At 45.9% G+C, this 216077-nt stretch overlaps 3 protein-coding genes and 1 pseudogene across 6 annotated transcripts; 3 read left to right on the top strand and 1 right to left on the bottom strand.

The window, feature by feature from the left end:
• Positions 1 to 14282: 14282 nt before the first annotated feature.
• On the top strand, positions 14283 to 178380 carry LOC144178049 (lysosomal Pro-X carboxypeptidase-like). Its single transcript, XM_077705584.1, has 10 exons — positions 14283 to 14495; positions 128110 to 128234; positions 145521 to 145661; positions 147359 to 147460; positions 151814 to 151995; positions 152494 to 152651; positions 160200 to 160369; positions 169963 to 170115; positions 173108 to 173295; positions 178051 to 178380. The coding sequence occupies exons 1-10, from the start codon at positions 14450 to 14452 to the stop codon at positions 178235 to 178237; spliced, it is 1452 nt and encodes a 483-aa protein (XP_077561710.1). The 5' UTR covers positions 14283 to 14449; the 3' UTR covers positions 178238 to 178380.
• LOC144178037 (lysosomal Pro-X carboxypeptidase-like) lies at positions 16830 to 58576 on the top strand. 2 transcript variants are annotated; one of them, XM_077705572.1, is made up of 9 exons: positions 16836 to 17070; positions 29423 to 29563; positions 39587 to 39688; positions 43124 to 43305; positions 43798 to 43955; positions 53025 to 53194; positions 55019 to 55171; positions 57314 to 57498; positions 58297 to 58576. In XM_077705572.1, exons 1-9 carry the CDS (start codon positions 16963 to 16965, stop codon positions 58481 to 58483), a joined length of 1386 nt encoding a protein of 461 aa, XP_077561698.1. In that variant the 5' UTR covers positions 16836 to 16962; the 3' UTR covers positions 58484 to 58576. The 2 variants fall into 2 exon arrangements, with proteins under 2 accessions (XP_077561699.1, XP_077561698.1); XM_077705573.1 differs by lacking the exon at positions 57314 to 57498 and having other exon boundaries at positions 16830 to 17070; positions 58297 to 58434.
• On the top strand, positions 74638 to 112792 carry LOC144178036 (lysosomal Pro-X carboxypeptidase-like; annotated as a pseudogene). Its single transcript, XR_013323926.1, has 10 exons — positions 74638 to 74722; positions 75406 to 75530; positions 88103 to 88243; positions 98367 to 98468; positions 102677 to 102858; positions 103352 to 103509; positions 106964 to 107133; positions 108955 to 109107; positions 111187 to 111374; positions 112170 to 112792. The product of XR_013323926.1 is annotated as a lysosomal Pro-X carboxypeptidase-like (transcript).
• An 18390-nt stretch (positions 178381 to 196770) lies between the features above and the next one.
• Positions 196771 to 208706, bottom strand: LOC144178048 (uncharacterized). 2 transcript variants are annotated; one of them, XM_077705582.1, is made up of 6 exons: positions 208474 to 208706; positions 204208 to 204327; positions 202934 to 203053; positions 199280 to 199399; positions 198514 to 198633; positions 196771 to 197069 (listed from the first exon to the last, which is right to left on the bottom strand). In XM_077705582.1, exons 1-5 carry the CDS (start codon positions 208592 to 208594, stop codon positions 198548 to 198550), a joined length of 567 nt encoding a protein of 188 aa, XP_077561708.1. In that variant the 5' UTR covers positions 208595 to 208706; the 3' UTR covers positions 196771 to 197069; positions 198514 to 198547. The 2 variants fall into 2 exon arrangements, with proteins under 2 accessions (XP_077561708.1, XP_077561707.1); XM_077705581.1 differs by having other exon boundaries at positions 198504 to 198633; positions 208474 to 208701.
• Positions 208707 to 216077: the final 7371 nt, after the last annotated feature.

The following is a 216077-nucleotide window of genomic DNA, read 5'->3' as shown; positions in this document are numbered from 1 at the left end:
GCATCATACAACTGTAGACTTCAGCACTATGTTTCGCTCAAACAGCTTTTTCACTCAGGTTACTATGTTTTACCACGCAATACTACGCTTCCAAACCCACCAGACTAATTCAAATATAACTGTAGCATGGTCTGTTGTGACTCGATTGGTATAAACACCGAACACGCTTTTAAGGCCCACAACGTCACTGAAATACGGTGGCCGTTTTCCTGTGGACACAACAATTCGAAGCTCGCCGGCTCCCTCGAACGTTCAGAGGCTACTGTGACCAGCCGCCGGTACTCGCACGCCCCCTTCTATTCCTTCCTCTACGCCACGACCGGTGACCGGTAATGGGCCCCTTTTCTTGGTTAGGGTCCCGAAAACGCAAGTTTTCACCTGCCTTTGAGTAGTCCATGCTCCAGCTTCGAAAAGGATTGTGCATATTCTGCAGCTCTTTTCATGTGCGATATTACGAGATTATATTGTAGACGTTCCTGCCACATTTTCTTTGACGTCGTAAATCACGAATTCGTCAAGATTTGTGGAGCCTATTCACTAAAATAAAACACAGGTGTGAGTCAGTCACAAAATAACAAAAAAGTTGAAATAGCGCCAGAGCAGATTGTGTTCAACGGTGATCCAGAAGCGTTTTTTTTATTGTTGACTCGGTCGCTGACCTGTCTATCACCTGCCGCAAGATATCGAAGAGGCGCCTTGATTAGCTCACGCCTTAATTAAAATCTCGCTTTTTTTGGTAAAGGACGCTCGCTCAGGTGGCGGCCAGTCACAAAGTGCTTAGTATTTCTTACTTGCGAGTAGCTTTGTCCACCTCATCTCGGAAACTTTCACCATAGCCGCGCATTCAGAATCAAATTGTAAAGCAACATTGAAACCCTTTGACATCTTAAAAGGCCAGAGGGTGCACTAAAAATAAAAAAAACGAAACAATTACCTATGTACCGCTTTTTACTGCCTGTTTGCTGTTAATACCTGAAATATTTTCACGGTATGCAAGGTTTTGAGGTAATATTTTACTTTCGTGGAAATTGAATCTATCTCCTCGCGCATTTAAATGGTGCATGTGTGCGACTGGATAGTTAGGGAAATGCGCAAAATCTCAACTAACGTTGAACTTAAAGCTAAAAAAATATCCGGAAAACATGAATGTGCTGGCGAAATAGGTCTATATAAGTATGCACATAACTATTTCGGCCAGCAGGAGTAAATACCGTTTACCTCTACATGTACCGTTGCTCTACTGCATCCCCGTTTCACAGCTGCGGTGTTCTCCGGGCTCCTTGCAAGTCGCGCCTAGTCTGCCACAGGCGTCTATTTTTTCTTTCGTGCAGCCTGGTAAGTCATCAATAAACGAGAGAAAGCGGTGTTGATCAGAGCCAGGCATTTAAAAGTTCTCAGAAAATTCTAGTCTACGTATCCGTGGGTTAGGAGAGTATTTTTGGGGTGGTGGAAGCTGCCCTCACCAAGCAGGTCATAGCCGCTACATTGGATTACACTCCTTTTTCGTCTTGCCAATCCATCCAATTAGACTCTTAAATTAAGGATGGTTACAGAGTCCCAGCGTATTAAAAGAGATCCCCTTCGTTGTAAGATGCGGGCATAAGAACTCAGCCATTACGTTAGTTTTTAGCAGCGTAGCTGTTGTGACTAGCCACAAGATCACCGTTAATAAAAAAATACCACGAAAATACCGAGCGCTCATGAGCGCGTGCCTCGCCGCGACCGCCAAGCCCCTTCGGCGTGCGAAGTGGCTTTATCGCAAAAAAAGAGAAAAAATACACTGGCCAAAGCCCCGAGGAGGGACAAAGTGGTGAGTGGTCGGGAGCGAGTGCCTCGCGGCGACTACCGAGTTCCCCGCTCACGCAGTGGCTTTGGAAAAAAAATTACTCCACCGCTGTCCTCGAGCGCTACCGCGCATGTAAAATGTTTCAGTGCTAATGCTAAAGATGAAAAGACACTATGCTTGGGAAAGTTTACCGCGGCCGCTGTATTCTCTAGAAGCCAATATGAATAACTCATTTATTTACGGGACTACGAGCATGCCAATCCTTCCCGAGACGACTTGCAGATCCCGCCACCACTGCCTCGAATCTATGGCGAAGAGCTGGTGAAAGTCTACAATGCTGATGATGACTTTACGTCCACCACTCTCTCGATGAAGACGACGACCTCTTCGATGCACGTGACAACGATTACTACCACCGAAAATATGCAAATACACAATGATATATGGGTCCAGCAATGCTCTCCTACAATCTCAATGCCATACAAGTCTTGAGCATGGGTACAAGCTTCCTTAAATGTTTCCAGCGGACAGACAACTTTTGACTTATAAAAAGCGGAACTCCAATTTTGACTTATAAAGACAATGTACGTTCTCTGTGTTTCAATAATGAACGCAATATTCAATTTTATTGCATAGAAACTATGACCTATACATCAAGGAAGATAAATATCTGGCTGACTGCGTAGTTTTACCGCATATTAGTTACGATTATAGCCACTCAATAACTATGATGCCCCTGAGAGGCCACGATGAGGAGAAAACATGCTTCCAATAAAAAGCGCTTTTTCAATGTGAAAGCAAATTCATGTACACAATAAGGTTATGTAGGACTGACAAGAATCCCCGGCGAGGCTGGAATTACATTAATTTCCGCGGCAAATTTCCCCATTCAACGTTATTTGTACGCTTTGCGATTGTGGAATGTACAACCGGGCCCTAGGAAAGCAGCCAAAATTTGTGATCACTTCTGGCCACAAAACAAAATAGGTAGGGAACGCAACCATGGTGTCATGTATACTTCAATGTTCATCAAGGGTCCCCATCACAAAGGTTTCCGTAACCTCGGTCATTATTGTACACGCCTGGCACGTTGCCGCATGTAACATATTAAAGCTCACAAAATTGCTGTCTAGGAAGGCCGGTGAACTTTGCGGTCTCTTTCCGCCCCATAAATGAAAGAAGAGATAATACAGTGAAGTTTGATATGTTCTAAGTGATATTGCTTGGGCAGGGGCTTCTATTTCGTCTCGTTCACACAGCAAGTAATCATTTGAGCAATACAGCAATCCGAACTTCCGATCTCGTAAATACAGTTTCCAGTCGTTTCTTCCCAGCTACATCAAGATAGACTTATTTTTCACAGGTCTTAACATTCTGACGATCATTACGAGGGGTAGCTTGAACGTTTAATTGCTGCGACAACCAATCTGAATCTTGGCCCAGTTATACGGACCAATTCGGTGTTAATCATGGTAAAATGTTCCTGATGGAAGTTTATTAATAAAATGGAGTTTTCAAATAACATTGCAAAAAGTTTTATCTTCGCCCGGTGAAGCAGCGCCAGTTACACAATTTCCACAAAACTATTAAATTCTCAAACAATATTTAAATGACATTGCGACCTATAGTAAAACAGTCAATTAATCAGAGTGGAAGCTTGCTCATACAAATGGGTTTTACGAAGTTCAGGTTTTGAAATACCTAATGAAAGATCCGTATAGATGTTAATGCTTTTATTGATGATATTTTTTTGCATTGAACCAATGCACGCTCTCCGCCATATATAATTCAATAAACACTCGGATTTATGGATGTCTAGAAATTATGCATCCGAGAGAAAACAAGCTGTTGATTGTATGGATGAATTTTAAAGCGAGCACAGGGGACGGCTGTTTACCTATGCATGTGCCGTTGATCATCTGCAGCCCAGGATTACACACGCAGTCTCCTTCGGGCTCCTGGCAAGTGGCCCATTTTCTCCGGCACTCTTCTTGTTTTTCATCCCTGCAGGCTTTTTCTTCACTCGACAAAAGGAGACAGGAAGTGACAAAACAAAAGACCTTTAAGATTTTGCCCTCATTTTCGTCTCTTTACAGATCTATGGGGAGCGTACAAGCCGTCAAAGATACGTTGCGGTGACTTGCCTATTCCGAAGGTAGCTGCACAATATTTCTCTCTTCAGATTATTTGTGATCACAAACGTCAAAATCAGAATAGTCACGCAGTCATGGGCGCTCTGAAACCAGCTGTAATTCGCCTATTAAACGCGTATAAGAAGCCATCTATCAGAGTATATGTTGCAGGAAAGACTTAAATTGAAACTTACCTAGTTAATGTGCAAACGAAGACGGATTATAAAATACTGAGGACTAATTAAAATAAATTAGGTTAAATTAAAATTAAGTAACATTAAAGAGAACGAGTAATCCCGATACAAACCACACTGTCCAAATGGGAAAAACACGGCCAGGAAACAAACGTGACAAGAAAGAGACACAACACAAGCGCTGTTTTTCATAGTGTGCTTTCCGTTCGCGCGCTTTCTTTTTTCCGAGATGATATACCAACTTTCCCAACTTTTAGTATTGACAAAATGACTTTTTTCTTCGTGCTTTACACGGGATAATGACGGGATAATGACATCTCGTATGTCTGAATACCTCTGTCACTATGTTAAAACATGTTACCAGGTCGGTATACCGTGGTTAGCCGGTTAAAAGCTCTGTTTTTTTCTCTATAGACTTCCTCCTCTGATAAAATGCCTTCTTTCGGGCATCAATGTGAGCACCTGGCTATTTATAATAAATTTTGACTACCTGTCCAAATATATTTGTTACTCCAATCCTGACACTTCCTAATTCCTACGTTTCGCCTGAAGTCGTTTTGTTCCCAGGAATCTTTCCCAAAAATTTCGTTTCGAGGTTTTCACACTCCCATAGCTAGAGCTACCTAGTTATAATACTTTGCTTCTCAGTAAATATGTCCACGATATTTTCATGCCATCCTGTAAGGATAGCAAACTGGAACTGAAATGCTATTCTAAGCTACAACCGCGTGTGCCTTACTGACTGCTAGCTTAGTCTCCTTTTCACTAATGTAGGTTTTCAAAGCTTAGATGAAGTTCCAGTACACTTCTTGCTATCATCCGATCCTTGTCCTTGACCGATCCTTGAGCACAAACGCCCGCAGCAACACACGTCGATGCACCTATAACGAAGTTGGTTTATTTTTTCCTCCATCTGAAATGCTTTCTCGCGCTCATTTTGTATGTTTGTTTACAACAAGGCTGGGCTCTGGCTAAAATTCAGCAGATCGTCTCCAGCGACCGACTGAGCGTATACCAACAAGTTTCAGCATAAGAAATAATTCATAAAAATAAAGGTACTTTTGCCTGCATATTTTGATACCAGACATTTTGATATCAGATGGTTTATACTGCTCTGGAAACATGTCTTCACAGCAATGCATTTCGGTCTAGACATTATGCTGTCTTTAAGAAGATAGGTGTAAGCTTGGCCCTTGTAACCTGGTTTTTTCACTTCGTGTATTGCACAGTGAAGCAGAGCCACCTCGGAGGGAGTATGGTTACAGCCCCGCTTCATTCTTCTCTCAAACACGGCCGAGTTTTTTTTTTGTAGCGGTGGCTACACCTCGTGACGCGCTGAGCCTCTGCACCCCTCCAAATTGCGCAATGCTACGCGTTCTTCGGCGGCAATCTGTGAGACGCTCTTGAGCCTGCACGGTAGCTCACCTGGCCGCGCTTTAATGAAATATCATTTCTGCTACACACCAATAGTGAGCGTCCTTAGTCTATGTCATCAAAACCGCGCTGCCTTGAATATAATTCAACATACCAAATGTTAAATATAGTTTTAAAAAAAACCTGTCAAATTCCACCAAAGCACCAGCTACGCTTGACTTCCGTCTTCAGAGTTTGCAACGACTTTGGTTTCTCTTTTAGGGACGAATGTGCTCGTTCTCTTCTAGTTAGGTCTTTCGGACAAACCAATTAGGCTTTTCCCTCATCTATTCCTACTATATATTCCAAAAGTTTTCTACTGCCCGTTCCCCGAACTTCATCTCTACTGCATTTGCACTGAAGCCTCCATCTAGATCATAACTACAATGACCGTGTCGCCAATGCTGTAGAACTCTAGGGAATTTGTTGCTGTTTGTGTAGGATTATGTACCTAAGGCGCAGTTAATTACTTTGTGGCTGGCCTGAATAGCGCAGGATAGGTCCGCTGCCAAACCCCTTATAGACTTTACAAGTTACACTTCACCGAATTATATGCGTCACTCAGTAATGCACCATAGCTTACCTAACGGCACGTAAATGCTGCGCTCACTAACATAAAAACTCAGATGGGCTAGTCGGTCTGATGTCAGCTTGAACACAACACTTAAAAACTCTGGATATCCAGAGCAGTGCAGAGGAAACGAATGAACGTTCCGTGTTCTTGTTATTTTTCGTGTGTTCAGGCGGCCTGTCACGAAGAAGAAATCATCATCACCCGCTGCTCCATTTGGGACCTGATCACTACAGTACTTCTTTTTAGAAATTCTAAGGGCGTGTTTTAGACGCCAAGAACAAGGAGGCAAAGCAACGTTTAATGCTTCTCAGGTCGGAAATATAGTCACCATAAATGTTTACATACATGCAAATAATTTCGAACGAAGCTATGCGCGAGCTCTATCTTGGACAGGAAACCCAAAATAGTGATTGTTTATGTGCCCACGTTTAAGAAAACCCGTCCAATTGTACCACAAAACAGCTAAACTAATCGCGATCCATCGGCTTGCGTCAGCACGCACACTGCTCACATTATGTTCGATGGCCACTCGCGCTTGCACGAGCGTCGCATGTAGTAATACAGGCAAGAAAAAAATAATTTAGAGCTGCGAATACTGATGTAAAAAACCGCTATACGAAGGTACAAGTCAAGAACAGCAATAGCTCGTGCAGTGTATCAATCCGGCGAAGCGAGTACCCCGGATGTCGGCGAGAGATTCAGCGTGAATGTCAGCACGGGTTTGAGAAACTGATTGTGCTTAATGCGTGACATCTGCCGCTTTTTCCCACGCAGTTTATTGGTCGTTGATGCAGTTTTTTATAAGAATATTAAGTCTGAAAAACCACTGAAACGACTCGCATCATGCTCAAAACACCCGTAGTAAGGAGTTCTTTGCGCCGCGCGGAGGTACAGCTGGCTGCGGTGATGAGGCGCAGTGGCAACTAGAGTTGTCGTTCTTAAGTTGTACCTGAGTATAGTTGATGCCTGCCTGGCGAAATTTAATTACGACGAAACGGAAACGGACACAAATAATAAGCGCCCGTGTGTACGAGAATTAGGCGCACGTTAAACATCACCAGGTGGTCAAAATTAATCCGGATCCCTTTACTACGGCACCGCCTCATCACCTGCGTTGCGACGTCTTGTTAAGAACTACAATGAATCAACAAATAATAAGCGGAAGAAAACTACGATTTATCAAGAAATTATTACGCTTTTATATGAGGACTGATAGGTAAACTAGCAATCTTCTTATACACAATGATATCCGAATTGAAATACGCGAAGTCTCAACACCACCGAATACACTTCAACACAGTTTAAGAGTGCTTTCAAAAATACTTTAGGAGCCGAACAAATTTCGTATGGAAAAGCATGTTTTAGAGCCCATCGGCAGGGTTAGTTTTAAAGCAAAGCAAATTGTGCTCCGCCGCGATGTTTCGCCGTTGTATATGGAGTGATCTGGTAACAAAGGCGTGTTCGATTCTCAGCTGTTCCGTTGAAAATGGAGTTTTATAAAGGTATGCTTCCAGAAACAAGGACTTCACTGATTATGTTTGAAGAAATCTCTGGAGAGGACACGGAACGTAGTGTAAGAATCACCATGGAAATTGTGGAAACAATAGCAGACTACCACCATTTCGGAACGTTTTTATTAAAAATTGTACCTGTTGCCACTGAGAATGAACACCTCATTTTAGAGGTGCTAGCGGTTGTTTTCTGGGATTTCGGTGAATGGAAGACTAAGTGGAACCCCATAGAGCCCTGAACAGTCAATACTGTCCCATAACGTGAATACCAATCTCGACCTGTACCCGAAAGCAAAACGTAAAGACGTATAGTTTTCATGTAGGCGCCGGTATTGACAATAAGCATAAAAAATAGGCATTTATAGTCATTCAAAAGATATTGATGCGCCAATTCCAAAAGAGGCATTTATTGCCACTATAACACCAGTAAAGTCCTTCTTAACCTGTAATTTATGCTCTTTTATCAGATTGGCATGACAGGAGCGCGAAGAACGGTATAGCCATCTGCTTAAAATCCAGTCTCTACTGATCACCGCCCTTGCTGAGGTGCTCTACATCAGCTAGGGAGTGAATGCAGTAAGAATGGGGTTTGTTTATAGAAAGTCTGTTACCGAACACAATAGCAGAAGTTACAGATCCTTGAGCATGTAAATATACTCATAAAGCAAAGCAGTTAACTTTAGGTACACCTCCCGCAATTAAAATAACAAGAACGCCAATAGAACTATGAATAAAAAGTGAACACAGCGTGACAAATAGAAAAACAAACTGTATGGGTAATGATATAATCCTCCACACTTCTCATAATGCGCCGGTAACCGCCGGGGCCTCTCCTAAGCTATTTTTTTCTATATAATGGAGGTCAATGTGGCGAGCACAGCCAACAAGAACTTGTTGCACAGTTGCAGGGCATGCAGGATCCAAAAGGTACCTCTTCTCAGTATTCTTGCTCCATTTATTACGCACATTTACAGTGTGGGCAGGCGTCTGAGGCTGTTATCTCGAGTCTGATCCACCAGCTGTGCTGTTGCTCTAGACTAGAACCACTAGATCAAGCTGCACATATTTTTTCCTCCCCGTTGGTCTGCACAAAGGTCGCAACACTTGGGTACAACATCCGCAGTTAATATATGTTTCAAGCACATAAATAATAATCTCTTTATGATTTTTACAAACACCATTATAGTATACAGATAGAACGTAAACTGAACAGATCTGTAATGCTGTAACGGCTTTAGCCTAATCACAGCGTCCTCAAACAATCGATAATGTCATAGTTGTTCATAAATCAAAATGACTGCCTCCGACACTCTGATACTCTGCCTAATAAATATCAATGTTATCAGGGAAATAGTAAAAAATATACTAATATTTTCTAAAGAAATTTTTAACCATCACTGAGAAGTTTTATAGAGCTGGAAAGCAGAAAGAGCAAAGTAGAGGAAAGCTGACTTCACTAATGCGCATAAACAAGAGTGCAAAGTGTGATCGTATTCTCCTTTTTTAATCCACTTTTGCACAACCACTTCTAATGTTAAGTTATGTTTTGGATTTGTGCTTTTATCTAGTATTCAACCAATTATGATGTGTGAGTCGTTGTAGTTTAATATTTGTACGTATTACCACTGCCTTCTTTGCCTAAACTATTATAGATACCTAGTAGATACAGATATAGCTTGTAGATAAATATAGCTCGTATACCTTGTAGATAGACGTAGCTTTCATGGTCCTAAATTCATAAGCAAGGAGGCCTAAGTTCTGTCCCCACAACTACTGAACTCGCAAAAGAATTTTATGGAGCCGTGCTCAGCGGCTCACGCACTGGGGTGTAGACGACTCCCACTTGGAACTACAGAACAATCAATTCACTGCGACGCACACACACGTACAAACATATGTCATTGAAAATCGCCCCCCGCCCCCTAAAATATTACCAGTGGAGCTGTTTAGCTAATCGTAATTTTTGGTGTCCGCAGCTTAATATACCGACAACTTTCCGAGAGAGCGCAAGGGAGTGGAGACTCCGCGGCGACCACCCGGAAGTTAGCAAAACCAAAAAATGCCGAGCGCTCGTCTGTGCGTGCCTCGCGGTGACCGCCCAGCGTCCCCGGCGCATGTTTGTCAAGCCAAGACAACCCAGGTAGGGAGATTGGCCAAGATTGGCGAAAAAATTCCAGCGTTCATCGTAATCGTGGCAACACTTGGTCGGAACGGGAAAGACTTCAGCTTTCGCCGCAGTCGTGAGAACACTTGCTCGGAACGAGCATGACACGTCATGACGTACGCCCCACTAAGGTGATGTCCAATGATTATCATTCCCCCCCCCCCCAAAATAGGAAGAAGCTCACACTTGAAGCAACAATGAGGAAATTAAAGTCGTTGCGGAAGCGAAGAAGAAGCCAATCTGATGCAACCGCGGACTGAAGCCTACGGGATTGTCCGGAAGGTTTTGTGCTGCTTCGTTTCGCGTTATTGTGAGCTTCCTTCTTTTTTGAGATAGGTTTCGTCACAAACAATTATGGCGAATAGTTTATAGACGTGCTATATCTGCTTACCCGGCGGTGTGGTCGTCATTGGAAGTCGCGAAAGGTCGAGTGCAATCACGCTCGGTACAAGCCATCCGTACAGCGACAATACTAAAGCGCGCGGAAATAAAATGCCAAACAGATGTATAATGTTCTCGCATCAATTAGCAAACGCACACTATAGTCAAATCATTGCTACAACCTCGCTCTTCCACAGACTTGTGCGCGAATGACAAAAAACCCCTGGAAACTCCATAACGCTGCCTCCCAGAAATATAAGCGGTAGATAAACCCCTTTGTTCTGCATTTATCTTGGCCGTTGAATACGAGAGTGACCGCACGTAATGTTACGCTCTCTGCTGCAAACAAACGGAGGAAATGCGTGTACAAGTGATATCAGGGTTTTCCAAGCTATGAAGTGTTAGGCAGCCAATGCGAACTGCTGAGCGGGCGGCGAAGTGAAGCACTACTGTAAGCTTCTTTGAATGCGAGATGCCATAATTTTTATGAACATAGCGTGGTTCTTACACTAACAAGAAAACAATAAAGTTTACAGCTTATAAAACTAACACTTATACTCCAACCGAATAGTTAATGAAGTTTCTGTCGTGAACCACTGGTACACGCGCCCTTTAGAGGGTTTATTTCACGGGGGGTTCTCGGTATTCCATGGCTGTCACGTGCTACCAGGTGGTATCCATTAGGCACCTGCGCTATATGATTGATGAATTTCAAAAGAGATTTTAATGCAGGGTTAGTTCCTCGTTTATTTCATTTCCATCGTTGGCAACTGGTTACCATGCCTACTGCTGGTTGTTTTCTGTTGCGCTTTTTGTTTCTAGTTTTTGTACACCGTTTTGAGTTTCGCAATTCAAAGAAATAATCTGTTTCTTACTTCAGGTTAAACCCTGTATGATCCTAGAATTAGGTTCTTGGGCTAAACAGGCTAATTTAGTTCGACGGTTCTTGTTGTTTAAAAAGAATAATAATATATTTCTATTGCAACAACCCAACGCAGCTAAAGCACATCTTGGTAACCAAACGGTGTTTTTTTTACTGTGGCTCCCATTCGTGTTACTACGTGTTGCATTTTGCAGTCAGTTACCCTGGAAACCATCGCCATTGCAAACACAAATGAAACAATCAACTCCCGCACAAAACACCCACACCAAAAACAAAAAATTCGCGCCAATCCACTCTGTGACGGCGGTTGGAAAGAGAAGTTGTAAACGACCCCCAAAGAGATTACCCATGTGACGTCACTAGAATCCACACTCGTTGCTCTACAAATACTGAGACCAGAGACAAGTAAAATGCACTTAGCCACACCATTTATTTCTTCAAATTAATATTTTTGCTAATGTTAAATCAATAAATGATTCATGGACGGTGATTGGTTGAATTGTGCTGGAGAAGCACATAAGCGTAAACGTTTTTGTTAAATTAAAGCAAGCTCAAACCCAGTGTTAGGCGATCTGACGTGTACTCCGTGTCTGCCACCCCAGACGGAGGGGACGAGATCAGCGCCCGAGACGGAGGAGAAATGAGATGCCACGCATTAAAGTGAACTTCCTTGAATTTTTATAACCCCGAGCGCATGCGCAAGGGGCGCAAACCAAAGCTACACGTGCCGTGGGTGGATCGCACAGCGTCGCAATAGGTCACGTGACGCTATCAAGTGGCATTCACCGAGAACGCAGGCCGTAAACCTGAAGATGTCTTCGGTGAGTGCATCGCCTGTCTCTCCCGTCTCTGTGTGGGCTCGTAGCTTAATCGGCAGGCTCGTAGCTCTAGTTAATCCAGCTGCAATTTCTGGTGGTGCCAGCAACTTCTTTCATTTGTTCTCGGGCGTTTTCTGTCGACACCAATGGTCACGACGGAACGCTGGGGGATAGAGGTTTAAAGCTTCGCTTTAAAAACAACATGCAAGAGTTCACGTGCCCAGGCACTTTTGTACATAATTAGGGCTGGTAGAGAGAGAGAGAGAGTACGTATCTCAAAACTGGCCAGGAAGGGCTTAATGAGATTGCTTACTTGCGCACTAGTGCCAGAAGAGTAATGATTGATTGATTATGAGGTTTAACTCGCTAAAGCTGCACAGGCAATGAAGGTGCACCGTAGTTGTGGGCTCCGGAATAATTTTGACCACCTGGGGTCTTTAACATGCAGCGAAATGTCGAACAAGTTCCCGAAAAGTAAGATAAGATTAATCTCAGGAGTCGCATTGCAATGCGCTGTTTTCCAACGGCCACACCCCGGATTGTGGGCGGGCTAGTTGATACATATCGAAGCGATATGTACCAACGCGGAAAGTCTGGACGACCGGATAGCAAGCAGGCACAGCAATCACTGACAACTGACGTTTATTATCACTTAACGAGCAATGAACCGAAAAAATGGCAGCATCTCCACTCCGTGTATGATGGCGAGGTTGCGGAGTACGGGGACTCGAAATGACATCCAAGTTGTGCCCCGAATGACACGAGTGACATCCCATTTGCGCCCCGACCATCATTCGATTTGAGCTGTGAGTTGCACCTTGATTATTCCCTAAATTAAACTGCCATTCACAGCTTAAATGGAATTTCGCTTGATTTTCGCTTGATGGTGGTGTGCGCCCGGATAGACGCGGATGGCCATTGGGATGGCCTAAGGTACTCCGCACCGTTACAGGTGAGGGAGTAAGCCATTTGACTCTCGGGTACTAACTCACGGTCGTAGCTGAATGGGTAGGACGACTGACACCAACTCTGTCTGGTCTACCAGACACAGGCGCGAATCCGGCCGGTGCTTCTATGATTCTTTGCGATTGTAAATGCTACGCGCACGGACGCGGACAGACATTGTGCGGTCCTAAGGCACTCCGCACCTAAAGTAAAGAATATGTCATGTCAGATTCTAGGAGGGAATTAAAAACATACATTAAAATAAAGATATTGAGGAAATCTTTACCACAGCAATCTGCACTGCAGAGATTTGCGTGCTTCCTGTGAGAAACGCCGCGGGTAGCACACTTGCTGCCGATGTTGCGAAATGCCAGCGGTGCCAATCCATAGCCGGTATGCTAAATGCTAATCGGTAGCCGGTAACGTGATTGCGTCAGCACATCCTTCATTACCCCCACAGGGAACTAAAGTGATTTTATGGATGGTAAGGTGATATTTTGCATGTGATCTGATATCACGTGTGCTGGCGGATGCAGATAGCTTATGCAGTGCAGATTAATGTGTTACAGATTTCTACGATATTTTATTGTATTTTATTAATACATGTGTGTAATTTCTTTCTAGTCTACCTATTTCTTCTTATTGATTGTTTTCAGGCGATAATAAACTCCAATTGTGAGCCAGCGCTGTGTCTGTGGGCTATTCTGATGCCCTGTACGTCTCCATGCTCTTGACCGCTCCGGCCGCAACCCCTCGGAAACCTGACACCATGCAGGATTATTTTGTTTCCCAGCCCTTGTGTCCACAGTCCACTATTTTAGCGTAGACCGGAAAGGAAAGGTTTCAAAACAAGCTTCATAATATTATTAATACATGAATAATTGTGTTTTCTTGCACGATGTTACAGCCCTAAGGGTTTTATTTTGTTATTCTAAGATAATACATCAAGATAGAAACTAGAGCCCCGGGACAGCTTTATTTGTACTAAATGCCTGAACAAGAAACTAGGCGACGAACGCCAATCAAAGCAGTGCTCAAACAACCTTTGTGTGGGATTTTTGTAACTAAGTTACTTGTGAGCGTTGCTGCACCCTACCTAGTTGGACAGCAAGCCCCACTAATAGCAACCGTAACAAAAATTGTAAAGTTGTCCATCGAGCCGCGCCGGCGCTCGCCGATGCGCACGGGCTCTAGCAAAGGGCATAGTGAGACACGCCTTCTAAATGGCCAGCCATGCCGAATGGTCGCCAACATGGTCGCCAGTATGGTCGCGCCCAGGCCGCCGCGCTGTAAACGGTCTATAGGCTTTTCGGTGGCTGCGGCACCCCTTCGTGACTACTTGCGGTATCAGCTCCAGGTTATTACTGCAACTAGTCAAGAGAAGGCGTCATATCCTTTTTTTGGTAATTACTGCTCCGCACTTGACAGCTTTCACGTTTATGAAACTGCTTTGATTACTCTTTTCGCCCCGTGCGGTTGGTTGTGGTACTAAGCAACTTTTCCATTGTGGTGGCCTTGATACGTGTGTGTCGTCTTTCGCTTGTTCGTGTATATAACTGTCTCTGCGTGTTGTTTTGCCCTTGATGAAAACCAAACATGCACCCCTCCGTCTAACGACGACGATGGTTGAACGCAGAGGTTTCTCGTGATGATTCTTTGGTTGGAAAAATCCCACACTGCGAGCTACTCTGGAGGTAAGCGCCACTTTTCTTGAATACCCACCACACCTCTCTGGTGTTTACTCCGTTTGCCTAACTTTGGGTTTGGGGCGTGCGGTGAAAATCGGTACCTGCTGCTTGGAGTTCGCCTTGAACATGTCTTTGTAAGACTGACGTCCTTACCCTTTTCTGTGTGTTAGTGTTTAAATTGTGCGTTTACTGTCTTGTCTGAGTTTTTCTAAAATTTGCATGCATTAAACAGAAAACTGTGGAAATGAAGCTGCCGGATAGGCGATGGCTTCATAACTCGAGGGACATAGGTTCGAGCCCCGCCGCCGGAATGGTCTTTTTTTCTTTCACTTCATCCTCGCGGGTTTATAAAAATCGCAAAAAAAAATTCTGGCTTTTCTGCAGGGCGCATTGGCGTACAACCGCATCAGTAACGACACTAAAGCGCCGCTTTAAAACAGTACAGCGCCGCTGCAACAACGCCAGATGTAGAACTACGAGCACACCACTTTCCTTTGTGAGCTTCCTATCTATAGCTCCCTCGAAGGGCTTGCTGAATTGTTTATGCATGCGCAGCGTTAAACCGACTCCAAAATTATGTTTCGTGGTTCCCCCTCTTACACCTGTGTTGTCGTTCTTTTATATAAACTTTTCGATTTAGGGTTGTTCTGTCCTCGTTGCAGGCGCCCTGAAGTTTCTTTTTTGTATATATTTTAACCTTGGAGTGGTTCTAGGGCAGGGATTAACGAAAGTCTGGCCTGGTATTGTGTCTCGCTTCTCCGGAGCAGGTTTCTCCACCACGAGAAAAAAACCTGTTCCCTGTGAATAAAAAGAAAGCAAGAAAATAAAAGGTCATAGGGCTTCATATTTTGAAACATGACGTGCTATATTGCGCCTGGAAAGATGTCATAACATTGCAATTTCATTACGAGAGGAAGCCGAGTTTAAAGGGATCGGTGTAAGCGTGGTCTTTGTAGGCCGGCTTTTTTAGATTTTGTGTTGCACAGTGAATCACGTAGATCGTCGGAGGGAGAACGCTCACAGAAAAGGGCTCTAACCATTGCGCTATCGAACGTATACCGAAAAAAATGCAATAAAAATTAGCAACACAATGATTCTGCCATTCTGCCGAGCTTTATTCACTTGTCACGATTGCGTAGTTCACAATGAAGTTACAAACATTTCAGACTTCCCGGCTGCTGTCATTGCAAGGCAATCTGCGGAGGGACTGTGGTTGCAGAGAAGAGTTATAACTGCTATTTTATCGGAGCTATCCTGAAAAAAAAAATCTATGACAATCACCTGCTACGAAGGCTCTAACATTACTCACAATGTGAAAGCCGAAGCTAAACGGAATCATCGTGAAGGCAAACCACAGCTGCGCTGTTTCGGTAGATCTCACACTGGGAGGAAAGGGGTTCATTTTTTTTGTGCTCGCCACAAGGTTGCACATACCCTTCCCCATGCAATTACATGGTGATCTTTAGCTGTGGGCCTTGTAATAAAGCGAAAGCATATGAAAGGAAAACCTCGACGTCAGGTTTCTTGGTGAGCTCTCTTTATATAAAGACAACTAATTGCTGCCAAAATAAAACTGGCCTGCGCACACCCAGTGCACGCGCACTCACACACATACGCCCGATTAACACCTGTCCATCACTTCGAGTTGATCAATTCGCTCTCGCGCTGCAAACGGCTAGCCTCCTGCTTAGCTCAGTTGGTAGAGCGACTGCTCCGGTTAAGCGGTGGTCCCGGCTTCTAATCCTGGACCAGGACAATTTTTCTTCAACTGCGAAGGTTCTGAAAAAGCTGTATCTCTTTCCTTTGTATCCGTATGCCTGCATTGAGGTGGATGCCAAACTTTCCTTTGCAGAAATTTACTCCACCTGGGGGTTTGCCCTAAATCTGCCGATTAACAGGCACACACCCTGACCTGCTTATGCTGTGGAACGTCACCTGTAGACGTGCATAATGATCTTCCCTTTATTTTTCTCTAGTGTTTCCACCCCCGGCATTTTGTTAAAGTACTAAGCAATATTTCAAAGCGGGTGCCCTTGACAGGTGTGTATAACGGGTTAATATTTTTCGTTACAGCTTTGCTGGAGCAGGTTTCTTTGTTTACTTTTTTATTTTAAGAGGGTACACGAGATAAATAAATGACTAAAAGCTAGCAAAATGGTTCTGCATTTGCGCTCGCGGCTGGCAGGCGACAGCTGGAAGGGGAACGAAGTCGTATTCCCAATCGCCTGTGGCTTTGTTTTGTTTTTTGTTCTGACGTATTTGCATGTCATGCAGAAGTGCAAAGCAGGAGGTAAAAAAAAAAGGCAGGCAAGTGCAATACGTGTGCGTTTGTTTTTTGCGTTACATGTAATAACGGCCGCTGGGAAAGTGCCGCATTCCATTTTGCCGCGAATCTGAGCAGGCGGAGCATCCGTTCGGAAACGAACTCTTGAAAGTAAATGCCTGCACGCTTCCTTCGGACGCAGAAAAGAACATGTGGCCGAGCCCAGGTGTACCATTTCTGCTGTTTGCCCTGGCTCACGTGGGATTCTCCGCCCAACGACCGCCCCTCTCATTGAAGTTCTACAACTTCAGGACAAAGGTCAGTTCTACTTGAACTTCTAGGAGAAATATTTGGTAGCGTTGCTCTGTGCGACGGGAACGCGTTAGAGCACACTTCCCGCACTAAGCAGATTTGTGTGCACTGAGTAACGTTGATGAATAAAATTCGCCATTTATGCGCCGAATCTGCAGCTGTGAAATGGGGGCGCCGAACTGGAGGGATACAAACTGATTTAGATTAGGTGGTGAACTTAGATGACCAGCAACTACTGGTCTCCAGTGCTGAAAGAGTACGCTCGTCACATTATTGCCGGGAATGAGGGAACACTCCCTCTTCACCATGCTGAATTAGTTAAAGCTCGTTAATTCGAACCCCAACAGGTCTCCTTCTCAGTTTTTGTTAATTACAGTTCGAAATATTTACAGTGAGTAACAACATTATACTGCAATTGGGAAGCATTAAGGGATGTGATTACATTTATGCCTGAAAGACCCCAATAAAGAGCCGCTTGTTCCTAAAGGCGGCAGGCAGGACCATGGAGCAGGACATCTTGCTGGAGCAAACGAATGTAGCAGAAAGCCTTATCTTCGCCTTCTTCAAAACTGAAAAAGAGACGGCCAGCGTTTCACCCGGCCGCAACTTCTCAGCGGACAGCCGGTCTATGCTTCGTCCTCGTCCTCCTTATCATCATTGGCAGCGACAGCTTCTGCTCTTGTGATGCCCTCGTCTGTCAGCGCGCCGCACACACCGCTGTACTCGCATCCTCACCGATGAAGTTCCAAAAGCATTGGTCTTCCAAAACTTCAGTTCTGCAGGATGTTGATTGGTTTTACCCTATTTCGCCTTCTCCGATCTACCAGAGTCCTTCAATGACTTTCTGGTCATGAAACTTCGCCATCAGGCTATGGTAGAGCTTCGTACGCTGCCGCGCCTCGGCGCTGGTGTTGATCGGAGGGCAGCCGGGGGCGTGGTCCGAGCGCGTTTGGCAGGGAATGAACCACGGAGTAAGATAACGCAGACACTCGCCGCCTTATCAGCAGTGCGCTTTCGCTTTACGTGTCGTGGGCGACTCAAATGGACTTATCATTTTGTGAGTGACGAAAAAATTTGGTGCGAACGGGCATGCTGCTACTGCGTTCCTACCTGCCGGTCTGGCCACAGAGCAGCCGCGGCCGCCCGATGCCCTCCGATCTGCGGTGGCGCCACTCGCGGTAGCCTTTGTCCCCGTACGAAACTTGGCCGGGAGTTTCATGACCAGAGGAGCATTGAAGGACCCTGGTTCTACGCAGACCAGAGTGTAGGCACAAAGCATATTTCTCTGGCCGTGGGCCTGGCGCATAGTTCGAATTCTCCGGCTGGGAACCTACTCGGGTTCGAGGTTCTTATACATAGATATCTATGGAGACTTGGCCAGACCAAACCGCAATGTCCCAATCACCCATAAATTCGAATTATTGAAGTTCAAAGGAACAGATTAACTACAACAGCGGGCGCCGAATTCTATACTCCCTCTTAGTCATATTCGACGTGAATTCGGTCTCGTTAGCGGTGGCTGCTCAGCTTTTTAGGTGGAGATAAAAATCGAAAACGTCCTTGTGTCAAGATTTCAGCGCCCATTAATGAGCCCTGGGTAGTCGAAATTAACACGGAGGGCTCCACCACGGCGCACCTCATATAGTCGAGGTGCAACTTGATTGATTGATTGATTGTGGGGTTTTACGCGACGACGCAACGCAGGCGATGAGGTGCGCCGTAGTGGAGGGCTTTATCGTGAGGGCTTTACCTGGGGATGTTTATCGTGAGCTGAAATCTCGTACACACGGGCGTTTTTGCTTTTCGCCTCCATCAGAAAAGCGGCCGCCGCGGCCGGGAATCGAACCCGCGACCTCGTGCTCAGTAGCGCAACGCCTTAGCCACTGAGCCACCGCGGCGGGTGGGGTGCAACTTCGTCCTTACAAAAATTGTTGATGAGAATATATTGAGAGTGAATTGACACTATATTCTGCGGACTTTCTAAAAATTTTTGTATTGAGTTCCAATTGCAAAATCACCGCCGTGTTTCAATTGAAACCCAATCCTGGGCTTTAATTGAAAGTCTTTTGAATAGGGCCAACAAGTCTCCTGAGTTCCAGATGATTTTTGGTTGCCTCTCAATTCCGTTTTCCTGTTGAGGTTTTGCTGAGAAATATCACATGAGTGAATGAGTGAGAATTCTGTTGAGTTTCAGTCGACTCTTTGTCGACTCTCTATCGGTTCTCCTGTTGAGGTCTAATTGACAAATGTCAAATGAAAAGCTATTGAGCGGAGTCAACACAGCCTGTTTGATTTGATGTCAGTTTTGTTATCAAGTTCTCACAACAATTATCTAATGAAGTTCCGCTGACGGTAAGAAATTGTTATGAAAGAAATGAAAGCCACCCAAACTACGCTGTCCCAGAATGGGACAACTATTGACATATTAATCAACGGCTTGTTGAAAAGAAAAAGATTGTGCCGCCGTAGGCACACTTAAGGCAGACGTTTAAGGTCGTTTGTTCAGTCCCTGTTAAAAATTCGGAACAAATATCCGAACTAACCTGCAGTCTTGCGATTCAAACGATCCCGCACAATGAAACCTTACATTTTATGGACACACTGATTCGGAACGTGATAACTTTGCCCAGTACGAGGAACTAATCATAAATCACTGCAAAGATACGCTCATAGTAACACTCAGTCCACGTGATATTTACCACGCACATCGACTAGGAACTTTCCAGCCTAGCAAAAATAGGCCGATCATTAGAAAGTTCACACATTTCGAAGACAGAGACCGTGTTCTTTCGAACGCAAATAAACTGAAAAATACTACGTACAGCTTATCGCAGCATTAGTCACCCAACACCCGTTTGATAGACAAGCGGCTGATTGAATGCATTTGGCAAACCCCAGCCCTGAACTTATAATGCCGAAAATTAACCATCGATAAGGTGTCTTACACTTTTGATCCGACTACGGAAACGCTAGTCCCACGTTCCCCGCAGCTATCTACTAAATTCCCGTCTCAGGCCAATGTAAACAATATTTCGCTCATTCATACCAACGTAAGGGCCTGCTACCCAAGCACGATGCCTTGTACAGCCCTAACACAGCCTAAAGTTAACCAAAACGTGGCTTAATGCATCTATCTTGGACTCTGAATTGCTTCCTCTGTTCAAGGACTTCAATAGTTTCCGTTGCGATCGCAAAACCAAGCGGGGGTTCGGGGGGACTGGAGCGTTAATCGCCGCTCATCACAGTTTACAATGCTGCGCTGTCGACATTCTTTCTAGTCTTGAAGGAATCTTTCTTTACTACAAAGCTGTCGTCCACCCGTTACTATTGGCGTCTGCTACCCCCGCTCTGATTTCGATCCCTCTTTTGTTGCCGAACTTCATGATGCTCTACAAGTGTTAACGTCACCCTCGGATAACGCCCCTATCGTCCTTATTGGTGATTTAACTTTCCCGCGATAACTTGGACTGACCTAGCATTAACGCTGTAGAAACAGAACACTGAAAGTGACTTCATAGATACTTGCCTCAATTTCAACTTATCTCAAATGATTAGCTTTCGTACACGAACGACTCTTAATTCATCAAGCTTACTAGATTTGTTTCTAACGGCCCAACCAGATAAATTTCGTCCGTTTCTAGTTTGAGCTGCCTGAGTAATTATGCCATCAGTGATGCCACTAGCGAATACAACTTTCCCAACCAAAAAAAGTAAAAAGCCCAAACGATAACCTTATACGACAAAGCTTATGATCAAGGTATCAATGATGAACTGATTGATTGATTGATCGCGCCGACGCAGCGCAGAAGACAAGGCGCGCCATAGTGGAAAGCTCCGGATTAATTTTGACCCCGTGCGGATCTTTAACGTGTGCCGAAATTTCGTACACATGGGCGTTTTTGCTTTTCGCGTCCATCATAAAATCGGCCACCGCGGCCAGGAACCGAACCCTGAGCTCTTGCTGAGCAGCGCAACGCCTTAGCCACTGAGCCACCACGGCGGGTCATGAATGTTAAGTATCATCTTTTTACGATTGGTTCCTTGTGGATTTTTCCAAACGTTCTCTTGACAAAAAATGGGAGCTCTTCAAAAACAAAATGCAGCAATTAATAAACGTGTGCATCCCTACAATTACCATTACAGAGCGGCCTACTTCGCCATGGTACAATATTACTTTAAAACTGCTTAGCAACAAAAAGAAAAAACAATTCTCGTTGCGTAAATCCTACTGAAACCACAGGCGCTCACAAACCATCCGTTCGAACGAAACCAAACGGGTTGTCAGAGAATCGTTTGGTGAACACGCGGTCTGCCGCAGCGAAAGGAGCAGCCGACCGGGCCACTAGGGCGACATGCGCAAGTCGGCTTCTCCGCAGCTTACGCTTCGCGTCCGCCGTACACGTAGGCGTTGGCATCAAGGCGCCAGCTGCTGGCGCTCATTAGCGTAGCCATCTTAAGGGAATGATATAAGGCGCGTTCGTCGTCCTATTCTCGCGTCTGTTCATAGAGCAGTCGCAGACGCGTTTCGTCCCTCCCGTTGCGGCGTAGAAGTTCGTGGCTCGAATCCCGGTGCAGCCGCGTCAATCGGAGTTTTTCTGGCGGTGTCATTTCGGTGATGGTTATGACGTCAGTTAGGTCTTGGTGGACCCTGGCATAAAACACTTTCGTGTTAAAACACCAGACATCGCTCTGCGGTTATATTGTCGCACATCTTCCAGCAATCAGTGTCATCTGGAGTGGTGCCACCGCACTGGAAGGTTGGCAAGGTCGTCCCGATACCCAAGAAAGGTCCCTCATCCTCCTCTTCAAACTACCGCCCAATATCACCTATATACGTCTGCTGTAAAATAATGGAACACACAAATCAATCTCAAACAGACAAATTCCTTATATCTCTAAACTTTTTTCCATCCCAGTCAGCACGAATTTCAGCAAGGCCTCTCCTGTGACACCATACTAGCACTCTTTATTAACAAAATCAGCTCAAGTATCGATCATAACATTCATGTAGATGCCCTTCTTCTAGATTTTGAAAAAAAAACTTTCAATAAAGCACTCCATTAGCGCCTTTTTTTCGCGCTTCAATATTAACCCACCACTTCTAGGAATGGGTGAAATGTTTTTGTCAAACCGGGAACAGTTCGTTTAATCCAAAAAGATATCATCTACCAGGCGTACCGTTGTTTCAGGTGTACCTCAGGCTACGGTGTTAGGTCCCCTTCTATTTTTAAGTAACCTACCTCCCAATATACGCCCCAAATCCGTCTATTGGCTGACGACTGCGTGATTTATCGTCCTATTAACTACCCTAATGAATCCCAGATCCTTCCAAATGATGTGAAACTATAAAAAACTGTTACGAAATTGGCTCAGAACTCTGAACATTACGGAAACATCCGTAGTTCCTTTTCATCATAGGAAATCCCACTCGGCTCCTTCCTACTTTTTGTCTGCTTCCGAAATATCCCCCGTGAATTTCTACAAAGATTTAGTTGTACACACTACGCCAGATCTTACTTGGTTGTCCCACATAAAAATTTCTGACGAAGCAAACAAACTTGTCTGATACCTTAGAAGAAATGTACGACTCGCTCCCCCTTCTAATAAACTTTGAGCATATCTAACACTAGCCGTCCAAAACAGGAATACGCTTGCGCCGTCTGGGACCCACACCAATCTACTATATCCAAAACATTAGAATCTGCCCAAAATAGGCCATCTAGGTTTATATATTCAGATTACTCGTGCCATTCAAGCGTTAATAACTCAAAGATCAAAGCACATCTTCCAGATCTTGTACTGCGAGAGGAGAGCCGCTGGATTAGTTCTCTTTCATAAATTGTGGATTAGTTCTCTTTCATAAATTGTTTTCACTCACTATCCGACACATCTGTTATCATGCCCGCGGATAGCATATCTTCTCTCTCTAACCACCACAACCCAGTTTACCCTGTGCATGCCCGTACAACTGCTCACCTTCGGTCATTCTTCGTTCAGACAGAGAAGGATTGGAATGACCTTCCGCCCCACGTCGTGCACCACTCCAGCCCCATTCTTTTCAAAACGCACATCGAAGAAATTCTTCCCTGTATAAAATGCCCCTCCCATCATGTAACACCACGACCTGGGGTTTTTGAGGTATAATAAATAAAAATGATACAAAATAAAATCTGTTTAAAATGCAAAAAAATATTTCTTAAGCTTCTCCCATCAAAAATGTTGTTAGGTGCGCATTGAACGATTGAAATAGTGAGAGAGGTTCCGTGGCAAAGCTTTTCTTTATTGCTCACTAAAGCGACACGGGAAGGCTGGAACCTTACAGGTTCAACCTGGCTGCTTGAATCTATAGCCTGCAAAATACGACAAGAAACAGACTTGTTCGTTTACACGATACAGTATGAAATGATGACCGCATCCCTTCTTCATGAGCATGCTGGTCTTAGTAGCTGGCTATTTCAGACGCTAGATGGTTTGTACTCAAAAGAACGGCAAAAGCACCATATCAACAAATGTATAGACTTTTCTCAGGTTTTATTGCCCTAACACAAGCTAGCCACATCAATCCTGTAGCATCGGCGCGTTGAACCCCACAATCGATCGATCAATCGATCGATCGATCGATCGATCGATCGATCGATCAATCAATCAATCAATCAATCAATCAATCAATCAATCAAGCAATCAATCAATCAATCAATCAATCAAGCAATCATTCAATCAATCAACCAATAATTAATTAACTAATTAATTAATTAATTAATTAATTAATTAATTAATTAATTAATTAATTAATCAATCAATCAATCAATCAATCAATCAATTATAAATCAATTAATCAATAAATCAGTTAATTTTATTACACAATCTCATTAATATTTCAAACAATCAATTATACAATTAATCAATTATTCAATCAATCAATCAATCATTTCTACAATGCGTAGGAAGTGGAATGCCTCCACTATGGCTTCCCCGTTTAAAGCGCCTGAAATCTACGAAAACGAATATGCTTAAAGGCAGGCAGGAAACAGCCAGATCACACCCATGGTTTCGTTAGAGCGTCTTCCACATCTTTCAGGCCCCAAAGCAATCTATGTAGACCAATAAAGAGTACATGAGCAACTACATGACAGGAGAAACCCCAAACTTATCCAGAAGGATACCTGTCAAGCAGTGACTTTTCAAATATCTGAAATTTCAATGGTTGAAATTTCAAAAAACAAAACTGAAAAACCGTAACTCACATGAACTGGTGCCAAAACTGTAACAATGACAAAAAAACTAGAGCGAGATGGTAATATAAACTAAAGTTATTTCAACCGGAAATTATTTCAATTGCCGTTATGATTGCATGCTTACAGACTAGCGATAAAAATACATGAACTGTCCAAAATGGACGTTACGGGAAAAAATAAGTTGTAACTTGAATTTCGGAAAGTCTTTTACACTTTTGTAACACTGAGGTACATTGTAGCAATTATCACTAAGGAAGGATCACTAAGCAGCCGCTATTAGAGACCATATGAGACATGGGTATATCTAGGGTTTCGCCTTATTCGTCAGAATGTCAGAGGACGGTCCCAGTATAACAAGGTACCATGTTTTACTTACGCCAAACATATAGTACCATGTTTGGCGTGTGTTCTTTTTCTGCCACGTGGCCGCTGTTAAGTCTTGTAATGGTTTGTATAACGAGGGAGTGGAACCCGACCACTTGTACTCTGGATGGTATATGTATATGTGTATGTTTTTCAATTAACGATTAGTTGCGAGTAAGCGCCGTGCTGTCTACGTCTTCCTTCGTCCCTGTTTTCTGAGCACTTTTGTTTCCACCAAGATGAACACCTACCAACTAGCCCAACTTTCCTTTCTTCTGAAGAAAACAAATCCAGAAAGAAATCTGCTCCGGCGAGATAATTTCCGAATGCCGTTCTCTGCTGGCGCTACCAACAGCTGTCACACGGCTCCGTTGCAGTGAAAGGAGAGGAAAAAACGCCATATCAGCCGCACAGCCGTCACTTTCACATTTCCATGCGGCGGGAACTGTTCCCCATGATGAAAAGGCTCCAGCGCAGCTGTAGTACAAGCGTCCAAAAGACATCCCATGTGATTGTGCCGTTTACAGTCCCCATGCGCTGCTGACACAAAAATGAAGTTCGGGAAGGTAGGCCCGTAACAAAATTTACATGTAGCAGAGATCTATTTCTTATACGGCAAATTTTATATATAAACGATAGATTATAAAGGCACTTATTGCTCTAGATGGCTGCAAATAATGCCGGATATAAGGTGGACTGGCCATGTCATGCCCGATACATACGGACATTTATGGGCGTATACTAGTCTTTGATGCCCTTATATGCCTCTGGCTTTACTGTATTCGAAGTTTGATACTGCCACATATATTTATAAATGACACTTTTATTCGCCATTCATGATTATGTATGACCATATATGGCTCGTGTTCTTGCAGCAAAAGGCAAATGATGACGCCGGATATTGCCTGATACGTGCATGTATCATTCACGATGTCGCCATGTGTCGCCATATATCAAGACCATAGGTGCTGCGTTTTAAAAATACACGTCACTTGGTCTCGCCTTATTTTATCCAGTTTTGCAGTGCCCTAAAAAGCAAATATTTTTCAACAATTGTTTTCTACAGCAACTTGGTCTCTTATCACTTCGCTGGCATATCCTTCCTTATGTATGGACACATTTCGAGGTTTTCGTATTTACGCAACTGAGTCCGCTGTGATTCCATAGGGGGAACTCTAGAAACACAGTTATCCGTGCGTGAACTGCACGTTAGCATTGAAGTGATTGGTTCAAGCAAGACTAGAGGCCCCACTTAAATCAGAGTCATGCTTTTTGTTGGTGGCTTACGTCGGCGGCAACCTGTGGCTTAGAGTTTCAAACAATAATATCTAGAGGGGAAACTGGCGCTACTGTCAAATGATGCGTAGTTCTGGAACCGGATTGCGTATCGAAACGGGCCGTGTATTCCCAAACCATATCCGGGAGGGGCCCAGGCCGACCACACCGCCCAAGCAGCGACGCAGCACCGTGACGTCACTTTCGCTATGTACGCGACTTCATGCGACGTGGATCCCCCCCCCCCCCCCTTTGTCTCGGCTGCTTTGAGGCGGCCTATGGTTTCGCTCCGTGCGCGGGGCTGGCCTGCGGCTCTGGGGAAACTGACGCACATGTGGTAGAAGTTAAGCTTTTGTAGAAGTTAAGCTTTAATTCCCAACAATTTAATGTTAATCCAGGACATTATATTCAGCCCCGTTTATCTCGTTCAACTCGAAGCACCCATGAGCACAATCTAACTCCAATTTTTGCACGCACTAATCTTTTTAAGCACTCCTTCTTTCCCCGCACAATCGAGCAGTGGAATAGATTGCCTGTTGATGTGTTTTCGGCGCGTGATGTGTCGGACTTTGAAAAGCGTGTACTTTCTGCAATATTTTAAACATTCACTGTGCCGCTACTTTTCTTTGTGTACTGCTATCATTCCTGTTTTTTGTCAGTTTCTTATTTTTTCTTTCTGTTTTCTCACACTTGTTTGACTGTTTTCAGAAATATGTACCAATTTACCATGCGGATTGATGCTTTTTTATGAAATTAATCCCTGCCCACCTGCTTGGTCTTCGGACTGCAGTATGTCTTAAATAAAAAAAAAAAATTAAATAAGTACCTGAGACCCTGAGCTCTCCGCGCTCTTCTTGCGTGCCGGCAAGTTGGCGCTGACCTTCGCATTGGGTTCCTAGATAAGCGCTCGGCTCGGTGCTCCAAGTGCGCGCCCTCGGGTGGACGCTTTCACGTACATGTGGCTATTATACACGTTCCGGAAAGCACTCTCATTAAATTGAAGACAAAAATTTGTTTTGGCATTTTGTGGCCGCGCTGCTTCGCCGCGGCCGATGGTTTCACCCTGAGCGCGAGCCTGGCGTACGCGCTGGGAAGCTGAAGCTCGCTCTCCGCGCTCTCGTGCGCGCCTGCAGTCGCTCGTCTCCCATGCTGTTGCTAGTTGAGCCATACTCGTCTGTCCCTCGCACTCGCGCAGAACTCACCATCACAAGGTCCGCTCTCATAATGGACCTTTTCCACTGCCTCTAATTCCGCATGCGCTTGCAGGTGCCGCCATTACTTTTGGTGGCTCGCTCTTATCTTAGATACCGTTTCTGACAGATGCCGTAGGGACGCCGGGCTCAATGGCAACTTGATGCTGGTTGGCACTCGGGATCGCTAAAGAAGAAGAAGCACCAAGTCATCGGACGGTTACTCACCGACATAAAAGAACTTGCTAAACTTCGTCAACAGCAAATTCAAAGACCATTCTCTGCGCATGAATTTAACAAAGCGGAGCTTGGTGTGTGGTGCAAGGCAACCCTCGTAGCTATCATTGTGAGCGTGCCCCGTGATAAGCAATATTAGACAACGGCCACCATGGCTCAACGAGCCACCAACTGTGCTTTTCCTATTCGCCGCTATGAGCGGTTTTCTTGGCGTGGAAAAGGTCCATTGTGTTCGCCACGCGCGTCCCCCGCGCAGTCATGCGATTGTCGCGCCGCTTACAACTTCTGCTTCATGGATGAGCACGAGCAGCCGCTCGAGTCAACAGATCATGAGTCTGTGTTCCGCGCGAACCCGCCTGACGAAGTAGCGGTCAACGCCTTCATGGACACGCAGAGCGGGTGCACCAACACTACCTGAATTGTCCAAAAGGTTCATAAACGGGGCGAGAGGTGTTTTTCGATACGAAGCGTTGTAGTACGTGAAGCTGCGTTTGGCAACTTGTGTTGTACTGTTGATATTTTTATTCTTGCGATTTTATGTTTACACATTTGTATACTTTTTTGTGTGTGTGTCGCTTGCAGTTGAGGCGTGAACTGTGACGCAATGACCGCGTATTGAAAGGCCGGGCACCACAGAAATCTAGATGTGGTAGCTACAAAATGCGTCGCAGGAAACGGACACAAACTGCTCATCTATCCCCATAAGTGGATCTCGAAAAGTCACATTTTTTGCCGCTATTTGGACTCCCATATCACTATCCCGAAAATAGTGCGCCCGGGATATAACTGTTTTTTTCCACGTCGCATGAAGTCGCGTACGTAGAGGAAGTGACGTCACGCTGATGCGTCGCTGCTTGGGGGGGTGTGGTCGGCCTAGGCCCCTACGGGATATGGTTTGGGAATACGCGGTCTGAGGGCTGCGGAAATTGTGTTTTTTTTTTTTCAACAAAACTCTTACTGCGCGGTTCGCTGTTTACAAATTACATGGCAAATAAAAAAGTTAGTAACCAAAAACAGGTTTTATGAGAATGAAAACAGCGCGTTCAAATGGAAAGCAAACGTGGAGTCGTGGAGGTTTGCGGGCTACGTTTGCCATTTGCCGGCAATTACAGCGGTACACGGACTTCTCCAACAACTGTTCGTAAACGTTTAGACGCTTTCAGTTTTTAAGATTAAGAAAAGGTTTGCGCTCCTAGAAAAAGAAACTGATTACTCTTTGGAGTCTTTTTGGAGCCTGAACTAGAGACATTCAACGAGCAGAGGTCCTAACAGCCACCGGTACTGCTGGTCTGCGTTGTAGGAGCCGGCAATCGCACGAGAGGTGTGGCTCGTTCAATCAATTCGCAACCGTCATGAGCTTGGAAATACATTTCGCTGCGGAATGAGCAGCGCCGCAACTCGTAATTCGCAAAACAACTTCGCCGCACGCAGTGCCGTCATTTGTGTTTTCGTGCTCGCTGCGCCGGCACGAATTGAGAAAACCCACCTAATTCGCAACTCTGGTAAAAAACATTCCACTCAGGGCGGTGTCAGTGCGCGCGCAGCATGCTTTTCAAGGAGAAACGTATTTTTGAACGCTTCTTCCATTACCCCGCGTAGGCCAGCAAATGCGTCCATGCAAGTCAAAATGAAAACAAAACATCCTGTACGATTAAATTCATAGCAACTTCGACGAGCCATCGAGCGCCAATCCGAATCCAGAACTACCCATCACGCCCATTGCGGCGGACGATCGAAGCGCCAGATTTCTCTCTAGTTGTTATTGTATCAAACTCTATGGCCTGTGGCACAAGCAAGATTCAGTGACGTCATGAAGGTCCGGCGGTAATATGTCACGAGATTAGCCACTGATTCGTCTTTGTTACTTGTTATCTCTATTATTTGTTTGAAGTTTTCGATAAAATTATTATCCTTGTTATCGGCAAAAAGCAGCGTTTTTATAAATCAAGCTTGTAATTTGTCATTGAGGATTTTTTGATCAGCGCAAGAACTTTGCTCTTGGCCAAAAACGTGTCGCAGAGCACCAGAACTGGATTCACGGGTATCGTTGTATTTCAGGTCGATCACTTCACCTACAGCAACAATGACACTTTCCAACTGCGGTACGCGATGAGCGACGAGCATTGGAACAAAAGTGGTGGACCAATTTTCTTCTACGCAGGCAACGAAAGCCCCGTGGAAACCTTCATAAACAATACGGTGAGCACTTTGGGCCGGGGAGCGACAAGTTAATTTTGCGCGTTGCGCTGCGGGGGAATAATAACCCTAGTCAGCAGTGCGGCATCATTGTGTTACTCATCGTCTGTTGGGAACTTACTGGAGCGCGAAAGCTTTTCTCACTAACGAGGAGAACATTCTGGCAGCGAAGTGGGACCGAAAAAGTGGTTTTCCCTGCGCTGGGCATAATGTCAATAAAAGTACGTCACGGACAGTCTTCTGCGCCTACAACATACAATACGAAAAGTAGTGTGTTGCTTACAATTTTGTCAGAATGTGAAGACGAAAGGTTACATAGTGACTAAAAGCGAAGAAAAACGCATTACAAAGAGTCACTATGTGAGTCAGTTTTATTCACTTTGTCTTCATACCAACTTGCCAGTTATCGGTGCACGAAAAGTTAGTTTGATCTCGTGTTGACCTTATTTTGAACTGCCTTTTGATCTTTCTGCCGATCTGGGCTGTTGTGTCGTGGTGTGCTTTCTAAAAGGGTCATGGTTTGGGCCTGTTGGTGATGCATAATGGTGATGCATAGCGCTCGTCCTGTTGTCCCCTTTCTTTGTCCGTGTCTAATTTGAGCTTTCAGTTCCCATTATGCAACTAGCGCTCGTCCTGTTGTCCCCTTTCTTTTTGCGTGTCTAATTTGCGCTTTCAATTTCCATTAGGCTTTTGAAATAGCGGCCGCCCGCCACTGGGGCCAGGTGCTTTCTCCCCATTCTGGTGGAGAATGAAGCTCTAAGACCACGCGGTGACGTATAGTAGACACGTTCAGAAAGGTCTATGGTCCGACGCTCTTCCTCAGAACCCTCTAAGTCCCTTCTCCTGTGCACTCCGAATTTCTCCGCGATTCTGTCTACCTCACATTTTTTGTGAAAGCTCGGCAAATCTGAAAGCTTTCCCGGCGAGCTCGATGGTGCACTAGCAATCAAAAGACGTAAGTCGGTTTAATGAGTTGCCGTAAAACACAAACAAAACCCTCACGAAACTAGGCACTAAACAATTTTAAACCCTGAACACCTACGAAAGGTTTAATATAGGTGTATTGGTGTTTTCAAGTCTTTACATCAGTTTTCTTAGGATTCAAACCCTATTTTATAGCTTTGCACTGTTTTTGTTGCAAAAAGTGTTTGAGCAGACTACCACACCCTCGGTTTTCTATATGGTGTTGAAAACGGGTAAATGGGTGTTTGTTTGATTACAGGGACGAATATTACGTCCGTAAACCTACTTTTAAACACTTCCACCTCACCGATTCTGGAAGATGCTCAAGTCCACCACCATAGCTTCTCCTTTGGAAGCAGTACGCCCCTTTCATATTTCGATAAAATATTATTAATCCATTGCCAGTTGTTAGGCAATACCGGCACAGCACACCAATCAGTGTTAGTCTCTGAAAAGTTTATTCTCGTTGTGAGCTTGCAGCAGTTAGTGAGAGTTTGGGTGCGACAGCAGCCAGAAGAAGCATTGACTTCCTCTCTTTTTATGCTTCAGGCCTACAACTTCTTCCGCGAGGGAGAACTAAGACTTAAACTCGGTTGCTCTGGCCTCCACCACTGCGCAATGTAACAGACAGTCGCAGATATAGCTAGCGACCCTGGTAATCGGGCAGCAGACCTTTACTTGAGATGGGGATCAAAGATGAATGTGCGAAAGAATTTAGGAGGAAAGCGTCAGGCCTTCTGGGCAGGAATGAGGCCGGCCCAGCGAAACCACCCATGCCTGGTACTCGGAATAGAAAACAGGCATTTTATGGCCTAGTAATCGGTCTGCTGGTATAAGCAATTCCATTTGGCGTATGAAGGGGCCGTTACAAGTTCTCAGCATTAGTGCAAGCAATGAGGGCAGTCCCATTTTTATTTTTTATTTTATTTGCCCTCATGGCCCGAAGGCATTGCAGAGGGGAGTTGTTGCAGTGCTTACAAATAAACGCAATAAAGAAGTTAGTGTGTTATACAAAGAGAAAAAATTACTTTAGTATACAGTGTTAGCTAGGGCGTCATCAAAAAGATATTTGAGCCCTGCTCGGATAATAGATGCACAGAATGATCATCTAGAGGGAATGTGAGAAGAGATCCACTACATTCTGATGGGCGTAGTATATGCAATGGCTATTAACTTTTCATGAACATTTCAACAGTGTGGTTGAAGAGCGAATGTTTTTGAGTATTGCTCTTGGTGGGGCATCTGGGTACGTCTTCCTCTGCGACCTTTTATATTGGAAGAGTTGAGTGAAAGCCGGTCATGAAGGTGGAGGCATCGTGAGGACAAACACTGGTGTGGACGTACGCTCCTTAGCCGCTGTAGCTCCACTGACAAATCGAGAAAAGCCAGTGTTACACTAGCTTCCATCTTTCAGCCCATGTCATCAAATCCAAAGACCCCTAGTGTGGGCGCCTTCAAGCTTAAATAGAACGTTCCAAATGCTCTTTAGACGAGTAAATAGCGTAGTCGAGTAGAGAAGCTTCAATATTTCTCGTTTTAGGTTGTGAGCGGGAGCTTTGCGAATGCATCCACGACATCGTCTGCACGCGAGAACTGCTATAATACCACGCACGGTTAAAAACGCTGACTTGGGTTTCGGATAAACACTCAAGACATTATATTTTTCCGTTCCCTCCTAGGCACCAAAAGCAAGGCCATCTAATTTCACTCCCTGGATGCATTCGTCGCTAGATGTCATATGGGACATTCCGGAATCGATTCCGACAAGAGCATGCCTCGATGGGGACTACTACAGTTAACACTTCACCACATTAGCCGGCTGTACTGTGGCGCAAACCACATGTTTACAAACGACTCATGTACAACTCAGCTCAGTTTTTGCGGAATCTCTCTTCCCTCGGCAAGGAGACGTTCTTCTATCCCCTTGATCGGGCATCATCATATACGACCGCCGAGCTTCACGCCGAATAGGAAGGTAGCCGATACGTGGTACGCCAGCCGCCTACGCAATGGACCATCTAGATGGCATCAAAAGCAGCGTTTCAAAGCCTGCAACGTAGGCTGCTTCACCATTCACGAACATTCATAGATAAATGAAATACGAACACGGAAATAAGAACAAGAACACAAAAATCGAAAAGTACTGTTCTTACAAATTTAATAACGGCGCACTATTGGTATTACTTGGACAGCCACTGTTCCCAACGTTGTTACTCTAATTAAGCCAAGCTTCAATTTCACATTCACGAAAATAAATGGTGCTATTTGTTTATTCTGGTACATACTGCCACATAGGGAGAGACAATAGAGGTTCCTTCAAGGAGCAGAGATTACTGGAGCGAACTTTTGGTCCGCTGAAGCTCATAGAAACTACACGAACGTAGAAGCAATCAACGGAGTGATGTGGGCGGACTGGCACCGGCGAATCGAGTGCCGCGGGTGTTTGCGTTGTGAGCATTTACAATTCGACTTTAATCCTACGAGAACCATTGAATCAGATGTAGAACGTTGACAATGAAAGACGAACATTCGATTTAAGCGACGACAGGCGACACACTCTTCCTATCAAAGAAGATAGCCAGCGCGTCATACGAAACAGAGATACGGAAACTTGCCCTTCACTTCTAACTTACATCAGACTGCTGTTCCCCACAGATTTTGTCAAAAAACACAATAAGCCAACCAAATGGTATAGTTCACGACATCGCCCCCTCTAAGAGTGCATTGACTCCTTGCTAAAATAAAAGGGTGATTGAACTTCTTCATACAAGTTGAAAAATACAAGTTCTTCACTAGTAATCAATCTTTCAGGGAGGATGCAGCCGAGTTGCGTCTAAATGTTCTTGGCACGGGAACGTTGATTCCTCCGAGGTAGTCGATCATGACGCCCATCTCGGGGTCGGCACGCAGTTGGAAGGTTAGGTCGCTTTCCGTTGCGTTGCTGAAAAAGAAAACTTATTCGTCGGAGTCCCATGGCGTGGGTCGAGAGGATCCTGGGACAGACAGTCGGCGTCCGAATGTTTCTAGTCAGATTTGTAAACGATGGCCACGTAAAATTTCTGCGTCCGCAGGCTCCATCGTTCAATGCGGCCTGAGGTGTTCTTCAGGCTTGCAAGCCAATACACTGCCTTGTGGTCTGTTACCACATCAAATGAACTGCTGGAGACATAGGGGCGAAACTCAGAAATTTATTTATTATTTATTTTATTTACAACACCCCTAAAGGCCCTGGGTGTAGCCCGAAAGAACCCATTCCCGTTTGACCCCTTCTCGTTTGAACCCATTCCCGAAACGCCCTTCCCGCTAGACGCGTCCCGTGTGCGCCCGTTCCCGAAACGACCTTCCCACTTGGGCGCTTCCTGTTTCAGCCCAAAACGCCCTTCCTGTTACAACCCGCTCCCAAAGCGCCCTTCTCATTTGAACCCGCATCGTTCCCACGCATTTGCATTTCTGAAAATATGCGTTACCGCATTCGAAACTGTTCTCCAAAATGTGCATATGCTTACAAGCAACGGGTCATGCACTGAAAACTTGTATGCAGCAAATTTTCCGGAATCGACCGATATTTCCGGCCGATAAAAGTTTCTGAATGCCTTAGGCCGATACTGCCCTTTTGACACAAAATTTGTAGCGTCGAAAGTGTACTAGAAGGATACCCAATATCTTGAGTAATGCACGCATTGGATTTTTCTGCAGTTGGTGTTCGTACGTGCAGCAGCAATTTATTTATCAGCCGCTCGTATGCTCATTCTTTGGAGCGTAGCTTTGTCTTCGGTTTCGAGGGATCTATAGATCAAAGATGTCCGTAGAAGAGACTTTAAAAAAGGCAAAAACATGTGCAGAAATCGGAGAATTGACTACTATTGCTTTCCTATGTGAGTAATGGGCAGATTTCTTATTTATTTACAGATATTTTACGACCTGGTCGGGCTCATGCAGTAGTGAACATAAAAAATTCCCCCGCATTTCCCCGAGGGGGAGAATGTGAAAGTGCGAATGCACGGTTGTCGGCCCGCTTGCGGCGCTTGCGCTCGGCCCCCGCAGCCCACCGCCTTGCCGCCTTATCTTCCATCTCTTCCATCGGGTTTGTAGTATCACGTGTACACCACGCAGTTATCAAGCCGCTATAACGCCGCTGAGTCGCCAACGCACGCCGCTGACGACGTAGTTTGAATGCGTTAAAGATATAAGGCGCGTCTAACACTGATATCACCGTCGCGTCTGTGGCTTGGGCGGTAGCGCGTCGCGCTGCGACCCGCAAAGTCCTCGGATCGAAACCTGGCGCCGGATGCTGTTTTTTCTTTAAAGAGCACTGCGGACGCCGCCGCCGACGCCGGCGGTGGATGGTTTGGGGTCGCTTATAAAGAGCATTCGCTCTTAAAACACATCAGTATTGGTTGGCATAGTTTAAAAACGCCCAACACAAATAAGTAAAAGACATAAATATGTTATAGACGCAAAGAGGTCCGAACGCAAAGGGGTACGCACAACGATATGCATTCGTAATGTATTTCAATTTTACAACACCACGATTCAATCAGAACACACATTTTCAATACGTGGGGAAAATTCTTCTAACCATACCGAGTTCACTGTTCGTTCAGTTAACTTATTCCAGTAAGAAATTGCACGAGGAAACAAAGAGAACTTTCGAATAGTAATTCAGCTGATTGGCTGTCAAATATTTTTACTACGATGTCTTCTCGCTAAACGCCTGAAAGGCCCTTGGAGGTAGTATTCCCACGACAATTTACGTTTCTGTAGTAAAAAAATAGGCTAGATACGACCCGGCGCTGCTTAAGTTTCTGAAGATTTGCTCTATTATTCAAATTGAGTACACTAGAGTGACGGGAATAAATAGAATCAATAAAACGCAGAGCTAAGTTTATAAATTTCGCCGCTTCTTATGACTGCGATTTTTTATAGCCAGATGTGACATATGTATCCAGATACATATTACTTTATTGTTATACATATTTTTATCTTTTATAGTTTTCATCTGTTTCTTTTGGACATTGATGTACACTTGCGCTATTATAATGATTAAATGTGTTAGTCCGCCAAATACGATTTCTTTAAAAGTGAGGGTGTTTTTGCGATTTTTTATTTGTGCTTCCGTGGCGCTTTTCTGCGCTTTTTGATTTTATCATTTTCGGTTACAGAGTATCAGATAGTTTTGATTTATTTAGTTCACTTTTAACATTTGTTGTCTTTTCTGGGGGGTGGGATTTCAATAATTGGTTTTTATTAGTTATTTACTCGTCCTTTGAGGAATATCTTTAAGCTTGAGTTAAAGTTAGCTCTAGAGTGTCGATAAAATATATGTTTGTGTATAAACCTTTGGTTGATCGTGTGTGTTAGTAGTTCCTCCTCACACTCTTTCGGGACACGGTCATGATGGCGTTGTTTTAATGTAATAAAGCTTAAGGGCCTGGTGTTCTGGGGGTGGATCTAAAGAGGCTAGAGACGAGAGTCAGTCGACCGAACAAGTGCAAACGAGGGCAGACGCAGGGCGACCCTCGCGACCTAAATACATTTAGTTAAGTGCATTTAGGTATTTTGCTGTTTTCGTTTTCATAAGCGACGTGTTTGTAAATTTGTTATTTGGTTTGTTAATTTAAAAGATTTGTTTGTTAGACTTTGTGAATTTAAAAGATTAAAATATTTGTTAATTGGTATGACTTTAATTGTAACCAAATGTAAAACAATATGAAAATATTTTTATAATGTTTCATAAACTGGGTACGTTATTCCGGGAACGGACTAAACAGGAAAATACGAATCGGGAAGGTTTTTTCGCTCCGGGTTGAAATGGGAAGGAACAAACGGGAAGGTTGAAATGGGAATGGGTTCAAACATGAACGGGCCAAGTGGGAAAGGGCGAAACGGGAAGGTCGTTTTGCGCGGGGTTGAAACGGGACGGAACAAGCGGGAAGGATGAAATGGGAATGGGTTCAAACGGGAACCTCCCAAGGCCCTCGAAGAAGGGTTTTACATAGGGAAGGGCTTCGAGAAACAACCAGAGTACATGTGCATTCAGGTATAGCAAACAACCAAAAGTTTTTTTTTTATCACGCAACAAAGCAAAGCAGTTCATCACTGCATGTGAAAGTTGAAGGAGCGATTTAAGCAAAGCATAAGAATAGACAACGTACATAAAAACTTGGAGAGCAAGCAACAACGTACAACACATCAAAAATGTCAAGAATACACAGCGAAAAAAAAACACAACACATTAACGAGCGCGGCGCTGTTGTGCAAATTATTTCCTTGAACTTGGCTACATCAGTTTCTATTGCTATGTGCGAGAGTAAATTGTTCCAATCAACGATAGTGCGTGGTATGTGGATTGGGCGTATGTGGATTGCCGATACAAAATGTGTTTCACTTTGTTAGGGTGACTGCGGCGAGTAACGATAAGCGGAGAGGACATAAAAGAATCATCTGGTGTGCGCAGACGAGGAAAATTTCATGAAATGCAGAGAAGCGGGAGTGTTTCGACGAATGCTCAAGGATTGTACATCGGCCCGTTTTTTAAAGGTTGTAACGATGGTGAATGAGGAATGATCCGAAAAAAATACAACGGGCAGCACGGTTCTGCAGGGCTTCCTAGTTAGCAGCTAAGTATACCTGATCGGGATCCCAAACAGCAGCCGCATATTCAATTTTCAGGCGAGAAATTGTGGTGTATGCCTGCTCTCCTACGAGTGGTGGAGCTTGCTTGACGGTTCGTGTAAGTAATCCAAGAGTGCCGTTAGCAGCAGCCAGGGTAAAATGGTCCATATGATGGCAAGGCATTCTTTCTCAGATAATAAATAGTCTTGTTTTTCTTTTGACAGACCGGGGCTGGCGTAAGCGGTTACTTTTTCGCAGCCCCTCTGCTTTTTGACGAGGACAGCTCCCAAGCCTACATCACCGGCGTCTGTGTGCATTTCTTTCTCGGTATACTCTTCGAAATTCGCAAGCACAGGCGGTCCCTATAGGCGGTTTTAAAGCTCGCTGAAAGAATTCGACTGCTCTTCCTCTTAGCAGACCTGAACCCTGTCTTTAGGAAGGCTTATGAGAGGTTCAGCAATTTTTCCGAAGTTTTGAAGGAAGCGCTGATAGTATGCGGAAACTCCGCGGAACCTTCGCACGCCTTTCTTGTTTTTCGGCCCCGGAAAGTTGGTGATCGCTGAAGTTTTGGCCGGATCAGCCGGAACTCCCTCGGCGTTGTCGGCATGGCCCAAAAGCCTCAGTTCCTCGTAGGCGACGCTGCACTTTTTGGCTCCAGCATTAATCTAGATGTTGTTAGTGCCTCAATTCCCGACTCCAACGTTTTCAGACCCTCGTCGAAGCCCCGGGCTTATACGACCACGTCTTTGAGGTATGCGAAGCAGGTGTGCATTGTGGGACATATGCATTGTATTGTAGGCCGGCATTGTAGGCCGGCATGAAGGTCGGGCTCCATCATCGGTGATATTAAAATGCTGCAAAATGTATTTCAAGTTATTTCAATCAAACTTGAGCAAAATAAGAGAGGCTGATAAACAAAAACGCAATTCGAACAATTTATTTCTTTGCAAATTGGTGCCCTGCCTATATGTATCAACCGCTTCTGGAATTGAAAATGTACACAAAACAAATTTCAGCGCTGCATTGCTACTGAGTCGTACGTCACTTGTAGATCAAAAGGCAAGGTGCTATGCCAATCTTTGTTTGCCCTGTAAAAAAAGCGGATGGAACCTTCACCGCAAAAGAACAAAAAACAGCGAAGTTGTCCAAAGATTCCAACCACGGACTTTCTAAACAGAAGCCCAACACCCAAGCTCGACCACGCAACCCGACATGGCGGAGGCCAAGAATTTGGTCGGGTGTGTTTAGTTTAGGCCGTATTTGAGAAATGTTGGAAGTCGGAAGAGGCAAACTATGCTTATTTTAATAAAGAAAAGCTGTCGCGCCTCCGCATTCTCCCCTGCGCAATCTAAGGTAGTCGCGAATGGAATGGAATACGCCGCTAGAATTATGGCGTTGACAAAGCTTGCTCCTCATGCACCGAACTTGCAGACAATCCCCTTCATGCTAACACTACAAACGATGCAGCCATATATAGCTCCCTTATTTGCCTATCAAAAAGCTGTCGCAAATCCCTGATATCTGCGATGAAAGCCAAACAAAGAATGAATGAATAAGCGCTTTCCAACACAAATAGCTCTCAATTTATCTCAAGGCATCCGATTACCGCAGAATAAAAATAAATATATTTTTTTGGCTGAAAGTAATGACTACAAACCACGAGACGCTGTCGCCCGCTTTCCCAAGCTTTCTCGAGCTGCGTCGTCGTCGATAAGGCCTGGATCAGACTGTTGCCGCAACTGTCGTAATATCTCTGCAGAATGACGTCATTCACGCCTCAGCCAACCTAACGGCGTGACACGCCGGTTTTTACGTCCGTAGCTCACGATAAGGCGGTTACGTCGATAGTCTGAAAACAGCCTAACTGGCCAGCATAGACATCAGCGTTGCTCGCTCGTCGGCTGGCGCCCGATGCATTTTGGCGACGCGTGCCGACGCGCCTAAACGCCGTAAATACGCTGCATGTGGTTGCGGCTTTACATTACGCCCAACTAGAACACCTCCGGTGTTAAAAGAGCTGTCAGTGCTCGCAATCGAATCTCGGTCCCTCGCGTTACGGATCCGGCGTCTGTGCGATTAGGCTATCATCGCACTCGCGGCGTACACCATTTCCTTTCCTTTCGTATCTTGGACATTAGCTTAGGAATTTGGCTGAGTCGAAGCGGACTTTCGATTGGGACTTTTGTAGTTTGGTTTTTCAAATTTAGAGGGTAGATCAAAGACTCTAACTACGTTTTTATACAGAAAGCTTCACTTTTTAATCCTTCTCCTAAGAAAGGGGACGACCGAAGAAAACCAAAGTTAAAGCTAATGAAAGCCACCAGCTCCACTGTTGCCTGAGTCTTCGCATCTCAATTGGAAAGATGGCGGAATCTTTCCTAACCGATTGGGTATCGCTTTCGAAGACAGCCGAACAACGAATTTTGTTTTTTCTCACCCCACCCTCAGGGAATAATGTGGGAATGGGCTCCAGAGTTCCAGGCACTGGTTGTGTTCGGCGAGCACCGCTACCAAGGAAGCTCCCTGCCATTCGGAAATGACTCCTTCAAGGCAAGTAAAATGGGGCAGTATACGGGCCTGAACGCAATCCTCTGTACACAGCCCGAGAGATCCTTAACTGTAATGTCGGCTCACAAATTTGGAACCAAATAAAATTACGTGCGAATGCTAAATTAAAACTAATCACGAAGTGAATAAATATTATCTTTCACGCAAGTTATCAGCTTCCTCCGAATTCTATAAAAAGTTGATTGTCTGTTCTCGATTACAACCAATTATTCTCTCTACGATTTGCCCATCGCGAAAGAAAAAATTGCGACATATGAATTTGGTAGGGGTATGTTTTCTCTCGGCTCGTCGTGATTTGGATGATAAATATTTTCCTAACACCTGAGGGCGTGCTAATAAATAAAACAATGGTAAATATACCAGAACCTCTGCGAGGCTTTTAGTTTGAGTTACCAATGAGGTACGCCTACCAGAAAATAAATTGTCTGTTACAGTTCATAAATGGGATTCCTTGTTTCCAGCATCGCTTCTTTATTTCTCCTATCACGTTTTTGGCCACAATTCCACTTAATTAGCGAGAGCTTTACCCGTATCCAGTTCGGAGCGCAATATTATCATTATCCCGCTTAGCTGGGGCCTCGATGATATGCGCGAAAAAACTAAAACCTGGAGCAACTTCCGGAAATCCGAAAGGAAGCAATTAATGAGGCTCTGCAATCAACAAACCTCTAGAAATTCGTGCGATCAGCTTGAAGTGCAATCGATGGGTACATTGACAACGTGCTTACATATTTAGCGGCGGAGCGTTTTGGGCCGCGTAATATCCGTACATCGCACCTAAACGCCTGAAATATGAGGGGAAGTGGCGACGAGGCATGGAACACACGGACAGGTGTTGGGATTGCGCGCCTCAAAAACAAAATGTGGTTACTGAGGTCCCCCGAATGGAATTCGGGATCTCTGCGCCGTGAAACCGGCAGCCTAACCATTGGACTACCACAAAGGCCGGACGCGGGCGGGGTTAGCAGCGGCGGGTAAGAATAACAGGTTCAGCAGATTCCAAAGAAAAAAATTCAGATAAGCTTGCACTTACGCAAAAGACTTGAATGCCAAAGCTGTTGTATGTGAGCACTGCCGGATATATAGTGAAGATTCAGTATCCTCGTTTATTTGCATAGTTTCCGTGCTAGTTATCGTCGTCATGTGTGTCGAAGAGGTCGTCGCCTTCTTCGCGGCGAGTGGCGGATGCAATCTGCCTCAGCATTGCAGATTTACACAAGCTCAACTGGCGAAGTTTGCACTAAGCCGCGCATGGCTTGAACCATAGCGAAGCTGCAGAATTTCTATATACGTCAGCACTGAGGGACACATCAGCTGGCATTTGTAGAAGATGGAAATTGGTTATTTACATGTTCCGTCGTTTCTTTGCACTGGTATATATAGTCTGGTAGAAGTTAATAACAACCATAGCTCATGTAGTGTGCTACTGGGCGAAAGCAGCGGACAAAAATGTCAACGCGCGCGCGCGTTTTGAATGGAGAATGCGCTTAACGCGGGACGTCGTCTTCATTTTCACACCTAGTCTTTTTAAGGTCCGCGCAGGAATTTAAAAGCAGATGAAGTGTGATAAATCATGGCAACAGCTCGCGTCACGTTCAAAATACTCGAAGTAAGGCACTTTTTGCGCTGTACAGATTAACAACCTGCTGCGGCTGCGGTTGTCGTTCTTAGGTTGTCCTCGAGTATAGTAGAATTCATCGTCGTATGCATCGACATCGTGATATCGTCGTGTCACTCATGTGAAGCATTATATGCGCGGTAGCACTTCACGACAGTGCTGGAATTTTTTTTGCTATAAAGCCACTGCGCGAGCCGGGGACTCTGTGGCCACCGCGACGCACGCGCTCACCAGCGCCCCGCATTTTCGTGGTATTTTGGCTGAAACGGTGAACTTACGGCTTTTACAAAAGCTCTGCTGTTTAAATTCGCTTCCCGAGGTCGGAATCGAAGCTGGGTCTCTCGGTTTATAGAACCGCGTCTATCCGATTGAGCTACTATTGAGCTTCCGTGCGGGAAACGTGCGGGTGAGTGACATCCCCGAGTGAATACATTTCGATAAGATGTGAGGGGTTAGAGCAGCATTGTCTCGATAATGAAAATCTCACCTGGGCGTAGTTGAGAGGAGGCGCCGTTGAGATGGCCAAGCGGGGTGGATGACGATAGGCGCATCAGCGCGAGTCGCGAGCCTGGTCTTATTGCAGAGGTGACTAGGTTTTTGAGACAGCAGCAGGGCTGTTGGCCATCCAGCAGAGGTGTTACGAAGGAGATTTCCCTAGCCTAGGAGTGCGCGGCCTGCTTGCCATGTTACTGCATATGAGTAAGTATCCATTCCAAGCGAGTTTTAGTGCCGCCCTGAGCGAGTATGTTAACCACAAATTGAATCTGGTGGACAGTAGTATGGTCAAAGAAGGCCCTGTTGAACCCCTAAAGAGCAGCTTTGGAGTCGGAGAGGGTACGAATCCGGGAAGGTATAGTAGAAGAGCCGCTGCAAGCAAGGTGGTCTAGTGAATGGAGTATGCGACCAAGCTTAACGTCAGCGCGAGACGGTGAGGGTATGTTTTGCAACTGAGCCAGGCTGGCACCGGTAAAGATGCCTATGTCGTCTGAGAGTTTCGACTTCAGGATGCGACGAAGGGCCTTTTAGCGGGAATGTATCATTGCTCTGAAAATTCTGGGTCGCTGATGAGAAGATGTTAAAAGTGGCCTTTCCCAGAGGGGAGGCGGTCCCTTGCCTCGGAGGTGGTGGCAACATAACTCGAGAATCCCACGGCACCAGCGCCGCTTTCTGGCTCGAAATAGATAGGCGTTGGCGTTGTTTGAGTTCGAGAGCCGGTTCAGAGAGCATTATTTCTATAAGAGGCAGAGGAGCCGCCTTCTTGAGGGCGTCAATACGGGTGTGTCGCGCCAATCAAGTTATTGTTCGTAGCATAGCCCTATGCATGTTGTAGCTGCTGGACAACGTTTAAACAGGGGTGCCGTAGAGAAGGCGGCCTTGGATCATTGCACGTGCTACGACAATGCAAGATACTTGTTGGACCCTACGTACTTATTCGACATTCTAAACATGATCAGTAACAGCGGCTTCTAGGGGGCTCAAGCTGCTTTAACCAGCACTGTGCACTGTTAAGACAAGCCAAAGGGCTACCAGCAGCCTAATTGTGCCGCGCACAGAACTTATCGGTGTGTCATATAGATGGTCTGCTGCATACCAGGGCGCAGGTTATGCCGTCAATTCACCGCAAGAACACTGCTTTTAGTAGACGGTTCTAGCCAACGCTTGAAGGTTCGACTGGAGGCTGTGGGCTGCCGCATACGAATAAGTTATGTCCTCAGTTGACGTGTAGTCAATTCTTTTTACATCAATTCTTTTTACGCGATTAGGTGCTCTCGTGTGGCGTCAACCATTTCTTAATGCAGGGCCCCGAATACACGGGCTACCTAACCAGCGACCAAGCATTGGCTGATTACGCCGACCTGCTAGCGTGGCTCAAGAACAACTTGCCAGGCGCCAAGACAAGCAAGGTTGTGGCATTTGGCGGATCCTATGGAGCCTTGCTTAGCACATGGTTCCGAATTAAGTATCCACACATCATTGACGCGTAAGTTCTCTTCTCTGAACTCAGTCTCCCTGATTTTCCTGAGAAAAAACATCTGTATGTTCGTTTGTTGTTTTTTATGTGACAAATTGTCTGCCATTGCCTGTATGCTTTCGGTACTGCCGCATCATCAAGCACTCGTGCGACAAGCTTTTTCTCCCCGTTTTCCTGCGTATTAGGATAATGCTGAAATAAACAAACCCTAACGCTATACCAGGATTCGAAGTGCGTGGTAGTGGAGGGATCAGAATTAGTTTACACCACAGTAGGTCCCCAGCATAGACGGGATCCTTGAACATGAAAGGGTAGTTTTTTTCTTATTCGCCTCCATCCGAAATGCTTCCTCAGATGCAGGGATTCTAACAGCGACCTCGTTCTCAGAAGGGTAATGCTCACCCACCGAACCACAGAGGTAGCTAGGTAATTGAGTATTACCTTCGTCACATAGCTCAGCATGTTCATTCAAATCAGCCTGGTGCCGCGTCGTCTGTTCAGAGTCCTGGCCAGTAGCACTCCCGTGAGAATGTTCCCCGGACTGCACCAATGCGGAGTGTACTTCGAGGCAACCACGACCGCCTACGAGAAGTCTTCTCCTGGATGCAGCAAACTCATATTCAAGACCTGGCCTGTTCTGGACCAGTTTGGTTCTACAGGTGAGTCCGCCCCAATTAAGGCGTGTTCTGAGCCACAAGCTCTGCAAAGGCATGACTGTACACCAAGCACAATTTGGGTAGAATATGTGACACGTTCAGGTACTATAAGACAAAGAGAGCGAAGGAACTGTCATTCTAAAGGCAAAAGAAATGAAAGGAAATCAAATCTTCTTCATTAATACAAAGAAGGTTACGAAGCAAAGCTTTCTCCCACGCATCCTGCGTAAACGACCGAAATACTGTTTCGACCGTGATAAAAAGGCGCAAGAGGGTAAATATTGGCTTTTTAATGCGCGGTACCCAGGTTTCCGTCCGAGAGCGGGAAGTGTTTTTCTTGAGGCGCTCATGTGCATTCACTTATAATCATAGTCGTATTCGGAAATCTATTGTAAAAAGTTGTCTTTGTTGCAGTGTGTTTTTGTGACGGGATAATCGTCATCAGTGAGGCCCAGAAAGCTTTAAAAGGTAACTTAATTGGCATAACCACATAAGCGTGAATAATGCACAAAAATGTGACACTAAACATCAGCGCCTTATTTGAGGAGTGATAGAGAGAGAGATAATTTAATTGGGTTTTATGTGGCTCGCGGGGGGGGGGGGGTGGCCGCTGGCTTGCTCCCTGCTGCTACATGGGCAGCCCTGGTTACAAAGGAGTTTTTTACCTCTAGGTCGTAGCCACAGAGAAAGCCTCATCCGATAGATCATTACAAGAAATTAGGGTAAAGGGATCTTTGGGACATACCCAGAAGATGTGGGGAAGGGGTGAGGGCGCCACAACAGGTAATTCTGGGGAAGGGTATAATGAAGGGTGGATTCGTGGGACTATAGCAGTATAAGGGAATGTGTACGTCTGAAGGAGGCGCCACGTGTGTGGGGTCGGTGGGTACCACTAGAGAATTTTGGATGCGTCTGGCGAACATGGCAATTGGAAAAATTGTTAAGGCCGCGGAAATTCATCGCGTGGGTGATGGTGTCAGTAAGATGTCCATACCTTTGAGCTCCAAAAAGCTAGCCTTCTTAGACACGCAGTTATCACGAATGTGTGCATATCAGGTGCCTGTGGGACTGTGCAGTGACGTGGTAAACTTCGTAGTTATTTAAGTGTGTTTTTTTTCTATTTATATGTCCCGTGGTCGTTATTAAGATTAATTTGTAAATAGTGCGGATTCTTTTTCTCCCTCTTCCTGTGTTTTCTTTACTGCGCTTAACGAAGTTTTGGTTGAGCACCAACTAGCTCGTACCCATACGTTGTTGAAAGGAAAGAGCAACTCTAGACGCGTGTCGGCAGACATCTTTTTTTACTACGTCGCCCTCTTACTCTCAAAGGCAGCTCTTTCCAAGAGCTGTCTCTACTTTAGCCTCATGTCACCACTCGAAAGAAATGTTTAGTACACTGGACTAATCACTGCTTTAATGGAACTGTTAAAAAAGCATATTGTGGAGAAGTGAATCGGAGTGGAAAGAATATCGTTCTCCTTGTTCTCCGTCACCTCCGTTTCTAAGCCGTTTTCTTACAATCCTGCACTTCAAATAGACCATCAATACTGCTCAAATAACCCAACACAGCTGTTATAGACTTTGTAAGGGTAACATTACAACAACAATTGCTTCAACATAGCTTGTTTTCTAATGCCGGAGGCGTCTTAGAGATGAGGCACAAACCTGGCTCACGGTTCTGGAAGAGCTTACTATACCGAGAATTCTAAATCAGGCTTTTGCGCACCGATTGAAACTTCATCAGTGCTGTCGGGTGATGCGGGATAGTATATTAAACAGTCCAGACTTTATAGAAATATACAGCCAAGCATTCATCATAAAGTCAAGTATATGTTCCAGTATTCAAGTACAAAGTATTCATCTCAAGCAGAAGATTTATTGTAACGACCACGGGCTCTTGTTCAGGAACAGCCCCCGCACGGGGCACCTTGAGTATTCATGGTGACGGTGTTGGCGACACCGCGGACCCCGAGCCCCCAACATAAACTGTAACCTACCGTGGTGATGTGTTTAAAGGTGAAGGGTAGAAGCCTCAAACGGTGGCCGTCGGAGCCCAGGTCAAGCTCCGGCGGATGGGCTCCCTGTCTGTTTACCAGGCAGGGAGCTCCGGGACCTCTCAGGCTATCAGGGTAAGGTTTGAGAAGAAAGTACCCCCGTCCCCTGCTTTTTTCTATGCTGTATGGAAAATTCAAAACCCCCCTCCAAACGTGATCGGTCCCTGAAAAGGGGCCGCACCGAAGTATCTTTCCCTCCACTTTCAAGTATGAGCTTCCCAAAGCCAGACAAATACTCTCGTTTCCTTGTTGTCGAATCTCTTGATTCAGCTCGCCCTCTTGCTTCACAATCAGTATTTTTAATTACAAAATACCTTGATGGAATAATTGGGAAAACCTACAATGCCAAAAAACAACGCACAGGTGAAGTCCTTGTTGAAGTAAAAAACCAACAGCAGGCAACCACACTTCTTGGTCAGACGAAAATGGTCGATCTGGACATCAGGGTCACACCCCACCGCAGCCTGAATAGCTCGCAGGGGGTGATCTCTGAGGCAGATCTTCTTAATGAGACAGATGCCGACATTCTTGAAGGTCTAAAGGATCAGGGTGTCACAGCCGTGCGCCGCATCACGATGCGTAGAGATGATAAGGTAATCCCCACGAAACACATTATCCTGACCTTCAACTGCTCCTCACTTCCTGACCATATCAACGCAGGGTTCATCCGATGCTCCATTCGTCCTTACATTCCAAACCCGCGCCGCTGCTTTAAGTGCCAGCGGTTCGGGCACGGAACCAACTCCTGCCGTGGTCGTCTGACCTGCGCAAAGTGCGCTCAGCATGATCATCCTTCCGATAATTGTCCATCGTCAACCCTCACCTGCGCCAACTGCCAGGGACCCCATGCCGCCTACTCTCGAACATGCGAGAAGTTTAAGCAGGAGAAGGCGATCATTAATGTGAAGGTAACTGAGAACATCACCTTCCCAGAGGCGCGAAAGAGGTTCGCCTCTTTCCCCCTGGGGAGGTACGCCGACGCGGCTCGCCGGGGGGCGGAGCGGCGTCTGGTGTCCACAGGGACCCAGTTCAGCGAGTCTGACCTGGTCCCTCCTCCGCCCCCCCCTGGGGTGCCTCAGGCAGCCCAATCCGTTGCCACGCCGCTTGCTGAGGCAGCAGCGGTTGTGGTGACAACCTCTTCTGTGGGAACCGGTGCGGCTCCCGCCTCTGCCTCCCCGTCCTCCAGTGCGTTGGAGGTTGCCGACCGGATGGACACCGGGGGCCCCGCATCGGCTCCCGCCGCCACCGCCCCTCCCGTGCCACCTCTGGTGCCCCGGACGCCCTCGGCGGTGGCAGCTCAAACAAAGGGCTCCCGAAAGGGGGCCAAGTCCGGGGGGCCTGGTCCGCCGGGCACCCTTCTGGCATCCGACGAGGAGATGGATGTCACGCCGTTCCTGCCTGCTACGCAGCGCAAGGAGCGGCCTCCGATGTCCAAGCAGACAGAAAAGCCTAAAAATCCTAGAATAACAGCCCCGAAAGACGACACATGAACAAACACACACACACACTCCAGTTATTCTTAAACTTAAATAATGGGAACAGAAAACATCATCCAATGGAACTGCAGAGGCCTCCTTAAAAATCTTGACGATGTGTATGAAATTCTGCATGCCAGTCAGCCAAGTGTCATGCGTCTCCAGGAAACCCACCTCAATTCTAAACAAACAAATTTCTTAAATATGTACATGGTTTTCAGAAAGGACAGGGTTGGCTGCACACCCTCTTCAGGAGGTGTGGCAATTGTCGCCCGGAAATCCTTAGCCTGCCATCCTGTCACTCTGAACACTGTCCTTGAGGCTGTAGCAATCCGTACGATAATATTTAATAGGTTAATAACGGTATGCTCCATTTACATTCGTCCTGATTTTGCACTTCTGAGCTCTGATTTCGAGGCGCTGGTTGACCAGCTGCCCGAACCATACATACTAACAGGCGACCTTAATGCGCACAACTCTCTTTGGGGCTCCTCCAGAACGGATGCCCGAGGTCGCCTGATAGAGAAGTTTCTTACATCCTCCGGAGCATGCCTTTTCAACAAAAAACAGCCTACATACCATAACTTAGGACACAATACATACTCGCATCTTGACTTGGCGATTGGTTCTGCAGTTCTCTTTCCATGTCTTGAGTGGGATGTGGGTACGGACCCATATGGTAGTGACCATTTCCCCACTTCCCTAACGTACATAGGTAAAGGCCCGAGCAGTCCATCTTCCCATAATAGGTTTAATGAATCGAAAGCAAACTGGAGTACATTCACACAAACATCTCAACTACACCACGCATCCATAAAACACCTACACGTGGAGGAAGCAGCCCAACTCGTCACGGCGCACATACTCGACGCCGCCGAAAAGTCCATGCCCCAGGCCTCCAGTGCGTCCCGCAACCCAAGGAGGCCCTGGTGGAACGAGGACTGTAGGCGGGCGCGAGAGGCCCAGAACAAGGCGTGGGGTGTCCTTCGCCGGTACCCCACGTCAGATAACCTCATTTCTTTTAAACGGGCAAAGGCGTTAGGAAAACGTGTGCGTCGTGAGGCGAAAAGGGAGAGTTGGCGCACCTTCCTCACATCCATCAACTCATACACTGACACACACAAAGTCTGGACACGAATACGAAAACTAAAAGGACAACAGACACACAGCCTGCCCCTGGTTAGTACAACAGGGGACACACTGGAAGACCAGGCCAAAACGCTTGCACAACACTTCGAACACGTGTCCAGTTCAGCACACTACACGAACACTTTCATGAAACACAAAACATCTGCGGAGAAGAAGTCACTGCGTGATAGCAATAAGTCGCACACTTCTTACAACTCTCCTTTTTCAATTTATGAGCTGAAGGCTGCTTTGACCACACGTAAACCTTCAGCTCCAGGTGCAGATAAGATTACTTACACAATGATACAATTCTTACACTCAGACACCCTTGAAACACTCCTACATCTATACAAAAAAATATGGCTTTCGGGGCACATTCCTCGCTCTTGGAAGGAGGCCATAGTAGTGGCTGTCCTAAAGGAAGGGAAGGACCCTTCCTCTCCTGCCAGTTATCGCCCCATTGCCCTGACAAGCTGCCTGTGTCAGCTCTTCGAGAAGATGATAAACAGGAGACTTGTGTACTTCTTAGAGTACAATGGTCTTCTCGAGAGCTGCCAGGCGGGCTTCAGGGCGGGGCGATCTACCAACGATCAACTCGTTGCGTTAGAGTCTTATATCAAAGATGCTTTCCTCCACAAGCAGTACTGCATGACGGTCTTCTTTGATCTTGAAAAGGCGTACGATACTGCTTGGCGGTACGGCATCCTTAGCGACTTGAAGTCCTTTGGCATGTCGGGTAACATGATGAACACGCTTGCCAGTTACCTGTCTGAAAGAACGTTTCGCGTGCGAGTTGGAACTGCACTTTCTAGGGTTCATGTGCAGGAAAACGGCGTGCCGCAAGGTGGAGTTTTAAGTTGCACCCTTTTTATTGTAAAAATGAATTCTCTTCGTAAGGCGCTACCACCATCGATTTCCTCCTCCATTTATGTAGACGACGTTCAATTATCCTTTAAGTCTTGTAACCTGTCTGTCTGCGAGCGCCAAGTCCAGCTTGGTGTGAACAAGCTAATCGGCTGGGCAGATAGCAACGGTTTTAAATTTAATCCAGGAAAGTGCACTTGTGTTCTGTTTTCCAAGAGGCGTGGCATTCGGCCGGATCCAGACATTCGACTCCACGGTGTCTCTATTCCTGTCAAAAAGGAACACAAGTTTTTAGGTAAAATCTTTGACGAAAAGCTCACATTCATCCCACACATAAAACAACTAAAACATAAATGCTTAAAAACAATGAATATCCTGAAGGTTCTGTCGCACATCTCTTTTGGTGCTGACAAACAACTTCTTTTATGTGTTTTTACCAGCTTGATAGGTTCACGACTGGACTATGGTAGCGTTGTCTATGGGTCAGCCACTAAAACATCCCTCAGAATGCTGGACCCTGTGCTTCATCTAGGGCTCCGCTTGTCCTGCGGTGCCTTTCGGACTAGTCCAGTCGAAAGTCTGTATGTAGAGTGCAACAAATGGAACCTACAACGTCAGCAAGCATACACAGACCTCCTTTATGCTTTTAAAATTTGATCCATGCCTCACCATCCTTTTAAATCAGTTTTTCATGATACCTCCATGACTGCACTACTCCTAAACCGACCATCGTTCTCTGCGCCCTTCTCTTACAGAGTTAGAGAGGAAGCGTCAGAGCTTGCTGTCTCCTTTTTAGACACCATCCAAAGTTCCGTAGCAGATTTCATAGCACCATGGCATCTCCGCCCTGTGTCATGCGACACATCTTTCACACATGTAGATAAAAACCGAGCTCCCACATGTGCAATTCAGCAGCACTTCGTGTATTTGCAGGAGAAGTATCATTATTCTGAATTTTATACGGATGCCTCTAAGACTTCCACCTCTGTGTCCTGCGCTGCGCATGGGCCCGGCCTTAGTGTCACTAGAATTCTTAACAGTAATACCAGTATCTTTACGGCAGAGGCTTATGGTGTACTTCTTGTTGTTAATCGTGTCCTTCAAAGTCACATCCCACGATCCATTATCTATACAGACTCCCTCAGTGTTGTGCGGGCATTGTCTTCTACAAAGTCTTCAAAAAATCACGTTGTAAATCTTATCATCAAAGGTATTATGTCGGTGTATGTCCACAAATTTGAACTCGTCCTTTGCTGGGTCCCTGGCCACTGTGGTATAGCCGGGAACGAAGCCGCGGATCGAATGGCCGCTGCTGCTACACTCTCGAATGCAGTAGACATCACCACATTACCCTACACCGACGTGAAACCACACATCAAACAACAACTTCGCAAAACATGGTAAACACATTGGAGCGAACAGACAGACAACAAGTTACACGTAATAAAACCACACTTGGGACCGTACACCTCCGATACACGCAATAGATACACAGAAGTCGCCTTGGCTAGATTACGGATAGGGCACACTCATGCAACGCACTCGCACCTGCTCACTGGATCTCCAAGACCTCTTTGCAGCAGGTGCGGAGAGACCCTATCCGTGATGCACATTCTCATACAATGTAAGGCACTCGACACTACACGACGCAAGCACTTCCCTCAACTACACACACGACATCTTCCACCACACCCGTCATACTTCTTAGGAGACGATGCCATGTTTGCTGTTCAACGCACCTTTCAGTTCCTATCAGAAGTTCACTTTTTACAACTCATCTCATACCACCCATAGCTTTTACCCCTGGTCCTATACACCAGCCACCTTATTTATTTTTAACCACTCTTGTTCTTCACCCTGGCCCTTTACACCAGCCATGCTCATAGCTTCTAACTGATTTTATTTCTTGTTCTCTCCTCATCAAATCACTTTGTGTTTGGCGCTCTTTGCCCATGTCGGCCTTGCGCCAATAAAATCAAACCATCATCATCATCATGTTCAGGAACAGCATCTCCATGACAGGCAAATTTCCTGTCACTAAAAGCTGCGCGCGGCCTCGTTAAAGCTGTCGAATACACCTGTCATGCAGGCAGTTTTGACAGTAATTGTGTCGGTGTAGCCACTGATTATTTTGATGGCCCTGCGCCCCAACAAAAGGCTTATAGTAAAAAACAGCACGTCCTATCCATGGTGTGTATCAAAGATCCAATGGCGGTTTACATGACCCACCACGCTCATCTGCTTGTGAAATCTTACTTCATCAAAAGTTTTTCGTTTACCCCAGCGCTAACGGGCTGCCGTGAAATGCAGCGATAGCTGGCTGCGGCCCACAACTGTCGCCGCAGGACTTGAGATAGTGCATGCGTGCGCACGTTGTTTTGTCATTCTTATTGGTACCCTCCAGGAAAGCATGCTCGGAAAGTGTTTGCCATTGTCGTCACGTTGCGTAAGCAGCGGCACGGATAAACACTGAACACTCCTATTGCACTACAGAAGAGCCTACGGTGCGGCAGATAAGCCAAAGTTCCCCTGAGTTACTGTGTCATGCAGAAGCTGGATCTGCGGTTTTCGCTTCGCAAGTTGTCATCTGCTAATTGAAGGTGTCAGTTTTGATAGATGCGTTAGGTGTTCGAAGCAATGCCCTAGATGGCGGGTCGCGTCTCAAGCTACAACAATATTGTCATTTCGGTGGATTGTATGGATGAGCTTGAAACATGCTTACAAACAATTTCCGATCACAGTATGTTTTTTCTGGGCGGTTGGAGCTAAACTACAACTACGTTTCTGGGGTTCTTGGTAGGACACATTTACATCTACGCATCGTCTGGAAGCACGTGAACATGTAACCCACCCCGGTGACTCAGTGGTTAAAGCGTTGTGCTGCTGAGCCCAAGGACGCGCGTTCGACCCCGGCCGTGGGGGCTGCTTGTCTGATGGAAGCGAAAAGCGAAACGGCCTGTGTGCCGAGATTTCAGCACACCTTAAAAATCGCCAGGTGGTAAAAATACGACGCCCTCCACTACTGCACGCCTGTTAGCCCAAGCGTAGCTTTTCAGCGTGAAGCCCTTAGATCCATCAATCGATCAATGAATGAATAAATAAATAAATAAATAAATAAAGCAATCAATCAAAAACAATTGAATCAAGCAATCAATAAATCAACCAATCAATCAACGAGGTCTAACGTTCGCCCCGACTCAAATTTTTCTTGAAAGATTAACATTGTGAGAGGGTTACTGATATTGAACGCTCATATATGAAAATTTCAGATTCGTCTAACTACTCGTGTCTGAAATGTTAACGTCTGCAAATTTGGATATTGCATGGCTATGATCCAGAGCCGAACAGGCTGCACTGCCCTTATCCGACAGCACAATTACACTGCGGCTTTTACGCGGGTTTAAAATGCCATATACTGACGTTACCTCGAAGAATATTTTGGATCGTTACAGGCATTGAAATTTTATTGCATACAGTGAGGCATTGTCTCTAACATCCTCAACATGTGTCCGTAACATGTTCTTCCAAAATAGCTGTTTTTTTTAACGCAGAGGACGGCCGCAGGACACTTCAAGAAAAGTTCCAGCTTTGCGAGGCTCTGAACAAAAGCTCGTACCTAGATTTTCGGGACTGGGTTCGTGATACGTACACGTTCCTGGCTCTGGTCAACTACCCGTTCAGCGCAAACCTCAATGGTGAACTACCAGCGTTTCCTATAAAGGTATATTATGGTAATAGCTGTGTTGCTTTCCTTTCGGGAAATATCACTTGTCGATTACATTGCATAAATGAAGTCGAGTTGTTCGTCAGTGGATCAGACGAAAACAGGTAGAAAAGTAAAAACTTCATTGATGACAGTCTTCTAGGGCCAATACCGCCATTCGTAGAAACGGGAAGAGGGTTATTTTTGATGCTTACATGAGCTAAGATCCAGCTGCTTGTCTGTGGAACAGATAAAAAGGTATAATTGGAGTCGGCTAGGTTTGCAGGAACCAGAGCAATCGGTTTTTAAAGGGACATACCGGATAAAAACAAGTTCGCGTTTATCGATAGATTACGGCAACAAAAATCTAAATACACCATTCTCGGTTTTAGCTGTTGTTTTATAAGGCAAAAACATCATAAACATAAAAGTGGGTGTCGATGCCCCGAGCGCTTTTGGGTACTACTGTTTCCAAAAAACAAAACTTGTCAATGGCGGAAACGCTTTGCAGCAGCATGCATTAATGTTTTCCTGAGATAAACAGTTCTTTTGTGGTACAGCATGTGAAAAAATGTAATTCACACTTTACGTGAGACCATCTGAATAAAAAAAACAGACTACAGCTTTTATAGACTGCTTGACCGGCTACTTCCCTCACGTTTCACAATCGGGCATCACGCTTTTAGTTTCGTTTTGGAAAACATGTGCTTTAAATTTGGCGCGCAATTTGCGCCAGATCTCCTACGGTGAACGCCTGAGCTCCTAAAAGCCATAACCACACAAGAAGCGGCAAACGGACCTAGATGTTGAAGCTACCCGCGTAATATTCCCTTCTAATGTTCCGTTCTGTCCGCGCGGAAGAACTATTTATTTCTAATGCTCGTCGGCCGTAGTATGTTGCTCGCGGCCTATTTAAGGAGCGTATAAAAAAACACATCTTCGCTGAAGGCTTGAGGTCGACTTCTCGAAGCGGAGAGCGCGGTTTCAACTGGTTCCCTTTTACTAACGCTCGGTGTACCGCTCCCGGCAGGCGCCAAAGAAGCGGGCATCGGAGAAAGCTCGTTGGGCGTACACGTTTCGCGTTGTGTGGGCTTTCGAAGCAGTTGGTGCAATGTTGCTGCCATTGGTACCAATGATATGACAAAAAGCATTTCTCGTTCCGTCGGCGACAATTAATAAAATTCCAAGCCAGCCTCCGGCCAGAGAAGCGTTGCCGAAGGCGGACATGGCTTAGAAACGTAAAAGCTATCGTTGCTTGCGTGATAGCGCCTTGCGCCATTTATTACGCTCGGGACCACACCGATGCCTCACTTTCTTTTCGTGACGGGATGGCTACGTCACAGAAAAGTGAAGGGGAAACGGGACGGAAAAATGGCCGCTTTATATACTTATTTTGTGGTTAATACGGCACCGTTGTTCGTCGAAAAAAGTCGAGAGAAGTACCAAGCGTATGATCTTTCACTGAAAACAAAATTTTTTTAAGCCTTTGGTGTCCCTTTATTCCTCATAAAACGAAGTATTTCAGCGCGCCAGCGCCGCCATCATACAGCTGTTTAAAAACCATAAAGTGGCATAATTTACGCTCACGCCAAGTAAATACATTTTATTTTCGACACAAACGCTTGGGGTCCTCGAGGCGGAAAGGGCCACACACTACTGGATTGTGCTTGCGGGCTTGGATAGAAGTGGTGCCTAGAGGTTTTCTTCTGCCACAAAACATATAGTCGCACCATTTTCTTTTGCTTACCTACAATTTGTATGCGCTCACAGTAAAGGCACCCAATTACGTGTCAATAAAAGTAGGCTGTGGGTATTGGCGCGTATCATTCTTTGCCGCTTTAGGAGGCGTGTAACTTGCTGCAAAAGCACCCTGCGGAAGGCGAAACTGCTGTAGATGGAGTGGCGAAGGTGATGAACTTGTTCTACAACTTCTCGGGGAACAGACCATGTATGGACATATACATCGTCTCGAAGGGGACGGCTTGGAACTTCCAGGTGAGAGTGAAGCGGCTCTGACTTTTCGAAACTTTCCGGTGACTATGCTTTGTACGGCTCTTCGGAGTGGAACATCATTTTAGGGGACAATTTGTTGCGAAGCATGAAATATGCCGTGAAAGCGATCCGGATGTGGTAACGAAATTTTCGGATGTTGCGTTTTTTACGCAATCGAACTTTCGGAATTATACATTAGAGGGGCTGTGAATCAAGCAATCAATATGTCAATTAATCAATCAATCAATCAATCAATCAATCAATCAATCAATCAATCAATCAGTCAGTCAGTCAGTCAGTCAGTCAGTCAGTCAGTCAGTCAGTCAGTCGGTCAATCAATCAAACAAACAAACAAACAAACAAACAAACAAACAAACAAACAAACAAACAAACAAACAAACAAACAAACAATCAGTCAATCAAACAATCAGTCAAACAAACACCCAGTCAATCACAATCAGTCAATCAAACAATCAGTCAAACAATCAATCAAACATTCAATAAATCAATCAAAGAATTAATTAGTCAATAAGTTTATATTCGACGAATAGATCTGAATAGATCTGGAGGGGTTATGGGCAAAAAGCACACTCGATAGCTTCGGTAGGCCAATGAACACATTCATTCCGTTGATTCTATGGCGATAGTGGCACAATATTGCACAACGAACTATAACACTTCGACAAACATAAAAATTGCAAAGTATTCATTACACAAAGTATTACATGGTGAGGTAACATTTGCGGTTCACAAGTTTGGTTATTCAACATTCTTCCTCATTGTATTAGCACTGCTACAACATTAAACGCGAAATTCACTCAAATTAGCTGTAGAATAACGAAACACACAATAGGCAGGCGTCCCCCCGCAACTTTCTCGCGCTATAAATATGATGCACAATAGAAATCTTGTTAGCTCCATTGAGCCCAACAAAGTCATACGTGAATTGAACCGACACTATAAGATTGTCTTTACAGTGCCTCACACAGAGGCAAGTTTAGTTTGGTGTAAGTTGAAAAGAAGATAGACATAAGAATTCAGGGTAAGTCTTCTCAAGAACTAGAAGCGATTTAGGATTCGTGGTACACGAAATCGCGGGGCCTATCAAGGATTTATATTTTAACGATATTTTACAAGCGTATGGGGCAAGGAAATGTTCAGTGTCGTTTTTTTTTTTTTTTGGGGGGGGGGGGGGCGGGGGGGGCTTTATGTGTAATAAAAGCGATCGTTCCGAAAGTTTTTATGGCTCAATACCTGACCCTGCCGCTAAACCACGCAAACAAGCACGCGAAGCCAAAAGCCCGCCGTAGTGTAGCAGAACAATATGCAGTCGTGTCTGGTTAGTGCTGACATCACCGAGCACGGAGCATGGAGCACGGCGTTGTGGAAAATTATTCAATTTTTTTTTGGGGGGGGGGGAGGAGAGAAGAAGGGGGCATTCCGAAACTAGCTGAAACAAACTGCGCTTTGGGGAACTACCTCGACGGCGGTGATAATGTGGTCTAATATTCAAATCACGCAATGATTGCCAAATGTCCGGAGTATACTGAGAGGTCCGCTTTACGAGATACTAGGAGTGACGCCAAGGAGAACGAACGGCTGCCTGGAGGCAGTCCTACGTTGTACAATATTTAAACTTGAGTACATTAGTACACTTGGAGGCTCGCTAAGAGGGTTCAACTTAAATTAAGAACGACTCAGCGGGCAATGGAGCGGAAAATGATAGGTGTAACAGTAAGGGACAAGAAGAGAGCGGAGTGGTTCAGGGAGCAAACTGGTGTTAAAGACATATTAGTAGAAATTAAGAAGAAGAAATGGACGTGGGCAGGGCATGTAATGCGAAGGCAAGACAACCGCTGGTCATTAATGGTAACAGAGTGGATCCCTAGAGAAGGCAAGCGCTGCAGGGGGCGGCAGAAAGTTAGATGGGCAGATGAGATCAAGAAGTTTGCGGGGATAAATTGGTTACAGTTGGCACAGGACGGAGGCAATTGGAGAAATAAAGGGAGAGGCCTTTGCCCCGCAGTGGGCGTAGATAGGCTGGTGATGATGATGATGACATTAGTAAAACGCAGTTGCGGTCATACAGTGTGTTCAATCTTGGATTCCTTCTCATATTTATCTTCTACAAACTGCTTAACGCAGCAATGCACAGAGTTAATCTGGCCCACCTGCTCTGACGGCATTCACATGTTCTACCCGCAAGAGTGGAACGCGGAAGAGTATGTGGCGGGGTGCCAGGAGAGGTTTGGTGTAACGCCAGAATTCGACAAGATCACGACCACCTACCCAGTACCGGAGCTACAGACTGCTTCCAACATCGTTTTCACGTAGGTTGCGCTTATTCACAGAGAAAAATTATAGCAAATCGTTATTTTGCGTGTCTGCAGTTCAAAATACCAAGAAAATGCCGAGCGCACCCGAGCGGGACCACGTGAAGTCGTGCCTCGCGGCGACCGGTGCACATTGAATTGCACATTGACCCTCCCACATAAATTGTGAAGGGACGAAAAGCAATTTAGAAACCCCAGTTACAATTACAAAAAAACGCCCGAATGCATCTCATCCATACCACAGCGCTCTAAGCTTCAACCTGCTATACAACCCAAAGAAGTGTCACAACTCCTCTCGATATATTAGAGCACCGACGAAAAAAAAAACGTTTATTTTATTTCAATGCGTTTCTTTTTGCGAAGCTTCTATGACTAGGGTTCACATATTTTTTATGTCAGCAAAAAATGTTCCGAGGCTCCACGCGCGTTTGAAGCGCTAGAGGATCTGTAGATAGAGCCGTTAGAAAACAAATCCCGGTCGGTGTTCCATTATTTACAAAGGGCTCATTTAGTCAAAATATAATTTTAACGTTAGATTATACGTCTCATCACTTGGACGCGCAATTTGGTTAAATTAGTTATCCATAGACACTATTATCGAAATCTCTTGAGTAAAAATAAAAGTTTCTTTACGTGTATGTATCTGTCTTGGAGACGACCGCCGTCAGGCGTCAAATAAAAAAAGTTTTCTCATACCTTTCCCTTAAATTATGTATCACCTCTATGGTAAAAGGCTTCGCTGGTCATGTACCTTTACAGTGCAGAAGTCTCATGGTTTTTTTTTCTTTCATTAAGTGATGGTGAACTGGACCCTTGGGCGTCCTTCGGCTTGAGGAAAGCGCCCAACAAAAACACCAAGTACATCCTCATCGAAGGAGGCGCGCACCACGTCGACCTTCAATTCTCGCGTCCCGACGATCCCGGACCCTTCAAGAACGCCAGGGATGCAGCAAAGAAGGCTATCCGGGGGTGGATATCGTAGGACTCAGGAACACGCAGTCCACGCCAAACTTTATACAAAAAATGTGATTTAACTTGCTATCAGTGAAGAAAATAAAGTACCTCATGAACTGTCTGCTTACGTGCTTTCAAAGTGATTGATTGATTCAAGAGTTTAACGCGTCGACGCAGTGCAGGCGATGAGGCGCGCCGTAGTGGAGGGCTCCGGGTTAATTTTGACCACCTAGGGATCTTTAACGTGCGCCGAAATCTCGTACACACGGGCTTTTTTGCTTGCCGCCTCCATCAGAAAAGCGGCCGCCGCGGCCGGGAATCGAGCCCGCGGCCGGGAATCGAGCCCGCGACCTCGTGCTCAGTAGCGCAACGCCTTAGGTACTGAGCCAGCGCGGCGGGTCATTAAAGCCTAGCAATTATTAAAGACTTCGATTCCTGCTAGCTCGCGTTTGCACCCCTTTCTTCGCTTGTATATTTCATATTTTCAATCAATCAATCAATTTGGACGAGAATTACTCCAGCAGTTAATCTAGCCGGACTTCACGCGGCAGCTTTCTGACGTTCAGGGCTCTCCTCCGCATGAACCTGTTCTACTCACCTGCAACCTCAACACCGTGGGGTGGTGGTGATTTAGTAGGAAAGCAGGGAAGAGAAAAGAACTCGGGATATTGTTAAACTCAGTCGGGGAGTTCACCCTCATAGAACCCAGTCCAGGGAAGGGAAAAGGGGGGGGGGGGTTAAAGGATAGGAAGAGAGAAAGAGGTAAGAATAAAGAGAGTGGGGCACAGTCTATGTGGCGTTCGTCTCGTCCGAGGCTCGACGGCTACAAACGCTGCACCAGCCCTGTCACAACCACAAAGTTGAGGAGGTGCTGGAAGACATCCCAACGATGTCGTCAAGGGATACCGGCAAAGTGGAGAGGAGCTCTTCCAGCTGATTGGAGTGGGCCTCATGAACCAGTAGGTAGTCGCTGTGGACACTGCAGCCTTCGACACCGAAACAGCTGACTACGCGGCCTCGGCAGGATATTCCTGCCACGACGTTTTAAGCCGGAGTATACTCAATGATCTGTTCACCAACTTGTGCGCGACCTGGTTGCCGTCGGTTACTACATCATCGTAACCAACGTGTACTTGCACTTGCAATTAAGGGTCGACCTTCGTTTGTATGATAGAATTATATCACAACTCAACACAGCAGAAGAAAAAAAAACATTGGCAACGTCAGCGCTGCCACCACCGTATGTGGGCTGATTCTAAATTGGCTGTCCCAAATATCTACTTTAAGAGTGTCGACAAATTGCCATCCACTTTGGGTGTGTAGTAAAAGCCTCACCCCTCTCCCTCTCTCTATGTCTTTCTTTCGCTCTCTTACTTTACAAAATAGTAATTAATTTGTATATAAGCGGAAGGACGTTTTATTAACGCCTCAGAACGAAGGTTGAGAGTAAACCTACTTGCTGGTAGGTGAACAGGAGTAGTGGAAGCGAAATAATAAACATAATTACAGTGTTCTGCTTAGAGAATCGATGCAAAAAATGCAGCATAGCGTACATGCTTCCGCTGAGTAGAGAATACCGGCTATGGCAGCTCTTGAGCTTAAAGAGGAAAACTAAAAAAAAAATTACTCTTGAGGTTGGTATGGAGGAGGTTAAAAACTATTGGCTCCAAATGCAACCCACTCAGCCAAACTCGTCTGGATCTCGACAGCAGTTTTATAAATCTGGCAGACCAGGCGATGTATGTTATTCACTTGTCACCATCATAATCACCAGCGTATGTACGCCCACTGCAGCGAAAAGCATTGTCCAATGGATCTCCAATTATCCCGGTCCTGGGCTAACTGCGACCAATTTATCCCAGCGAACTTCTTGATCTCATCTGCCCATCTAACTTTCTGCCGCCCCTGCCATTCTTGCTTTCTCTAGTAATCATGCTTTGCAATTCGTCCCGCGAGTTACTTAGCAAGGCAACGTCATCAGCAAATCTGAGGTTCCTGAGGTTCATTAACCCTTGCGCCCACCTGCTCCCATTCCAGTGTTCTGAATACGTCGTGTAAACAGGCTGTGAATAACATTAGATAAATTGTGTCTCCTTGTCTGGCGCCCTTCCTTATACTATGTTACTGCTCCACTTATAGAGGATTATGGTAACTGTTGATCCATTGTAGATCTCCTCTAGTATTATTACGTAATGCTCGTCCCAACCCTGATTCCGCGATCCCTTAACGACTGCTGAGGTATCACACAAGCCAAATGCTTTCTCATAATCTATGAAGGCTGCAAATAAAGGGTGAGCAGCCTCTGCGCGTTTCTGTATCACCAGATTGATCGTATGAATATGGTCGATTCTTGAATATCCTTTACAAAACCTTGCTTATTCATTCGGTTTAATAAAAACTAAGGGGGCAGAAATTATGTTTTCGACTAGCTTGGTATCTTGTAGACAAATGGCATTAAGGTGATCGGCGTGTAATTTTTTAAGTCCCTCATGCACCCTCTCTTATTGATCAGGATGATGTTCACGTTATTCCAAGATTCCGTTACACTCGTGGTAATTAGGCATTGTGCCTACAGGTTTGTTAGTTTTTCTACTGCTATTTGCACGCCACCTTTCAAGTCGTCTGCTGTTACCTGATCCTCACCAGGTGCTTCGCCCATTTGCAATTTTTTTGTCGAAGCCTTCGCTACTTCTGTCGTTACCGGGGGATTGTCTACCTCCTCGGAACTTCTTTCTCGTTCAGTATGATCCTTGGCGTCGCGGCTGCTGTACAGATCTCTATGTAATTTCTCGTACAGGATGTGCAGGATGTAGAAGTGCTCGGAAGCGTGAGGTGTAGTTACAGTAATTAAACGAGGTGAAATTACAGTAAATAAATGCCAATATTAAATTAATTTTTTTTGTAATGAGTAATATAATGAATTACTTTTGAGTGTTTGTAATTTAGTAATGTAATAAATTACTTCAGGCCAGTAATGTCATAAAAACTTATTCATTACATTCTTAATTCCTTTTGACTACGATATAGCCTGTCCGCTTCTTTCACGGCATGAAAAGTTGACCAAGTAGAGTTCCAAGGCTCAGACAGTGTGTCGGCATTGTAACTCTACAAACGCGAAGGCAACACAGCTTCGATAAAAGCTCTGCCTGCTTTCCGTGCCTCTTTGTTTCCTTTTCATGGTTTGCGGGATTGCCGTGGCGACAGTCTGTCGGGTTAAACAAAAACGCGGAGATTGTGTTCAAAGCTTCGTTACACTGGTCCCTGTTTTAAGCCCTCAGCTAGGAAGGCGCGTTTTTTGATACGGTGTGGATAAGCGCGTAAACGCCCGAGCCGTTTGTCTTTCCTCGCGTCAAAGCATTGTCAGAGTTCCTTAGAATCTTTTGAATTCGCACGGTCCTGAGAAGCTGGACCATCGCATAAGTGACGAACACAAGCTTCTTGCAGCGCGCCACGTATCTGGGATGTTTTTGGTGTTATTGGATACCAGGATGCATGGATGCAAGAACGCGCCCGTGGTGCAGAAATGCTCAGGCCGTGGTGCCGTCGACGGCCGGTGCCTCACGGGTGCCTGGAGAGGGGGGGGGCGCTTTTTTTCGGTCAACGATCCCTTCCACATGTGTTCAAAGTTAACCTTAAGTCACCGTAAGTCACCCTAAGTATGTATTCAAAGTCACCTTAACCAGTGCCGCCATGACGGGTATGCTGCAACAAAATCACCCGTCGTGATCCAACAGTTTCTTTAAAAGTGTTAAATTTGGTGCTGCCAAACAAAAAGCCTTGACTGTAAACGGTGTTTTTTCTGCGGTCAAGGTGTTTTAACGCGGTATTGCAACGTGGTCAAGGTATTTCAATATAGGCAGCTGGTCCGGAGTCACTTCAACGAACTCTTTCCCAGCGAGGGATGCACCGCGAACAACCGATGACTTATTCAAGATCAGGAGTACCGAGCCCATTCAGTCGTTAAGCGATGCACTCGAGCGTCGGAGGAAGAGTGGCATCGCTGGTCTCACTGTTCTCGAAGGGCAACCCGAAAATGAAAAACGTTCTTCATTATGTTCAACAGAACCCTGCCCTCATTCGTGCAAGCGGAGAGTCTTTTTAGCATGGCAAAAGAGAGACTGTCGTTCAAACGGGTACACCTTTCCGATGCCCCCTTTGAATCGCAGCTCCTTCTGAGATGTTATAAAGATGCCTAACATATTAACTTATAGCGCTGTGAATAAAGTGTGCATAAGTTGGTGTATAAAAAAATATTTTTTAGACTGCAGTGCGTATGTATATGAGTGTAAATAAAGTGTATATGAGTTGGTAGTGTATGAATGATGAATTTTTGTTAAAGTATAATTTTAAAGTTATTTCATTACATTTGAAAAGTAATAGTAATTTAATGGCATTACGTTCAGCCACGTGTTATTTAGTGTAATGAATTACATTTCAGAAACTTTTAGGGAAGTAATGAGTAATGTAATTTGATTTCATTTTACAAGTAATTTTGCCATTTCTACGCGGACGTTAAGATCTCAAATTAGGCTAGATTTGAGGAGTAACCGTAACAAGGTTGTACGAAAGAAGCCGCTCTATGAGCTAACAGTGAAAAGGAAGGTTGAAGGATTCAGCATGGCACTGCAGAACCGATATTCAGCTCTAACCGACAAAGCAGAGTTTACGACACATGAAGCCAGCGACAATCTTACACGCATTATCACGGAGTGTGGAGTAGAACTACGAGGTAAGATCAGTAGACACGATACTGGTAAACGTTCCCCGGAGACGGCAGATTTATTTCAAAAACGGCAAAGCATGACATTTTCCCCAGCTGACAGAATAGAACTAGCAAAGGTTTCGAAGTTAATCAATAAGCGTAAGACAGTTAACATACGGAAGTATAACATGGAGAGCACCGAGCGTGCTCGATCCTCTCCATATTGTGAAACAGTGAGGAGGCGTTTAGGATTTGGAAAAAAACACATGTATGCAGTTAACGACAAGCAAGGAAATTTTCTTACTAATAGGGATGAAATATTTATTGTAGCATAAGCGCTAGCGGGGCACAAAGCAAAACCGAGGAAACACTGTACTAAAACTCTCCGCGCGGTGCCGACGTAGCGTGCTACAGAAATTTAACGTTTAACGTATAAAAAGGCGCAAGACACTATCTTAAAACTCTCTATTGGTAATTTCAGCTTCCGTAAATGTGATGTGATGTTACGTAACGGCTTGCAATTGTCACCTGTCGTCACCGTGAAATACGGAACAAATTTCACCGACATTCGGCACTGTGAAATCTCCGTGCATTCGCATGAAACGCAGTATCACACAGCAGGCAGATTAAAAGGTTTTATGGCAAATAAATATGTTTCTGACTGTGTAGAAGTCATAGATGAGTAGGCATAAAATTAGCTCCCGTAGTTTGTATTAACATGCACCAAAACATAGCAACTATTTGTTTCTAGTAAAAGCAACACACCAGGGCAGTACAAGCCTATCTATTCCAAGGAACCCAACGAATTATATTTGTTGACGCTCCCCCTATCGAGCTAGTGGGTCGCAAGATCGAATTCAAGAGCAGAATAGCAAAGAAAACTGACTGTTTTATTTATTACTGCGCTAATTGAGTTCGAGCTTGATCAAAGGGCGAATAGGCGGCATCAGATGCTCTGCCGTTATCAGGTGTGAGCTGCCGTTCTGATAAATGCCAAGATTTTTTATATTGTGAAGTGCCAGCAAATTAAGTCGTTGCAATAAAATATATTAACGGGTAACGGGTTTCCCTGTCCTGACCGCGTCATACGACATATAATCATTGTCGTCGTTTTTCTGTGGCCATGCGATAAACTAGTTGCATATCAGCAGACCAAAGCGTTACAAGTGAGCGTGGCGGTAGTGGCGACCTGGTTGGGAATATTGCAACAGACCTTCCATTGAATCAGAGATTCAACTATGTTACTAAAAGCAATTTAAAGGGAATAATAGGACCTCATAAATGATTATGTGATGTTCTTAATCCTACCACGCGCCTTTCACTTGCTTTTGGATCAACGTTGCTTGATCTCCTGTTTCTGGTGCCAGGCTCAGCTGCCGTTCTAATTTCTATAATAAAAGCCAAGGGGTTTTATATCGTGACTCGCCAGCAAAGGGATTCGTTACAATAAAATGTACTAACGGTTATATACAATTAAGCACCTGGTTTGTAAGGCAGCTACAATGTTCGAAGCACAGCATCCAGCCCAACGTCTGTGAGCGCCGTCGTCTTATTTTCCAAGGCTATCTACCAGCATGGCTCCTAATCAGTGCGGTGACGCGTATCCCTAGGTGAGCGGTTGGCCATTGTTGAACATCTGGCTAACCTTGGCTACGTCGTTGAGGTCTTTTCCTTGACTAGAGCCTGTGCCATAACCTCCGGTGGCCAAAGCGCAGGCCCAGTGGAAACCAGGTAACAAGCTTAGGGGCAGCTGGTGTAGCGGGAAAACTAAGGCTTCAGTCAGGAGACGTGAAGGAGTCGCGAAGTTTAATGCGATGATGGCAGCCAGGGTGTGAGTGGACCGATTTCGTAGGTCACAGGAATTACCATGCGTGTGATGCGGTAAGGGCCCGTGAAACAGCACAGAAGTTTTTCACACCGGCCGACGGGGCGTGATGGGGTCAACAAGAGTACTAATGTGCCCGATGAGAAGTGCACATCGCGATGGTGTTGACCGTAGCGACCTTTCACGGTTGACTGTGGGGTCGATTTCCTGGTGCGAGCAACCTGGCTGGCCAAATCAGCGTGCGCTACGCTGTCGCGTTCATTTTTGGTTGTCAACGTCTTCGAGTCACGCAACACGGTGTCCAACAGCAGGGTGAGTTCGCGTACAAATGTTGAACCACAGCGCCAACGACGAGACAAAGGATGATAGCAAGAGGACACACAAAGCGCTGACTTATAAATAGATTTTGTTTTCTCCAACGCGCCAAATATAAACACAATTGAAGAAAACAAAACATGAAAAACTCATCAAAAAACACACATGAAAAAACGGCATGACAAAGGCATAGAACCAACCACACAGTTAATAGTCTATCCCCTTCTTCGTGAGTCCAATTGAGGCTATACTGACGCACTTCTCACCCAGGCGTTCAATCTCAGCGGGCTCTATAATTTCCAGTGTAAGCGTATTCACGTTTCTGCCGATAACGCGGCAATCTTCAAACAGCGGCTCGCAGCCGCATTTGTCGCAGTGAGTGGCGAGATGACGAGATGAGTGGCGAGATGTGGGGTTCATTCACAGCTTTGCTTCCCACCCACCTTCACAGCGTGGATTCGAGCCAAATTTGTTTCTGTCACCTACAAGTTGCCACGACTTTATAGAAACGTTAACAGTGAGGCTTTTCAGAGGCACATGTCCATCAGCAGCAACGAGCAAAGTTTGGTCCATGTGCAAAAAAGAGTTCCGTATTCCTGGTCACCTCTGCAGCTGCCCTCGAGGGGCAGCTGCAGAGGTGACCAGCTTCTTCCTCGCCCTTCGGCATTACGCTTCATCCATCGTTACCACGGACAGGGGAATAGCATTCATGGGACAACTTGTTGAACCGGTGGCGCCGCGTAGCGGAACGTATCACAGGCTACCTACTGTGTACCATCCGCAAACGAATGGGCTGACCGAGCGGGTGAACAAAACAATCGCCAATAGGCTGTGGATGTATGTAGACGTCTAGCTCTCGATATGGAACACCATTATCCATATGTAACATTCGCATACAATACGGCACCACAGGAAACGATGCGAGTGGCTGCATTTAGCAATATCTACAGTCGTGATTTAGCCACGAGACTATACGCAATGCCACCCACGATGGAAATTATTATGACTGTTGTGCCGAAGACTTCACGAAGCGCGCTGAAGAGGCAAGATAGCTAGCCCGTGTCCACAACAGGTGCCAGCAGATCCGCGACGCAAGCCATTATAATCTGTGCCACAGGCATATGGAATTCCATCTAGCTGCTAGAGTTAGGGTATGGACAACCCTCCGACGCCGAGGGGTCTCCGAGAAGTTGTTGGGGAGATAATTTGGACCGTAAGAAGTTTTGAGATGACTAAGCGACGTTGCCAACGAGGTCGTCCCATCCAGCAATGTTTTTCCGGCACGTCGCCAGCCTTAACAAGTGGTTGATGTAGTTCGCATAAAGGGTAATTATACAAGATAGTTTTCTTTAGTACCTCCCAATAAGCCTCCCTTTTGCACATCGGGCCGATGCGCCTTTGGGAGGGGGGCTAATGTGACGGCACTGCCCATTGCACGCATCCGGTGAGGTATAACAAAAAAATGGCTGCCGCTTAGCTCAGTTAACCTTGGATATATAAAGCAAAAGCTGGGCTTGGTCTGGTTCAGTCTTGGTTTCGCTTGGTTAACCCCCTATGTAACTCTATTGCCGACCACCGCTCAAAGCGGTTCAGTCCGCGCAATGCTCGCAGAAGTAGGCCTGGCGGAATTCGCCGTGGCGAATGCGGCGCCGTTCCTCTCCGCAAGGCGCGGGACGAGTAACGTAACCCGAGGCGACCCAGTGGCGCATGCATGAGAAGCTGCAGGGGCGCTCTGCTGCCGATCAGCTGATGGGCCGCCACCGTAGCTGTGGCGGCCGCTCATGGAGCAGAAGGTCATAAAATGAGGCCTTATGAGCAGCGCCGAAAGCCAGCCTGTCGAATCACGCGATGCCCTTCACCGGGCGTGCTTCTCCGGTCAAAAGGTTAAATTGCGCATCCTTCGCGAAACCGCTGCATGAAAGTAGTAAAGCTTCGCTTTAAAAATAAAAGGTTACCTCGTGGAGCACAGCACTCAACCAACCATGGCACGGGCTGAAGAAGAAGATAGACACGCGGCGAGCGATATAGAACTCGGTGGAAGCGGCGTTAGTGTGCACGTTTCAGGAGCGATGTCCCTAAGGGGCTCAGGCTCTGGACGTCTTCTGTCGTCGTAGCAGCCGCCTCATGAAGTCGCGGTATAAAACACCGGGACAATTGTTTTTCAACGCCTGTGGCTAGAACGTAACGAGTACTAAAGGAAAAGTGCATAATAGATAAAACCGATTTAAAATTAACTAACATGGTTTAAAGGTGTTTTAAATGAACCGTTTCCGGTTCAGCAATCGTCAAGTGCATGCAAGAGCTGTTTGTAGGCAGGTTATAATTTGTGTTCTGCTACAGTAAATCCCGCCGTATCTCGACGCTATGCCAGACCGGGTTCAGTCGTCGATCAAAGCAAGAAAAGGCATACTTCCGTGGTGTCAGGGCCTTGTTGATAACCGAGTACGAGTCACAAAGCGAGGCGCGGGCATTGCACAACAACAACAAACGAACGTTTAAATAAAAGGGATGGCTCAAAGCCACATGGGTAAGAGGAGGGAGAGGAGATGAAGAACTTAATAGTGTCCCAACATGGAGGAGTCCAGAACGAACCGCCATAGTGCGGATAAAGTCACGGCGCTCACGTTTACCCCTGCCACTATCACACACTGGGGCAGATGGGAATTACAAATTGCTTTGTGATGTAATACAGGCTCTTCTAACAATCCCCAGTGTTACGGACGGGAGAATAACGAGACACGGCACCGGAACATGGAGAAGAACTGAAGATGGCACGCTTTATAGGGTTGGGTAATCGCAGAAACACGCGGAGTGGGAAGGCGACGGAAAAAGAAACCTAACTAGGCCTGCTAACTAAAAAGAAACACGAGTCCGTTTGAACGGAAGTCAAGTTGGCCAACTGCAACAGTCTCACGTGTTGGATGAGCTGCTCGGGAGGGTGCAGATTGGCTGGAGCGTCTTCGGTGCGCCGGCGGAACTACCTCGAACGTGGGCAGGTCGTGGGGCGCTGGTCCGTGCTGTCGTTCCCTGGCCGTTACCTTCTAGGCGTTCGCAGGGGAACCACGGTCGCGCGCCCGGTAGTAGAAGAGCCGCGTCTAGTCCGCAGGCTGTCCTCTTGCTCACGACCACCGCCGAGCAATCCGGAACACACCGTCCCCCTTCGCCAGAATCCTCCAGCACACCTTCTTCATCTTTCTGGCACATAGCGCCACCATAGAGATTGACCGTCTTCTTTGACGAAATGTTATTCAAAACTCAAAGTTACCCCTACTTCCTCACATGTCTCCCCACTTTAGAAAGTTGTTGGCGAAGACACACACTTTCACACTCTCACTACTCCACCAAGAAGAAAAACGCACTGGTGGTGGGGAAATAACCTAAGCGGATGTTCACACTCTACTGAAAAAATAGGCATCAACGTTGTTACTAAGCCCAATGCACTGTACAGTAGATCAGTGTCCTAACAATACTAGTAGGCACTCTTGCAGAAGCGCGGCTCCTACATTTTTGTCAAATGCGTCAGTCTGTAAGACAACGCTGTCGCACAAATAGGCGTCTTCCACAAAGGCACTACACCAACTTCATGATTTCGAGCATTCCGCTGGCAAACATTGCAAGATCTGACGAATGTTTTAATGTCGGCGTAGATATTCGGCCAGTAGAATTCGTGAAGAATGGTCTCTGTTATCTTCCAAATATCTTTGTAGCAGGGTCTAATGTTGCTGTGAGCTGTCTTTATTTCGCACCATGACTTTATTTCGCAACTTTATTTCGCACCATGAAATCGAGCATATTAGTTGTCCGGGTCCTCAGTCCAGGACCTAAGAGTAATTTAATTTTCTTCAGTTCATACGGCGCCATCCAGAGTAGACCAGAATTTGTTCTTTACGGATGGAAGGGTTGGAGAGCAATAAAGAGCTGCTTGGAAATATTTATCGGTTTCGATTCTTGCAACATATGCACGTATGCTATTTATAGCATTCGTTAGCGAGTATATCAAGCCTTCAACACCTTAATCATTTCCGAATTGTTCGGGTTGATAGTAAGTTAGTTATGATAACGATGGTTACGATATAAATTCGGAGCACAAAAGCCGCGTTCGAGTATTCTGGACAACGTTGCCTGGGGCGCGATCGCGGTGGCGTAGCACATACCTTCTCATTGTATTTGCGTGTGAATAAACAACGCACGCTGGGGATATGCACCTTCTTTTACGCAGCCATAATGAAAACCAATTTCTGAATAAGGTACTGCATGCCTTACAGCCTGAAGAAAGTATGCACACGAACCTTGTAAGCCTTCTAAACATCCCCCAACGTACTAATAAGACAATTGTGACGGACGGTGCAGAAATATTTATGTGTTAGGCAGAAAAAAAAAATCATCTGAAACAAGTCAACGAAAACGAAAGAAATTGAAGACAGCCAGTTTATTTCCTGCTATGCGATGCGCGTGTACGGGCCCGCAGCTTGGTAAGTAGCATTAGACTGTTGAGTATTCATGAGAAATTCTCAGAAATACTGCAGGGAAGTCCACGCATGTTGAATACTTATTAAGGAGCTCTGAGCGCTGTACGTAGCAAATAAGCTAGAGAGGACGACTTACACACGATCTTCTGACCGATGCTCCGAAGAAAATTGTTCTCTCTCTCTCGTCGTGCGTTACAAACTTGTGGGAAATACAGCTTGAACTAATTTAGATGTGTTATAAACTGGCAAAAATAACTGAAATATTAGAAATACGCTTTTTAATGCATTAAAGCACTAAAGCGGGGATTTATAGCACAGACACTGCTGCCCATGAGGAGCGGAGAGTAGCAAACGACAGCGGCGCGGGTCCCTAAGCTGACGTCAGAGCCAGGGGGCGCCACTCGGACATCTCACCGCCAATAGGCCCCATGTGGCGCTCTTGTTACTACAGGTAGATTAGACAAAGTTTCAAAAACCTGAAAAAAAAAAAAACGTTATCGATTACAACCCCATCCCGGAAGGTATGCTCAGTCAGCGCTCCTAGCGAGCATCCCGTACTCGCGAAGAGCACTTTCGACGACACCAGTATTTGAAATCTGGGGCGACATATTTCCCTGCGCAGTTTGTTATGATTAGATTTTTCTAACGGTACATTTTCAGCGTAGTCTGATACAGAGCCACAACTGAGGCTGCAAAAAAATGGAAGTTCACCATTTTAGCGCTCCGTAAATAAACACTACGTAGGATTCCAATCGGCGACATACGGGTTTATCGAAGTCAATCCTTCAGGTAACGAATAAATAAAACTTGCTGCATCACATCTGACAAAAACCAATGGAAGAATGCACAAGTAAAAACACAAAATAAGGACATACCCAAAAGTTGTCATGTCGCATATGCTGCCAAATAAATTGTGTAATGCACGATATAACGATTCAAAAATGCTCACGCTCGCACCCATATGTGCCAGCTCGGGAAATACTTGCGTAAACAAAGCTTGATATCACGATTTGAGCGTTTGTAAGCTTCGCTATACGTAGTGTCACTAGATAAGGTTTCAGAGTATCGGCACTCTTTTCTTCTATTGTTCCGTGCCGCCGCCATGACCATTGGTCAGTTAGCTTCACGTGATACGTTTCTACACTGCGGCAGTTCATGGGCGCTGCCATTTTGTTGCTTGTGCATTTTCAGTCGGTAAACTGCGGAAGACTTAGCTTGTCCTCCGTGCTCTGCAGTTGCGCGCGACTAGCGTTGCCCGAACACGAATCAAAGATAACGCTTGTAGCAGCATTTCAGCAGCCGAAGTGCGTGCGAAGATGCCGTTTTTCTGTATCTTTGGCAGTGTTGTTAACAAACACCCCGGTAGAAGTTAGCGGACAGGCCGTAGAAGAGGCAATCTGTCAACACTGATAAACACCAAAATGGCTGCCGTTGCTGACTTGCGTGCCTGAGTGCCGCTACTTTTATACCTTATGTAGTGACACTAGCTATACGCTCTAAGTAGTATTTATAGAATTGCGCGAAATAGTACTTGAGCGAAAGGATTGCGCAAGAAACGTTAATGACCAGGAGAATGCGGGCTTTTCCGTTCACTGCGTGCGCTATATGGCAGCTTCAACATGTGCGTTTCCATAAACGCAAGTTATCGCATGCCGAACTGGCAACATCTCACAAATGCCCAACAGGTATACAAGGCAGACCGCGTCAGTTGTAAGTAAGCTGACAATGATAACGCTGAGCGCTGCAGCTTTTTCATCGCACCTCCAACATGAAGACACCGTGAAGGAGTAGTCTGCAACCTTCACACCCATGCAGGATTATTTTGTTTCCCAGCCCTTGTGTTCACAGCCAACGATTTTACCGTAAGCCGGAAAGGAGAGCTTTCAAAACAAGCTTTATAATATTATTAATACATGAATAATTGTGTTTTCTTGCACGATGTTACAGCCATGAGGGTTTTATTTTTTTATTCTAAGAGAATACGTAGAGATACAAACTAGAGCCCCGGGACAGCTTTATTTGTACTAAATGCCTGAACAAGAAACTAGGTGACGAACGCCAATCAAAGCATTGCTCAAACAACCTTTGTGTGGGATTTTTGTGACTAAGTTATTTGTGAGCTTTGCTGCACCTTACCTAGTTGGACAGCAAGCGCCACTAATAGCAACAGTAACAAAAAAAAAACTACCACCTCCCCTCGCGGGAACCCCTGTGTAGATGCGACGCATAGGGGGTTCACGTTGCAGCGTTGGACAGCGGAGGAACGGCGCTGGAACGATGGAGCAGAGCGGCGCAGGCACCGCGTTTTATAGCGCGCATAACGGTGAGGGGACGCGCCGGCACCAGTGTGTCTGCCGCGGCTATGACGCAACACAAGCCAACACAATCCACTTTAATTCATTCCATTCCAATCCAATCCAATCCAATCCAAGCCCAGCCAAGCCAATCCATTCGAATCCAATCCAATGCCCCTCGCGAGAGAGTGTTCGCTATCGGAGAGGAGAGGGGGTGAGCGGCGGAGAGCGCAGCTCACGCGGCGAGGAGAATGGGGGAGGGGCGGACGCCGACAACAACGCCGACGCCGTATGCAGGGACAAGGCGAGTGAATGAGATGCAGTCGCATCTAAAATTGTCAAGTTCTCCATCGAGCCGCGCCGGCGCTCGCCGATGCGCACGGGCACCAGCAAAGGGCATGGCGAGACACGCCTTCTAAATGGCCAGCCATGCTGAATGGTCGCCAACATGGTCGTCAGTATAGTCGCGCCCAGGCCGCCGCGCTGTAAACGGTCTATAGGCTTTTCAGTGGCTGCGGCGCGCCTTCATGACTACTTGCGGTATCAGCTACAGGTTATTACTGAAACTAGTCAACAAAGGGCGTGATAGACTTTTTTTGCGAATTACTGCTCCGCACTTGACAGCTTTCACGTTTATGAAACTGCTTTGATTTTTTTATTACTATTTTCTCCCCGTGCAGTTAGTTGTGGTACTAAGCAACTTTTCCATTGTGGTGGCCTTCATACGTGTGCGTCGTCTTTTGCTATTTCATGTATATAACTGTCTCTGCGTGTTCTTTTGCCCTTGATGAAAACCAAACATGTACCCTTCCGTTCAACGACGACGATGGTTCGACGCAGAGGTTTCTCGTGATGATTCTTTGGTTGGAAAAATCCCACACTGCGTGCTACTCTGGAGGTAAGCGCCCCTTTTCTAGACTACCCACCACACCTCTCGGGTGTATTTACTCAGTGGGCCTAACTTTGGGTTTGGGACGCACGGTGAAAATCGCTACCTGCTGCTTGGAGTTCGCCTTGAACATGTCTTTGTGAGACTGACCTCCTTACCCTTTTCTGCGTGTTAGTGTTTAAATTGTGTGTTGATTGTCTTGTCTGATTGTTTCTAAAATTTCCATGCATTAAAGAGAAAAATGTCGAACTGGAGCTGTAGGATAGACGACGGCTTCATAACTCGAGGGACCCAAGTTCGACTCCAGCCATTGCGATCGTTTTTTTCTTTCACTTCACTCTCGGTGGTTCATCATAATCATCAAAAAAGTTTGGCTTTTCTGCAGGGCGCATTGGCGTACAACAGAATCAGTGAGGACACTAAAGCGACGCTTTAAAACAGTACAGCGCTGCTGCAACAACGCCAGATGTAGAACGACGAGCACACCACTTTCCTTTGTGAGCTTCCTATCTATAGCTCTCTCGAAAGGCATGCTGAATTGTTTATGCATGCGCAGCGTAGTACCGACTGCAAAATTATGTTTCGTGGTTCCCCCTCTTACACCTGTGTTGTCGTTCTTTTATATAAACTTTTAGGGTTGTTCTGTCCTCGTTGCAGGTGCGCTGAATTTTCTTTTTTGTATATATTTTAACCCCGGAGCAGTTCTAGGGCAGGGCTTAACGAAAGTCCGGCCTGGTATTGTGTCACGCTTCCCCCGGAGCACGTTTCTCCACCCCGAAAAAAAAACCTGTTCCCTGTGAATAAAAAGAAAGCAAGAAAATAAAAGGTCATAGGGCTTCATATTTTGAAACAAGACGTGCTATATTGCGCCTGGAAGGATGTCCTAACATTGCAATTTCATTACGAGAGGAAGCCGAGTTTAAAGGGATCGGTGTAAGCGTGGTCTGTGTAAGCCGGCTTTTCCACATTTTGTGTTGCACAGTGAATCACGTAGATCGTCGGAGGGAGAACGCTCACAGAAAAGGGCTCTACCCATTGCGCTATCGAACGTATACCAAAAAAAAATGCAATGAAAATTAGGAACCACAATGATTCTGCCATTCTGCCGAGCTTTATTCACTTGTCACTATTGCGTAGTTCACAATGAAGTTACAAACACTTCAGACTTCCCGGCTGCTGTCATTGCAAGGCAATCCGCGGAGGGACTGTGGTTGCAGAGAAGAGTTATAACTGCTATTTTATCGGAGCTATCCTGAAAAAAAAATCTATGACAATCACCTGCTACGAAGGCTCTAACATTACTCACAATGTGAAAGCCGAAGCTAAACGGAATCATCGTGAAGGCAAACCACAGCTGCGCTGTTTCGGTAGATCTCACACTGGGAGGAAAGGGGTTCATTTTTTTTGTGCTCGCCACAAGGTTGCACGTACCCTTCCCCACGCAATTACATGGTGATCTTTAGCTGTGGGCCTTGTATTAAAGCGAAAGCGTATGAAAGGAAAACCTCGACGTCAGGTTTCTTGATGAGCTCTCTTTATATAAAGACAACTAATTGCTGCCAAAATAAAACTGGCCTGCGCACACCCAGTGCACGCACACTCACACACGTACGCCCGATTAACACCTGTCCATCACTTCGAGTTGATCAATTCGCTCTCGCGCTGCAAACGGCTAGCCTCCTGCTTAGCTCAGTTGGTAGAGCGACTGCTCCGGTTAAGCGGTGGTCCCGGCTTCTAATCCTGGACCAGGACAATTTTTCTTCAACTGCGAAGGTTCTGAAAAAGCTGTATCTCTTTCCTTTGTATCCGTATGCCTGCATTGAGGTGGATGTCAAACTTTCCTTTGCAGAAATTTACTCCCCTGGGGGTTTGCCCTAAATCTGGCCGATTAACAGGCACACACCCTGACCTGCTTATGCTGTGGAACGTCACCTGTAGACGTGCATAACGATCTTCCCTTTATTTTTCTCTAGTGTTTCCACCCCCGGCATTTTGTTAAAGTACTAAGCAATATTTCAAAGCGGGTGCCCTTGACAGGTGTGTATAACGGGTTAATATTTTTCGTTACAGCTTTGCTGGAGCAGGTTTATTTGTTTACTTTTTTTATGTTTAGAGGGTACACGAAATAAATAAATGACTAAAAGCTAGCAAAATGGTTCTGCATTTGCGCTCGCGGCTGGCAAGAGCGACAGCTGGAAGGGGAACGAAGTCGTATTCCCAATCGCCTGTGGCTTTGTTTTGTTTTTTGTTCTGACGTATTTGCATGTCATGCAGAAGTGCAAATCAGGAGGTAAAAAAAGGCAGGCACGTGCAATATGTGTGCGGTTTGTTTTTTGCGTTACATCTAATAACGGCCGCTGGGGAAGTGCCACATTCCATTTTGCCGGAAACTGAGCAGGCGGAGCATCCGGTCGGAAACGAACTCTTGAAAGTAAATACCTGCACGCTTCCTCCAGACGCAGAAAAGAACACTATGTGGCCGAGCCCAAGCGTACCGTTTCTGCTGTTTGCCCTGGCTCACGTGGGATTCTCCGCCCAACGACCGCCCCTCTCATTGAAGTTCTACAACTTCAGGACAAAGGTCAGTTCTACTTGAACTTCTAGGAGAAATATTTGGTAGCGTTGCTCTGTGCGACGGGAACGCGTTAGAGCACACTTCCCGCACTAAGCAGATTTGTGTGCACTGAGTAACGTTGATGAATAAAATTCGCCATTTGTGCGCCGAATCTGCAGCTGTGAAATGGGGGCGCCGAACTGGAGGGATACAAACTGATTTAGATTAGGTGGTGAACTTAGATGACCAGCAACTACTGGTCTCCAGTGCTGAAAGAGTACGGTCGTCACATTATTGCCGGGAATGAGGGAACACTCCCTCTTCACCATGCTGAATTAGTTAAAGCTCGTTAATTCGAACCCCAACAGGTCTCCTTCTCAGTTCTTGTTAATTACAGTTCGAAATATTTACAGTGAGTAACAACATTATACTGCAATTGGGAAGCGTTAAGGGATGTGATTACGTTGATGCCTGAAAGACCCCAATAAAGAGCCGCTTGTTCCTAAAGGCGGCAGGCAGGACCATGGAGCAGGACATCTTGCTGGAGCAAACGAATGTAGCAGAAAGCCTTATCTTCGCCTTCTTCAAAACTGAAAAAGAGACGGGCAGCGTTTCACCCGGCCGCAACTTCTCAGCTGACAGCCGGACTATGCTTCGTCCTCGTCCTCCTTATCATCATTGGCAGCGACAGCTTCTGCTCTTGTGATGCCCTCGTCTGTCAGCGCGCCGCACACACCGCTGTACTCGCATCCTCACCGATGAAGTTCCTAAAGCATTGGTCTTCCAAAACTTCAGTTCTGCAGGATGTTGATTGGTTTTACCCTATTTCGCCTTCGCCGTTCTACCAGAGTCCTTCAATGACTTTCTGGTCATGAAACTTCGCCATCAGGCTATGGTAGAGCTTCGTACGCTGCCGCGCCTCGGCGCTGGTGTTGATCGGAGGGCAGCCGGGGGCGTGGTCCGAGCGCGTTTGGCAGGGAATGAACCACGGAGTAAGATAAAGCAGACACTCGCCGCCTTATCAGCAGTGCGCTTTCGCTTTACGTGTCGTGGGCCACTCAAATGGACTTATCATGTTGTGAGTGACGAAAAAATTTGGTGCGAACGGGCATGCTGCTACTGCGTTCCTGCCTGCCGGTCTGGCCACAGAGCAGCCGCGGCCGCCCGATGCCCTCCGATCTGCGGTGGCGCCACTCGCGGTAGCCTTTGTCCCCGTACGAAACTTGGCCGGGAGTTTCATGACCAGAGGAGCATTGAAGGACCCTGGTTCTACGCAGACGAGAGTGTAGGCACAAAGCATATTTCTCTCGTTTGAAAACAGCGCGGAAGACGGGACGGAGCAAGTAATAGACGACACAAGCGCTGTGTCGTCTATTACTTGCTCCGTCCCGTCTTCCGCGCGGTTTTCAAACGATATGATGTACCAACAAGCCCTTCAGTTCACCCTTTTGCATATTTCTCTGGCCGTGGGCCTGGCGCATAGTTCGAATTCTCCGGCTCGGAACCTACTCGGGTTCGAGGTTCTTATACATAGATATCTATGGAGACTTGGCCAGACCAAACCGCAATGTCCCAATCACCCATAAATTCGAATTATTGAAGTTCAAAGGAACAGATTAACTACAACAGCGGGCGCCGAATTCTATACTCCCTCTTAGTCATATTCGACGTGAATTCGGTCTCGTTAGCGGTGGCTGCTCAGCTTTTTAGGTGGAGATAAAAATCGAAAACGTCCTTGTGTCAAGATTTCAGCGCCCATTAATGAGCCCTGGGTAGTCGAAATTAACACGGAGGGCTCCACCACGGCGCACCTCATATAGTCGAGGTGCAACTTGATTGATTGATTGATTGATTGTGGGGTTTAACGCGCCGACGCAACGCAGGCGATGAGGCGCGCCGTAGTGGAGGGCTCCGGATTAATTTTGACCACCTGGGGATCTTTATCGTGCGCCGAAATCTCGTACACACGGGCGTTTTTGCTTTTCGCCTCCATCAGAAAAGCGGCCGCCGCGGCCGGGAATCGAACCCGCGACCTCGTGCTCAGCAGCGCAACGCCTTAGCCACTGAGCCACCGCGGCGGGTGGGGTACAACTTCGTCCTTACAAAAATTGTTGATGAGAATATATTGGGAGTGAATTGACACTATATTCTGCGGACTTTCTAAAAATTTTTGTATTGAGTTCCAATTGCAAAATCACCGCCGTGTTTCAATTGAAACCCAATGCTGGGCTTTAAGTGAAAGTCTTTTGAATAGGGCCAACAAGTCTCCTGAGTTCCAGATGATTTTTGGTTGCCTCTCAATTCCGTTTTCCTGTTGAGTTTTTGCTGAGAAATATCACATGAGTGAGAATTCTGTTGAGTTTCAGTCGACTCTTTGTCGACTCTCTATCGGTTCTCCTGTTGAGGTCTAGTTGACAAATGTCAAATGAAAAGCTATTGAGCGGAGTCAACACAGCCTGTTTGATTTGATGTCAGTTTTGTTATCAAGTTCTCACAACAATTATCTAGCGAAGTTCCGCTGACGGTAAGAAATTGTTATGAAAGAAATGAAAGCCACCCAAACTACGCTGTCCCAGAACGGGACACCTATTGACATATTAATCAACGGCTTGTTAAAAAGAAAAAGAATGTGCCGCCGTAGGCACACTTAAGGCAGACGTTTAAGGTCGTTTGTTCAGTCCCTGTTAAAAATTCGGAACAAATATCCGAACTAACCTGCAGTCTTGCGATTGAAACGATCCCGCACAATGAAACCTTACATTTTATGGACACACTGATTCGGAACGTGATAACTTTGCCCAGTACGAGGAACTAATCATAAATCACTGCAAAGATACGCTCATAGTAACACTCAGTCCACGTGATATTTACCACGCACATCGACTAGGAACTTTCCAGCCTAGCAAAAATAGGCCGATCATTAGAAAGTTCACACATTTCAAAGACAGAGACCGTGTTCTTTCTAACGCAAATAAACTGAAAAATACTACGTACAGCTTATCGCAGCATTAGTCACCCAACACCCGTTTGATAGACAAGCGGCTGATTGAATGCATTTGGCAAACCCCAGCCCTGAACTTATAATGCCGAAAATTAACCATCGATAAGGTGGCTTACACTTTTGATCCGACTACGGAAACGCTAGTCCCACGTTCCCCGCAGCTATCTACTAAATTCCCGTCTCAGGCCAATGTAAACAACATTTCGCTCATTCATACCAACGTAAGGGTCTGCTGCCCAAGCACGATGCCTTGTACAGCCCTAACACAGCCTAAAGTTAACCAAAACGTGGCTTAATGCATCTATCTTGGACTCTGAATTGCTTCCTCTGTTCAAGGACTTCAATAGTTTCCGTTGCGATCGCAAAACCAAGCGGGGGTTCGGGGGGACTGGAGCGTTAATCGCCGCTCATCACAGTTTACAATGCTGCGCTGTCGACATTCTTTCTAGTCTTGAAGGAATCTTTCTTTACTACAAAGCTGTCGTCCACCCGTTACTATTGGCGTCTGCTACCCCCGCTCTGATTTCGATCCCTCTTTTGTTGCCGAACTTCATGATGCTCTACAAGTGTTAACGTCACCCTCGGATAACGCCCCTATCGTCCTTATTGGTGATTTAACTTTCCCGCGATAACTTGGACTGACCTAGCATTAACGCTGTAGAAACAGAACACTGAAAGTGACTTCATAGATACTTGCCTCATTTTCAACTTATCTCAAATGATTAGCTTTCGTACACGAACGACCCTTAATTCATCGAGCTTACTAGATTTGTTTCTAACGGCCCAACCAGATAAATTTCGTCCGTTTCTAGTTTGAGCTGCCTGAGTAATTATGCCATCAGTGATGCCACTTCCGAATACAACTTTCCCAACCAAAAAAAGTAAAAAGCCCAAACGATAACCTTATACGACAAAGCTTATGATCAAGGTATCAATGATGAACTGATTGATTGATTGATCGCGCCGACGCAGCGCAGAAGACAAGGCGCGCCATAGTGGAGGGCTCCGGATTAATTTTGACCCCGTGCGGATCTTTAACGTGTGCCGAAATTTCGTAGACATGGGCGTTTTTGCTTTTCGCGACCATCATAAAATCGGCCACCGCGGCCAGGAACCGAACCCTAAACTCTTGCTGAGCAGCGCAACGCCTTAGCCACTGAGCCACCGCGGCGGGTCATGAATGTTAAGTATCATCTTTTTACGATTGGTTCCTCGTGGATTTTTCCAAACGTTCTCTTGACAAAAACTGGGAGCTCTTCAAAAACAAAATGCAGCAATTAATAAACGTGTGCATCCCTACAATTACCATTACAGAGCGGCCTACTTCGCCATGGTACAATATTACTTTAAAACTGCTTAGCAACAAAAAGAAAAAACAATTCTCGTTGCGTAAATCCTACTGAAACCACAGGCGCTCACAAACCATCCGTTCGAACGAAACCAAACGGGTTGTCAGAGAATCGTTTGGTGAACACGCGGTCTGCCGCAGCGAAAGGAGCAGCCGACCGGGCCACTAGGGCGACATGCGCAAGTCGGCTTCTCCGCAGCTTAGGCTGCGCGTCCGCCGTACACGTGGGCGTTGGCATCAAGGCGCCAGCTGTTGGCGCTCATTAGCGTAGCCATCTTAAGGGAATGATATACGGCGCGTTCGTGGTCCTATTCTCGCGTCTGTTCATAGCGCAGTCGGAGACGCGTTTCGTCCCTCCCGTTGCGGCGTAGAAGTTCGTGGCTCGAATCCCGGTGCAGCCGCGTCAATCGGAGTTTTTCTGGCGGTGTCATTTCGGTGATGGTTATGACGTCAGTTAGGTCTTGGTGGACCCTGGCATAAAACACTTTCGTGTTAAAACACCAAACATCGCTCTGCGGTTATATTGTCGCACATCTTCCAGCAATCAGTGTCATCTGGAGTGGTGCCACCGCACTGGAAGGTTGGCAAGGTCGTCCCGATACCCAAGAAAGGTCCCTCATCCTCCTCTTCAAACTACCGCCCAATATCACCTATATGCGTCTGCTGTAAAATAATGGAACACACAAATCAATCTCAAACAGACAAATTCCTTATATCTCTAAACTTTTTTCCATCCCAGTCAGCACGAATTTCAGCAAGGCCTCTCCTGTGACACCATACTAGCACTCTTTATTAACAAAATCACCTCAAGTATCGATCATAACATTCATGTAGATGCCCTTCTTCTAGATTTTGAAAAAAGCTTTCAATAAAGCACTCCATGAGCGCCTTTTTTTCGCGTTTAAATATTCACCCAGCACTTCTAGGAATGGTGAAATGTTTTTGTCAAACCGGGAACAGTTTGTTTAATCCAAAGAGATATCATTTACCCGCCGTACCGTTGTTTCAGGTCTACCTCAGGCTACGGTGTTTGGTCCCCTTCTATTTTTAAGTAATGTAATTACCTACCTCCCAATATACGCCCCAAATCCGTCTATTGGCTGACGACTGCGTGATTTATCGTCCTACTAACTACCCTAATGACTCCCAGATCCTTCCAAATGATGTGAAACTATGAAAAACTGTTACGAAATTAGCTCAGAACTCTGAACATTACGGAAACATCCGTAGTTCCTTTTCATCACAGGAAATCCCATTCGGCTCCTTCCTACTTTTTTTCTGCTTCCGAAATATCCCCCGTGAATTTCTACAAAGATTTAGTTGTACACACTACGCCAGATCTTACTTGGTTGTCCCACATAAAAATTTCTGACGAAGCAAACAAACTTGTCTGATACCTTAGAAGAAATGTACGACTCGCTCCCCCTTCTATTAAACTTTGAGCATATCTAACACTAGCCGTCCAAAACAGGAATACGCTTGCGCCGTCTGGGACCCACACCAATCTACTATATCCAAAACATTAGAATCTGCCCAAAATAGACCATCTCGGTTTATATATTCAGATTACTCGTGCCATTCAAGCGTTACTAACTCAAAGATCAAAGCCCATCTTCCAAATCTTGTACTGCGAGAGGAGAGCCGCTGGATTAGTTCTCTTTCATAAATTGTGGATTAGTTCTCTTTCATAAATTGTTTTCACTCACTATCCGACACATCTGTTATCATGCCCGCGCATAGCATATCTTCTCTCTCTAACCACCACAACCCAGTTTACCCTGTGCATGCCCGTACAACTGCTCACCTTCGGTCCTTCTTTGTTCAGACAGAGAAGGATTGGAATGACCTTCCGCCCCACGTCGTGCACCACTCCAGCCCCATTCTTTTCAAAACGCACATCGAAGAAATTCTTCCCTGTATAAAATGCCCCTCCCATCATGTAACACCACGACCTGGGGTTTTTGAGGTATAATAAATAAAAAATGATACAAAATAAAATCTGTTTAAAATGCAAAAAAAATATTTCTTAAGCTTCTCCCATCAAAAATGTTGTTAGGTGGGCATTGAACGATTGAAATAGTGAGAGAGGTTCCGTGGCAAAGCTTTTCTTTATTGCTCACTAAAGTGACACGGGAAGGCTGGAACCTCACATGTTCAACCTGGCTGCTTGAATCTATAGCCTGCAAAATACGACAAGAAACAGACTTGTTCGTTTACACGATTACAGTATGAAATGATGACCGCATCCCTTCTTCATGAGCATGCTGGTCTTAGTAGCTGGCTATTTCAGACGCTAGATGGTTTGTACTCAAAAGAACGGCAAAAGAACCATATCAACAAATGTATAGGCTTTTCTCAGGTTTTATTGTCCTAACACAAGCTAGCCACATCAATCCTGTAGCATCGGCGCGTTGAACCCCACAGTCAATCAATCAATAAATAAATAAATAAATAAATAAATAAATAAATAAATAAATAAATAAATAAATAAATAAATAAATAAATAAATAAATAAATAAATGATAAATCAATTAATAAATAAATCAGGTAATTATTAAAAAAATAATGTAATAATTATTTCAAAAAATCAATTAATCAATTATTCAATCAATCAATCAATCAATTCTACAATGCGTAGGAAGTGGAATGCCTCCACTTTTATGGCTTCCCTGTTTAAAGCGCCTGAAATCTAGGAAAACGAATATGTTTGAAGCGAGGCAGGAAGCAGCAAGATTCCACATCTTTCAGGCCCCAAAGCAATCTGTGTAGACCAATAAAGAGTGGTTGAGCAACTACATGACAGGAGAAACCCCAAACTTATCCAAAAGGATACCTGTCAACCAGTGACTTTTAAAATATCTGAAATTTAAATGGTTGAAATTTCAAAAAACAAAACTGATAAACCGTAATTCACATGAACTGGTGCCAAAACTGTAACATTGACAAAAAAACTAGAGCGAGATGGTAATATAAACTAAAGTTATTTCAACCGGAAGTTATTTCAATTGCCGTTATGATTGCATGCTTACAGACTAGCGATAAAAATACATGAACTGTCCGAAATGGACGTTACAGGAAAAAAAAGTTTCCCCGCATTTCCCCGAGGGGAAGAATGTGAAAGTGCGAATGCAGGAGTTGAATTTGCGCGGTTCGGTAATGTTCGCGAAAGAGAGATCACACACACACACACAACTACAAAGAAAGAAAGATGCATTTATTCACAGACACCTATTTGTGCTGTCGTTGTACTTGATTGCTAGAGCGGATCTCAGCTTTGAAATTTCGTGTCAGTACTCCTTTAAGCGGGTGCATTAGCCCTTCTCACGCCCGATTCCTGGCCAATCCCCCACGTGGGTATGTGCCATGCACCGACACCTATTTGTGTTGTCGTTGTACTTGATTGCTAGAGCGGATCTCAGCTTTGAAATTTCGTGTCAGTACTCCTTTAAGCAGGTGCATTAGCCCTTCTCACGCCCGATTCTTGGCCAATCGCCCTAAGTGGGTATGTGCTAAAGAAATAAGGAACTCTTCTTGGCCAATCGCACTAAGTGGGTATGTGGTGCGGACGGACGGACGGCGGTGGACGAGTGATTCAGATTACTTGGCCAATCGCCCTAAGTGGGTATGTGCGAAAGAAATTAGGAACTCTTCTTGGCCAATCGCCCTAAGTGGGTATGTGGTGCGGACGGACGGACGGCGGTGGACGCGTGATTCAGGGTTGCTTAAGAAGTGCATTCGCACCTAATAAGTTCTAACTTGAATTTCGGAATGTCTTTCACACTCTTGTAACACTGAGGTACATTGTAGCAAGTATCACTAAGGAAGTATCACTAAGCAGCCGCTATTAGAGACCATATGAGACACGGGTATATCTAGGGTTTCGCCTTATTCGTCAGAACGTCAGAGGACTGTCCCAGCATAACAAGGTACCATGTTTTACACACGCCAGATATATAGTACCATGTTTGGCGTGTGTTCTTTTTCTGCCGCATGGGCCTCGGCCGCTGTTAAGTCTTGTAATGGTTTGTATAACGAGGGAGTGGAACCCGATCACTTGTACTCTGGATGGTATATATGTGTATGTTTTTCAATAAACGATTAGTTGCGAGTAAGCGCTGTGCAGTCTACGTCTTCCTTCGTGCCTGTTTTCTGAGCGCTTTTGTTTCCACAAAGATGAACACCAACCAACTAGCCCAACTTTCCGTTCTTCTGAAGAAAACAAATCCAGAAAGAAATCTCCTGCGGTGAGATGATTCCCGAATGCCGTTCTCTGTTGGCGCTACCAACAGCTGTCACACTGCTCCGTTGCAGTGAAAGGAAGAGGAAAAAACGCTATATCAGCCGCACAGCCGTCACTTTCATAATTCCATGCGGCGGGAACTGTTCGCCATGATGAGAAGACTCCAGCGCAGCTGTAGTACAAGTGTCCAAAAGACATCCCATGTGCTGGTGCCGTTGACAGTCCCCATGCGCTGCTGACACAAAAATGAAGGTCGGGAAGGTGGGCCCGTAACAAAATTTAGATGTAGCAGAGATCTATTTCTTATACGGCAAATTTTATATATAAACAATAGATTATAAAGGCACTTATTGCTCTAGATGGCTGCAAATAATGCCGGATATAAGGTGGACTGGCCATGTCATGCCCAATACATACGGACATTTATGGGCGTATACTAGCCTTCGATGCCCTTATATGCCTCTGGCTTTACTGTATTCGAAGTTTGATACTGCCACATATATTTATACATGACACTTTTATTCGCCATTCATGATTATGTATGACCATATATGGCTCGTGTTCTTGCAGCAAAAGGCATATGATGACGCCGCATATTGCCTGATACGTGCATGTATCCTTCACGATGTCGCCATGTGTAGCCATATATGACGACCAAAGGTGCTGCGTTTTAAAAATACACGTCACCTGGTCTCACCTTATTTTATCCAGTTTTGCAGTGCCCTAAAAAGCAAATATTTTTCAACAATTGTTTTCTACAGCAACTTGGTCTCTTATCACTTCGCTGGCATGTCCTTCCTTATGTATGGACACATTTCGAGGTTTACGCATTTACGCAACTGAGTCCGCTGTGATTCCATAGGGGGAACTCTAGAAACACAGTTATCCGTGCGTGAACTGCACGTTAGCATTGAAGTGATTGGTTCAAGCAAGACTAGAGGCCCCACTTCAATCAGAGTCATGCTTTTTGTTGGTGGCTTACGTCGGTGGCAACCTGTGGCTTAGAGTTTCAAACAATAATATCTAGAGGGGAAACTGGCGCTACTGTCAAATGATGCGTAGTTCTGGAACCGGATTGCGTATCGAAACGGGCCGTGTATTCCCAAACCATATTCGGTAGGGGCCCAGGCCGACCACACCGCCCAAGCAGTGACGCAGCACCGTGACGTCACTTTCGCTATGTACGCGACTTCATGCGACGTGGATCCCCCCCCCCCCCCACCCTTCGTCTCGGCTGCTTTGAGGCGGCCGATGATTTCGCTCCGTGCGCGGGGCTGGCCTGCGGCTCTGGGGAAACTGACGCACATGTGGTAGAAGTTAAGCTTTTGTACCTGAGCCCCTGAGCTCTCCGCGCTCTTCTTGCGTGCTTGCAAGTTGGCGCTGACCTCGCATTGGATTCCTAGATAAGCGCTCGGCTCGGTGCTCCAAGTGCGCGCAATCGGGTGGACGCTTTCACGCACATGTGGCTATTATACACGTTCCGGAAAGCACTCTCATTAAATTGAAGACAAAAATTTGTTTTGGCATTTTGTGGCCGCGCTGCTTCGCCGCGGCCGATGGTTTCACCCCGAGCGCGAGCCTGGCGTACGCTCTGCGAAGCTGAAGCTCGCTCTCCGCGCTCTCGTGCGCGCCTGTAGTCGCTCGTCTCCCATGCTGTTGCTAGTTGAGCCATACTCGTCTGTCCCTCGCACTCGCGCAGAACTCACCATCACAAGGTCCGCTCTCATAATGGACCTTTTCCACTACCTCTAATTCCGCATGCGCTTGCAGGTGCCGCCATTACTTTTGGTGGCTCGCTCTTATCTTAGATACCGTTTCTGACAGATGCCGTAGGGACGCTGGGCTCAATGGCAACTTGATGCTGGTTGGCACTCGGGATCGCTAAAGAAGAAGAAGCACCAAGTCATCGGACGGTTACTCACCGACATAAAAGAACTTGCTAAACTTCGTCAACAACAAACTCAAAGACCATCCTCTGCGCATGAATTTAACAAAGCGGAGCGTGGTGTGTGGTGCAAGGCAACCCTCGTAGCTATCATTGTGAGCGTGCCCCGTGATAAGCAATATTAGACAACGGCCACCATGGCTCAACGAGCCACCAACTGTGCTTTTCCTATTCGCCGCTATGAGCGGTTTTCTTGGCGTCGAAAAGGTCCATTGTGTTCGCCACGCGCGTCCCCCGCGCAGTCATGCGATTGTCGCGCCGCTTACAACTTCTGCTTCATGGATGAGCACGAGCAGCCGCTCGAGGTCGTCAGAGATGACCTCGCGTCAACAGATCATGAGTCTGTGTTCCGCGCGAACCCGCCTGACGAAGTAGCGGTCAACGCCTTCATGGACACGCAGAGCGGGTGCACCAACACTACCTGAATTGTCCAAAAGGTCCATAAACGGGGCGAGAGGTGTTTTTCGATACGAAGCGTTGTAGTACGTGAAGCTGCGTTTGGCAACTTGTGTTGTACTATTGATATTTTTATTCTTGCGATTTTATGTTTACACATTTGTATACTTTTTTGTGTGTGTGTCGCTTGCAGTTGAGGCGTGAACTGTGACGCCATGACCGCGTATTGAAAGGCAGGGCACCACAGAAATCTAGATATGGTAGCTAAAAAATGCGTCGCAGGAAACGGACACAAACTGCTCATCTATCCCCATAAGTGGATCTCGAAAAGTGACATTTTTTGCCGCTATTTGGACTCCCATATCACTATCCCGAAAATAGTGCGCCCGGGATATAACTGTTTTTTTCCACGTCGCATGAAGTCGCGTACGTAGAGGAAGTGACGTCACTCTGCTGCGTCGCTGCTTGGTGGGGTGTGGTCGGCCTAGGCCCCTACGGGATATGGTTTGGGAATACGCGGTCTGAGGGCTGCGGAAATTGTGTTTTTTTTTCTCAACAAAACTCTTACTGCGCGGTTGGCTGTTTACAAATTACATGGCAAATAAAAAAGTTAGTAACCAAAAACAGGTTTTATGAGAATGAAAACAGCGCGTTCAAATGAAAAGCAAACGTGGAGTCGTGGAGGTTTGCGGGCTACGTTTGCCATTTGCCGGCAATTACAGCGGTACACGGACTTCTCCAACAACTGTTCGTAAACGTTTGGACGCTTGCAGTTTTTAAGATTAAGAAAAGGTTTGCGCTCCTAGAAAAAGAAACTGATTACTTTTTGGAGTCTGTTTGGAGCCTGAATTAGAGACATTCATCGAGCAGAGGTCCTACCAGCCACCGGTACTGCTGGTCTGCGTTGTAGGAGCCGGCAATCGCACGAGAGGTGTGGCTCGTTCAATCAATTCGCAACCGTCATGAGCTTGGAAATACATTTCGCTGCGGAATGAGCAGCGCCGCCACTCGTAATTCGCAAAACAACTTCGCCGCACGCAGTGCCGTCATTTGTGTTTTCGTGCTCGCTGCGCCGGCACGAATTGAGAAAACCCACCTAATTCGCAACTCTGGCAAAAAACATTCCACTCAGGGCGGTGTCAGTGCGCGCGCAGAATGCATTTCAAGGAGAAACGTATTTTTGAACGCTTCTTCCAACACCCCGCGTAGGCCAGCAAATGCGCCCATGCAAGTCAAAATGAAAACAAAACATCCTGTACGATTAAATTCATAGCAACTTCGACGAGCCATCGAGCGCCAATCCGAATCCAGAACTACCCATCACGCCCATTGCGGCGGACGATCGAAGCGCCAGATTCCTCTATAGTTGTTATTGTATCAAACTCTATGGCCTGTGGCACAAGCAAGATTCAGTGACGTCATGAAGGTCCGGCGGTAATATGTCACGAGATTAGCCACTGATTCATCTTTGTTACTTGTTATCTCTATTATTTGTTTGAAGTTTTCGATAAAATTATTATCCTTGTTATCGGCAAAAAGCAGCGTTTTTAATAAATCAAGCTTGTAATTTGTCATTGAGGATTTTTTGATCAGCGCAAGAACTTTGCTCTTGGCCAAAAACGTGTCGCAGAGCACCAGAACTGGATTCACGGGTATCGTTGTATTTCAGGTCGATCACTTCACCTACAGCAACAATGACACTTTCCAACTGCGGTACGCGATGAGCGACGAGCATTGGAACAAAAGTGGTGGACCAATTTTCTTCTACGCAGGCAACGAAAGCCCCGTGGAAACCTTCATAAACAATACGGTGAGTACTTTGGGCCGGGGAGCGACAAGTTAATTTTGTGCGTTGCGCTGCGGGGGAATAATAACCCTAGTCAGCAGTGCGCAATCATTGTGTTACTCATCGTCTGTTGGGAACTTACTGCAGCGCGAAAGCTTTTCTCACTAACGAGGAGAACATTCTGGTCGCGAAGTGGGACCGAAAAAGTGGTTTTCCCTGCGCTGGGCATAATGTCAATAAAAGTACGTCACGGACAGTCTTCTGCGCCTACAACATACAATACGAAAAGTAGTGTGTTGCTTACAATTTTGTCAGAATGTGAAGACGAAAGGTTACATAGTGACTAAAAGCGAAGAAAAACGCATTACAAAGAGTCACTATGTGAGTCAGTTTTATTCACTTTGTCTTCATACCAACTTGCCAGTTATCGGTGCACGAAAAGTTAGTTTGATCTCGTGTTGACCTTATTTTGAACTGCCTTTTGATCTTTCTGCCGATCTGGGCTGTTGTGTCGTGGTGTGCTTTCTAAAAGGGTCATGGTTTGGGCCTGTTGGTGATGCATAATGGTGATGCATAGCGCTCGTCCTGTTGTCCCCTTTCTTTGTCCGTGTCTAATTTGCGCTTTCAGTTTCCATTATGCATTAGCGCTCGTCCTCTTGTCCCCTTTCTTTGTCCGTGTCTAATTTGCGCTTTCAGTTTCCATTATGCAACTAGCGCTCGTCCTGTTGTCCCCTTTCTTTGTGCGTGTCTAATTTGCGCTTTCAGTTTCCATTAGGCTTTTGAAATAGCGGCCGCCCGCCACTGGGGCCAGGTGCTTTCTCCCCATTCTGGTGGAGAATGAAGCTCTAAGACCACGCGGTGACGTATAGAAGACACGTTCAGAAAGGTCTATGGTCCGACGCTCTTCCTCAGAACCCTCTAAGTCCCTTCTCCTGTGCACTCCGAATTTCTCCGCGATTCTGTCTACCTCACATTTTTTGTGAAAGCTCGGCAAATCTGAAATCTTTCCCGGCGAGCTCGATGGTCCACTAGCAATCAAAAGACGTAAGTCGGTTTAATGAGTTGCCGTAAACACAAACAAAACCCTCACGAAACTAGGCACTAAACAATTTTAAACCCTGAACACCTACGAAAGGTTTAATATAGGTGTAATGGTGTTTTCAAGTCTTTACATCAGTTTTCTTAGGATTCAAACCCTATTTTATAGCTTTGCACTGTTTTTGTTGCAAAAAGTGTTTGAACAGACTACCACACCCTCGGTTTTCTATATGGTGTTGAAAACGGGTAAATGGGTGTTTGTTTGATTACAGGGACGAATATTACGTCCGTAAACCTACTTTTAAACACTTCCACCTCACCGATTCTGGAAGATGCTCAAGTCCACCACCATAGCTTCTCCTTTGGAAGCAGTACGCCCCTTTCATATTTCGATAAAATATTAATTATTCATTGCCAGTTGTTAGGCAATACCTGCACAGCACACCAATCAGTGTTAGTCTCTGAAAATTTTATTCTCGTTGTGAGCTTGCAGCAGTTAGTGAGAGTTTGGGTGCGACAGCAGCCAGAAGAAGCATTGACTTCCTCTCTTGTTATGCTTCAGGCCTACAACTTCTTCCGCGAGGGAGAACTAAGACCTAAACTCGGTTGCTGTGGCCTCCACCACTGCGCAATGTAACAGACAGTCGCAGATATAGCTAGCGACCCTGGTAATCGGGCAGCAGACCTTTACTTGAGATGGGGATCAAAGATGAATGTGCGAAATAATTTAGGAGGAAAGCGTGAGGCCTTCTGGGCAAGAATGAGGCCGGCCCAGCGAAACCACCCATGCCTGGTACTCGGTATAGAAAACAGACATTTTATGGCCTAATAATCGGTCTGCTGGTATAAGCGATTCAATTTGGCGTATGAAGGGGCCGTTACAAGTTCTCAGCATTAGTGCAAGCAATGAGGGCAGTCCCATTTTTATTTTTTATTTTATTTGCCCTCATGGCCCGAAGGCATTGCAGAGGGGAGTTGTTGCAGTGCTTACAATATAAACGCAATAAAGTTAGTGTGTTATACAAAGAGAAAAAATTACTTTAGTATACAGTGTTAGCTAGAGCGTCATCAAAAAGATATTTGAGCCCTGCTCCGATAATAGATGCACAGAATGATCATCTAGAGGGAATGTGAGAAGAGATGCACTACATTCTGATGGGCGTAGTATATGCAATGGCTATTAACTTTTCATGAACATTTCAACAGTGTGGTTGAAGAGCGGATGTTTTTGAGTATTGCTCGTTGTGGGGCATCTGGGTACGTCTTCCTCTGCGACCATTTGTATTGGTAGAGTTGAGTGAAAGCCGGTCATGAAGGTGGAGGCATCGTGAGGACAAACACTGGTGTGGACGTACGCTCCTTAGCCGCTGTAGCTCCACTGACAAATCGAAAAAGCCAGTGTTACACTAGCTTCCATCTTTCAGCCCATGTCATCAAATCCAAAGACCCCTAGTGTGGGCGCCTTCAAGCTTAAATAGAACGTTCCAAATGCTCTTTAGACGAGTAAATAGCGTAGTCGAGTAGAGAAGCTTCAATATTTCTCGTTTTAGGTTGTGAGCGGGAGCTTTGCGAATGCATCCACGACATCGTCTGCACGCGAGAACTGCTATAATACCCCGCACGGTTAAAAACGCTGATTTGGGTTTCGGATAAACACCCAAGACATTATATTTTTCCGTTCCCTCCTAGGCACCAAAAGCAAGGGCATCTAATTTCACTCCCTGGATGCATTCGTCGCTAGATGTCATATGGGACATTCCGGAATCGATTCCGACAAGAGCATGCCTCGATGTGGACTACTGCAGTTAACACTTCACCACATTAGCCGGCTGTACTGTGGCGCAAACCACATGTTTACAAACGACTCATGTACAACTCAGCTCAGTTTTTGCGGAATCTCTCTTCCCTCGGCAAGGAGACGTTCTTCTATCCCCTTGATCGGGCATCATCATATACGACCGCCGAGCTTCACGCCGAATAGGAAGGTAGCCGATACGTGGTACGCCAGCCGCCTACGCAATGGATCCCATCTAGATCAATGGAATTTGATCGAGAGTGGATCAAAAGCAGCGTTTCAAAGCCTGCAACGTAGGCTGCTTCACCATTCACGAACATTCATAGATAAATGAAATACGAACACGGAAATAAGAACAAGAACACAAAAATCGAAAAATATGGTTCTTACAAATTTAATAACGGCGCACAATTGGTATTACTTGGACAGCCACTGTTCCCAACGTTGTTACTGTAATTAAGCCAAGCTTCAATTTCACATTCACGAAAATAAATGGCGCTATTTGTTTATTCTGGTACATACTGCCACATAGGGAGAGACAATAGAGGTTCCTTCAAGGAGCAGAGATTACTGGAGTGAACTTTTGGTCCGCTGAAGCTCATAGAAACTACACGAACGTAGATGCAATCAACGGAGTGATGTGGGCGGACTGGCACCGGCGAATCGAGTGCCGCGGGTGTTTGTGTTGTGAGCATTTACAATTCGACTTTAATCCTACGAGAACCATTGAATCAGATGTAGAACGTTGACAATGAAAGACGAACATTCGATTTAAGCGACGACAGGCGACACACTCTTCCTATCAAAGAAGATAGCCAGCGCGTCATACGAAACAGAGATACGGAAACTTGCCCTTCACTTCTAACTTACATCAGACAGCTGTTCCCCACAGATTTTGTCAAAAAACACAATAAGCCAACCAAATGGTATAGTTCACGACATCGCCCCCTCTAAGAGTGCATTGACTCCTTGCTAAAATAAAAGGGTGATTGAACTTCTTCATACAAGTTGAAAAATACAAGTTCTTCACTAGTAATCAATCTTTCAGGGAGGATGCAGCCGAGTTGCGTCTAAATGTTCTTGGCACGGGAACGTTGATTCCTCCGAGGTAGTCGATCATGACGCCCATCTCGGGGTCCGCACGCAGTTGGAAGGTTAGGTCGCTTTCCGTTGCGTTGCTGAAAAAGAAAACTTATTCGTCGGAGTCCCATGGCGTGGGTCGAGAGGATCCTGGGACCGACAGTCGGCGTCCGAATGTTTCTAGTCAGATTTGTAAACGATGGCCACGTAAAATTTCTGCGTCCGCAGGCTCCATCGTTCAATGCGGCCTGAGGTGTTCTTCAGGCTTGCAAGCCAATACACTGCCTTGTGGTCTGTTACCACATCAAATGAACTGCTGGAGACATAGGGGCGAAACTCAGAAATTTATTTATTATTTATTTTATTTACAACACCCCTAAAGGCCCTGGGTGTAGCCCGAAAGAACCCATTCCCGTTTGACCCCTTGCCGTTTGAACCCATTCCCGAAACGCCCTTCCCGCTTGACGCGTCCCGTGTGCGCCCGTTCCCGAAACGACCTTCCCGCTTGGGCGCTTCCTGTTTCAGCCCAAAACGCCCTTCCTGTTACAACCCGCTCCCAAAGCGCCCTTCTCATTTGAACCCGCATCGTTCCCACGCATTTGTATTTCTGAAAATATGCGTTACCGCATTCGAAACTGTTCTCCAAAATGTGCATATGCTTACAAGCAACGGGTCATGCACTGAAAACTTGTATGCAGCAAATTTTCCAGAATCGACCGATATTTCCGGCCGATAAAAGTTTCTGAATGCCTTAGGCCGATACTGCCCTTTTGACACAAAATTTGTAGCGTCGAAAGTGTACTAGAAGGATACCCAATATCTTGAGTAATGCACGAATTGGATTTTTCGGCAGTTGGTGTTCGTACGTGCAGCAGCAATTTATTTATCAGCCGCTCGTATGCTCATTCTTTGGAGCGTAGCTTTATCTTCGGTTTCGAGAGATCTATAGATCAAAGATGTCCGTAGAAGAGACTTTAAAAAAGGCAAAAACATGTGCAGAAATCGGAGAATTGACTACTAATGCTTTCCTATGTGAGTAATGGGCAGATTTCTTATTTATTTACCGATATTTTACGACCTGGTCGGGCTCATGCAGGAGTGAACATAAAAACACATCAGTATTGGTTGGCATAGTTTAAAAACGCCCAACACAAATAAGTAAAAGACATAAATATGTAATTGACGCAAAGAGGTCCGAACGCAAAGGGGTACGAACAACGATATGCATTCGTAATGTATTTCAATTTTACAACACCACGATTCAATCAGAACACACATTTTCAATGCGTGGGGAAAATTTTTCTAACGATACCGAGTTCACTGTTCGTTCAGTTAACTTATTCCAGTAGAAATTGCACGTGGAAACAAAGAGAACTTTCGAATAGTAATTCAGCTGATTGGCTGCCTAATATTTTTACTACGATGTCTTCTCGCTAAACGCCTGAAAGGCCCTTGGAGGTAGTATTCCCACGACAATTTACGTTTCTGTAGTAAAAAAATAGGCTAGATACGACTCGGCGCTGCTTAAGTTTCTGAAGGTTTGCTCTATTATTCAAATTGAGTACACTAGAGTGACGGGAATAAATAGAATCAATAAAACGCAGAGCTAAGTTTATAAATTTCGCCGCTTCTCATGACTGCGATTTTTTATAGCCAGATGTGACATATGTATCCAGATACATATTACTTTATTTTTATACATATTTTTATCTTTTATAGTTTTCATCTGTTTCTTTTGGACATTGATGTACACTTGCGCTATTATAACGATTAAATGCGTTAGTCCACCAAATACGATTTCTTTAAAAGTGAGGGTGTTTTTGCGATTTTTCATTTGGGCTTCCGTGGCGCTTTTCTGGGCTTTTTGATTTTATCATTTTCGGTTACAGAGTATCAGATAGTTTTGATTTATTTAGTTCACTTTTAACATTTGTTGTCTTTTCTGAGGGGTGGGATTTCAATAATTGGTTTTTATTAGTTATTTACTCGTCCTTTGAGGAATATCTTTAAGCTTGAGTTAAAGTTAGCTCGAGAGTGTCGATAAAATATATGTTTGTGTATAAACCTTTGGTTGATCGTGTGTGTTAGTAGTTCCTCCTCACACTCTTTCGGGACACGGTCATGATGGCGTTGTTTTAATGTAATAAAGCTCAAGGGCCTGGTGTTCTGGGGGTGGATCTAAAGAGGCTAGAGACGAGAGTCAGTCGACCGAACAAGTGCAAACGAGGGCAGACGCAGGGCGACCCTCGCGACCTAAATACATTTAGTTAAGTGCATTTAGGTATTTTGCTATTTTCGTTTTCATAAGCGACGTGTTTGTAAATTTGTTAATTGGTTTGTTAATTTAAAAGATTTGTTTGTTAGACTTTGTGAATTTAAAAGATTAAAATATTTGTTAATTGGTATGACTTTAATTGTAACCAAATGTAAAACAATATGAAAATATTTTTATAATGTTTCATAGACTGCGTACGTTATTCCGGGAACGGACTAAACAGGAAAATACGAATCGGGAAGGTTTTTTCGCTCCGGGTTGAAATGGGAAGGAACAAACGGGAAGGTTGAAATGGGAATGGGTTCAAACGGGAACGGGCCAAGTGGGAAAGGGTGAAACGGGAAGGTCGTTTTGCGCGGGGTTGAAACGGGACGGAACAAGCGGGAAGGATGAAATGGGAATGGGTTCAAACGGGAACCTCCCAAGGCCCTCGAAGAAGGGTTTTACATAGGGAAGGGCTTCGAGAAACAACCAGAGTACATGTGCATTCAGGTATAGCAAACAACCAAAAGTTTTTTTTTTATCACGCAACAAAGCAAAGCAGTTCATCACTGCATGTGAAAGTTGAAGGAGCGATTTAAGCAAAGCATAAGAATAGACAACGTACATAAAAACTTGGAGAGCAAGCAACAACGTACAACACATAAAAAATGTCAAGAATACACAGCGAAAAAAAACACAACACATTAACCAGCGCGGCGCTGTTGTGCAAATTATTTCCTTGAACTTGGCTACATCAGTTTCTATTGCTATGTGCGAGGGTAAATTGTTCCAATCAACGATAGTGCGTGGTATGTGGATTGGGCGTATGTGGATTGCCGATACAAAATGTGTTTCACTTTGTTAGGGTGACTGCGGCGAGTAACGATAAGCGGAGAGGACATAAAAGAATCATCTGGTGTGCGCAGACGAGGAAAATTTCATGAAATGCAGAGAAGCGGGAGTGTTTCGACGAAGGCTCAAGGATTGTACATCGGCCCGTTTTTTAAAGGTTGTAACGATGGTGAATGAGGAATGATCCGAAAAAAATACAACGGGCAGCACGGTTCTGCAGGGCTTCCTAGTTAGCAGCTAAGTATACCTGATCGGGATCCCAAATAGCAGCCGCATATTCAATTTTCAGGCGAGAAATTGTGGTGTATGCCTGCTTTCCTACGAGTGGTGGAGCTTGCTTGACGGTTCGTGTAAGTAATCCAAGAGTGCCGTTAGCAGCAGCCAGGGTAAAATGGTCCATATGATGGCAAGGCAATCTTTCTCAGATAATAAATAGTCTTGTTTTTCTTTTGACAGACCGGGGCTGGCGTAAGCGGTTACTTTTTCGCAGCCCCTCTGCTTTTTGACGAGGACAGCCCCCAAGCCTACATCACCGGCGTCTGTGTGCATTTCTTTCTCGGTATACTCGTCGAAATTCGCAAGCACAGGCGGTCCCTATAGGCGGTTTTAAAGCTCGCTGAAAGAATTCGACTGCTCTTCCTCTTAGCAGACCTGAACCCTGTCTTTAGGAAGGCTTATGAGAGGTTCAGCAATTTTTCCGAAGTTTTGAAGGAAGCGCTGATAGTATGCGGAAACTCCGCGGAACCTGCGCACGCCTTTCTTGTTTTTCGGCCCCGGAAAGTTGGTGATCGCTGAAGTTTTGGCCGGATCAGCCGGAACTCCCTCGGCGTTGTCGGCATGGCCCAAAAGCCTCAGTTCCTCGTAGGCGACGCTGCACTTTTTGGCTCCAGCATTAATCTAGATGTTGTTAGTGCCTCAATTACCGACTCCAACGTTTTCAGACCCTCGTCGAAGCCCCGGGCTTATACGACCACGTCTTTGAGGTATGCGAGACAGGTGTGCATTGTGGGACATATGCATTGTATTGTAGGCCGGCATTGTAGGCCGGCTAGAACACTGTCCATGATTTTGGAACGTTGCCGGTGCTGTGCACAGTCCAAAGGGTCTCATCTTGAACGCGTACAGCCAGTCCCGCGTTATAAACCTCACGGTCCTTCTCATTTACTTCGATTTGCCGTTACCGTGTCTTCAGGTCCATCGAGGAGATGTACTTCGCGTGGGAGAGGTGGCCATGAGGCGTCGCCCATCATCAGAGTTGGTTTATGTCGTGTTTCGTGATTTTGTTCATCCATCACTAGTAAATGTAGCAGCGCAGTGTACCGCGTTTTTTTTTCTTCACAGGCAACACTAGGTCACCAAGGTGGTTTTCAAAGGGTGTATTGCATGGTCGTTGACTGTGGCCTCAACTTGAGTCCGAATAGCTTCGCGCTCGTGTGAACCACCCCACCCCGCACGGTGACTGTCATGAAGATCGGGCTCCATCATCGGTGATATTAAAATGCTGCAAAATGTATTTCAAGTTATTTCAATCAAACCTGAGCAAAATAAGAGAGGCTGATAAACAAAAACGCAATTCGATCAATTTATTTCTTTGCAAATTGGTGCCCTGCCTATATGTATCAACCGCTTCTGCAATTGAAAATGTACACAAAACAAATTTCAGTGCTGCATTGCTACTGAGTCGAACGTCACTTGTAGATTAAAAGGCAAGGTGCTCTGCCAATCTTTGTTTTCCCTGTAAAAAAAGCGGATGGAACCTTCACCGCAAAAGAATAAAAAACAGCGAAGTTGTCCAAAGATTCCAACCACGGACTTTCTAAACAGAAGCCCAACACCCAAACTCGACCACGCAACCCGACATGGCGGAGGCCAAGAATTCAGTATACTAACCGTGGCTGCCAACGAATATGGTCGGGTGTGTTTAGTTTAGGCCGTATTTGAGAAATGTTGGAAGTCGGAAGAGGCAAACTATGCTTATTTTAATAAAGAAAAGCTGTCGCGCCTCCGCATTCTCCCCTGCGCAATCTAATGTAGTCGCGAATGTAATGGAATACGCCGCTAGAATTATGGCGTTGACAAAGCTTGCTCCTCATGCACCGAACTTGCAGACAATCCCCTTCATGCTAACACTACAAACGATGCAGCCATATATAGCTCCCTTATTTGCCTATCAAAAAGCTGTCGCAAATCCCTGATATCTGCGATGAAAGCCAAACAAAGAATGAATGAATAAGCGCTTTCCAACACAAATAGCTCTCAATTTATCTCAAGGCATCCGATTACCGCAGAATAAAAATAAATATATTTTTTTGCCTGAAAGTAATGACTACAAACCACGAGACGCTGTCGCCCGCTTTCCCAAGCTTTCTCGAGCTGCGTCGTCGTCGATAAGGCCTGGATCAGACTGTTGCCGCAACTATCGTAATATCTCTGCAGAATGACGTCATTCACGCCTCAGCCAACCTAACGGCGTGACACGACGGTTTTTACGTCCGTAGCTCACGATACGGTGGTTACGTCGATAGTCTGAAAACAGCCTAACTGGCCAGCATAGACATCAGCGTTGCTCGCTCGTCGGCTGGCGCCCGATGCATTTTGGCGACGCGCGCCGACGCGCCTAAACGCCGTAAATACGCTGCATGTGGTTGCGGCTTTACATTACGCCCAACTAGAACACCTCCGGTGTTAAAAGAGCTGTCAGTCCTCGCAAATAAACCTCGGCCTTTCACGTTACGGATCCGGCGTCTGTGCGATTAGGCTATCATCGCACTCGCGGCGTACACCATTTCCTTTCCTTTCGTAGCTTGGGCATTAGCTTAGGAATTTGGCTGAGTCGAAGCGGACTTTCGCTTGGGACTTTTGTAGTTTGGTTTTTCAAATTTAGAGGGTAGATCAAAGACTCTAACTACGTTTTTATACAGAAAGCTTCACTTTTGAATCCTTCTCCTAAGAAAGGGGACGACCGAAGAAAACCCAAGTTAAAGCTGATGAAAGCCACCAGCTCCACTGTTGCCTGAGTCTTCGCATCTCAATTGGGAAGGTGGCGGAATCTTTCCTAACCGATTGGGTATCGCTTTCGAAGACAGCCGAACAACGAATTTTGTTTTTTCTCACCCCACCCTCAGGGAATAATGTGGGAATGGGCTCCAGAGTTCCAGGCACTGGTTGTGTTCGGCGAGCACCGCTACCAAGGAAGCTCCCTGCCATTCGGAAATGACTCCTTCAAGGCAAGTAAAATGGGGCAGTATACGGGCCTGAACGCAATCCTCTGTACACAGCCCGAGAGATCCTTAACTGTAATGTCGGCTCACAGATTTGGAACCAACTAAAATTACGTGCGAATGCTAAATTAAAACTAATCACGAAGTGAATAAATATTATCTTTCACGCAAGTTATCAGCTTCCTCCGAATTCTATAAAAAGTTGATTGTCTGTTCCCGAATACAACAAATTATTCTCTCTACGATTTGTACATCGCGAAAGAAAAAATTGCGACATATGAATTTGGTAGGGGTATGTTTTCTCTCGGCTCGTCGTGATTTGGATGATAAACATTTTCCTAACACCTGAGGGCGTGCTAATAAATAAAACAATGGTAAATATACCAGAACCTCTGCGAGGCTTTTAGTTTGAGTGACCAATGAGGTACGCCTACCAGAAAATAAATTGTCTGTTACAGTTCATAAATGGGATTCCTTGTTTCCAGCATCGCTTCTTTATTTCTCCTATCACGTTTTTGGCCACAATTCCACTTAATTAGCGAGAGCTTTACCCGCATCCAGTTCGGAGCGCGATATTATCATTATCCCGCTTGGCTGGGGCCTCGATGATATGCGCGAAAAAAATAAAACCTGGAGCAACTTCCGGAAATCCGAAAGAAAGCAATTAATGAGGCTCTGCAATCAACAAACCTCTAGAAATTCGTGCGATCAGCTTGAAGTGCAATCGATGGGTACATTGACAACGTGCTTACATATTTAGCGGCGGAGCGTTTTGGGCCGCGTAATATCCGTACATCGCACCTAAACGCCTGAAATATGAGGGGAAGTGGCGACGAGGCATGGAACACACGGACAGGTGTTGGGATTGCGCGCCTCAAAAACAAAATGTGGTTACTAAGGTCCACCGAATGGAATTCGGGATCTCTGCGCCGTGAAACCGACAACCTAACCATTGGACTACCCCAAAGGCCGGACGCGGGCGGGGTTAGCAGCGGCGGAGAAGAATAACAGGTTCAGCAGATTCGAAAGAAAAAAATTCAGATAAGCTTGCACTTACGCAAAAGACTTGAATGCCAAAGCTGTTGTATGTGAGCACTGCCGGATATATAGTGAAGATTTATATATAGTCATATATATATTTATATATATTGATATATTTATATATTTATATATATATATATATAAATATATATATATATATATATATATATATATATATATATATATATATATATATATATATATATATATATATATATATATATATATATATATATATATATATATATATATATATATAGTCAAGCTTTATTGCGTTACATTTCAGTATCCTTGTTTATTTGCATAGTTTCGGTGCTAGTTATCGTCGTCATATGTGTCGAAGAGGTCGTCGCCTTCTTCGCGGCGAGTGGCGGATGCAATCTGCCTCAGCATTGCAGATTTACACAAGCTCGACTGGCGAAGTTTGCACTAAGCCGCGCATGGCTTGAACCATAGCGAAGCTGCAGGATTTCTTTATACGTCAGCACTGAGGGACACATCAGCTGGCATTTGTAGAAGATGGAAATCGGTTATTTACATGTTCCGTCGTTTCTTTGCACTGTTATATATAGTCTGGTAGAAGTTAATAACAACCATAGCTCATGTAGTGTGCTACTGGGCGAAAGCAGCGGACAAAAATGTCAACGCGCGCGCGCGTTTTGAATGGAGAATGCGCTTAACGCGGGACGTCGTCATCATTTTCACACCTAGTCTTTTTAAGGTCCGCGCAGGAATTTAAAAGCAGATTAAGTGTGATAAATCATGGCAACAACTCGCGTCACGTTCAAAATACTCGAAGTAAGGCACTTTTTGCGCTGTACAGATTAACAACCGGCTGCGGCTGCGGTTGTCGTTCTTAGGTTGTCCTCGAGTATAGTAGAATTCATCGTCGTATGCATCGACATCGTGATATCGTCGTGTTACTCATGTGAAGCATTATATGCGCGGTAGCACTTCACGACAGTGCTGGAATTTTTTTTGCTATAAAGCCACTGCGCGAGCCGGGGACTCTGTGGCCACCGCGACGCACGCGCTCACCAGCGCCCCGCATTTTCGTGGTATTTTGGCTGAAACGGTGAACTTACGGCTTTTACAACAGCTCTGCTCTTTTAATTCGCTTCCCGAGGTCGGAATTGAAGCTGGGTCTCTCGGTTTATAGAACCGCGTCTATCCGATTGAGCTACTATTGAGCTACCGTGCGGGAAACGTGGGGGTGAGTGGCATCCCCGAGTGAATACATTTCGATAAGATGTGAGGGGTTAGAGCAGCATTGTCTCGATAATGAAAATCTCACCTGGGCGTAGTTGAGAGGAGGCGCCGTTGAGATGGCCAAGCGGGGTGGATGACGATAGGCGCATCAGCGCGAGTCGCGAGCCTGGTCTTATTGCAGAGGTGACTAGGTGTTTGAGACAGCAGCAGGGCTGTTGGCCATCCAGCAGAGGTGTTACGAAGGAGCTTTCCCTAGCCTAGGAGTGCGCGGCCTGCTTGCCATGTTACTGCATATGAGTAAGTATCCATTCCAAGCGAGTTTTAGTGCCGCCCTGAGCGAGTATGTTAACCACAAATTGAATCTGGTGGACAGTAGTATGGTCAAAGAAGGCCCTGTTGAACCCCTAAAGAGCAGCTTTGGAGTCGGAGAGGGTACGAATCCGGGAAGGTATAGTAGAAGAGCCGCTGCAAGCAAGGTGGTCTAGTGAATGGAGTATGCGACCAAGCTTAACCTCAGCGCGAGACGGTGAGAGTATGTTTTGCAACTGAGCCAGGCTGGCACCGGTAAAGATGCCTATGTCGTCTGAGAGTTTCGACTTCAGGATGCGACGAAGGGCCTTTTAGCGGGAATGTATCATTGCTCTGAAAATGCTGGGTCGCTGATGAGAAGATGTTAAAAGTGGCCTTTCCCAGAGGGGAGGCGGTCCCTTGCCTCGGAGGTGGTGGCAACATAACTCGAGAATCCCACGGCACCAGCGCCGCTTTCTGGCTCGAAATAGATAGGCGTTGGCGTTGTTTGAGTTCGAGAGCCGGTTCAGAGAGCATTATTTCTATAAGAGGCAGAGGAGCCGCCTTCTTGAGGGCGTCAATACGGGTGTGTCGCGCCAATCAAGTTATTGTTCGTAGCATAGCCCTATGCATGTTGTAGCTGCTGGACAAGGTTTAAACAGGGGTGCCATAGAGAAGGCGGCCTTGGACCATTGCACGTGCTACGACAATGCAAGATACTTGTTGGACCCTACGTACTTATTCGACATTCTAAACATGATCAGTAACAGCGGCTTCTAGGGGGCTCAAGCTGCTTTAACCAGCACTGTGCACTGTTAAGACAAGCCAAAGGGCTACCAGCAGCCTAATTGTGCCGCGCACAGAACTTATCGGTGTGTCATATAGATGGTCTGCTGCATACCAGGGCGCAGGTTATGCCGTCAATTCACCGCAAGAACACTGCTTTTAGTAGACGGTTCTAGCCAACGCTTGAAGGTTCGACTGGAGGCTGTGGGCTGCCGCATACGAATTAGTTATGTCCTCAGTTGACGTGTAGTCGGCAGCTTTGGTCCATACAGTTAAATCATACCATTTCCTTTACTTTCACCTTAAAGGACCCCGGGTACTGCGTAAGTTACAGGCTCATATGACACAGCTTCGAGAGAACAAAATTCGAGAGAACAAAATTCGAGAGAACAACATACACATAACATACACGCAAGCAAACAAGTTACAAGAGAACAGCTATAAGTGCCGTCACGGCAACACAAAAAACTGCAGTACAGGTGCACCAAAAGTAACACGCAGAAGGAGATCGGTGGCCGGAACGGGCAAAGCTGCATGCCAGCTTTATCTATGAATAGATGTGCTGCAGATAGCGAGGGTGCACGTGCTCATCGGACTGGCCTATCTCGATGTTCTAACACTCGCCTTATTGCCGACTCAAACGAAGCCGTGCTGCTGCCATCTCTGCTCACCAGGGGAACTTCCAGCGCTTTATACACTAATATGTTTGCCCATGTCTCGACAAAAACTGTATTTTGCGGGGTGTACTTTCTGCTTCCTCAGGAATGCCCGCATTTGTAATGTGCATGCCCATGGCAAATGTTCAAGGCACCTCCAAGCTCCGGGGAGGATATCAATTCTTTTTACGCGATTAGGTGCTCTTGTGTGGCGTCAACCATTTCTTTATGCAGGGCCCCGAATACACGGGCTACCTAACCAGCGACCAAGCATTGGCTGATTACGCCGACCTGCTAACGTGGCTCAAGAACAACTTGCCAGGCGCCAAGACAAGCAAGGTTGTGGCATTTGGCGGATCCTATGGAGCCTTGCTTAGCACATGGTTCTGAATTAAGTATCCACACATCATTGACGCGTAAGTTCTCTTCTCTCAACTCAGTCTCCCTGATTTTCCTGAGAAAAAACATCTGTATGTTCGTTTGTTGTTTTTTATGTGACAAATTGTCTGCCATTGCCTGTATGCTTTCGGTACTGCCGCATCATCAAGCACTCGTGAGACAAGCTTTTTCTCCCCGTTTTCCTGCGTATTAGGATAATGCTGAAATAAACAAACCCTAACGCTATACCAGGATTCGAAGTACGTGGTAGTGGAGGGATCAGAATTAGTTTACACCACAGTAGGTCCCCAGCATGGACGGAATCCTTGAGCATGAAAGGGTAGTTTTTTTCTTATTCGCCTCCATCCGAAATGCTTCCTCAGATGCAGGGATTCTGAACAGCGACCTCGTTCTCAGAAGGGTAATGCTCACCCACCGACCCACAGAGGTAGCTTGGTAATTGAGTATTACCTTCGTCACATAGCTCAGCATGTTCATTCAAATCAGCCTGGTGCCGCGTCGTCTGTTCAGAGTCCTGGCCAGTAGCACTCCCGTGAGAATGTTCCCCGGACTGCACCAATGCGGAGTGTACTTCGAGGCAACCACGACCGGCTACGAGAAGTCTTCTCCTGGATGCAGCAAACTCGTATTCAAGACCTGGCCTGTTCTGGACCAGTTTGGTTCTACAGGTGAGTCCGCCCCAATTAAGGCGTGTTCTGAGCCACTAGCTCTGCAAAGGCATGACTGTACACCAAGCACAATTTGGGTAGAATATGTGACACGTTCAGGTACTATAAGACAAAGAGAGCGAAGGAACTGTCATTCTAAAGGCAAAAGAAATGAAAGGAAATCAAATCTTCTTCATTAATACAAAGAAGGTTACGAAGCAAAGCTTTCTCCCACGCATCCTGCGTAAACGACCGAAATACTGTTTCGACCGTGATAAAAAGGCGCAATAGGGTAAATATTGGCTTTTTAATGCGCGGTACCCAGGTTTCCGTCCGAGAGCGGGAAGTGTTTTTCTTGAGGCGCTCATGTGCATTCGCTTATAATCATAGTCGTATTCGGAAATCTATTGTAAAAAGTTGTCTTTGTTGCAGTGTGTTTTTGTGACGGGATAATCGTCATCAGTGAGGCAAAGAAAGCTTTAAAAGGTAACTTAATTGGCATAACCACATAAGCGTGAATAATGCACAAAAATGTGACACTAAACATCAGCGCCGATTTCAGGAGTGATTGAGAGAGAGATACTTTTATTGGGTTTTATGTGGCTCACGGGGCGGTGGTGGCCACTGGCTTGCTCCCTGCTGCTACATGGGCAGCCCTGGTTACAAAGGAGTTTTTTACCTCTAGGTCGTAGCCACAGAGAAAGCCTCATCCGATAGATCATTACAAGAAATTAGGGTAAAGGGATCTTTGGGACATACCCAGAAGATGTGGGGAAGGGGTGAGGGCGCCACAACAGGGAATTCTGGGGAAGGGTATAATGAAGGGTGGATTCGTGGGACTATAGCAGTACAAGGGAATGTGTACGTCTGAAGGAGGCGCCACGTGTGTGGGGTCGGTGGGTACCATTAGAGAATTTTGGATGCGTCTGGCGAACATGGCAATTGGAAAAATTGTTAAGGCCGCGGAAATTCATCGCGTGGGTGACGGTGTCAGTAAGATGTCCATATCTTTGAGCTCCAAAAAGCTAGCCTTCTTAGACACGCATTTATCACGAATGTGTGCATATCAGGTGCGTGTGGGGCTGTGCAGTGACGTGGTAAACTTCGTAGTTATTTAAGTGTGTTTTTTTTCTATTTATATGTCCCGTGGTCGTTATTAAGATTAATTTGTAAATAGTGCGGGTTCTTTTTCTCCCTCTTCCTGTGTTTTCTTTACTGCGTTTAACGAAGTTTTGGTTGAGCACCAACTAGCTCGTACCCATACGTTGTTGAAAGGAAAGAGCAACTCTAGACGCGTGTCGGCAGACATCTTTTTTTACTACGTCGCCCTCTTACTCTCAAAGGCAGCTCTTTCCAAGAGCTGTCTCTACTTTAGCCTCATGTCACCACTCGAAAGAAAAGTGTAGTACACTGGACTAATCACTGCTTTAATGGAACTGTTAAAAAAGCATATTGTGGAGAAGTGAATCGGAGTGGAAAGAATATCGTTCTCCTTGTTCTCCGTCACCTCCGTTTCTAAGCCGTTTTCTTACAATCCTGCACTTCAAATAGACCATCAATACTGCTCAAATAACCCAACACAGCTGTTATAGACTTTGTAAGGGTAACATTACAACAACAATTGCTTCAACATAGCTTGTTTTCTAATGCCGGAGGCGTCTTAGAGATGAGGCACAAATCTGGCTCACGGTTCTGGAAGAGCTTACTATACCGAGAATTCTAAATCAGGCTTTTGCGCACCGATCGAAACTTCATCAGTGCTGTCGGGTGATGCGGGATAGTATATTAAACAGTCCAGACTTTATAGAAATATACAGCCAAGCATTCATCATAAAGTCAAGTATATGTTCCAGTATTCAAGTACAAAGTTTTCATCTCAAGCAGAAGATTTATTGTAACGACCACGGGCTCTTGTTCAGGAACAGCATCTCCATGACAGGCAAATTTCCTGTCACTAAAAGCTGCGCGCGGCCTCGTTAAAGCTGTCGAATACACCTGTCATGCAGGCAGTTTTGACAGTAATTGTGTCGGTGTAGCCACTGATTATTTTGATGGCCCTGCGCCCCAACAAAAGGCTTATAGTAAAAAACAGCACGTCCTATCCATGGTGTGTATCAAAGATCCAATGGCGGTTTACATGACCCACCACGCTCATCTGCTTGCGAAATCTTACTTCATCAAAAGTTTTTCTGTTACCCCAGCCCTATCGGGCTACCGTGAAAGGCAGAAATAGCTGGCTGCGGCCCACAACTGTCGCCGCAGGACTTGAGATAGTGCATGAGTGCGCACGTTATTTTGTCATTCTTATTGGTACCCTCCAGGAAAGCATGCTCGGAAAGTGTTTGCCATTCTCGTCACGTTGCGTAAGCAGCGGCACGGATAAACACTGAACACTCCTATTGCACTACAGAAGAGCCTACGGTGCGGCAGATAACCCAAAGTTCCCCTGAGTTACTGTGTCATGCAGAAGCTGGATCTGCGGTTTTCGCTTCGCAAGTTGTCATCTGCTAATTGAAGGTGTCAGTTTTGATAGATGCGTTAGGTGTTCGAAGCAATGCCCTAGATGGCGGGTCGCGTCTCAAGCTACAACAATATTGTCATTTCGGTGTATTGTATGGATGAGCTTGAAACATGTTTACAAACAATTTCCGATCACAGTATGTTTGTTCTGGGCGGTTGGAGCTAAACTACAACTACGTTTCTGAGGTTCTTGGTAGGACACATTTACATCTACGCATCGTCTGGAAGCACGTGAACATGTAACCCACCGCGGTGGCTGAGTGGTTAAAGCATTGTGCTGCTGAGCCCAAGGACGCGCGTTCGACCCCGGCCGTGGGGGCTGCTTGTCTGATGGAAGCGAAAAGCGAAACGGCCCGTGTGCCGAGATTTCAGCACACCTTAAAAATCACCAGGTGGTAAAAATACGACGCCCTCCACTACTGCACGCCTCTTAGCCCAAGTGTAGCTTTTCAGCGTGAAGCCCTTAGATCCATCAATCGATCAATGAATGAATGAATAAATAAATAAATAAATGAATAAATAAAGCAATCAATCAAAAACAATTGAATCAAGCAATCAATAAATCAACCAATCAATCAACGAGGTCTAACATTCGCCCCGACTCAAATTTTTCTTGAAAGATTAACATTGTGAGAGCGTTACTGATATTGAACGCTCATATATGAAAATTTCAGATTCGTCTAACTACTCTTGTCTGAAATGTTACCGTCTGCAAATTTGGATATTGCATGGCTATGATCCAGAGCCGAACAGGCTGCACTGCCCTTATCCGACAGCACAATTACACTGCGGCTTTTACGCGGGTTTAAAATGCCATATAGTGACGTTACCTCGAAGAATATTTTGGGTCGTTACAGGCATTGAAATTTTATTGCATACAGTGAGGCATTGTCTCTAACATCCTCAACATGTGTCCGCAACATGTTCTTCCAAAATAGCTGTTTTTTTAACGCAGAGGACGGCCGCAGGACACTTCAAGAAAAGTTCCAGCTTTGCGAGGCTCTGAACAAAAGCTCGTACCTAGATTTTCGGGACTGGGTTCGTGATACGTACACGTTCCTGGCTCTGGTCAACTACCCGTTCAGCGCAAACCTCAATGGTGAACTACCAGCGTTTCCTGTAAAGGTATATTATGGTAATAGCTGTGTTGCTTTCCTTTCGGGAAATATCACTTGTCCATTACATTGCATAAATGAAGTCGAGCTGTTCGTCAGTAGAAAAGAGGAAAACATGTAGAAAAGTAAAAACTTCATTGATGACAGTCTTCTAGGGCCAATACCGCCATTCGTAGAAACGGGAAGAGGGTTATTTTTGATGCTTACATGAGCTAAGATCCAGCTGCTTGTCTGTGGAACAGATAAAAAGGTATAATTGGAGTCGGCTAGGTTTGCAGGAACCAGAGCAATTGGTTTTTAAAGGGACATACAGGATAAAAACAAGTTCGCGTGTATCGATAGATTACGGCACCAAAAATCTAAATACACCATTCTCGGTTTTAGCTGTTGTTTTATAAGGCAAAAACATCATAAACATAAAAGTGGGTGTCGATGCCCCGAGCGCTTTTGGGTACTACTGTTTCCAAAAAACAAAACTTGTCAATGGCGGAAACGCTTTGCAGCAGCATGCATTAATGTTTTCCTGAGATAAACAGTTCTTTTGTGGTACAGCATGTGAAAAAATGTAATTCACACTTTACGTGAGACCATCTGAATAAAAAAAAACAGACTACAGCTTTTATAGACTGCTTGACCGGCTACTTCCCTCACGTTTCACAATCGGGCATCACGCTTTCAGTTTCTTTTTGGAAAACATGTGCTTTAAATTTGGCGCGCAATTTGCGCCAGATCTCCTACGGTGAACGCCTGAGCTTCTACAAGCCATAACCACACAAGAAGCGGCAAACGGACCTAGATGTTGAAGCTACCCGCGTAATATTCCCTTCTAATGTTCCGTTCTGTCCGCGCGGAAGAACTATTTATTTCTAATGCTCGCCGGCCGTAGTATGTTGCTCGCGGCCTATTTAAGGAGCGTATAAAAAAACACATCTTCGCTGAAGGCTTGAGGTCGACTTCTCGAAGCGGAGAGCGCGGTTTCAACTGGTTCCCTTTTACTAACGCTCGGTGTACCGCTCCCGGCAGGCGCCAAAGAAGCTAGCGTCGGAGAAAGCTCGTTGGGCGTACACGTTTCGCGTTGTATGGGCTTTCGAAGCGGTTGGTGCAATGTTGCTGCCATTGGTACCAATGATATGACAAAAAGCATTTCTCGTTCCGTCGGCGACAATAAAATTCCAAGCCAGCCTCCGGCCAGAGAAGCGTTGCCGAAGGCGGACATGGCTTAGAAACGTAAAAGCTATCGTTGCTTGCGTGATAGCGCCTTGCGCCATTTATTACGCTCGGGACCACACCGATGCCTCACTTTCTTTTCGTGACGGGATGGCTACGTCACAGAAAAGTGAAGGGGAAACGGGACGGAAAAATGACCGCTTTATATACTTATTTTGTGGTTAATACGGCACCGTTGTTCGTCGAAAAAAGTCGAGAGAAGTACCAAGCGTATGATCTTTCACTGAAAACAAAATTTTTTTAAGCCTTTGGTGTCCCTTTATTCCTCATAAAACGAAGTATTTGAGCGCGCCAGCGCCGCCATCATACAGCTGTTTAAAAACCATAAAGTTGCATAATTTACGCTCACGCCAAGTAAATACATTTTATTTTCGACACAAACGCTTGGGGTCCTCGAGGCGGAAAGGGCCACACACTACTGGATTGTGCTTGCGGGCTTGGATAGAAGTGGTGCCTAGAGGTTTTCTTCTGCCACAAAACATATAGTCGCACCATTTTCTTTTGCTTACCTACAATTTGTATGCGCTCACAGTAAAGTCACCCAATTACGTGTCAATAAAAGTAGGCTGTGGTTATTGGCGCGTATCATTCTTTCCCGCTTTAGGAGGCGTGTAACTTGCTGCAAAAGCACCCTGCGGAAGGCGAAACTGCTGTAGATGGAGTGGCGAAGGTGATGAACTTGTTCTACAACTTCTCGGGGAACAGACCATGTATGGACATATACATCGTCTCGAAGGGGACGGCTTGGAACTTCCAGGTGAGAGTGAAGCGGCTCTGACTTTTTGAAACTTTCCGGTGACTATGCTTTGTACGGCTCTTCGGAGTGGAACATCATTTTAGGGGACAATTTGTTGCGAAGCATGAAATATGCCGTGAAAGCGATCCGGATGTGGTAACGAAATTTTCGGATGTTGCGTTTTTTACGCAATCGAACTTTCGGAATTATACATTAGAGGGGCTGTGAATCAATCAATCAATATGTCAATTAATCAATCAATCAATAAATCAATCAATCAATCAGTCAGTCAGTCAGTCAGTCAGTCAGTCAGTCAGTCGGTCAATCAATCAATCAATCAATCAATCAATCAATCAATCAAACAAACAAACAAACAAACAAACAATCAGTCAAACAAACACCCAGTCAATCACAATCAGTCAATCAAACAATCAGTCAAACAATCAATCAAACATTCAATAAATCAATCAAAGAATTAATTAATCAATAAGTTTATATTCGACGAATAGATCTGAATAGATCTGGAGGGGTTATGGGCAAAAAGCACACTCGATAGCTTCGGTAGGCCAATGAACACATTCATTCCGTTGATTCTATGGCGATAGTGGCACAATATTGCACAACGAACTATAACACTTCGACAAACATAAAAATTGCAAAGTATTCATTACACAAAGTATTACATGGTGAGGTAACATTTGCGGTTCACAAGTTTGGTTATTCAACATTCTTCCTCATTGTATTAGCACTGCTACAACATTAAACGCGAAATTCACTCAAATTAGCTGTAGAATAACGAAACACACAATAGGCAGGCGTCCCCCCGCAACTTTCTCGCGCTATAAATATGATGCACAATAGAAATCTTGTTAGCTTCATTGAGCCCAACAAAGTCATACGTGAATTGAACCGACACTATAAGATTGTCTTTACAGTGCCTCACACACAGGCAAGTTTAGTTTGGTGTAAGTTGAAAAGAAGATAGACATAAGAATTCAGGGTAAGTCTTCTCAAGAACTAGAAGCGATTTAGGATTCGTGGTACACGAAATCGCGGGGCCTATCAAGGATTTATATTTTAACGATATTTTACAAGCGTATGGGGCAAGGAAATGTTCACAGTCGTTTTTTTTTGTTTTTTTTTTGGGGGGGGGGGGCTTTATGTGTAATAAAAGCGATCATTCCGAAAGTTTTTATGGCTCAATACCTGACCCTGCCGCTAAACCACGCAAACAAGCACGCGAAGCCAAAAGCCCGCCGTAGTGTAGCAGAACAATATGCAGTCGTGTCTGGTTAGTGCTGACATCACCGAGCACGGAGCATGGAGCACGGCGTTGTGGAAAATTATTCAATTTTTTTTTGAGGGGGGGGGGGGAGGAGAGAAGAAGGGGGCATTCCGAAACTAGCTGAAACAAACTGCGCTTTGGGGAACTACCTCGACGGCGGTGATTATGTGGTCTAATATTCAAATCACGCAATGATTGCCAAATGTCCGGAGTATACTGAGAGGTCCGCTTTACGAGATACTAGGAGTGACGCCAAGGAGGGCGAACGGCTGCCTGGAGGCAGTCCTACATTGTACAATATTTAAACTTCAGTACATTAGTACACTTGAGAGGCTCGCTAAGAGGGTTCAACTTAAATTAAGAACGACTCAGCGGGCAATGGAGCGGAAAATGATAGGTGTAACAGTAAGGGACAAGAAGAGAGCGGAGTGGTTCAGGGAGCAAACTGGTGTTAAAGACATATTAGTAGAAATTAAGAAGAAGAAATGGACGTGGGCAGGGCATGTAATGCGAAGGCAAGACAACCGCTGGTCATTAATGGTAACAGAGTGGATCCCTAGAGAGGGCAAGCGCTGCAGGGGGCGGCAGAAAGTTAGATGGGCAGATGAGATCAAGACGTTTGCGGGGATAAATTGGTTACAGTTGACACAGGACGTAGGCAATTGGAGAATAAATGGAGATGCCTTTGCCCTGCAGTGGGCGTAGATAGGCTGGTGATGATGATGATGACATTAGTAAAACGCAGTTGCGGTCATACAGTGTGTTCAATCTTGGATTCCTTCTCATATTTATCTCCTACAAACTGCTTAACGCAGCAATGCACAGAGTTAATCTGGCCCACCTGCTCTGACGGCATTCACGACATGTTCTACCCGCAAGAGTGGAACGCGGAAGAGTATGTGGCGGGGTGCCAGGAGAGGTTTGGTGTAACGCCAGAATTCGACAAGATCACGACCACCTACCCAGTACCGGAGCTACAGACTGCTTCCAACATCGTTTTCACGTAGGTTGCGCTTATTCACAGAGAAAAATTATAGCAAATCGTTATTTTGCGTGTCTGCAGTTCAAAATACCAAGAAAATGCCGAGCGCGCCCGAGCGGGACCACGTGAAGTCGTGCCTCGCGGCGACCGGTGCACATTGAATTGCACATTGACCCTCCCACATAAATTGTGAAGGGACGAAAAGCAATTTAGAAACCCCAGTTACAATTACAAAATACGCCCGAATGCATCTCATCCATAGCACAGCGCTCTAAGCTTCAACCTGCTATACAACCCAAAGAAGTGTCACAACTCCTCTCGATATATTAGAGCACCGACGAAAAAAAAACGTTTATTTTATTTCAATGCGTTTCTTTTTGCGAAGCTTCTATGACTAGGGTTCATATATTTTTTATGTCAGCAAAAAATGTTCCGAGGCTCCACGCGCGTTTGAAGCGCTAGAGGATCTGTAGATAGAGCCGTTAGAAAACACATCCCGGTCGGTGTTCCATTATTTACAAAGGGCTCATTTAGTCAAAATATAATTTTAACGTTAGATTATACGTCTCATCACTTGGACGCGCAATTAGGTTAAATTAGTTATCCATAGACACTATTATCGAAATCTCTTGAGTAAAAATAAAAGTTTCTTTACGTGTATGTATCTGTCTTGGAGACGACCGCCGTCAGGCGTCAAATAAAAAACGTTGTTCCATACCTTTCCCTTAAATTATGTATCACCTCTATGGTAAAAGGCTTCGCTGGTCATGTACCTGCAGAGTGCAGAAGTCTCATGGTTTTTTTTATTTCATTAAGTCATGGTGAACTGGACCCTTGGGCGTCCTTCGGCTTGGGGAAAGCGCCCAACAAAAACACCAAGTACATCCTCATCGAAGGAGGCGCGCACCACGTCGACCTTCAATTCTCGCGTCCCGACGATTCCGGACCCTTCAAGAACGCCAGGGATGCAGCAAAGAAGGCTATCCGGGGGTGGATATTGTAGGACTCAGGAACACGCAGTCCACGCCAAACTTTATACAAAAAATGTGATTTAACTTGCTATCAGTGAAGAAAATAAAGTACCTCATGAACTGTCTGCTTACGTGCTTTCAAAGTGATTGATTGATTCTAGAGTTTAACGCGTCGACGCAGTGCAGGCGATGAGGCGCGCCGTAGTGGAGGGCTCCGGGTTAATTTTGACCACCTAGGGATCTTTAACGTGCGCCGAAATCTCGTACACACGGGCTTTTTTGCTTGCCGCCTCCATCAGAAAAGCGGCCGCCGCGGCCGGGAATCGAGCCCGCGACCTCGTGCTCAGTAGCGCAACGCCTTAGCTACTGAGCCAGCGCGGCGGGTCATTAAAGCCTAGCAATTATTAAAGACTTCGATACTGCTAGCTCGCGTTTGTACCCCTTTCTTCGCTTGTATATTTCATATTTTCAATGAATCAATCAATTTGGACGAGAATTACTCCAGCAGTTAATCTAGCCGGACTTCACGCGGCAGCTTTCTGACGTTCAGGGCTCTCCTCCGCATGGACCTGTTCTACTCACCTGCAACCTCAACACCGTGGGGTGGTGGTGATTTAGTAGGAAAGCAGGGAAGAGAAAAGAACTCGGGATATTGTTAAACTCAGTCGGGGAGTTCACCCTCATAGAACCCAGTCCAGGGAAGGGAAAAGGGGGGGTTAAAGGATAGGAAGAGAGAAAGAGGTAAGAATGAAGAGAGTGGGGCACAGTCTATATGGCGTTCGTCTCGTCCGAGGCTCGACGGCTACAAACGCTGCACCAGTCCTGTCACAACCACAAAGTTGAGGAGGTGCTGGAAGACCTCCCAACGATGTCGTCAAGGGATACCGGCAAAGTGGAGAGGAGCTCTTCCAGCTGATTGGAGTGGGCCTCATGAACCAGTAGGTAGTCGCTGTGGACACTGCAGCCTTCGACACCGAAACAGCTGACTACGCGGCCTCGGCAGGATATTCCTGCCACGACGTTTTAAGCCGGAGTAAACTCAATGATCTGTTCACCAACTTGTGCGCGACCTGGTTGACGTCGGTTACAACATCATCGTAACCAACGTGTACTTGCACTTGCAATTAAGGGTCGACCTTCGTTTGTATGATAGAATTATATCACAACTCAACACAGCAGAAGAAAAAAAAACATTTGCAACGTCAGCGCTGCCACCACCGTATGTGGGCTGATTCTAAATTGGCTGTCCCAAATATCTACTTTAACAGTGTCGACAAATTAGCATCCACTTTGGGTGTGTAGTATAAGCCTCACCCCTCTCCCTCTCTCTATGTCTGTCTTTCACTCTCTTACTTTACAAAATAGTAAGTAATTTGTATATAAGCGGAAGGACGTTTTCTTAACGCCTCAGAACGCAGGTTGAGAGTAAACCTACTTGCTGGTAGGTGAACACGAGTAGTGGAAGCGAAATAATAAACGTAATTACAGTGTTCTGGTTAGAGAATCTATGCAAAAAAATTCAGCATAGCGTACATGCTTCCGCTGTGTAGAGAATACTGGCTATGACAGCTGTTGGGCTTAAAGAGGAAAACTGAACAAAAGTTTACTCTTGAGGTTGGTATGGAGCAGGTGAAAAACTGTTGGCTCCAAATGCAAGGCACCCAGACAAATTCGTCTGGATCTCGAAAGCAGTTTTATAAATCTGGCAGACCAGGCGATGTATGTTATTCACCTGTCATCATGATATTCACCAGCCTATCTACGCCCACTGCAGCGAAAAGCACTGTCCAATGGATCTCCCGGTCCTGGGCTAACTGCGACCAATTTATCCCCGCAAACTTCTTGATCTCATCTGCCCATCTAACTTTCTGCCGCCCCTGCCATGCTTGCCTTCTCTAGTAATCATGCTTTGCAATTCGTCATCAGCAAATCTGATTTTACTGAGGTTCATTAACCCTTGCGCCCACCTGTTCCCATTGCAGTGTTCTTAATACCTCGCGTGAACAGACTGTGAATAACACTAAATTGATTGTGTCTCCTTGTCTGGCGCCCTTCCTTATACGTATGTTACTGCTCCACTTATGGAGGATTATGGTAACTGTTGATCCATTGTATATCTCCTCTAGTATTATTACGTAATGCTCGTCCCAACCCTGATTCCGCGATCCCTTAACGACTGCTGAGGTATCGCGCAAGCCAAATGCTTTCTCATAATCTATGAAGGCTACAAATAAAAGTTGAGTATCCTCTGCGCATTTCTGTATCACCAGATTGATCGTGTGAATACGGTCGGTTCTTGAATATCCTTTACAAAACCTTGCTTGTTCATTTGGTTTAATAAAAACTAATGGGGCAGAAATTATGTTTTCGACTAGCTTGGTATCTGGTAGACAAATGGCACTAAGGTGATCGGCCTGTAATTTTAAGTCCCTCATGCACCCTCTCTTATTGATCAGGATGATGTTTGCGTTCTTCGAAGATTCCGTTACACTCGTGGTAATTAGGCATTGTGCCTACAGGTTTGTTAGTTTTTCTACTGCTATTTGCCCTTCCCCCTTCAAGAGTTCTGCTCTTATCTGATCTTCGCGAGGTTGTTTGCCCCTTTGCATGTTTTTGTCGAAGCCTTCGTTACTTCTGTCGTTACCGGGGGATTGTCTACCTCCTCGGAACTTCCTTCTCGTTCAGTACTATCCTTGACGTCGCGGCTGCTGTACAGATCTCTATATAATTTCTCGTGCAGGATGTGCAGGATGTGGAAGTTCTTGGAAGGGTGAGGTGTAGTTACAGTATTTAAATGAGGTGAAATTACAGTAATTAAATGACAATAATCTAATTACTTTTTGTTGTAATGAGTAATGTAATGAATTACTTTTGAGTGTCGGTAATTTAGTAATGTAATAAACTACTTCAGGCCAGTAATTTCATAAAAATTACTCATTACATTCCCAATTACTTTTGACTACGATATAGCCTGTTCGCTTCTTTCACGGCATGAAAAGTTTACCAAGTAGAGTTCCAAGGCCCAGAGAGTCTGTGGGCATTGGAACTCTACGAACGCGAAAGAAACACAGCTTCGATAAAAGCTCTGCCTGCTTTCCATGCCTCTTGGTTCCCTTTTCATGCGTTCCGGGATTGCCGTGGCGACAGTCCGTCGGGTTAAACAAAAACGTGCAGATTGTGTTCAAGGCTTCATTACAGTGGTCACTGTTTTAAGCCCTCTGCTAGGAATGCATGTTTTTTGATCCCGCGGGGATCAGCACGGAAACGCGCGAGCCGTTTGTCTTTCCTCGCCTCAAAGAACTGTCAGAGTTCCTTGGATTGTTTTAAACGCGCGCGGTCCTGAGAAGCTGGACCATCGCATAAGTGACGAACACAAGTTTCTTGCAGCGCGCCCATGTATCTGGGATGTTTTCGGTGTTACTGCAAACCAGAATGCTTGGATGCACGAACGCGCCCGTGGTGCAGAAATGCTCATGCCGTGGTGCCGTTGGCGGCGGGTGACTCACGATCCGTTTCACATGTGTTCAAAGTTAACCTTAAGTCACCTTAAGTCACCTTAAGCATGTATGCAAAGTCACCTTAACCAGTGCCGTCGTGACGGGTATGCTGCAACAAAATCACGCCTAGTGATCCAACATTTTCTTTAAAAGTATTAAATTTGGTGCTGCCAAATAAAAAGCCTTGACTGTAAACGGTGTTTTTTTTTTCTTTTTGTGGTCAAGGTGTTTTAACGCGGTATTGCAACGCGATCAAGGTATTTCAAAATAGACAGCTGGTCCGGAGCCACTTCAACGAACTCTTTCGCAGCGAGGGATGCACAGCAAACAAGCGATGACTTATTCAAGATCAGGAGTACCGGGCCCATTCAGTCGTTAAGCGATGCACTCGAGTGTCGGAGGAAGAGTGGCATCGCTGGTCTCACTGTTCTCGAAGGGCAACCCGAAAATGAAAAAAGTTCTTCATTATGTTCAACAGAACCCTGCCCTCATTCGTGCAAGCGCAGCGTCTTTTTAGCATGGCAAAAGAGAGACTGTCGTTCAAACGGGTACACCTTTCCGATGCCCCCTTTGAATCGCAGCTCCTTCTGAGATGTAATAAAGATATCTAACATATCAACGTATAGCGCTGTGAATAAAGTGTGCATAAGTTGGTGTATAAAGAAATATTTTTTAGACTGCAGTGTGTATGTATATGAGTGTAAATAAAGTGTATATGAGTTGGTAGCGTATGAATGATGAATTTTTGTTAAAGTATAATTTTAAAGTTATTTCATTACATTTGAAAAGTAATAGTAATTTAATGGCATTACTTTCAGCCACATGTTATTCAGTGTAATGTATTACATTTCAGAAAATTTTAGGGAAGAAATGAGTAATGTAATTTGATTACTTTTTACAAGTAATCTTGCCATTTCTACGCGTATGTTAAGATCACAAATTAGGCTAGATTTGAGGAGTAACCGTAACAAGGTTGTACGAAAGAAGCCGCTCTATAAGCTAACAGTGAAAAGGAAGGTTGAAGGATTCAGCATGGCACTGCAGAACCGATATTCAGCTCTAACCGACAAAGCAGAGTTTACGACACATGAAGCCAGCGACAATCTTACACGCATTATCACGGAGTGTGGAGTAGAACTACGAGGTAAGATCAGTAGACACGATACTGGTAAACGTTCCCCGGAGACGGCAGATTTATTTCAGAAACGGCAAAGCATGACATTTTCCCCAGCTGACAGAATAGAACTAGCAAAGGTTTCGAAGTTAATCAATAAGCGTAAGACAGTTAACATACGGAAGTATAACATGGAGAGCATCGAGCGTGCTCGATCCTCTCCATATTGTGAACCAGTGAGGAGGCGTTTAGGATTTGGAAAAAAACACATGTATGCAGTTAACGACAAGCAAGGCAATTTCCTTACTAATAGGGATGAAATATTTATTGTAGCATAAGCGCTAGCGGGCCGCAAAGCAAAACCGAGGAAACGCTGTACAAAAACTCTCCGCGCGGTGCCGACGTAGCGTGCTACAGAAATTTAACGTTTAACGTATAAAAAGGCGGAAAACACTGTCTTAAAACTCTCTATTGGTATTTTCAGCTACCGTAAATGTGATGTGATGTTACGTAACGGCTTGCAATTGTCACCTGTCGTCACCGTGAAATACGGAACAAATTTCACCGACATTCGGCACTGTGAAATATCCGTGCATTCGCATGAAGCGCAGTATCACACAGCAGGCAGATTAAAAGGTTTTATGGCAAATAAATATATTTCTGATTGTGTAGAAGTCATAGACAAGTAGGCATAAAATTAGCTCCCGTAGTTTGTATTAACATGCAGCAAAACATAGCAACTATTTGTTTCTAGTAAAAGCAACACACCAAGGCAGTACAAGCCTATCTTTTCCAAGGAACCCAACGAATTATATTTGTTGACGCTCCGCCTATCGAGCTAGTGGGTCGCAAGATCGAATTCGAGAGCAGAATAGCAAAGAAAACTGACGGTTTTATTTATTACTGCGCTGATTGAGTTCGAGCTGGATCAAAGGGCGAATAGGCGGCATCAGATGCTCTGCCGTTATCAGGTGTGAGCTGCCGTTCTGATAAATGCCAAGATTTTTTATATTGTGAAGCGCCAGCCAATTAGGTCGTTGCAATAAACTATATTAACGGGTAACGGGTTTCCCTGTCCTGACCGCGTCATACGACATATAATCATTGTCGTCGTTTTTCTGTGGCCATGCTATAAACTAGTTGCATATCAGAAGACCAAAGCGTTACAAGTGAGCGTGGCGGTAGTGGCGACCGGGTTGGGAATAATGCAACAGAGCTTCCATTGAATCAGAGATTCAACTATGTTACTAAAAGCAATTTAAAGGGATTATTAGGCACCTCATAAACGATTATGTGATGTTCTTAATCCTACCACGCGCCTTTCACTCGCTTTTGGATCAACGTTACTTTATCGCCTGTTTCTGGTGCCAGGCTCAGCTGCCGTTCTAATTTCTATAATAAAAGCCAAGGGTTTTTATATTGTGACTCGCCAGCAAAGGGATTCGTTACAATAAAATGTACTAACGGTTATATACAATTACGCACCTGGTTGTAAGGCAGCTACAATGTTCGAAGCACAGCATCCAGCCCAACGTCTGTGAGCGCCGTATTCTTATTTTGCAAGGCTATCTACCAGCATGGCTCCAAATCAGTGCGGTGACGCGTATCCCTAGGTGAGCGGTTGGCCATTGTTGAACATCTGGCTAACCTTGGCTACGTCGTTGAGGTCTTTTCCTCGACTAGAGCCTGTGCCATAACCTCCGGTGGCCAAAGCGCAGGCCCAGTGGAAACTACGGAACAAGCTTATGGGCAGCTGGTGTAGCGGGAAAACTAAGGCTTCAGTCAGGAGACGTGAAGGAGTCGCGACGTTTAATGCGATGATGGCAGCCAGGGTGTGAGTGGACCGATTTCGTAGGTCACAGGAATTACCATGCGTGTGATGCGGTAAGGGCCCGTGAAACAGCACAGCAGTTGTTCACACCGGCCGATGGGGCGTGATGGGGTCAACAAGAGTACTAATGTGCACGATGAGAAGTGCACATCGCGATGGTGTTGACCATAGCGACCTTTCACGGTTGACTGTGGGGTCGATTTCCTGGTGCGAGCAACCTGGCTGGCCAAATCAGCGTGCGCTACGGTGTCGCGTTCATTTTTGGTTGTCAACGTCTTCGAGTCACGCAACACGGTGTCACACAGCAGGGTGAGTTCGTGTACAAATTTTGAACCACAGCGCAAACGATGCGAAAAAGGACGATAGCAAGAGGACACATGAAGCGCTGACTTATTACAACTGGATTTTAGTTTCTCCAACGGCGCTTAATATAAACGAAATTGAAAAAAACAAAACATGAAAAACTCATCAAAAAACACACATGAAAAAACGGCATGACAAAGGCATAGAACCAACCACACAGTTAACCGTTATCGGCACTTGTTCTTTTAAAATAGTCTATCCCCTTCTTCGTGAGTGCAGTTGAGGCTATACTGACGCATTTCTCACCCAGGCGTTCAATCTCAGCAGGCTCCATAATTTCCAGAGTAAGCGTATTCACGTTTCTGCCGATAACGCGGCAATCTTCAAACAGCGGCTGGCAGCCGCAATTGTCGCAGTGAGTGGCGAGATGACGAGATGAGTGGCGAGATGTGGGGTTCCTTCACAGCTTTGATTCCCAACCACCTTCACAGCGTGGATTCGAGCCACATTTTTTTCTGTCCCCTACAAGTTGCCACGACTTTATAGAAACGTTAACAGTGAGGCTTTTCAGAGGCACCTGTCCCATCAGCAGCAACGAGCAAAGTATGGTCCATGTGCAAAAAGAGTTCCGTATTCGCTGCCGCCTCAACATGCCACAAGCGGTACATATGACAAAGGGTCGGGTGCTTACATGAGAGCCTACGTGAGCGGAACAATGAGCGGAACAATAAGCGGAAAAAACCTTCTTAGTGGACGTTTGTGCTCACATTGCATCCTGTGCGGCTGCAGGGCGCATTTTGAACGGTTATCGGCCGATGCACGGTTTGAATGCACGGTTATCGGCCGACAGATATCAGAACACCCGAGAAATTCACAAGCGGCGGAAATTCATAGATGAGCTGACCAGTGTGCGTGTGCTCCATCTGTATTCCCGTCAACAAAAGAGCTTCACCATCTATCGGCTTGTGGGCTATAGAAGTATATGATTTGGTGTTACAAGCGACACTATATATTTCAGGCAATCTGTTACGGTCCCTGATCAAATTTATCAGGTACGGGCAGCGAATTGATCAAGTACTGTTGTTGGTAGGCTCCATAGTTTTTTCCGGGGGTGTGGCATCACGAGAGATTACCCTTGCATTTGTCCTTGGAAATTTGTTTGCTCGACAGACGCACTCTCCATCGATATCACGACCACACGCGTCCTTCCAGCCCTCTTCGTGTTATTCTTCTTTATACGCTCGGTTTTCTTTAAAGCATAAGGTAGCGAGGTGCGTCAGAGACAGACATATTCATAATTTTGCAATGATTTTGCAAGTTGAGTACGAAATTACCAACAAACGTATTTTGTTTGTTCAGTCGGTATTCAGTGATATCTTACGTACCGTCATGGATGGCAGTAGCGGCAGTAAATACTGCGGCTGAATAATCCGTTGCTTGGCTACTTTGACGATGGTGTGTTTCAGTCCCGGAGGAAGCTGCATCCGAAAATAGAGGTAAAAAGCAGGCCTTAGATGGCAGATACCATATATAACTTAAGCGAAAGTATCTTTTTTTCTGATCAGGCTACTTCTTGAACACTCTATCCAAGTTTTTCGGCAAACATTTCTTCATCGAAAGCCTCATCTCAACCATCAAAATAAGAAATCAGCACGTTTGTTATGATGTCGAAACTACTAAACTATATTTTTCTTTTTCCAACTGCTACACTGCATCAATGCCGACACTTTATGTACCGTTACGCATCGAGGCACCCTATGTGAAGTCTCCGGCGCGCACCACCAAGCGGTATTCAGTCGCAAAAGGGTGTACTCAAGGGCTTGTCGCTACATTATATCGTTCACAAGCAGCGCGGAAGACGGGGCAAAGGAAGTTACAAACGACACAAGCGCTGTGAAGTGTGCACGTTCCTTTGTCCCGTCTTCCGCGTGGTTTGTAGAGATTATCCAGTCATTCACCCCCAACAGTTCAGCTTCCCTCCCTATTGGCGGTGAGCGCGACCACGGGCGGCGCTGCGAAACGCGGCTCCGTGACGTCGGCTTAGGGATTCTCACATTTGTCGTCTGCTTCACTCGGGCGCGCTCTCCCTGTAGTTTCTTTGCGCGTGGCTGGCGTCTGATGCCTGTCCGCACCACAATTTGCGTGCCCGTAACTTTTTATCATAATATTAGACTTAAAATCGCAGAAAGAAACTTTCCCGGCGTCGCCTCATTCCTTGAGAAGCCGGTCCTGTGCGAAGCAAGAAGAGTCGGAGCTAGGCATCAGTTTTTTGAGTCCTGCAATCTTTCGAACAAAAAAAAAACAAAAACAGCCAGCTGCTAGTAACCACAACAGCGAAAATACAAGACCAACACAAATTCTTGGCCTTCGGGGCTGTCGGCTTTGGCAAAGGCATTACGATTCCCAGTAATCATACGTGAGGTAAAACAGATTTTGTAACCTTGCAGACTGCTGGAAAGTCCTGTATCACATTTCTTTACGTTTTCATAGCATGAAAGTATATGCTGAAATGCACTGTGGGATGTAGAAACTGTAGATTGAGTTTCCAATAACAAACTGTGTGTATAGGCACTTGGTGGTTTTATACCAGGACCCTAAACAGTATGGAGGTTTATTGAGCAAAACGAGACCCTTCTACGGTAAAGATACAGTAACACTATGCTTGTTCATACCTCGAGGGATATTTCGGTACATTTCCCACAGCCATATCTTCCCAATATTCAGTGCTTTATAGGAAAACTGCAGTACAGAGTATGGGGAGGAGGAAGAGGTGGAGGAGTAGGAAACTTTATTTCGCACCATGAAATCGAGCATATTAGTTGTCCGGCTCCTCAGTCCAGGACCTAAGAGTAATTTAATTTTCTTCAATTCATACGGCGCCATACAGAGTAGACCAGCATTTGTTCTTTACAGCTGGAAGGGTTGGAGAGCAATAAAGAGCTGCTTGGAAATATTTATCGGTTTCGATTCTTGCAACATATGCACGTAAGCTGTTTATAGCATTCGTTAGCGAGTATATCAAGCCTTCAACACCTTAATCATTTCTGAATTGTTCGGGTTGATAGTAAGTTAGTTATGATAACGATGGTTACGATAGAAATTCGGAGCACAAAAGCCGCGTTCGAGTATACTGGACAACGTTGCCTGGGGCGCGATCGCGGTGGCGTAGCACATACCTTCTCATTGTATTTGCGTGTGAATAAACAACGCACGCTGGGGATATGCACCTTCTTGTACGCAGCCATAATGAAAACCAATTTCTGAATAAGGTACTGCATACCTTACAGCCTGAAGAAAGTATGCACACGACCCTTGTGAGCCTTCTAAACATCCCCGAACGTAATAATAAGACAATTGTGACGGTGCAGAAATATTTATGTGTTAGGCAGAAAAAAAAATCATCTGAAACAAGTCAACGAAAACGAAAGAAATTGAAGACAGCCAGTTTATTTCCTGCTATGGGATGCGCGTGTACGGGCCCGCAGCTTGGTAAGTAGCATTAGACTGTTGAGTATTCATGAGAACATCTGAGAAATACTGCAGGGAAGTCCACGCATTTTGAATACTTATTGAGCAGCTCTTAGCGCTGTACCTAGCAAATAAGCTAGAGAGGACGACTTACACACGATCTTCTGACCGATGCTCCGAAGAAAATTGTTCTCTCTCTCTCGTCGTGCGTTACAAACTTGTGGGAAATACAGCTTGAACTAATTTAGATGTGTTAGAAATTGGCAAAAATAACTGAATTTTTAGAAATACGATTTTTAATGCATTAAAGCACCAAAGCAGGGATTTATAGCACAGACACTGCTGCCCATGACGAGCGGAGCGTAGCAAACGACAGCGGCGCGGGTCCCTAAGCTGACGTCAGAGCCAGGGGGCGCCACTTGGACATCTCACCGCCAATAGGCCCCATGTGGCGCTCTTGTTACTACAGGTAGATTAGACAAAGTTTGAAAAACCTGAAAAAAAAATCGTTATCGATTACAACCCCATCCCAGAAGGTATGCTCAGTCAGCGCTCCTAGCGAGCATCCCGTACTCGCGAAGAGCACTCTCGACGACACCAGTATTTGAAATCTGTGGCGACATATTTCCCTGCGCAGTTTGTTATGATTAGAGTTTTCTAACGGTACATTTTCAGCGTAGTCTGATACAGAGCCACAACTGAGGCTGCAAAAAATGGAAGTTCACCATTTTAGCGCTCCGTAAATAAACACTACGTAGGATTCCAATCGGCAACATACGGGTTTATCGAAGCCAATCCTTCAGGTAACGAATAAATAAAACTTACTGCATCACATCTGACAAAAACCAATGGAAGAATGCACAAGTAAAAACACAAAATAAGGACATACCCAAAAATTGTCATGTCGCATATGCTGCCAAAACAATTGTGTAATGCACGATATAACGATTCAAAAATGCTCACGCTCGCACCCTTATGTGCCAGCTCGGGAAATACTTGCGTAAACAAAGCTTGATATCACGATTTGAGCGTTTATAACCTTACGTAGTGTCACTATAGGTTACAGAGTATCGGCACTCTTTTCTTCTATTGTTCCGTGCCGCCGCCATGATCATTGGTCAGTTAGCTTCACGTGATACGTTCCTACACTGCGGCAGCTTATGGGCGCTGCCATTTTGTTGCTTGTGCATTTTCAGTCGGTAAACTGCGGAAGACTTAGCTTGTCCTCCGTGCTCTGCAGTTGCGCGCGACTAGCGTTGCCTGAACACGAATCAAAGATAACGCTTGTAGCAGCATTTCAGCAGCTGAAGTGCGTACCAAGATGCCGTTTTTCTGTATCTTTGGCAGTGTTGTTAACAAACACCCCGGTACAAGTTAGCGGACAGGCCGTAGAAGAGGCAATCTCTCAACACTGATCAACACCAAAATGGCTGCCGTTGCTGACTTGCGTGCCTGAGTGCCGCTACTTTTATACCTTATCTAGTGACACTAGCTATACGCTCTAAGTAGTATTTATAGATTTGCGCGAAATAGTACTTGAGCGAAAAGATTGCGCAAGAAACGTTAATGACCAGGATAATGCGGGCTTTTCCGTTCACTGCGTGCGCTATATGGCAGCTTCAACATGTGCGTTTCCATAAACGCAAGTTATCGCATGCCGAACTGGCAACATCTCACAAATGCCCAACAGGTATACAAGGCAGACCGCGTCAGCTGTGAGTAAGCTGACAATAATAACGCTGAGCGCTGCAGCTTTTTCATCGCACCTCCAACATGAAGACACCGTGAAGGAGTAGTCTGCAACCTTCACACCCATGCAGGATTATTTTGTTTCCCAGCCCTTGTGTCCACAGCCAACTATTTTAGCGTAGGCCGGAAAGGAAAGCTTTCAAAACAAGCTTTATAATATTATTAATACATGAATATTTGTGTTTTCTTGCACGATGTTACAGCCATAAGGGTGTTACTTTGTTACTCTAAGAGAATACGTAGATGTAGAAACTAGAGCCCGGGGACAGCTTTATTTGTACTAAATGCCTGAAGAAGAAACTAGGCGACGAACGCCAATCAAAGCAGTGCTCAAACAACGTTTGTGTGGGATTTTTGTGACTAAGTTATTTGTGAGCGTTGCTGCACCTTACCTACTTGGACAGCAAGCCTCACTAATAGCAACAGTAACAAAAATTGTAAAGTTCTCCATCGAGCCGCGCCGGCGCTCGCCGATGCGCACGGGCACAAGCAAAGGGCATGGCGAGACACGCCTTCTAAACGGCCAGCCATGCCGAATGGTCGCCAACATGGTCGCCAGTAGTGGTCGCGCCTAGCGTCACTAAATAAGCTACGCGTAAGAGTACCGCCACTTCGCGCACGGCCGGAAGCGTCTGGGGGCCATTTTGTTTCTGGCTGGCAGTGTTGTCATCTCTCCCAACGAAACCGCCGCCGGTTGTGACGGGCAGAGTGTGACCGGCAGCTCTAGCGTCCGCGCAGCAGAGAGAAAGAGAGAGAGAGAAGAGGCGCCCAGAAACAAAATGGCTGCGCCCATATGTAAAGAAATATCACGTGATGCCGACCGACCAATCAAAATCCTGGCGGCACATAACAATAAGAGAAAAGAGTGCCGATACTCTAGAAGCCTTTATTTAGTGACGCTAGTCGCGCACAGGCCGCTGCGCTGTAAACGGTCTACAGGCTTTTCAGTGGCTGCGGCGCCCCTTCGTGACTACTTGCGGTGTCAGCTCCTGGTTAATAATGAAACTAGTCAAGAGAGAGCATCATAGCCCTTTTTTGCGAATTACTGCTCCGCACTTGACAGCTTTCACGTTTATGAAACTGTTTTGATTTTTGATTACTCTTTTCGCCCCGTGCGGTTGGTTGTGGTACTAAGCAACTTTTCCATTGTGGTGGCCTTGATACGCGTGCGTCGTTTTTCGCTATTTCGTGTATATAACTGTCTCTACGTGTTGTTTTGAACTTGATGAAAACCAAACATGCACCCCTCTGTCTAACGACGACGATGGTTGAACGCAGAGGTTTCTCGTGATGATTCTTTGGTTGGAAAAATGCCACACTGCGGGCTACCATGGAGGTAAGCGCCACTTTTCTAGACTACCCACCAAACCTCTCGGGTGTTTACTCTGTGGGCCTAACTTTGGGTTTGGGGCGTGCGGTGAAAATCGGTACCTGCTGCTCGGGGTTCGCCTTGAACATGTCTTTGTAAGACTGACGTCCTTACCCTTTTCTGTGTATTAGTGTTTAAATTGCACGTTAATTGTCCTGTCTGAGTTTTTCTAAAATTTCCATGCATTAAATAGAAAAATGTCCAAATGGAGCTGCCCGATAGACGATGGCTTCATAACCCGAGGAACCCAGGTTCGAATCCAGCCACCGGAATCGTTTTTGTTCTTTCTCTTCATCCTCGCTGGTTCATCGTAATAGCAAAAAAAAGTTTGGCTTTTCTGCAGGGCGCATTGGCGTACCACAGAATCAGTGAGGACACTAAAGCGACGCTTTAAAACAGTACAGCGCAGCTGCAACAACGCCAGATGTAGAACGACGAGCACACTACATTCCTTTGTGAGCTTCCTATCTATAGCTCTCTCGAAGGGCATGCTGAATTGTTTATGCATGCGCAGCGTAGTACAGACTGCAAAATTATGTTTCGTGGTTCCCCCTCTTACACCTGTGTTGTCGTTCTTTTATATAAACTTTTTGATTTAGGGTTGTTCTGACCTCGTTGCAGGTGCCCTGAATTTTCTTTTTTGTATATATTTTAACAGCGGAGCGGTTCTAGGGCAGGGCTTAACATAAGTCCGGCCTGGTATTGTGTCACGCTTCCCCCGGAGCACGTTTCTCTACCCCGAAATAAAAAAACCTGTTCCCTGTGAGTAAAAAGAAAGCAAGAAAATAAAAGGTCATAGGGCTTCATATTTTGAAACAAGACGTGTTATATTGCGCCTGGAAAGATGTCCCAGCATTGCAGGTTCGTTACGAGAGGAAGCCGAGTTTAAAGGGATCGGTGGAAGCGTTGTCTTTGTAAGCTTGCTTTTCCACATTTTGTGTTGCACAGTGAATCACGTCGATAGTCGGAGGGAGAACCCTTACAGAAAAGGGTTCTACCTATTGCGCTATCGATCGTATACCGCAACAAATTCAATAAAAAATAGGAACCACAATGATTCTGCCGAGCTTTATTCACTTGTCACTATTGGGTAGTTGACAATGCAGTTACAAACATTTCATATTTCCCGGCTGCTGTCATTACAAGGCAATCAGCGGAGGGAGTGTGGTTGCAGAGAAGAGTTATAACTGTTATTTTACCAGAACTATCCGGAAAAAAAATTCTAAGACAATCAGCCACTACGAAGGCTCTAACATTACTCACACTATGAAAGCCGAAGCTACACGGAATCATCGTGAAGGAAAACCACAGCTGCGCTGTTTCAGTGGATCTCACACTGGGAGGAACGGGGTTCAATTTTTTTGGTCCTCGCCACAAGGTTGCCCGTACACACGTACCCTTCCTCACGCAATTCCATCTTAATGTTTGGTCGCAGGCCTTGTATTAAAGCGAAAGCGTTATTGCGTCATGAAAGGAAACCTCGACGTCAGATTTCTTGATGAGCTCTCTGTATACAAAGCCAACTAATTGCTGCCAAAATAAAACTGGCCTCTGCACACACAGCGCACGCACACGCACACACACGCTCGATTAACACCTGTCGATCACTTTGAGGTGTTGATCAATTCGCTCTCGCGCTGCAGACAGCTAGCCTCCGGCTTAGCTCAGTTGGTAGAGTGACTGCTCCGGAATAGCGGTGGTCGCGCGTTCGAATCCCGTACCAGGACAAACTTTTCTTCAACTGCGAAGGTTCTGCGAAAGCTGTATAGCTTTCCTTTGTATCCGTATGCCTGCATTGAGGTGGATGCCAAACTTTGCTTCGCAGAAACATACTCCACCTTGGGGGTTCCCCTAAATCTAGTCGATTTACACACACACACCCTAACCTGCTTATGGTGTGGAACATCACCGGTGGCCAGCAGGCGTGCATAAGCATCATCACATTATTGTTCCCTAGTGTTTTCGTCCCGCGCATTTTTGTCGTAGTACTAAGCAACTTTACGAAGTAGGTGCCCTTGACACGTGGGAGTAACCCTCCGGTATCCTGCGTACCAGCTTTGGTGGGCAGGTTTTTTTTCTACTATTTTTTATATTTTTTGGAGGGAACACGGAATAAATAAATATCTAAAAGCGAGTGAAATGGTTCTGCAATACACACGTTCGTGCGTTCGCTGCTGGCAAGCAACAGTTGGAAGTGGAACGAAGTCGTATACCCAATCGCCCGTATCTTTCGTTTGCTTTTTGTTCTGACGTAATTGCCAGTCATGCAAAAGTGCAAAGCAGGACGTAAAAGGAATGCAGGCAAAAGCAACACGTGTGCGGTTGGTGTTTGCGCCAGATCAAATAACAGCCGCGGCGAAAGTGAAAACATTCCATTTTGCTGCGAATCTGGGCAGGCGGAGCAGTAGAGCGGAAACGCACTTCGGAAAGTAACTGTCTGCACGCTTCTTTCAGACGCAGAAAAAAACACCATGTGGCCGAGACCAGGCGTACTGTTTCGGCTGTTTGTCCTGGCTCACGTGGGAGGCGCCGCCCAAAGACCGCCCCTCTCATTGAAGTTCTACAACTTCACGACAAAGGTCAGTTCTACTTGATCTTGTGGAAGATATATGTGATCGCTTTGCTCTGTGCGACGGTAACGCGTTAGAGCACACTTCCCGCCCTAAGCAGGTTTGTGTCACTGAGTAAAGTTGATGAATAAAATTCGCCATTTATGCTCCAACTTAGCAGCAGTAAAATGGGGTGTGCCGAACTGGAGGGATACAAACTGATTTAGATTAGGTGGGGATCTTAAATGACAGCAACAACTGGTATCCAGGGCTGAAAGAGTACGCTCATCACATTATTGCTGGGAATGAGGGAACACTCCCTCATCACCAGGCTGAATTAGTTAAAGCTCGTAATTGGACCACCAACGGGACTCCATCTCAGTTCATGTTAATGACCGTTCAAAATATTTAAAGTGAGTAATTACAATATACTGCAATTGGGCAGCCTTAAGGGATGTCATTACGTTAACGCCTGAAAGTCCCCAATGAAGAGCTAGTTGTTCCAAAAGGTGACGGACAGCACGTCTTGCTGGAGCAAACGAATGTAGCGGAAAGCCTTATGTTCGCCTTCTTTAAAACTGAAAAAGAAACGGCCAGCATTTCACCCGGCCGCGACTTCTGAGCGGACAGCCGCACTATGCTTCGTCCTCGCCGTACTGGTCATCATTGACAGCGACAGATTCTGCTCTTGTGATGCGCTCGTCTGTCAGCGCACCGCACACAGCGCTGCACTCGCATCCTCACCGACGAAGTTCGCAAAGCATGCGTCTTCTAAAACGTCTTCTCCGCAGAATGTAGATTGTTCATACCGTATTTCGCCTTCTCCGTTCTACGCTCCCGAGTGTGTACGCACAAGACGTATTTCTCTGGCCGTGGGCCAGGTGCATAGTTCGAATTATACGTGGCGGAACCTATTCGGGTTCTAGCTCTTTTAAACATAGATATCTATGGAGACTTGGCCAGACCAAATTGCACTGTTCCAGTCACCCATAAATTCGGATTATTAAAGTTCAAAGTAACGATGTTTTGCTGTAGTAAAGGTTTTCAGCAACAACTACAGTGGCGGACACCGAATTCTATACTCCCTCTTAGTCCTATTCGTCGTGAATTTGATCCCGGCCGCAGTGGGTGCTCTGCTTTTTAGCTGAAGACAAAAATCGAAAACGTCCGTGTGGCAAGTTTCGGCGTCCATTAATGAGCCCTACGTGGTCAAAATTAATCCGGAGTGCTCCACCACGGCGCGCCTCATATACTGCATGTGTAGCTTCGTCCTTACAAAAATTGTTAATGAGAACACATTGAGAGGTAATTGACTTTAATCACTACATTCTGTTGACAATCAGTTGACTTTCTAAAAAAATTGTATTGAGTTCCCACTGCCAAGTGGCAGGCGTGTTTCAAGTGAAACCCAATGCTGGGCTTTTGAATAAGGCCAATATGTCTCCTTAAGTTGCAGATGACTTTTGGTTGCCTCTCAATTCCGTTTCTCTGTTGAGTTTCTGTGGAGAAATATCACGTGAGTGCTAGGAAAAGTCTGTTGAGTTTTAGTCGACTCTTTGTTGACTCTATATTGGTTCTCCTGTTGAGGTCTTGTTGACAAAAGTCAAATTTAAACCTATTGAACCGATTCAACACCGCCTGTTTGATTTGATTTCAGTTTTCTTATCAAGTTCTCACAGCAGTTATCCAGTGGTGAAGTTCAGTTGAGTGTAAGAAATTATGAAAGAAATGAAAGCCATCCAAACTACGCTGTTCCAGAATGTGACAAAGTTTGACAATATTAATCAACGGCTTGCGAGAAAAGAAAAAGAAAGACGTCAAGGTATTTTCTTCAGTCGCTGTTACAAATTCGGAACAAATATCGGAACTAACCTGAAGTCTTGACGATTCAAACTGTCGCGCACGACGAAACCTTATATTTTATGGACACACTGATTCGGAACGTCAAAACTGGGCCCAGTTTGAGGAACTAATCATAAATCACTGCAAAGATACGCTCAATGTAACGCTCAGCCCACGTGACATTGACCGTGCACATCGACTAGGATCTTTCCAGCCTAGCAAAAACAGGCCGATCATTATAATGTTCACGCATTTCAAAGATAGTGAACGTATTCTTTCTAACGCAAATAAACTGAAAAATACTACGTGCAGCATATGGCAGGATTAGTCTCTCAACACCGGTTTGATAAACAAGCAGCTGATTGTACTGGACCAAGCCCAGTCCCGACCCTATAAACTTGAATACCGAAAATTAACCATAAATAAGGTCGCTTACATTTTTGGCCCGACTACGCAAACGGTAGTCCCCCGTGCCCCGCAGCTATCTACTAAGTTCCCTGCTCAGTCCAATGTAAACTATATTTCGCTCATTCATACCAACATCAGGGGCCTGCTGCCCAAAAGCGATGCCTTGCACAGCCAAATTCAAGCAAGCGACTGCAACTTATACGTGTTAACTGAAACGTAGCCTAATGCATCTATTTTAAACTCTGAATTGCTTCCTCTGTTCAACGACTTCTATATTTCTCGTTGAGATCGCAAAAACAAGCGGGGGGGAGGGAGGGTGTCTGGAGTGTTAACCGCCGCTCATCACAGTTTACAATGCTGCGCTGTAGACATTTCTTGGAGTCTTGAAGTAATCTTTATTCACTGCAAGGCTGCCGTCCCACCCGTTACCTTTGGCGTCTGCTACCGCCCCCCTGATTCCGATCCCTGTTTCGTTGGTGAGCTTTATGATGCTCAGAACTATTAACGTCTGCCTCGGATAACGCCCCTCTCCTCCTTCTTGATTTCAACTTTTCCGCGATAACTTGGACTGACCTAGCATTAACGATGTCGAAACAGAACATCGGAAGTAACTTCATAAATACTTGCCTTAATTTCAGCTTATCTCAAATGATTAGCTTTCCTGCACGAACGACTCTTAATTCATCAAGCTTACTAGATTTGTTTCTAACGGCCCAACCAGATAAATTTCGTCCGTTTCTAGTATTAGTTGCCTGAGTGATCATGCCATCAGTCATGCCGCTTTCGAATACAGCTTTCACAACCAAAAAAAGTAAACACAAACGATAACCTTATACGAGAAAGTTGTTTATCAAGGTATCAATGATGAACTGATTGATTGATTGATCGCGCCGACGCAGCGCAGATGACAAGGCGCGCCATAGTGGAGGGCTCCGGATTAATTTTGACCACGTGGGGATCTTTAACTGGTGCCAAAATCTCGTACACATGGGTGCTTTTCCTTTTCACCTCCCGGTCACCGCGGCCAGGAACCGAACCCGCGACCTCGTGCTGAGCAGCGCAACGCCTTAGCCACTGAGCCACCATGGCGGGTCATGAATGTTAACTATCATCTTTTTACGATTCGTTCCTTGTGGATTTTTCCAAACGTTATCTTGACGAAATCTGGGAGCTCTTCGAAAACAAAATGCAGCAATTAGTAAACATGTGCATCCCTACAATTACCATTACAAAACGGCCTACTTCGCCATGGTACAATAATTCTTTAGAACTGCTTAGCAACAGAAAGAAAAGTCAATTCTCGTTGCGTAAATCCTACTTTAAACCAGAGGCACCCATAAACCATTCGTTCGAACTAAACCAGATGGGTTGTCAGAGAATCGTTTGGTGAACCCGCGGTCTGCTGCAGCGAAAGGAACAGCGGACCGTGTCACTAGGGCGACATGCGCAAGCCGGCTTCTGCGCAGCTTACGCTGCGTGTCCACCGTACACGTGGACGCTGGCATCGAGGCGAAAGCTGTTGGCGCTCATTAGCGTAACCATCTTAAGGGAATTATATAGGGCGCGTTCGTCGTCCTATTTTCCCGTCTTTTCATAGCGCAGTCGGGGGCGCGTTTCGTCCCTCCCGTTGCGGCGAAAGAGTTCGTGGCTCGAATCCCGCCGCAGCCGCATCAATCGTAGTTTTTCTGGCGATGTCATTTCCCTGACGGATATGACGTCAGTTAGGTCTTGGTGGACCCTTGCATAAAACACTTTCGTGTTAAAACACCAAACATCGCTCTGCTGTTATATTGTCGCACTTCTTCCAGCAATCACTGTCATCTGGAGTGGAGCCACGGCACTGGAAGGTTGGCAAGGTCATCCCGATACCCACGAAATATCCGTTATCCTCCTCTTCAAACTACCGCCCAATATCACTTATATGCGTCTGCTGTAAAATAATGAAAACATAAATCATTATCAAGCAGTCAAATTCCTTATCTCTCTAAACTTTTTCCATCCCAGTCAGCACGGATTTCAGAAAGGCCTCTCCTCTGACACAAAACTACCAATCTTTCTTAACAAGATCACCTCAAATATCGATCATAACATTCATGTATATGCTCTTTTCCTATGTTTTGAAAAAAAGCTTTCAATAATGTACCCCATAAACGCCTTTTTTTTCGCGCCTAAATATTCACCAAGCACTTCTAGGAATGGATAAAATTTTTTTGTCAAACCGGCAACAGTTCGTTTAACCCAAACAGATATCATTTACCAGGCGTCCCGTTATTTCAGGTGTACCTCAGGGTTCGGTGTTATTTCCCCTTCTATTTTAAATTCATGTTAATTACCTACCTCCCAATATATCGCCCCAAATCAGTCTATTGGCTGACGACTGCGTGATTTATCGTCCTATTAACTACCCTAATGACTCCCAGATCCTTCCAAATGATCTAAAACTATGGAAACCTGTTACGAAATTGGCTCATATCTCTGAACATTAGGAAAACATCCGTAGTTCCTTTTAATCACAGGGAATCCCAGTCGGCTCCTTCACACTTTTTTTCTGCTTCCGAAATATCCCCACAAATTCCTACAAATATTTAGTTGTAAACATTACGCCAGATCTTACTTGGTCGTCCCGTATGAAACTTTCTAACGAAGCAAACAAACTTGTCTGATACCTCAGAAGAAATGCACGACTCGCTCCCCCTTCTGTTAAACTTTTATCATATCTAACACTAGCTTGTTCAAAACTGCAATACGCTTGCGCCGTCTGGACCCCACACCAATATAATATATCCAGAACATAAGAATCTGCCCAAAATAGAGCATCTAGGTTTATATAATAAGATTACTCGTAATACTCAAGCGTTACTAACTTAAAGATCAAAGCCCATCTTCCAAACCTTGTACTGCGACACGTAGCCGCTAGATTAGTTCTCTTTAATAAATTGTTTTCACTCACTGTCCGGCGCATCTGTTATCATGCCCGCGCATCGCATATCTTCCCGCTCTAACCACCACAGCCAAGTTGACCCTGCGCATGCCCGTACAACTGCTCAATTTCGGTCATTCTTTGTTCAGACAGAGAAGGATTGGAATGACCTTCCGCCCCACGTCGTGCAGCACTCCAGCCACATCCTTTTCAAAACGCACATCGAAGAAACCCTGTATAAAATGCCCCTCCCCTTAGGTAACACCACGGCCTGAGGTTTTTGAGGTACAATAAATAAAAAAATGAAATAAAGTAAAATCTGTTTAAAATGCAAAAAGAATATTACTTAAGCTTCTCCCATCAAAAATGTTGTTAGGTGTGCATTGAACAGTTGAAATAGTGAAAGAGGTTCCGTGGCAAAGCTTGCTTTATTGCTCACTAAAGCGTCACGGGAAGGCTGGAACCTCGCAGTTGCAACCTGGCTGCTTGAATCTATAGCCTGCAAAATACGACAAGAAATAGACTTGTTCGTTTACACGAGTACAGTATGAAATGATGACCGCATCCCTTCTTCATGAGCATGCTGGTCTGACTAGCTGGCTATTTCAGATGTTAGATGGTTTGTACTGAAAAGAACGGCAAAAAAACCACATCAACAAATGTGTAAGCTTTTCTGAGGTTTCATTGTCTTAACACAAGCTAGCCACATCAATTCTGTAGCACCGGCGTGTTGAACCCCACGATCGATCAATCAATCAATCAATCAATCAATCAATCAATCAATCAATCAATCAATCAATCAATCAATCAATCAATCAATCAATCAATCAATCAATCAATCAATCAATCAATCAATCAATTAATCAATCAATCGATCAATCGATCGATCAGACAATTAATTTTTAATTGATAAGGTATTTTAATTATTATTAAATCATTATTTATATTTGAATTATTAATAAATAATTGTTCATATAATTATTAGTAAAACTATAATTATTATTTTTACTAATTATTCAACAATAAATTACTCAATCAATTGATTATTCAAATAATCAATTAATCATTCAATCCATTAATTTATTAACCAACCAATCAATTAATTATTCAAATGGTCAATTCTTTGATTAATCAATTAACCAATTAGTCAATTAATCAATTAATCAATTCTACAACGCGTAGGAAGTGAAATGCCTCAACTTTTATGGCTTCGCCGTTTAAAGTGCCTGAGATCTAGAAAAACGAATATGTTTGAAGGCAGGCAGGAAGCAGTAAGATCACACCCATGGGTTTGTTAGAGCGTCTTCCACGTCTTTCAGGCCCCAAAGCAATCCATGTAGACCAATAGACTAGTTGAGCAACTACATGACAGGAGAAACCCCAAACTCCAAGAGAAACCCCAAGTGCATTTTAAAATATCTGAAATTTGAACGGTTGAAATTTCAAAAAACAAAACTGAGAAACAGGAACTCGCATGAACTGGCGTAAAAACTGTAACATTGACAAGAAAACTAGAGCGTGATGGTACTATAAACTAAACTTATTTCAAGCGGCCATTATTTCAATTGGCTTTATGATTACTTACAGACTAGCGATAAAAATACATGAACTGTCCAGAAAGGACATGACGGAAAAAAAAGTTATAACTTGAATTTCGCAAAGTCTTTTACACTATTGTAACACTGAGAGAGAGAGAGAGAGAGAAAACTTTATTATGAACAGATGGGTTAAGGAGACGGGGTGGCCACCAGGCTGGTGGCGACTAAAGCAGCTCGTTCAACCAAGAGCTCCTGGGTGTCCAGGTCGGAGCTGCCCAGCGCCTCCTCCCACTGCTCGCTGCTGGTGATTGGGGGGAAAGGGTCGTGAGGGCATTCCCACATGCAATGGGTGAGTAATGCATACGCACCACAGAGGGGACATTCGGGAGAGGGGAATTCTGACGGGCGAATGTGGTGGAGAAGGGATCTCGTTGGGAAGGCTCCCGTTTGAAGGAGTCTCCATGTTCGCACTTTATGTTGTGGAAGGGATGTATGGGATGGTGGGTAGATACGACGGGAGAGACGGTAGCGCTCTGTAATATCATTAAAAGTGATCAGCTTGTCCCTGGTGGACCTGGCGCCGTGGTGGGGAAAGGGGCTCATGCCGGCCCGGTGTGTAAGCTCTCGGGCCGCCATGTGTGCCGCCTCATTCCCCTGTAGCCCTGCATGGGAAGGGGCCCAGACGACTTCCACAGAGATAGTGGGTGGATTTTATTGAAGAATTTGGAGCGCATCCGAGGAGGTATTGCCTTCGTGCAAAATTTAGAATGGCCAGTTTCGATTCTGAGATTATGATTCTATGTTGTGGCCGACAAGTAACAGCCAGAGCGATTGCCATCTATTCCGCCTTAGCTGGTGAATCAGTGCGGATGGTGATTGCATTAACTGGGGGGAGTGCGGGTGGTTGATAACTGCCACCGCGTAGGCATTTCGGTGCCTGTATTCTGCGGCATCTGCGTAGACGATATCGGGCCGCATGGGTAGCTGTCGGGCGAGGGCTCGAGCCCTTGAGAGTCGTCGTGGTGCGTTGTAAACCGGATGCATATGCCTGGGCAGAGGCCGAACGATAAGATGCTCTCGGACATCTGTCGGGATGGAACATTCCTCCTGCACCAGGTCTGAGACAGGGATATTCTGCGCCTTAAGTATTTCTCGACCTGGTGGTGGTTCTCGACCTAGGCGTTCCCGCTGTGAGGAGAGGTGCGCCTCGATGACCTCCTTAGCAGTATTGTAGACCCCAAGATTATTAAGCCGGGCAGTGGAAGCATGCTGAGGTAGCTGCAGAGCCGCCCTATATGCTTTCCGAATTAGGCAGTTGACTTTAGTTAGCTCCGTTTTACTAGCGCGAATGTAGGGCAACGTATAGACGAGCCTAATAAGAAAAATGCCTGTACGAGGCTGAGTCTGTCTTTCTCGCCCAGACCTCGATTTCGATTGGACACCCTTCTGATGAGTGCTATCAGCTGGTCTACTTGGGCACTTAATTGCCTTATGAGTTCCGAATTGGTTCGATTCTGCTGAATAATGAGGCCTAACACCTTGAGTTTTGGTACCTGAGGAACGGGGTGACCTTGTACCAGATTTTCGAACTTAGAGGTTGCAGAGGCTGTCTTTTTGGGAGGGAGAATGAGAAGCTCTGATTTCGAGAGAGAGCACACGAGGCCTGCCTTATAAGCCTCAGTTGAGACCACGTCTGCGCCAGCCTGAAGGGTGCTTTCGATGTGCGCGTCGCTACCCCCCGTTACCTAGAGCGTAATGTCGTCAGCATACAAACTAAAACGAAGATTTGGAATCTGTTTCAATTCGTGTGCTAGGCGAAGGAGAGCCAGATTGAAGAGGAGGGGTGAAATAACGGCTCCTTGAGGAGTGCCTCTGTTTGCTAGGTTAAATAGACCATCTTCCTTGTGACCAATCCGTATTGGTGCGGTACGCGCCGTCAAAAATGCTTTGACGTAGTTATACGTTCTGTGTACAGGATTAATAGATGCCAGGCCAGGAAGGATAGCAACGTGTGTCACTGTGTCAAAGGCCTTTTTTAGGTCTAAGGCCAGCAGTGCTGTAGTGTCTACTTTGCTAGTCGGCTGGATGACCTCGTTCGATAGCTGCAGCAAGATATCTTGAGTGGACAGTTTTGGGCGAAACCCTACCATTTCACATGGCAGCGCATTGGTTTGGTTTATATGTTGAGTAATGCGAGCTAATGTGATATGCTCGAGCACTTTGCCAGCACAGGACGTTAATGAAATCGGTCTAAGGTTTTGTAAGGCGATGGGCTTGCCTGGCTTCGGGATAAAAGAGATTTTTGCTGATTTCCATTCCTTAGGTAGTTCGCCCTTACGCCAATAGTAATTGTAGTAAGCTGTCATGTCTGCGATAGATGAATCATCCAGATTGCGGAGCATCTTGTTAGTTATGGAATCCGGGCCCGGTGCTGAGCCAGGTCTGATGTTCTGGATAGCATTCCTAACTTCTGCCTCGGTGATGTCCTCATCTAGGGATGGATTTTCTGTGCCACGATAGTCTGGGAGAGTTGTTTGTTCGCCCTCCGGAATATAAATTGTACGAAGCTTATTAATGAGATTTGTCACGGAGCCGGGAGTTTTGTGGATGAGCTTCTGGATGTGATGAAATTGATCTGTCTTATTTTGTAGGAGATTAAGAAGGTGTCGAAGAAGAACCCATGTTTTCTTCATACTGAGTGCTCCTTTTAGTTTATCACAGATATCATGCCATTGTTCTCGAGCTAGTTGCTTTGTGTTTTGCCGTATCGTGATTTGTAAATCCGCAATCTTTCGGCGAAGGGTTCTGTTGTGCTTGTTTCGCCTCCACCGTTTTTGCATGCTGCGGTAGGCTTGCCAGAGGTGCTAGAGTCGTGAATCAACCGGGCAGGATGGTATTTCTGGGTCTACTCTGTTGCTGGCTGCATGGGTGCCTTAGATTATCTTTTGGGTCCAAGTCTCTATGTTTGCTGCTGTGGACACATCATCGTTAGCGTGGTGTGTTCTAATTTTGCGGAATTTATCCCAGTCTGTAATGTAGGTGTGTTTGGGTGGTGTTACTAGCTGCTGTGCGGTAGTAATCTCGGTCTGAATGATGAAGTGATCACTGGCTAATGTGTGCTCCGTGCATAACCAGTGTGCGTGTGTGATCCCGGCTGTAAGCGTGAGATCTGGTGTAGTGTCACGCTGAACCCTAGTGCCTATTCTAGTGGCCGTGTATGGGTCGGATTCAGTTGTGAGGTGGCACTTTTGAATTTGTTCCCACAGCAGTCTGCCCTTTTTTGTATTGTACGAGTATCCCCAGGCAGTATGGGGGGCATTGAAGACACCTACTACAATTATTGGATTGCCGTTTGCTTTCCTTTTAACTGCTGCAAAAAGAGAACCGACTCTGGGATGATGGGCTCGCGGGCTGCTGTAGATATTTAGGATGAAATAACTGGGGTCTGTCTTGCAGCGGGGAAATATCCTAACCAGATCGTGTGGGATCTCAGGTTCATCGAGCTGGATAAGCTCTGCCGTAAGATTCCGTTGCCCGAGCATGGCTGTAGGGGATGATTTAGAGCCCTGAAGGCCTTTATAGCCGGGCAATTTAACCTCTGTCCCGGCTTCTTGTATGGCGATTATGTCGGGAGCTCTAGTTTGGGATTGAATATGTAGCATTAGGGCATCTCGCTTGCGCTTGCATCCCCGGCAGTTCCACTGCCACACACGTAGCGTATTATTGGCTTTGGTTTGGGTCATGCGTTAAATCAAACATGGGTTGTGGTATTGCTTGAGGGGCTACCGAGACGCCCAAGGCTGTTGCCAGATCCGCGATGGTTTTGTGCAATTCAGCACGTATCGACTCTATCGTGGCCTGCATGGTGACCTGGTTCGTCAGAAGTGTCTGATGAAGGTGAATGTATTCGGCCTTTTGCTCGGCTAGAGCGCTTTGACATGCTCTTTCAACCGCGACCAGTCTGTCCTCTGTGGGCTCTGGTCCCTCGTCCGAAGGCACTGCTGTCTGAATGGCCCTGCGTTTGGGAGGAGGGGAGGATGGCTGGGAAGCGAGAGTAGGGGAGGGTTCCGATGACTGATGCGTAGCTTGCTTAAGAGCCTTGTTCTCCTGTCTAAGTTTTTCGTTTTCTTGGCGTAGCTGGGACAGCTCTCTCATATAGTTTGCAGCTCTCGCAAGAAGGAGTCTGGGACTATTGGGATTGGGGAAGAAGTGTGTGTTTGCAGCGAGCAGTTTGAGGAGAAGCATGGGGAGCTCACCTTGGCTGTTTGGTTGACAGGTCGCTGTTCTTGATCTTGCTTTGTCTTTTGGACGCTGTGCTTGCCTGGCTCCCCTAAGTTGTGGAAGGGTGGCGTCGAATTGTGTCGTTTTCCGAGGAGACTGCCAGCCGAGGAGAGCGCAGCATTGATGGTTGCTTGGGCATAGGTGAGGGGCTTGCGTTGAGGCTGGAAGCGGCGCGGGGATTCCGGTGATCCGGTGTTGTGGGCACCCTCGCATACTATGCATTTAGGGACACATGGGTGATTGTCCGTTGGATTCGGTAGTCCGCACAGCGCGCATCGTGGAGGCGCTTGCGTTGTTGGGCAGACGTCCTGGCGATGGCCGTGGCGCCAGCATTTGGTGCAAGCTTCTGTCTTCCTTTTGAACGGTTTGAAGCGGTACGTTGCCGCTCGGTAGCGAACTCAAAATGGCACTCTTATTCCGTCAAACAGGATCTGCACGATATTAGATGTGTGTTGAGCCTCCTCGCGTCTAGTATTCCAAGGTCTGAGTTGTAATGCGTTAGGCTGTGCACAATCTCTTCTGCTGTGTCAGTGCTGGGGACATCGAATATCACGCCGAGTGCGGTATTCGGCGGTGCGGAAACATGAGTTGCCACTGGGTATTGCTGCCCGTTGAGCTCCAGGTAGGAAATACTGGTGTATTTCTTGGCTCGATCTTCATCGGGAGTGCTGACGACGATGAAGTTTGCCCTCGGGTGGATGCGTACGTGATCCTGATCGTTGGAGTTCAGGCCTGCAAACTTCGTAATCAGGTCCTCAAGCGTGGCGATTGAAACCAATACTAGGGCTAGCCCGCCTCGTGGCCTGAGCACAATCTTAATGTCTGAGTCCAGCAGCGGAGTAATAGGGGGCTTACTTGGTCCTTGCTTGCGGCGCTTGCGCTGTGGCTTGTCTTCGGTGGAAGTGGCCGCCGCGTCACTGCCATTGGTGATTCCGCCTGCGCTGGCTCGGGCTTGTTGCTTGCGTCGTATATTAGCCCATCCCGGTTGCTGTAGCTCCGCTGGGTCGATGTCTACACCTTCAACGATGCTTTCCATGTGAGATGTTGCTGGCTGGCTGGGCGCGCGGCGTGCGCTCACTTCGGGTTGCTAGGCCTGAGTAGGCCTAGCAGACACTTTCAACGTGGTCGCAGAATTTCTCATCATAGGTAATGTCCAGGCGAGGTAAATAGCTAAAATGCGGCATCCACACGTGTCGGGGAACTTGCCGGTTCTGCTGGAGCCAGGCTGAAGGCGGAGGAACCAGCTGGTCCGACGTTGAAGGCGAAAAATCGGGGAACCGATGTGAAGAGCGTTCGAACTCGGTAGCCCCCTAGCGGCCTTCCTTGTAACACTGAGCTACATTGTGTGCCTTGCAGTAAGCTACAAAAAAGCAAGTATCACTAAGCAGCAGCTATTCGAGACCATATGAGACATGGGTATATCTAGAGTTTCGCCTTATTCGTCGAAATGCCAGAGGACTGTCCCAGTATAACAAGGTCCCCTGAAGTAAATTCACACACAAGGACACCATAAAACAGTTTTGTTTGGTGAGGGGAAACAAACAGCAGAGTAGCTGTGAAAGAGAAATATGTTGGAAGCTTTTCCATTGTTTGACAAGATTTTCAGTACAGCAGCTCATGGTCTTGCAGCAAAAGGCAAATAATGACGCCAGATATTGCCTGATACGTGCATGTAGTATCATTCTCGATGTCGCTATGTGTAGCCTTATATGGTGACCAAAGATGCTGCGTTTTAAACGTACACGTCGCCTGATGTCGCCTTATTTTATCCAGTTTTGCAGTGCCCCATTAAGCAAATATTTATAAACAATTTTTTTCTACAGCAACTTGGTCTCTTACCACTTGCCTGGCATGTCCTCCCTTATGTATCGACACATTTCGAGGTTTACGTATTCACGCAGTTCAGTCAGCTGTGATTCCATAGGGGGAACTCTAGCAATGCAGTTATCAGTGTGTGAACTGCACGTTAGCATTGACGTGATTGGTTCAAACAAGACTAGAGGCCCCACTTCACTCACAGTCATGCTTTTTGTTCGTAGCTTTAGGCGGCGGCAGCCTGTGGCCTAGAGTTTTAACAATAATAACTAGAGGGGAAACTGGCGCTACTGTCAACGTGAACCCCGAGACGGCACTTACGCTTCGATGGGAATAATGCGTAGTTCGGGAACCGGATTGCGTATCGAAACGGGCCGCGTATTCCCAAACCATATCCCGTAGGGGCCCAGGCCGACCACACCGCCCAAGCAGCGACGCAGCACCACGACGTCACTTCCTCTATGTACGTGACTTCATGTGACGTCGCTTCCCTCCCCCCCTCCCCCTCGTCTCGGCTGCTTTGACGCGGCCGATGGTTTCGCTCCGGGCACGGGGCTTGCCTGCGGCGCAGGGGAAGCTGACGCACATGTGGTAGAAGTTAAGCTTTTGTACCTGAGCCCCTGAGCTCTCCGCGCTCTTCTTGCGTGCCTGCAAGTTGGCGCTGACCTCCCATTGTGTTCCTAAATAAGCGCTCGGCTCGGCGCTCAAAGAGCGCGCACTCGGGTGGACGCTTTCACGTACATGTGGCTATTATATACGTTCCGGAAGGCACTCTCATTAAAGTGAAGACAAAAATTTGTTTTGGTGTTTTGTGTCGCGCTGCTTCGCGGCAGCCGATGGTTTCACTCCGAGCGGGAGCCTCGCGTAGGCGCTGGCAAGCTGAAGCTCGCTCTCGTGCGCGCCTGCAGTCGCTCGTCTTCCAGGCTGTTACTAGTTAAGCTAGCGCTCGCCGTGTTGCTCAAAGTCCCCGCGCGGATGGATGCTTTTTCAGGTACATGTAGTTATTGTTTACGTTCTGGAAAGCAAGCACTCCCATTAAAGTGAAGAGAAAAATGTTTTCTTTGACTTGGGTGGCTCTTTGGACTCCGCACCGATGCGCAGAACGTTTGCTCTCATTCGGTCGAAAGCACACGCGTACGTCGGTCGCTCGTCTGCTGCGAACATCAGCGAGCGTGTTATTCGCCATACTCGTCTCTCCCTCGCACTCGCGCAGGACTCTCCATCACAAGGTCCGTTCTCATAATGGACCTTTTCCACTACCTCTAATTGGGCATGCGCTTGCAGGTGCCGCCATTACTTTTGGTGGCTCGCTCTTATCTTAGATACCTTTTATGACGGATGCCATAGGGACGCCGGGCTCAATGGCAACTTGATGCTGGTTGCAACTCGGGATCGCTATAATAGAAGAAGCATGAAGTCATCGGATGGTCATTCACCGACATAAGAAAACCTGCTAAACTTCCTCAACAGCGCATTCAGAGACCGCCCTCTGCGCATGAAGTTAGCAAAGCGGAGCACGGTGTGTGTGCAAGGCAAGCCACTTAGCTATCATTGTGAGCGTTCCCCGTGATAAGCAATATCAGACAACAGCCACCATGGCTGAAAGAACCACCAACTGTTCTTTTCGTATTCGCCGCTATGAGCGCCTTTCTTGGCGTGGAAAATGTCCATTATGTGCGCCACGCACGTCCCCCGCGCAGTCACGCGATTGTCGCGCCGCTCATAACTTCTGCTTCATCGATGAGCACGAGCAGCCGCACGACGTCTTCAGAGATGACCTCGCGTCACCATAGCATGATTCTGTGTTCCGCGCGAACCTTACTGACGAAGTAGCGGTAAACGCCTTCATGGACACGTAGAGTGGGTCACCAACACTACTCCAGAAATGGGGCGAATGGTGTTTTTCGATACGAAGCGTTGAAGTACGTGAAGCGGCGTTTTGCAACTTTTGGTGTACTTATTTCTATTTTAATTCTTGCTATTTGATGTTTATACATTGGTATACTTTTTTGTGTGTATGTCGCTTACAGTTGAGGCGCGAACTGTAAGCAATGAACGCATAATAAAGTGCCAGACACCACATAAATCTACATGTGGTAGCTAAAAATTCGTCGCATGAAACGGACACAAACTGCTCATCTATCCAATAAGTGGATCTCGAAGAGTGACATATTTTGCCGTTATTTTGACTCCGATATCACTATCCCAAAAATAGTGCGCCCAGGATATAACTGTTTTTTTTTTACTTAGTTTTATCTCTGCTGAGACTACCGCGACCTCAAGCTCATGCGCAGCTACTCATTAGTCCCTTCCAAAAGAATATACGTATCTCATACAGCAAAATCTGTGTGTGCATGAAGCACAAATTGTTAAAAATAACTAATCGACATTGGCAACTCTGTGAGTGGTAGCACGCATGATTACTGACATCAAACTCCGCCCTCATGGCTTCACTGCAGAGACCGAGGTCAGTAGCCCTGTGCAGAAGACGTATATCAAATTCCTTGAGTACTTCAGAAGCTCTACAATCCAACTAATACTTCGCTCTTGGTTTGTTAAAATTTTCGGTATGGTTTTCCTAAATTGTTATGACCAGCAGTGCAAATTATGCAGCATTCATGACCGAGTGTAAAACGTGTAAGTGCCCTTCTTATCAACGTATCACACATGCAAGAACGATTCACATCTTTCATTTCTGTTAACAAAATGTCAATGTTTTCCTTAGTGGCACTGTTCCTGATAAATAATAATGCAACGAAGTTAATGTTCACGAAATTCAATGTAATAGTGCTTGTGAAAGTGCCAAAATGTGGCAGCTCATGCAGCTGTAATATTCCGCACGGGCAGGACAGTTTGTAAATGTAGTCATAGTTAACTGGCTGCCTTTCTTCTAATCCTTACATCCACCACCTTATCGTGTTTTGAGGTGTGTATATAGTGAAAGAGCACCCAACTCAATCGTATACCCTACTGTGTGTTGTAGAATGGCCTTTCAAAGACAGTGCTTTCCGGAATGTATATAAAAATAATAACCACATGTGCGTGAGAGCGTCCATCCGCGCGCGCGCGCACTTAGAGCACCGAGCTGAGTGCTTATCTAGGAACACGATGGGAGGTCAGCGCTAACTTGCAGGCTCGCATGAAGAGCGGAGAGCTTACCGGCTAAGCTAAAATAGGGTAACTTCTACCGCATGTGCTTCAGCTTCCCCAGCGCCGCAGGCCAGCCCCGCGCGCGGCGCGAAAGCATCGCCTGCCTCAAAGCAGCCAAAACGAGGGGGAAATATCTACGTCTCATGACGTCGCGTAGATATAGGAAGTGACGTCACGGTGCTGCGTCGCTGCTTGGGGGTTCTGGTTGGCCTGGGTTCCTATGGGATATGGTTTGTAAATACGCAAACGGGCCTGAGGCTGCGGAAATTGGGTTTTTTTTCAACAAATCTCTTACTGCGTGGTTCGCTGTTTACAAATTACATGGCAAATAAAAAAGTTAGTGACAAAAACAGGTTTTATGAGAAAGAAAACGGCGCGTTTAAATAGAACGCAAACGTGGAGTCGTCGAGGTTTGCGGAGTACGTTTGCCATTTGCCGGCAATTACAGCGGTATGCGGACTTCTCCAACAACTGTTCGTAAACGTTTCGACGCTTTCAGTTTTTAAGATTACGAAAAGGTTTGTGCTCCTAAAAAAAGAAACTGATTACTTTTTAGAGAAGTTATTCGAGCCTGAATTAGTGGCATACATCAAGCAGCGGTCCTACCAGCTGCTGGTACTCCTGGTCTACGTCGTAGGAGCCCGCGTTCGCACGAGAGGTGGGGCTCGTTCAAGCAATTTGCAACCGTCATGAGCTTGGAAAGACATTTCTATGACAAATGAGCAGCGCCGCAACTCGTAATTCGCAAACAACTTCGCCGCACGCAGCGCCGTCATTTGTGTTTTCGTGCTCTCTGCGCCGGCGCGAATTTAGAACCCACCCAATTCGCAACTCTAGTAAAAAACATTCCACTATGTGCGGTGTCACTGCGGGCGCAGAATACAGTTCAAGGAGGAACGTATTTTTGAACGCTTCTACCAACACCCCGCCTAGGCAAGCAAATGCGTCCATGCAAGTCAAAACGAAAAAGAAACTGCCTGCATAACTAAACCCATAGCAACTTCGACGAGACATCGTGCGCCAATTGCGGCGGGCGATCGCAGCGCCAGATCCCTCTCTAGTTGTTATTGTGTAAAACTCTATGGCCTGTGGCACAAGCAAGATTCAGTGACGTCATGAAGACCCGGCGGAAATATCACGAGATTAGCCACTGATTCATCTTTATTACTTATTATCTCCATTATTTGTTTGAAGTTTTAGATAAAATTAGTATCTTTGTTATCGGCAAAAAGCAGCGCTTTTAATAACTCAAGCTTGTAATTTGTCTTTGAGGATTTTTTAATCAACGCGAAATCTTTGCTCTTTGTCTAAAACGTGTCGCAGAGCACCAGAACTGGATTCATGGGAATCATTGTATTTCAGGTCGATCACTTCACCTACAGCAACAATGACACTTTCCAACTGCGGTACGCGATGAGCGACGAGCATTGGAACAAAAGTGGTGGACCAATTTTCTTCTACGCAGGCAACGAAAGCCCGGTGGAAACCTTCATATACAATACGGTGAGCACTTTGGGCAGGGGAGCGGCAAGTTAATTTTGTGCGTTGCGCTGCGGGGGAATACTAAGCCTAGTCAGCAGTGCGGCATCATTGTGTTAATCCTCATCATCTATTGGGAACCTACTGCAGCACAAATGATTTTCCCACTCACGTGGCAAACATTCTGGCCGCGAAGTGGTACCGAAAAAGGGTTTTTCCTGCGGTGGGCATAATGTCAATAAAAGTACGTCACGGACAGTCTTCTGCGCCTACAACATACAATACGAAAAGTAGTGTGTTGCTTACAACTTTGTAAGAATGTGAAGACAAAAGGTTACATAGTGAGTAGAAGGGAAGAAAAACGCATTACAAAGGGTCATTATGTTAGTTCCTTTTGTTCACTTTGTCTCCATACCAACTTGCCCAGTTATCGGTGCACGAAAAGTTTGTTTGATCCCGTGTTGACCTTCTTTTAAACTTTCTGTTGAACTTTCTGCCAATCTGGGCTATTGTGTCGTGGTGTGCTTTCTAAATCGCCGCCACCCGCCACTGGGCTCAGGTGTATTCTCCCCCATAGTGGTGCGGAACGAAGCTTTAAGACCACGCGGCGACGTGTAGAAGGCACGTCCAGAACGTTCTACTGCCCGACGCTCTTCCTCAGAACCCTCGTATGTCTCTTCTCCTGTGCACTCCGATTTTCTGTGCGATTCCGCCTACCTCACATTTTTCCGTGCGTCAGAAATTCGGGTTTAAAAACCGCAAAATTTAAAGTGCCAAAGGTTAAAACAATTTGGAAGCCTTCGCGACGAGCTCTATGGTGTACTAGCAATCAACGATCATGAACGATCAACGATCAACGACCTGGAATGAGTTGCCGTATAACACAAACAAAACACTCATGAAACTAGGCACTAAACTATTTTAAACCCTGAACACCTACAAAAGGTTTACTATAGGTATAATGAAGGTGTTTTCAAGTCTTTCACATCAGTTCTCTTAGTATTCAACGCCCTATTTTATAGCTTGCACCGTTTATTTTGCAAAAGGGGTTTTAACAGACTGCCACACTCTCGGTTTTCTATACGGTGTTGAAAACGTGTAAATGGGTGCTTGTTGTTTGATTACAAGGACGAATATTAAGGCCGTAAACCTAGTTTTAAACACTTCCAACTCACCGATTCAGGAAGATTCTCAAGTCCACCACCATAGCTTCTCCTTTCGAAGCAGTACGCCCCTTTCATATTTTGATAAAATAATGATATAACATTACAAGTTGCTAGGCAATACTTGCACAGCAAAGCAATAAATGTTAGCCTGAAAATTTTACTCTCTTGACGAGCTCCCAACAGTCAATGAGAGTTGGGTACGAGAGCAGCCGGAAGATGCGATGAATTCCTCTATTTTCCTCACTCAGGCCTTGAGGTTTCTCTGCGATGAAAAACTGAGGCTTAAACTTGGTTGCTCTAGCCTGCACCACTGCGCAATGTAACAGATAGGCGCAGGTGGAGCTAGTGAAGGTGGAGGTGAAGGTGGAGCTATTTATTTATTTATTTACTTATTTATTCGTTAAAGTTAAAGCTAGTGAAAGCCACCAGCTCCACTGTTGCATTAGTTTTCGCATCTCAATTGAGAAGGTGGCGGAATTTTTCTTAACCGACTGGGTATCGCTTTCGAAGGCAGCCGGATAACGAATTTTGTGTTTTTTATCACCCCACCCCCAGGGAATAATGTGGGAATGGGCTCCAGAGTTCAAGGCACTGGTTGTGTTCGGCGAGCACCGCTACCAAGGAACCTCCCTGCCATTCGGAAATGACTCCTTCAAGGCAAGTAAAATGGGGCGGTATACGGGCCTGAACGCAATCCTCTGTACACAGCCCGAGAGATGCTGAACTGTAACCACAGCTCACAGATTTTGAGCCAACTGAAATTACAAGCGAATGCTAAATTAAAACTGATCACGAATTCAATGAATATTATCTTTCACGCAAGTTATTAGCTGCTTCCGAATCATATAGAAAGTTGATTTCCTGTTCTCGGGAACAACAAATTATTCACTCTACGAATTACCCATCGCGAAAGAAAAAAATTGCAAGATATGAATTTGGTAGAAGTATGTTTTCTCTCCGTTCTTCGTGATTTGGATGATAAATATTTTCCTTACACCGTGAGGGCGTGCTAATAAATAAAATAATGGTAAATGTATCAGAACCTTTGCGAGATTTTTAGTGTGAGTGACCAATGGGGTCAGCCTATCCACAAATAGGTTTCCTGTTACCGCTTATAAATAGGATTCATTATTTCCAGCATCGCTTCTTTATTTCTCCTATCACGTTTTTGCCACAATTCCACTTAATTAGAGCTTTACCCGCAGCCAGTTCGGAGCGCGATATTATCACGCTTGGCTGGGACCTAGCTGAAATGCATAAACAAAATAGAGCCGGGAGCAACTTCCGGAAATCCGAAAATAAGCAATTAATGAGGCTCTGCAATCAACAAACCTCTAGAAATTGGTGCGATCAGCTTGAAGTGAAATCGATGGGTATACTGTCAACGTGCTTACATATTTAACGGCGGAGCGCTTTGTTCCGCGCAATATCCGTTTAATGGAATAAATGGAATAAATAAATGGAATAATAAATGGAATAAATTACCTTAAGAAGTAGTTAACGCTAATACAACAGAATCGTTCATTCAGCTTGCAAACAACCTTTCCTTTGACCAATAATTTTTTTTGCCGCAATAAAGGCAGCTGCTTCCTGCATTCGTTTTTCATTGTATGTGTAGTACGTAATTTCTTTGTTTATTCCATCGCTGTGTGTACATGTTATTACTGTTATATTACTCTTGTGTTTTGTGTTGCATTAATGTGTGTGCACATTTTATTACCGCTGTATAACTGTAATGTTCCGAATTGCGACGCACTTTTTTCTAATCAAATATATGTTAGCGGTAGTTGCAATTAATGTATGTGTACTATGTATGTACCCACTCCTGCTTGGGCCCGAATAGGGCCTGCAGTATTTGTAAATAAATAAATAGAAAAAAATATCACACCTAAACCCCTGAAGTATGAGGGGAAGTGGCGAGAAGGCATGGAACCCACGAACAGGTGTTGGGATTGCGCGCCTCAAAAAACAAAATGTGGTTACTGAGGTCCCCCGAATGGAATTCGGGATCTCTACGCTGTGAAACCGGCTGCATAATCACCGGACTACCCAAAAGGCCGGACGTAGGTGGGGCTAGAAGCGGCGGGGAAGATTCGAAAGGTGCAGCAGATTCGAAAGGAAAAAATTCAGATAAGGTTGCACTCACGCAAAAGACTTGAATGTCAGAGCTGTTGTATATGAGCATTGCCGGTTATATATAGTGAAGTTTCGGTATCCTTGCGGTGCTAGTTCAACTGGCGAAGTTTGCACTAAACCGCGCATGGCTCGAACCATAGCGAAGTTGCAGGATTTCTTTATACGTGAGCACTGAGGGACACATCACCTCACTTTTGTAGAAGATTGTAATTGTTTGTTCACTTGTTCCATCATTTTTTTTTGCACTGTTATGAATACTCTCGTAGGAGTTATTAACAACAATAGCTCATGTAGTGTGTCACTGCACGAAAGCGGCGGACAATGATGTCAACGCGCGGACGCGTTTTGAATGCAGAATGCGCTTAACACGTGACGTCGTCTTCATTTTCACACCTAGTCTTTTTACGGTCCCCGCAAGAATTTAAAAGCAGATTTAGTGTGATAAATTATTGCAATGACTTTTGTCACGTTCACAATACTCGAAGTGTGCACTTCTTGCGCTGTACATATTAACAACAGGCGGCGGTGCTGAGGCGCAAAGGCAATTTCCGTTGTCGTTCTTAGGTTGTCCCCGAGTATAGTAGATTTCATCGCCGTATGCATCGATATCGTGATATCGTCGTGTTACTCATGTGAAGCTGTATATGCGCGGTAGCCCTTCACGGCAGCGCTGGAGTATTTTTTTTTTTTTGCTAAAGCCACTGCGTGAGCCGGGGACTCTGTGGTCGCCGCGAGGCACGCGCTCACCAGCGCTCCGCATTTACGTGGTATTTTGGCTGAAACGGTGCACTTACGGCTTTTACAACAGCTCTGCTGTTTACATTCGCTTGCCGAGGTCGGAATTAAACCTGGGTCTCTCGGTTTATAGAACCGCGTCTATCCGATTGAGCTACTATTGAGCTTCCGTGCGGGAAATGTGGAGATGAGTGACATCCCCGAGTGAATACATTTCGATAAGATGTGAGGGGTTAGAGCAGCATTGTCTTGATAATGAAAATCTCACCTGGGCGTAGTTGGGAGGGGGCGCGGTTGAGATGGTCAAGCGGGGTGGACGACGATAGGCGGCCTCAGCGCACGTGGCGAGCCTAGTCTTATTGCAGAGGTGACTAGGTGTCTGAGACAGCAGCGGGGTTGTTGGTCATTCAGCAAAGGTGTTACGAAGAAGCTTTCCCTAGCCGCGGAGTGCGCGACTTGCTTGCCATAATACTGCATATGACTAAGTATCCATTCAGGCGAGTTTTACTGCCGCCCTGAGCGAGTATGTTAACCACAAATTGGATCTGGTGGACAGTAGTATGGTCAAAGAAGGCCTTGTTGAATCCCTAAAGAGCAGCTTTGGAGTCGGTGAGGGCAAGAATTTGGGAAGGTATAGTAGAAGAGCCGCTGCAAGCAACGTGGTCTAGTGAACGAAGTTTGCGACCAAGCTTGGCCTCAGCGCGAGACGCTGAGAGTATGTTTTGCAACTGAGCCAGGCTGGCATCGGTAAAGATGCCAATGTCGTCTGAGAGTTTCGACTTCAGGATGCGACGAAGGGCTTTTTACCAGGAATGTATCATTGCTCTGAAAATGCTGGGTCGCTGATGAGAAGATGTTAAAAGTGGCCTTTGCCTGAGGGGAGGCGGTCCCTTGCCTTGGAGGTGGTGGCAACATAACTCGAGAGTCACACGGCACCAGCGCCGCTTTCTGGCTCGAAAGAGATAGGCGTTGGCGTTGTTCGAGTTCGAGAGCCGGTTCAGAGAGCATTATTTCTATAAGAGGCAGAGAGCCGCCTTCTTGAGGGCGTCAATACGGGTGTGTCGCGGCAATCAAGTTATTGTTCGTAGCATAGCCCTATGCATGTTGTAGCTGCTGGACAAGGTTTAAACAGGGGCGCCGTAGAGAAGTCGGCCTTGGATCATTGCACGTGCTACGACAATGCAAGATACTTGTTGGGCCCTACGTACTTATTCGACATTCTAAACATGATCAGAAACAGAGGCTTGTAGGGGACTCAAGGTGCTTTCACCAGCACTGTGCACTGTTAAGACAAGCGAAAGGGCTACCAGCAGCCTGATTGTGCCGCGCAGAGAACTTATCGGTGGGTCATATAGATGGTCTGCTGCATATCAGGGCGCAGGTTATGCCGTCAATTCACCGCAAGGACTCTGCTTTTAGTAGACGGTTCCATCCAACGCTTGAAGGTTCGACTGGAGGCTGTGGGCTGCCGCATACGAATAAGTTATGTCCGCAGTTGACTTGTAGTCTGCAGCTTTGGTCCATACAGTTAAATCATACCATTTCCTTTACTTTCACCTCAAAGGCCCCCGGGTACTGCGTAAGTTACAGGCTCATATGACGCAGCCTCGAGAGAACAAAATTCAAGAAGTAGAAACAGGCACATACACATAACATACACGCAAGCGAACAAGTTACAAGAGAACAGCTATAAGTGCCGTCACGGCAACACAAAAAACTGCAGTACAGGTGCACCAAAAGTAACACGCAGAAGGAGATCGGTGGCCGGAACGGGCGAAGCTGCATGCCAGCTTTATCTATGAATAGATGTGCTGCAGATAGCGAGGGTGCGCATGCTCATCGGCCTGGCCTATCTCAATTTTCTGACACTCGCCTTATTGCCGGCTCAAAGGAAGCCGTGCTGCTGCCATCTCTGCTCACCAGGGGAACTTCCAGCGCTTTATACACTACTATGTTTGCCCATGTCTCGACGAAAACTGTATTTTGCGGGGTGTACTTCCTGCTTCATCAGAAATGCCCGCATTGGTAATGTGCATGCCCATGGCAAATGTTCAAGGCACCTCCAAGCTCCGGGGAGGACATCAATTCTTTTTACGCGATTAGGTGCTCTCCTGTGGCGTCAACCATTTCTTTATGCAGGGCCCGGAATACACGGGCTACCTAACCAGCGAGCAAGCATTGGCTGATTACGCCGACCTGCTAACGTGGCTCAAGAACAACTTGCCAGGCGCCAAGACAAGCAAGGTTGTGGCATTTGGCGGATCCTATGGAGCCTTGCTTAGCACATGGTTCCGAATTAAGTATCCACACATCATTGACGCGTAAGTTCTCTTCTCTCAACTCAGTCTCCCTGATTTTCCTGAGAAAAAACATCTGTATGCTCTTTTGTTGTTTTTTATGTGACATAAACTGTCTGCCATTGCCTGTATGCTTTCGGTAGTGCCGCATCATCAAACACTCGTGCGACAAGCTTTTTCTCCCCGTTTACCTGCATTCCTGCGTATTAGGAATGCTGAAATAAACAAACCTTAAACGTTATACCAGGATTCGAAGTACGTGGTAGTGGAGGGATAAGAATTAGTTGACACCACAGTAGGCCCCCAACGTGGACGGAACCCTTGAACATGGGAGGGTAGTTTTTTCCTTATTCGCCTCCATCCGAAATGCTTCCTCAGATGCAGGGATTCTGAACAGCGACCTCGTTCCCAGAAGGGTAATGCTCACCCACCGACCCACAGAGGTAGCTTGGTAATTGAGTATTACCTTCGTCGCATAGCTCAGCATGTTCAAATGAGCCTGGTGCCGCGTCGTCCGTTCAGAGTCCTGGCCAGTAGCACTCCCGTGAGAATGTTCCCCGGACTACACCAATGCGGAGTGTACTTCGAGGCAACCACGACCGCCTACGAGAAGTCTTCTCCCGGATGCAGCAAACTCGTCTCGAAGACCTGGCCTGTTCTGGACCAGTTTGGTTCTACAGGTCAGTCCGCGCTAATTAAGGCCCGTTACTCAGCAACAAGCTCTAGAAAAGGCATGACTTTACACCAAAGTACAATTTTGGTAGAATATGTGAGAAGTTCAGGCACTAGAAGACAAAGACAGCGAAGGAACTGTCATTCTAAAGGCAAAAAATGAAATAAAATCAAATCCCCTTCAATAATGCACAGAAGGTTACAACGGAAAGCTTTCTCTCACGCATCCTGCGTCAGAACCAGAAATACTGACTGTTTCGACCGTGGTAAAATGGCGCAATGGGCTAAATGCCACTTTCATAATGCGAGGGTCGCTGGTTCCATTCCGACAGCGGGAAGTGTTTTTCTTGTGGAGCTCATGGGTATATGCTTATCGTCCTAGTCCTTTTGTGAAATCCATTGTTAAAGTTGGCTTTGCTGCAGTGTATTTTTGTGACGGGACAATCGTCATCAGTGAGGCATTGAAAGCTTCACTTTAAAAAGGTAACCTAATTGGCATACCCAAGTAAGTATTGACAATGCACGATAGTGTAGTACTGAAAAACAGCACCGATTTCTTGAGTGATAGAGAGAGACAGAGGTAATTTTATTGGGTTTTATGCGGCTCAGGGGGAAGTGGTGGCCGCTGGCTCGCTCCGTGCGGCGTAATAGGCAGCTCTGGTGAAAAAAGAGTTTTTTACTTCTAGGTAGTAGCTGCAGATAATGCCTCTTCCGATAGATTATCACAAGAAATTAGGGTAAAGAGATCTTTAGGACATACCCAGAAGATGCGCGGAAGGGTTGAGGGCCTCGCATCAGGGCATTCTTGGTAAGGGTATAATGAACGGTGTATTCGGTGGAGTATAGCAGTATAAGGGAATGTGTACGTCAAAAGGAGACGACACGTGTGTGGCATCGGTGGGTACCGTCAGAGAAGTTCGGATGCGTCTGGCGAACCACGGCGGTTGGCAAAATTGTTAAGGCCGCGGAAATTCATCGGATGGGTGACTGCGTCACTGCGATGTCCATATCTTTGTGCTCCAAAACGCTAGCCTTCTTAGACAAGCATTTATCACGAACGCGTGCATATCGGGTGCCTGGGGGGCTGTCCAGTGACGTGATAAACTTCGTAGTCATTTGAACGTGTTTTTTGTATTTATATGTCCAGTGGTTGTCATTAAAATTCATTTCCAAGTAGTGCTGGTCCTTGCCTCTCTCGTCCAGTGTTTTCTTTACTGAGGTTAACGAAGTCATAATGCAGCACCAACTAGCTCGTACCCATACGCTGTTAAAAGGAAGGAGCAGCTAGAAACGAGTGTCGACAGACGTCTCTTACTCTCAAAGGCAGCTCTGTCTACGAGCTGTGTCTACTTTAGCCTTATGTCACCACTCGAAAGAAAAGTGCGTTACATTGGACTAATCGCTCGTTGCATGGAATGGTTAAAAAATGAAATTGTGAAGAAAAGAGACGGAGTGGAAAGAATATGGTTCTCCATGTTCTCCGTCACCTCCGTTTCTAAGCCGTTTTATTACAATCCTGCACTTACAATAGTCCAACAATACTGGTTCAATAAACCAACACAGCTGTTCTAGACCTTGTAGGGGTAACATGACCACACCAAATGCTTCTACCATAGCTCGTTTTCTAATGCCGGGGGGGGGGGGGCGGTGGCGTGTTAGAGATGAGGCACAAACATGGCTCACGGTTCTGCAGGAGCTTAATCAGGGTGTTACGCACTGATTGAAACTTCATCAGTGCAGTCGGGCGATGCGGGATAGTATATGAAACAGTCCATACTTTGTAGAGGTATAAGGTCAAGTATTCAGCATAAAGTCAATATAAAGTTAAGTATTCAAGTACCAAGAAATATTCATCTCAAGCAGAAGATTGATGGTAACGACCACGGGCTCTTGTTCAAGAACAGCATCTGCCAAACACGTGAAATCTCGTGTGGCGAAAAGCTGTCCTTGGCCTCGTTAAAGCTGTCGAATTCATCTGTAAAGCAAACAGTTTTGACAATAATTGTGCGGGTAGCCACAGATTATTTTGATGGACCTGCGCCCCAACGAAAGGCTTGCAGTGAAAAAAGCACGTGTATCAAAGATCCACTGGCGGTATACATGACCCACCACGCTCATCTGTTTGTGAAATCTTGGATTATTGAAAAATTTTTCGACTAACCCAGCGCTATCGGGCTACCGAGAAATGCAACGATAGTAGGTTGTCGCATTTCGCTCACAAGTCTCGCCGCAGGACTTGAGATAGTGCATGTGTGTGCACGTTATTTTGTCATTCTTATTCGTACACTCCAGGGAAGCAAGCTGGGAAAGCGTTAGCCATTGTGGGCGCGTTGCTTAAGCAGCGGCAGAGATAAACGCTGAACACTCCTATTGCACTACAGGAGAGCCTACGGTGCGGCGGATAACCCAAAGTTACCCTGAGTTACTGTGTCATGCAGTAGCTGGATCTGCAGCTTTCGCTTCGCAAGTTGTCCTGTGCTAATTGAAGGTGTCTGTGTGATAGATGCATTAGGTGTTCGAAGCAATGCCCGAGATGGCGGGCCGCATATCAAGCTACAACAGTCCTGTCGTTTCGGTAGATTGAATTGATGAGCTTGAAACATATTTACAAACATTCTCCCACCACCGGATGTTTGTTTTCTGGGAGGTTGGAGCTAAAGCACCGGCACATGTCTGGGGTTCTTGGTAGCACACATCACCATCTACACACCATCTGGAAACACGTGAACATCTCTAGCGTTTGACCCACCGCGGTGGCTCTGTGGCTAAGCATTGTGCTGCTGAACCCAAGGACACACGTTCGACCCCGGCCGCGGTGGCTGCTTTTCTGATGGAAGTGAAAAGCGAAAGGGCCCGTGTGTAGAAATTTCAGTACACGTTAAAGATGGGCAGGTGGTAAAAATATGACCCAGGCAGCACAGGACTGTGTCGGCCTTACTCAAGCCGGTCTACTTTGGCCGGTGATTTTCTGCCCGGCCTTTCTCCGGCAACCATGTTCGGCCCGTGTCCAAATGTGGGCCTTTTGGACGTATACGGCGTACTCCCATCACTGTCCAACGGCCAGTGTCCGTCGGCCAGTCGACCGGCTTACGTTCATACGGCCAGATTCCAGCCGTAGGGCTCCGGCCATCCCAAAGCCACCAGTGTGCGGCCGAAGTACGGCCACCGGAGGACAGCCGAGATGCGGTCGTCGGACTCCAGCCGGAAATTCGGCCGTGCTACGGGCATTGTAGTTCAGTCACAGTACGGTAACTGTACTGAGGCCGGTGGACGACCACTGCATGCAGCGCAAGCAGATGACTCAATCGCGCTGTCCAGCAGCACTAACCCACCATTTTGGGTCCACTGCACTCACATCAAAGTGAGCCCGCCCGCAACCACCAGCCGTCCATCCTTCAGCGCAGCCTGGCTTAATTATCAGCGTCAGTTTACACCAAAAGTAATTTATTCAACAGTGCTCACAAATGGTCGTTCCTTTAATTGCTGTGCCTGTTTTACTGTGGAATACAGCAAATATTCATATCTTTGCAGAGCCGGAATAGATTTATTGTCCAGGTCCTGATATCTTCTGTGGGGCGGCCTACCTGTCATAAACAAGGAAGGATGGGGGGGGGGGGGGGGGGAAGGCGCATACTTTAGTGGGTTGAATTTCACAAAGATAAAAGATGAAAGTGCCGCTTTTAGGCAAATTCTTTTAAGACAATACTTTCATGCTCTGTCTAAATCAACTATTCTTACACCAGCTGCTTCACCAGTTTTTTTGTATATAAAAATGGTGCGAATGGCTTTACGAAGCGGTTCGGTACTCCACAAAACATTGAGCAGCATTCAATATAATTTACTTCAAACAAAAAGTATGTCCAGTATTTGCCCATTTTTCTTGCAAAGAAATTTTCTACTCGATCAACTTTTCTGATGATCTTTCACAGGGCTGATCCTAGAAGAGATCAAAGAAGTACTTTCAGTTTCAATATATTTTTCTGTTGTTTTCAGGAGTTACGTGCACACTCCTTAATAGTCCAAAAGAACTTAATTTTCCTCTAAAGTCGTACTACATTAAAAAAAATCTAGACGTCTTGCGAATGACGCCCTTCTTCAGATGGCTGCAGTTGTATCCCTCTGTATTCACACAAGGAAAGGCATAAAACAAGAGTTTCATATTTTCTTTCAAAGAACTAACTTAGCAATTGTAGTATTCATACAGCAAACCTTGCATACTGCAACGAATAAAGCAATAAATATTTCATTGGTCAAGTTTGAATGCGTAGGGTTCTCAACCCGTCGGAGGCGAACTTGCGGCTCCGCAAGTTTATTTATTTAGTTATTTGTGTATTTATTCATTTATTTATTTGGTACCTGCTTGCCCTTGCATGCATTACAGCAGGGCAATACATAACACTAAGGATCAAATTTGAGACCAAATAACAAAATAATTCTACAAAGTGCGGTGAAAATCGTCAGTATAAACAGTGGATAAAATCATACGTGGAAGATAAATACACTCCCATCTTGATCTCAAATAAAATGAATCGCGCAAGGCGTCACCTTAAAGGAGAGTTAATAATTTGCTTCAAGCTACCGATCCTACTTTGGGATATGTAGAATGGCGCTTGGATATACTTCTCCCCGTCTATTCCAAATTTCGATTATAGATATTACGAAAAAATTTCAACTTCAGGTTTCGTCTATGATCTTTCCCGTCTTACCATTTAAGTTTACTTTTACTTTCCCTCATCCTAAGTTGACAGTGCCAATACCTAATACGAATCGCACTGCCCTATTCTGTATGTTTTCGAGCGTTTCAACCAGCTCTTTGCTGTAGGAATCCCAGAAAACACATGCGTACTCCTACAATGAGCGCACATGAGTGAAATACGGTTGTTCTTTTAAGTTAGGTGAGGTTAGCTGAAATTTTATCTCGGAAAGCCAAAAACATGTGCAGCCGTAACTTTTATGTTGTGAACGTGCCTATTTCTCTAACAACTCGTTAAATAAACTCCTCGTTATTTATATTCCCCGGCCATTCTTAAAGCAGTGTAATTTACTGTATACGCATTCAAATGGAATTAAGGTTTTCTTGTAAAGTTGACATTAACACACTTTTTAGGATTCAACGACTTTTCTGAATCAGCACACCAGAATGTTATTAGTTTGAATCATGCTGCAAGTATTCGGAATCACGTTCATTCGCTATAGTCCTGCGAATTACACAGTCATTCGCGAACATTTTAACAAAGATTTGAGGCCAGACAAACAAAAGAGGGCCCGCAACTGAGCCTTGGCGAATTCCTGAGGTCGCGGGAACATATCCGGACGAACAACCATTGAGAGCGACCAACTCCTGTCTTAGAGAGATATACTCGGCTATCCATGCAATAACCGATTCATACAGCTTATTGCCCGCAATGTACTAACAAGAAGGTGATATGAAACCCCGTCAAATGCTTTTTTGCCGCACAAGAAAATAGTCAGCTACTTTAAGCTTATCTATTGCTAGAGCCAAATCGTTGCTTAACTCAACAGGCTGCGTTCAGCAAGAAAAACCCGACGAAATCCGTGTTTGCTAGGATGCTGGCGATTATGTTTAACCAAATGAGTCATATCCCAAGTGTAGCTAATCTCAATTTCAGACACCGCAGCTAAATTAACATCCAGGCTTCGTCATTCACAAGGCTGTGTTGTTATGGCAAATTCAAAATAACACTTGTTTCTAAATGGGCAGTCATAAAATGCCATGAAGTAACATAGTGCAGGGCACGAAGTTGAACCTAGCAATGCACGAGCTTAGCCTGTTCTACGTTTATCACAAGCGATATAGTGCACATTGTTTTCCGCAGTAATATTGTGAGAAGAATAGCCGGAAACTTGCGCTTTTGCACGCCCTTGCCTTTCTTTGGTGGGGAGTCCTTGACATGGCGCCGGCTGAGCTCCTGCGTGGTGGCCGCTTGCTCGACACCCTTTAAGGCCACTTATTTTGGTGAACCACCGCCATCTCGGGTTGGACATCGCTGCCGGGTCGATGTCTCCAATGGTCTCCATTTCTTGAGGGGGCGAATAGCCTCGAGCTGATGCGTCGACGAAGCCGACGGGCGAGGCGTTGTAGCGGCTATGACTGGCGAGGCTTAGCTCACCCGTCGGTGTGGCACAGTCTTCTTGTGGCAATAAATGGCATTTCGATGGCCTAAACGTTTCGCTAGTAATGTCCAGTGAGTCCTTGCACCTTGCCCGTTCACCTAGAACACTCATTACTGTTTGACAAACGAAGTTCGTTCATTTAAAACGCAGAAACACCGAGCGGATGAAAAACGTGTGTGCGCCATTCGACTCCTTAATGGCTCTGTCTTCCCTTAGGGAAAAACCGGTCCTACATCGGCGGGTCTTCTTCCAAGCACGCCTGTGCATGAATTCTCGGCGCCCAGACGCGCGCCGTTGTTCGCATAATGACGTATAACCTGATACCTTACGAAGACCGGTCTCCTCTTGAACACCGGTTGCCGAAAATTCTGCGGCCATTCGCTTGCCGTAATTCGGCCGAGGACCGCTAACCAAATGAAAAACGTACATTCTGAGGCCTTAAGTCGGCCGGTCTCCTTTATAACACCGGCTGCCCGAAGAAAACGAATATTCTGCCGCCGGACGCGCGGTTCACCGTTGAAAGAGCGGATGCGCGGCAGCCGCGCTACGGCCGGTCTCCTTTCGAACACCAACTGCCACAAGAATACGGATATCCTGTGGCCGGTCGCTTGCCGTGCTTCGGCTGAACACCGCTTCCCGAAGGAAAAACGGATCCCCTAAAGCCGTACTCCGGCCGATTTCTTTCTCAACATCGGTAGCCGAAAGGCAACTGAATATCTGGCAGCCGGGCAGCTGCCGTTGTGCGTCGGAACACGGGCGGCTGGAGAAATACCGAAGCGCTGGTTGCCGAATGTTGGCCGTTCATCGTATGATCAGTGGCTGCCAGAACCTGTAAGCTGGCCTTACATGCCAGAAAGCGGCCATAGACGGGCCGGTCTTGGGACACACTTTCTGTGCCGCCTCGGGGACGCCTCTTAGCCAAGTGTAGCTTTCCCGGGTTAAGCTCCAAGATCGACCGATCAATAAATAAATAAATAAATACATAAATAAATAAATAAATAAATAAATAAATAAATAAATAAACAACCAAAAAATAACCAATCAATCAGGTCTAACGTTCGGCACAATTCAAATTTATGCTTGAAAGCCTACTATTGTATAAGGGTCACTGATATTGAACGCTCATATATGAAAATCGCAGATTCGTCTAACCACTCTTGTCTGCGATGTTAACGTCTGCAAATCTGGATATTACATGGCTACGATCGTGAGCCGAACAGGCTGAACTGCCCTTATTCAACACCACAATTATACTTCGGCTTATACGCAGGTTTCAAACGCTATATTCTGACGTTACCTCAAAGAATCTTTTGGGTAGGTACATGCATTGCAATGTCGTTGCAGGCTTTAGGCATTGCCTCTAACATCCTCCACATAGGTCCGTGTCATGTTCTTCCAGAATACCTGTTTATTTACCGCAGAGGACGGCCGCAAGACACTTCAAGAAAAGTTCCAGCTTTGCGAGGCTCTCAACGAAAGCTCGTACCTAGATTTTCGGGACTGGGTTCGTGATACGTACACGTTCCTGGCTATGGTCAACTACCCATTCAGTGCAAACCTAATTGGTGAACTACCAGCGTTTCCTGTAAAGGTATGTTATGGTAATAGCTGTGTTGTTCTCCTTTCGGGAAATATCACTTGTCGATTACATTGCATAAATGAGGTCGAGCTGTTCGTCAGCGGATAAGACGAACACAGGTAGAAAAGTAAAAACTTTATTGAGGACAGTCTGCTAGGGCCAATACCGCCATTCGTAGAAACGGGAAGAGAGTTATTTTTGATGCTTACATGACCTAAAATACAGCTGCTTGTCAGTGGAACAGACCAAAAGGTATTAAAGTACGCCCATGTGAGATTATAGTCAGCTAGGTTTCCAGGAACCGAAAGCAACTGGTTTTTAAAGGAACATACAGTAAAAAATCAAGTTGGCCTGTATCGATAAATTACGGCGCCGAGAATCTAAATACACCATTCTCAGTTTTAGCAGTTGTTGCATAAGGCAGAAAACATCAGAAACATAAAAGCGGGTGTCGATTCCCCGAGTGCTTTTGGGTACTACGGTTTCCGACGACACAAAAATTGTCAACGGCGGAAACGCTTTCCAGAAGCATCAGGTAATGTTTTCGTTACATAAACAGTTCTTTAGTGATTGAGAATGTGAGCAATATGTAAATCAACACTTTAAGTCAGACCATCTGATTAAAAAAAAACACTACAGCTTTTAGAGACTGCGAGACAGGCAACTTCCCCCACGCTTCAGAATCGGGCATCATGCTTTCAGTTTAGTTTTGGAAAAGATGTGCTTTCCTTTTCGCGCACAATTAGCCGATCCTCTAAGCTACTGCGGTGAACGGCGGAGCTTCTGTAAGCAATAACCCCACAGGAGGTGGCAAAAGGACCAAGATTATAAAGCGAACCGCCTAATCTTCGGTTATAAGCTTCCGTTCCGCGTTAGCTGATGTTGCTATACCTAAAGCGTGCCCGCTCCTGGTTCGAACCTCATTGTTTGTTCAAGGTGAACGGTAATCACCTGACGCTCTTCGGTTCGCCGCAAGCTACTGTTGATAAGCAATCCGTAGTGCTTCGCATAGCTCTACCCTGATGTTTCAGACCGGGGGCGCCGAGTACCACTACTCATTTGCAATGCTCGCCGGCCGTAAGAGGTTGCTCGCGGTTTATTCAAGGTGCGTATAAAGGAGCGTTTATTCAAGGACCTATCTTCGCTGTCAGCTTATCGAGTTCGACTTTCCCAAGTAGAGAGCGCGGTCTCAAGTGGTTCCTTTTACTAAGTCTCTGTTTACCGCGCCCCGCAGGCAAAAGGAGAGCACGCTAAAGCGGCGTCGGAGAAAGCTCGCGGGGCGTACACGTTTCAAGTACCACCTCCCAAATGTGTGGGCTTTCACAGGGGTTGGTCCGATGTTGTTGCCATTGGTGTAAACGATATGTCGAAAACCATTTCTCGTTCCGTCGGGGAAAAATCATAAAAGTCTAAGCGAGCTCCTCAACCAGAGAAGCCTTGCCGGCGGCGGACATGGCTTCGACACGTAAAAGCTAGCGTTGCCGGCGTGATAGCGCTTTGCGCCAGGGTGTCGAACCGGAACCGGAACCGAACCGAAAACCGGAACCGAACCCGAATTTTTGCCCGGAACCGGAACTGAACCGGAACCGTATTTTTTCCGCCATTTTGGAACTGAACCCGAACCGGAACGAATCGAAGGAACCGTTCCGAACCGGTTCCAGGGCTTCAAAAATGTGATTTCTAGTTTTCCAGTTCGGTACCCTACCTTGCGTCTGAAGATATTTTGCCACTCCCCAGACAGAACCATGAAATATTTTGCGTAGTCTGTAGTTCCCAAGGCCCATCATGTTCTCTTCTAATTATTTCCCTCAATTTAATGTAAAGTTGTCCGTATATACTATCAGTTTGCGTTAGGCACTGCCCATCTCTCCCAATTATCTTTTACGTTTAGAATAACTTAAGTTATAACGCATATTACGAGGCAACATATCATGGAATATTCTTCATGGTTTCTCTACATGGTGTTTAAAATCGCGTAAAGTTTTTAATGTCTTGTTAATTCGCATGCATCCCTGTCCGCTTGTGGAGGCCTTCAGGGACACCATCAACAATACATCCATATCTTCCACTTATAGTTTGAATGGGCAAATATATACAAACAGCACTGAGACACAAACACTCGCAGTTCTCAAAATTAACGTAACTTTTTTTCTTGTATACAGTGCCGTTGTGTCTTTCGGTTACTGCTATAAGAGAACATGAGATTTAAAAAAATGGGGAATCCTAATATCCACTTTTAAAGTATATTTGTTAGCATTTTTATGTTATCTCGAATCTGCTTAACCTTACACTTCAGAGGTGAATGGATTGAAGTCGATTAGTGCGGGTTAGCGGGTAGACTCGCCACACCCCCTCGCCACATCGCCTCACCACACCCCCTGTTTCCTGGACCACGTGTGGCTTTCGTGACGAAGTGGACCCTTTAAAAGAACGCTCCGTCCACCTCAGCATCACTTGGCAGCGGAGGCAGAGAACAGAACGGTCGCCTGATAGTCGCCTTCCTGTTTCACAGGTTTGAATATTCTGCAGTAATCTTTGTTCGCTTACTCAGTGACTTTTTCTGTTGCCTCTGGTGCCAACCACCCAGTGTCATTGCTATTGTGTGCTCTTGTGTATAATCCCGCATTGCTTTGGTCATGAAAACTGACATTGCTGACCTAAGAAGCGAGATCGCTGATCTTAAGCGTGAATTTTGAAAAGAAGTAAGGGAAATGCAGAAAAGCTACGAGGAAATTAAGAAAGAATATGAAACCACTAGGAAAGAAAATGTGGAAATGCAAAAAGGCTGCCATTTCTTCAACAAAAGCTACGAGGAAATGAAAGGAGAATGTGAAACTACAAGAAAAGAAAACGCACCTTTGAAAGTTTCAAGTTCGACGTCGTCATGATAACGGAAACCTGGTATACGAGTGACACAGAGGTGCTGCGCCTTTCGGGCTTCAACACGTTCTTTCTAAATAGGTCCCACGGCGAGGTGGGGGTGTGTTACAGCTCGTGTCTACACAGCTTTCTTGTAGTACGATGAACGAATTTTCGACAGTTACGACAGATTATGAAGCTTCAACGGTGTAATGTAAAAATGCTATTTTTGTTGTTGTGTACCGCCCCCCTGATGGAAAACTCGCAAATTGTTTCGCATTTTTAGAAGACCTCAATTTTGTTTCGTCTTATGGTTTACAAATAACTATTGGTGGGGACTTTAACATTAACATATTACAGGCAAGCGCACATTCGCGTGACCTAGAGCTCCTTTTCGGTTATTTCGGCTGCATGAACGTGATCAAAGAACCGACTCGTATGGGCCGTCTTTTCCAAAGTCTTATTGATGTATTTATAACCAGTGATACAAGTAGCAGTACCATGTCCGGTGTGACTGGTACTGCCCATCTCTCCCAATTCTGCCCATCTCTACATATAGGTGACCATTTACCTATATATATGTTCTCAATGCACACAGAAATACTAAGATGTAAGCAATGCCCCGAATCTTTAGCTTTTCACGATAATAATCAGAATACTTTGACTACTTTTCGTCAGAAAATTCCCTCTATTTGGTGGAACCCTTTACTTCTGTGCACCACTGCAGATGATGCCTACGATACTTTTCTACAATCATATAAAGATGCATATAAAAAGTCTTTTCCTCTTAAGATGGTCAAGAAAAATAAGAATATAAGGAAACCATGAATTACAGACGAATGTCTGAAGATGATCCGTAAAAAAGATATATTGTACCATAAGTTTGTAAAAACAAAGAACAGGGACGATTTTGTAGCCTTTCAAAAGTACCGAAACTTTGTGACAAAGTTCTTACGCTATACTAAAAAAATGTACTTCGAACATATGTTTTCTGAGGCTTCCTCCCGGCGGGATGTCATGTGGCGGGAATTGAATAAACTTTTGCACCCACTTACCCCCCGTACGACGACTTTGAATTGACAGCAGATAATAAACCACTCAAGAATCAAGAACTGGCAACCAAGTTTAATCACTATTTAACGAATCTTATGCAATGCTCCCACAATGAAAGCGCTATGAGCTTCCTAAAGTATTCTAACCCACACAGAGCCTTTTTTTCTCCGGTAACACCTCAGGAAATATGGTCGATTTTCTTGTCACTAAAAAATAGCAAGGCCATAGACATCGATAGGCTTCAGATTCGGCCTATTAAGCTTGTACTGGACCTTCTTGTATCGCCGCTCAGCCATATATATAACTTATCCCTTACTACTGGTGTTTTTCCAAAAAAGATGCAGCAAGCTAAGGTCACGCTACTGTTTATATCCGGGGACAAAATCAATTTTTCCAATTATAGACCGGTTTCTGTACTTCCAGTTATTTTAAAAGGCTAGAAAAAGTAATCACGAAACACCTTGTGTCCTTCTGTGACAAACACTCTATTATATCATCAAAACAGTTCTGTTTTCGTAAACATATTCCAACGAATTAGCTTTACTAACGCAAAAAGAATGAATAATCCAGGGATTTGAAGAAAAGAAGGTAACTTTAGTTATATCAGAGTCCTTCAATGCTTTATTGAAGGACTCTGGTTATATTTATAGACTTTTTCAAAGGATTTGATAGAATTAGTCATTTAACATTGCTTTAAAAATTACAACATTATGGATTCCGGGGGCTTTACTCTTTTGCAATCTTATTTAAGTAACCGGCAACAGGTCGTAGCAATAAAGGAACACAACTCTTCTTCACAAGAAGTAAGGGCTGGAGTTCCGCAAGGCAGTCTTCTAGGGCCAATCCTGATCAATAATTATGAATGATATCGTAGAAATTACTGAAATTGCACATTTTATTATTTACGCAGATGATACCAACATTTTCTTTCAATCGTGTGATACTACTCAGCTTTTGCATTTAGCAATAGCAAATTTTGCATTTAGCATTTAGAAAGCTTCACAAATGGACTAAAGCATACTCGTTAAAATTAAATACTAAGAAAACTAAAGCGGTGTTATTTTCACCAGCTCAAAGATCTGTTGATAGAAACCTCAGTTTGTACATCGGATCTGAACAGATTTGTTTAGTTAGTGAAATAAAAACTTTACGCATTGTTTTTTAAGAATATTTAAAATGAGATGCCCATGTCTATCACGTCTGCACTAATTTATCTCGAACGTGTGGGGTGCTTTGTAGGTTACGGCCTGTGGTTACATCAAATATTAAACCTATTCTTTATCATGCTATATTCACAGCTCACATCAATTACTGCAGCCTCGTATGGTTAACCAGTTCCGCAAAAAATAATAATAAGCTGCATTTATTTCAGAAAAAGGCCATTCGACATGTCGCAACTGTACCATATGACTCTCACACCAACGAACTATTTTTGCAGTATAATTTGCTTCCTGTCCACTGTATCTACAACTTTAATCTTCTAAAAAAGTATAAAAATAGCTTGCAACACAACGGTGCAGCGTATCTAAGTCTATGTAGTTTAAGAAAACCGTTGGACGTACCGTACGAAATTAGGGGAAGGAGTACATGGTTCGTGCCGTTTTCAAGAACGAATTATGACAATGAATGGTTGCAATCCCTAACTTCCCGCCTTTTAAATAACCTAGCCGAGAGTGGAATAGCTATAAATACAATTTCTAAGTGAGACTTAAGGAAACGTTTACTGCTGAACATAGAACATTTTTAACTGACAATCTATTAAGCGTTGTCTCTCGTGGCAACCTTGGTTTAGCCAAAATTACTTGTAATATTTTTCAAGCGTTTTATTGGCATTGTCTTCATTCCCTGCAAACTTTAGCATCTAAAAAGTACCGTACACTGATTTTTGCCAATATTGTGTGTATTTATTTATGCGGATACTTCTGTAGTGCAGATTTTGATGAGTGTATGCATACCTGTATATAACATGACTTTTTCTTCAAGTTTTGTCTTTTGCTTTTTTTGTGTCTACACAGGTTCCGTACATATCCAATATTTCTCTTTTTATGTACCTGTGTACCCTGTTTTGTTTTGTAACCTTTGTATGTATGTATGTACCTAGAGTGCCTATATGCGTGTATGTACATCATTTAATAAGTATCTTTTACAAACTGTGTGCTATAGTGCGTTTTAATGCTTTCTTTTATGTTTGTATGTAATATCGACATGTTAAGGCGAGATTTATTTTCTTAGGATTATTTCCTGTTCGTATGCTTTAAACTCCTGTTTCTGCTCTGCCACGCCAACCGTAAGGTGCAAACACCTCGTCAAGCTGCAGTTTTGCAGCTTTTTGTGTTTGTCCTCGCATTTCTATGTACGAAATGCTCAATAAAGTTGAAGTTGAAGTTGAAATTAGTTAGGTGAGTGAATGAACTAATGTGAATTATTGGGACTGGTGTGTTGATTAATTTTGATTAAAAGAATTGGCGGGTCAGTTAAGGCGGATTCGACGGTCGGACCAAACATGATATCTTTGGGGTCCTTGGCATTTGGAAATTTTGCAGCGTTCTCCTTCTCGACCAATCAGGAAATTTTGTCACGCACAAAGTAGCCGCAAAGTTACGTGAAGACCGCCTGAATGCTATAAAAGGTCTTTCTTTATGCCCGTATTGCGAGTTCTCCTCCGCACCACAGTGCTGAATGTATCAATATGTAACCACTCCTGCCTTGGCTGCCAACAGGTGACTGGCAGTATATTACAAATAAATAAAATTATGTTGTTGCTATATTAAAATTGACATCTCGGACTAAAGTTAATAACTAATTGCCTAATGCATATTGTATATTCATCAAAGAGTTTTCAAAACGTGTGTATATATGAGGGGAGACAGTTGGAAAGAAACTAAACTGCAAGAAAAAAAGGGAGGGACGATCAACTGGTTTGATGCAAGAGCCGCCCGATAGCATTCTTCAGTACCTTCTCTTTGTGTTACCGTTCTGCAGCCTCCCACAGGTGTAGCATCTCAACCGCCGAACACAGCCCCCTCTAAGCTGAGGAAGCGGCGATAGCACATGCGCTTAGCCAAAGCGGCGTCAAAACTCTCATAATAGACCCTTAGCAGGCGTGGCCCAACTTTGCCAACGGTCGATTGCATGTTGCAACACTTCCGATGCTCAACCAGAGACCACCAATGAGACCAGTTACGATTGTATGGGCGCCAGCTCATACTGGCATCCACGGCAAACAAGATCACCAACCTCGTGGTTCGAGATTTGACTCGCTTAGCCGGCTCTGATGAAGCCCGGCCCGAGTGCATGCATCCTGCAGTCACAGACCAAGAAGTTACTCAGCACTCTGGCCTCTTCCATAGAACGTACTCCTCCTCGCACAAATCGCTACCGATTAACCAAGAAAAATTACTCCGCACCCTGTGGGCATACACCTTCCCACACAACGCCAGACTTCACCTCTTTGACGGGACACAACTCTCTCCATTGCGTTGATTCTGTGGACAGCCTGGGAACCTCATACACATAGTAGGCGGCTGCGACTAGTGTGCCGTCGATCCATCCAACCTTCACGTTTCCATAGAAAATTGGGAGACAGCCATGGCCAGCTGCGCCCTGGAAGATCAGTTGTTCTTGATGTAAACGGCTGTCGATTCGGCCCCCTCGAATGAGGACGCCTCTCTTAAACATTGCCTCGATTGAATTAAACTTCATTTTCTCTCTCTCTCTCTCTCTCTCTCTACAAGTGATCATTACTGCTGCTTGTGACTTCACTTGGCTATCATCTTTCCTAGAGCCCAATCGCTGTCACCAGTCGCTGAAGGGCCATTAGCAAGTTCCTATCTCCAGTGGTTCCCTATCCCATGTCGTCCTATACCAGCCGTCCAATGAGTCCTTAGAGCCATTCTTTCTTTCTAACAGCTCTGTTAGCAGATAAAAGATGAGCAGTAGAAAATTTTTCTAAATAACACCTGCCACGCTTGGCAGTCGGCGCCACATACTCGTCACACTACCATAGAAAACATTTTGCGGGTACAGTTAAAGGAGCTCTTCAACACCTCAGATAAACTCGCCGTGGTGGCTCAGTGGCTACGGCGTACGGCGCTGATGAGCACACAGACGCGGTTTAGATTCCCGGTCGCGGCGGCCGCTTTTCTGATGGAAGCGAAAAGCGAAAACGTCCGTATGTCCGAAATTTCGTGGCACGAAAAGATCCCCAGGTGGTCAAAATTAATCCGGAGCCCTCCACTATGGCGCGCCTTGTCGTCGGCGTTGCGACGGCGCGTTAAACCCAACAGTAAATAAATAAATAAATTAATAAATATAACTAGGTAAATAAATAAATAAATAAATAAATAAACAAATAAAAAGCAGTAAATAAATAAATAAACACTTTCGACAACGCTTTCAATCTTCTTCGCATCTGGAAGAACTGCGAAAACTATAGCTATTGCCAGCACAGAGCAACAGTGCGTGATTTGCTCGTCGCTGTGGATACACCTTCCGTTTCTGCTTCGCTTTTGTGGCTTTTTTTAGATGGCTATCAAGTGCGTTCTCTTCTGCAACTTAAGGAAAGCCGGCAAACAGCCGCTACACCGCTGTAATGACGTCATTCAGCGGTCGAAGAACGCGAAGACCGGGAAGGAGAGAAAAATATTTTGAGCAAGTTTCTATGTTATCTGACGAAGAGAGAACAGTAATTTTTGGCTGAGGCACATTGCGACCCCATAGTATAATGCGTTGGTTGACTACTTTCTGCAAGCACTCAAGATTTAGACAAAAGTTGAAAAACGTGTTGCAGGGTCGCTTTAGTTTGGCGAAGACAAAATATTTGGACAAAGAAACCTTCATTATGAATTTGTTGTTATGCCGATTTGATAAGGAAACGAAAAACGAGCACAAAAAATTAACATAAAAAAGACGCCTACTTTTTTTTTCTTCGAACCCGTTTGAACCCGTTTGAACCGGTTCGAACGGGTTCGAACCGGTTCGAACCGGAACGGAATGGTGTTCTGGAACTGAACCCGAACCGAACCCGAAAGGCTTGAATCCGAACCCGAACCGAACCCGAAAAAATTCCGGTTCGACACCCTGCTTTGCGCCTTTTATTACGCCGGGCACCACACCGGTGTCTCGCTACCTTTTTGTGACGGAATGGCTACGTCGCGGAAAAGTGACAGGAAAACGAGAGGGAGAAATGACAGCTTTATTTACTTATTTTGCGGTGAATACGGCACCGTTGCTTGTCAAAGAAAAGACGACCGAAGTACCAAGCGTATGATCTATTACTGAAAACAAAATTTTATTCACCCTTTGGTGTCCCTGTAGTCCTTGTAAAACGAAGTATTTCAGGGTGCCAGCACCGCCATCGCACAATTGTTTAAAAACCATAAAGATGCACTATTTACGCTCACGCCAAGTAAATAAATTATGTTTGCGACACAAACTGTTGGGGTCCTCGAGGCGGAAAGGGCCATAGACCTCTGGATTGTGCCTTTGAGGTTGGACAGCAGTAGTGGCTAGATTTTATTTTTGCCGCAAAAAAGGTAGTCGCATCATTTTCTTTCGCTTACCTCCAATTTGTATGCGCTCACAGTTAAGTGTCCCAATTAAGTGTCCCAATTAAGTGTCCCAATTAAGTCCCAATTAAGTGTCAATAAAAGTAGGTTCTGTTTATTGGTGCGTCTCATTCTCTCCCTTTTTAGGCGGCCTGTAACTTGCTGCGGAACCAGCCTGCGGAAGGCGAAGCCGCCGTAGACGGATCAGCCAAGGTGATGAACTTGTTCTACAACTCCTCGGGGAACAGACGATGTATGGACATACACCTGGTCTCGAAGCAGATGGCCTGGAACTTCCAGGTGAGAGTGATGCGTCTCTGGTTTTTCGAAACTTTCCGGTGACTATGCTTTGTACGATCTCCTCGGAGTAGCACATCATTTTATGGGACAATTTGTTGCGAAGCACGAAATATGCCGTGAAAGCGATCCGGATGTGGTAACAAAATTTTCGTTTATTTACGCATAATAAACAACGTTTATTATGCGTACGAACATTCTCGATTATACATTAAAGGTGCTCTGAAGACACAGGGAATCAATCAATCAATCAATCAATCAATCAATCAATCAATCAATCAATCAATCAATCAATCAATCAATCAATTAATTAATTAATTAATTAATTAATTAATCAATCAATCAATCAATCAATCAATCAATCAATCAATCAATCAATCAATCAATCAATCAATCAATCAATCAATCAATCAATCAATCAATCAATCAATCAATCAATCAATCAATCAGTTTATATTCGGCGAATGCATCTGGAGGGGTAATGGGGAAAAAGCACACTCGACAGCTTCGCTAGCCAATGAACTCATTCATTTCACTGATTGCATGGCGGTAGTGTTAAAATATTGCAGAATGAACTATAAAACTTCAAGAAACATAAAGATTGCCAAGTATTCATTACACAAAGTATTACACGTTGAGGTAACATTTGTAGTATACAAGTTTGGTTATTCAAAATCCTGCCTCATTGTAACAGCACTCCTGCAACATTAAAAGGGCACTGACACAAAAATTTTTCATCGTGTTTTTTTTTGTTGCGATAAGTAGCTAGTGACCTACTTATAACCTGTAGAAACCTCATTTGCTTCAGCGTGCAACGGTTGTTTAATTAGAGGCATTTTCAATGCGGCCAGTCGCAGTTTCGGATTCAGCGAGTGCCGCGAAACGATGGATTTTGTGGATTTTGTGTGAAAAAAGCTAACCACGTGACCGTCGGAGGGATATCACAGAGCAGAGACGCCGTAGCACTGTCGAATCCGCATCGACGGCAGTTTCTGCGAATGCCCCCACGTACTGGTCTCGTGAGGCGCTTAATTAAAAAGCGACCGTGGATGTGACACAGCCGCTGCGAGTGCAAATGCTACCGCGGCTAAAGAACGACGCGCGACGCTCGAGACGGTAGGTGGCAAGACGCCCGCTGGGAGCAGCCGGCCGGTCTGCCTACAGGTCCGCCTACAGATGTGTTCGGCTTAGCACTGCGGCGGATATTCGAGTGCCGCTCTCGTAAGCGGTGCAGATGACAATTTTTAATGCAACCCGCCATCGCATCATTAACTCCTTTCTCATGCAAGCCACCATGGTCGGGACTTGGGGACAATTTCGTGCAGCGGTAACAAGCTATCACTCGAGCTACCTGCGCCGGCCTGGGCCACTTCGCGGCCGTGGCCGCCGCCTGCACAGCGACCGTGCGGCTAGCTCAGTGGGCTTTTCGTGCCTCCGGCGAGTTTTCGCATCCAATGGTAATAAACAGTAATAGAAACAGAGTGCCTGGAATCGCTGTAGAACTTTGGTCGCGGCCAGCTGCCCGATGAGCTGACGAAATCACGGCGCCTCCGCCGCCAACGATCGGGTCGTTCGTTCTCGAGAGCAGAAGCTCCGCCCTCCGGCCCTCCGATTGGAGCGGCGAGCCGGGTGAGCCGGCGAAAAACGCCGGCAGTGCGGAAGCGGCAAACACAAACTCGTGACGTGTTTGGATGTTCTTTATTTACATAATATCCTCGGGATGTCGATTGCGCGTGGTCCTCTCCTGTCTGCTCGGTTGCGTTTCGCACACTTTAAGATTGATTTTAAATATGTTCTAGGCTGTGTTCACCGCTGATATTTTGCAGATGGTGTATATGTGTTCCCACCAATCTATCTCCGAAGTTATCTCGCCTTCAAAAGTTTGTGTCAGTGCCCCTTTAAACGCGAAATTCACTCAAATGAGCTATAGAATAACGAAACACAGAATAAGCAGGCGTCCCCCCGCTACTTTCTCGCGCTCTAAATACGATGCATCATAGAAATCTTGTTAGCTTCGTTGAGCCCTACACAATCAAACGTCAATTGAACAGGCTGTATAAGGTTAGTGATATAGCGCCTCCAACAGCGGCAAGTTTAGTCCGGTGTGAGTTGAAAAGATTGATGATTGATTGTAGGGCTTAACGCGCCGACGCAACGCAGGCGATGAGGCGCGCCGTAGTGGAGGGCTCCGGATTAATTTTGACCACCTAGGGATCTTTATCGTGCGCCGAAATCTCGTACACACGGGCGTTTTTGCTTTTCGCCTCCATCAGAAAAGCGACAGTTGAAAAGATGATAGTCCTAAGAATTCAGGAAGTCTTCTCAAGAACTAGAAGCGATTTAGGATCCATGGTACAGGAAAATATGGTGCCTACCAAGGATTTTTCTTTTAACAATATTTGACAAACCTACTGTGCAAGACAATGTTCTCCCTCGTTTTGTTTTTTTTGTTTTTTTTTGTGGGGACTTTATGTGTATTAAAAGGGATTGTTCCGAAAGTTATTTTTATGCTACAAAGCTCAACCTGCAGATAAACGACGCAAACAAGCACGCGAAGCCAAGAGCAAGCCCCAGTGTAATAGAGCAATATGCAGTCGTGTCCCGTTAGTGCTAACCCCACCGAGCACAGAGCATGGAGCACGGCGTTGGGTAACGCTATTCCCATTTGTTTGTTTTTTTTGGAGGGGGTGGGGTGTGGGGGGCTTACCCAACCAGCTGAAACAAACTGTGTTTTGGGGAACTACCTCGGTGGCTGTGGTTACGTTGTCTTGAATTCAAATCACGCAATGATTGCCAAATGTCCGGAGTATACTGAGAGGTCCGCTTTACGAGATGCTGCGAGTGACGCCAAGCAGGGCGAAAGGCTGCCTGGAGGCAGTTCTACGTTGTGCAAAGTATAAACTTCAATACATTGGTAAAACGCAGTTGCGGTCATACAATGTGCTCAATCTTGGATTCCTTCTCATATTTATCTCCTACAAACTTCTTAACGCAGGAATGCACAGAGATAATCTGGCCCACCTGCTCGGACGGCATTCACGACATGTTCTACCCGCGAGAGTGGAACGCGGAAGAGTATGTTACCGGTTGCCAGGAGAGGTTTGGTGTAACGCCAGAGTTCGACAAGATCACCACCACCTACCCTGTACCGGAGTTACAGACTGCTTCCAACATCGTTTTCACGTAGGTTGCGCTTATTAAGCGCGAAAATGTATAGCAAATTGTTATTTTGCGTGTCTGCAGTTCAAAATAGCAAGATAATGCCGAGACGCACGTAAGCCCGTGCCTCGCGGCGACCTGTGCACACTGAATTGCACATTGACCGGTGTACATTGACCGGTGAATCGAAGACCGAAATTAGGACCTACAGACATACGTAATGTGCGAAATAAAGTTAGTTTTCTCTCTGTATCTCTCGCGGCGACCGCACGGCAGTTAGAAAAATCAAGATAATTCCGAGCGCTCGCGCGTGCGTGCATTGCAGCGACCGCCTAGCGATCCCAGCGCACTTTTGTCAAGCCAAGTACACCAACTTAAGGAGATTGCCCAGGATTGTGGCCACCACCCAGCAGTTTAAAAATTCCGAACGCTCTTCTGTGCGTGCCTCGCGACAACCACCCAGCGTCCCCGGCGAACGTTTGTCAAGACAGCATACCCACTTAGGGAGATTGGCCAAGTTTGGCGAAACAAAAACTCGAGCCTTCGCCGTAATCGTGGCAACAGTTGCTCAGAGCCACAAAGTTTCCAGCGTTCTCCGTTTTTGAGGCAACACTTGCTCGAACGAGGAAGACATGTCATAGCGTACGCCCCACCAAGGTGATGTACAATGATTATCACTTCCAAAAAATGAAGGACGATCACACTTGTACCAATAATGATGGAGTAGTGGTCGTTGCGGCAACGAAGAAGAAGCAAATCGGCTGCAATCGTGGACTTTAACCGTCGTGATGGTCATAATGGTTACGCACAACTTCTCTATCTTCACGTCCTACGCGTTACTGTGAGCTTCCTTGTTTTTTAAAACTGTATAACAGGAGTTTCATGAAATGGAAGCTATGAGAATGGGAGGAAGGGGGTGTACGGAAACGCAATGGTCTTGCAAGAGAATTTTTTCTGTAAACGAAAGTCAATGAGATGCTTGATTTATTTTAGTGTCCGTGGGGTTTAGGCACCCATACACTGTTGCGCAGGAGTTGCTGCGACCCTGCGCTCATTCCGAGCGCGCACGTCAGCCTTATTTGCAGAAGTTCATTTTGCAATGCGTATCAAATGCGGCACCAGAGAATAACTTGTCTCGTTGCTGCTCATAGCAAAATGGTTTTGAGTCAAATTTATTTTCTTTGGTATTTCACTGCTAATTTTACATGACTGAACTGACCTTCTTTATCTATTTGTTCCTTCAAAACCCCCCGCTAAAAAGCTCCATAGAGGCATATAACAGCTCACCCAAAACAAATCGTGGGCCGTCTCCACGGGGTGAAACCTGGGGAGGAGCGATGCATGCAGTTTATGAGCGTATTCTTGGCGCCGTGGCGTTTTTGCCCACGAAGGTGAAGCCACTGGGAGGTCGAGGTATACAACTTTGCTGTAAAAGTCTCGTGTCTATGAAGCACGAAGCATTCTAGCGCGAGGCGTCGGAAAACGAGTGTTCCGTTGTTTTAGTACCATGACTACCTAAAACGACGACAACAGGAGATAACCACAGCCCGAGACCCAATGGTGCTTCGCCGCCAAAACGTTGAGCAGTTTAAGTTTTTTCTAGGCGGATAATTTTATCTCAGGTCAACGTCTTTGTTTACATATTTTGTTGTTGTTTTTTGCTTGGTGTACCAAACCTGTGAGTCAATATTTCACCAGACAGGCGACACTTATAGCGACAATGCAGTCTTCGCTTCTTCGGAGGACCACAAAAAGACATCGAAAGCCACAAAAATCATGCACCCCTCCGTCTAACAACGACGATCGTCGAATGTGAAGCTCTCTCGTGGTAGATTCTTTGGTTGGCAAATCGCACACTGCGAGTATGTGCTACTCTGGAGGTACACACCACTTCTCTGGAATACCCGCAGCAATTCCGGGGTGTGCACCCTGTAGGCCTAACGTTTGGTTTTCGAGTGTACGGAGCGAATCAGTACCTGCTGCTGGGCGTTCGATTTCGGTTCGATTTCGGGCACGATTCGATTTCGGCCACGGGAAACGTTTCCTTTCACATCACCCACGATCCTTGATCATCATCGTGAAAGACATTTGCCTGTCCTGCAGGGCGTCCTGACGTACAACGGCATCAGATATGACACGAAAGCTTCGCTTCAATGCTCAATAAGTGTACATGGACAAAACACTGTGCGCTCTCGGCCATTTGAGTAACTACTGCAGGGATATTACCACAAATTATTGCGACACTTTCTAACTGTCTTGCAATAAGGATCAACTCGAAATGGTTGGTGTGCGGTTTAAAGTCTGCATTTGAGAAAGGGTGTTTATTGGAGTATCCACACTTAATGTGTTACAGATTGCGGGGCGAAAAATGTGTCTGTGTCTCATCGCAAGGGAACCGCCGTAATGACTCTTAAAGGCCAACTGCAACGAAAACTTACCTGCCACAAAATATGTTTCAACGTGTGATATATACCAAAGTAGTCTCTTGTGAACTAATTTTAAGCTCCACACAGGCGCAGCATTTTTATTAAAACCGTTTGAAAATACGCTACTTCAGCCGATGCAGCACCTAGCGGGGCGTCACCACAACTGGTCGCCACAGCGGCGAACTTCTGGTTGTGACGTTCCAGTCAGGCCTCCCGAGCGGCCGTCACCTCTCCTCAGTAGTTCTTTTACGCGTGGCCTTACGCGAGTGAGCAGCGTAATGACTACATCTTGCATGAGTAACTGCTTTCCCACGTTTCCGTAATGCGAGCAGCTGAAGAAGCCCTGGGTTTCCGAACCAAAGAGCAAATCTGGAGAGTGCCGGGGCCGGTCGACGCGAGGCAATACACCGTCGGCGAGCGAGTACGGTCGCGACGGCGGCAGCAGGCTCTCGGTTCGGTTGACTCGACGATCACGCGAGACGCGTGTACGGCTTACGAGAGGCAATACGCTGTGGCGCGGCTGGTCGGTGCGGAGGCGCGCGAGCGACTACAGCACAGGGTTACCAGATGTTCCAAACAAAAACTGCCCAATCATCAAGTCAAACTAGCCCAAATTTCGCCCAACGCAAAACCAAATCCCGATAAATTTGGCCGAAAGTCGCCCAAAGGTTTGTACGACATTAAAAAGCTCATTTAGGTTCACCAATTTTTAAAAATGAAGGAAAATCAGCTTGTAGTAACGCAACACGCAACAATCCAGAAAAATAAAACACCTGCGCTATGTGGCGCGCCGTTGTAGAGGGCTCGTACACACAGTTATTTTCGAAAATCTTTCGGTGTCATAAAAAAGAAATAGGCGGCCGCAGCTGGGATCAGCCACACCTTTACTATGAGTATTCACAAAACACATTATACAAATAGGGCAAAACCGGCGCCACCGCCAAGGTCAAAAACAGCACCGATCAAAGTAAATACATCACTCGGCGTCACCACTCGGTCCATATCGAACACAAGATTTGAAGCGAAAAAAAAAAACGTTTCACTTGGTGCAAAATTTTTACAACAATCTCCGCTCTTGCCAAAGCAAACTTAACATGGAGAATACTTTGTAGCGTTTCATTAGACATACGGTTTTTAGGACACTTTTGGTGAGACACTTGACTGAAAATACCTTTCAGGTTAGCATGTGATATCGGTAGGGCTCCGGGTTTCGGATTAATCCGAAAATATCAGAACAACACTCGCAAATAAAATTTGGACTATTCGTATTTATCCAATAAACACCGATGTTAGAGCATGCAGAGCCAAAAACTCGCAAAGTTCGGACTTCAAGCTAGCCGGGCTTCAAGTTAGCCGATTTTTAAGTGAGTGTTTCTTAAAACTGACGACATAAGCCAACTCATGACAGGTTTTTCGTACTTCCAGAGCTATTAAATACGTAACATTGTTGTACCCACCTTGTTTTTCAGAGTTCCCACCGAGCAGTGGCCAGTGCTTTCTCGCTCCTCGCTGAGGCTTCTCGCTCTACATATTTCTAGCGAAAACTTTTCTAGGCCATTTCCTATTCTCAAAATGATAAATTGAAAGGTGCACGCTACCATCAGCGACAAAAATCTATAAAATATGCTAGCGTGTATCCCAACAAGCTGTAAGGTTCTAATAGGAGAAACGTACATGTTTTGTCTTCAACTATGTGTGCCTGTGCACAGTCCTGAACAAAAGAATTGACAACACGATAACATGGGCCAGAAAAAACAAATAGCGTTGATTTTTTTTTTCATGTAGGTCAAATTGATGCATGGTTTTATTACAGTATCAAAGCTGGGAGATGTGGCTTTCAAAATATTCCAATGGCGTGCCCCTATGTTACCTCCATGAACTGTAGTTTCCAATTTGGCGTGTTCAGGTTTATATTTCTATATGTTCGCATTTCATTTGTTCATGACTCTTCATATATATGTCTCTGCCTGTGAAATTTTTGAGGCAATAAAAATTTGCTCCGAGCGTTCGGAGTTGTTCGTATTCAGACATAATTTCGCTTATGATCTGAAGTATTTAAAATATAGCGGAATAAAATCCGAGTTTTGGAGAATTGGATATTTACAAGATATAAATTCCGAAAACGTCGAAATTTCGCTAAACAATAAACCTCAAAAAACACCCTCCGAATTTGACCGAATCTATCTCCGAATGTATCTGTCTTGGTTACGACCGCCATCTGTCAGCTCTCATGAGAAATAAAGTTTTCTCATAGCCTTCTCCCAAATTATGCATCCCCTCTGTGGAAAAACGCTTCGCTGGTCACATTCATGCACAGTGTGGAAGTGCTCAGGATGTTTTCTCTTTCTTTAAGTGACGGCGACCTGGACCCTTGGGCGTCCTTCGGCTTGAAGAAAGCGCCCAACAAAAACACGAAGTACATCCTGATCGAAGGAGCCGCGCACCACGTCGACCTTCAATTCTCGCGTCCCGACGATCCCCGATCCTTCAAGAACGCCAGAAATGCAGCAAAGAAGGCTATCTGGGGGTGGATATCGTAGGACTCTGGAACACGCAGTCCATGCCAAACGTTCTAAAAAAAAGTGTGCTTTAGCTATCTATTGGTAAAGAAAATAAAGTACCTCATGAACGGTCGGCTTACACGCTTTCAAAATGAAAGCCTAGCAATTATTAAAGACTTATGTACGGCTACGTCGCGTTTGCATCCCTTTCTTCGTTTTGTATTTTGTATTTCCCATCAATCAATCAATCAATCAATCAATCAAGACGGGAATTACTCCTGAAGTTGAACTAGTCCGACTCCGCACGGCAGCTTCCTGACATTCATGGCTCTCCTCCTCATGAATCTTTTCTACTCACGTTGACCTCAACGCCGTCGTCAAAGGATACCCGAAATGTGGAGAGAAGCTCTTTCAGCTGATTGGCGTGGGCTTCATGAACCATCAGCTAGTAGCCGTGGACAGTGCAGCATTTGACACCAAAACAGCGGATCACGCGGCATCGGCGGGAAGTTCCTGCGACGACGTTTTAGGCCGCATAAAACTCAACGATTGGTTGACCAACTTGTGCGTGAGCTGGTTGTCTTCGGTTACTACATCATCGCACCGAACGTGTACTTGCACTTGCAATTGAGGCTCGACAGTTGTTTGTATGATGGTATTATATGCTAACCCTGCCCACCGGATGAAAAAACATTGGAAATGTCAGTGCTGCCACCACCATATGTCGGCTGATTCTAAATTTGCTGCCCCAAATATCTATCTTAAAGGTGTCGACAAATTAGCATCTGCTTGGAGTGTATAGTATAAGCATTACACTCGCCCTCTCTCTATCTCTGTATATCTCTACGTCTCTCTCTGTCTCTTACTTTACACAACACTAATTTATTCCCCGCACGGGGCACCTTGAGTATTCATGGTGACGGTGAGCAGCGACACCGCGGACTCCGAGCTCCCATACATAAGCCGTGTCCAACCGTGGCGAGATGTTTAAAGGTGAAAGGTAGGAGCCGCAAACGGTGGCCGTCAGAGCCTTGGTCAAGCTCCGGCCGATGGGCTCCCTGCTTGTCTACCAGGCTGGGAGCTCCGGGACCTCTTTGACTACCAGGGTAAGGTCAAACGAGAAAGTACCCCCGTCTCCGCGCTTTCCAATGTATCATATGGCATTTTCCAACCCCTACCCCCAAAACGTGATCGGCCCCCGAAAAGGGGCCGCACCGAAGTTTCTTTTCCACCACTTCCCAACTTGAGTATTCCAAAACCGAACAACTACTCTCGCTTCTCAGTGATAGAATCAGTTGACCAGTTGAACCCTATTGCTTCAAAGTCAGTATTTCTCGTCTCCAAATTTCTTGAAGGTGTCATCGGCGAATCATATGAAGCCAAAAAACAAGGAACCGGAGAAATCCTTGTTGAAGTCAGTAGCCAGGATCAGGCTGATAAACTACTTGCGCAAACCCGCATCGCCGATCTGGCCATCCAAGTCACGCCCCACCGCAGCCTAAACAGCTCCCAGGGCGTGATTTCCGAATATGATATAATCAATGAATCTGAAGCTAACCTGCAGGAGGGTCTTCGTAGTCAGGGCGTAACAGCGGTCAGGCGCATAACCATCCGCAGAGACAATAAACAAATACCGACAACGCACCTCATCCTAATCTTCGACAAGTCGACCCTTCCAGAATTCATCAACGCAGGTTACATCCGTTGTTCAGTCCGACCTTACATCCCGAACCCACGGCGCTGTTTCAAGTGCCAACGGTTCGGGCACGGCACAAACACCTGTCGCGGCTGACTTACCTGCGCAAAATGCGCCCAGCACGATCACCCGGCCAAAAACTGCAACGTGCAACAACTTCTTTGTGTAAACTGCCAGGGTCCACATGCGGCCTACTCCAGAAAATGCGAAAAGATTCAATTAGACAAGAAAATCGTTAACATCAAGGTCACTGAAAACATCTCTTTCCCAGAGGCGCGGAAGAGGTTCGCTTCTTTCCCTGTGGGGAGGTACGCCGATGCAGCTCGCCGGGGGGCGGAGCGACGTCTGGTTTCCGCGGGGACCCAGTACCGCGAATCGGACCTGCCCCCCCCCCGCCCTCCCCCCCCCCCCCCCCTGGGTAGCCTCTGGCAGCCCAACCCGCCTCCGCACCGCTCGCTGTGGTGGTAAACACGTCTGGTAAAACACCGCACGGTTGTGGTGGCAAACACGTCTGGTTGGAGTGCTGCTGCATTCTCCACGTCCGCTCCAGCGTCCCAAACCACAGGCGAGGGCGCAGAGGAGATTGAGACAGAGGAACCAGCAGCAGCTCCTATCCCCACCACACCGCCTGTGCCATCCGAGGCATTCCTGAAACCCTCGGTGGTTTGGGTCAGTCAAAGCGCGCCCAAAAAAGTGGGCGGTACAAGGAGACTGACAAATCAGTCACTCGGAGGACATCAGAGGACGAAACGGATGTCGGACCGTTCCTGTCTGCGGTGCAGCGCAAGGAACGTGTCCCGGCGCCAAAGCCTCCCGACAAGTCCAAAAAGACGAGAGTCACAGCCCCGAAAGACGACACATAAACATACACACTTCAGTAGCTCTAACACATCATAATGGGAAGGCAAAATATCGTTCAATGGAACTGCAGAGGCCTTCAGAGTAATCTTGACAACGTGTAAGAGATTCTGCATGCCAATCAGCCAAGTGTAATGTGTGTCCAGGAAACACACCTGAATTCCAAACACACAAATTTCTTGAATAGTTACCTGGTATACAGAAAGGACAGGGATAGCTGCACACACTCTTCTGGCGATATGGCCAGAATCGCCCGAAAATCCTTAGCATGCCACCCTGTCACCTTGAACACCGTCCTTGAGGCTGTAGCCATCCGCACAATAATTTTTAATAGGTTGATAACGCTATGCTCCATTTACATTCGTCCTGTCCTGATTATGCACTTTCGAGCTCTGACTTCGAGGCGCTGGTCGACCAGCTGCCCGAACTGTACATTCTAACAGGCGACCTTAATGCACACAACCCTCTTTAGGGCTCCTCCAGAACGGATGCCCGTGGTCGCCTGATAGAGAAATTCCTTACATCTTCAGGAACATGCCTTTTCAACAATAAACAGCCTACATCCATAACATTGGTCACAACACATACTCACATCTTGACCTGGCTATTGGTTCTGCAATTCTTTTTCCATGTCTTGAGTGGGGTGTGGGCACGGACCCATATGGTAGTGACTATTTCCCCACTTCATTAACGTATATAGGTAGAGGCCCGAGCAGTCCATCTTCCCATAAAAGGTTTAATGAAGCAAGAGCTAACTAGAACACATTTACACAGACATCCAAACTACACCACACATACACAGGACACCTACACGTTGAAGAAGCTACCCAACTGCTCACGGCTCACATCTCCGACGCCGCCAAAAAGTCCATTCCCCACGCCTCTGGTGCCCCCCCCCCCCAACCAGCGGAGGCCGTGGTGGAATAAGGACTGTAGGTGGGCGCGAGAGGCCCAGAACAAGGCGTGGGGTGTCCTTCGTCGGTACCCCACGTCGGGTAACCTCATTTTGTTCAAACGGGCCAAGGCGTTAGGAAAACGTGTGCGCCGTGAGGCAAAACGAGAGAGTTGGCTTTCCTTCATAACATCAATAAACTCCTACACAGACACACGTAAAGTATGGACAAGAATACGCAAACTCAAAGGACAACCAACACACAGCCTGCCTCTGGTCAGCACAACAGGGGACACACTCGAAGACCAGGCTGACACACTCTCACAACACTTCCAACACGTGTACAGTTCAGCACACTACACAAACACTTTCATGAAACACTTCAAACGGCCGTAAAGAAGCCTATACTAGATAACCATAGGTCAACATCTTCTTATAATTTAGAGTTTTCACTGCATGAGCTGAGCGCTGCTTTGAGCACGTGTAAACCCTCAGCTCCAGGCCTAGACAACATCACATATACAATGATACAACACCTACACGCTGACACACTTGAACCACTTCTAAATCTACATAATAAAATATGGCTTTCGGGGCACACCCCACACTCTTGGAGGGAAGCCATAGTAGTGGCTTTCTTGAAGGAGGGAAAGGACCCGTCGTCCCCCTCAAGCTACCGTCCTATAGCCTTGATGAGCTGCCTGTGCAAGCTCTTCGAGAAGATGATCAATCGCAGGCTCGTGTACTTCCTTGAGTACCACGGTCTTCTTGAGAGCTGCCAGGCAGGCTTCAGGGTGGGGCGATCGACGAACGATCAACTGGTAGCACTTGACGCATACATCAAGGATGCCTTCGTGCATAAGCAGTTCTGTTTAACTGTCTTTTTCGACCTCGAGAAGGTCTACGACACCGCTTGGCGTTATGGAATCCTTAGTGACCTCAAGTCATTCGGTGTTTCGGGTAACATGTTGAACACCGTTGTTAGTTGTCAGAGAGAACGTTTCGAGTAAGAGTTGGCTGTGCACTCTCAAAGGTTCACGCCCAAGAAAATGGCGTGCCGCAAGGTGGCGTGTTGAGTTGCACTCTCTTCATAGTAAAGATGAACTCTCTTGTAAAAGCACTGCCACCAACAATCTCTTACTCTATGTATGTAGATGACGTGCAGATATCTTTTAAATCATGCAATATGTCAATATGCGAACGCCAAATCCAGCTCGTAGTCAAGAAACTTGCCGGCTGGGCAGACAAGAATGGTTTTAAATTGAATCCTGTAAAAAGCTCCTGCGTTGTGTTCTCCAGCAAGCGCGGGGTCCATATGGACCCAGACATTCCTCTTAATGGCATGTCGCTTCCTGTGAGCAAGGAGCACAAGTTTTTAGGTGTGGTGTTTGACGACAAACTCACATAAATCCCACATATCAAGAAACGTAAGCATAAATGTCTGAAAACAATGAATATCCTTAAGGTTCTTTTCACCAATCTTATGGGGCTGACAAAGAACTCCTACTACGGCTCTATACTGCTTTGGTTGGTTCTCGTTTAGACTATGGCAGTGTGGTATATGGGTCGGCGACGAAAACAGCATTGCGAATGCTTGACCCACTGCTGCACTTGGGGCTACGGCTTGCGTCGGGCGCTTTTCGCACTAGCCCTGTCGAGAGTCTGTATGTCGATTGTAATAAGTGGAGCCTTGCGAACCAACGGACGTACATGAACTTACTTTATGCTTTTAAAATTTCATCACTGAATAACCTTCCGTTTTTTCTGTCTTTAACAACACATCCACATCTGTGCTCTTTGTAAATCGCCCATCCGTTCCTCTGCCCTTTTCACTTAGATTGAGAGAGCGAGCCTCGGATCTCAGCGCTTCTTTTTTAGATGTGTACAGGTCTCCATTTTCAAACATTTTACCGCCTTGGCAAATTCTTCCTGTGTCCTGTGACCTTTCTTTTATAAAACTTCACAAACATCGGGTACCGCGAGCTGCAATACTGCAGCACTTTCTGTCTCCGCAGTTTAAATACCCACTTGCAGAATTTTACAGTGACGCTTCTAAAACCTCCACTATGGTCTCCTGCGGTGCTCATGGTTCTAATTTCAATGCAGCCCGAACCATGAGCGTGCACACAACAATTTTGTCAGCAGAAGTGTATGGAATTTTACTGATTGTACGACACATACTTGAAAATCAAATTCCGCAGTCTATCATCTACAAAGATTCCTGGAGTGTTGTTCGCGCACTATTATCGCATACACTCCCCCACAAAAAACCACATAGGTACTCTTGTATTCAACACCATCATGTTTGTGTATGCGCAGAAGCATCAGCTGCTCCTCTGCTGGGTCCCAGGACACGCTGTGATCGCTGGGAACGAGTTGGCAGACGAGAGGGCCGCTGCTGCTGCACTCAGGAACACTGTAGACATAACAACCATACCATATACAGACCTCAAGCCACACATGAGACAACACTTGCGCAGAAAATGGCAAACCCACTGGAACGAACAGACAGACAACAAACTGCATGTAATAAAGCCACCTTTGGGACGGTACACAGCTGACACACAACAGATTCACGGAAGTCGCCTTGGGTAGGCTGCGGATAGGGCACACCCATGCAACGCACTTGTATCTGCTGACGGGATCTTATAAAACCCAGTGCAGCAGGTGCGGAGGGGCCCTATCCGTAGTGCACATACTAATTACATGCAAGGAACTTCACACAACACGACACAAACACTTCAGAGAACTCTACAGACAACATATCCCCCTACATCCATCGCTGTTTCTGGGTTACGATGCCATGGTTTCCGTGAAACGTGAGTTTGAGTATTTGTCAGACGTTAAGTTTTTAAACCTCATTTCCTATCACGCATAATCAAAACTGGTCCCATACACCAGCCATCACCATTATCTTTAACTGATTTTACTATGTTCGGTTGACACGTTTTTTTTACCTACCATTTTGTGGTAATCACTTCACTTGATTAAATAACCTTTTCTCTGCCGCTCTTTGCCCTTAGTCGGCCTTGTGCCTTAAAACCCAACCATCATCATCATCAACGCTAATTTATTTGTAAATGAGCGGAAGGATAATTTTTCACGCCTCAGAGCACAGGTTAGGAGTAAACCTACTTGCTTGTAGTTGAGAACGAGTAGTGGACGCGAAATAATAAACGTAAGTAAAGTGTTCTGCTTAGAGAGTCGATGCGAGAAAAACGCAGCAAATCATACATGCTCCCGCTGTGTATAGAACACCGGCGACCGCAGCTGTTGCGCCTAAAGATGAAAACTAAACTCCATTTTATTCTTGAGGTTGGTATGCAGGAGGTTAAAAACTGTTGGCTCCAAATGCAAGGCAGCCAACTCATCTGGATCTCAAAAGAAGTTTTATGAATTTCGCAGACCAAGTGGTCTAGGTTTTTTACTTGTCGTCATCATCATCACCAGTCAATCTACGCCCACTGCCGGACAATGGCCTGTCCCATGGATCTACAATTATCCCTGTGCTGTGCAACGTCGACCAATATGTACCCGCAAACTTCTATATCTCATCTGCCCATCTAACTTTCTGGCGCCCCTGCCGTGCTTGCCTTCTCTTGGGATCCAATCTGTTACATGTTATTACCAACGGTTACAATTACCAACGGGGCCACGTTGTGACCCCGGATCCCAACCATGAGACAGAGATAATTAGAAGGATAAGAATGAGGTAGAGTGCATACGGTAGATGTTCTCAGATAATGAATGGCAGCCTACTATTGTCCCTGAACAAGAAAGTGTATGACAGCTGACTCTTACCGATACTCACCTACGGGGCAGAAACTTGGAGGCTCCCTAAGGGGGTTCAACTTAAATTGAGAACGACTCAGCGGGAAATGGAGCGGAAGATGGTAGGTGTAACATTAATGGACAAGAATAGAGCTGAGTGAGTCAGGGAACAAACGCGTGTTAAGGACATATTAGTAGAAATTAAGAAGAAGAAATGCACTTGGGCAGGGCATGTAATGCGAAGGCATGGTAACCGTTGGTCATTGAGGGTAACAGAGTGGATCCCTAGAGAAGGCAAACGTTGTAGGGGGCGGCAGAAAGTTATATGGGCAGATGAAATCAAGAAGTTTGCGGGGATAAATTGGTCGCAGTTAGCACAGGACCGGGGTAACTGGATAATATTTGGAAAGGCCTTTGTCCTGCAGTGGGTGTAGATAGGCTGGTGATGATGATGATGATGATGATGACGACGAACGGTTATCTTGCCTTTGCGTTACATGTCCTGCCCACACCCATTTCTTCTTTTAAATTTCTACTAGTATGCCCTTGATATGCGTTTCTTCCCTCTCACACTGCTCGCTTCTTGTTCCGTAATTTTGAAGCTCTCATCTTCCCTTCTATTGCCCACTGAGTCGTCCTCAATTTAACGTGAACCCTTTTAATGAGCCTCGAAGTTTTGGCCTCGTAGGTGAGTATCGGTAAGGTGGATGCAGCTGTCATATACTTTCTTCTTCAAGGACAGTGGCAGGCTGCAATTTATATCGGAATGCTTGCCGAATGCACTCCACTCCATTCTTATCCTTCTAATTATCTCTGCCTGATGGTTGGGATCCGGGGACATCACTTGGCTTAAATAGTGCATGTAGTGGCCGGTAGCGGCCTCTATATGCATGTAGCGGCCTCTTCATCGTCAAAGCGTGCCCCCACTATCATCATCAAGGGCAGCTGTGCCAGCGTCATCAGCACGTGGCCTCGGCACGCAGGCAGAGCCACGCGCCACAAAAGAGAACACCCAGGCTTGTGCGCTGCTAGGTCGCATTCCACGGGCGCTCCCCGACTCGCGGACTCCTGCTGCCTTCGAAACTGATCTGAAAATCAATGTAGGGTCAGCCCGACGACCACATCGGCTCAAGACGCACAAGACGCACACTGTTGTAATCGTTCCGAACTTTGAGGAAAGCCCGTCCTCCAACGACCTGACCACCATGGCTGAATGGACGCAGAATCTGCGATCTAAAAGTCCCGCACGTCCCAGGAATCATACCTCTACTGACTTGAAGCCACAACCGCAATTAGGCATTTCCACCGTCGAGCTTAAACGCCGCCGTCGGCGTCGTAAGCGCCGACCACTAAGGCAGTCATCTGGCCTGGCACGGTAGCATGATCTCCACGTTAGCCGCCTATTCCGGCACTGCGAAGGTCCGAGGCGGACGCGCTGGATCGGTCGTACTTTTTGAGTTCACGACCTGCGGTTTGCCGTTACTTCTGCACCACGAAAGAGCCGCGGTCATCATCGGCGTCGTCTCCCGATTCCAAGTCAATCATACGCCTCGATGCTGCGCAACCCTCTAGGTGGCGTTGTGCTGCGCCCGACTGTACCCTCTCCACCTCTACTTCGACAGATCAGGAGTGCTGCTACACGGGCACACTCACGATTCAGAGCAGTGCGCTTACAGCGTCCACTTTTTCTCAGCCTTCTCATCTGCATCTGCGTACATATCAGCGGCAGCTCGGGATGGGACCGGCCGACTTCGAATCAAGCTCGACACCGCTGCACCACACCCAGCCCAGGCCACCGGAAGCAACAATGCTCTGCCGAAGTCCTTAAGATGACGACTTGAAGTGTAACCGGAACACCTTACGAAAGTGACCACTTTAATATCTTAGAGTTGAAGGAACTGGACCATGGACACACCGTGTACTTATACTTATGCAGCCTTCGTCACGCCCGTGATACCCTGTGTATATAGCTTCCAGCACTAGTTGCTCATGTTCGTTTCCCTTTTGTCGCGCTCCGCGCTAGAGGGGGCGCCTGTAGCGGCCTCTTTATCGTCAAAGCGTGCGCCCACCACTTTCATCACCATGGGACGCTGTGCCAGCGTCATCAGCGCGTGTGCTCGGCACGCAGGCAGAGCCACGCGCCACAAAAGAGAACACCCATGCTTCTGCGCTGATCGGCAGCATTCCACGGGCACTCCCCGACTCGCGGACTTCTGCCTTCGAAACTGATCTTAAAATAAATGTAGGGTCAGCCGCACGAATACATCGGCTCCTACATGCGCTTACCACTTCCACTGCCTCGCCACCAATCTCAAACCGATGTTCTCCCCCGAGGTTATTTAGCATTACTTTAGTTATTCTGTGTATTAATTTTTGGGCCCACTATTCTACTCTGTTTGTTCCATGCGGTTATCACGCTTTGCAATTCGTCCCCTGAGTTACTTAGCAAGGCAACGTCCTCGGCAAATCTGAGGTCACTGAGGTACCCTTCAGTAACCCTTTTGCGCCTACTTGTGCCCATTCCAATATTCTGAATAACTCGTTTAACATGCTGTGAATAACATTGGAGAGATTGTGTCTCCTTGTCTGGCGCTCTTCTTTATAAGTATTTTACTGCTCTTCTTATGGAGGACTATGGTAGCTGTTTATCCATTGTGGATATTCTCAAGTATTCTTACGTCATGCTTGTCTCAACCCCGATTCCGCAATCCCCGCATGACTGGTCAGGTATCGCCCGAGCCAAACGCTTTCTCATAATCTATGAGGCTACCAATAAAGGCTCAGTATCCTCGGCGCATTTCTTTATCACCTGATTGATCGTCTGATTGCGGTCCATTGTTAAATAGCCTTTACAAAACCTTGCTTGTTAATTAGGCAGACTGAAATCTAAGGGGGCACATATTATGTTTGAGATTAGCTTGGTCTTCCGTAGACGAATGGCAATAAGCTGATTGGCCTGGAATTTTTAAGTCCTTCATGCCGCCTCTCTTTTGGATTAGGATGATGTTCGTGTTCTTTCAAGATTCCGGCACACTCGCGGTAATTGGGCATTAGGATTACAGGTTTGCTAGTATTTCTGCTACAATTTGCCCGATACCGTTCCAGACGTCTGCTGTTATCTGATCCTCACCAGGTGCTTTGCCCCTTTGCTTTTTTTTTCAAAATGTTCTTTACTTCTTCTGTCGTTACTGTTGGGATGTGTACCTCCTCTGAACTACTTCCTCGTTTGGCATTATCCTTGATGTCGCGGCTACTGTCTAATCTCTATATACCTTCTTGTGCAGGATGTGAAAGTGCTCAGAAGGGTGAGGTGTAGTGACCACTATATGTTCAGAACTCGAATTAGGCTAGATTTAAGGCGGAACCGTAACAAGCTAGTACTAAAGAAGCCGATCCAAGAGCTAAGGTTAAGACGGAAAGTTGAAGAATTTAGGTTCACGCTTCAGAATCTATGTTCAGTTTTAACCGAGGAAGCCGAGCGTAAAACCCTGGAAGCCAGGGACAATCTTACACGCATTATCACGGACGGTGTAGTAGAAGTCGGAGGTAAGATCCCTTGAAACGATACTGGTCAACTTTCCCAGGAGATGAAAGATTTAACTACGAAACGGCAGATCATGACACAAGCTGACAGAATAGAGCTAGTGGAGCTTTCGAAGTTAATCAATTAGCGTAAGACAGCTGACATACGGAAGTATAATATGCAGACCATCGAACATACTCGATCCTCTCTTTGTTATAAATCAGTGAGGAGGCGTATAGCAATTATAGAAAATCCGATGTATGCACCTAACGACAAGCAAGGCATGTCATCAAAAATAGAGATAAAATAGTTATAGTAGCCGTAAGCGTTAACGGGCCCCAAAGCAAAACCGTGGACACGCTGTACTACAACTGACCGCACGGTGCCGACGTAGCCTGCAGCACAAATTTAACGTTGAACGCACGCAAAGGCAGAAAACGCTATATTGAAACTGTGTATTGCCAATTTCAGGTTGCGCAAATGGGTTGTTATGTTACGTAACAGCTTGCAGTTGGCACCTGCCGTCGCCGTGAAATAGGGAACAAATTTCACCGTTGTTCGGCACCATGGAACCTCGGTGTATTCGCAAGACGCACAGTACTACACAGAATGCGGTTTAAAAAATTTTATATCGAAATAATTATATTTTTCACTCTGTAGAAGTCAGGGATGAGTAAGTATAAACATAACTTCCGTAGTTTGTTCTAACTTGCAACGACAACATAGCAACTATTTGTTTCTGGTAGCAGCAACACACGAGGGCAGTTCAAGCCTCTCTATTACAAAGAACCCAACGAATAATATTTGTTCACGCTCCGCCTATCAAGCTAGTGGGTCGCATGATCGAATTCAAGAGCAGAATAACAAACAAAGCTGACATTTTTATTCATTACTGCGATGATTGAGTTCGAGCTTGATGAATGGGCGAATACGCGGCATCAGTTGCTTTGCCGATATCAGGTTGTCAGCTGCATTTCTTATTTCTCTAATAGATGCCAATATAATCACCGTCGTCTTCTTTTGTGCCCTTGTCATGAACTATTTACAGTCCAGCCGTCCGTAGCTTTACTAGTGAGCGTGGTGGCAGTGGCGGCTGGGAAGGTAATAATGCAACAGAGCTTCCATTGAATCAGGGACTCAACTATGTTGCTAAAAGCAATTGAAAATGATTAATAGGTATTTCAAAAACGATTGTGTGATGTTCTGTATCCTACCACGCGCCTTTCGCGCGCTTTTTGATCAACGTTACTTGATGGCCTGTTCCTTGTGCCAGACTCAGCTGCCGTTATGTTTTTCTATAATAAATGCCAAGTGTTTTTATATTGTGACGCGCCAGCAAAGGGACTAGTTACAATAACATGTATTAACCGGTTAACACAATAAACCACCTCGTATGTAAGGCAGCTACAATGTCCGAAGCACAGCGCGCATCCCAACGTCTCTGAGCGCCGTCGTCTTAGTTCCCAAGGCTATCTACCAGCTTGGCTTCCAATCAGTGCGGCGACGCGTATCCCTACGTGAGCGGCTGGCCATCGCTGAACATGTGGCTAACCTCGCCTACGTCGTTGAGGTGTTTTCCTTGACTACAGCCCGTGACATAACCTACCGTGGCCAAAGCACCGGCCCAGTGGAAACTACGGAACAAGCTTAGGGGCAGCTGGTGTAGCGGAGGCTTCAGTCAGGAGATGTGGACGAGTTGCGACGTTGGATGCATGATGGCGGCCAGGGTGTGATGGGACCGATTTCGTAGGTCACGGGAATTACCCTGCGTGCGATGCGGTAAGGGCCCGTGAAACAGCACAGCAGTTTTTCAGACAGGCCGACGTGGCGCAATGGGGTCCGCAGGAGTACTAATGGGCCAGGTGAGAAGTGCACATCGCGATGGTGCTGACCGTAGCGACCTTTCACGGTTGATGGAGGGGTCGATTTTGTGGCGCGAGCAACCCGGTGGGCCAAATCAGCGTGCGCTACGGTGTTGCGTTCATTTTTGGTTGTCAACGTCTTCGAGTCACGGAACACGGTGTCCAACAGCACGGTGAGTTCGCGTCCAAAGTGAAGAAAGGAGAGTGGCGGGCGGTATTGAGACGAGACGAAGTGTACTCAAAAGTAAGGTAGGGTAGTGGAACGTTACAGCCACTGTGGTCAGTGGGCACATACATGGCGAGCATACCCGTGAGGGTCTTGTTAAAGAATTCAGTAAGCCCGTGTGTGTCTCTATACAGGTGAGGCGGTGGTCAGGTTGGGTGTTGTACGGCCGGAACGAAGCAGGACGTCGATAACTTGAGACAAGAAATACCGCACGCGGTCCGTAAGCAGCTGACGAGGAGCTCCGTGGTGAAAAATTACGGTGAAATTCCCCACCCCTCACCAAGATGTACGCTGTGGCAGGACAAAATACACAAATCTTGGATGGTAAAGCGATGATTTAACGAGGGGCTTCATTTAATGATTGTACGGTTGAATTGATGATTGTAAAGGTTATAGTACAGTTCGGCATGAGTGGCCAACTGTACTTGAACAGGCGCTTTACAAGTTCGTAACTGTCAGCTGCGCCATGCAAGGTGTAAATGTGTCAAACACCTTCATCTTACCCTTTCAAAATCCCTCTGTCTGGCCTACAGCAGCACGAGATAGTCATCCACATATCGGAACGTTTTGGCGATACTCGAGTAATGCAGTTGCTGATCTAAAACTCTGGCAGTTTTTGTTAGCACGAAGTCGCTGAGAATCGGCGCAAAGGTAATTTGAACTCCAATTACGCTTTTTTAAAGTGATTGATTGAGTGTAGGGTTTGAGACCCCGACGCAACGCAGGCGCTCAGGGGCGCCGTAGTGGAGGGCTCCGGATTCATTTTTACCACCTGGTGATCTTTAACGGGCGCCGAAATCACGTACACACGGGCGTTTTGTCTTTGCTGCCTCCATCAGAAAAGCGGGCGCCGCGGCCGGGAATCGAATCCGCATCCTCGTGCTCAGCAGCGCAACGCCTTAGCCACTGAGCCACTTTTTTTAAAGAAAAATTCCCGCCTGAAAACAGGTGTATGTATCGGATCATGCGTTGCACCGGTCCTCAGCGACTTCGTGCTTACAAAAAGTGACCGAGTTTTCAATCAAGTGCAAAACACGAGTGGCTTCAAAATTTTCCCATTGGTGGATGACTGTTTTGTGCTCCTGACAGTGATTTTGGAAAGGGTAAAAACGAAGTTGTTTGACCAGTTTACAGCGTGCGTGGTGCGGCTGACAGTTACAAGTGAAACGCCTATACAAGGACAGTTTAGGTTATTCGACCTTAGGCTTTGGTTTTACCCAGAGAATACCTGCTGCCCGTATCAGTCGAGGGGCAGCAAACCTTTGTTGCCAATTCATTCATCTCACTGGAAGAATGCCCCCCGAAAATCATATCCCCATACAGTCCAGGCAAGCTTCCGCTACAAAACACAACGCCTTGTGGAAGCTGGAGGCGCCAGCCTTCTTTGGTCGAGTCATTCCCAGGTGTTCTTCACTATAAAAACCCGGCTAACTCGAATCCCAAGAAAAAGAATCCATAATTACAAAACAATTACACCATCTTATCTGTAGGGAAACACTGAGTAGTATGCGGATCAGGCATGGGGTCGATTAAAGTGATAAAGTGCCCATTAGTTTTCAGTTCGTCGTTTCCGTGTGGTTGAGGTACGTAGCTACCGTTATATTTACCGTTTGGTTTCCACGGTAACTACCACACTTTTCACTTACCGGAACTACGAAATGGGAAATTGCGTTGACCCCATGGCTGTTTCGCATACTACTCAGGGTTCCCCTACGGGAAGATGGTGTAATTTTATTGGAGGCGGGTGGGGGTGTTAGAGTGGAGAGGCATTAAAGAGAGAGAGAGAGAGAGACATACGTTGTACGTGGTATGAGTTTATCTTTATTTACCCATTATCATCATCATGTTCAACGTAGGTGGCGTCGAGCTGTGGTTGGCGTTCCGCTTTGATTATGACCTCCTCATGGTCTGTGAAATGTAAAGTAAAGGGCTGTTGTAGTGGATGAACCCTAAAGTTGCTGAAGATGAGTTCGATGCACGTTCCACGGATGGTTGTCGGCTGCTTGTAATCACGGCCCGCCGAGACTCGCCGACGCACGCCGCTGCCGACGACAATGAAACGTCGAAGGCCCGTGAAGCGTGCTCGTCTGGTGCCGGCCCGGAAGACACCGGCAACACTGTCGCTCCAGGAGCCATAGAAGGGTAAGACAACACCGGGTGTTCAGCAAGCCGAGCTCGCGGAGTGGGGGTGTGGACGGCGCAACAACGACAACAAGGGAGCGACATAGCCCCACCATTAGATGCTTCGCAGCTAAAAGATAAGATAATCGTCATTCCTTGCACGCATAGGGTTTCCCAGAGACAAAAGAAAAACCGCGCCTTACGCAGGAATCACAGTAGTTTTTAAAGCAAAGCTTTCTACCCCTACCAGCCAACTGTTTTTTCATGGCGTGCGAGACAAGAAACTCCCAACGCGGCAGGGAGGCGCGGGGCTCTTTTCACTCACGGAGCACAGTGTAGATGGCGCGGTGATAGGGCGCTACGGACAAGCGTTCCCCGTGCTCACCCCGGCGGGCGTGTTTGCGGGACCCTTCCGTCAGCTTTGTCGTTTGCTATAGCGACGGTGGTGGCCCTGTTCTGACACAAGTTCGCGTTCATTAAGCGCTTACTTAGCATGGCATGATTAACTTGTTCGACAGCACCTCCAGGAATACCCGGACCCGACGGTATTAATTGATCGCACGGCAAAGATATGTTAAGGAATGGTTTGCAGGGAAGGAAAGCAAAATGCAGAGACCATTTAAAGACATCTCGCCGCTAGGGAAACGCCATCTTTTGCGCACTGCTTGTCACGAATGGGACTGTGTTTTCTAAATTGTTCAATACTAATTCGGTTGTGTTTTAACAGGTATTAGAAAAGGCTAATGCAGCAAAAGGTTCTGATAAACAGCGATTACAAAAGTTCCGCCAGCTTTCTCGCAAATCTGAAACTTACGAAACTACTTAGTTTAAATTTTTATAAATGGGAATCACTAAGCTCACATGCCGGATCGTTTCGGTGTCCCCACTTGCGTCTCGCGATGATGTAGCCCCGAGCGAGCACATCAGGAAGGCTAGTTTCCGCTGTTTCACCCTTCGAAAGACGCTCCTCTCCGTGTTCTTTTTCCAGCGCACGGCCGGACTATAGCGGCTGCGTCCGCTGCTCGGGCACGGCTGTAAAGGTTTTACGGTTCGTTGTTTCTTGTTGATTGATGATGATGATCTGCGTTGGTGCCTGATGGTGACGGCACTGATGACACGACAACAATGAGAGTTGTAGAGGGTTTTTAAAACTGTATATTTAAGCGAGAGACATATACAGGATGTTTACAAACTGAAGTAGACAGAGTAAGAAATGAAGTGGGATTCCTCGTCAGCTAAGACTTTGGGAACGCGGCATCCCCGTCAGCGACGGACCCTGACCTAAGAATACCCAAGTGGTGAGATCCTACCTAGCCTGACCCGGCTAGCCCGTCAATAAGCCGGCCGTGCATAGCGCATTAAAACCTTGAGGATTCGACCTCGAGACCACGTGTCTTGTGGTTTTAATGGGTCACCTAGTCTCCACCCCCGATACACAGGCCAATCAGCATCCCTTGGAGACCTGATTGGGCGGGTTACCACATCCGGGTTTAAATCGCGGTGGGCAACGCCCCCCGTAACCCTGAGACATCGGTCACCCTCTCTCACCACAGGAAGAAGGAAAATATCCAAAGCAAACCAACAAACACAACAAACACTCAAAAACCCGCTGAGACACGTGCAAGCGGCAGGGAACAAACCTCTACGAATGCGGCCTGCGCCGCCCGTTCCCACGATTCTCGTCCAAGACCGGACAGCCACTCAAGCCAGCTGAAGCCCATAAATACCCGTCTTAACGACCCGGCGCGTCGCCAAGATTCTCCGCCGTTGACAGGCGATGCCCCGTTAATTGGACCGTGAGCCAGAAACAGCGCGTAGGGACAAAAAAAAAAAAAAAAGGACAAGGCGGCCGGCTTAGGCGTCGCCTCTGCCGCGCCCATCCCGGGCCGCAACGCGCACACCCTCGCACGCATTTACTCCGTGCGCGCACGGGGCAACAAAGAGAGCACTGTCCCCCAAATCGACCGCTTTCCCGCTCCAGCCGACAGGTGCAAGCCTCTCCGTCATCAGAAGTGCGTCGGGCCAATTGGTTTTACAACCGTCCCTCTGGCTAAACGCGCGCGCAGGCGGCCCCCTAAGAAACCGCTGCCACGTGCATCGAACATCCGACCCTCGCTTTCCCACGCTCGTACTGTGCTTTCGAACACGCCGTTCAAAACAACGCCACCGCCCAGCTGAGGCTCAAGACAATTCGTCTTGACGCAGGCGGCATGATCCAAAGGCCGTTCGCTCTTAGCAAGCTGGCTGCTATATAGCCCTTCATGCGCCTTTCAGGGAACCGCCGCTTCCCACGCGTTCTACTCTGCAGCGTCGCTGGTGCGTGGAACCCTTACACCGGCCATGACCGACGCTGCGGCGTTCGGGACTGCACTCCCGTGTACCTCAGGTAACAGCAGACAGGATCTCTGCTTTCCCTCTTTTTAGAGCCACGTGTGTGATTTCAAGTGGCGTCGAATGTGGGATTGCTGTGGGGTTCATTCACAGCTTTGCTTCCCAACCGCCTTTACACCGTGGATTCGAGCCAATTTTTTTTCTTCCCCCGACAAGTTGCCACGACTTTATAGCAACGGTAACAGTGAGGCTTTGCAGGGGCACATGTCCCATCAGCAGCAACTTGAAAGTTTGGTCCATGTGCAAAAACAGTTCCGTATTCGCTGCCGCCTCAACATGCCACAAGCGGAACAACTGGCAAACAGTCCGGTGCCTACATGAGAGCCTACGTGAGCGGAATTATGTTTGAAACCTTCTTAGTGGACGTTTGTACTCACATTGCATCCTGTGCGGATGCAGGGCGCGTTTTGGACAATGCGCGGTTATCGGCCGACAGATATCAGAACACCCGAGAAATTTAGAAGCGGCCGAAAATCATAGATTAGGTGACAAGTGTGCGTGTGTTCAATCTGTATTCCCGTCAACAAAAGAACTTCACTAACTATCGACTTATGGGCAATAGAAGTATATAATTTGGTGTTCCAAGCGACACTATATATTTCAGGCTATCTTTTAGTGTCCCCGAACGAATTTATCAGGTACGGGCAACGAATTTATCAAGTACAGTTGTTGGTAGCCTCCATAGTTTTTTCCGAGGGTCTGGCATCACCAGCGATTACCTTGGTCTTTGTCCTTTGAATTTTGTTTGCTCTACAGACGCACTCTACATCGATATCACGACCCCACGCGTCTTTCCAGCACTCTTCGTGTTAGTCGTCTTTATAGGCTCGGTTTTCTTTAAAGCATAAAGTAGCGAGGTGCATCAGGGAGAGACATGCTCATAATTTTGCAATGATAGCTGCGGTTTGTGCTGCTGCGTTGAGATGATAGGATGCTTTCTAGCTGATCAACATAGCTCCTAATCAGAAACTGTAAACCAACAAAGGTTAATGAAGTTTCCCAAATGAAACGTTGTTTAATTGGTCTAAGTAAAACTGTAGCTTAGTTTTAGTAGAGGGGGCGCTCAGATCTTCTCTCCCGAAGGTAGTAAATGTTCCAAGACACTGTTCCAAAACTTTACTCATTATTAAACATTTATTGGGAGCAAGGGTACCGTGGGCGAAATGGCCCTAAGAAGGCACGAATAAACGTAGTTCTGAAGGGAGGTAGTAATGTTAGCATGAGAGACAGTACCAGGATAATCCAGCTTTATTTCAGCCCATGCTGATCTTTAAAGCGCATCATCAAGTTTATAACATCTAGGCTGGTGTTACAAAATTGCTAAATCGATTTCCAGTCGGCACAATGACAGGCTACATGTGTTGGTCGCATGCCCAATTTTTCGGAAATCTGTCTTCACCGATGGTTACCGGTGCATGCGCCCGTCACATTTTTTCCTTTGTCGCAGACGCACTCCCCATCGAGCTGTTCCCACATAGGGTACTTCGCAGACCACTCTTGTGTATTTTATTCAGTTCAGGCTGAATGTTCACTGGAAGAGGAGAAAGAAGTGTATCAAGGACAGGTCTTTATAACTTTTTCTAAGTACTTGCGTTTGGTGCTGATATGTTTTCACCACATGACTGTTCGCATTCACGGACAAACGCTCTGGCCCTTCTTAGGCTCTACTAAACATCAAGTGCAATATGATGCTTTGTGCTCTTCAACGTCTCCCTCAATGAGACACTTTAACCCCAGATTGGGTGTACAATAGTTTCATCTCTTAAACGTGCTGTAATTGGTTCAATGCTAAATGTAAAATAAGGAAAGTATCTGCGTAATAACATACCAGGCAGTGAAAATTAATCTCACCAAGGCAGTAAATCGTTTCAGAGACTGTTCCAAATTTTTATTGAATATGCGGTTTCCATCAGGTAGCGAACAGGAATGTTTCCCAGCAAGTGCGATAAAGGGGTGTTGAGAAAAATATAATTCCAGAGGAAAGTTTTTATATTAGCAGTACACAGAGTGCCTAGAGAAACCGGCCTGGATATGTTTTCGTCATCCGTAGAGATTTTTCAACACTCCCGCAAATCTTGTACGTCCAAGCAGCCCTTGAACAACACACTTAAAAGACTTCCACGCCGCACAATAGTTCAGTACAGGGGTTGATAGTCTGCACAAATTTTCCTAGGCGTCTGTCATCACCTGTAGTTACCATTAACTGTGCTCTTGACATTGTTTTCTGCTTTGAAGGATCACCGCCCTCCATCATGCTCCTGGCACATCGCGTAAATTGCCCCGCACTCTTTTTCTTTTTCTATAGTGCAGGCTGTGTTCTGTTAGAAGAGAAGATAGTGAAGTGCATAGGAAACTTACCTTTAAATTTTCAAAATGATACCTAGCCTTTTCTGGTATATTAGAGAACATGGCTGTTTGTAGAGGCAGACATATGCCCTAGACATTCTTCCACTCTAATAAACATGCACGACGAATGAATGTTTTATGGCCTTCAACGTTGTTCCTAATCAAACACTGTAACCCAGTCATGATTATAGCGTAGTTTCAGCTCTCAAATGGGCTATAACTGCTCTAAGGATAACTGTGACATCAGAGAGACTTTTCGATATATTGAAGAAGGCAATTAAAATTAGTTTAGTAAAGTTAGTGAATGTTCCCAGGCACTTTTCAAAACTTTTAGTAATTATTGATTTTCTATTGGGACGCGAACAGGTATGTTGGACACAAATTGCAGCAAAAGGTTAGTCTAGCCTACTTGTTTGAAAATATGGCTTTGATGTTAGAATTGGAGGCACTACCAAGCGCCACCAGCTTGATTTCAATCATTAGAGATTTTTTCAGCGCTTCGACAGAGGCTCAACGTCTACGCTGCCGTTAAACCACAACGAAACCGAATTCCATGCTGCCCAATACGGAGGAACACTTAGTGATAGCGTGTACAGTTTTTCCAGGATCCTGCCCTCACCGGTGGTTACCGTTGCATGTGCCGTTAGTATTCGTTCCTTAGTTTCAGTAGCACTCTCCAAAGGGCTCCCAGCACGACCCATGCTCTGCAGCGCACTCTTTTCGCCTTTGCTCAGTGCAGGCTGGGTATGCTTTATAAGAGAAGGAAACAGAGTACATTAGAGACAGGTCCTGATAATTTCGCAAGGATGCATGTCGTCTGTGCTGGTCGATTTAAAGCACATGGTTGTTTACGTCAGTGCTGGGCACACGCCCTAGCTTTTCTTTATTCTCACCCTGCCGTACAAAATAATACTTTCTGCTCGCCAACGTACTCCTTATGAAAGACGCTAAACCCGGGATAGTATACAATAGTTTCAGCACTGTAACTTGCTGCAATTTGTCTAAAGACTGCCCTACTATAACAGAATTATCTGCGTATTACTGATGCAGGAACTCAGTATTACTCTCGCGAATACAGTTGCTGTTCCAAGACACTGTTCAAATGTTTACTTATTAATCAGTTTTCATTCTGCACCAAAAATGATTTTCGAGGAAAATGGCCGCAAATGAGCGGAAATGCGAAGGGCTTTCACACTATTGTGTTAATCCTATAATTCGACACAGTACCAAGCGAGATCTGCTTGATGTCAATTGGTGGAGATTTTTTCATTTCTGGGCAACATTTCCAACGTCTAATATACCGTAAACAATCGCTTAACCCACGTTCAGACAGCATTTAGGGTAGGAACACTTTCTGCACAATTTGATCGGGGATCTCTAGTCACGGGGGCTTACCTTTGCATGTGCCATTGGCATTAGTTCCTGCTTTGCAGGCACAGTCTCCAAAGGGGTCCTGGCACCACGCGTACTTTGCAGCGCACTCCTCTTGTTTTTTGACATTGCAGGCTGGGTGCTCTTTCGAAGAGAAGGAAGCGAAGTGCATTACAGATAGGTATTTATAATTCTGCAATGATACCTCCGATTCCGATTAATACCTGGCATAGCTGCGTACATTCAGAGTAGATATTTGTTAGCGGCAGCGCCATACACATGCCCTGGCTTTGCTACATTGCCGCGAACCATGCATTTGGTTTGTTGATGCTTTTGCCGACCGGCTGCGTCGGGCTACCTTATCTTTGTTATACGTGGGGCAAGTGAAGCGCACGTTCCATTCTTTATGTCGCACGTGTTATCTCCTTCATAGGGAGACTGCTTCAAACTAGTGTCACCAGCCTAGAATAATCTTCGTTGATCTTCAGAATTCTGAATACAATTGGTCTATTGCAGAAACCCTAGCGCCGAGTGATAAATTCCCGCAGACCAGATGCCGCGGGATGCAACTCGCTGACGCTGGCATGCGCACGTCACTTTGTCGACTGCTGCTTCGCCACCTGTGTATTCTTTGAGTTGTTTGGTGAGCACAAGTTCGCTCCAGTAAACTTGCTTTCCTTAAAACAACTGCGTCGTCTTTGGCTTCGTGACAATGTTCTGTTATAAACATGCATTGTAAAAACGATTTCTGTCCGTCTACACTGCTTCTTATCAGAGAGAAACTGTACATCCAGCACAGTATAAAGCTGTTTCAGATCTAAGGGTCGCTGTAATTGGTGTAGGGACTACTGTGGTGCAACTTATATCTCCATATTAGTTAAGCGGGTACTCAATATTGGTCTCATGAAGGCAGTAAATGTTCCGAGACGCTGTTGCATATTGTCACGGAATGCCCATTGCTTGCGCCCGGCCACGAATAACAAAAAATTAAAGTGTGCCGGCCGGCCATTTCAGGTCGACCTGAAATGGCCGAAAGCGACCATCACTGACAGTGCTAGTTGACTAGCCTCAGGAATCCATAGGAACGTCTTGCATGTTGGAGCTTAAGAATTCGACAAGACTATTGTATGCAAGTCTGGCCGACTACATTCGGAAGCTGACTACCTTTCCCAGGCACAAGTGGAAGCAGCGGACGCTAACTACGCGGCCGATAACATGTTCGTGGGGGCCGTAGACATCGCCACAATGTCCGAGCAGCAGCGGCAACGCCCGTAGCGTTGCCTATTGATTAGCTATCCGGAAGGACACACATCAATCGCACCAAAAGATTTCGCAAGGACTTTTCAGACGTTTTCGTTACGGAGTAGCTTGCCTTACAAAACGAACTACACCCCCAGCGGCAAGGAATACCTGCTGGTTATGCCTCAAGTCTCCGCAACGAAGTACAAATGCCCTGCCATATGACGAGTCAACTACTGGTCACCATCGCTACGCCCGCACTCTTGTTACGTATTGAGGGCGAAAGATTTACGCGCCTCTTAAGCAATATGTAAAGACTTGTCGCAACTGCCAGCGTCGAATAATGCCCCCTGCCCTGCTCACCCCCTCGGCTTTCTACAACCCCCTCAAACTCCTGCCGCGCCATTCGAGCAGGTGTATGAACCTGTTAGGTCATTTTCTACTTTCGTCGCATGGGAAACATTGTATTATTGTCGCAACCGACTACCTAATCCACTGTGTCGAGACGAGAGCTATACCTCGAGGGACAGCTGCAGACGTGACCCGCTTCTTCCTCGAAACTATAGCCCTTCGGCATGACGCTCCATCCATCGTTACCACGTACAGGGGAATAGCATTCATTGGTCAACTTGTTCAACCGGTGGCGCCGCGCAGCGGAGCGTATCACAGGCTACTGTGAACCACCCGCAAACGAATGAGCTGACCGAGCGGGTGGACAAAACAATCGCCAATAGGCTGTGGATGTATGTAGACGTCGAGCTTTAGATATGGAACACCATTTTTTGTATGTAACATTCGCATACAATCCGGCACCACAGGAAACGACGCGAGTGGCTCCATTGAGCAATATCTACAGTCGTGATTTAGCCATAACACTAGACGTGATGCCGCTCACGATGGAAATTATTATGACTGTTGTGCCGAAGACTTAACGAAGCGCACTGAAGAGGCAAAACAGCTAGCTCGTGTCCAACAAAGGAACCAGCAGATCCGCGACGCAAGCCATTATGATCTGTGCCACAGGCATATGGAGTTCCAGCAAGCTGCTGGAGTTAGGGTATGGACAACCCTCCGACGCCGAGAGGTCTCCGAGGAGTTGTTGGGAAGATGATTCGGAACGCACAAAGTGTTGAGATGACTACGCGACGTTTCGTTCGAGGTCGTCCCGTCCAGCCAAGTTTTTCCGGCATGTCGCCAGCCTCAGCAAGAAGAGGATCAGGTTGTTCGCGTGAAGGGTAATTATACAAGATAACGTTCGGTAGTACCTCGCAAAAAGCCTCCCTTTTCCGCATCGGGGCGATGCGCCTTTAGGAGGGGAGTTAATGTCACGGCACTGCCCATTGCACGCACCCGGGCACGAATAACAAAAAAAAATTCACCCCACTTCCCCGAAGGGAATGGTGAGAAAATGCGAATGCACCGGGATCGGCCCGGCGCCGCTGCCGCTTGGTCTCGGCCTCGCGCCTCTTCAACTGAGGATCGACCGAGCGAACGGGAGAGTGGGGCGAGCGTCGAGAGGAGAAGCACCGAAGCACCGCGCCAACCCTCGCCTACACTCCCCCACACACGCGGGAGCTCAGGCGAACTCCCGCGATGCGAGTGCCCTCACATGCCCGAGCGCGCTCCTCCTCTCCACTCACTCGACGCTGATCCGCCAGCACCACCTGCTCCGGTTGCTAGGGGAGAGGAGGAGAGCGCGCGCTCGCAGCTGTTGCTATGGGAGAGGGGGTGAAAGCGGAGAGATAACACCTGCGGGCGCGTGGACGCCGCACGGCGCCTGACATGGCTCGACTAAGAAATGCATTCGCATTTAAAATATGGCTTCGGTTCAGCTCAGTTATGGTTTGATATGGAAAAGAAAAGCTTGGCTTAGTCTGGCTGAGTCTTGGTTTCGCTTGGATAACCTTTGATGTAGGTCTATTGCCGAGCACGGCTCAACGCCGCTCGGTCTCATGCAATGCTCACAGAGGTAGGCCCGGCGAACGCGTCATTCGCCGGGGCGAACGCGGCGAACGCGCCGTTCCTCCCCGCCGGGCGCGAGATGAGTCACGTAACCCGAGGCGACCCAGTGACGCATGCATGGGAGGCTGCAAAGGCACTCTGCTGCCGATAAGCTGATCGGCCGCTACCGTGGCTGTGCGGCCGCTCATATGAGCAGAACTATTTAAAACGAGGCCTTATGCGCACGGAAAATGGCCACTAATGTGCCGAAATGCCAAGCGCATTTACAATATGGTTGTAATTCTATAATTCGACAGAGTACCGAGCGAGATAAGCATGATGTCAATGGGTGGAGATTTTTTTCACTTTTGGAGCACATTTAAACGTCTAAGATACCATAAACAATCGCTTAAACCAGTTCCAGGTATCACGTAAGGCAGGAACACGTGTTTTCAGCACACAAATGTTTTTCGGTGATCTCTAGTCAAGGGTGCTTACCTTTACATGTGCCATCGGCATTCCTTCCTGCTTTGCAGGCGCAGTCTCCAAAGGGCTCCTGGCACCACGCGTACTTTGCAGCGCACTCCTCTTGTTTTGTGACAGTGCAGGCTGGGTGCTCTTTAGAAGAGAAGGACGCGAAGGGCATTACAGATAGGTATTTACAATTTCGCAATACTACCTGGGATTTGTTCAGGTATTTTTCGAGCACATAGGTTTTAACGACACAGATGGCCACAGGCCCTAGCTTTCCGTTATTCTCTAATAACATGCACTGCGAAAACATGACTTCTGCTTATCTACAATGCTCCTAATCAGAGACTAAATGCATAATTAGGCCGTTTAGAGGAAAGTTTTAAATGTTGTATGATTGTCGTCAACTGTAAATACATCCCTTCAACGAGAAGGAAAAGGAAAGCCCCATACTTGCCCCATAGTTGCCCCTAGAATGCAAAATATTTTTCTGCAGTCATTCTAACTTTTGTTTTTCAGCTTATTAACTAAAAACTACGCTCATTTCGAAATTACCAACAAACGCATTTGTTTGCTGCATAGTTGTGTCGATAGAGGCAAAACACCGAAAGGACTGAAGATTTTCTCCCTACTTTTTGTTTTATAAGGACGTCGGTGCACTTGCATACAACGCCCGTAGCTCTTGTACTCGACAATGGCTTGTGGTAACGTCTTTCAATCATTCAGCAATGACATTCACTACCCTTGTTTGTAATCATTCCACCTAGTGTAAAGAAAGCACATGTATTTGATACAAACGCTGCGCCAGGAAGTCCATCCCAACCACAGATTTTTTTCAAATTATGACTAATTTCAAAGTTGTTTGTGAACTAAAATGACCGCTACCGAGGCTGGAGCCGTCTCCTCATTGGGTATTACAAATGTAACACCGGAAAAAGTAACAATACTACTAAATTTAGCAATAAACATTTTAACCTTCAAAGAGAAGTGTTATGGGATGCCACGACATTAGCGCAAGAGCAAGTAACTTGACCCAAAAGGATGATCCTCATGTCTCCTTTTTATACCGTGCGGGCACAGCCCCACATTATGTTGAGTACTATGTTTGGTTTATCTTATTTTAACAAGCGAGATCATCACGATGTCCATTGGTGGAGATTTGTTCAGTTCTGGAGCAAATGTTCAACGTCTAAGATACCGTAAGCACTCGCTTAACCCACTTCCAGACAGCACTTAAGGGAGGAGCTCGTGTTTTTTAGTATCCACAATTTCTTCGGTGATCTCCAGTCCAAGCTGCTTACCTTTACATGTGCCCTTGGCATTCCTGCCTGCTTTGCAGGCACAGTCTCCAAAGGGCTCCTGGCACCACGCGTAGTTTGCAGCGCACTCCTGCTGTTTTGTGACAGTGCAGGCTGGGTGCTCTTCAGAAGAGAAGGAAGCGAAGTGCTTTACAGATAGGTATTCAAAATTTTGCAATAATACGTCCTATTTGTTCGGTTATACTTGTTGTTTACGACAGGCCACATGCCCTAGGTTTCCATTATTCTCTAAACAACATGCAGCGCGAAAACACGACTTCTGCTCATCTACATTGCTCCTAATCAGAGACTAAATGTATAATTAGGGCGTTTATAGGAAAGTTTTAAAAGTTGTAGAATTCTTCCCTGGCTTACGAGAAGGAAAAAGGAAACCCAATAGTTGCCCCTAGAATGCAGAATCTTTCTCTGCGGCCATTGTACGTTTTTTTTTCAGCTTAACTAGAAACTAGGCTCAGTACAAATTACCAACAAACGTATTTTGGTTGCTGCATAGTTACGTGGAAAGAGGTAAAACACGCCAATGCTTGGCTTCTCGTCTTTCTTCACAGTTCCAAAGGGCTGAAGATTTTCCCCTCCCTTTTGGTTTTTAAGGACATCAGTACACTTGCATACAACGCTGGTAGTTCTTGTTCTCGACAATGGCTTGTGCTATCTTCTTTCAATGCTTCAGCAATGATCTTCTGTACCTTTTTTTGTAGTAATTTCGCATAGTGGAAAGGAAGAACAAGTGTTTGATACAAACGCTGCGCCAATGGTTCCATCCCAATCGCAGATTTCTGAAATGACGAATAATGTCAAAGTTGTTTATGAAATAAAATGAGCGCCATAGAGGCTGGAACCGGCTGCTCATTGGGTATTAATATTGTACTACCGGAAAATGTAACAATATTACCAAAATTTAGCAATAAACGTTTGAACCTTCACAGAGAAGTGTTATGGGATGCCACGACATTAGCGCAAAAGCAAGTAACTTCACCCAAAAGGATGATCATAATGCCTCCTTTCCTTCTTATACCGTGCGGGCACAGCCCCACAGTATGTTGAGTGCTATGTTTGGTTTATGTTTATTTTCTCACAACGCCTCATATGTCCCTTATTGACGCAGCTGCACTGTTGTAAATTTTTCCTCTGAATTCTTTGCTTCACAATATAACAAATAGTTGGCCTGAAAAAAATACTCTTGACTGAGCTGTAATAGTTCTCGCTTCTCAAGCAAGAAGGCATATGTACTATTATGAGCAATATGAAAGGGATCACAGGAACGCGTAGCAAACACCCTCAGACCCAGCTACGAGTGATAAGCAACGGCTGCCGTCAGAAACAAAGTGGAAAGGGGGACGCTGTTATAATCAATGTTTCCATTCCCTCCGTGCGACTTATCGGCTGTCGGGCGATACCATATTATAGGCAAAATGAGGTAAGCTTCTGCTTTGTAGAAAGGCCAGCGTGGCGGGAGTACCAACAGTTACTGGAAGAGCCCCCTCTTTCCCCCTTCGTTTGTCACAGCGCCATCCGCGTATCGCTCAAAGTCTGTTTCGAGGCTATTTGCCACGCGTTCCTGTGTTCCCTTTCATATTGCTCATAATTGTACTGTTCCCAAAACTACTGAACTAGCAAAAGTACTTTTATATCGCTGCTCAGTTGCTCACGCTCTTGGTATAGGCGACTGCCACTTGCAACTCGAGAATACTCTGTTCACTCTAGCGCCCATACGCAAATAAAACATGGCGATGCCCACGCACACGTAGAGGCACCTTCAAAGAAAAACTGCTCCCCTACAATATTGCAAAAGCTATTGTTAGCAAAACGTTATGGCGAAAAGCGTAGGGACATGCTACATGAGGAGTACATATTCTCGTATCCTGTTTCGAAATTGAACCAGGTCATGTCGTGGCACGGATCGAAATAGGCCCAATTCATTTGTGCAATGGGAACATGGTTTCGACGTGACGTCATATAACCGCATGCAAACAGCGCAAGGACGGCGGACAAAGAAAAGGCTGCCTCAAGAAACACACCAGACTTCTTGTGTTTCGCGGATGTCTGAAAATTTTTGCAAGTTTCCGCACTGTGCTTTATCATTGACTCGGCTGACAATAAACCTGTTGGCGAAAGATCTGTACCCAGACCTCGTCGACTGAATGAAAAAAAGCAAGGATACCGCTGGGAAAGGAAGAATACGCACCTGCCCTAATGCAGACATAGAAAAAAAGAATTTCTGATGCGCGCTTGTTACAGAAGCATCTGTTAAGCCTTTAAAGAAAAAGTTCGACGAATTGTGCAAGATCGAACAAAAGGCGTTCCTTTTTATGCACTACCGACCATCAGCAGTGATTAGTAGGAGAGACAAACAAGCGGAACCTCATCGAAGCTTTGCTGCTGTCTTCAAGTTGCGACTGAAAAACGGGTTTGCATTCGTGTTTGTCGTAAATTGACTTTCGCGGGGCTGACTGTTAGTCACAGGACAGTTCATTTCAGTTCATTTATTTCCTCCTTAAAGGCCCGAGGGCATTGCAGAAGTTAATCGCTATGAAGAGCACAATCAGGAAAAAACGCGAATGGAAGCATGACAGGCGGGGTCATGACCCGAAGAAGCTCAAGCGCTACGGTCGATAGAGATAAGCTGTTCTATAGTTTTTTGAATAACTTCGCGGGAGCAAGTCGCACTACAGGCAGGAGAAGACAAAATATTATACCTTCTATTGCAGCTGAAGAGTGTCCAAAAACCTGAGGCGGATTTATAACAAAATAGCACCCGGATATTTGCGCGTAAAGTAGTGCTTCTTTCCCCATATTTTTGAAGGAAGTTCAATCTTTCATTCAGAACACCGAAGAAGATCTTTGCGCGGTATCCCTGAAAAATGGGCGAGAAGAAAACTTGCGAGTAAGGTTCACAGAAGCCGCGTGTCATTGCCGAACAACGTGTGCTCAGGATGCTCAATAACGCTTTGTATTCCCTGCTACATGAAAACCGTCAAGACTTGAAAAGGCTTTCCTCTGATTGCCAATAAAATCAAGCGTTCCCTAAAGTTCCGGACCAGGAAGCCTACTATAGCCGTCAGCTCTATCAATACCATCTCTGCATGGTGCAAAACCAGGCGGATGGGTTAATGCCCAAACAAGCCGTGCATTCCCGCACTTGGATAGGAGATAAAATCTCGAAAGGAAGCAACGAAGTTGCGCGTGCTGTGCATAATACAGAGAGACGTGCTAAATTCTAACCAATCAATGAGGTGCGCTTGGTAGCGGGTGGCTGTGCTGGACAAAACCAGAACAGTGGGATGCTGTGCATGCTTCCTTGGTGGCTCTCGAATGAGGCTCCATGAGGATTCTCAATAGCCTCCCTGTGTTTCCAAATCTCGCCTAATTGAAAATGATGCCCGGCGACACGAGAAAATCCTGAATCCGCAAAGCTACCAAATCATTTCTTTGTTCAAATCACTTCACTGGGTTAGAGGTTGGGAACCTTTGACACGTGTATGACTGGAAAACCAACAGTACAGCGGTAATGCAGTTCATATTAAGTTGGTCATTCAAGAAAACACAAACGAAGGTCCTTAACATTCAAGAAAATGCAACTGGTGGGGGTCTTAAAAGTACAGCGGAACCCAACAATGGCGTTTTTCTGTTACGTTTTGTGTCTGTCATGAAGAGAGGAACGTCCCTAGCACACGCACCCGGGCAATGTTCATTTTACACCTGCAAAGTCAAAGAACAGAAACTGAGAGACGTGAACAACCTCCTTGTAAAATATTTTGGCAATTCACGGAAGACAATAAAGCACTTGCTTACTTTCTGACCGTCTTCAGGCGCACTTAGGACAACGTTACTGCGGAAACGCTCGAAGAGAACAGGTTATACTGCGACAAAGACTCTACTGCTGTTCATGTAATTTCTTGTGTCCCTGAAGCCCAGTTGCTTATATTTAACTTATTTTCCGCCAAACCTCAATGATTCTATCTTTTTGTGTCGTTTTAATAAAGTTCCTTTGGAGAACACAGCATCGAGCTCACTGATTTAAATCAATAAGATCCAAAGCCAAATTTATTATTGTAATTTTGGTAAAACCCGCAGCATAATTTTTAGTTACTTGTGGCCGCAAACTTGCCCTAGATTACACGTAAAACATATCATATAATAGCTTTTACAGCGTTCCATTACAATGAGCAATAAAAATTTCAACTTTTTCTCGAATTCTCGTTTGGGTGACCTGAAATATTTCTAGAAATACGCCTTAAGTCTGCTTACCTGGTGCCTTGTATTTCAATGCTTCTTGTGAAAAGACTGGTACAATCACGTTAGGTCTAAGACATTGGTACAGTGAGAATACTAACACGGACGGAAATACAACGCTGGAGAGGTACATCATGTGCTGTCCTCAACTGGTAAACGTCGACTGCAGGAGATGGATTCGTGTGACCTCGCTCTTGTACTGGGTTCGTTCAGAGTTTATGAAACTCTCTGCAATTGTGACAAAGCGGTCTCCGAGTAATCTAATCAGTAAATAAAAGCATTTCCTTTCCCCTTATATTGCGTTTTCAATACGAGGGTTGCTGCAGATACAGTTACCCTTGCTGGTGGATACACAACAAAAAACTGAGCGAGAAGCGCTATCAGTGCATTCCGAGATATTCAGGCCGCGACGAGCTGTTTTATCTAAGTGGTGAGCGAAGCACGCGTTTACTTCTCTTTCGTCGTATGCCGCGCAGGCTATGTGCGGATCGCCTCACGGAAGCGGTAATGTATGTGTGAGGAAAGGTGTGATTGCTCTACCAGTGGAAATTTTTTTGTGGGGTCACCGGCCCCCCAGGAGCATGAAATACCTGCATAACGTCCCAACGACGCCAGCAACCTCTTGTTGCTTTGGTCGCTTAGGTGGATTTGATTTATTGAGCTTTAGATCAGAACTACTGGGTTAGAACTGCTGGCATAACCATGCAGTTCGGCGGACAACTTATTGTGAGGAGATGACCGACTACGCGACTTCATGGTGCTTGCAGAAGCAAATTTCTGCCGTGTATACAGTCCACTGTGCCTTGTACATGTCAGGAAGTGATTTGATGTTGTGTTTGTTTCAAGAGCCCGAAGATTCAGGTTTGTAGAGGCAGGTATTTGAAAATGAAACTGCTTGAGTAAACTCTACCTCAAACTGCTGAAACTACGATGAGTTCGTTTGATGGGCCCATAAAAATATCGCAATGCTTTTTGAAGTGCTTTCATAGGTCTATAAACGCGTACTTAATATTCAAATACTGTTGGACCTAGATGCCCGAGAAGAGGCTTTCATGAAAGCCTCTGAACGTTTATTTACCTTTTTTATCGCTCGACATAGACACGGGCACAGATATGGTAGATCGCAAAACAGGAGCTTTAATTGTGCACGAATGGTTGCTCTCGCATTCGGAGTGCCCTTGATAAAACAAGACCATTTGGAATAATGGAGATTGTTTAATAGCTGACAGAGTTGTACGTGATGTTGGTGTGACTACGCTGGCATGACTACATGCCAGCGTGAATAGTTGTGCAAGTTATCTTTGTCAGCCAAAATATTTTGCGCAACAAGCCCCACTTGAACTCGTTTTTCACCGACTGTCACAGAAACGCAAACTACTAGTTGTACAGGAACATATGTTTGAGATATTTGAGAATCCTTGCAATAAAATTGTAGATGCGGGTCTCCGCATTGTGGCTGGTGTGTGTCCATCTGTTTACGGTTGTGTCGCAGTGTAGCGTGGATATTTACGTTTCTGCTTCATCTTAAGGCTTCATATTTTGCTGGTATGACTACGCACAATTCAAGCATGCCTATCCATGGGTTGTTCCATGTATTTTCTGATGCGTGCGCAGATTATACTGACATTAAAGGCTATTTGAGGCGCTACAAAAATAAGCACTGGATACTCGGCATTTTATTGCAGTGGACTTACGCCAAGTAGCGTGCACATACGCAAATGCGCCTATGAATCTGTTCTTTTGATTACTTTTCGGGTATTATGTGCTGCGTAAACGTCGGCGTCGCAGGCAGCTGATCCGTGTACTGTCGTCTGCTTTTATTGGAGAAGCTGGCGCTTTCTAAATTATTTCAGCTTGTATTCCCGCACAACGCGTCAGAGTAATATTTATTTTAATAAAACAATTCTGAATTAAAAAAACGTGGTAATTGTTGTATACTTATTTTACGGTTGTTGTTTAAATTAGGCCGCGTAGCGAACTGCTGTATATGTTTATTTTGTTCTTCGGAAAAAATTCCGCCGCCGCTCCCAGGTGGGGCCACATGTTTAATTGAAACTGCATCGCACGAGGCCGATAGCGGGTGGCTGGCGCGGTGTCTCGCTTTGCGATTTGTCGCGGGCTCAGGGTGCATGTACCTAGGCATATTCACCAGGTGTAACCAACGACGGTTTCTTCTAGGGATTAAAGTTTATTGAAGTGAACTTGTGCTTCTCTACGAACTGAAAGAGTACGCCAGCGGCAAAGGAGCAGCCAACAAAGTGCGTTGCGGGGTCGAATTGTCGGCGAAACAGACACCACGGAGTTTTATTGCCTTCCGAGTATTACCTTTCAGCGTTAGTCCATCGAGAACCACCGAATCAGATCTGGGCCATTGGCTTCCGAACACGAATGTTTTATTTCAAGGATGGCACGGTGGTGGATCTAGGTGTCAGAAGGAGAACGCCAGACTTAGTGTGCACGCTTCTGGAAGGCTCTCTCTTAATCAGTTCGGCTTCCTATCAGCTTTGTTCGGAAAGATTACCCCGGCACCGTATTATATTTATTATTTATCTCTGGGCGGTTATGTGCAAAGTCACATTATGTTTTCTTGATTTTGTAGGTAGTTGTATAAAAGAATGATTTTCAGTAAACTCTTCAGTGGCGAGTTTAGTTGCTAGTCATGTCTACTAATTTCAGGTGCCCCGTTTTAATTCGAGATATTTTTTGAGAAATAACCATTGCCAAATAGCTGAGCTCCAGCTTATTCTACATAAGGAAAGTTTCTTTACCGGCGCCTACATCTACGCTTCCCTAACTTTAGCGCATACCTGTCTGGGACTTCAACCTATACGTTCTTTCTCCACAGCCTTAATCCTGAATGCACCATGATAACAGATTACAAGCCCCAAGGCCGTTTCAGCGCCACCTAAATAAGTGCACTCGATTAATGTCTTGATTGTACGGACCTCAGGGTAAGAGTTCGCCGTTCTCTTTTCACAAAGGGACTGGGAAGGGCAGCCAGCGCCACCTAAACACCAGTCCCTACTTTAAGAGGCAAATACACCAACCAAGGGCGTTTATTCAAAGCGGTCCCAACGTTTCGGAGCCAACTCGGCTCCTTCATCAGGGGTGACTATGTACGACAAGAAGCAGCGGTTATATAGGTGTCTTCTTCTTTTTCTTTTCTTACTGTATTCTTTCCCTTGCGCGTCGGAGCAACACCACCTAGACTATAAAGCCGAAATTCTCTTTTGCGCGGCGCGGCCAACGTCATCGGGCTGGGGCGGGCGGGGGCTGATTGAAAAAGTCGGCTTCTTGGCAAAGCACATGGTCGTCTTCCCTGCAAAGCCCAAATACTTTTCTGCTGGCGCTGCCTGCAAGCTTTTCCGTGGGCCCTGCCACCCCTTCCTCTGTCCCCCGTCCCGGCGCAGGTAGGTACGTGCAGGAGCAGAAAGACGGCCATTGTCGCGAGACACGTTAATTGCCTCCCGATGGGGCCCACAAAAGCCCAAGGAGAAGGGGACGAAAAGAAAAGGCGCGCCCACTCAGCATAACTTCCCGGCTTATCCTTTGTAGTGGCTGAGCAGCAGGGTTCACTAACCACAACTTACCAGAATTTTCATAGCCACCCCGCACAACAAGTTTCCTTCAGGGCAAAGAGGTTCAAGTAGTGCCACGCAGCATGCCCGTGCTTGTGTCAGTTCGCGCAGTGACAACAACTATTGATGTATATTTTGCGGTAGAATGAGAACAGATTGTTCGGTAAATTGTGGACAAAGATAACGTAAAAGTTTATAAGTTACAGCCTTTATTTGCAAGCAAGTTCGACGGAGGTTGAATGATACCTACCCCGCACTATTTTCGACAGCGCATGTAAACAAACTGCTGTGTTCTCAGTCAGCTTTTTTTTTTTTTCTCACTGCACCCACGTGCATGGTACTGCGCGCATGATCCTGACTACGCTTCTTTTCGTGTCTGTCATTTGTCATTCTGCCGGGATGGTGCGCACTATATTTGTGATGCCGAGCAAGTGATCAGTTCTGTGGTGTCGTGGAAATTACACACCAGAGTGTAAAGTGCCGGTGTTTCGGTTTCCTCAAGAGGACGAGTAGCGACGAAAATGGATACGTGCAATACGCCGAGAAGACTTTCCAGCTACACTGAACTCCAGGGTGAGCTCCTTCTGAAGCATGTGCTGTGGTGCAGTACAAACATTCTGCTTAAGAATTTCTGTTGCCGACTGAATGACAAGATCGCGGACGCTAGCGCAAAAACAAAAGAAAGAAAGCTTCAAACGCTGAGCAAGTGAGTCACTGTGTTCGCAGCAGCACTGGTGTTCTTTTAGTGCAATAAATCCGTTTAAAGTCATCATAAATGCATTTGTAGTGTTCGATCTGCATGCTTTTAAAAGATAGCTGGCATTATTAGGATGTTTCGCTGCAAAAAAATGGTTTCTTGCCGAGAAGTCACAAAGACAGTTCTAATAACACATGTTTCACTAATCTAGACGTATTAATTCCCCAATAAATACTTTACGCGCGGTATCAAAAAGTAAATGGCTCAGGATTGACGTGAACTGGTCCATAAAACAATTCGAGTAATTTTGTGGTGATACTTTTATCTGAATGTGGAGCAACATGCCCTCAAATTTAGGATACGCGCAATAGTTCGAATGGTCGCATCGTTTCCTGCGAAATACGATAAATAGTCCTGACCCCTTCGAGTTTCAGCGTAGTGTGTGAAGGACTGCTTCTAATGGATTTCAAAAAAAAATTAAAAGTAGTTATTGAGATGAAAAGTTTTCTTACCAACTCACTCTTTTTACATGCATCGGCTGCAGACACCTCCGTGCACAATAGAACATGGAAGGGGTATTATAATGGCGTCCACAAATGATCAGCCCGTTAGTTGTATAATAATCCTATTTGTCGGTCTTGCTTTGCATTACGCTCTCACAGCGCTTTTTTACCCATGGCAGTGAACTTGAATATGGTGCGCATGTTACAACAAAATATTCGTAATGATGCTGTTGGTACGTGACAAAAAGAACATATTTAAAATAAGAACAGGTAAAATTCAAATTTAGCTTTACCTTGAGTCTTTTAGCATGTATTGCATTCTACTGCCCAAAAAAATATCCAAAACGAGCTCGTGTGCTTCGTGTGTTAATGTTTTGTGCGTATAACTTCAAAACTATCTAACTTCTCGTTTGCGCTTGTAGCTGAAAAACGTGAGAGTTAGTTGCGTGTGCAGCACATTTAAATCCTTTGTATACACCACAATGTAATCAATCAGGAGTCTACTATTGTCTTATAGATTTATAGTTAGTGCGGTTAATGGTTAGACAAAAAAGTATTCGCGAGCAACAGTGCAAACGATTTTTGTGGCCACCGATATGTTTACTCAAACAACACAGCTTGGCGTTACATGGTTGGCAAACTATGTGGTCATGTCAAGCACGGGAACAGAAACAGAATACTACGACGCCACAATTTTTGCAGTGACACGGCACTAAACCTGTTCATTGCCTCCGCTTCCGTGCTCTGCGGGCGGCGCGCGGCCGCCCCTGCCATGTGACGTCACGGCGGCACTACGCAGGCCTTGAAAAAGTCTAGGTGGTGTTGGTCGGAGGCCGTGGGCGTAGATGGTGGGAAGGGCTCCGAGGGATCTGTTCAGGCCTTGCCGGTTCCCTTGTATGTGCCAAGACTCAAGCAGTAATCTTTGTGAGTAATTCGTTTCGGTGCCAATCACCTGCGCGCCGTCAAAGTTAATCCGGTGGTCAGCTTTTTCGCAGTGCTCGGCCAATGCACTGCGCTGAGTGTCGGACTTGCGAACGTCGTTTTTGTGTTGGCGGAGGCGTTCCGGGAAGTTCATGGTGTCCCCAACATAACTAGCGGGGCATTGTGCGCAAGCAATTTTGTAGACGACCCCTTGTGATTTTTCTTTTGGCGGCCGCTCTTTAGGTCGAGGTATGAGCCGTCCAAGAGTTGACACTGGCTTGTGGGAGATGACAATGCCTTCCTTGCGAAGAATGCGGGATAACGTTTCACTCGTTCCTTTAACATAGGGGACGGAAATACGGGTGGGTCGGCGTGCGGAGGGGGTGGGGGGGCAGACGGCGGAGACAGGAGAGGGGTTGTTGACCGGCGGCGTCAGTGCAGAGGAATTCCCTTGGTTGCAGCCCGGCTGGGGGAGACGGCGTTTGACGCGTCGTATGAAGTTGCTCGTGTATCCGTTTTTCTTCAGGTCAGCGTTTATGGCTTTTTCTTCTTTCTTCCGGTCCTCTTCTGCTGAGCATATTGTTCTGGCTCTAAGTAAGAGAGCTGAGACCATAGAAGATTTGTGGGAATTTGGGTGGCAGGAATCGAATTGCAGGTAGCGGCCGGTGTGGGTGGGTTTCCTGTATACTGTGAAATTTAGTCCGTCTGGCTGTCTTTTTATCAAAACGTCGAGGAATGGTAAGGTGCTGTTCGTTTCTTTTTCCATGGTGAATTGGATGGCTGGTTCAATCGAATTTAGCTGCGACAGGAAGTTGTCTGCTGTTGTTTCTTTGATGACACAAAAGCAGTCGTTCACGTACCGGAGAAACACCTTGGGCTTTTCGGGGAAATTTTCCAGAGCGGTCGTTTCAATTTTTTTCCATTACAAGGTTGGCTGTGGTCACGGAAATAGCTGCCCCCATCGCAGTTCCACTTACTTGCCTGAAATATTCCTGCTTGTAGCAGAAATATGTGTTTGCAGGCAGAACTGTAGAAGCTGCGTTATCTCGCCGACGCTGAGGCAGGTCCTGGAGCTCAGGCTGTCGTCGTTAACGCAGCTTCTACAGTCGAGAAGAAAGAAGAAAAAGCCGTAATCGCCGACCTGAAGAAAAATGGGTACACGAGCAACTTCATACGACGCGTCAAACGCCGTCTCCCCCAGCCGGGCTGCAACCAAGGGAATTCCTCTGCACAGACGCCGCCGGTCAACAACCCCTCTCCTGTCTCCGCCGTCTGCCCCCCCCCACCCCCTCCGCACGCCGACCCACCCGTATTTCCGTCCCCTATGTTAAAGGAACGAGTGAAACGTTATCCCGCATTCTTCGCAAGGAAGGCATTGTCATCTCCCACAAGCCAGTGTCATCTCTTGGACGGCTCATACCTCGACCTAAAGAGCGGCCGCCAAAAGAAAAATCACAAGGGGTCGTCTACAAAATTGCTTGCGCACAATGCCCCGCTAGTTATGTTGGGGAGACCATGAACTCCCCGGAACACCTCCGCCAACACAAAAACGACGTTCGCAAGTCCGACACTCAGCGCAGTACATTGGCCGAGCACTGCGAAAAAGCTGACCACCGGATTAACTCTGACGGCGCGCAGGTGATTGGCACCGAAACGAATTACTCACAAAGATTACTGCTTGAGTCTTGGCACATACAAGGGAACCGGCAAGGCCTGAACAGATCCCTCGGAGCCCTTCCCACCATCTACGCCCACGGCCTCCGACGCGCAAGGGAAAGAATACAGTAAGAAAAGAAAAAGAAGCAGACACCTATATAACCGCTGCTTCTTGTCGTACATAGTCACCCCTGATGAAGGAGCCGAGTTGGCTCCGAAACGTTGGGACTAGAGTCACTAGATAAGGTCTTAGAGTACCGTCAC

The sequence above is a fragment of the Haemaphysalis longicornis genome, unplaced genomic scaffold (assembly GCF_048455015.1).
Source record: "Haemaphysalis longicornis isolate Haplotype H1 unplaced genomic scaffold, Haemaphysalis longicornis Haplotype H1 scaffold_39, whole genome shotgun sequence".
NCBI classification, from domain to species: domain Eukaryota; kingdom Metazoa; phylum Arthropoda; class Arachnida; order Ixodida; family Ixodidae; genus Haemaphysalis; species Haemaphysalis longicornis.
Note: the sequence above shows the minus strand (reverse complement) of the source record. Positions and strands in the feature narration are given on the sequence as shown.

Excerpts from the sequence above, each read along its gene's own strand:
- LOC144178049 (XM_077705584.1), top strand. The coding sequence starts at position 14,450 with ATGATTCTTTGGTTGGAAAAATCCCACACTGCGAGCTACTCTGGAG. Across the intron at positions 14,496-128,109 it reads CACTGCGAGCTACTCTGGAG|ACGCAGAAAAAAACACCATG; the intron begins GTAAGCGCCACT and ends CGCTTCTTTCAG. Across the intron at positions 160,370-169,962 it reads TACCAGCGTTTCCTGTAAAG|GCGGCCTGTAACTTGCTGCG; the intron begins GTATGTTATGGT and ends CTCCCTTTTTAG.
- LOC144178037 (XM_077705572.1), top strand. The coding sequence starts at position 16,963 with ATGTGGCCGAGCCCAGGTGTACCATTTCTGCTGTTTGCCCTGGCTCAC. Across the intron at positions 53,195-55,018 it reads TACCAGCGTTTCCTATAAAG|GAGGCGTGTAACTTGCTGCA; the intron begins GTATATTATGGT and ends TTGCCGCTTTAG. Across the intron at positions 57,499-58,296 it reads GCTTCCAACATCGTTTTCAC|TGATGGTGAACTGGACCCTT; the intron begins GTAGGTTGCGCT and ends TCTTTCATTAAG.
- LOC144178048 (XM_077705582.1), bottom strand. The coding sequence starts at position 208,594 with ATGATGTACCTCTCCAGCGTTGTATTTCCGTCCGTGTTAGTATTCTCA. Across the intron at positions 199,400-202,933 it reads TGCCGATGGCACATGTAAAG|AGCACCCAGCCTGCAATGTC; the intron begins GTAAGCACCCTT and ends TCTCTTCGAAAG. Across the intron at positions 198,634-199,279 it reads TGCCAATGGCACATGCAAAG|CATACCCAGCCTGCACTGAG; the intron begins GTAAGCCCCCGT and ends TCTCTTATAAAG.